The sequence below is a fragment of the Apus apus genome, chromosome 3, assembly GCF_020740795.1.
Source record: "Apus apus isolate bApuApu2 chromosome 3, bApuApu2.pri.cur, whole genome shotgun sequence".
In the NCBI taxonomy this organism is placed as follows: Eukaryota; Metazoa; Chordata; class Aves; order Apodiformes; family Apodidae; genus Apus; species Apus apus.
The window spans coordinates 76,426,328-76,714,685 of NC_067284.1; the positions used below are offsets into that span (position 1 = coordinate 76,426,328).

General features: G+C 46.4%; 1 protein-coding gene and 1 long non-coding RNA gene across 2 annotated transcripts; one reads left to right on the forward strand and one right to left on the reverse strand.

Moving 5' to 3' along the window:
* Positions 1–7,254: 7,254 nt before the first annotated feature.
* Positions 7,255–14,415, reverse strand: LOC127383059 (uncharacterized). The gene is made up of 2 exons (XR_007889104.1): positions 13,835–14,415; positions 7,255–9,547 (listed from the first exon to the last, which is right to left on the reverse strand). It is a non-coding gene; the product is annotated as an uncharacterized LOC127383059 (long non-coding RNA).
* Positions 14,416–82,018: 67,603 nt separating this feature from the next.
* Positions 82,019–229,887, forward strand: MDGA1 (MAM domain containing glycosylphosphatidylinositol anchor 1). Its single transcript, XM_051616226.1, has 17 exons — positions 82,019–82,609; positions 128,977–129,116; positions 131,900–132,074; positions 136,746–136,942; positions 139,759–139,891; positions 145,165–145,434; positions 145,799–146,128; positions 149,216–149,509; positions 173,279–173,548; positions 176,858–177,009; positions 196,486–196,663; positions 197,729–197,752; positions 206,615–206,767; positions 207,962–208,096; positions 226,758–226,888; positions 227,852–227,960; positions 229,292–229,887. Exons 1-17 carry the CDS (start codon positions 82,483–82,485, stop codon positions 229,381–229,383), a joined length of 2,910 nt encoding a protein of 969 aa, XP_051472186.1. The 5' UTR covers positions 82,019–82,482; the 3' UTR covers positions 229,384–229,887.
* Positions 229,888–288,358: the final 58,471 nt, after the last annotated feature.

Below are 288,358 nucleotides of genomic sequence, written 5' to 3' on the forward strand. Positions count from 1 at the left end.
CTTAGCTTGGGGCTTTCCCCATCCCTCCCCCTTCACCCCAGTGCTGTTTGGCTTTCTTTGCTCCAGGTAGAGGCCATCCTAGGCACATACTGAATCCTTGTAGGGAAAGGAGCATGGAGAGAAGATGGAGGGAAGTGATGTGCCAGAGTGGTGGAAAGATGCCAGCTCGTTTGCAGAGTGGCAGCACAAAGAGGAGGTATGTGTTGCCTGTTGAGGCTTCCCCTGTGCAGAGATGCCTTGTTGTTCTTTATCTCACTCATGTTACTTAACAGCAGGGCTGGTTTGTACAAACCCAGATTAGAGCAGATAAAACAACAAAGCACTGAATTATTCAGAGGAGGAGGGAGGAAGTGACGGGTTACTGGAAAAAGCTATGGCCTCCAACAGAGCTGCCTGTCCCTTGGGTTTTGTATCTCAATTTACTTGCTCTGCTTAAGCCGGTTTTCTGGTTGTGGAATAATTAAGACGATGATTTATTTTATTTACAAAGGGGGCCCTTTCATAGCAGCTGCAGAAAATGGGAGTTTTTACTTCTTTTTAGGACCTTGCAAGATCTGCTGGTCCACCCTTCTACCCCATCAGGATTAGTTAGAGCCAGGGTCTCTCCACAGACTCATAGCCACACCAGACTCTCCAGGCAAGGTGAGCTGTGCCAACATGTTCTTCTGATGTTTCTCCTTCTGAGGCTTGTGGCTATTTTCCCTTTTTCAAAGCCTCCTTAAATTTTCTTCTGTTGGACCGCCCAGCCTTCCCAAATCCTGTTTTGGGAGTTGCTCTAGTTCAGGGAAAACACTTGCTGCTCACACCTTGTTTTAGCTGGGTTGGAGTCTACTTATTCAGTGCATCTCAGAATTGGGTTTGGCAGGGCAGCACGAAAGATGGGGGGGTTGGACACCACCTGCCCAAGAAGGGAGCCTTGCAGCTCTTCTTTTACATCTTTACTAGTGCTTTGGAAGGAGAGGCCACAATGCAGAATAGACTGGGGGTTTCTCCTCTTTGCTTTGCTGCACTTTGCTTCCTTCCCAGTCAGTGTGGGATAATTATTGCTGTGGTGCTGAACTCTGCAATAGATAATTACCAGCACTTCTGCGTTCTCTGAGGGCTGCTGCTCTATCAGTCTTCCCAAAGAGTAAAAGCAACTTCTTCCATATCCAACATTAGTTAGGCAACACGGTGATTGTAGGTGTCCTGATGTCCTAGAGAAGCCTTTCCTGTTCCTAGGATTGGGAGCATAATCTACAAGCCCTGTATGGCCAGGGTAGCTTGGATTGCACAGATTACTTTTACTACATACCCACCTCAGGAGGAACAGAAATCCAGAAACTTGCTGGCAGGGTGTAATTGCATCATAAGCTTCCTTTGCTCACAAAGCTGACTTAAGAAATTCCTGCACTCATACCCCATTTTGCAGCCCCCTCACTTGTTCTGATCCCGCTGATTGCAGAGCAGTGCTGCGCGCTGGTAAGAAGGTCGAGGTTAGCTTCTCCAGCCCTCTCCTGGAAGGATTACTGCTAACCTGTCTCTTTTTATTTGTCGCTGAACACACCATATTGTGCAACTACCCCTTCAAAGCCAAGGGTGTGGATTCTGCTCCTTTTTAGATGAAAGAGTGTTCAGTGCTTTGATGCTTCTTCAGATACTAAATGCTGGGCTGGCACTACGTTTCAGAAATGCTGTACCAGGGGCAGAAAGGGAGGATCTTGGTTGCCCACCCCTCAGCTGAGCTTTCCCCTGCTTGTGCACGAAGCGCAGCACCTATCTCAGGTTATGACCTTATTTGATCTCCCCAGCTGCAGAATGGCTGACCTAACAGAGGCCTGATCAAGAAACCTGCCCATGGAAATTTGAGGCTTTTTTGGCAAGCAACCATAGTGCTCATGCAACTTAGGAGGTACTCTTAAGGGGCGTGGTTAAACATTACCTGAGTCCATTGCTTTTGGACTCTCAATGTTTCCTTTAAGCGGAAGGATCAGTCCCACCTCCCTGTCCTGCAGTGCTGTCTTACACCACTGTGACTGTTTTCCTCCAGAAGCTGCCCTCCTCTTTCCAGCATATCAACTGATTCCTGTGCCCAGGTTTGCTTAAGTCCCTTCAGGATTGGAGACAGTTACAATGTCTGGAACTCTTGTTAACTACAGAGGCAGCGACCAGTAAAGCCTGATATTCCTCACACTCCCTCCAGTTCAAAGTTTGCTGTATGGCCTCCAAACTCCTGTGCAAGGAAACTGTGCTCTCAGCACCATCATCCATCTCCTCTTTGACACTGGAAGTCAGGCCAGAGCTTAATGGGTTGAAACACAACTCCTGTTCTCCAGCATCAGCCCTGCAGGGCCTGTTAGAGCCCTCAATCCACACATTGGAAAAGAATTGGCTTTCACTGCTTTTTTTCTTCCTCATCAGACACAAATTAATGACCTTCAAGCAGAGCAGTGATATTGCCTTGAGCACTCTGCTCAGCTGAACCGCTTTGCTCTCAGGTGCAGTGCTCATCGGACACAAACATTTTCAAGGTTCCTAGGGAATATCATGTTTGCCAAGACCTGGGCTCTGAGCTCTCCCTCTGCACCCTGTCTGAATTACCTCATTGATTAATACTACAACTTGCAGTCCTCTTGCCCCTTGCAAATAGAAGCTTGAGCCCCCACCATTTAAGAGGGGTGTGGGATATGTGAAAAGCTGAAATGTCAGCACATCATAGTGGCCATTAATCATAAACCTACTTTAAAAAAAAATAAGAAAAAGGAAAAAAAAAAAAAGGAATGATCAGAAGTATCGAGGACCTAATTTAATTGAGGCAAATACATGTGTGGCTAATGCTTTTTAACTTTACCAACGTCTCAATTAGACAGGGTTGGAATTCTCTTTGTTTCTGCTTTTGAAAAGTCTAAAACTCCACAGGTTTGATCAATGGCAAGGGAGAGAGAGGAAATGAGCAGGAGACGAAAGTGCAGAGTTTCCCTAGAAGCTGTCATGGTAATTTATGGCCCTGTCTGATAAAACTTTTAACTAGTCAAATACAAGCTAGGTAATAGTGAAAGCAGAGCAAGCCTTGGAGGAGCAATCCCAACCTCAGAAGTCTTCTGGGGAGCACAACCTGGCTTGAGCAGCTCCTTGCCTGGGAACTCAGGGAGACTCACTCTTGACTCCTGCTCATCCCTTGGTTTGCTGTGGACAGGTCTTGCCCTGGAAGAGCCAAGTGTTGTAATTTTTTTTTGTCTGCTTCAGCTGACAACGGCAATCTCTCTGCTCAGGATGTGTTGGCCAAGGTGGCTGTAGGGCAATGTGACCAGTCTCAGCAAGAGGAAGTTATAGGAGGAAGAGAAGCATATGGCATCACTCAAGGTTCTGCCTCTGGCCTGTCTAACAAAGTAAGCAGCAGCAATCTGCGTCAGTACCTTGGTAGGAGAAACTCAGTTGCTGTGGGAAATGGAAGTGGTATTTTGGCGTGTCTGTGTCTGCAGACAACAGCCACTCCCTGCCCTTTGAATCCATGCTCAACAAAAGAGTCTGGAAGACCTGGAGGAACTGTACAGCTAGTGATGTCTTTAATCCCTGACAAATGCCACAGTTTATCTCCCTAGAACAAAGGGTACCGGTGTCTTGGACCAATTCTAACCCTCTCACTTAATCTAGGTTTTATCACATTTTCTGGTTGGAAAATACACAATGCTCAACTAGCCTCTGTACTGTGACCTCTCTGTCTGAAGAAAAATGTGTGATGGTAAGGAGCAATGGATGTTTGCAGAATGCGAAGACCATCAGTTGGACACCAGAAAGCTGTTTCCTGTAGGGGAATCCTGACACCAATGGTCTATTTGTTTTAGAACAGAAATCCATCAGAGGACAGAGTTTGTGGTGTCTCCTGGTCTGTTACCCACACCATTGACATTCACATGGTCCTGTCTTTCACCCCACATGCTGTGTCACCCAGTGACAGTAACTCTGTGGTGAGAGGACATTGGCCAGTGTGTTTGCACTTTGCACATCTCTTTAATGCACTAAAAACATCAGACAAAGCCTCCTTTTTGGCTGGTGGCTGCCTCCTACAAACTTCAAGTCCTTTCACCCTGTTGGGCTGGGAAACTTCCTTCTTCATTCATTCCTCTTTCCCAGAAACCCAACATTCCAGAAACCTGACATCTCAGAAACCCTTACCTGACTTTTTCCACAATGCTCTAAGAGAAAGGCAATTAGGTGAAAGCTATTTCTCCTTTGCTCACCTACTGATTTTCCCAGCAGTTTCAGAGTCCCACAGGGAATTGCAGGGTCATGAGGTACCACAATCAGCAAATACACCAGGGACAGAGAGGTTGGCCCTCCTCCGGTCCTCAAAGCAGATCTTGGGCGGCCCTGGGAAATGCCAGCATTCAGACGCTGGCCTGGTGCAGGTCCCAGGATTTCACTCAGTGCAATTTCTTCAAGCCAGAAAGTTTCTCTGGAGTTTAGTGTGGGTCCAAGGGATGAGGCGCCTGTGATCAGTGAGAGGAAAGGCTGAATAGACACCCTGAAAGAAAAAAAAATTATATTTTTGTGGAGGCTAGCAGTTGTTAGGGAAACCTGTTGCTGAGCAGGTGCTGTTCTCTGACTCTAGACAGCTGTGCCACCTCCTCTTCCTCCTCCAAGCTCAGGAATCGCAACTATGACTTTGCACCCATAGATGTAGCAGAGGAGTTCAGAGGGGTCCACTGCCCGTGGCTGTAGCTACCTCCATGTAAGCTGAGTATACCCCACAACTACGGTCATCTTCCCAGTTTTAACACGGGTCTGATCAGCCTTGCTGCCTGCAGTGTTTGTCAGGAGTTAAAAAAGTAAAACTATTCCATTGCTCACAGTCTTGTTCATCTTCCAGCAGGTTCTCTTTTCAGTTGGAAAAAACCTGACCTCTCTGCCCAAATTAGCCAACATTTGAGCCAACATTTGATCCAGCGCAGCTAATATATAAATCCTAGCATAACCAGTGGCTATAGATGGGTGAACCAAGAAATTGCTTGACATTTTGCTTACACTGCCTATGAAACTGGTTATCTTGTACAAGAAGGATAACCCTAAATTATCAGTAATCCGCTGGATCTCAGCGGTACTTAAAACAAATTTGAAAAGATCTGACAAAATACAGGGATATCCATGTATTTATTCGTTTAGATTTATATACACATATATATGGTGTCACTGAAGGTACTACCTGCATGTTGCCTATTTCTTTCACAAGCCCAGACTCACGTTAATTCACCCACGTGACTTCTTTGAGCATTCACATCCCTGAGAGCCATTCACAGCCACAAGCTGGTAGAGGGTTATTTCTTAAGTGTACCTGTCAAGATCACATTTCCCTCCCTACCCTCCTAATTCCCTCCCTCGCTGACCATGGGATTTCTCCTTCTCTCCCCCTTCACAGGTACCTTACTCAAAAACTTGGGAGGGGCCAGCACTCTTCTGTGCTGTAGAGGAACATTTTGGACCTATTCTCACTTACACCACAACAGATTTTACAGCACTTTGGCAGTGGAAAGAAACCATGAGATGAATATAGATCACTCCAATTTAAAGCTCCTTTATATTATATAAGGGAACCCCATGAAAATGGAAATCGCGTCCCCTATTTTTAAAGCCTGTCAGCAGGTATCTATAAAACTAGGAATGATACTTTTATTGCTTGGGCAATGGGAAATTACGTCCTTCCCTGGAGGAGGTAACACTGCATTTCTCTTAGTTCTGCCGTGGTCCAGGAAAGGAGCAAAGTGCCTCACAAGAGACCTCTGAGGGCAACTCTAGATGGTATCTACCTGTCAGAGGACAGGGTCTGTGGGTAAGGAGGATGTGACTGGACTTTGTCACCTGGGAAAGGCAGATGCAGTAGACATGGTTTGTACCCAATGTCTTCCAGCAATTTCACATGCGCAAAGAAGGGCCAGGCCAGGGGAAGAGGTGATTCACTGCTACAACTCTTCACATCGTGGCTTTTCTGATCGCCCCCATCCTCACTTCCCATCCCTGCTGACTGCTGTGCAGTGTGCGGTGCCGGCTACACAGAAGTGAAGCATCTCCACTGAGCATCCCCCTCCCCGGCAGCAATCCCCAGGGACTGGCGTGCTGATGCTCTGCAGTGTGGTGGCAGTGGGCTGTGGAGGACAGTCCCCTTCCACTTTGCCTTGCTGTCCTCCTCATCTTAAACAGTGTCACGGTTTGGGCCTATCCTGGCAACGAAGAGCCAGCCACGTGGCAGCTCACTCACCCCCCTCCTCACACACACACACTGGGGGGAGGACAAAGACCAACTAGAACCTCATGGGTGGAGACAAGGACAAGGAAGGTTCACTTATCATTTATGGTCACAGGCAAAACAGACTCAACTTGGGGAAAAATAATAATTTAATTTCACACCAATCAAGCACACACAGGACACAGACAACACACAGAGCAGTCCTTGCGTGTTACCCCACCCCTTCCTTCTTCCCGGGCCCAAATCACTTTGTTCCCAGTTTCTCTCCCTCCTTCCCCCAGTGGCACAGGGGGACAGGGGATGGGGTTTAGAGTAAGTTCACAGCCTGGTGGTTCCTGCCACTCCTTCCTCCTCAGGGAGAAGGATTCCTTACAGTCTCCCATTTCCCCGCGGGGTCCCTCCTATGGGAGAGAGTCCTCCACCAACCCCTCCTCCTTGAGTACTTCCCACAGGTGCAGTACCTCAGGAGCAAGCTGCTCCAGCGCGGGCTGCCCACAGAGTCACGGGCTGCTTCGGGAACAGTCACCTCCCCTCCACAGCTGCAGATCCAATTCCACGGACTGCAGGGGACCGTCGCTACTGGCGCCTTCAGGGAATGCTCCACCGTGCTCTGCCACGAGAGCAGGGGGACAGCCCTGCCATCCTGCCAGAGGCTGCAGGGGAACTTCTGCTCAGACATCGCCTTCCTCGGGATCTTCGCTCCGACATTGCTCTGATCGTATCCTCTCCAGCTCAGCTCTTTCTGCCTTGCTCTCCCTCTCTCAGGTCTTGCATCAGTTCTTTCATATGTTAATCACAGAGGCGCATCTCTTGTCTCTCTAATGGCCCGGCTTTGGCCATCTGAGCCATTCAATGACTTTGCTCTGTCTTCGACTTAAAAGGAAGGAAAACAGTGAGCTTCCTGGTACAGCCAGCCAGTGAAACTCCTCCAGCATCCAGAAAGGTGGTGAAACAAAGCAAACGGCTGGTAATGTGGTACAAGATCAACTACGTGGCAATGCTATTGTTAAAAATTACTCGTTAAATTGACTGAGTAATATTCAGGGTTTTATTGATTCATAGCAAGTAGAAAGCGAGCAAAAGCAGCGCTGGGTGACAGGGGAGTCTGCGCTCCACCACTGCCACACGCTTAAGACAAATCACTAGTCTTTTATACTCTTCTTCTTCCGTATTCTTGCACTTCTGCTTTCCTTTAGTGTTGTACTCTGCATTTTCTTCCTCCTGGTAATCCCATATATGGTATGGTTTATATATAACATTTTGCTTAATACATACTTATTGGCGGCAAAGCATACATTGTGCAACGCTTATAACAGTTTGCTTAGTATATATTTAACAGCGGCAAAGCATACATTGTGCAAAGCTTGACAGTTTCGCATGGGTGTTTCTCTGTTAGTACTTCCCTTTTTCTAACCACAGTATAGGTTGCTTACAAAACTTTTAGTTTATTGATAGTTTAATACACATTATCTGTTTCTAACAATTCCCCCCTTTTTCTTTTTATCCTATGTTATTAAACTATCTCGTCTGCTTCTACAAATCTTTCACAAGCTTCACATCTCCTATCACATCCACAAGGTTGTTTACAATTACATTCGAGATATACATCTTTATAAGTACCACAGGTACAATATGCTTCTGGTACTTTTTGTGGCACTTGTTGATATTCAGTTCTAGAAGTCAAAATCATTAATTTCGTAATATCAAATCTTTCTTTTACAAATTGTAACACATATTTTATAATACATGGTCCAAATATTAATCCTAATAAAACTAGTATCAATGGTCCAGCCAGAGCAGACAAAAGAGTAGTTAGCCATGGTTTTGCACTAAACCAATTTTCATACCATGTTGTACCGGTCTCTAGATCTTTTTTACGTTGGTCTAGTCTTTTTCGAAGTTCTGCCATTGAATCTTGGACTACTCCAGTATAATCTATGAATGTGCAACATTCTTCTTGGAGGGCTACACACAATCCTCCTTCCTTGAGGAATAACAGATCTAAACCTCTTCTATTTTGTAAGGCCACTTCAGAAAGAGACTTGACCGAGGTTGACAATTGATTAATTGATTGTTCTATTCTAATTAGATCTTCATTTACTGCTATTTGTAATGCCTGCATTTGTTCACTCTTAATAATTGAGGCTATACCCGTTCCAGCTCCCACACCTCCTGCAATTAGCAAAGTAGCTAAGGAAATTGCAGTAATTGGCTCTCTTTTTTTTTGTCTACTGAGGCCTTTCTCAAAATGATGCATAACATCTTCCATTGAATGGTACATTAAACGTGGAATGATTATTACCTGAACACAAAATTGAGATACATTAACACGTTGTCACCCCAATATCTGAGCACACCCATTTTGCTCCTGTAGCCGGTATTGCCCACTTGTAGGTTTCTGTAAAGTCATTCCCTGGGTGTCCTGCTTGTCCTCACTCCAAGGACATTCTGAGGGATTGGTTCCGTTTGACCATTTAATTTTATCTGATTGTCCTACTGCTTCATAGTAAGGTGGTCTAACATTAAAACATAACCAGCATTCTTTAGTTAAATTTGGCTTGGTGTTGTTCAATGCTAAATAAGACGCTTGCATTATTTCCCACAAGGGGTCTTGAAAGTTTTTATATGGCGTTATCGCTATTTCTGACCTATTTTGTGGATCAGTGTGGTTTCTTAATTCCATAATGGTTGATGAGGGTTTCCATGTACACTGTTAAAGTATAACGTCAATATGGCTAGGGTAAGTCCAAAAGAGCGGAGGCCTGGCCAATTATTTGCTACATTACCACTCCTTTCGGGGCGCTTGGTGTGATCCCATCTTAAATTCTGTTCTCCACATTTTTGTACTCCTCTGTCTCGCCCGTCGACTCGGTTGCTTCGAGCCACGGGGATTATCATCTTCTCGACAGCAGGTGTATTCTTCAGGAGAATATTCGGGGATCGTACCATTCCCTTCAAAAATATCACAAAAGAAGTGGATACTTTTCCTTTTAAAAATGGCCATAAATCCCCACTACTTTTGACACCCTTTCTATAAACATATATGATTGGTTCTTATACATGGAAACAAATTCCTCTTCCACATTTAACAATTTTCCACAAATAATATACAATTAACGATATCACTAATGCTATTATGATTCCTAAAATACACTATACATAAAAAGGTAAGTTCTCAAACCAAGTCCAAATCATTCGGAGCTTATCGCTTTAGTATCAGTTTGGTTTCTCCTGGAGGGCTGATGACCTTCCACTGAGGTGTGGACACAGGTCCTTTTATTCGGCTTGCATGAGTCCAACCACGCTCCATTGTTCTTACAGCAGTTTCTGTGGTAAGCAAAACAAGAAAAGGTCCTTCCCATTTAGGTTTCAAAGTCTCTTCTTTCCATACCCGGATTAGGATCCAATCCCCAGGTTTTATATTATGTATTTTCAAGTCCAATGGAGGTCTTTGTACTATCAACCCTCTCTTCCATAATTCTTCCCTATGTTTTGACAATTGTGAAATATATACTTCTAAGGTTTGGTCTTGTACCAAAACATTTTCTTGTGGTTTTTCAATATTATAGGGCATACCATATACCATTTCATACGCAGAAATTCCCAAATCAGATCTAGGTCTAGTTCTCAAAATTAATAATGCCATAGGTAAGCATCTTAACCAAGATAATTTCGTTTCAATCATCAATTTGGTTAACACTGTTTTAATTTCCCCATTCAGTCTCTCGACTCTCCCTGAGCTCTGTGGATGCCATGGCGTATGGTAGTCCCATCTTATTCCTAAACATTCCGATAATTTTTTTATAATTTTTAAGGTAAAATGTGGCCCGCGATCGGAGTCTATAACTTCAATCACACCATATCGAGGTATTATGTGTTCGAGCAGCACTTTTGTTACCTGGTTGGCAGTAGCTCTTCCCGTGGGAAAGGCCTCTACATAATGAGTTAAATGATCTACTATTACCAAAAGATATCTGTACCTCCCTACCTTGGGAAGTTCAGTAAAGTCAATTTGTATGTTTGAAAAAGGCCTGATTGCTGGGGGTCGCCCTCCCAGTTGTCTTTGCCTACTTCTGTTTCGATTTACTTTTTGACACGTTTCACAAGCTTGTGTTATTGTCTTTGCCACGTTGTATACCCCAATGCAAGAGTATAATTGTTTGAAATGATCAACTAAAGCTTGAGTTCCCCAATGAGTTTTTTGATGTATTTTTATCATTATTTTTCTGGCCATTCCTTGGGGTAAAACTTCTCTGCCATCAGGTAACACTTGTTTCCTATTCTGTTCTTTGGTTCCCATAAGACACAATTTCTCTTTTTCCTTTTTACTAAAGCTAAAGTTTTTTTCATTTAAAGCGTCTGGGGTCTCTTTTACCATTAAAAGGGTGGTAGAATTACCAGCAACTCTTCTGGCTTCTTCATTAGCTACATTATTTCCTCTGATTCTGTAGTTCGTGCCTCTTTGATCTTTAACATGAACTACTGCTATTTCAAGTGGACCTCGTAAAGACTTCAAAACTCTTCTTACAAGTTCTTCATGAACTAAACCTTTTCCTTGTGAATTTATAAAACCTCGTTCTTCCCAAATTTTTCCAAATGTATGTACTATCCCATATGCATATTTTGAATCGGTGTATATTGTGCCTATTTTTCCTTTTAATAACTCTAAAGCTCTCCAAAGAGCATATAACTCACATGCCTGGGCTGACCAGCTAGCATTTAAAGGTCCTGAATTCATAACTTTGAATTCTCCATTTTCCAATTTAACAATAGCATACCCAGAAAGCCGTTTCCCTTCTACTATTCTAGATGACCCATCTACAAACAAGATATCCCCTTTTTCCAATTCTTCTTCTTCTAAATCGGGCCTTATTTTACTTTGGCATTCTATTGTTTGTAAGCAATCATGTAGTGTTTCCATGTTATTCTCTCCCTGATATAAAAATTCAGCCGGGTTAGTTGCCCCTACAGTCCTAAGTAACAATTTAGGCGATTCAATTAAAATTCCCTCATATTTTAATAATCGACTATCTGTAAGCCATTTTTCTGCCTTTTGCTGCAATACCCCTCTAATATTATGAGGTGCATATAAAACTATTTCCCCATGGAAAGTGATGCGGTTTGCTTCTTCCAATAATGATGCTGCTGCTACAATAATTTGTATGCATGTTGGCCATCCTCTGCTTACAGGGTCTAATAATTTCGATAAATATGCCACTGGCTTCCTTTTCCCTGCCCATTCCTGGGTCAAAACTCCAAAGGCTGTTCCTCCGTCCGTATTTACAAATAATTGAAAAGGTCTTTTCACATCTGGTAAACTAAGGACTGGTGCTTGACTCAAATCCTTCTTTAAATTCTCAAAGTTCTTTCTATCCTGTAAAGTCCATTTCGGCACATTGTTTTTGGTTAATTGTTCATATAAAAATTTTACTTTTGCACTATAATTCTCTATCCATTGCCTGCAATAGCCAAACAAACCTAAAACCTGCCTTATTTGTCTTTTACTTCTAGGCATTGTCAATTCCAATATTCCTTTAATTCGCTCTGGGTCTATTATTTTTTGTCCTTTAATTAAATAATGGCCTAAATATTTAACTCTTCCTTCTACAAATTGAAGTTTTTCTTCTGACACTCGTAACCCTTTTAATGCTAAAAAGTTAAGCAATTTTATGCTTTCTTCTCTAACTTTTTCCTCTTCACTTTAATCTCTAATTGTAATTCTACTATCAGATCCTGTCCAAGTAAATTAAAATCTGCTTCGGGAACCAACAAGAGTTCACCCACTCCAAATTTGTTTTCTGATTCAAATACTACATCTTTAATTTTATTTACCTTAAAAGGTTCTCCTTTTGCTCCAATAACTTGAACTTTTTCATCAGAAAGTTTGCATCCTTCCGGTAGGTTCCTAATTGTTGATCGTTCTGCCCCTGTGTCTACTAAAAAGGTGAACTCTTGTCTTAGGGGACCTATCTTTAATTTTATCAAGGGCTCTTGGTGACTCCGATCCCCTATAATATAGAGCCCCTGACTATCCTATTCTGCCTTTATCAGTTCCTCATCTCAAATTCGCTCTCGGCAGTTCCTCTTAATATGTCCCTTCTTGCCACAGTAAAAACAACTTCCCTGTTCTTTTCGTTCTACATTCTCTGGCCGCCCTTTTTTATCCCTTAATCCCCCTGGACGTCCTCTCCTATCTTCTCTAACTGCCACAACCATCATCTTTACCTGCCGTTTAGTACTCTCTTCCTCTCTCCTTACATATACTTTCTGAGCTTCTCTCAACAGCTCATCCAAACCTCTATCCTGCCAATCTTCCAATTTTTCAAGCTTTTTTTTTTTTCTAATATCCTCCCAAGATTTAGCCACAAAATGAGTTTTTAATACAGCCTGTCCCAAAGGGCTGTGTGGGTCTGCTCCAGAATACAGCTGCAGAGCTTTCCTCAACCTTTCTAACCATTCGGTGGGACTTTCATCTTTTTTCTGTCTTTCGTTAAAGGCTTTGCTAATGTTCTGTTCACGGGGTACTGCTTCCCGAATGCCTTGGATGACTATAGTTCTTAAATCCCCCATATGGACTCTGTGTTCCGGATTTTGATTGTCCTAATTTGGGTTCTGGAGAGGCCATTTGATGTCGGCTTGTGGCCCTTGGGCATGTCGGGCATCCCATAGTCTCATTCCTGCCCGTCTAATCATGTCTCTTTCTTCAGCGGTAAACAGCTGACTTAATATAGAGCTCATCTCTGTCCATGTATATAAGCTGGGTCCCAAAAACTGATCTAACCTTTCGGCTACACCCAATGGGTCATCTAATAAATTCCCCATTTCAGTCCTCTTAAATTCCCTTAAATCTCCCAAATTTAGGGGAACAGATACATATCCTATTCCAGGTTGGGGTCCTCCCATAGGAACCTCCCTTAGGGGATACACTTGAGCCTGATCTCTTTGACTCCTGGTTTTCCTCCTAGCTGGAGGGGTTATATGATCTGCAATATTAGGCGCATCTGGCACTACTGGAGGTGGTGGTGGTACTGGTGCCGGTGCCGGAGGAACATATGGGGGTAGATTTAATAAAAGTTCCTCCTCTTTTTCTTCTCTCTCCTTCTTTTCTTTTAAAGAAAATAAGAAGGTCTGAGGCTTTTCTACCCAAATTGCTGCATATGCACTCTCCTCTGGATTAAATGGATTCTTACCATTCACCCAGGAATTCAATTGTTGTTTTACCCAATTTTCATCCGACCCATAAACAGGCCAGGTAACTCCTTTCTTTATTTTCTTCCCTCCCCATTTCTTAGTACAATATTCTATCATCTTTTCTTTAGTTTTCCCTGCTGTTCCAGGAAAATACCTCCAATTATCTAACATGAATGAAAGAGGGGTATCCTTGGGGACCTTCCCCATGGGGTTCAAAAGCTTGCTTCCTTCTGCCCCCATCTTCTGGAATATCGTCACACACACTCACTCTCGCTCCCCTCGTTCCTAGCCCAGTCCCTCGCGGGAGTTGGGAAACGTAGTACTAAAGGGTCCACACTCACTTGGTTCAGTATGTCGAACCTCTCAGTCGTTATATTCCAGGAATCCCGACCCCGCCCGAACGGAACACCTTTTTATACTTACGCAATCCTGCGTCTTCGTCCGGACTTTAGTGCACCAAAGATTAAGGGATCGTTTCCGGTCTCAATTGCTCGCTTTCTAGAATTTAGGTTCGTCGAAGTGGGCGAAAGTGGTCCACTGACCCCGGGGGCCGAGAAACACTCGGGGCGCCTCCCCAGGGGATGGTAGAGCACTAATTTCCCATCCGAGTCACGGCACCAATTTGTTAAAAATTACTCGTTAAATTGACTGAGTAATATTCAGGGTTTTATTGATTCATAGCAAGTAGAAAGCGAGCAAAAGCAGCGCTGGGTGACAGGGGAGTCTGCGCTCCACCACTGCCACACGCTTAAGACAAATCACTAGTCTTTTATACTCTTCTTCTTCCGTATTCTTGCACTTCTGCTTTCCTTTAGTGTTGTACTCTGCATTTTCTTCCTCCTGGTAATCCCATATATGGTATGGTTTATATATAACATTTTGCTTAATACATACTTATTGGCGGCAAAGCATACATTGTGCAACGCTTATAACAGTTTGCTTAGTATATATTTAACAGCGGCAAAGCATACATTGTGCAAAGCTTGACAGTTTCGCATGGGTGTTTCTCTGTTAGTATTTCCCTTTTTCTAACCACAGTATAGGTTGCTTACAAAACTTTTAGTTTATTGATAGTTTAATACACATTATCTGTTTCTAACAGCTATGATATCGCTGTTTAGTTTGCTTTTACATGCAATACTATACTGAGCCCTGGAGACCTGTTCAGAGAAAGTATAGAAGTGAAACGAACTGGTAACCAGACAGAAAAAGCTTGGAAAAGGGGCGGAAAATACTGGATATCTTTATCAAACAGAAGAGGGAAATAGTAAGGGACATGACAGACAAGAGTATAACAATAGGTGCACTAGAGAAGGCATACTGGATGCTCCTAATTACTTTATTTCATGGAGGTGAGTCATTAAATTGAAAAATTGCACATAAAAACCTTGGAAATTGTTTTTGTGTGATACATAGTTCCAGGTTTGTGGAACTCCTTGCTGTTGGAAATTAATGTGTCCAAAAAACAGAATGGAGCCAAAATAAAGCATTAGACATGAACACAGATAATGGAATACCCTTAACTTCATTAGATGGACAATAAATCCCCATGTTTCATTGCAGAGGCCAGTTTCTATGAGATGAGTGGCAGAGAAAGTTTCATCAAAGTACGCATGCTTTTATAAATTTATGTTGCAGAGGTGTTTTTATTGTGTCCTCTGGAAGTCTCTTACTAGTAAAGATGTGACCATAGCACCAGTTCAAGGTCCTGCTCATGTTTCAAGTCAGAGGCCCAAGTGTGACAGTCTCCAGAGCCCGCTGGTTAAGCCCATGCAGTCCATTTGCCCCATGGTGACACTTAAGGAGAATGGTTGCTTTTTCTTCCTCTCTCTCCCCCTCTGGATTTTCTCCTCCCTTGATAAACAGGAGACTCTGCACACACCAGCTGTGTCTCCCTTGTCATGATGATGAATAGCTATAGGAGCAATCCCTTTGGCAACTCCAAGCTCATCCCTCTACCATTAACAAGGTAGTTATGCATCACCTAGGACATGACTGGTGGGCAGAGCAAAGCAGGATTTGGCCTGGGTAATGTAACATTTATGCCACAGGCTTGTGCAGCCCCCATGGGGACTACTGTAGGGGAGCATGGTGCCCTTTCTGTTATGCTGAGGCTGTCAAGAATCCACTCAAGCGATGTAGTCAAGTTTATTGGAAAATCAGTGGAGGAAATCAGCTCATGGGTCGTCTTTAGAGGCAGATGAGCTTCATTCCCCTTCTCCCTCTTCCACTGTTGGAAATGGAAACTGGCAGCAGTGGTGGCTGGGGAAAAGGTCCATTTCCCAGTTCTGCTGGTGACTTGCAAGCAAGCCTGTCCTCATGTCCTCCCCTTGGGCTCCTTGTCTGTGGAGCAGAGATATTTACTCACTGTAGAGCACAGTTGCCCTAGCAAAAAAAGCTGTCAAGCCACAGTGCTCATGCCTCCAATTCTGGGTGAGCAGGCAGGTGGCAGCTGGCCAGCAAACTTGCAGAGACTATTTGAAGTGGCCCAGGCCAGTAACCTGACTGGCTGCAGGCTGAAATCCTCACAGCTCTCTGCTGGAGATGAGAGGAGCTCCACTGCTATAAAAGCCAGCACCAATGTTTAGCACAGTGTCTCCAAAACCTCCAGGACTTTTTCTGGGAATAGCTGCAGGGGCAGACCTGCCAGGTGCCCTGAAAAGCCATGGAGGGTGCAGCAGCTTGTGCTGGGGTCCACATCCATGGCTGGGGTCCAACATCCCAGCCCTGAGCCGGGGAGGGATGTCTCTGGCCAAAGGCAAAGGCCACAGCACTCCCCTCCTCCTGCATAAGCATAGCATTGCTGCTTGGACCAAGTCACTCCTGGTGTCCCCCTCAGCACCAAGGGGGCAAGTGGGGCTACCGGGGGGCTCACCTCATCCCAGGGGCCAAGGCGAGTAGCAAGTGGGCACATAGTGCACCGTGCCTGGCCTGACCAGGGTTATTACAGAGTGGTGGGTGGTTATTATTCCATCACCTGCATGGCTCCAGCTTGTTGGCTCATTAGGAGGTAGATATATTAGTAACTGTCAAACAATTGGAGAGATAACTTGTTGGGTGAATGGATGAAAACACATTAACTCCCACAAAAGGGGGAGAGGTGGTGATTAGCTGGTGAGATGACAATATGAAATGTCAGAGGCACAGACAGTAAGCACAACTGTTCATTATTATATTAGCAGCTTTAATTTTCTGCCTTTAAACACCAGTTTCCTGTCAGATCAATTAGATTGTGTGTGTGTGTTTAATTTAGATCAATATACTGCTGCGTCTGGAGTTTTTCTCACACATCCTCTGTGAGGCAAGAAGCAGACCAGCCAGCAGGAGCATCTTTTCTTACTATCCTTGAGGTGAAAGGCAGTTTGTGAAGAGGGTATTTAGGTGATGCATGTCCTCAAGTTAGGTGAGCATAACCTGCAGTGATTTGTGAAATTCCCACAGAGTGGCATGGGGAAGAGGTGAAAGCACAGGAAGGTCTTGAAGAGGAAGCCAGAATAAACAGCATATTGCAATATTTTTGTGATTTATCTTAGAGACTGCAGAAAATAAGGGGAGAGGGGGAGGGAGACAAAGTCTCATGCCAGGAGTGCCTGAAGGCCTCATTCTGATCACGGTGGCAACATGCTGAGCCTGAAGTTAATACTGCACTGATGCCAATAAAAGTGACATCAGGATTTGGGCTGGATGCTCAGTGCCAGAGAACAGGAAATCCAGGAATGGGATTCCCTGGTTTCCCCTGCACAAGCAAGTAACAGCACATTGACCTAATAGGCAAGAGGAAGGGAAACTCAAGAGAGTATGGGGTTTCCAGCACTGATTTCAACCAGGATTTGCCCAGTGTCAGTGGACTTTGACCTTGCCTGGTGTCAAGTGCCTGCATCTCTCTCATATTCATCCTTCTTGCTCTGCAGACGAAAGGGTGCCCTTTCTGCTTACTGGGGCAGGATGATACACAGATTTCATGGCTTGTGAACCATGTTGAGTGCTCATGATAGGGCAACACTAAAACAGAGACTCCTGAGCATCTTTCCCCTCTTTCAGCTTTGGCCAAACATTTCTGTACCTACTAGCTCGGTACATTACTTAGGGTATTTTTCTCCTGCTGAAGTCAATGGGCTAATACAGAGTGACTCAAGCAGCTCTATTTTTGGTAGCTAGTCAAGTTCTTTTGCTTTATTGCCCTTTATAGCTGTGATCTCAGAAAGACCTCCCTTCATCCTGCTGATACTTCTGGATCATCAGGTTTCCTCTGTAAGCTCAAGTATTTTACATTGGCTTCTCTTTCCCTTTGGTCCCAGCCCCTGGAAGCTCTGCTGCTCCATCATCATCTCCTATGCATGTCCTATGCATCTCTCTGTTGTGGGGTGTATCCAGCCTCGAAGCCCTCAATTTCTGACCCAGTCTGCTGTCCTCACCTTGGAGAGAGGGGTGAAACTCTGATGAGGGGCTCCTTTCCCCTCCATCCTGACCCCATCAGAAGAGACTTCCAGGCATAAGAGGAGATGGTGTCCTGCCAGCCATAAATCTCCAAGAAGTTCAATGTGAGAATAACTGAACAAGGGATCCCAGGCCAGTGGAGGTGGAAGAGGGTGACTCACGAACCTTGCCAGGAAACATGAGCAACACTGCTGCAGCACCACTCCTGGCACATAAAAATTACCAAGGGAGTGTCAGAAAGTCTTTGCCTGCCATGGAGGTGTACAGAAATGGCAGTTCTGGGGCTGACACTTGCCCAGCAACTCCAGGAAAATGTGGCAAGGAGCTGTCATGTTAGATTAAACAAATGGTTCGTCTAGCTCAGAGCTAGACTCCCTGGCAGTGGTCAGCAGCACAAAATCAGCCTGCAGAAATGGCCAAAACAAATGCCTGGGCCAGGATGCAGGGCCAGGCAGAGATCTGATTTTCAGTTTCTGAATATTTGGTTGATAAACTGATGTCATATATCATCGAAAAAGCTCTTCTTTGTCACATCTCAAGGACCTACCACTCCTCCTCCTCCTCCATTACCCTGAGAAATCAGGAATTACCAGGAAATAGCAGCACCTGAAGGCTGCATCAGAAGGAGGAGCCAAGTGGCTGACAGGACTCTGCCCAGGGAGTGACGTTCGGTGCCAGCTTTTTGGGATCTCAGTCATGGTGGAGCTGACTTTCCTTAGTATCCAGTGGAGGGAAATCTAGGTGCAGAGTTTAATCTCCTATCTCTTCTTCCTATAACACACATAGTCATAGTTAGAAAATCTCCCCAGATATCTAGGCATCCCTCCTGCCCTGCCTTGAATCTCTGGCTGGATAGTAATTCCTACAGTGAACTCATCTCCACATTTCTTTAATGGTGGTCTCCTCCCTTCCCTTTCAGAGTTAACAAAGTACCTGAGCCTTCACCTGCATTAACTTCCCATCCGGAGCATAACCCTTTCCATTTTCCAGGCTGGAGCATAAACATTACGAATGAAATCTCCAATGGGTAAAGAATGAACAATCACTTTCTTAATTTTTTTTTAAAGGCACTTCAGGGCTTTTATCAGCAAAGCATCGTGTCCATTAAGAAACAAATTAAGTCATTCTGCAGGCAAGCTAAGTGCTGTTCCCGTGCCAGAATTAATACTGCCTCTCTCCACTGGGGATGTTTAAAGGTCCCTCCCCCATACCCTGGGATGACAGCTACTTTTAGTTCGTAGAGGGAGGATTAATCAGTGGAGCTCCTTTGCAGACCTCCTGAAATAGAAATCACAAATCAGGGAGACTAGGAAGAAGCCTGGGAAGTGACAAATGTGAAAAGATGTTGCACTTTGTTTGGCGTCTGTGCAGGGAAGATGACTGCGGTGACATCAGGTGGTCACCTGATGCAGGGTGCAGGTAGTTCCTTCGGAAGAAGACCTAGAGTTTGGGGCAGGAAGGGTGGAGGGACAGGTGTGAGCTTCAGCGCCAAAACAATGAATCATGAAACTTGATAGGGCTGTGTGTAGGAGGAGACAGAGGCAATAGTTGAAACCACCACATTGTTCTCTGCTATCAGGAGTGGAGGTCCTAGGGCTGGTGTGAGACCAGAAGCTGTAACTTCCACTTTTGGGGTTTCCATGACATGATACCCCACAAACGTTTCTAGATTTCTTTTCCTCACACCCAGAGAAGCTGATTCTCAGTCTGTCCCAGTGAACATAAGACCAGAGTGTAAGATGGTCTGTCTTGTTAGTATAACCTGCCTACACTCGGAATCATTTAACTTTATCAGAATGTTTTTGATATTTCATCCCCAGTCCATCCCCTAGAGATGTTGCAGCTGTCCAGATGTAATACAGGTGTGCAGAGAAGGAAGAATTAATGCAGTTAATTTTCATGTAAGCAGTACCATTACAAGTCCCTTTATACCAGTTAAAAGTGTGATTGTGGAGGAGGAGGGAATACTACTTTAATTACATTGGCTTTGAAGCTAATATAGTTAAATCAGTATGAAAAATTATGCGCAGCCTATCCCTGAGGGTCTAAATTGAAACAATTCTTATTGAAGAAAAAGTCTGATAGAGAAGACCATTGACAAAATGGTGTAAGAAAACCAGGAAACTTATCCCAGTTCCCACTCAGCACATTTTGCCCAGCTAAAGCTGTTGTATGTGGCTATGCTATGGGGCTGAACATCTCCAATAATTTGGCTGAAGGAAAGACAGCTTTACAGAGTCTATTTGGAATTTTATTTTGGTTCTCCTGAGGTATTACTTAAAGTAGGATGAGGTTATAGCCTGACCCCTAAACAAAGAGGTGCATCACCACTTTACAGATGCTTGAGGTTGCTAATTCGGACCCTTGACACTGTCAAGAATGTCAAACAATCACTGCTCCATCAGACCTTTGGAGGAGTTTGCATTAGCTGTTTGGTTTACCCACAAACTTACAAACTTCTCTAAGAAAATCAGACCCAAAAACTACCCCAAAAGGATTCTTAATCCTTGTTTTTTTTCAATGCAAAGTATAAAAAAATTGCTGAGAATTGCCCTCAGTGTCTAACGGTCTCAGCTGCTAATATCACTAGATGCATTAATTTAAGCACCTTGTCTGGAGCAAAAACTTGTATTTGAAACACCTTCCTTCCCACAGGGATGGTTTATGCACAAAACCTAAACATGCCCAGGCATGTGTCACTGGCCAGGCACAATTTCACCCTAGGTTTAAGTGTGGGAGTCCCTAGTCAAGGGACTGAACATAATCTGATGTGCTCTGCCAGCTCCTTCCAGCCAGCCAGACCAGCATGGAAGGCTGCAGCAGTTCCTGCCACCTCCCCTTCCCTGTAAGTAGCCTGGAGTCTAGCTAGCAAAATCTTCAGTTGTGCATGGGGGAAGATGGCCTCTTTTTCCTCCCCTGTACCTCAACTATTTACAGCATTATTTTATTTACATGGTTTCTCTTTTAAGCAGCTGAGTGCACACTGAGGCTGGTATCTTCTGCATATAGCTCCAGGGAGACCTGTGTGTTCCATGCCTCAGAGATACCTTGCTTTTGATCACTTTTTCCGTGCTGTGAGGGATGCTCTTATGCCAGACGAGCTTCAGAAAATGCTTCCTCAGTCTCCCAGGCAGTCAAATATGAAGACAAGAGAGGAGGGCTTTCTTTCCAGCCTGCATGTGATGATATTAATCAGGGGGCTGCTCCCCTGCTGCCAGGGCCACATGACCCTCGTCTTACACTTCCTTTCAATGTTAGACAGCTGTCATACAACTCAACCCCCAAATATCCATCTTCCTTCAGAAGTGTCATTCTTGAAACAGCCTGTCATGCTGCCTTGGGCACTAGGGAAAATGACCCCACATCACAAGTCAGACACCAAACTGAACCACCCCAGCAAGCCAGCGACAGCATTTGACCTTTGAAGATTTACTGCCTTCCTGTTTTGCAGCTGGGAACTGGGAGAAAGAGGTGAGAATGGAGGGGTTGGGGGGTGCCGAGGGGTGGCATTAGAGTTCAGCTCAGCTGGCCACTCTATGCAGCTGCTTTTATTTAGGAGCCCTGAAGTACAGTTTTCACTCCATCCTGCCCTCACTGGTGGGGGAACATCTGCCTGCTTTAGTAAATAGCTGAAGGAACAGTAAATATTTATTTTTTTCTGCTGCCTGAGAATAGGAAAAGATCTTGATTTGATGTTCACTTCTTGAAAGAATGCTGTTGGGAGAGGAGCCTTACCAGAAGTCAAACATGGGGGAATCTGAGTTTAAACATCTGGTTGTACATACAGGAGTAAAGACTGGTCACTTACATGGCAAGGAAATGAGTTAGAGGAGAGAAAGGAGGTGAATGAGGTCTCACAGCATGCCATACAGTTAATGATCATGAAAGATAGATCACCAAGATCCTAACAATCTCCACTTGAGCATCATAGGACAAATCTGTGTACAAAAAAGGAAATGACTCTGCAGAGAGGAGAAAGCAGCACCTCTGAAACGCACAGTTGCATTCTAGAGTGTGGGCAGTGTGAGTCTCTGGCTGGCACAGCCTGGAAACCAGTAGCCATAGAGCATGTTGCTATCATACTGCAGAGAGACCAAGCTGAGGATTGTCCAGCTCTTTCCAGGGCACCCTCCAAACTTTATCACAGAACTACAGCTTTTAAACCAGCTTGTTCATTTTGAATATTGCATTGCAGGTGAGGTGTTGGAAACACTTCCCATTTCTGGCTCTGCTTCCTGATGAGTTTATGTCACCTCCTCTTTCTCCTCCACTCTGCCCTACATACCCCTTTGTAGTGCTGTGGGGAGCTGCTGTGGGTGGAGAGCTTTTGAAAGGTCTTGGGTGTTGCAATTCCCACCTACCAGAGAAGAGAGGAAAAGCCCAACAGAGAAAATTTCTGAGGCCAAGGAAAACAGCATCTACTTGTTGCCTCCCCACACTCAGCAGTGATGCGTTCCTGGGTGCATGAGGCATCTTTATTACCCACTGTCTAGGACAATCTAGGACATCTGTTTGTGCCACAGCAAAAACTCAGGTCAGGCCCAAGAGCATGGGAGCTGTGATCTATGGGTGCATGCCAGGCTCTTGGGATTAGAGGTGTCCTTGGCAACTTGAAGAGAGTTCAAAAAAGGAGGCACATAAGACACTAAAGCAGCCACTCTGCAGAGCAACTGGCTTCAGTGTGGCTGCCCCTGCAGGGAGTTTAAGGAGTGCCCTACCCAAATGTGCCAGGCCACAGGACCCAGACTGGCCCGACCCTCGATTCGAGTGGACTGGTGGTAATAAAAAGACTATTTTAATGTTTATAATGCTATAAATAGAAATGTTGTTATGCATTTTAAAAATGTGGTGGAAGTTTTACAATGTTTCAAGCAAAGATTCCAGAAAAAGACCCCTGTTGGTAGCAGTGCTGACCATCCCAGTCCAGAGTGAGTGCAGCATGTGCTGTGTTTGACAGCTTCCTGGGAGGGAAGGCTGTGCATCGTAAGTAATATCAGTTATTTTTAAGGGAGTATATGTTTGAAAACCAGCTGTATTTTGAACTAAAGTTGGAAAGATGCAATACAGCAGCTGCAGGATTCTGAAAACAGTGTAGGCAAATGTAGCTTTAAATTAGGTTCATAGCCTTAAGTTCTGACCTGCTGGTGGTGGTGGCCCCATTGGAGGTTTGAGTAGCCTGGGCACCCAGATCAGCCCTCACAGTCTTACACAGCCTTGGCTAAATAAAAGAACCTCACTGGCTCATTTTGCTGCTGTACTGCATGTTCCCATTTCAAGACCACTGATGTCTATGTTAAATAATATGATACCTTGGTACTAAACCTTATCGTATCTCACTAATGGTGTTGTACTCTAGTGAAAATTGGCCATTTATTCCTCTTCATTTTCTTTTGCTTTCTAGCCTCGCTCTAGTTTATGACGTTGCTTTGCCTCTGGCTACTTATTTTATGCAATTCTGTCTTAAAGACTTTGTCAAAGGTTCTGTGGGAATTTAACAGCCTGTAGCCACCGATTTGCCAGTGCCTTTTTATCCAGAGAGGTCCAATAGACCAATGAAACATGATTTTCTATGTGAAAATTTGCTTGTTAGACCTTAATGTATCTCAATCAGTGGTGCTGTAATTATATTTTACATTTTCACTACAAATTTTGTTTATCAGAGTAAGATGTATTGATTTGTATTTCCTGGGATGAGTAACCTAGTCTTTCTGAAAATACTGGACATCATATTTGCTATCTTGCAACTGTCTAACTAATTTTACTGAGAGATTATGTATTTTCCATAAAAATATCTTAGTTGCCTTCAGAATTTTTTATCCGGGGCCAGATTGGTGATTTACAACTCTTTAATGTAATTCATTTATTCTAGCATATTCTCTTTTGACATGTCAGCTCCTGACAGTGTCTCATCTTTATGTGCAGGTTGTTAGCCTCACGTATAATTCAAATTGTCCAACATTTCCCATCATAAGATCTTACTTTTACTTATATAAGACCTTTTTTGGACAGAGATTTTTTTATGCTCACTCAGTCTTCCTTTTGGAGGTACATGTATTTGTAACTGTGTCATCCAAAATGATGTAGCAGTTTTCAAAAATGAAGCCAGAAAAAAGAAGATGCCCTTTTCCATATTAAAAAAGAAAGGTGACCTTTTTCTTTAAGTGGTCCATATCTTGCATGCTGTGGAAACAGGACTTGAAATTGAGCACTTGGGTAGTCTCTGAGCTGGGAAAGCATCATGGGTCCCTTCATGAGCCTTCCCCACATCTGGGCTCCAAACTGCAAGTTTGCACATGCCTCCTGAAAATGACTTGGACTGTAGAAGCAATGTTCCCCCAAGAGTCCATCTGTCCTGGGCACGTTTGATATCCCAGGCTATGCAGAATTTGCTGCACAAAGGCTGTAGCCCTGCAGAACCAGCTTTCAGCTTTCAGAGAATGCTCGAGGAGCAGATTTGCACAGGAGCCTGGTGAGAGCAAGAAAGAGGGAAACTGGGCTGGATCTGGAGAAGGGTGAAAGACTGAGACACGTGATGAGCAAAGAAAATGGTCTGGGTGAGGGAAGAAGGAACAGGGAGTCAGGCTGGGACTGGGATTGTGGAGAGGGAGACTCTCTAGGAGATGGTGTGATCTCCCCCTCCTGGCCACCAGTGTGGCATTCATCTTGCATGGTTTCATAAGCTCTATTCCTGTTTACAGTCGCTGGCACTCATGGAACAATTCACCTGACCTATATTACGTGTCTGCTCAGGATGAATCACACCCCAGGACTGCTGTGTTTCCTCTGCCTTGACTACCAAAGGCTCATCAGATTATTAGCTCAGATGGACACCTCTGCGTTTGATCAGACGGGGCCCAGGCTCACAGCCTGCAGGGGGTATGTCAGCTGCCAAATCCCCTGAGTGTTTTAGGCCTTCAGAGGCTGATGAGAACTGGGGATCTGCCTGTATAGCAGAGTCCTGGCTCCAGACTGGCACGCAAACCCTTTGCAGGGCATCTCTCCATGTCACACTCCAACACTGCAGCCACTGGATGCACTGCTAACTCCTTGGTCCTTCTGTCTATCTCTTCCCCTAGGGCTGACCGGAGCTGGAGGGGTGAGGGTCTTGTGGAAGGCCAGTCCCCAGTGGCTGAGGGTGGGTGGCTGCGGAGATAGTGGTGGGACCTTGCAGGGACACCAGCTAGCCTTGGATATGGGTCAAGGAGGATGCTGTGGAGCTGAGACTAGTAGGACAAGGTATCTTGGAGACACTGATGGAACGGGGCAGCAAGACTTGCTTTTGAGTCCAAGGATCTAACATGGGACACCTGCAAGGGCTGGGAGCATGGCTGGGAGCACAAGGCCCAAGGAAAAGGTGAGTGGTACAGGAATTGAGGAACTCGACCATGCAGGCAGCGGAGCAAACACCAAGGAGAAAGGAGATACTGGGATGATGTTTATTCAGTTAATGCTGCCCATCTTGTGCAGCGACTCAAAAAGGGCCCTGCAGGGAAAACACTGTGTAGGCGTGTAGTTAACACGTAAGGGAGCAAACTAATGGTTGCCTGAAAAGTCCTGCTTTTTCCTGATTTTTCATTGCTTGACTTTGTACTGTCAATGACAGGGAAGTGCTTGAAAGACTCCAGAGCAGAGCCACAAAGATGATTAAGGGAGTGGATCATCTCCCTTATGAGGAAAGGCTGAGGGAGCTGGGTCTCTTTAGTTTGGAGAAGGGGAGACTGAGGGGTGACCTCGTCAATGTTTACAAATACGTAAAGGGTGAGTGTCAAGAAGATGGAGTTAAGCTTTTTTTCAGTGATGACCAGTGATAGGACAAGGAGTAATGGATGCAAATTGGAGCATAGGAGGTTTAAGAGGAATATCAGAAAATTTTTTTTTACTGTGAGAGTGACAGAGCACTGGGACAGGCTGCCCAGAGAGGTTGTGGAGTCTCCTTCACTGGAGACATTCAAAACCCGCCTGTACACGTTCCTGTGTGATGTTCTCTAGGTGACCCTGCTCTGGCAGGGGGGTTGGACTGGATGATCTTTCAAGGTCCCTTCCAACCCTTAGGATTCTATGATTCTATGATTCTATGATTTTAATGTTTTCTTATGTGTCAAATGTACACACTCTGCTATAATTCTTCTGCAATGAATTATGTGCATCCTCTTTTTCACCCTGTTGTGTCTCACAATATTTCTGTGTTTAATTCCTGGCCTAAAAAGAAACATATCCCTCCAGCCCTTCGCTGTTGTCCTACCAGCATGTATGAGCTTGACAGAAAATCCAAACCTCTGACCTTCCAGCAGGAACATTGCACACTGAATTGCATGGACACTTGATGCCTTATCCTGGATGGAAATGCTCACGTGTTTTACAGAGCACACACTAGAGCAATAAAACACAAGCAAGGAAATCAAAGGCATATTTCTGCTCTGTTTTTGTATTACCAGTTGTGTTAAATGCAGTGCACTTAAAATGCCTCTAGAATACATCAGAGTGCTTTTGATGGTAAATTTAAATGCCAAACTATTGCCTGCCTCTCTGGGACCCCTTCTCATCTTTGCATATATATACTCGTTGTCTCACTTCACCACTAACAGGAGAAGGGCAGAATGAGCTGCCAGCCTAGTGAGAACAAATCCCGAGGAGTTTGGAGCCATTCTTTGTTTGTTCAGTATCACCCAGGAGACGAGACTCTCACCTATGCAAGAACATCACCAGGTTAACACAGAAGGACCAAGACTGACCTACTGTTTTCTTCTTTTGGCAGACCTCTCTGAATTGCACAGAGCAGAAGTCTGGCTTTGTCTGGTGATCTGAGAACTAGCTGTCCTGCTACCAAGCAAGGCTGGCCAGAAATAGAGATGAGACAGTCAATACCTGCTCTTCCCTTCATGCACGCAGGAAGCCTGTGATGAATGTTTTAGATTCATATAGCTATGGCCCAGGGGCCACCACTCTAAGTGGAGCGCCAAGGTTGGGTCTTAACCCTCAGCACAGCTTTTGCTGAAAATAAACCTGCCCAAAAAATACCACAGACCAGTAAAAATATTACACAGCAATTAATTTTAAAAAATCCCATGTAAGAAACCTTCTTAAGCCCCCTTGAGGGGCTTGCAACACAAATCTTACTCTGTTAGTGCACAAAATTCAGAGAATAAACCTGACTAGTAACTGAAGTGAAATCCAGGTGTCTGTTTTCATTGTTCATCAGTGAGAAATGCCAAGGAACAAGCAAACAGCAGAAAGTGAAAAGCATATTGGATTCTGAAAAGCCTTGCAAGGATAAGTCTTTGAGGTATCCCTTATAAATCAGAGTATGCAATATTTAGCATGCCAGCATCCATTCATGTTAATTAGACAAAAGTCCTTTGCCATCAGCTGTGTGAATAACTGAAAATCATAACAAATGAACGAGTGGTACCCACAGTGTCACATGAGAAAAATGCAGATATGGATGTGATGGGACTGGTAGGATTTTCACCTTCACAGATGATAAAGATGACACTTGCATGCACCAGATAGTGGATAGCAAAGAATGTGTTTCTTACCTTCACAGCCTTCTTGAGAGACTCAGAGATCAACATCTCCTGCTTAAACAATCTTGCAAGCTGTGCTGGGCACTTTTAGTTTGTGCTACATATAATTAGCAGGTGCATTAGGAATTGCAAATAAAAGCTTTTCTACCTGGTGTAAAACAGAACTGTGAGCAGAGAGGGTCTGTTGGCAGTAATGCAGAGAGGCTAGCATAATTCGATGCCTCTCTAGGCACCAGAGAGAGCTGAGCTGTGGCAGGGCTGGATGTCAGGTATTCAGCATGGTGACTTTGCCAGGCTGTCTGGAGACCTGAAGTGGCAGGCTGGCTCTACCATGAGAGAATGGCGTGTTACATGAAGGTCATGTAACCTAAGGATCTTCAGGAGCAATTCTGTTATAGCTAGAGATGAGGAAGAGAATAAAATTTAAATAAGGTAATGTCTTCTTGCAGTAAACAGCATTTTAATCATCACAGAAATGAGGTGGACAAAAGGCCTGGATAGCCCAAGGAAATGGTCTGAACTGAGTCAAGCTCAGCAGTGATTAAAAGCTGCTACCACTTCATGGCAGTTCAGGGGATATTTCTGATGGACCAATAGATCTCAGACCACAGGCATCAATATCTTTGTAGCACCACCTAATTGGCTCCCATGTTGGCAGTCTCAGCAGTGATACCATGGTTTAAAGGTGTTGGGGGGAGCAAATCCACTTTTTTGGGTGGGAACAATCTGCCAAGTGACAGCACAGAGGATGGAGGTGTAGGCAAGTCTGTTTGGCCAGTGGCTTTATTTTTCTTGCTCTAAGGAAAAATAAAAGTTCCCAGCAATTCCAACCATCAGCCCAGCCCTGCTCAGAGTGCTGAGGTCTTTCCAATAAAGAAAGCCAACAGCAAGGCAACAATTTGTAGCCCTGCTCCTCTAATTGCAAGTCTTTTCCCCAGCCACATTAATTTCCTGGGAAACTGAAGAGTTTAGTCAGCATTAAATCTGGGAGCGTTGCCTTCCATTGGGGCTCTCTGTTATGCAGCAGACAGGCTTACATTTTTGCTGTGACAAATATTTTATTGACATTGATGCAATATATACATTGCAAAAAGAGCATTCAGGATAAAGTATTTCTCTATTTCAGTGAGGAGACATGTTTGCTATACAGATGGCTGAAGTAAATCTGGCCTCACAATTAAAATCTGTTTAGAGTTTGTAGCAAAGTGACTGATGGATGAGGCTCAGTGTTCCATCAATCCCCCCTCCCCTTGCCTCTCTGTAGAACAACATTGATGGCAGGTCATAAATAGGCATTTGTAAGAAGTGCAGGAACCCTTTAAGTATCATTTTATAGCTAGTATATATATTCCATGTGGCTGGCAAAATGCAAAATACTTGGGGTCTTTAAGTAGCAAGGGCAATAGATCGTGGGTGGCAAGCAATACCTTTCTATTTGTACCGAGGATGCGGTGTCATATAAGAATGGAGATATTGTTAATATTCTGGTAAATCCCTTATTTGCTGCACATACAACATTGAGACCTCTTCCTAAAGAGAGTGAGGCACTAAAGAGGGTTTCCTCGTCACATTCCTGGCTGGTTAATTACAATCCCCCTCTTTAAATCTTCCTAACGCTTCAGATTAGTGCAGGGTTTCACTCTGCTTTTTGCCCTGTGCTCTTGCATAATTTTAGTGGACACCACTACACAGCCACTTTGTTCTCCACATGAAGGGAGACAGTATCAAGGCTGGGGGGAAATTACATTTCATAAAGACAGGCAGGCTCTACCAATTATGAATTATTTCAGTGGTGCTTACCACTGTGCTGGAAGGGGCCCATTGGTCATCAAATAATGTTAAAACTAGAAGTAGAATAGAAATGTAAAATATTAAGGTAAAAGCACTACAGTAGCAGTAGCCACATGCCATGGGCAAGGAGGGCTGGCAGAGGCATGGAGCAGAATCCTGATCCAGTCCCATATGTCACCAAGTAGAGGGGCATCCTGAACATCCCTGAGCAGGGAGAGATGGCCTGGGCACTTCCCTTGCTGTAGCAGGACTGTTGTGTCCCACAGGATCCCCTCTAATTTAGCCTGTCCATAAGAGCAATCTTAGCCAAGAAGATGCCTTTACAGTACCTCTAGTGTAGCCAGAGGTGGGTGGTAGCAGTGAGTGTGTCTCCCTTGGTGGGACATGAGCCCAGCTCCTGAGCTGTGTATCTTCTGCCCTGCTGTACCATGGAGAGTCTCCTCAGCTACCAGAGCCTGCACAGAGGAGGTCAAGCTCTGAGGAAACCTCTAATTTCAGGGCTCCCTGTGTAGAGGCAATGCTCACATTGCTAAGACATGTCCCTGCTCTCACCCAAGATGTAAAGCCAAGATTCAAATTCCTTGTGATTGGAACCTGAATCACAAGACAAAGAACTAAGAAGGAAGAGAACATATTGGACCAGAGGTACCAGAAACTTCTGTTGCCTCCTACCAGCATGGTTCAGGAAGGAGATCTACAAAAGGAGGTTGTGGTTCAGATCCCATGGCTTTAGTGAGGCAGTGATACCCTGTTGAACACTAACTCCCAGGTGCTTCCACATGGAAGTGTATGGGTTCAGCTCACAAGCCCAGTGCTTCCAGGTATGCTGTCCCTAGACTTGGCCCTAAAGCCAAGTGTGACCTCTACAGCTTCCCCATAAGGTAACCACTGTGGTATCTGAGGTAAGAGGAAACTTCAGGCAAGTTCTGCATCTTATCCTTTCAGTGGTTTCTGGCTTGAAGATTTCCACTCTTTTAAAGATTAGTAGTTAGTCCAAATGCTTGTAGTTAAGAGGCAGAGATTACTGAAAAGTAGTGTAAATTACAAAGAGGAGAAGTCCTTTTCCCACTCTGGAGTCCTGCCATTTATTAATTTTCTGTAACAGTGAGTAATACTTTCTTAGAGGGACAAATAGCAGCTCTCCTCCCTGACCTGTTATGACCTGACAACAGCAGCCAAGCTTAGCTGAGAAATAAACAAGGAATTATTTATTTGTTTTTGGCTCAATTAATTCCTGACTTGGAACTCATCAGGCTATGTTCACATGTGCACTGTGGTAAAATGGTGCCAGGCTGAGCCATGCCTGGCAGTGCCTTACGCCTGAGAATTAAGAGGGAACCATTATATTTGGAAATAGATAGAATCCCATTATGGCACTGGAAAATACTTTTCTCTCTTGACAGGATACAGTAGCCTCCAACAGCCAAAAGCCCAGGAAACCTGATGCCAGGAAAACCCATCTGCTTTCCTAGGATGCCAATCGAAGACATAATCGTAGCTGGTGTTAAAAAACATATCTGCAGAAAAACATGGAAACCAAATTTTAGGCCCTGACACAATGCTAGCAAAGCTCAATGTCTCAGGAGCACCCTGGAATCTGTCTTCAACAAATGCATCTCTTGAGGTATTAATATACCAGGTATTTTTTTTTTTTTAAAAAAAAGGATCACTCTTTCTGTTGTTAGATAAACAATTCAAACACATCCATGGCTGAACATCTTACATGTTTAGATACAGAGAAGGCTGTAAAGATGACACAGACACACATGTATATGTCTGCTGGCAAATACATGTCTTGCTCAGAGAAGAATGGGGAGCAGAGGGCTCCAGTGATGAGTTTCAGTCACTTGTACCAAGCATTGGCATTTACTGCTATTACTTGATGTGAGAATGAAAATTAGCAACTTGCTGTGTTGGTTTTTCATCCTATGAGAGGCGGTTACATTCTAATAATAGGAAGAAGTAAGAAAAAAGAGGCAGGTCATGAAAGGACCAAGTACACAAAAGGACTTGTGTAAGGCTGCACTCAGCACTAGTGAGGCTGCACTTTGGATATTGTGTTCAGTTTTGGGCCCCTCACTACACGAAGAACCTTGAGGTGCTGGAGCATGTCCAAAGAAGGAAAACAAAGCTAGTGAGGAGTCTAGAGCACAAGCCTTATGAGGAGTAGCTGAGAAACTGGGGGTGTTTAGCCTGGAGAAAAGGAGACTGAGGGGAGACCTTATGTCTGTCTACAACTGCCTGAAAGGAGGTTTATAGCGAGGTGAGCAGGAGTTTCTTCTCCCAAGTGAGAAGCAATAGGACAAGTGGAAACAGCCTCAAGATGCACTAGGGGAGGGTTAGATTGGCTATTAGGAAAAATGTCTTCACTGGAAGGGTTCTCAGGCACTGGAACAGGCTGCCCAGGGAAGTAGCCAAGTCACCATCCCTGAAGGTATTTAGAAGATGTGTAGACGTGGTGCTTAGGGACATGGTTTAGTGGTGGCCTTGGCAGTTCTAGGCTAATTAATGTACTTGATCTTAAAGGTCTTTTCCAACCAAAACAATTCTATAAGGCCAGATCGAGAGGTCATCCCATCAAAAGCTCACGTTTGGGATATTGTGTGTTCATCTACTGCTTTGGTTAACAGACAGAAATTGGTTATAATGTTGCTCCAAAACTACAGAGTGAAGGAAAGGCTATGGGACTCTGACCTGTGGGCTCCCACCTATTGTAGAGAGCTGAAGTAATGGGACCTGGTAGTCAAATGGTCTCAAACACAACAAGAGGCTTTGAAAGTCCCCTGTAACACACAAACACCCTACGCAGGCACTTAGGTTCAACCTTCGTAAAAAACACATTAACAACGCTGGCAACTGTATGGATAAACTTTCTCACTGAGGGAGACAAAGCAGCTTTAGTAACAGTGGGAAATTTGGGCCAAAAAGGCCTTGGGCTGTGTTTGACGTCAGGTACGTTGGTTCATTTTTTTCAGTTGATTGAAGTTAAGGGACTGGAGAGAAGCTGACAATGGCATGTTGTTGCTGCTGCTGTTCATTTCAGGCTATTAACATGAACAGAAACAGCCATTCTCTGCTGATGCCACAAGATTTTCAGCCACCTGTAACATTTAAGCCCTTCTTGGTCCACTATGAAGAACAGCTCAGGGCAAACAGGTAGGGGAACAAGTCCTTTGGCTCCTCTTTGCTGCTACGAGAAGATGATGAGGCTTGGAAGGAGGGATTGCAGATGCTCTTCTCTCCTGTAATGCTTCACTTCAATGAATGCAGTGGGGCAGAAATCCAACTGAAAATCCCTGTTACAACCATAGTTGCTAGAAAAAAGGTGATCTTGCCAACTTGCCAATGCTCAAGAGCCAAAGCTCCAAAGGAGGAAGTACTCTTTATTCCATCTTCTTAGGTAGAGGAAGAAGTTACTCTGACTATTTCCATTTGTTTGGATTCCCTACCCATAGGGAAAGTGTGACAGGGCAATAAAACACCATAACCTTGAATTTTAGATTTGTAAGATTCAAAATAATTTATTTTTAATTGGAGAAAACATTCATGTATGGGGGCAACAGCTAATTAGCTGCCCACTCACCGTGTCTCCCTGGATGCAGATAAAAGGACATAACTGCTTCTAACTTGGAGTATTTTGTGTTTACTCATGTCCTGATGCTCACCTGGGAGTACCAAACACTTGATTTAATTTCCCTTGGTCCTTGCTTTAATTTCTCTTGGTCCTTGCTTTGCTAAGCATTTTTAGCTTTCTTCCTTTTTGCTGCAGAAGATGTAAATCAAGGAATTCAGAGAGCCAGCATAGACTGAAAGCTTAAGACTTGACAGCTGCCACAGAAGACTTTGGGGTGAAAGATGATGGTCAGGGTATTACACATGCCCCAGGTAAATCCTTCCTGTAGGGATGTTAATTGAGGTGAATAATTTGCTGGATTAAGAGAGTGAAGGCAGGTGATTCTGTGGGGATTAGAAGAAGATCTGCAAAGGAATACCTGAGCTGATATGAGTGGAATTTGGTAGATTGGTGTCCAGAAGCTGTTCCCTATAGGACATCTTCATCGGTGAGAGAGAAAGGAATTTGATGGGTTGGCTCTGTCATCAGGGATCCTGGGAAATTGGGGACTTAACTCTTTGCTGGCACTAGTATCCTGGATTTTCCTCAAATAATGCATGTGCTCTTCCTCTGAGTAAGCTTTCTGTCCTTGCACAGCTAATGCCAAGGGCCAACACATTCAGCTTTATGTTCACCAGAACTGCAGTGAAAACTGGCTTCTTTTGGAGGCGCAGATTCACCACCAGCAGGAGGAGGAAGGCCTGGTGCCAGGCAAGTGCTGGCCGACAGCAAAGACTCCCTCCTCTTAGAGAATGGTCCCAGAAGGCATGACATGAGGAGGTTTTGTCTGGCCTCCAGGGCTGAAATTCTGGCTGGAGAATATCAACACTTGATATTTCAGATGGTCAGAAAACATTATTGAAAATGTAGGAAATCTTGCTTTTTGTTACCGTGCTGTTTTCAGTAATGACTGTGCAGTAGTCCTGGACAGAGACATATGGTTTACAGTAGAATATCCATCTCCGTAGATTTCTTTTCCATGGTTATTTATAATATTTGTCCTTCTCTAGCAGCACAACTATCAGTTATACACAATGTAAAGGAGGAAGTAATAAAGCTCCAAGTGCTGTGCTCTTGTTTTGCCAGCATCAAGGACTGCTAATGGGACCATCTGGCTCCAGGGCCCTGCTTATTGCAGCGGACACAAAGGGACACCTCAAGGTGAAGGGTAAAATCCCTTCACCCTTCAAAAAAATAATGGACACCTGTGAAACAGCAGGCCCAAGGCAGGATGATGGCATTTTTTGCCCCAAGAACTCCTGGCTCACCCATGTGGAATTACAGAAGATGTTACAGATCTGTTTTTCCCTTCTGCCCCTCAAAGATTTCATCACAGCATCTCTTAGGGTTGAAATCAACCACCTTGCTGATAGTTTATCATTAAGAGACTGCACATTGCCCTTAAAAATCCTGAGGCAAGTTATCACAAAATCAGCCAGTTTTTCCATGTTCTACTACTCACTGAGTGGTTCTTCCATCCCACTTGTTAAAAGGCAACACAGCCCTTCTGCTTCTCCTCTAACAGTGCCCAATTCTTGCTTCATCGAGGAACTCTCTTCCACTCTCCCCACAGTGGGCTGGTCAGCAGACAATCTTCACCACTCTCCAGCCCTGGCTCCATGGCTCATCAAGGTTAAAGGCAAACATCACTGCTGTGCTCATAACTCTCCATTTTTTCCAGGAAATTAACAGCATTTCTGGGAACCGCCTTTTTATGGGGGAAGATAAAGGAAGAATGATAGAAGAAGCATCTCAGCCTCTATGTGACAGAGAAAGGCTAGCAGTATTTCTGCCTCTGCTGTGACATCTTTCAGGGCTAGACACCAGAGATGATGAAAACAAATAAGTTTTATTCCTTGTTTTAGCTTGTCATTTATTATTTCACTTTTTCTTTTTTTTTTTTTCAGGTTTCTTGAGAAACCAGCCATAGATATGCCATGATTCTGGTGACCTCCTTATTTTAGTGCCATCACCATCTGTTGTTCTTATAGTTCTTCTTCTGCTGTTCTTTTTTATGTGCCCATACCCAGCCCTTTCCATTTATCCTCCTCTCAGACCAGTCCTACTGCTCCTGTCACAGTTCTCTACGCTGCAACCACTACATATTTGTCCCTTCAAGTCCACCAGCTGCCTCTCCTGTTATTCATGTTCTGGGGCAATCTCAGTCAAGTGGTACAGCACCTTCTTCTACTCCAGTCTGTGACTTCTAGGCTTTCCTGCAGACAGATCCCTCCTAATGACTGTCACATTTATCTGCCGTCCATCCCTGAATCTTTCCAAAGCAGTGACTGCCATCATGATGGTATTCTGGTGTCCATTAGCAGTGGTCAGGACGAGACCTGGCTCTAGCCAGGATCCATATAGCAGAGGTGAAAGGCACTAACCTCTCCTGGCCACGTGCTGGCTCTCATTTCAGGCTTGGTTAGAGTTGCTGCTCCATCACTGGGTGGACATTCAGATTGCTTCCTGGAGAGAAAAAGCCAACAGGCTTTCCCAGCTGCAATCTGTTGTTTATTTGGAAGGACAGAAAGAACCAATAAACTTACTGTATGAGAACAGCCAAAAACCCAAACTACTATACAGCCTGCTTGAATTTAAAATTCTGGGTGGTTAAACTCTACTTTGGGAGAAACACTGGGGAACAAGATGAAAAAAAACAACAAACTACTGCAAGGAATGCAGAAGACTACAGGAGACATGTAGGTAACGGGGAAAAAAATCCAATCTGGGAAGAAAGGAGAGAGTACACAGCCTCTTTGGTTCTGAAGATACTTCTGATGATAAGGTTTGCTTTTGTTGTGCATGTAAGGTTACTTCCCAGCATTCAGTTTTGTCCATTGGTGTTCCTCTGTGGAACATCAGTTGCAAGACCAAGGTGAATATTTGAGCATAGTCCTTGTTTTGATAACATAGGCATAAGAGGTGGAGTATGTCCACCAACTCTGGGAGAATAGCTCTTACTTTACATCCATATAAGTAAAAGCAAAATCTTGCAGCTGGATACTTCGAGTAACAAACAGTTCCAGATTAAACTGTAAGTCAGATGCTAAGCAGGAAGCAGGTGTGACATACATCTGAGCAGTGGCAGGCAGCCAGTCGTAAGGAGGGAGGGCTTATCTGCCAAAGAAACTAAGAGCCCAAGGGAACAGAGAAGACCAGAGTCCATATTAGAGAGCTAAGAGATTTCTGAGAACAGGGATAGGCTGGGGTAAGCCCCAAGACAGAATCTGAGGAAGAGGAGGAAGAGAAAAAAGTCCACTCAGGAAATCTAGGTGAGAAAATAGTGAGAGACACTTGAGGCTAGAAAATAGTAATTTATGTCATTCTATTTACCCCAATCCACACCTCCCAAATGTATTGGAAAGCACCTTGTTGTGACATCTTTCTTGCAGTATCACAAGAATGTTCTTGCTCTTTGACACTCCAGATTGAGCTGAGTCCTACCCAGGTCTAGATTTACAGCAAGCTGAAGGACATTCAGCTGATAGAGTCTGATGTCGCTTGAGGTGGAGATAAGGAAGGGAGTCATTCACCACTGTACCTATTGCCTGGCAATGGAGGAGTGAGAATTCTTGAAGGCTTGGCTGTGCCCTTTTTTGTGTGTAGATAAAACCTTGTTAGACAGCACTGGTGGGAGGAAACCACTCTTGACCAGAAAAGGGCTTTCCGTTAGGGTCGTAACATGTGGTGTTTGTTAGCTGGGATTTCTGTTTTCATTTGCCTGAAAATCTCCTTTCCTCCACGCAATGCTGTTATGGGAGGAAGTTGTTTTGTCATTTAAAAGAAGGAAACAGATGGAATATGTGGCAGTGTTAAAAAGCTTGTTGCCACGGTAACTGAGTGGGATATATTTTTTAATTATTATTTTAAATTCTTCATTGTCTTCATTAAAGGTAAAAATGATAGCTGAGAATAAACAAAGTGATGCCCTGTGGTGCAAATCAGTTCCTCGGTAAATACAATTAAAGGAGTGTTCTGCATTGCAAATGCTGACACAGTCACCAGAAAGGTGGAAGACCTGCAGGTTATCTGAGGATGATGCATTATGCATGCTGGCAAGTTAGGGACATGGCAGGGTCATGTGGTACCTCTGCCCTATAACTTCTGCTGGGTGGGTTTGGAGGAGTCTGCTGGAAGAAGACTTCTTGCAACCTGCTTGCATCAGGGAATTGTCCAATCAGCCTTCAGGGTCAGAAGGGAATCCTCCCAAACATTCATCATACAGAGCATTGGCTAAGCAAGGAGGTGCAATAGCTGTTTGCTCTTTGGGATGGAGGATGTGAGCTGATGGAGGATTGTGAACTGATTGCCTGAGGAATTATGCCTATGTAAATGATAAGTGAATGTCTTCTACACAATATGTCTAGCCCTCAAGATACCTAACAAACCTCACTAACTTGCTACATGTCATGCATACTGGTATTACTCTGCCCAGCACCAAAATTCACTTAGCCCTGCTGTGAGCTCTAGCAGTCACTTTTCAGTTCACAGAATATGAAGAGGAGAAGTACTCTTGACCATCTGAAACTATAGGATAAATCCAGGGCAGACTGTAACTCTGGGCTTAGAATTTTGCTCAGGCATAGAAGTAACAAGAACACTGACACTAAACAGACTCAACTGCGGTTTTTATGGGTCATATCATGCTAAAGAAAATATCTCAAGCTGCTTTGACCTTACTTGTTGACTTAGCCAGAGTTAGGCAGATGTGGTTAGGCATTGACAGATTAAAGAGGTAGTTACAAGGTGAAAGTGCTTAGAGGGCTGAGTGAATAACAGGCCATCTTTGGAAGGAAATGTTTTTTCTCTTGATGAGCCCAAGGTCAGTGAAGAGAATGTCAGAACACAGCTCTAATTTGATCGAGAGATTACGTTTTGTGATAAGACGTTCATACACAGCAAAATCCCTGTTATTATTTCTTCTGATTGTGGTTGTTATTGCTGATGGAACAGATTAAAAATACATCAAAGTTGGGGGAGATTCTCTCTTGGGACGAGAATGGGTAGAGGTCCTCCAGCCTTCCTGCCTCTGCCCTTAGCCCCAGTCCTTTCCCAGACTTTTTGTATGCCCAGGCATCCAAGTGTGAGGGAGAGACAGCTCAGACATGGGATCCAGGGCATAGACAGCTGCTCCCTCTTCCCTCAGACAGCTGAACATGGTCTAAATTTAGCATTGCTTCAGCTGCCTGCATTTCCAGTGAAGTCTGTGTCTGTAGGGGCTGTGGAGTTACCACCAGCAGGGACAGGACAGCAGCCCTGGCTCTCCTCAGTCGGGGAGCCCTGGGTTTGCCAAACAGCTTTAGGCACAAATTCCCTTAGTTAAATGAATGGACCAGGGATTCCATGTCTTGGTGTCTTCCCACTGGGAGGAGAGCAAGTAAACATTAGTAAATGATCATCATTTCCCCTCTGCAAATATCTATACATTGGCAGGACCAGGTGAATTATTAAGGTAGAAAAAGTCTTTGGAAGATGAGAGCTATTTCTGAAATCATATAAGCAAGAATGAATCTCACCGTTTTTACGGGCTTTACTAGTAAGCAGCCTGGCTCTTCCAAGTCCAGAAACACGACAGAGTTGTCCAAGGGTCCTCTCCAGTCTGTGTCCTATTTATTCACCCCTATAGGTGCCCATTGCATGCTAAGCAGCCAGAAGGCAGCTCTAAGCAGCTCTCTTTTCTCCAGAGACAGAAATGAGAAGGTATCTGCCTGCTTGGCTTCTAATGACTACAAATGCACCGGCCAGCCAGACCATATCACTCTGGGAGTCTTCCTGATGCAAGGGAAATAGTATTATCCATTTTGATAGCTATTCACATGTCATTTAATCCTGACTGTTTTAGTAGGTCTAAGTATAGTATTAAGCATAAGAGAAAGTAGGAAATATTATACAATAATCATTAGAGACAGAATATGATAGGAGTATAGGTAGTAGTTTCACACATATGGGTACCCATTACCAAGACAGTTTTTGTCAGCTCAGCATTAGGTAGGCTAAGTGGAAGTTAAATGTCCAGGAAATATTGGATCTGTGAGACAAATGAATTGAGGGTTTCCACTGGCAAAAGGTCAGAAGAAACAGCCTCATTGGCCAAGAAGCCAGTAGATATAATTTTTTACTTAAGTTATAACATAACTGTGGACATAGGTTAGATAAAGATGAGATGGTCTGATAGTAACTGTATTGCATTGTTTCTGATTTACTTGTGGTATCTTATTGTAAGATTGCTAAATGTGTTTCTTTGTACATTTTACAGGAAATCCTAGTGTCATAGAGGAGATTCCTTCAAACTTTTCCTGCTAATGTCTGTGGGGTCACACAGTGAAAGCTAGGTCCACCTCTTCCAAATGATGTAGTGACATTCCTCACACAAAAATCTACTGCTTCTCTATTTTCACTTAATCTAAAAATCTCTTTGATTTCCACCCAATACATATCAGGAGGGGATTCAACTTGTATCTGTGAAAGGAAGCTTGGGTATGTCTCTATTTTATATTACCCAGCTCATCCTTGTGGTGAAAGCCTCAGTTATAGAGAGGGAGTTTTCTTCACTGGCTGTACACAGCTCTTCTTGTAGTAAAAATGGCAATGGGTCATGATCTGTTTACCTAGCAACTGATAGACAGACACAGCAAGGATTACTAGTCTCCCATGGCTGTTGTTGATAGCTTACAGTGGCTGGTAAAAACCAATAGCGTTCTGTCAAATAAACAGAATTGTGCACTGGGAAAATACCCTCTGTCCTCTTGATCTGGGTTTTGTGTCCTGATGATCAAGTCACAGCTGATGATGAGCTCCATCACACAACTACTGATGTGCCTGTTGCAGATGTTATCATTTCTGCAAGGTGGCCCAGGTGGAGCTGTCAGGAAATGGTATCCCATCCTTCCAGCATTTTCAGGATTTCAGAAACATGCCAGCTTCACAGTGGAAGAAAACAAAAAACTTTCAGTCCTTAATGTTTGGGTTTTTTTAGTGAGAGAAGATAGACTGGGAGCAGAACCTCACAATAGCTCAAGTTCAGGAGACCAGAGCGCTGATCAGGACTGAGTAAAGGGCCTAGGTTTCCAAACCCAATTGGAGAGGCCATGGTTTTGAAAGCTGGGCCCTGCCCATTGAGCACTGCCTCTTGTTGAGCATTTTGAGCATTGCATGCATTCACTTGTACTGTCTCTCCCATCTTTTTCTTAGACATCCCACCCAGGAGCCAAAAAGACCATTCCTGAGACTTAGAGTTTCAGCTTTTCAGAATCAATATTTTGTTGCAGAAAATGTTTGTTGTTGAAAAATTTCCACCTAAGCATGTTTATAGCAACCCCCAGTGAGTGCTATTCATCCCTCCAACAACAAAAGGCTGACTCTGAACTTCAACACTGCTTTAGGGATTGGACTTACTCCTGCAGGGAGGAGGCAATCACGTCCTTTTCTTTCTATGAAGTTAGTTTTAATATTTTTCTTGTGCATATATATATAAAGAAACGTGCATTATATAAAAAAATATTATTCATATAAATTACATATATGATATCTGCATTTACTCTCTCTGTAAACACACAGAGTCTGCACTAAGCTTACCCTTCCCTGAGATCAGCATGTGGTCCCCCCGCTTCAGCATTCCCTTGGACCAATGAAAAAAGCTCTAGGGACAGAGATAGATTAATCCTTTTATGAATGTTTTCCTGGTCCTCATTTCCAGGAGGCCCATCCTGTGCCTCCATCTGCCCTGTGAACTTGAAATTTTCCATGTGGACTCATTCCCTAGGTTGTTCCAGCATGGTACACAGGGAAGTGCAAAGAGCTGGGAGAAGGGAATGCATTTTTTATCTCTTTTTCCCTGACCCACTTCAATGAAAGAACAATTTTCAGAGGGTGGAGCATCTGACCTGTCTAATTTTATCTGTAAGGATGCAGATCTATCTTCTCAAAGCTGTTTTCAAAGTGACTCTGATAACAGGACTGCCTACAGATAGGGCTGCAATGATTATTCAAAGCATTAATCAGGGAAAAATTATGCCAGTTTCTGATTAACTAATTACTGCAATCAAATATTCACTCCTCTCTGGAACAAGGGGCATGGCACTGGGAAAAGGCGATGACAACGACAACAAAAACCCTCAAAACAAAAAACAGTTGCTTTAATCTTTTGTTAGCTGGGGTAGGAGTTCCAGCTGCAGGAGACTGAAGGGGCTGAGGGAGGGCAGAGGGCCCCAGCTGGGGCCCCTCTTTTTCTGTTTTCACTCCAGTACATCTTTGCTTGCTCTGGCTTGCCATTTAGTGAAACACCAGGAAGGAACAGCCAGCACTTCATTAAGGGAGAAGCGTTTGAAAGTGACCCCTGATAATGGCAGAGAATTAGAGATTCAGTAACACCGCTCAGCTCCCTGCTTCTGCCCTCTGAACATTGCAATGGAGAGCTGCATCCCTGCGGCAGTGGGGGGAAATGCTGCACTTGCAGAAAGGAAACTTTCCAGGGAAATTCCTCCATCCAGATCCCCCACTGTTCCTGGCAGAGGGTAATGCAGAGTCAAGCAGGAATATAGGAAGAAGAACAACTGGAGCTTTAGCGTCACACTCGGAGGGTATCGCATGTACCCCAGCACGGTTCAGAGGAGGTTTGAAATGTATAGATGGAGGCAATATGTAAAAGAGGGGCAGGGGGACAGAACAACAGCAATCTGCATTATTCAGTCTGAAGGCAAATCTTGACTGGGTTGACAAATCTATCTGGCTGTGGAATAGTGTCTCAAGGAAAGGGGCAGAAGGTCCTTTGAGGTTTTCCTGAAGCACATGGTCTCAATTTATTTGCACCACGTGCTCAGTAAGGTTGATATGTTTCAGGACCAGGTGACCTGCTTCTTCTTCAGAAGTGAAACACGAATCAGTCCTTCAGCAATAGCACTTTCTATTAAACAGAAGTTAATATTGAAATATTTTGTCTGGTCAAAAGTTTTCATAACTGGCTGAATACAAGCCCAACTGCTGCTCTGCAGCCAGTGTATATATTCCATATACATCACTGCAATGGTTTTCAACCTGAACTCTGCAAATTCCAGGGGGTCCACAGACTGCTCCTACAGGACTTGCAGGTGATAAAGACACTTCAATGTGGTCAGTTGTCTTACATACATCCTATAGGAAATAAATAACACTTCAGCTGGAGCTTTTTTCAGGAACTCATGAACTGAAAAAACTGCATCATTCATTTGTGTGGTGATTTCAGCTCACCAGATCTTCAAGGCTTTTTTCTAATTGTAGATGTTAGACATCTTGACTGGAGACATTAGAGGGGTCAGAAAGGGTTTTCCAATGAAAAGAAATGTCATCTGAGAATCAGGTTTGTTTTCTTTGGTAACTACATTGTCATTGGTTTTCAGTATTATGTCTCCGACAGTGCCAACACAGCCCTGGAAAGGTAACCTGAAGCTCCATCTACCCACGCTTCATCTCCACACTGCATTTGCACAAGTTCCAGTGGTGGTGGAGACATTCCCACATCTGCTGCTTCAGGCACCATTTGGAGACTCAGTTGTATGAACTTCTATCACTGGCAATGAATTGCACAAAGTGGAGTTGCCCAGATGCCAATGACAGTAGAACATGGTTTGCAAAACTTTGTTATGGGTCTTATTGTGCAAACAAGGGAAAAGAAAAATCTGAACTTGGCAGTGAGGCACTAGAACAAGAAGCTGAAATACAAACCAGCTGCAAAGTCAGTATGAGATTTGTAGGCATTTTGCACTGCAGCAAATGACAACCCACGAGTGGTCAGTGCATGTTAGTCCAGGAAGATACAGCAAAATCTCACAGTTGGACAACACACTTTGGAGATTTTTTTGTTTTATTTGCCATTAGTGGTGATGTAGGGGGTCTTGACATTCTCTTAGGACCTATTTGAAATTTAGAATGGTTTAAGATTGTCTGTTAACCAGGAGTTTGAAAAAAGAAAAAGAAAAAAGAAATAGTAAACCCTTGGATGTTAATTGCTCTTTATTCAAAATGTAATAACTACAGAGCCTGAAATTCATACTAGATTCAGAAATGAGGTCATGCTTCGTAGTAATTGCTGTTTCATACTGTTAGTTCCTTAATGCTTTTTATTTTAAAAATCATCAAGAATTCCTTTTTAGTGCCACTGATACCCACTCAGCCACCTACTCACGTCCCACATGCACACACACAAAATTTGCCCTTAAATGTTACTGAACATTTAAAATCTCTTCCCTCTTGGCAATTTTAATACATTAATTATTTCAAATGCTCTCTCTCTCTCTTTTTTTTTTTTAATTATAAAAAGGAATTTTGCATGACACTCACCAGTAAACTTCCTCTTTTCTGACATGTATGCAATCATACCACAGAACTACAGAAGACCCATCCAGCATGTGGACTTCTCAGGGGCAAATTTGCAAAGCTGAGCTGACCATCAAAATGAGGGAAGTGATTATTCCCCTCTATTTGGCACTCATGAGGACATATCTGTTGCACAGAGTCCAGTCTGGGATTTCTCAGTAAAGGAATGAACTTGGCAAACTAGAGGGAGTCCAGTGCAGGGCCAACAAGATGGTTGGGAGCTGCAGCACGTGGTGAAGAGAGAGAGACTGAGGGAACTTGATATGTTTAGTCTTCTAGAGGGAAGGAAAAGGGGAGATGTAATACCTGTTTTCTACTGACTAAAAAGGTTGATAATGAAGATGTTCTTGCCAGAGGTGAAAAGGCATGAGGCAATCATCACGAGTTGCAGCATGTTAAATTTCAGATGGAAATACGGAAGGAATTTTCCACCATGAGTGTGGGTCATGAGAGAGGCGCCCAGAGAGGTTGTTGGATCTCCATCCTTTAAGATGTTAAAAACTCAGCTGCATAAGGCCTTGAGTAACCCAGCTCAACTTTGAAGTTAGTCATCCTATGAGCAGGATTTGAAAGATCACTTCAAAACTGGGTTATTCAGCAATTCTTTATTTTGCCCCTTTCTCCTCCCAGAGTTGCCACTACACAGTGTTGTACTCACAATCACATGGAATCTGCTGAGGGATAATGCTGTTCTGATGCGCCAGCCTGTCCTTTTCTTGGGATGCACAAAATGAAACTGAGTTGTGGAAAAGCATCTTAAGACCACTTTACAAAGCTGGTGTTTTCTCCACACATGCATTTGATTTTGCACAAAATTGCAAAGGGTTATATAATCCAGAGAACTTGTGAAGGGAATATGGTAGAAAGCTCCTTTGTCCAAGCCTCTGGAAGATAACATCATCCCCAATAAGCATTTCAGGTCTCAAATTGAGATTTTATCTGGATCCATCCTTTGCCATTGGGACTTCTTTTTGCTCAAATATACTCACATAGTCTCAGATACAGGGATGCAGCCTGTTGGTAACAGTTCTCTCCTCTTCCTCCAGTTACTTGGAGTTAACCCTAGGCTACAAAGAAGAAAACTAGACAAAGCTTGCACTTAGAGAGGGAAGAGGGCTGTAGACACCCTGCAGGTGGCCCATTACCTACTATATATCTAAGTCTGCTTTGGTTCACAGATATTACCTGCCTGGCATGAGCATGGCTGGTTAATTTTGGCTTATAATTACAACTGATAATCAAATAAAGGGAAAAAGGTTTAAAAACCAGAATGCTTAAATCTTCCCCTTTCTCCACACACACATGCACACAAAAATCCCACCTGCATGTATCCCAGGCACCGAGTCCTGCATCCTCCAACATGCACACACAGCCTCTCTGCCTGTCCTCTCTCTCTCTCCAGCCAGTCCAACTCACCAGCAATCTCTGTCCCTCCCCATTCTCCTCAATGCCCCTTTGACCCAGCCTGGTCATCCATATTCATCATACTGGGACTGGTCTGTGCTGGGAATCCCTGAGTGGAGCCTGGAACCTGAAAGTGCCTGGGAAGAGGAGGGCAGAGAAATTGTCTGGGGGATGTAGAGTTTTTGCAAGAGAGCTATGGTCAGTGCACCCTCTTTCCACTTGAAGACTACTTTCTTCTGCCCCTTACGGTATTTACTGAGACCCAAGACAGGGACATGGACTGTGATGCAAAAAGTGTGAATTTGTTTTATTTAATTTTAAACAGAGTATTGCTGCATTACAAATCCATAATCTCTGCATGATCATTTCTGTAGAGTCAAGTGGAGTCAGAATAGGAACTGTAGTCTTAGCTACTGCTTAAGCAGAATATATCCTTCCAACAGGGCTCCATGGGGTTACAGATACAGCTGCCCACTGAAAAGACTCCCCTTGTGGCTCAGGTGTAGCTGCACACTTGCCATCCCACTGAGAGAAGAGGGAGGATCTTTGCCTGTCAGAGCCACATTTTGCATCTGCCCTTTATGCAATGCTCCCTTCTGAAAGACACTGTAGGAACCTTGGGGATTATTAGAGAGGATGAAGCTGCATGACCGAGTATTAAATATTTATTCCCTTGTATTCTTCATTTGGATTATTTGAAAATCCTTTCCTTAATTGTCTTGTTCTCCTCCCAAAGTAGGGCTGTGCTGCAGGCTGCAGCTCCCACTCCTCATTGTTATTCTCCCTTATCTCTCCTGTAGAGCAAGGTCCTGGTCAGGACTGGGGCAGATTGCACAGGGGACACTGTAGAGACAAATGAGAAGACACAGTCTTTTTGCTGCTGCAAATTCACAGACTATAAAAACAAACAGATGGAGCACGGCAAAAGGGGTCACAATGTACAATCAAAGTGATCAGGGCTGTTGCTGGCAGCCACAGGGGCAGCATAATTATAGGCTCTTTTTACTGTTGTTTTGTGTTTGTTTTTGTTGTTTTTTTTTCCCTAAAGATACATTTCACTTGACCACCATTTGGAGAGTTTGCCTGTTCGTTCTGTTGCTGAGAGATGGAGAAAGATATGCAGGGGTACTTGGAGGGACAACAGTGGGGAGAGGAGGTGGCAGGAGGAGGGAGCAATGGTCAGAATCGGGTAACCAACCAGCCTAATCAGAGCCAAGAGGGAGAAATAAGACTGTTCGAACTGCTGAGATGAGTAAGGAAGCCATGGGGGTGGTGTTGCTGGCCTCACAAAAGGCTGAGGAAGGCTGCAAGGGTCGGTCGCTCTCTTTCCAGTGGATTGCAAGGTCCTGGAGTCTCCATTTGGGAGTTCAAAGCACATGGTTCTCTTGGCAAAAAGTGAGCTCCAATGGGCAAGCTTTCTATAGGGCAACTACCTGCATATGCCTTCCTCCTTGACTCCTCATGCAAGACTACTGTGCATGGTGAGGGCAAACCCTAAGATCATCATCTTGGGCTGCTTTCAACTACCTTTGCATTTGCAGGAGCATCAGGGTGATCCTGTGTGTGGGGCCAGCTTGACCAGAAGGGAGCATGTAAACTGAGTGCTGGAGGAATAAACTGGAGATTAACTTGTGTGAAAGTGAATTGCCTGAAGGGAGAAGATGAAAGAACATGGGTACATATCACAGCAATGTAAATGGGAAGACCATGCTCCCTCACCCCAGCTGGGAAAGGCTGGTAAGGGCCTCTGGCAGAGAAAATGGAGTGGCCAGTGAGTGAGGAGTGTGGAAAGGCAAAGGCTTACTGTGGAAATAAAGAGGAAAATGACAGAGGAAAATAAAGCCCTAGAGAGGGATGAAACAAGTTATTTAACTAATCAGCTTGTCCAGCTGAGTGGGAGGAGATTAATCCGGCTACAACAGAGTGAAAAGACTAAACACATGGGGCAGGGCAGGCCTAGCTGGAGAAATACCATCTAGTCCCACTCTGGGAGTGGAGTCAGTGGGGAAAGCAGGGCTGGGGCGGAGCTGTGGATGGCTCAAAGGTCCAGAAGCTGAATGTCTTCCCCTGCACTGAGGAACATGTGCCTGCACAGTCCCTTTGTGCTTGCACAGTCCCTACCCAGCTTGCTTGAGACCCAGGCAGAGCAGATCTTTCCTTCACAGCTGGGAGAGGGGTCTCTTGTAGTTAGCTGAATTTGCCCAAGGTACCTGAGCAGGGCAGCTAGCAGTGATCTTGACTTTCCATAGTACCTGGATGTAGTTCCAAGGGGGGTGCTTGCACTCTAGGCTGTCTCCCTACCTGCTCCTGCAGTTGTGACATGAGCTCAGGTAGCTCCAGAGGGTCTCAATTTGGGGTGGATGCTTGTGTCAAGTTGCATTTCTGCCCCTAGGACATGTAACCAGGCGGACTGGGGAAAGGAGAAGGTTACAGTAGTTCTCAGTGGGTTTAATAAATAATGTTCTCAAAAACTGTAATGGGTTTGGTTCGGTTATTATCTTTCACAGAGTTCTCCTTCAGCTGTCCAGAGTGCCTTTAAGACAAGTTCCATTCCCCCACCCAGTGATGATACCACTTCAGATAGACTGGGCCACACAGGGAATTGGCTACTTCTGCCAGCAGGGTGAAAACCACTGGTGAGGGCATGGGAAGGAGCAATCTCCCTAGCCAGAAAGGAAAGTGAAAGGATGCTGGCTTCAGAGGGCCAGTTGTCAAAGAAGAAATGTGACAGTCAGTCAGTCAACTGTTTCTCTTGCTTTACAAAACTAGAAGGGAAAAAAGCCTCCAGCAGAAATCAGGGCAGAAATGATAATAATTTTGTTGTGTTGTGTATTTTTTTTTTTTTAAACTTATTATGAGCTGTGCTAAGAAGGCAAAATTTAGAAGCCTGGCTTAGGATATGGGACTACATCCAGTCCCCTAATTATAGCTAATGTTGAAGGGTAAGATGCAGGAGACAATTACTTGTAGTACAAGAATTTTTTTGCATTTGCTGCCCAAGATGTGTCTGGGAATGAGAAGGCCAAATTCTGCTTTCACCCACCCTGGAATACATCCACCAGTCCCCAGCAAGACTACCTCCCATCTGTACCAGCACAACTATGAGCAGAAGTAGCCCTCTGGTACATGGTGTTATGGCTAGAATGTGGTGGGCAGCATGATGCAGTGATGAAGAGGAAGTGTGGTCTGCAGCAGCTTGAAGCAAAGTGCCAGACCTTAGTACCCAAAGGCTGCACCAACCTGGGTGTACAGGGGACAGGGCCCTGTGAGTGACTTTTATCACACAAGTCACTCACCAATGGATAATGCACAATTTTCTAATAATGGAGCCAGCAGCTGTGCACTAGAAATGTTTTCGAGCACAATGGCATGCTTCTGTAGTTGCAGCCCAGGAGGCATGAAGCAGTGAATTAAGATGAGAGCCTCAGCAAGAAATTCTTGCTCTGGTAGGCAGGCTGTAAGAGAGACAGCTCCTCTTCTGTTATTACTGCTTCTGTGGAAGGTTATCAGACCTTGTCCATCCTGTTGTCCTGCCAGAGGGGATGGATACCTGACTGCTGAGGTGCTCTCCATACACAGCTGGCACAGGTCTCACGGATTAGTTTCTCATCTCCAGCCCATCCCTGGCACTGTGCATGTGAGGGATCTGGGGAGTAAAATGAGGAATCACTGTACTTTCACCATCCTCTGTAGGGGAATAATCACCCAAGGGCTACCTAAGCTTGCCATTTGGTGATCCCCAAGATTACTCTTCCCCAGAATCCCAACCAGTGAAAAAAACTGATCAGAGAATTACTTTGTTTCAGCCACTTCCTTCACTAAGTGGTCAGAGCACATCTGCAAATCTGTGTCAATGCATTATCTATCCTTGCTCCAAAAATTATGCAGATACATAAGCAATGTCATCCTTTCCTTACAAAGGGAAAAAAAAAGGGCACAGACTGATTTTGCCTGATGTCAGTCAGTAAGTTGGTGACAGGGCTAGGAAACAAATTTTGTAGTCTGAATACCACTTCACCATCCTCATGACATGGTTTTTGCACTTTAATTAGAGGTGGCAGACAATGGGTGAGATGAAAAAACGCCACAGGGATTTAAAAGAAAAAGGTCCCTGTCTTTTTTTTCGGTCTTCAAGATTTTTGTGACAATGAGGAACAATACTAAGGCAAAAATGCCTGGATGGCACCAGCAGGGCTGTGCAGCAGGATTTTGGTCAGCTTCGTAGGGATGAAGCTCTGCACTTTTGGTTGAAAGTCCAGTTACTTTTATATAAAAAGTTCCAGACAGAGCTTGGGCAAACCTGTAACCCTGTAATGAGATATTGCCATTGGTAGGAACATGTCACAGGCTTTGTACTGAGTCTGTGATACCTTGGGGCTGAGCTCTGAGTTTTTCTTGACCTGCCTGCAGATTTCTTTTACTTGGTTTAGCTGTAACCACAGCTTTCCTAACTGACCATATAGCTATGGCCCATTTGTTTTGCTTTTATCTATCTTTCCATGGTATAAATGTATTTCTGACTCTAATGTCATGACATAGCACAGAGAAATGTATGTTTGGTTTGACAACAGGCCTTGTCAAGTGGTGGCACAGGATGCAGTTTAGAAGAGTACAGGTATGGGATGGCAAGAGATGGGGCACAGGCTGGCACTGGAAGCCACATGGTTCTAAACAGCTCAGCAACAGCCAGTGAAATAAATGCAGCTGGACAAATGTCCTGGAGCTGGACAAAGCCAGTTATTCTGGGTAACAAAGAGAAGAAGGAAGAAATGTCTAGCTTGTGTAAAATGCTGCTTATATAATAAATTTGGATGTAATGTGGATTTGCAAACCAATGAAGAAAGAACAAGGTGTAAAGCCACACATACAAAAAAGACCCAAACAGGACCCTAGAGTGAGGAAGAAGAAACCCTCAACATCAACATAATAGTCTTCCCAGTGAAGGACTGCAGATGCCAATGATGCACCATGACACCCCCCATTTCCTTCCATCAGAGAGAAACCACCACCACCAAGACACAGAAAAGCAGTGGAAGGGTGAGCCTAACTAAGAAGTTTCATATGCATTATTACTTTTATTGAGGATTTTTTTTTTTTTCTGTTTTTCTGTTACAGTCAAATCTGGAGTATTATTCTTAGATGACACTGTTAAGATTTTGATTATACTAACAACAAATTCTTGGCTTTATATACATATACATATATATATATATATGCGTGTTTCCACTGTGCCCATAAACAAGAACTTGGATATAATATTTTATTTCAACTTCCTGCAGATGGAAGATTATTCTGGAATTTAAATGTAGTCCTTTTGCTACAGACTAACTTATGCAGTCAGCCCACAGGAAAATCCAAAGAAATGTTACATCACTAAAAGAAGAAAACTGGAAACTGTAAAGGATTTAAAAGGTAAACTTTAACTATTCAACTGTTCTTTCTGGGTTTTTTTATGAAGAGAATTAATAGAAAGACTATTTCAGAAAGTGACCCCTGCACTTTCTCTGAAAAGACATGGTTGTATCTAGGTGAACAGGAGTAAAAATCATCTGCATAAGAGCTTAAATGGAATAGTCCTCAGCCCCATGCAAATTGAAACATATGTCATTTAGCCGAGATAAATTCCCTAATACTCCTTAGTTATTTTGACACTTAAATCCTCTATCACATGCTTCTGAGAGTCCTTCCGTCTGGTGCTGGGAGGAGTCCAAGTACATTTGAACAAGATGTGCCAGGCTCTGCAGTGGGTTTCCAGGATAGGAGTGACCTAGAAAGAATTTGCCCTATTGCACCTCAATGAGTGAACAAGGGGATGGTTTTGAACAAAGGGGGCATAACTATGAACACATCCAGCCACCAGTGGTTCACTTAAGATTGCTCTTCCAGATTACCTCAGGAGCAGAAAATCCTTACTGCCTTATAGGAAGCTACTCCATAGCCAGCCCTAACATCTCTCATTGCAAATCTGTGGGGTTTGTGAAGTCCGGTGGGATTGCAGCACCATGTAAGAAGGCTGCAGCAAAGGCAGTGACTTGGAGCTGGTGCATTTTTTCCCTCCAAACACCCTCTCTCCTCCTTGAGCTGGCTGCTGAGGAGATGAGAGATTGGCAGGGTCACTAGAGCTGTTTGCCATCCATCCTCTACTCCAGTCCTCTTTGCTCTTTCCCTGGTACTGCGAGTGCTGTTGGGATGCCTCACAGGGTGGGCTGCAGCACTGCCCCTGTCTGAGCAAGGGCCTGTGGGTCACTGTGCGTGCTGGGTGCTTGCTCTGCTGCTCCCTGCTCCCTCCGAAAAGCGGTGAGCCAGATGGCTGAGCCTCTCCCGCCTCGTGTGCAGCCACCGGAGCATTTGAACCATGCACCCTGTCGCTGTAGCTGCGTGTGGAAGCAGGGGAAATTCAGGAAACATAAGGTGTAATCTTATCAGAGAGGCTCCTTCAGATAGCGTTTGAAACATGCCACATTTTTGCACAGCATGCGCACGCACGTGCTACGCCGTATGCATTAACCATGAAGTGGGGAGCAGAGGGATCCCAGTTGCTACTAAATCTCAGCTGGAAAGCTGTTCTAGCTCGTCCTTTCAAAGTGTGTAATGGAAAGCTGTGGTGCCCAGTGCCCAGTGCCCAGCACAGCCAGGAAGCAGTCAAGAGAGGCAAGCTCTGCCCTTGGCCCTGCTGTTGACTTGCTGAGTGACTTTGAAAATACCCTGTCAAGAGCATTTGTTAATCATTTGGCTGCTTCATCTTTTTGGGGCTGGCTATGTGGGACCCCGAACCTTGCTGGGTGTCCTTCCTTTGGCACTGGACAGCCTTTGCAGCAGAACTTTTTTTAAAAACAGCCTTTCTCCTTCTGCCACAACACACCACTTGTCACCCAACATGAGAGGGAGCACTCCGTGCCTTTCTGGCAGCCCAAGTGTGTGTGCACATGTGCCTGGCAAGTGCTGTTAGGCAATAGCTTACACTTGTCAAAAAAGAAGTCATGTGCTATGTCACAAAGGTCTCCTTAAATCTCTAGGTAAATAAAGACTCTAATATCTGTTATCTGACTTCACAGCCTTTCAGTTTCATTAAGTTAATAGCCTCCATCAAGGGGCCAGCCCGGATGCTTGCAGTTGATTTAAAACCTGTGAATTCATCAATCTTAAATTGCACTTCAAGCAAAGTCAGTGTACCACACTCTGGGGACTCATGGAAACCCTAATGCTCAGTGCAGGACTTTGCTGCCAGCGCAACAAGAATCAGATAACCAAGGTCCTTTGTGCAATCCTTATCTGGGTTTATTTAGCTGAGAACTCCCCTTCCTGTGATGGTGGCCCATGTTTCCCTGATCCATGGTGGGATGATTTGTCTTTGCAAGCAATATGCTGAGCAGACAGTCATGAGAAAGCTGTTTTTGCAGACAGCTACTCAGGGATTCATGAGCAGAGGTGGATAGGTCTGGAAGATGGGAAGCTAAGCCTTTTCTGTGTTAACTTCTTAGTTTAGGCTTGTCCACATTAGCTTCCATTCTTGCAAAGACAATGCTAACTTCTCTTCTGTCACCACATAAATAAGGCAAAGGTATCTTACTATTCCCTAGAGGCTTCTGAGAAATGGTTCTTCTGCAGATAGTGCAGCTCTTTGTCATGGGATTTCTATGGAGATGCAATTGCTGGGAGCAGAGACAAGGGCCAACCAGGATCCTGGAGAAACCTTGAAAATAATATTATTCCTAATACTGCTAGGTATACCAACAATACAATAGGGCCAGCAGGTGAGGCCTCAGCCAGCTTGTGGTGACCCAAGTTTGTTCTGCCAGTCAGGGCAGTGCGTAAAGAATTGGCAATATGAGTCTCTTTCTTAGCACATAGGGAGGACTGTTAGAAGAGAAGGTAAGCTTATGTATGGATATACAGGGACAAACAACATTTAGTTCATACGTTTATTTATTTCAGTCCAAATCAAGAGGTTATGCTTCTGCTGACAAATTCTGTCCAAACTTGATTGAGACAGAACATTTTTCACCCTTTTTCTTCTGCAAGTGCATGAGTCCTTCTGACTAACTGGATCATTGAGACCTAGAGAGAGATCATTGCAACCTAGCAAAGGTCTATCCTGTTGATTCTGAGACATTTTAGTACTCATATATGAAGCTCATACTGCCATTATCAATACCAGGGGTATAAAAGTAATCATCCAGATCTTTTCACATTTTGTAGAAGTTCTCCACCTTCAGTCTAGACTCACTGCATGGATTTAGAGGTGCAGTCTGGGTTTCTGTGTGCAATGAAGAAACAGTCAACTGAAGACAGAGCAGAAATGTGCCTGTAAATTAACTCTGGAGTAACTTCAGTCTTGTGTCTCTTGGGCTGTTGGTATTGCACCTTTCAACAGGAATAAAGAAACTGAAATTAGATCAGAAGAGAAGAGTGAGAGAAGGGCAGGGAAGGAGAGAAAGGCAGCCAACTCCACATCTAGGCACATGCAAAGATCCTTATGTGAGCTCCAAACAGTTCCTGAAAGTGTTCAAACAGAGAAAGAAGGAAGAGTGTTACATGCCTGTGTTTTTATCACAGCTCTTTCTAACTTGTAGTTTGTAATGTTGTTTTATTTTTTATTCTTGGATGCTTTTCCTCCTTGCCGAGTCCTTGCTGCTGCTTGCATCTCATACATAGCAAGGTCCTCATCACATCAAGAATTCATAATCATCCCAAAATATTCAATAGGAATATAAAATATTTACATGTGAAAGTCTGTCAGGCAGAATGAATCATTTGTGTTACTCTGTTGGAAATAGTTCACTTAGAGAGGGCATGAATTGTGCCAGGGCACAAGATTGTGTGATTCTGGATGAGTGCTGTGGATGTGGTGTGGACGAGGCCCTGGGGTGGTCCTTGTAGCTTCTGCCTTTGGCTGCTCTGTGGTGCGTCAGGGTGGCTGGGAGCCAGGCACTTCTCTTCCAGGATGGAGCATGTTCCAGGTGTCTTTGCAGAGCCAGCCAGCCCTTGTTCTGCTGAGTGCAAAGTAACAGTATCAGACAGAAGGAGGCCAGGTGGCCAGGTTTGGTCCAGACATCTGACACAACCGGTACATACATCTCAGATTTTCACCTTATTTTAACTGCCTTGCTGATTCTTTTTCAGCAGAGGTGCACCTCCACTGTCTTCTGTTTCTTTGCTGAGTCTGACCCATGCATGTACCTTTCTCCTGCACAGTGAAATCCCCACAGAGGCTGTCTGCAGTCTCAGACTCCTTTCTAAGCTCTGCTCATGCTCTGACTTTCTTGAACCAGCCCTTCTTCTGTACAGGCTCCTCCAGACTGTCAGTTGCCTCCTGTTGTAGTCACCCTCTTTTTCAATAGGTGCAGCTGGGTGCTGCACAGTTGCCATGGTGTGATCTGGGAGGAACAAAATGACTTTGGCAAGTGACCCGAGGGCTTGTCCCCACGGTGCAGTGCACTGCTGTGCTGGAGTGCTGAGAAAGCCCAACAGCAGGGAGCTGGGTGGAAACATTAGCTTGGGTCATGGAAGTGGCATAGCAGTGCCAGCCGACTGCTCACAGCAGGACCAACTCCCTGGAGCCAGCACCATGCAGTGTAGCTCCTGTGCCTTTGAAACCACAGATAAGGCATGACATGCAAGCCTGAAAATTTCTGTATGAGCTGCACTGCACGATGGACAAAGGCTCTCTAGTGTAAGTGAGAGCAGGAGATGTCCCGTGTTTTTGAGCACACGTCCTAGGATCCCTCCAATCATGGCAATGAATAAGTGAATTGTAATTCCCCTACTGACTACACCCGGTTAGGGTTTGACACCAGCCAGCTACGGTCTGTTAGTAAAACCAGTGTCTAGAATTAAATGGCAGGACCCCAAATGCCAATTGAAGTGGTCCATGTCTGGGACAGTAGTCTTGGCCATTTTATATACTGATATAATGCTCCTTTGAAGCTCAGGGGTTTCAGAGGCCAGGTCTGTTCTAGTACTAGTAGCAGGAGGGGATTTTGATAAGAAAGGGTTTCTGGTAATTGCTGCTGGCTGTTGGGATGATTTGTAAATACAAGATTTCAGAATGGAGATAAAATGCATCTCTCTAAAGTGGTCATCCCTAGTGTAGTTTCTGCTCCCATTCATGTACTAAATAGCAACAGCTGTCATAGCTCTTCTCAGGAGGCTAAGCAGGCTCCAGTTTTCATCTGTTTATTTGGCTTTGACACAAGGGAAAGACCTATTCTGGAAAAAATACCATCATGTTATAATACTGAGGCAATAAATCCAGCAGTCTGGCAATATGCAAGAGGAGAAGTGGCTGAGAGAAGACTGAAATGGCCAGAAATCTCTGCAACCCAGGGAATGATTAGGACTTTGTGTTCCTTGGATGAACTCTTTGAGTCCAGGGCTCCGCTGGTCTTACTGTACTGGTATGGGACCACCACCCTGTTATGCAAAGATTCACTGGTAGTTGAGTTTTACTGAACCAGTCCCCAAGGGTGGTGTAAGGGATTGGGCTAGAAAGTAGAGAGGAATTCAAGACTCATTTCACCCACCAGGAGATTGGATGAGTTACTTAATCCCTCTATGCCTCAGTTCTCATTCTTTAAGCTAAGGCAACATTGCCATGAAGAGTTCCCAGGATGCTCTGCTGGTAAAAGTGTGGTGGTCATCTGAACAGTACCAGCAGTGTATTAGCACCGGGACCTAATGCTTTGTTTGATGCAAAGTCTCCCTTCAGGAGGCATTTACAAGGAAAAATACTGGCACACAGGAATTGCTACCCAACATTATTTAAATATTTTCCTTGCAGATTCCAGACTCGTTTGTTGCCCTTTCTCTGATGAGCTCTGGGAGCCTGGAAGATATACATGCATAACTTCACACGCAGAGAGTTTATTTTTCTATAATGTCAGTATGGAAGAGACTGTGAAGATCAGAGCTCTGCAGAAATGAAAGACATAGGGATTTGTATTTAAGAGCAGGGAGAGAACGGGAAAAGGGGGGAGAGGGAAAGCTGGGGAGAGGGGCGACTCACTCAATAATGTATTATAGAGAACAATCCTGTGTTGACAGAGGGATGAACTAGGTGACCTAATAAAAACTGTTGTTACAGATTTTTTCACTTCTGTCACATAACAGAGGACTTCATTCTCCAGAGCTATCAATCCAACACCTTTCACTTGCAGAAGTATTCACTCAAAAATAATCTTGGTGAAAGGAGAGAACTTCAGTTAACTGCTTGCCTGGGGCAGATAGAATCCAGCCAGGAGGCTTGTTTGGCAAGTAATTATAAATGCACTTTTGCTTCCCAGGTGCAAGAAGCACAGCTTAAGCTTTTGTTCATTAACATCATTAAATTTTCCATTTCAGCTGTCTCTCTGACATTGACAGTGCTTGCAAAATTGTGACCAGATCAAGTAAAAATTGGCAGTGAGCCTGACATGGGGCACCATTAGTTCAATTACTTAAAAGAGCCAAAAAAAACACTGATAGAAATGTTTAACGATTCAGCGGTACCACCATGCATTTTAGATGATGGTAAGGGTGGCCTTAAGGATAGAAATAAATAGCAGAGAGGAAGGTTCAAGAACATGGGAAATCCCATGTCTGATCTGGCCAATTATCCATTTGTTTGGTATTTTGTCTTTGATACTGGTGCGTCCCAGCAGCTACAAAGGAAGGCTCACAGGATCTCACACTGGATACTTTAGGATAACCATTGCTTAGGGAAATATCTCCCCTAGCACCCTCATTAGTGGCTGGCTTACATGATATAATGTGAAGCTTTTATATTCATAATTTGTATCTTAACTTCTATTGTACATCTGCAAAATTCCAATATCCACAGTATCTCCTTCTTATTTGAATCCTTCCACACTCAGCACCTCAGAGATATCTTGCAGCAGAGATTTCCACAGGTGAATAAGGATGTCTGACGAAAAGTATTCAGTTTGATGGAATACTTGCCCTGCCACTCAGTATCAAAGACAAGGTAAATAGGAACATTGAATTTGCTTTTCTACATAATTTATTCCAACTATTTTGAATGCCTATTTTATTAATATGATTTCTAAAATAAATACACCTGCCATTTAGTTGGCTTCCTACATGGAAGTCATGCTATGACTTGAAACAATTGCATTGACTATTTCTGTATCCCTTTGATTTCTGCTGTAATTTTCTCTGAATACAGAACTGAACACAATGTTCTGGACATAATGCACTTACCTACTCATCTCACACTGGTTTTAGTAAGAAACTCCATCATATTCCATATGTGTGCCTCAGCAAATGGAGAGCACTGTTTGACGACAGAGGAGCACAGGGTTACAAGGATGTAGATTGCAGCCTAGGACATACAATCTTTCTCATTTTGAACCTGGGGACACATTGATACTTCAAGCACATCCTTCCAAGGCGCTTTTAGAAACCTTACACAGTTCCATGGTTGATTCCTCACATCTTTCTCTGGATTTGACAAAGGTTAGTCCCTAAAGGTATTTTCCAACCAAAACCATTCCATTATTTGCAAATATTGCCACTTTACCAACTATTTGGCTTTACCACATTGTCCATTAATCTACAAACTAACACAGATCTCTCTAGAACCTAGATGCATGCTGCTACTAATATTTTGCCATGTTGGAAATAGCAAACTTGATGCTAAATTACCTATTTATGTTTTCAGACACTTAGCCAGCTTGTCCACTTGCTGCAGCATGATGTTCCCATTAACAGAGAACCTGATTGCCTATCTTCTTGTTTGGGTCCTGTTGAGAACGTTTTGACAATCCAAAGACAATTTTCGTTGGTCCCGTATTTGCTGACATGCTCAAAAAGTGCTAGCAGATTGAAGTGGTTTTGCAACTGCTCTTCCAGAGTCCCTGTTATATCTGCAACTTTCAGATATTTGGTCATTCCTGTCTTGTTTCCAGAGCACTGGGAACCAACCCTCCCTTTCCCAGCTTTCCACTTATTTCAGGTGCTGCAACATTGGCCGCCCCCTGATTCTCCTTGCAGCTGGTATCAGGCAGGCCGTGTGCTTTCTGCAGCAACTTCACAACTTCATTCTTAAATTCATTCAGACCATCAGATATACTGTGCAACCTCTGTCAAATTGCTTAACTACTCTGTGTTGCTCTTTTCCCTCCTCCCCTTCGAATAATAAGGTAAGAGTAGTTATCTCTCTCACAGTGGGTTGGAGAAACTTAATTCATTCGGTTTTGAGTCCTTCAGAAGGAAGTTACTACAGAAGTGAGAAGTACTGTTATTCAAGGAGTTAAGCAGTGTTCCTAAATGTATGTATATATACTTTTGAAAATTTCAGTCCACCTTTAAAAATATGGCTGAATGCTTCTGTGATCAGCCCTGTTTCTAACGTATTCACCTGATACTACACATAGGAAAGAATTGCCTCTGTTTGGATGGATGATCCAGATTAATTGTTTTATCCTGTCTTTCCCCTGCAAACATCCCTTACATATTAATATGTAATAACGAAAGGATTGTGATACCAGGCCAACTGCAACACCTGGTTTCAATTTTTTTTAATCTAATTTTCCCCCCCTTTTTTTTTATAATTCTATTTTAAATGCCTTTCCTTTCCTCTTTTATTCTTTTCTTCTTTCTGATTTGGTTTCCTCCTAAAATTTCCAATTAAGCCAAAACTAGGACATAATTTTTGCCTTTGCTTGTGCCTACATTGTCACAGTAGCATCCATGACAATGTCCCAGCTCAGGGAACAGGACTTGTCCTGCAACTGCACACACTGGTTCTTGAAAATTACTCTAGACCCAACCAGCCTCTCTCACTCAGCATCTTTTCCTCATATTTTCCTTCTGTTCCTCTGCTGCTATCTGCAAATTCCAGTAATCCCTCCTTAGTATTTACACTTTACCTAACAGCTACCTCTTCACCTCAGAAGTAGTTTCTTTTCTGTTGTCATCTCTACCTCTCTGATAATTTCTGTGGCAACTTTTTTCTGAGACACCTTCTTGCTATGTGGTGGAGATACTGATGACCATCACGTCAGATCCCTGAAAACAACTTGCTCATTAACCAGATGAATGGCCCTGTTGCTATTCTCTGAGCCTCAGACAGATGCCAGTCAGGATAGATAATTTTCCATCCATCTGCACACATCCCTGGGACTTCTTTCATGAGCCATTTCTCCACTGGTGGCTCTTAAAACTGGAAAATTATGGGCTTGTTTGTCCTGAAGTCCACCCACTCTGTCTGGGTTCTCCCACCAGCACAACACCTGGCTATCAGTGCAATTTAAATATGTTTTAAAGTGTTTAGTAAACTGTATTAATAGTGCTTCATGATATAGCATTGCCCAAGAGCAGACTGGATTTTAAGAAGCTTGTTCCACCTTCAGTGCTTACCCTGGCCCTTGCTTCGCAAGAGCTCAATGAGTTCACCTTCCTTCAGCTTCCCAGCCCATGTGTTATTTCATATTGCTTCCTTTTGCTTGAGAGGGGTTGATATATCCTTTACAGTTCTTACATCAAGAGCTTATTGATGTCCTCAGATGCTCTGGGTAGGCAGGCTGGGAACATGGCTGGAGGGAGACCCTCTGCTCCTGGGGTGCCTCTGACACACACTCTCCTGCTCACGCCCAGCAAAGCCACGCGATCCTCAGGGACTGCACAGCATTAGCTCAGCAGTTGCCTTTTATAGCTTTTCGTGGTAACTCACTTACTGATGTCATCACCCAGGCTCCCTGAAAAGATGTTTTCTGATCTTGCAAGAGGGATAGATGGGAGCAGGAAAAGCCAGGTGTCTGCAGCACAAAGAGGCAATTTGTAAATGGTGGGTATTTTGTCTGTTTACTTGAAAGCACAAAAATTGTCACTTCTGTGAGTAATTTATTGCTAATTATGAGCTTACAGTCTGCAGATAGAAAAATCAGAGCCAATGTGCATTTTCAGAGGAAAAGGACAATTACTACAAGTGCTATATAATTATGCACTTAGCTAGGACTTGCTCTGGAGCCTTTCTAGAACATTGCTTTTCAACTTAAGCAAGTTTACCTACAATTGCATTAGTGCGTCCATGGGAAGAGAAGTTAGCATATGCCAGGGAGAGCAAAAAACCAGAAGACCAACAGCAGAAAGAACAGGAAGATAAAACCCAAGGTGCTAAACAGTAAAAGTTTCCTTCTCAAAACTCAAAGGAGCTGTAACTCTTGGCTGAGTCTGTGCAGCACTCACTCATCACTGCTGTACATCCTGCAACCCTTTCATCTTTTGCTATTCCTGCCCTCAGCTCCTCTAGCCCATGCCATAGCCCGTTTCTTCCCATCCCAACTACACAAATGCACTCTGTTAAACTCAGACCAACATGCCATAACCAGCAGTGCATCACAAACAATGGAATGGAAAACCACATTTTCATTCCTGACTTAATGCAGTGTTGGACTGGGGTCACCAGAGCTGCCAGGCCAGCGTACTAAGTTCTTGCACTGTACAATTGTGCACGCAACAGCTGCAAACTGGGCTTTTCTAATGCAATAGACTACAGCCTCATTTTGTCTCTCCTTTTTGAGAAAATGAAAAGCCCAAATATTTCAGTGTATTAAATCACACGGTTACTGAGTTAATAGTTTAAGGGCAAAGCAATGGGAGCCAGAGAGGTAAGAGATGTTGTCAGTTGAGATTTGAAATGGGATAAAGAGTCAGTGAAGCAGGGAACTGCAGGAAGGAAAATGTTAAATACTTAATTGAATTTGCATAAGTGATTCCTTAATGATAAACTAGGGATAGGTGAGGCAGAGAAATTAGAAATGGAAAAGACTTATTAGGTCATCTAGCTCATAAAACAGTTCAGATAAAATAACAGTCTCTCCTGCTCACCCATACCCCCTCTCTCATTCATTTTTGCTCCTTCTGTCTTTTGCATACACATATAAGCTCCCTTGATTTCACTTGCATCTCAAACCTACAGCAAATATTTTCAGAAGTTTTTATTATTTCTAATTTTTCTTTGAATGAAGAGAATACGATGCAGAATTAATTTGCACCCTTGGAGACCAATGTTCTTTGCTTGTTCCTGCTACAGACAGAGAAGAGGCAACGTGTATTTGCGTTTCGTTTGCTCTCTGTCCCTTTTGCTGCAAAATAGTCTTCTCTAGATCTGGAGCAGAGACTGAACTGAGCCCTGAGGCTGCCTGCTGAGATCCCTGGCTTGGCAGGGACCTCTGTGTCAAGCAGGGCTTCTGTTTTCACTACGCAGACATTTATCTACCTGGAAATGGGCAGGTACCCCAGACAAAAACCATTAGGCACAAGCCTCTAAGAGCCATAAAATTATCCAGATTAAGGCTTCCTGCTGAGTCAGTCACAGGGGATGGTTTCTGGGTGCCAGAGCTCTGCTGTTACATAGGGATCAGCATCTCAAGACCCATGCTGAACTCTCTCCAGTAGCTCCAGCCACTCAGAAATCTGCTTAACTTGTGCAGCTGGTTAAATCTGGGAGCCTACGGGAAGGGCTGTGCCACTTCTCCTGGGTGTCTTTCATGAGCTAGAGTGTTTCTGGGAGGCTCTGGGGCTGTGGAGAAGGGGACATATATTTGGGAACTTAGCAGTATCTACAGGGATTTTTTTTTTATATTTTTTTTTTCCCATGACAATAGTCAGCCTCTGGATAAAGCATAATCTGTCAGGTTTCATTGCAGAAATATGAATGACTTAGGCAGTTCTTCTCCTTCCCACTCATCAGAATGGTAGTTTGGATCAATGCCAGCTTCACTAGGGATAAACTAATACAATAAAATAATTTTTCATTAATACAGTCTGAAATTTTTTATGAACCTGCTTCATTCACATTTGCTCTGGTTTTGCCCCCTACTGTGTACCCATGCAGGATGAGTGCAGTGAGCTGGCAGGTCTAGCTGGGGAAGCAATTACTGCTGGAGAATGAGGAGATGTTAAATTTAGATTGGTAGCAAAAGTACATGAGGAGTCAGTCTGAGATCAGAGACCCACCAGGAGATGACCTCCCCATCCAAACCTGTTTCCATTTTGTGAAGTGACTCCTTGCAAGAAATTGGCCACTCAGGGGAAACCACAGACCAGATTTATTCCAGTAACTTCAAACTATAAGTGCACTTGCGAAAAGAACGATCTGCCCATTAATGGTCTGAGAGAAAGGACAAATTAATCAAATGAATGACTGAATATGAATTATTCCCCCAGTCCTTCACATCTCCAATTGCAGTACAACTCCTTTCTCACCCAACCTCCTCATCAAATCTTCTTCTCTTTAAAGAGCTGTTGTATTATTTGCCTAAATTATTCACGTGCTGAAATAAGCGCATTGGTTATGGAGTTGTCTCGTCTCCCTTTCCTTCTGCTGAAAATATTATTTAACTTAAAGGTGGCAGTTATATAATTTAATTCTTGCCTTCCATTATTAATGAATTTTAACATGAAATATGGAGGCATTTTCCCTATTCTGCCTTATGGAGGATTGGCCATAATTATGTCAGAATAAATTTTTTTCTCCTTTTTTTTAAGAAGTATTTATTAGAAACTGTCCTCTGTGATGCTGACTGAGGAAGTTTAAATGGAAGAGTAATTTCTGCCTCCTTATTTTTAGCCTTCTTGTAGGCCATTTTCAAAAATGGACTTTTCCAGTGCCTTACAGGCTATTGGCTTGAGTCCTATGGTGCTATCTCAGGTGATGGATCTCTGCCCCTGCAAGCAATTCTGATAAAATCAACTGATACAATAGTGAAAGTGAATTTAGTTTGACCCTTTCCCAAGTTTTCTTGTGAATTTTCTGACTTGGGAGATGGCTATAGTTCTTGTTTTACATTTCTGGAAATGGAGGGTAGGGAAAAGCGATTCACAAAGCGATTACTGGTGAAAACACCTGGAGTTTTTCATTACCAGCAGCCCCCTTTCTCATGAAACCACACTCCTTTTCACAGCTGCCAGCTCTCCCTACAGCTGGAGCTGTGCCCACTTGCTGTCCCTTCCACCCTGAGTAGATCCTGATTGCCAGGAGCCCCCGAGTCTTCACTGTCTCTTCTCCTGCTTTCTGGTGTGATTATTCTCACTCGTGTTTGCACACACAGATGGAGCTCAATGGATCCCTAATAGCATCCTTTACTTAATTAACATGCAATTAGCTTAATGAATATATTAACCTCATTAGGTAGTTAGTCATCTTTATCTGTTGTGGGTAAGTCTAGTGCCCAGCTCTGGCCTGTTATAAAGACAAGCCAAATTATGTTCAAGGGGCCTGTTGATATGGTTCTTCCTCCCTCCCTTTATTTGTCGTGTCTATGATTGAAGGGCTGGGGTTTATGGAGGCAGAACATGTTTTTTTTCATCTTCTACTGAAGAAACAAGAGATTTCCTTAGAGATGAAACAAAGGCAGCAAGTGGTGATATTCATTCCTCTCACTTGGTCAGTATGAACCCTGTTGCTCTATTTATGGGATAGGCTTTCAACAAAATCTTGACAGTAACATCTCCTAGCTGCGGGTCTTTCCTATTTTCAGCCTGCTATAAGGTGTCCTGGTGTGGTACACCCTTCATAGTGTGCCAGTGCCCTTCTCTATCACGTTCTTCACATTCAGGGTTTTTACTTCAGCAGAAGACGTATCTATGTCTTGAAGGCATGGGACAGTTTTCCCACAAGCCACTGATGAGCATGTGAAAAACCCTCCTGAGGAAATTGTCTGAGGCTTGCAAGCAAACTGCAGTCCTTCAGGCCTGGATGATGGAAGAGGTGGACTCCTGCCCAGGAGTACTGTAGCAATAGGAGAGTAGGGAAGGGTATCTGCTTTCCCTCAAGTGGTCTTGTTGTCAGATTTCACCCTCTTCAGCCAAGCAGATATCTTAGGAAAGCATGACATAGGCCTATCTTGATGTGAAGTTCCTGTTGTTTCCTTTTCCAGGCAATTAGTTTGTAAATGCAGGTAAGGGTGGGGGGGAAGAAAGTATGGGTGGGAGAAGAAATCTTGCTTGAGTCAAGAATGTACTCTTGAGCTGACTGCAAAGTAATATGAAATAGACACTCATTCAGTCTTACTAGATGGGCTGAGTGGTGGCCTGATAGATCACATCTTGTTTCTCTAATTGGGAAATGGGTGTGAGGGAAGATCTTGCTCCCACCATCATATGGGAAGAAATGAAACTGTGTTGACTTGTTCATTGCTGGCATCTCAGCAGCCTAGTCATTGACCCTTCCTTCTTGTTATAACCTGAGGAAGGCAGTCATGCTTCCTACTCCATGCCTGCTGAAGCAGCCATTCAGTATCAACAGGAATCTACACAGGAAGACAGGAATGGACTTCAAAGATCTTAACAAAAAGAAAATCTCTCTGATAAAATGCTATTGGAAAGTTAGGAAAGCAGTGAGCACTATTTCCTTCAGGCAATGTTTTTTATTGTTTTGAGTCAGCAAGGTTAACCAGAGAAATAGAGCAGAAAGTTGAGATTATTGGGAATGGCTAGAGTTGGGTTTTCAAAGCCTTCCCCATACTTCAGAGGAAAACAACAAATTTTATTTACACCATGCATGCTCCTACCTTCTTAACCCAGAGCTGGCTGTGCAGAGAAGGAGAGAAGTGAAATATTAGGGGACTGTTAGCAAAGAACTAGTGCAGAAATAATGAGGGATGTCTTAATTAAAGGAAAAGTATGCCCCTGCCTCCACAAAGCCAAGGGTCCTAGCCAGCAGGGCTGCCATGTGTCCTTCTTGAGGTAGCATTTTTCTGATCTAGTCCAACCCCCTGCCAGGCCAGGCCCGGAGCTCTGTCAGCTGTTTCCAGCTCTGATTTAGGATGTCATGTTCAAATTCTGTCGAGGTATCACCCAGTTCCTGTCCTTACAGAGGAGGAGCTGTGTTCAGTGAGGTAATAAGCTGAGAAGATTTGTGGGTGTGCATATTGCAGCAGGGTCAGCCCATACAATCCATGTAAAGAGCACTAAGTCTGCATTATTTGTCTTAATCAGCACTCTTACAGAAGCAGCTGTTACTGGGGCTGAATACTTTATCAGTGGGACGAACACAGCTAGACCAGATAACCATCCCAAAGCCAAATGGACAGACTCGTATCGCATCCAACTGGACAGACAGTGCTGTGAGTGCTGAAGGCTAAGGATCAGGATTAGCATTCATTTGTCCTCATCTGGCTTAACTGAAGCAGCCTTGTATTGCAGGGTAGGTTGGTATTTCTGTTCCCATCTTATCCTGTAGCTACTGTGAATAGGTCTCTGTCCTTCCCCAGCACTAGGGAGGGCCCTGTGCCCCCACTCAAGACCAAAAAAAAAAAAAAAGTATCTTTCCACAGGCAGAGAAAGCAACAGATAAGATCCAGGTTTGCAGGATTAAAAGACCATGATCTCCTGGGGTGTATTAGAAAGGGTGTGGTTAGTAGGTCAAGAGAGGTTCTCCTCCCCCTCTATTCTGCATTGGTGAGGCCACATCTGGAATATTGTGTCCAGTTCTGGGCCCCTCAGTTCAAGAAGGACAGGGAAGTGCTTGAAAGAGTCCAGCGCAGAGCCACAAGGATGATTAAGGGAGTGGAACATCTCCCTTATGAGGAAAGGCTGAGGGAGCTGGGTCTCTTTAGTTTGGAGAAAAGGAGACTGAGGGGGGACCTCATCAATGTTTACAAATACATAAAGGGTGAGTGTCAAGACGATGGAGTTAAGCTTTTTTCGGTGATGACCAGTGATAGGACAAGGAGTAATGGATACAAGTTGGAGCATAGGAGGTTTAAGATGAATATCAGGAAAATTTTTTTTACTGTAAGAGTGACAGAGCACTGGAACAGGCTGCCCAGAGAGGTTGTGGAATCTCCTTCGCTGGAGACATTCAAAACCCGCCTGGACGCCTTCCTGTGTGATGTACTCTAGGTGACCCTGCTCTGGCAGGGGGGTTGGACTAGATGATCTTTCGAGGTCCCTTCCAACCCCTATGATTCTATGATTCTATGATTCTATGATTCATGTTGTCACTGGTTTCTACAGAGGGCTTCCCAAAAAGTTTCTAGTGATGTGGTGTAACTGAGCCAAATTGTCATCCGGGGTAAACTGAAGTAAAACCATTGACTCCAGTGGACTTGAGCTGCTTTAACCCCAGGCAAATCTTTTTACCTCATGACATAAGGTGAGACACTCTACTACAGTCAGGAAGAGGACTCAGCAAGTTGCTGCTGCTGGAGGAAGGGCTATACCCAGCCAGCAGTATTTGTGCATAGGCCAGAGAGAGCAAAAGCCTCCTCTCCTCTAGGTCAAGAGGGTACAGGCTTTCATTTTGGATGTGAGATCCCACCATGTAAACTTTCTCATGATCCCTCTGTGTAGCCTCAGAGCTAGGTAGGTACTGGAAACTTTTTTGTGTGTGTAGCACAAATGTGAATCCAATGCAACAGACTAGTTGTTCCTTTATAAAAGGATTTTATAAAGTAGAACTCTGTAGAAAGTTCACAGAGATTCCACATTCTCAGCCCTGCTCTGTATCAGCTGGCAGGCTCAGAAGAGGCCAAAGGCTGGCATCCTTGCTGTTGTCCCTGGATTGAACAGTGATAGAGCACCGGGTCTTTTCTAGTTGTCTACAATAATGGTAGAGCCTTGTGAGGGAAGCCATTCTTCTCCTACCCCCTCATCAAAGAGATGACTTTATTCACCAAGGCTGTCAATCCAACACCTTTCAGCAGCAGGAATTCTGTTTAGAATAAAACAATAGACCAGAAGTTGATAATCAGATGCAAATTATGTACCAGTATGTAGAACACAAAGATAAGATTTGCATAAAATGTTTGTGTGACAGCAGCTAAGTATCCCTAAATTTTTCCCAGAAGGTATGAAAGCACAGAGAGCAATAATTCCTCACCCAGCTGATCTCCTCTCGTCTATCACAGCCTTCAGCCTGCAGTCTTGTATTTGAGGGCAGAACAGTTCACCAGAGAGGTGCCCCTTCTCCTCCCATGTGCCAGGGAAAGCAGCCTGCCGCCAGGAGCTCAGGCTTGGTAGCAGAGACAGTACTGTTTGTTTCTTTCCTCTGGAATTTCTTTTCCAGGAGGGGAAGCAATTAGCTAAGAAGATGAAATGGATTTGCTACTGCTCTTCCATATTATCAGAGCTTGTTCAACAGCTGCTCTCTGTGGAACTTAAAATAGTATTTTGAGGATAGGAAACTGCTCACCAGCTTCAAACCATCAGCTAGGCAAGTGCTGTGTAGAAATAGCAAATCAGGGTGCCATTGCTGGTGCAGTTTCTCTTTTGCAAGCAGCCAGCAGTTTATTGTGTGGTGGGATACACTGAATGTGTGTTTCAGACAGTCTCCAGTCCAAAATGTTGTCCTTCTGCTTCCACTCTCTGTTGGTGCTGGGGCCAGTTTTGGTCAGAGGCTGAGAAGTCCTGCAGAGTCAGTGGTAATTATTCACCAGTGCTAAGAGGTCGTGCAGGGTGGAAGGTTTGAATCTAGAGGTTTAACTGGGTTTGCCAAACCCTGAAGTTTTGCAACATGGCTGCTGCACATCCTTGGGTTAGCAAGTGGAGACTGCAGGTCTCCTAAGGAGTGCAAGCAAGGTGGCTTCAATGTGAGTGTCCTCAATGGCTGCTTCTTCTTGGCTTGGCATTAGCTCAGGACTTCTAGTACAACACTTGGAGGATGCTAATGGCACCCTTGCTTAGACACTGTAGGGATCCCTCCTGCATTATTTCCATCCAGCCATGCTGTGCTCATCAGGTGGCAGCTCAGACACCTGGGAAGACACAAAGAGAGGAAAAGGTGCTCATATGATGTAGGGACTATGAGAGGGGCTATGAGACTCATTTCAAACCCCGAAGCAGTGTGACACAAATGTAAAGTAAAAACTGGGGTTCTCCAGAGATGCTTGTACAACACACATGAGTCTGACTCATCTCTGGCTGCCCAGAGGCCCTTCTGTCAGATGGAAAGAACTGAGCTGTGGCAGTTGCAGCAGTGGCTGCAACAGCAGCAGTGCCCTGTTCTCATAATTCACTGCCATCTGCTTCTCCCAGCCAGAATCTGTAGCTATTTTTCCCCACCCCAGCTGGTTAAAAACATGACCTGTTTTTTGTCTTCAATGCAGTATTTAATTTCCAATAGTTCTGGACCTATCTTGGCTGCTATTCACCAAGAGAATTGCAGAGTAGAATCATGGAACCATGGAATGTGTTTAAGATTATCAGGTTCAACCATTAACACAGCTAAGTCCACAGCTAAACATGTCCCTAAGCACCACATCTACACATCTTTGAAACTCCTCTAGGGATGGTGACCTGAGCACTTTCCTGGGCAGCTTGTTCAGCCCTTCTGGTGAAGACATTTTTCCTCCCTTCAACCTTCGTTTCTCCCTGCTAAACAACCCCAGTTCCCTCAGCTGCTCTTTGTAAGACTTGTGCTCTAGACCTTTCAACAGCTTTGTTCCCCTTCTTTGGACACACTTCAGCACCTCAGTGTCCTTCTTTTAGTGGGAGGCCCACAGCTGAACACAGTACTCAATGTGCAGCCTCACCAGCACCAAGTACAGGGGTATGATCACTTCTGCAGTCCTTCTGGCCACACTATTCCTGATACAAACCAGGATGTTGTTGGCCTTCTTGGCCACCTGGGCACTGCTGCCTCATATTCTGCCAGCTTGCAACCAGCACCTCCAGGTCCTTTTCTGCCAGGCAACTTTCCAGCCACTCTTCCCAAGCCTGTAGCATTGCATGAGGTTGTTGCGACACAAGTGCAGGACCCAGCCCTTGGCCTTGTTCAACTTCATGCAGTTGGTCTTGGTCCATCGATCCAGCCTGTCCAGGTCCCTCTGCAGAACCATCCTATCTTCAGGCAGATTAACACTCCTGTCCCACTTGGTGTCACCTGAGAGCTTACTGACAGTGCACTCAATCCCCTCATCCAGGTCATTGATGAAGATATTAAAGAGAACTGGCCCCAGCACTGAGCCCTGGGGAACACCACCCATGACTGGCTGCCAACTGGATTTAACTCCATTCACCACAACTCTGTGGGCTCACCTGTCCAGATGGGTTTTTTTACCCAGCAAAGAGTACACCCATCCAATCCATAAGCAGCCTGCTTCTCCATGATAATGCCGTGGGAAACCGTTAAAGGCTTTACTAAAGTCTGCTTAGACCATATCCACAGCCTTTCCCTCATCCACCAAGAGGGTCACCTTGTCACAGAAGGAAATTCGCTTCATCAAGCAAGACCAGCCTTTCATGAACATATGCTGACTGGGCCTGATCACCTGGTTGTCCTGTACATGCCGTGATAGCACTCAAAATTATCTGTTCCATAACCTTTCCCAGCACCAAGGTCAGACTGACAGACCTGTAGTTCCCTGGATCCTCCTTCTGGCCCTTCTTGTAGGTGGGCATCACATTTGCTAAACTCCAGTCTACTGGGGCCTCCCAGTTAACCAGGACTGCCGGTAAATGATGGTTAGTGGGAGTAGTCCTACTTTCTCCAACTCCAGCTCCATGTATTAGCTATTTTCTTCTAACAGTCATAAATATGTATGGATGTGCCCTCTCTCTCCCTCCTCCCTCTCTACATCTCTGTATCTCTCTCCCCCTCAGTGGATGTGTGTATATATGGGAACCAGGGAAAGAAACAAAAAAGCTGATGCTTGGAACAGGTTAATTTGCATTACACTGCTGACAGACTTTCTTGAAGAAGGCTAGATACTGGGAATTCAGCATTTCTCCTTTATCAGTGATTGATTGTCTCTGTGTCTTCTGCATTTTGAGTCAGTCTTGGGAAGTCCAAAAAGTCACAAAAATGCTCCTCTAACATGAAGTCAAGCCTAGGAAAACTTACTGCTTCTTTCCTCATCTTCATAAATGCACCTTTTTGTGCTGGCTACTTTATTTAAGACACACAAGGATTGTGGCCTTTTTCATCTAAAAGCAATTGATGAAGTACTTTGAAAGAGGTAAATGCAATGTTTGCTCAGGCTGGACAGAAGAACACAGACTAAATCTTGCACTCATGTACCCAGAACTAAAAAACTCCCACCAACTTCTACTGTCTTCCAACAGCTCTGCTGACAATATTTTTGTGTTCTTTCTGCCTTGCAAAATATTTTTAGATCAATATTAACCTCTGTGCTTATGTGGGTGGATGCATATGTGTGTGTATATTATTACCCTTAGTATTAACAACTGCAAAATGTACCTGCTCGATTCACTTTGTAAACAGCAGAAGCTATTGAACACCAAAGAGCTCTGTGCTGAACACAGGACAGGCTGTGTACCCACAAGGAATGAGGAATTCCAGCTAGGAGGAATGTGTAATCTTGCATTCACGTCATTGTTTTTAAAGTGTAAAAATAAGGTTATGATCTATTTTTCTTTTAAAGGCCCATTACAGTTCCTCTGCAATTTTGTCTTGTGAAATGTGTTTGGCTTGGAAAAGACCAGGCTAATTCTGAAAGCAAGGGAGAACATTTGTGAAACATCTGAAGGAGAGCTTATCAAACTATATTGGAGCAATAGTTTATTAAATATTTAACCTCTCTGACATTTGCCTTTTTGTTTACTGTTTGTACACATCTCTCTAGCTCACAAATATACTGTTTATTTTCCTTTTTCCATATCATTAATTCTGGCTGGAGGCTCCAGAAACAGCTGTACTTGAAGAAACTAGATTACATTGAGAGAAATTATTAATGATTTTGTTGATGCTCTTTACCTTTCTTATTGATTTCACTGGAAATCACCAGCTTGATTGTGTTCCCATGGAGCTCAAATGGGGAGGGGGCATATGTGTGAAAGCCACGATCCTCTGAAGTTTAGTTCTGTGAGCTAAGAGCACAAGAGAAGTCCTCCTTCTTGGGGTGAGTAAGCCACCCCTGCTCCCAGCACCCCTATTTCCAGCCTTGCACAGTGAGATCTCATCATGTATACTGGCTACAGTTTATAGAGCAGAAGAATTTGTTCTGTACAAGATAACCCAATTATCTGCATCCTTTCATTTAAGTAGAAGACAACATTTGCAGCTGTAAGATAATGATTCCAGGCTCAGCTTTGCAGATACAAATTTCTCTGTCATGTTACAGACAGGGCTGGTTTCGGGCACAGGCAAAGCTGCCAGCTGCCAAAGGTGGGAGCTTGCCAGGGGCAACCAGCAGCCCAGTTTGCCAAGGCTAGAGGAGATGAGGATGGCTGTAGCTGCAGCAGGCACAAGCAGACTGTCCAGCCTTTCTCTCCAAGCTGTGCAGTATCAAGGGGATAGAAATGGAGAAACATGTCCCAGGAGGGATGCACTCTGCTGCTGCCACACAGCTGAATTTTGACTGTCCAAGGGTGAAGAGAAAATCCCTGGGCTGCAAAATTAATTTTCCCTACCCTGCTGATAAGCCTTGAGCCAGCTCTGATTACAGAAGTATCTTCACCTCTTTCTATTTTGACTACAAAGAGGGGCTTTTTGAAAGGTTGATTTTGATCCCTGTTAAGAACAAAATAAAGAAGGAGAAAGAAAATAAAATTCCTCCTACTTCAAGATTTTAGATTTAAGTCTCACTGAAAATACAATATTTTCTAGTAGTGTTAAATTACTTGAGGAAGAATATTTGGAATGTAAAATCATGTACATTACCTCCATTTCAGTACGTTTGCATCACCTGCTGCTTCCTTTGTGACCCTCTCTGAGTCCAATACAAACACATTGTCCTGCAAAGTCTTAAATAAAGGTAAGGTAGACACTGCTCCTGCATGAGACAATTTACTAAATCAAGGGTGATAAATGCAGAACTGCTGTGTGAAAATGAATTGTGATTCTCCACCAAGACAAACAAAGGAAAAAAAAAAAAAAAAAAGTGCTAATATGAGAAATCTCTACTGGTAATTTTTTGATCAGCCAATGCTCATCTCTCCTCCCACCTCATCCTTTCTCTGCCCCCTCTCCCATTTCTGTCCTCATCCTTTCTCTGCCCAGCCCCATTAATTCCTCAGTGAGTCTTGTCCTGTCTTCCCACAGCTGCTCCCTCTCTCCTTGATCCTTTTAGTCCCCCCAGTCCTTCCTGAAGCTGAGTAGAAAGGTAGCTCCTGTGTTCCTCAATCCTGATGCCAGAGACCAGGAAAAATCAGAGGGGGAAAACCAGAGGTATTTATTCCTCAGTGCCAATGTCACATACCATTAAACCTTCCAGCAAGTCAGATATTGTGGTTTACCTGCATATCTTAGGGCTACTGAACAGCTGTAAATCTGATCCCAAATACATACTGTTCTTTCAGAATACCAGTTTGTGCATCTTGATGGAATATGGCACTCCTCTGTATGAAATACAAATGAATGGTTTATTATTGGCTTCTCAGAAATCAGGTCTGGGTGTTGTTCCTCACAATGTGGTCTGATTAGAGAAGGAGGTCAGACCAGCAGTATTTCCTTCTGTCTCCATAATCTAGGAATTATTTGGTCCACATAAAAATTACACTATGTCCCACTATTTTTCCTGCTTGACTTTGCTTGTATGGAAGTCTGCTGCTGTTACTCAAAACCCTAATCTGGTTTTCCTGGGGAAGTTTGAATGCAGGGGTTGGTTTGGCAAGGAGAATTGCTTCAACCTTCACTGAGCACAGCCACCTGGGAGGCTGCATGGAGAAACTTCTTTGACAACCCATGGGATGAGTATGCAATGCTCAAGACCCAAGGGAATGTGCGGGAAAATACTGTAGAGTCTAGTGAGCACCTAGTGGGAGACTGCAACAGAGGGAGGTGGCTGAATCCCTGGAAGTGTTTCAAAGATGTATAGATGTGGTGTTGAGGGACCTGTTTCAGCACCTGAATTGGTAGAGTTCAGTTAATGGTTGGACTCAATGATCTTAAAGGTCCTTTATAACCAAAAAGATTTTATGATTCTATGATTCTGTGACTATTCAAGCTTTTAAAAAGAGCAGCCTATACAATAGGTAAACTAACCCCTCTATTGATTCCAGCAGCCCTGTATTTGTCTGTACTTCAGGTTGATATTTCATATTATACTCCTTCCCTTCCCCTTCCTCCCCCATGAGATACTGAGCAATGGTGTGTGGTAGAGCTGATTGCTCCCAACATCTTCATGGCTCAGTGTGAGGTCACCGGTCAAGCACATTTGCCCAGCATGTCACTCTGGAAGTAATAATAGCCACAGCCATCAGAGTCCCTGGCTCTAGCACCAGGCTAGTATGATTAGCTCTTTTTCTCTTTCTTCTGAGGACTAGATGTAACTGAGAAATCAATCAAATTTCAACCTTAGCCAGCCTATAAAGGATGGAGGACGTGAAGGTTCCCTGCAGATGGTATGATCTGTCATTTCTTCGCTGGTCTGAAAGACAGGGAGAGAAGAAATGTCTTTGCTCCACATTCCCACTAACTTTCTTGGCATGATGAGCTAGCCAGCTAATAAGCAAGTAATTATACATTGGAATACACAGTTCAGTGGCAATGCTGTCTGCCTGCAGCCGTGCTGAGAAACGAGGGAAGAAAGTACTCTGTTCCAGCTCTGCTCATGTCTCTGCCTCGCTGCCTGAATTTGGGTGAGTGACACCTTGATGTTGTGTTTCTTCTCTCCCCTCCTCACCTCACACAGGGGAGTGGTCCCAGATACTCACTTTTAATCAGGAGTGCAATTGACTGAGACAGCTATGCCAGCAAAGCCCATCTGTGTGAGTGTGGATTCATTTGTTGCTTTGCTTGGGAGCAGTGGGCAGATGGGTGATGCTGGCAAGGAACACCTCTGCTAGGTAAGCCATGTCTCTCCACCAGCAAGAGAATCATAGTATCATAGAGTGTTTTTTGTTGGAAGGCACCCTTAAAAGTCACCTAATCCAACGTCCCCTTGCAGTGAGCTGGGACATCTCCAATTAGATCAGGTTGCTCAGAACCCCATCCAGCCTAACCTTGTATGTTTCCAGGGATGGGACTTCTACCACTTCTCTGGGTAGCCTGTTCCAGTGTTTCACCACTCTAATTGTAAAAAATTTCTTCCTTTTATCTAGTTGAAATCTACCCTGCTTTAGCTTAAAACCATTACCCCTTGTCCTAACAGGCCCTATTAAAAAGTCTGTCCCCATCTTTGTTATAAGCTGCTTTTAAATATTGAAAGGTTGCAATGAGATGTTCCTGGAGCTTTGGAGTGGCACAACACCCACACACTTGTATTGTATCCTGAGATAGCCCCAGCTTTTCTAAAATTATTAGAGTAGCTTAAATGAAAAACAAGCTGCTAAACATGGTTGGTGCTTCTATAATTTTCTCTCAATAGGATTTTTCTATTAATTTCTTGTATGCACCATCTCATGTTACTTGGTTTTACAGTAATGGCCCTTCTAACTCTGGTTTGCCAGAGAATTGTGTTATAAATAGCCACAGTAAATTGAAACAGCCTTTTACCACAGTTTTTTCTAAAATGTATCAAGTTACAGAGGAAAGACAAGGATGTCACTGTGCCTTAAGGATTTAAGTATATTTAAGAATAGAGGCAACATGGGATTGTGGTTCAGACCCAGCCCGAAGACAAGGAGAGAGCAGCAAACCCCGCGGGGGGAAGTTGTTATGTTTTAAGGGATCCTTTCAGCAGGCACAGTTTGAAGCACTTTCTCTTCTTTGCACATTTATTTTGCAAATTCTGGATTTGTGCAAAGAGTTGTTTGAGATATTTTGAATTGAACAGGTACTTTTTTAAAAATGTAGCCGTAGTGTGTCACTAAATAAGGGTATGTGTGTTTCTGCATACAGGTTCACACAAAGACAAAAATCACTGGATTGTTGAGTCAAGAGTGCTCCAGCAGTGGTCAACAGCACCTTAAAATAAAGAGGCAACAGTAACTGCAAGGCTACCTCACAGATTATACATAGCATCCAACAAAGACACTACTTCTGCGCAAGTTAACTGTAGAGGCTTCATTCTTAAACTCACTTAGAGGAGCTGAGCTTTATGGGCTAGTTTTACATCATGGGCTAAATTTGGGTGATGAGGAGACAGTGGCTTTTGCACAAAATCAGAGGAGGCAACTCCTCATTTATTTTGCATTCCACATTTCTCTTGACACTTGGACTTAAGGTGTCCAAGTTTCCTTAGTCATTCAGGGTCAAAACACTGAGATGAAATAGCATATACGCAAGTGGTATCTGTGCAGAGATTGCTGGGAAATGTAACTGAGAGCTGAGAGACCCAGACTGCTCACTTACGAGCTCAGAGAGTCCTCCCTCATGGAGGGATACTTGCAGCACGCAATCCCTTCAGCCCTGACCAGCTTACAGATCTAAAGCAGGGAAGTTCAGTGGCACTGAGACATGTGTTGCCTGGTGAGGCAACTCCCTGCCTTCTCTCCTTAAGCCTGGAAACCCTTTGATATATTCACCTGCCACCCTGGGCTCTAGGTACAAACAGAGCAAGGCATGACAGTGCAATAGGCCATAAAATTATTTTTAATTAAAGCCTGAATGTCCACATCCAGCCCCAAGTACCTCTGGAGGAGACAGGGGTACTGGAGCCACTACTTTTCCAACAAGAGCTCTCACTCCAAGATTTCCAAAACCCAGGGAGAAGCTGTGCTTATTTATCATACTCCTGGAAGGAATCTGGGTAGAGGGAAGATGGGTCAGGCCAGAGAGTGGATTTGTGGTAGTGTAAGGAATGGAAATAGAGAATAGTTGGAGAGCTGCCAGAAGGAGAACAGGAGGAGCCTCCACTGGGAACTGGGCTGACTCCAAGCCAAAGCAGGCAGCAGTGCCCAGGTGAGCTGTAGACTGCATGCCCATTCTCCTGGGCAGAACAAAGGCCATACCAGTAAAGATCTGACTGCCTGAGCTGTTTGGATGGAGGCAGTGCACATAAGCTCCTGACAGCTTTGGATTTCAATTTTTTTTCATTGTCATGTTACAGTGAGAGGCTGGTGCAGAGCTGCACTGCTGATGAACAATGTATGGTTCCCCAGGAAGGAGTGGCGCTGCTTCAGGCATTGAATTGCATCGCTCTTTTCTGCAGCCTGCCTGACACACTGTTCAATCTTTCTGTAACCATCTCTCCCAGTTCTTGTGGTCTGGGATCAGCAACGAAGGGAGATTCTGGCAGGAAAAAAAAAAAAAAAAAGTTTTCTCTGCAGCTTCCTTTTTACATCCATAAGACAGATGCTCATCTTCCTGAAGTGAGGATGCCTCTGTGTGGGGACAAACAGGGACTGAGGAATTTCTTGTGTGTAATTTTAAGTCAATATATTGGTAACCGATGAGCTTCCCAAAAACAAGTGTGGCCACTGAGGAACTGAAGTGAGGAGGTACCAGCTGGAGTGTTTTCTCATCAACAAGAGGTCTTGGGGCATGTGAGCCCACAGCCTTACCTGAGTGCTCCCACAAAGGTGACTCTGCAGGATGGCTTCCTCCTCACGTCTGGCTATGGGACACATCATGTGCTGCCTGTTGCCAAAGGCTGTCTCCACCAAGGCCTAAATATCAAGGTCCCACCTGAGAGTTGTCCTGTGTAGATTTTACTTTGATTCATGTCAATCAATCATGCCCATGCTGCAAGTTATGTTTAGAACCTCTCAAGAGAAATTCAAATAGCACAGTCTCCTGGGAGTGTTGATAATTGGTTAAAACACAACCCTCTGGCTGAAGACATCTGCTCCTTTACCCTCCCCAGCACCACTATCCCCACTGCAGAGCACAGATCAAGCATTTCAGATCATCTGTCTGGCACTGACAAAATCTGCAATTGATGCACCCTTTGCTGACAGTGGCAGAGAGCATGAACAGGGGAGAATCGTGCCCAAACCTTTTGTATCTGCTCTGTGTGTAAAAGCACCCCTCTCCAGTGCACTCTGGGAGACATATGCTAGAAGAGGGGGGCTGAGGGGGTGCTTTGACCAGCATCAGCTTGACAGTTTTTCAGCTCACTTTTGACACATGAAAGAGTATTTGGGAAAGAAGAAGAAAGCATGAATGCAGGAGGAAAAGGAGGTAGAAATGAAAAAAGATCAAAGAAAGGGTGAACAAGGAAAAAGATGCTCCCATGATGCTGAGACACTTGTCTGTGCCCTTATACCTGCCACAATCTGTCCTAAAGCACAAGAGCAAAAAACCAGCAGGATGTCTGGTAAGGTAGATACATAGGCTAGGAAGCATACAGATTGGTAGGAAATGTTGAGTTAAAAGCCTGTGGGTTTAGGGCACAAGAAGTGAGATGGCTGTGTGTGGGGGGGGTGAGGCCACTTGAGCTGAGGAAAGAAGACTGGCCACACATTGAGATCACAGGGGCAAGGGATTGTGATGGCTTTCATATAAGCCTCAACCAGGAAACAGAATTTTGTCAAAGTATAATTGGGCAAAGACAGGAATAGCAAAATCCAATACAATAGCAACCAGCTGCCAGAAATCCCAGCAAGGCCTTGGGACTGGCTGTGTTAGGGAAGTGAAGGGAAGAGAGGTGGTAAAGCTCAGGCAGGATGAATGCCTTGGGTGAGAGATAAAGATGTATTCCCTCTTCATCACTCCTTTCAGCACCGAACACTCTCTGTGATGAGGAGGGCTAATCAAAAAAGCAGAGAATACACAAGAGGCTCAGAGGTACTACTAGTGCTGTAAAATGCATCTGGGAAGAAAGGGAGCACAGAATAGGTGTATTCCCCAGAGAGGAGATGAGGGGAACTGAGGACAGCAAAACAGAGCCTTTGGGATTTATACCCCTATCATGGCAGCTTCATATTGGAAGCAGGAGATACCCAAGAGGATCTGAGGCAGAAGCAGCACCAACCTAGCATTAAGGATGGTGGGAAGCACTGCTGTGAGCTAGAGGGATATTTTTTCCCAAAGAGATGCTGATTCCAAAACTTCAGAATGACAAACCAGCATTTTAAATTTTTATTTTTTATATTTTTTTCTGCAAAGACCAATTATACAAAAACACACACTGGACAGTTTGACTTCATCCTGTCATTACAGCTTAGCCCATGCTTTCCTACCTTCCAGTAGTTTGTGCTTTGCAAAGTATTTGGTGCTGTTGCCCCTTGCTTGTTTACAGCAGTCCAACAGGGCTCCTTCTCCCCACATGCTGGTTTCCCCCTGCCTTTCCCAGTCCCCCTCTTTAGCTCTCTTGCTGCACTATCTTACTGCCTGGGTTGGGGTTGAACCATTGCCCCTGTGCTGTGTTCTGGCAGAGCCTGCCCCAGCTCAGCCTGGCACAGCAGCATCCCAGGAGCTACCCTGTGTGCTCTGCTCCTCGATGCAGGTCTGTGCTGCAGTTAGAATTCCCTTGTTTTCCCACCTCCCTGCTAACATCCCTGCTGCAGTGCTACAGAGTCCTCTGGCTTTCCTCTTCTCATCTCTCACCTCTCCTGCAGCATTTGGAGTCACTCTGGCTTTGCCCATTGCCCTGTTGTGTTTCTTTTCCCTGCTTTGTATTTCTACTCCCTTTTAGTAAGCCATAGCAAGGGGAAACACTGCAGGAAAGCTTCCAGCTGCACTGTACTTCCATACAGTAGCGTAGGTATGGAGAGGAAGTGACCAAACTTCAGATATTCTTGGATGTGGTGCTGAGAATAAAATGAGCAGGAAAGAGGTGACAGAAATGTCAGGCCACAAGCTTAAGAGCTCACTTGAGCCTACAGATAGCTGCATCATCCCAGGAAATAAATAAATGACAGACTGCACCAGAGTATAGCATGAAAACATCGAGACAAAAGAAAATTAATGTTCTTGCAACTGGACCTTGGCCTCACACAGTTCTTCAGTCATCTCTTGCCTGGTGATACTGTGCTATATTTGATTTGCTCACTTTGAACACAAACATCTGTTCCAGACACTGCCTACCTCTTAACCTAGCTGTGAAATATAGGTGACGTAGTATGTATAAATATTTCAGAGATAGGACTCGTTTGACAAGTGGGGTCTTGAGAAGGGCCCTGAGACACTGTCTCCCAGATGGAAAGATGGGACAAATACCTTCTGCAGAAACAGCCTGGGGGGAAGACAGGCATTCCTCATCTTTGCTTTTTGACAAGTAGAATCACTACAGGGTATGGTTTTCTTATGACAAGTAGGTTGCCTAGCAAGTGTGCATGGGAGTGCTGGGTTGCTGTTGCCCATCAGAAACACCATAGTTACCAATGCTATGATTTATTAGGCCTCAACCAATAATTAATAATTAGCTTATTTAGCAAATGCAGTTATATACTTGAGACTTGGCAGTATTTTTTTCCCCTCAGAATATCCATGGACAGATGACAGCTCTTTCTAATTATTTATTATCCAATTATTTTTCCCTTCAATTCAAGGGACTGCTCATAAACAGTCTCACTTCATGGTTTTTTACTGTTCCCTACTTTTGGCACAAATACTTTTATTTGTTAAGAGAAAGCTGGGTTATTTCACATACTTTAGCAATTTACTTTGAAATTCTTTTTTCATAAACATTTGTGTCAGTGAAACATGAGGACGTGCATTGAATGTTAATGTAAAAAAGAGGGTGAAGCACATATTTTTGGGATTTATATTTTTTTAGACTCACTATCCAGATATGTAACTCATACTCATTCAAACTCTAAGGCACTATTCCATAATCTAATGAGAATTCCAAAAAAGAAAGATCATGGAAAGGCTACAAAATGCCCCATAAATATCATTATTTCAAAATTATGAGAAGAAAAAGCAAGACTCATGTCTCTGTGTTTTTTAATCACTGCAAAGTTTCCTGGATCTGCAAACATGTCTTCATCTTGTTTCCTTGTGTTGCTTTCAACCTGATTCAAGCAGACACAGACAATTTTACTTGGTGTCATCATCTCCAGCTCCTGCTTCTCCTCATGCTCTGGCAAAAGGGTTGCTCTGCTTGTCCTCCTAGTGCTGGCTGCCTCCTTCTACCTATATGTCCTTTATTAATGTTGCCACCACCCACTGCAGGAAGGATTACATCTTTCTTAGGTAAGGGTTTACTGGATGAAAAAAACCCACTTGCTCACATCAGGTGCTTTCTTAAGTGCCCCACTCCATGGAGTCATCTTTGGAAAGGACACCTCAGAGTGTGAAGCCCACAGTTTATTGGCAAATGTTCACTTAGCTGGGCTATAGGAAAAAAAATAATTAAAAAATAATTAAAAAGAAGGGGGGAAAAAAGAAAATAAAATAAAGGGAAAAAAAAAAGAATAAGAAAAAGAGGGGGGAAAAGCCCTAAACGAATCAAAGCAGTTTTATTCTGGCAACATCCCTACAGTGAGGGAATAGGGTCCAGCGGGAAACCCACCTGCTTTGCCTCCTGGAGGCAGAGATGCTGGTCTCTGGGGTGAGGCTGCCCTGTCCCTACCGCCGCTCTCCACCTGGTGCTGGCGACTGCTTTTCTCTCCCGCTGAGCACCATTTACAGCGGGAATAAGCGCTTACTAATTAGCAGCTATATCTATTAATTGCTCGTTTGTTAGAGCATAACTGAGCAGACAGCCGCTCCCTGACCATTTTTTTTTTCTTTTTTTTTCTTTAATTACATTTTTATCCAGGGAGTGACTTGTTCACACGGTGACTCAGTGCCTGCTGGGGTACGGCTTCCCTTACGCTCTCCGTTCGGGTACAGCACCTCTGCCTCTCTCGCTACCGTGGCGAGTGGACACTGATGCGGAGCGGCGGGGCAGGGCCGGGAGCACGGCGGGGCAGAGGAGCACCGGAGCGGCGTGAAGCCGCCAAGCCCACCCGTGGCGGAGGCATTCAGGGATCGGCCCTTGCGAAGAGGCGGAGGGGACCCGGTGTCACTGAGGGACAAGGGGTATCACCCCGTCCCCGGGACCCTCGACGGTGCCAGCACAACCCCGAAGGGGAGTTTCCACGGCGCTAGCTCCAGTTTTCCTTCTGGGCTCATTGCTGTGGCCCCGGGCCAGGGACGGGTGGGCTCGCCAGCTCCGGAGCCGGCTCTACGCTCGCCCGAAGCAGCGTTTTACGCCCGTAGCAAAGCAGATGGATATAGGGTGGCAAAGCAGGGCTCCTCACGGGCGCGCCCAGGGCGCCGGTGGTGATGCCCGGGGCGGTCGCACAGCATCTCCCTCCTTCTGACAGAAGGTCTCGCCCCGGGCCCTGCACAGGGGGAAACGCACGGATCCCCCGCTCTGGGTGTCACGTACGAGTACCAGCACAGCCCGGGGCCGGCAGTCCCACGGGTACCGCCGACTCCCGCCGCCGGGCACCGGGCTGGAGGCTCGCACAGCATCCCCGCCTCACCGGGCCCCCCCAGCTCCTCCACTCCAGAGCAGTATGCAGAAGGCAGCCCCGCCAGCCTGCAACCTACCCGGGGGGTGGCCAAAAAACTTTGCTGACACCAGCAAAGGAGATTCCCCCCATCGGCAACCTGCGCTGCGCCCTCCCCCGGCTCGCTGCCCATGCAAGCCAGGATGCACCCCCAGCTCCCTCCTGCCCTTTTCGCATCTCAGGTCCCACCCGGGAGAAGCCGACCTGGCCGCCCGCGTCCTGAGGGATGGAGGGACCCCGGGCTGACGGTTGATCTCTCCGCCCGAAGCAAGTCCCTTTATCTCCCTAGCCCTGCAGTGTTGTCTCTAATTGGGCCGGGGCGGGGGAAGGCTCGCAGAACTGGGCAGGAGGGAGGGCTCTTCTCAGCACGGCCGCTTTAACTGGCTCTTTTTTTTTTTTTTTTTTTTTTTTTTTTAACCGAAGGGGAATGAAATGGTGGAGTAGGGAAAAACCTGGAAAGCCAAAGGGGAAGAAAATACAGCGCGCCCGGCGGAGCTGGGAGGCAGGGAGGGGTGAGGAAGCCCCGGGGCAGCCAGGGCGGTGGGTCGCCGTGTCGTGCCCCCTGGCACCCCGTTGGGGGTGGGCGGAGAGGAGCGTCTCCGGACCGGGTAGGGAGCGGCGACACTCCCGGCAACTTCTGCAGATTTTGGCGCTTCAGGAAAAAAAAAAAGAAAAAAAAGAAAAAAAAGAAAAAAAAGCGGTGGGGCAGGGACCTGCCAAGCGTTTTCCAGCCGGCGTCTGGCAGGAGTAACCCAACTTTGTCCAGCTTCTTGTCGGTTCCCTTCTAGCCGCAGCCCCATTAGGTCCCACCAGGAACTCCGGCACCCCTCGAGGGAGAGCGAGACGGACCTCTCTGCAGCTGCAAATCACCTGCGAGGCGGGCGGAGCAGGCAAGCAGCGGAGGCGAAGCACCCGCCCGAGCCTGGCACACATCATCAGGCAAAGTTTTGAAGGGAGAAGGACCTGGCAGGCTGGGGAGGAGGTGAGAAGAGCCGACTGAGCTGCAGGTGGAGCGAGGGTGCGTGGTCTGTCTGCTCCTCGTTTGCTTCTCCCTTCAGGCTGGCTGGGGCGATGCAGTGCAGCTGGGGAAGCTCGTGGGAGCCGCTTTAAAAAAAAATAAATTAAAAAAAATAAAAATCCTTCCTGGATTTGATGAATTACAACAATCCCCTCCCCAGAAGATCTGGAAAAGAGGAGAGAAATCACCTATCCCTCCCTCTGCCTTTCAGCAGCTGGCTCCTACCCCCTCTCGCTTCCAGCCTCCCCCCACCCCCCTTTTCTCCACCTCCTTCTCCTTCCCCTGTTCGCTCCTGGGGCTGCGGCCAGAGCGTCGTCGGGAGGAGGGAGGGCGAAGACTCTCCCAAGTTGGCCCCAGTTGGCAGCACTTCGGGCAGCGCGGGACTTCGGGTAGCGCTCGGCAGCTCCCGCTGAACAAAGAAACCCCCTTTTCCGCAGCGGCCGGGGGGGCATCCCTGCGCCGTGTCCCCGGACTTTTCCCCGTACCTCGAGTGCGGTCGAGGCTGCCCGTTTTCCTGGACATCCCTGACCGACCTGGCGAGGGAGAAGCGGGCAGTGGCGCTCTGCTTTTCTGCCCTCCCTACCTCCTTCCCGAGCTCTTGTCATCCTTCTCCTCTCCCTTTTCTTTTTTTTTCTTTTTTTTTTCTTTCCTTTTTTAATTTTTCCCCCAGGCGGCCCCGGGTGGGGTCCCTTCCTCCAGCCGAGGGGCGCATGGGGCGGTGTTTCGGGAGGCTTTCGCCTGCTCCTCGCTCCCCTGCCGGATGCTGCCTGGGCTGTTTTGGCTGCTTTTCTTCGCCGGCGATGAAGGCTCTGCCTTGAAGATGGAGATGATCTGTTTTTTATTCCTGTCTCTGTTGCCGATGTACAGCAGAGGACAAGGGGTTTACGGTAAGAGATGTTGCCGCGGTCGTTGTTTGGGAAGGGCGGGGGGGGGGGGGGGGGAACGAGGGCGCAGACGGCGACGATGGGATCAAAGTTAAAGAGCACCTGCAGGAGAAAGTAAATGATGCTGTCGAAGCTCGTCGCAGCCTGAGCGGGGAGATTTATGCAGCGATGGGGCTTCTAGCGCCTGTAGCTACTTCATAATTCCTCGCCGTAAGCCCCGGCGGCCTCCGGTTTACGAGTCCGCCGAGATGGCAGGCGGGGAGCGCTGGCAAAGCTGCCGCCGGGCTGCCCGCGCCTGGAGCCGGGAGGAGCGAGAGCAGCCGCGGGGAGCGACCCGGGGCCACGGCCCTGCCTGCCCGCTCTGCCGCCCGCCTCCCGCGGGGCTGCCGCGCTGGCATCGGCCTGCGGAACGCGGCGGGAGCCGCTCCGAGTTGCAGTTTCTTTGGAGTAGGGGGAAGACGGAGGGTCCCCGCCCCGCGCTGCCCTGAGGGTTTCCTCGCAGGAGCGAGCGGCCGCCGCCGCTTCGCCCAGGGTCTCCCTTGCTGCTGGGGGTAGCCCACAACCCGCGGGGCGGTGCTGCCCGGTTCGGCGGGGCCGGCACCCCTCCCTGCCCCCGCTTCCCTTGCGCGACCCACGGGGAGAACCGGCCGGGCTCCCTACCCGCCGCGGGAGGCGGGGGGGCGGCGAGGGAGGTGAAGGTGCTTTTGCATCCTATTGAAGTTTGCTGCCGATTTTCTGCTCGAGATCGTGGGGTTGGTGGGTCTGTGACAGATTTTTTCTCTCTCTTCCCCCCCCCCCATTATTATTATTATTATTACTGAGCCTACTTCCCCTCCTTTTTGCTGGCAGGGTGGCCCCCTGAGAGGTCTGGCTCTCTCAGCCCCTCAGTTTCCGAGGGCAGGGATCAGAGGCTGGGGCTGGCATCCTGAGCCCCTTCCCAATACAAGCCGTGGGTTCAGAGAACAGCCAGGATTTACTTTAGCCAGCCGTACAGCCCCCCTTTCCCTCTCCCAGCCTTCTCTTAATTCTTGCTTTACAAGATCTGCATTTCCAGTACACTGGGAAATAAATAAATAAAAGCAGCCCACAAGACTTGCCTCTCATAACAAGCCGGCTTTATCTTGGCTTACAACTCAGTTGTGCGTTGCTGTAAAGTCTTTCTGGAAGGCATGCCTCTGCCTCCAACAAGCCAAGGTCTCTGAGCTCTGAAGACAGACCCCAGTGAGAATCAAGCCCCCCCGCGTTCCTCCTTATTTTAATAGCACGCAGCCAGTCTCTTGTGTGAGCTCTGGCAAAGATCAGTTCAGTCTCTCTGACTATGGGTAAGTCTTTGTAGGTCACTTTTTAATGATGTATTTCTTTAACAGAAACAATTCCTCCTTTCTCTTTAAGGGCTGGGATGTTAGTTTGAGTTTGAGTCCATTTTGTAAAATAAGCATTTTAAACAGTGTTTAGCTGCTTCTGTTTTTTCTTTCCTCCTCCAGTATGTGTTTTTTCCCAGTCTGCATGTTTAGAGGAAAATTGTAGTACCTTCCAAAGGCTGCAAAGATGAGGAGTAGAATGAGTTTGTGGTACAGAAACCTGGTCAGGGCAGGCTGTTTAATCCTTTAAAACAGGTAACCTGCTTCTAGCTGAACTTTTATTGTTTTGGTTTAGTGTGTTTGCTGCTGAGTAGCTGTAGAATGGCCTGTCTGCTTAGAAGGGCACAAGGGACAGAGCTTAAAACCAGTTTTGCTTAACTGTGCTTTAGAAGGTTGCTTGTTGTATTTTCTCATACACTTCAGTGAACTTGCATTTGATAGAGTTGCTGCTAAATTAGTTCTTCAGAATAACTTACTGATGTTTTTGTCTTTTTTTTGTCTCAGAGATTGGAGAAGCTGTGTACAAAAGAAAGCACAAATACAGGCATGCACTAAGATGAAGGCATCCTTTTAAGCCCAAATGGTATACTACTTCTATCTGTTCTTACTTAACTGCACAAAGGGGAAATCCAGTCTCTTCCCTCCTCTCAACACATAGTTTGAAGAGGTAGAGGAGGGAAGACTATCAGGAGCCTTAATACACAGCTGTGTCAGTGTAGCCCAGAGCAGTGTCTCACGGAATCAGCACACTGGAAACTTCTACAGTGACTAATAATTTTCATAGTCTCCCCCAACCCTGCCTTCAGCCCACTCCCCTGCACTGATTTCATGCCTTCTGCAGCCAGCACTGTTTGTTTCAATGTGAAATTGCTGTTATTGATGGCTCAAGCAGGGCCAATATACAGTTATATTTGCAAGGATAAATAAAGCAGGATTAGGAACTAGTCCTACTGTGCCCCGCTACTTTGTTTGTCCTAAACGTTAGTCTTTCACCACAGCTTTAAGCTGTATTTGAGTGTTCTGTGTTGTGAATGTTGGTCTCATGTGGTACTTAAGGCAGAAATTATGGGAACTCAAGTATCATGTTTCAGATCTGTTTTTCTGCTTTTGAATATTTATTTATGGTGATGGAGATGGGGGGAGGCATCTATATGGGTCTATAAATATATTTTACTTTAGTAAATCTGCTGAGATTAAATCAGATTAAATGAGATAAAGTATCCATGTGATGTACCCTTTAAATAATACAGCCACAAGGATGCACACAAAAGACCTCTGTCTAGGAAAGCAGAGTTGTTGGAGAGGTTTATTGAGATGAATGGTATAAATAAAATGTGTGTAAGGGGGTTTCTGGGAAGGGAGCATTTGCAATGGAGGTGCAGTTTTATTTGGGAGTCAAGGTGCTTTTAGCCTGCTACCTGAAGAGGCTTGTTATATAAATTGGCATTTCTTGTAATATCTGAAGTGTGTCTGAAACCCTCTTCTCATTAGCTGATCCCATCCTTTCAGCTGTGTTTGTTGCAGAGAGACAAGGCTGGGCTGATACGGAAGGCAGTTCAGCAGTGCCAAGAGCCAACTTTTATTAGCCCTCTGTGGTATCCTATTTCCCAAACTGCATGTGCTGTTCTATCCTGGTGCGCTAATGCTGCTGATCAAGATGAGGAGCAAGCTGTAATAAATCTCTAGGAAGTGTCAGAATTTATGCAGAGGGAGGGAAGAGGTAAGGAGAAAGGGGGCTTGCTCTTCCAGGCTTGGAGTTATCAACACTTAAAGGCTATAAATTAGACTGAAAGTGGAGGAGTATGCCTTTTGCTTCCTAGTCAGCCTTGCAGACTTCAGGACTTGTGTAGCGTGCAAAGAGCTGCTGCTCTGCTTACTCTGTGTGCAACTTAACATATCTGGGTTGTCTTGCAACTAGCACAGTCCAGTTGACCAGCAGCAATCATTCAGGCTGAATGAAAGAGTGAAATGTTTTGTCCCCTCATAATCCACCTGCAGAAAAGGCATTTCAGGAAAGGTCATCACAGTGTGTGATGAGGGGCTACAGCAGGGTGATGGAAAGGGAATGAAAGCAGGGAAAGCTGCCTGGCACTGTGATCAGAGGGACTGGATGGGCTGCATTACTTAAGGCGCTTGAAACTGGTAGGGGTGAAGCACTTCCAATATGGTGTACTCCTGTCTTGGCCTCTGAGGTGGAGAATAAATGACCCAGTAAAGCTCTGTTCTTTAAAGAGACACCATCACACTGAATCACCTGTGAGATGCCACTCCAGGCAGCCAAAAAATCTAGTGGAAGGATGCTTTCCTGCATCTTCAACGGAGCAGTGTCACAGTAAAACATATCTTGGGTTTAGGCCGTAAACATCTGCACTTTCTCATTTCACATACACATGACATGATTTGTTTCCAGCTCTTTTTACCTGTAAAGTAAAGCCTTCTTTCCTGGAGTTTTCCAAGCAGCATTGGCTGAGTAGGATGTCTCACACCCTCCTGCAACCCATGTGTCTCTTGCTGCTAGTGCCTGGGGGCACAGATGCACTCTAATGTTGACCTTGAGCTCAGTGAGCTGGATCAGTCCCTCTCCCTTGCTCCTGCTTTATAGCATGTTTGCCAGCAGGAACAGAAGTCCAGACACAGAGCTCTTTAGCTTTCTTGCTGTTAGCTCAGAGCACCCTGGGCCCACAGAAATGGGTGAGCAGATGGCTGGTTAAGGTAGTAGTGGAACTGGCTCCTGTGAGCCACTGCTTGGATGATTCTGTTTTGAAAATGCCATGTATGAGCACAGTGGTCCTTCCAACTATATGTATTTTTATATATGTGTGTGTATATACACACAGACATACATTGTCCTCAGCCACTTCTTGTTGTCCAGCCCTTAAACCTACAGTGGCTTTGGCTGTAGCCTTTTGGTTACAGGAATGAGTTTTGTAACTGGAGGGCTAAAGAAATAAGTCTCACTGAAGGTCTACGCTTTGCACAGCTCTTTAGCAGCTCTTTAAGGTCAAAGCATTAAATCTGTCCAGCCCTGTGCTTCAGCATGTCTTGCTGTTTGTTCTTCAACTGTAGAGTGTCAGATTCACCCTCCTGTGACATCAGAGCCTCTGTTTTTAGGTCAGGTCAGTAGCTTCACAGACCAGATAAGCTCCCAATTGGCTTTAATATGCAGTACTAGAAAACTGACATTATCCTCTTGACAGGTTGTTTGCAACTTGCTGGTAGAAGTCAAAATATTTCACTATAGGTGTCATCAGAAACCACCATCCTATGCTAATTTTTGTGGGAACATGAAGACAGATGTTGAATAATTTGACATGAGCAGCATAGCTTTTAAAATTATCACTGTGTCAGGTTTGCACTAGATTTTTTCGAAATATGTATTTCAGATTAGTTTAAGAGATACAGCAAGTGGCTCCCAATAAGTGGAAGATGCAGCAGAAGGTGGCCTTGGAGGTTCAGTAGTCAAGACAGCAATTCAGTAGTGGCAGTAAAGGATGTTGTGCTGCTAAGGCTGCTGTTCTTAAGTAACAAGACAAAGTGACTTCCATGCTGATAACTCAGCCAGAAGCCCTACTGTTTTGCCCATGTTTTGACTGGAGTTACTGCTATTCTGCTTGCTTGAATAGTGCAGTTTCAGGCTTCCAGTCCCTCTCTCCACACATATGCTCTCTTGGTTCATTAAGCATAGTCTATGCCTAAGAGTCTTGCCTTTTCGGCTCTGGCTTGAGACCAGGAGGGCAGAGTTGGGGGAAAATTGCATTCCAACCAATGCCAATGTGCTGGTGAAAGCAATAGAGAGAGGTGCATTTCTACTAGTGAAAGATTGCTTGGGGTAGAGGGTTTCTTGCTCTGTGGAAATGTCCTGAACCCTGCCTGCAAAAGATTTCTTTAGTCAGCATAAGGTAAGTCCACAGTCAGCTGGTTTGTCTGTGTTGCCCTGGAGGGACAGTTCCCTGGTGACGTTCTCATCAGGGTGTAGCTGAGATGTGGGTATCCTTTGTGCAGAGGGGTTATGGTGTTTGTGTCCTCGGAGGAGGCTAAATTTTGCTGTGGGGGAGATGAGTCTTCCAGACACAAGACAGTGGAAAATGTTGGTTTGTTCTCAGACATGCTGCAGATACTTGCATCTGCTAATACAATGTTTGTTTCTTTATGCTATAGGTGATAGCCCAGGCCTTATGTAGACTGAAACTATTAAGAAAACTTTGAGACAATTTCTGCTCTTGAGCAGTCAAGGTGAACACATCAAGTGCCTGTGTCGCAGCCACCTTTTGCCAGTCATCATCTGCTGGTGTTTCACAGGTTTAAATTCAGAAGGGGAAGATGTGCCAGTGTCCCCCAGGCTTGTGGAGGGAGGGGGAGGGATATGGCACTGTCACTGCACCACAGAATGCAGATCTGGCAGCGGCTCCAGGATCCACCACAATGTGATGTGCTGCAAAGAGGTGGGAGAGGAGTGTGTTTCATGTCTCTGTGCCCATGTTGAACTGGTGAGATCTCTACTCTGTTAAGATCCAAAGTACTTGCCTTGAAAAGAAAAAAGCTTTCATCTGTCCTTTATTTGGGAGAAGGGGTTGAAGGAGCATCAGAGGATTGGTTTTTACAGCTAGGCATTGCATAGTGCTTAAAAGAATAAATTAAATATGTGATAACTCTGGGAACTGACAAAAGTGCTGCACTAGAGCTAGGAAAGAGCTTGAGAGGTGGAGCCGGGAAAGGGAGATCCCGGGCATCAACTGATCTTGGCTCGACAAAAGTCAGAGAACAGCTGTTACCAGCAGGTTAGCTGGGACAGGACTTGTTGAGAGGCAGAGAGGTTCCATGCCCGGTGCCAGGTGTTTCTTGGAACGAAGGCTTCAACTCCCCCGCTCGCTTTCCTGCCTTCTGCCCAGGTGCAGCGCAGCGGCTGCCGGCGACTCCTGCTTTCCCTCCCGCTCAAGGGAGAGGGGAACGAAGCTGCCCCGCTTTCCCCCTCCTGCCTGCGGGCTGCTCTCCAGCTGCGGCTGGCGAGCACATCTGGGCGGCGGGGCCGCGCCGCTCCGCCGCTGCCCGGCAGAGGGAGGTGCCCGCCGGGGGGTGCAGCCCTTCCCGCGGGGAGGGTGGGGATCCCGGGACGTGCTGAGGGCAGACCCTCTGCAGACCGAAGCGCGGGGTTGGGAGCGCCCGTGTGGCGGGGAGCAGGGCGGCTGCCGTGTTCTGCTGCGGACCGGGTGGGCGCTGTCCCCGGGCAGCGGGGCCGACTGGCCTGGGCGCGGGGGCAGCTCCTCCGCTCCCTTGCCGCCTTGGTGGAGCTGGGGAAAACCTCGCCTGTCCATCTTCCCGGCCTGCTCCGGAGGGCCGGGGCGAAGCCGGAGTTGGCGGGAGCGAGCTGCTGCTTTCAGGGTTTTTTTTGTTGTTGCTGGCTGCTTCTGTGCCGCTTTGCATCTCTCTCTCTGTTGTTTTGTTGGGTTTTTTTAGGATCTGAAGCTCTGTCACGTCGTACCCAAGCATTTCGTGATGCTGTTTTTCCCCCATCCCTCCTTTGTTATACTCCTGGGTGGTGGGAAAGTGCTGTTCTTTCCTTCTAGGAACATCTTGTTGTCTGCTTATCATAAAAGATCATACAATAAAGTGAGCAAAGACAGGATTGAGTTAGCTTTTTAACCATAATCTCAGTCTTTTTTTTTATTCATATATCTGTGTGGTTGTGTTTTGGAGTGGTTTTTATTGTTGTTATTTCAGTGGCTTTTTGGTTGTTGCTTTTTTTGTTGTGGTTTTTTTGTGTGTTTGTGTTTGTTTAGACTGGGGAGAAAATAAGGTAGAGTTGAAGGAAACTGAAGAGATATGAGGGATGGGGGACCCTCATGCATTGTCTTGCTCTTGAAGTAGGGGAAAATAAGACAGCAAGGTGTTGACTGGCTATTTGGGCCTCTGCTGTGTTCAGGTGAGGGCACTAGTGCGGTGATATATCTCATTGGCTTCATGAGGCAGCAGATCTGAGAGTGTGACAGCAGAGGAATTTTATGTTGATGCCTTGGTTCATGGGAAAACATGACTTAGTGGCCCTGGCTTAGTGCAACATTGCCTTCAGAGCTTTGTGACTGCCTACAGGGAGCTCTTTGCAGCAGTGCATTTGCCATGCTGTGTCCCAGGTCAGCTTCTCACTACTAATACCTTAAGTTTTAATGCCCAGATGCTTTTGTCCATGACTGGTGAAAGATGATACCTGAAGTTAACGAAGTAACTAGAGAGAGAGACAACTGAACATAAAGAATTTCTTTAAATGTCCTACTTGTTCTTCTACTAGGCTGTGGCCCTCCAGGGAAAGGGTGCAGCAAGGTGGTGAGCAAGGATCTCAAGCAGCTTTTATCAATCTCCCTTGTGTTCCTGTTGCTCCTTTCACTCATGCTCCAGATCACTTGTGAACGTGATTGTTGGCTGCTATCCCTTTGCTTTAGCTTTCATAAGGGAGATACCCCTGATGTAACTAAAAATCCATCTGGCTGTGATGTGCTGGCTTGTGGTTTCTCTCCACTGTGAGCTGTGGTGGAGGACAAATGGCATGCAGATACTTTTGCTGGGTTCATGTAAATGGAAATGATGGCAGGGTGAGGATAGCAATTGACAAAGGTGCAGTAAGAACAGCAGTTTCTGAAGAAAAATTAGCAAATGTCACCTAAAGAAGAACTGAGACAACATTGAATGCTAAAGTCAAGCTGTGAGAAAGGCTTTAGGATGTCTGCGGGTGGACATTTAATACAAGAGGAGCTGCTTGCTGTTGCTGCTCCTGTTTCAGAAGGAAATGGTCCTTCACTAATTGGCATAAATTGTTTTATGATAAATGTGGATGGGAATCTTGTGCACCTCTTGTGTGCCTTTGTGATGAAATAAAAAGGAAAAACAAAGATGTGATTGAGACAGATGTTTGAGAAATGTGGCAAAATGGCTTTTGCTTACAAATGCCGTTTCACCTTCTGGTGCTTGTTCCGTGCCTTGCATGGTGGAAAAGGCATTTGAGAATCAGAGTGAAGAATGACTGTGTTTCCTAAGTATAACACATGGATTATTCTGACTGAGAGCATCCCTTGAAATAGCGGAACTGTGAGAAACTGAGGCTCATAAAAGTGCCCTGAGCAGCAAGAGCCAGCTCTGGAGGTGGGAGGCTGAATTGCCCTGACAGTCCAGTGAATCCAGCTGGGCTGTTAAGAAAACTTAACTAGTCTGGGGCTTTTCTACTGCAGTTGTCAGATTGTGAAAATCCATCTCAGAGTGCACAAGTAAGGTTTCTTATAGATTTATGGGTTTCCCATCACTGAAATATCTACAAACTTCCACCTTTACAGTGCCTCTGTTGCCTACTGTTACTCCACTCTGCATGTGGGGAAATGAGATGGAGATTAAGTGATTTGCCAGTGGCAGAATAGAGAATCGAATATCAGCAAAGTTTTAACCATCCTTTTCTCCCTGGTAAAGTGCAGCTGGTATTAAGTGCAATCCCTGTGGCTGACAGATCCAAGGTAAATACATCCTCAATAAGAAGGAATAAGCCATTGAAAACAGGCTCTGATCCCGTTATCTCGGAAGCAACCTTTTTTCAACAAGAAAACAAAATGATGTTTGTCTTTTGCTACTGATTTAGCTCATCTTTGTCAACTGGTTATGTGTTATTTTAGGACACTTTTTAGAGGTCTTCCAGAAGCTGAGCATTACTGTACAACACTGGGAGAGAAAGTGAAATCTTGCAGTCATGGCTACATGCATGGCTTTTCTGTGTGAATCTGCAAGTGGCTTAAAAAATTGCTCTGAGGAAAGTGCAGGACCAGATTAGTTCTGGAATCTGTTGACTCATTATGCAACAGTTTAAATTATTTTGCACTTGATCAAAGCATTTTTTACTATGGAAAGCTGTTGTCATGAGTGGAGGAGATTAAGTGACTGTTTCTGGTGCCTCAGGGAAGGACAAAAAGTCCAAGTTTGCCATGAAGGAGCAGAGATTTGGGGGGGGGGGGGGGGGGAAGCAGGGGACCATATCATTGGTACATAATGAGCGACAGTGTCTAGAACAGAGCAGAAGTTATGATAACGAGGGTGGAGCTATGGCTTTAAAATAAGGCAGAGCACAACTTTTGAAGAAGAAAAGGGAAGTCTGAACATTCCAACAAGTTTTGTTATTTTTAAGTATGTGCTAAGCTGTATTCCTATTTTTCTTACAAGTATGAAGACAGGAAGAAGAAATCTCTGCTGTTTGTTTCTCAAATGCTAATGAAGGCTGAAAAGAATTAACGTTAGTGATTTTCGTTTGGTTTTTGGGGGTGGGTGGTTGTTTTTTTGGTTTGGGGTTTTTTTGAAAGAGATTTTTCTTGTATAGTTAGAGCAGTTAAAATTCACAAGTATGTGTTTGAGAAGGGGATTACTCGATCAGCCATCAAATAATTGCTGAATAAGAAGACCCTTATCTAATCCCTGGATATGTGGGCATAGAAATGAGCAGTAGTGTTAGCTGCAGGTTGGGAAGATCCCTGTTTTAAGGTAGTGAAAGGTGGTGCCTTGCTATTCCCTGTACCTGTACAAATGAGGAATACTTGGAAACCGGATAAGACTATAGGAGCTTTCCAATGCTATGAGACAGCGGGATTAGTGGAATGTTTTTGTACACACATTGTCTTAAGGTGCATGTACACTATGCCTACACAAAAGTAGGACTAACTTCTGAGTGCACTCTTGAGCTAGATTTAAATTACCTGTTTTGGTGACTGATCACAGAGCAGCCATAACAGCATGGAGCTCAGCCTGGCCTGTTCCCCAGCCATGTGTGCAACGTCCTGAGTGGGCTTTGCCGTGTGTGCTGAGCCCCCTGCACCTGAGCTCACCTTGGCAGCAAAATCATGAGCTTGGCTCCCTGAGAAATAAGTTGTGGAGGACCTACACCAGGTTCATGCTTGCTTTTCAGTTGCAGAGAAAATGGATATACTCAACTCCTGGCTGTTCAACTGGGTAGTGATCCTATAAATCCAAGTAGCTGGCTTTATTGTGGGATGCAGTTGGAGGCTTGAGGGCTGTAGTGACTTGGCTCCCACAATCCACTAACTGCTAACTCTAGCAAGAGAAATGCTAGGGTGGTTCTTGCTCCATGGTATCTTTCAGGCTGTATGGGAATGCAAGCTGGCTAGATGCAGTTCATTGTTGTGAAAGAGAGCTTCTAGACAACAGGTCTAGAATTAATCTTTAATTTTGAATTTTGAAAAGCTATTCCTGAATAACTCCTTGTGTAGAAAAACCCTGTATTTAACTGTGATTAACTTTCTAAATTGTTTTTCAAAATGGGATAGTCAAGCTCCTGAACTGTGTAGCTGCATCTGAAGATGTTACCCATAGAAACTAAGCTCCAGCTTTGGTTAAAGTAGCACAATAATAGTTTGTTTTCTGGCTAGTCAAATGATAAGCAGCTCAGGACTTTCATCCTATTCCAGCAGAAAAATGCAATTGACAGTAGAGAATGACTGTTTACTATGATGTGCCTGATTAATACCATAAATCTTTCATGTTGGGATGTTGGGTGAAATGCATGAATATCACCACAACAAATTGAAAGGAGCAGTTTGTTACATATTCCTGGTTGGTAATCAGGCTTGAGACTCTTGTAAAAGGAGAAATGTGCTTAAGTGAATGGTAGTTGTCGAAACCAGAAACCACTCTGTTGTGTTCTAAGCCTTGGCAAAGACGCCATGCTGATTTTTGCAGATCACAATGAGCATATGTACCTACTTGTGGCTGATGCTTATTCCAAGTGGCCAGCAGTGAGTGTGTGTGCCATTTGACAAACAGTTCTGCTTCTCAGATTGTTATGGAGGCATTTCAAAGTATGTTTGCAGCATATGGCTTGCTTAAGGAGATTGGTTTAGATTAGATAAGAGACATTCGGTAAAATTCAGTGGATCAGCTGCTTATCACATAGCTTCAGAAGGGTCAGCAGGGTGTTTTGTACAGACACTTAAAAGAGCAATAAAGAAAAATGAGGAGCAAACCCTCCATCACAGCATTGCAAACTTTCTTTCCTTGCGTAGGTTGGCATGCTGGAAAGCTCCAGCAGAGCTAATTCTTAATAAACAGCTTTTAATTTAAGAATCGCATTAGATTGTCTTGAAGCAAGTCTAGAGGAAGTAGTAAGTGAGGAAGCTGGGGGAAGGAAACCACCGTATGAGCTTTTTGCTAGTTAGGCCTAAATAAAAGCTTCGCAGAAGGAGGAAGCAGGGGAAGGTGCTAAAAAGTACTAGGATCTGTGCTATGCTTGTGAGATAGGGAAACGAGAAAGAAATGTGTCTAGCTATTGCTAGATGGAAAAAAAAAAAAAAGAGAGAAAATAAATGGATGCTGTTGATGTTGTGTAAATTCTAGGACTGAGAATATTTCTATTTTTCACTGGCCTCATGATAATACCCATGACATTGTTGCTGTTGAAAATGAGGGATTGAAGGAACAAATGCAAGCTGCCGTCCCTGCCAGGAGGAAACCTAGCCTGAACAGGATCCCGTGTCTCCTAGAGGGCCAGACCTGTAATTCCAGGGTTACATAAAAGGGGGCAAATTTTAGCACCTCCATTGCAAGAAACAGGAGGATTTAATATACTTTTGCATATATACACAGCTCACAGTTGTGGGTACATCGAGGCTGGAGCCCAAACCCCAGGGTGATGTAGGTTGGTGACAGCTTGTAATTAAGTGGCTCATTCAGTGAGCTACCTCTTCTGATTTTTTCCTGTATTTTATTTTTTCCTTTTTGTCATATCCAATCAAAGCAAAGTTTTCTAGGCGTATTTGGCTGATTGAATTTTTGTTGATAGAAGGTTTTATTTCTTGCATGTGCTTTGTCACACCTGCTCACTTTGCTGCCATGACTTTTTACTCATTAGCATCTGTGGAGGTATGGGCGAGCAACCCCTGTGCCCGTGATCCAGCAGCAAAAGCTGGTGGCCAGACTCTGACTCCAGCCTGTGCTACTGTTTGGCTGGCAGGAATGGTTTTGTTTCTTCAGGTCCTCTGTGAAAACAGAAGTTAGAAGCAGGGTGGGGGAAATCTTAGAGGATTTGCTTTCCTGGCTACAGTTCTTGGCACTGCTGTGCTACTCGTATAGATAGCATTTTAATTCTAAGGCAAGGGGGAGTTAAATCCAGATGAGCTGTTGTTCTGGTGAAAATGTTGGCCTGACATGCTGTGTGTAATGGCTTGGATCCTGTCTCCATCAGTCTTCCTTTATGACTTTTTTTAAAGACTTCAGTGTAAGCCAAGTACATTTGGTTTGTGTTGGTTTTTTTTGGGTTTTTTTTGGTTTTTTTTTAAAGCCTTAAAACAAATCACTAAAAAAAGACAGGTCTGTTAGTTTATTCTGGCCTCCTGCTTGTGTGAGTGAAAGATGGTGCCATTTTTCTGCCTTAGACAGATGTTTTGAAGAGTAAGCTGGTGATTTTAGGGAGGTGTTTCCATCTGGATGTGAAGGGAGGGCACAGGCAAACTCCTTTTTTTATTTTGTGTGGAGCCCTGTCTTGGTAGTTTACAGGTTTTCATGAACATGTGTTTGTTTCCACCCCCATCACCATTACATTTTGACTTGAGACATTTTTAGTTTTGTGGCAGTTTCCCACGTGGGTGCGTTGGTGAGCACCTTTTCATTGAGGGCTGGTTGCTGTGGTCACTGAGGTGCTGCCACTCTCAGGCAGCCCCTGAGCTGCCTTTGGTGAGCTGCTGTTTGAGAATTCAACAACAGATCTGTCATCAAAGTGCAGAAATTCCTTAAGTGTGAACCTTCTTCATGAAGCAATAGTGTACTTGCTTTTTACAACCAGAGGGCAGTGCCCTGGGACTTGGTTTAGCTAGGTAATATGCTGCTGGAGAGGCCAAGCTCTGTAGTTGGGGTTTTTTGGATCTAACCTCCAAGATGGTGGTTTCTGTTGGGAGATTTCTCATTTTTCTGGGCTTGAAAATTGTCTCAGTGCTTTGGTTTCAACCCCAACTAGGCTGGAGGACTTGGATTATGCTTGTGATTATTCCAGAATGGGGTAATTCTTACTGAACAAGAGCTCAAGTCTCAGTGAGTTGTGCTACTGCTTTTGTTGGTCAGTCTGAAATATTGGGAAAAGCAATTTTCCTTCCCCAGAAGTTTTTTGTTTTTTTTTTCTGGTATGTGGTGTTATTGGAGTATCCTTTCCTAGAGATTGCAAGCCTGTCACTCTCATGACTTACTATCTTGAAGTGAATTAGAGGTAGCTGGCAAGAGTTGTTTATTTTGGATTTTATTTTTTTCCCCATCCGTTGGTTTCTTGCAGGATTGTTATGTTAGGATAAGAGGAACTTTTCATTTTTGCATTCATTAATTCATCAATTGCATTACATTGCTTGAAATCTTTTCTCCTTGCTTTTGTCACCTACATTTATTCCCTAACTTTTCTGGTGACCTCGAAAAGGACAGCTGGAAGGAAGGGACAGAAATAGAGCTAGTGTTCAGGATCTCATTCAGCTCTGGAGATAAGGGTCTGATAGTGGGGAGTCTTTGTTCCATTGTCCCCACTGTCTTCTCCCTCTTCCTTCTCCTTTCCCCTGGTTCCTGGTATTTCACCTTCGGAATCCTTGCTGAATTCACTTTGCTTAAAATAATATTTGTTTGAACAATAAAAGCTGTATTAAAGGGATACATTATCACTTATTTTAAATACACATTTTGGCTCTGCAAGAGAGAGCTTTGCAAATAAAGTCTTAACTATATGCTTTTGCACATAAAATGAGTATGCAAACAAAATCCTGCAAGAGGTCTGCAACTGAAGAAAGCCCTTTTCCCCTGCTTCCCTGCATGTTAATATCCAAATACAACAGAAATTCCTACCACTGAAGCAGCAGCAAGAGAAAACCAAGTGGCATTGAAATGTCGCCAGTGATACCTTTATTCTGAGTTACAGCTCTGAAGGCAAACAGCAGCTGGAAGCTTGGTTTGATCTTTTTGTATGAATAAGATTAAGTAGCAGGTGTGGTGCTGGTGAGGGGTATTTTCCTGCCCCTCTTCCACAAAGCTTTTGAAAGCTTCTGGAGAAGTACGGCCTATCTTCAGCGCTTGCTGCAAGAAAGGTGACTGGAGACCTCAGTGCAGCCGAGTGCTTTACCTCAGTCCCTCTTCCTTACTGGGATATCAGTCTGCCTCATGGTGTTGGGTTGACCATCTATGCTTGTAACTGGTCTCAATTTGGGAGAGTTGATATTTGCAACTTGACTCTCCTGATTTTAATCTGAATGGTTGACTTTTACAGACTGGTGGCCCATGACAGCTGAGTGAGGGGACAGGAGCTGCCCTTGCAACCAAGGGACATTCCCTCAGTAGCACCTTGCATGACAGCTCTGTCTGTCTCCATCTTCTGGGTTTATGGCTACTTTGTGGTGGCTTACATACTCCAGCGCTGCTTCTCTGTGGGGGAGGTATAAGGGTCTGAGCAGTGCTGTTGGTACTCATCCTGCCTCTGCTGCTTTGGTCTTTATTTTCTGACTACCTTGGATGCTGCAGAAGCTGTGTGGGTGCATACAGGCCTCCAAAGTTGCTGTGAATCTAGCTCTTTCTGTCAAATGTAGTCAGTTTGTAATTGTTACTCTCAGAGTAATACCTTAGGAGGAACCATTCACATTGTCCTGCTGACCAGAGCAGATGGATTTTTCTGCTGTGTTCATGTCTCTTCTTTCCTTCCTGATAGTATTTTTGTAATTGTTCATACACATTTGACATTAAATGTATCATCTCACTGTGGTGAGAACCTAGCCTGGTGATCATCAGGGAGCTGGGAGTTTGGGTTCTGGGGCAGCTCCTAGGTCTATTTGGGACTTTGTGTGAGACCAGATGTGAACTGAAACAGGGCTGCAGTCTTCCAGAGCTGCTTCTGTAGCCACACTAACAATCTTTGCTCTTGCATTTACTCTGCTGGTGTCAACTGTCATCACTTCTTCCATTTTAGAGCAAGAGTGACAGAGCAAACTTATTTTCAGCTGTTTGTTTGGTTTTGTTTCCATTTTCCTGTTGTGTAGCTTTTCTGATTCCCAGTCCTCCTTCCCTCTGCTTTCCTTCTTAGAGACATCTTGCTAGCCTCACCCTCTTCTTTGGCCAACCAAGTGTGTGGATTTACACAAATAAGTTCAGTCCATTATATTCCTAACACAGGCATTATTGCTGTCTTTGCCTTTATTTTTTTTATTTGTTGGGAAAATACATTCCCAGGTTACTTGTCCATCTTGTCACCCTCCAGGAGGAAGTGAAGGCTCCAGGTCTATTAGTGCTTGAGTGTTTCTGGAGTTTTTGTGTCTCCTTGAGCGTGGCCTTTCCTGGTGAGGGAGCTGGTTGGGCCAGGCTACTTGTCAGCCCTCTGCTGACACTGAAAAGAAGCCAAACCTCAACTCCTCCATGTTCCAGGACAGAACAACCTCCAGACCCTAAACTTCCCAGGGTGGAGAGAGAGGAAGCTGTTTTCTTGTGATACTCTTGTGCTCCTACTGTGCATTGCTGCCGGGTCAGTGTTTTGTTGTTTCTCAAGTAACTCATGAGTAATAGATGTAAAACTGCAGTACGTCGGGACCATCTGGGGATGGTTAGGTTGAATCGAGAGAAGTGCTGTCCTTTTTGCTGAAGAATTGCATGAAGTCCTCATCTACTTAAATGTAGGGTGACCTTTCTTTCTTTCTTTCCAGTCCCTCAGGAGTGTGACTCCTCCGCTTTTGTAGCTGATCTATGAATCCTTTCTACTAGTTGGTTGCACTTCCTAAGGAGCACATGTGCCCATGGATGGCAGCAGTGAGGTGTCTTAGGTGAGCAGTGTGGCTGTAGGCACTACAGCTAAGGTATCATTTATCCATTTTGGGAAAACTGCTTGTGTTCTATCTGCTAATCCCCTAGATTCCCCTGGAATCCCTGCCTGAGGAAAGCTGTGACATTTTGCATTGTTTTGGGAGCTCTGTGGCCACCTTTCCAGAAGCTCTTTCTGGGTTTTATGGTCCTTAAGGGGGAAAACCAGTACAGTAACTTTGTAATAGTGAAAATCAACACTGTATACAAAGGGGAGATGGAAATTCATGCTTTTTTTAAAAGGAAAACTGAAACCCTACAGTTCTGTTTCCTTGTGACTGAGCTTGCATCTAATTTGTGGCATCTTTCCATTCCTCTTACCTTTTTCTGGAAGACAGCAAGGCCCAGAGATTTAAACCGCAGTAGTTTTAATTGAGGATTCAGTCTGTATCTCAGTGGGAGGACTGACAGAAATTCCTACTGCCTGGACTGAGGTCCAACAAACAAACCAAAACAAAAGACCAGAGGAAGTAAAAGGAAAATACATTATTCCTAATTCTAATGTCCATGACAGTCCTCTTTGGTGGTTTTGGTATTTTACCTAACTTCTACATCTCCAAGTTGAAATCTGCTAGTTTAAATTTATGTGTGTATATTTTTAGGGTAGTATGGCCTCTCTTTCCCACTGGAGGGAGCAGGGGCACAGATCAAACCCTCTCATCTAGGTGGTACCAATCTAACCCGTTCTTGTTTATTTCATGGAATAATTCTAGTTGGAAGGGACCTCTGGAAGTCACCTGGTCCAGTCCCCTGCTCAAAGCAGGGCTACTTTGACGTTAGAGCCAACTTTGAAGTTCAGGCAGGATGTTAAGGACCTCATCCAATTGGATATAGATTCCTTCCAGCCCCCAACATTCTACAATTCTGTAATCCTATGGAGGGTCCACAAGCTCCTTGGGCCCTTCTACTGGTGTTTGACCACCTTCATGGTGAAACCAGTTTTGTCTTTATGGCCAATGGAAACTTCCTGTGTTGCATCTGGTGGCTTTTGCCCCTCTTTCTTTTACCATGCACCTCTGGGAAGAGTCTGACTCTGTGTCCATCTTCCCATCCCCATCTCAATTAGGTAATAGCAACAAGATATCCCTTGTCTTCTTTTAAGGCTTGGGAAAAAAAACAAGCAAACAAAACCAACCAGCAAATAAAGAAACCCACCCAAACTTTTCTCACCTTTTCTTTATACACCATATGCTCCACCTGCCTGACTGGACTTATCCAGTATGTAGGTGTTGCTTTCTGAAGGAAACATCTTTCCTGGTTTCTTCCCATGAGGTGCTCCTTACTACATGATGTTTATGGAAAAGATTTCCTTATGGTCTATCCTGCTCTTTAAAGTTCTCTGATTAATACTAGTGTAATTAGCACACTTCCGGGTTCAAGTTGGTGGAAAAGGGTAATAAACCCACTGACTACATACCATGGGGAGAAAAATCTGTGTGTGTGTGTGCATATACATTATATATATACTTATTGCACAAATGCTTCTTGCAGGATCTCTCTGGAGATTTCTAGTCAGTTTCTTGATTTGAAAGCAGGGAGTGTCGAGCAAATGCCCTGCACTGTGCACCATGTCAAAAGAAGAGGGCTGTGTCTCTGGTGTGTAGTGGTAAATGAAGGGGTAGGAAGAAAGATGTGCAGTTTCTCAGGGAAGCTTTGTAAAGGGATTGTCTCAGCCTGTTTAGTTCGAAGCCACTTGTGGTGTGCTAATGTGACAGGGGGACCTCATCTCACGTTGAATGCGCTGGGGTTTTTTTACACTTTGAGTTCTCCATAGGTGCCTGGTTGGTGGCTTTGCTTCACAGCGTGATGTGCTAGAACAGGAAGCTGAAGATTGAGTCTTGCTTTTTCTCTTCATTTGACACAGTTGTAGGTGGCATGGAGAGTGGGATGCTGGGGTAGGAAGTAGAAATAATGTTTTACTCCCACTGAATTTTATCTGGGCAACTTTCCATATCTGAACCGTTGGTATGGTAGCTTTTAAAAATGTTTTTCTTTTTCGTTGTTGTTGGGTTTTTTTGGTTTTGGTGGTTAGGTTTTTTTTTTTTTTCTGTCTCTCCCCCTCTTGTTAGGGCCATTTCCAGGTTAAAATAAAATAGGCTCTAAACTAGCAAGAAGGGAGTGTGAAGTCGGGAAGGTCCGTGTATTCAGTTGCCAGAAACATAGCACTGCATCCCTGTGAAAGGCATCAGCTTTACTTGTTCCCTTGCTGGTGAAGCCTTTCAAAGAACAGAGATGACTTCTAGTCTGTCTTGCCCTCTGTGCATCTGAAATCTAGGCCAGCTGTAGTTACACATCTCCATTGCTCCCAGTATTGAGTGAAAGAACTAAGCTACACTTTTTATTATTAGGTTTTTTTTTTTTAATTCTCAGTGTTGAAACCTCGCTGCTGACCTCTTGGGTTTTCTGAGAGGGAATGTGTAGCCAGTCCCCACTCCTGCTTTGCAGATTTCTTGCATTGTTTGCATATGGCTTTTTTTGAGGGGGAGTCTCTGTGAAAATCTCTTTGTTGCTCCTGAACCGTCTCCTCTGAGGGAGTGGCAGTGCTGCAGTTTCACTAGGGAAACATTAATGCATGTAAACATTTTTCAACAAGCATTACATATTCCTGCACGTACTTTATTATATTCCCACAAATCTGACTAGATTTGATAGATAGGTAACCAGGGAGCAAGGATGGGGGAAGCGTGCTAGAGAAACAAGGAGGGAAAAGGGAGTGAAATAAACACAAACTCGCTGTAATTCAAAACAAGGCAAAATCAGATTGTGTTCCTTGGCTAATTTTCTTATTCAGGTATTGATCCAATGGCTGCTCCAGAGTCTATTAGCAGTCAGCCAGTGAAAATATTTCCTATTGGGGGCTCTGACCTGAGACAGGGGTGAATCTATAGCAATTTGTTCAAACAGAGGAAAGCTTTTTCCTCTGATTTGTATTCCAATTTGCACAGAATTCAGAGGCGGGGGGGGGGCATAATGGGGGTTTGCAGGGTGGTGCTTCTCAAGTGGGAATCAAGCTTGAGCCAGGTAACTGGCTGAAAAAAACAACAACCTGATTGAACTCTGAGCACCCTCCATCTGTCTCTCTGGGTTCTCTGGGCATTTGCCTGACAAAGGAAGGGTGGCAGCCCTTTGCATCCCCTTGGCGGGAAGGTGGCACAACCCTGCCGTGAGAAAGCTGCCCTCCCTGCAGCCTTTTAAAGAGATGGGGAGAGAGGCCCAAGGTGGTCTCTGCCTCCACCTTCCCTCCATGCACTGCTGGTACTGGCTGAGGAGCAGGTTTCCTTAGAGGATGGCTGAATGGCTCTCTCAGCTAGTGGGCTTCAGCCTGGTCCAGCTGGGCTCACAACTGGTTTGACCCCAATTGATTTTGCAGGAGAGAGGTTGTGTGGGTGCTGCATCTCTAAGAGCCCACTACAGGAGTTGCTGGATGCTGATGGTTTCTTGGGGTCTGCCAGAAGTTGCCTGATAACAACAAGCTTCAGGCCCCAGCTTCCACCCAAAGCTGTGCTGAGGGTGCCATAAGGACATGAAGCTTCTAGTCTTCCCAGTTGTCTCCCTGCTGCATTATTGCCTCAGAAGTGATCCAGATAAGGAAACAGTCTCAGCATTTCTTAAATCCAGTTCCCGCAGCTATGAACAGCTGTCAAAAATGCCAATAATAGTGAAAAACCTAACAACATTAACAAGGCTCCTAGTTTCCAGTGTCTTGTTGGGTTGCCATCCTGCCTAGTGCCACCTGCCTACCACCGGTCCCTGTGCTGGACTTGAGACCTCTGGGTTTCAGGTTTAGCACTCCATCTTGGTAACAAGGCAGTTGTAAATTCATGGTTGGAGAGAGGGGGAGGTGATTTGAAAGCCCTTGTTTATGCCTAGGAGTGTGCACTCTGCCTCTGAGAGGGCCAGAAAAGTCGGTGTTGTCTTGAAATACATCACCCTGAAATATGTAGACATCCTCTCCAGTTCTTAAACTACAGCTGAACAAGCTGATCCTTAACTTTACATTGGGATTCCATGTTAACTAGTGACACCACACTGCCAGTTTTCCATTACTTGCCCAAATATGGGAGCCTAAGTTAGAAAAATCCTTTTTGTAAAGTGGGGAAGCGAGAAGAACCTTTCTTTGTGTAAAAGCAAAGAATTCAGGGAAGTAATAGGATGGATTTATTCTCCTTATGCTGTTTTTAGTTTTTAAAATTGGCTGGAGTTGTCCTCAGCTTTGTCATGCTTACTTTAATTTAGTGACGGTCACAGAAGTACTTGGAGGGGGAGACAGAAAGGCAGAAATGAAGTTATTTAAATCTGTGCTGTTCTTAAAACACAAGTTTAGTTTTTACTTAGCCATAACTTTCAGGGAACTAGCCCAGGTCCCAGGGAGAGCAGTAACTCCTGGCTTTGAGAAAGAGTGGGAAAGTTTATGAGCTTTCTAAAGCTGTCGAGCTGGGGCCCCTGCAGTCGATGGCATGAGGGGAGTTCTATGGGGATGGTCACAGCAGAGTTTTGTAATGCTTAGGGGAGTATTTAACAGTAGCAGGGCTGTGGAATGTACTGTTGCTGCTTTTATAGTCAGCAGAGGGCTTGTTAGGGTGCTGGAGGGGGAGGGCCTGTGAAGGGCTGAAAAGGGTGCTGGCTGCTGTAGGAAGGCTGCCAGCCACGTTCCCGAGGGATGGAGAACCCTGTTATTCCATGTAGCATGGCTTTATGGACAACAGGCAGCACAAGTGCTGTGCCAGCCTTCCTGAGCAAAACGGGCTAGAGAGGGACAATTAAAATCCAAGGTTCCATTTCCTTGACATGCACCAGTGATTGGCTCCCATCAGGTGCAGGATTTTAAGCCTTTCATGCCAGCTGATTGGTCCAATCCCTGCCCTAAGCATGACCAGTTCCCAGAGTTCTAGCAAAAAGTAGAATGACTCATGAGTTGTTAAGCTGCAGGTCCTTGGCATTGCTTTGGACGTGTTGCCCTTTTGTTCTACTGCCTCCTGGGCTGTGGTACAGGCTGAACTGTTTCCTGTTGTCTTTTACATGTTGCCTCTCCTCTGCAGTGCTGGTTCCTGCAACAAAGAAAGCAAGCTGCACTTTGCTGCTATGCCCAGGAGATAAATCTAAGCTGATACCGTGTTTTGTGCTTGCTCCCATGGAGGATGCTCTTGTACCAAGCAGCAGCCTGGCAAGAGGAGATTTCTTGGGTAGGACCACACAGATAGGTTGTTGGGGGCTGCTTTGCCGTGGTTGTAAGGAGAAAATACTGAGCCACCCTCCCCTGCTGAGGGAAGGTGGGATAGGGAGGGATGCATAGTACTCACAAGTTATCACAAGGATGAAGGCAAGGTGTTTCTTCTGATTAACATTTAAAGTTTTGTAGCATATATTGTGCAGCATGGCTTGGAAATGGCTACAGGGAATGTATATAAGGTATCTATAGAAACCTAGTGTGTTCCTTCGATGCACAGCAGAGTGCGTGACCGGTCCCCAGAAGAACAGCTTCTTGGTGTTCCTGGAGTCGTGCAAGATGGAATAATAATGCTTCTTCTAGAAAGCATATCAGGCTCTGTCTGGTTCAGGACTACAGAAATCACCACATGCTTCCCTTCACCATCTCTGTAGATGTGTATTCTTGTGTTCTTTTTAATGTCTTGTACAGCATATTTTATTTTAGGAGGTAACACCACTGGCAGGGTGAGTTCCCCTGAAATGCTAGAAGCAGCTTTCCTTGAAGGTTACACTCACATCTGTCTATTTACTTTCTTGCCTGCCCACACTGCTGGGCCTTGGTGTGACTCAGGGAGGACACTGCTCCACTCAGTCTCTTCCAACCCTGACTCTTATGCTGCACAAGCCGATGTGCATGGGTGAGCTCAAGGGGCTGCATCTCCTCCCCATCTAGGGCTGATGTCACAACACTAGGGAGATCAGTTCCCTCCACTGACCCTGGCAGCTCTCCCTGGCTGTGAGCAGCAGTTTACATTTTGGTCCTCAGACCACAGATGTAGTGGTAAATTGGAGCCAGTGCAGGGATGATCTGGATTGTGGTTATCTGTGCAGCAGACTGTGGTTGAAACGCTGGCTTCCCACAAGCTAGGAAAAGACAGTGATGGGAACTCCCCATTTCTCTCCCTGTGAGTTATGGGCAATTTGTGTGAAGAACAGAGAGGTGAAGGGGAGCCGATTTGCCAGGCAGTTGTACTCTAGTGCAGCGGATTCAGAACCGTCTCACTGGCCCCTGTGCTTTGCAGGGAGCTGAAGCTTTCAGGATCCCAGCTTGGGTGCTTTCTGCTTCCTCACCAGCCATGTAACTGCGGAAGTGGCATCATTTAATTATCAAAGAGGTTGGGGGTGGAGGGAAGAAAGAGTTTGAGAAATGCAATGCAAGGAAAACAAAGAGAATTCTCATGCTACAAGATGAAACTTGCTCCTTATACCACATCCAATGCTGTCTTGGATACAGAGCACAGAACTGCGTTTTAACTGCTCTTTGGTCTTTGAACAAAATACCATCCCCCAAGTGAGCAGAGCCTTGCTTTTCCCTAGGCAGGTCTGATGCTGCTCCCTGATGGTTTTTTTTTTTTTTTTTTTCTGAGGGTAACCTTAATTCTCTCCAAACAATTGGAGCATGTTATTTTTTTTCCCCTACTCTTTTCCAAAACAAACCACCTCCTTTTCCTGCATCATTTTGGCTTGGCAGTGAGCAGCAGCAGTAGGCAGGAAGGTGCTGGAGGAAGTAAAGCAGCATGTGAGTCTCCAGCCAGATGAACTTGGAGTTTCTGCTTGTCTTTGTCCTCTGGAATAGCTACTTACAGACCTGGCTGGTTCCTGTGGCCTCCTGAAGCAAGTTCTTTCCAGAGCACTCCCATACCCATGAGAGTGCTAACAGCCTAGGATGAAGATGCTTCTGGGCTGAAAGTTCTCACTGCTTCCCACCTTCCTGAGCCTCTGTCACCCCAGCTACCCCTTGTAGCTACTGAAGAGCTGCCTTTCCTGGGTCTCTAGCTCATGTCTTTTATGTCTGCCCAGCAGCACTATTGCCTCTGGTGCGTATGCAAGGTGCACTGAGCCCTCTGTTGTCAGCTGTTGGCTTTGTTGTTTATTTTTTTATTTACCTCTCTTCGTGAAGTAGAGCTGGGAGCATCCTATGCAGTGCTGTGGGGCAAGAGCACAGGATAGAACAGAAAATCCCTGGTTTGGGAACAGATGGGAGCATCTTCCAGTGCTTTGGTGGCATCAATGGGTGGTGAATGGTGAAATGCTGTCTTGCTCACCGTGCTGGTGTGAATATCCAGCATTCCACTAGTCTTTCAGCTTATCTGGTTACCTAGAGGTACTAAAAAAAACCCCAAACCAATAAAAAATCCCACCACAAAACCCCCAGAACAAAACCCCCAGAAACAAACACAAAACCACCATGAGTTTGTTTTGTTCTGGGTTCCTCTATTTTTATTTTTTAGTCACTGCAGAAGGATTTTAATGTCTGATATGAGATAATATTTAACGTTTTTCCTTCTCCTGCCCTACTCTAGTGGTATCTGGTACTGCAACACACCATTAAACTGCTGCTGAGCTCTGCCCCCATGTGGGTGTGTTTCTGTGGCAAGCAGACTGATTTGGGCGAAACAGACCATGAAACAGCCTACATGAGTTTTTGTTTTACGAGGAAGGAGGGAGCATGAAAAGGGAGTAGCAATAAATGCTAATGTGTAAGGATCATCCTCTGCTTTGAGAAATCTGGCTGAAGTGATGGCTTAGAGTCTGTTGCAGGTTGTGCGTTTAGTAGCCCGAAACCTGTTGTTGAAGATGTTATGTGGGAGACCTTGTGCGTTCCCTGTTGGAGGATCTGGCCTAATGTAATGTGGATTATTGGGATGAGGGGAGGGCAGAGCTGACATTTGCTGTGGGGCATGGCCTCCCCAGCTGGTTTTCATGGCTGGGGTGTCCACATGTCTAGCTGAGGGGGTTTACTCTGCTGCAGCAGCAGCAGAGTCCTGCATCTCCAGGTGTCTCCTCTTGTGGTGTCCTTCCTCCCTACACCTGGATATTTCAGACAGTGTAAAACTACAGCCCTTCCTGGCAGGCAGCACAGTCTGCAGAGCAGAGCTCCAGGAGGCTGAGGGGCTCCATGTGTTGGGGCAATTTGGAAGTGAAAGACTGCAGCTGAGTAGGCAATTGGCAAGGGTGTGCTTGCAGTCTCCTGTGGGGGACAAGGTGTTTGCACTGTGCACATCTTGGAGGCATGCTGATGTCACTCCAGAAGTACTGGCTTCTGCCTCAAGGCACTGCTTTACAGCATAAATGCTACTACTGCCAAGGAGGTGACTAGCAGATGCTATTTTAATAAACACTAAGATGGCTTTCTGTCTCCATCTCCTACTGCCTGCTCATTGCTTCTCTCCATTGTGTTATTCCTCAGGGGCTGTATCTCTCTAGCAGTGAATTGTGTTGCTGGTGAGAGGAGTAAAACCCTCCATCTCTTAGCACCTCTTTCTAGGCTCTCAGGGTGTTACGTGGCACAGGCTGTTGCAGTGAGCGGTTACCATAGGGTGGGGATGCACCAGAAAGCCCGTGCTAAAGTGTGCTGGAAACCATACAGAAAACAGGCCCTGAGGGCCACAGTGTTTTCAGCACTGTGATTCATTCTGTGGGAGGCTGGCAGACATCTGACTGGGCTGTTGGACTGGAAATGGGAAGGGTGAGCACCAGAGAGGCTTTTTCCCATCGTACATTGCTGAAGACTGTTTCAGCTATGGGAGGAAATGAGTGCAGTGAGTTCCTGGACTGAACTGCTGACTCCTGAGCACCCCAGATACAATCCTTAATCTCTCTGCACCTGGTTCCCTTACCTGTGCAGCTGCAGACCAGCCTGCAGGGAAGGCATTAGTATCTGTCCCTTTGCAAGTGGGAGGCATGCAGAAAGCTGGGAAGAACAGTGAACTAAATTACTTCGGTCGAAACACTTGCCCTCAACAGAGGAGAGGTGATGTGTCTGTGCCCTTCTTCCACCTCCCTTTCTGTATGGTGCAGGTTTCTGCAGGGTGCCACAGCACTGCTTTCTGCTGTCTGTCTTTGGAGAGATGAGGGGCAGCCCATCAGCAGGACCTGCTCCCTGGAAGCTGCCTGTGCTCCCTGTCCTAGTGGGCCACCATCACTATGGCCAAAGGCCAACAAAATGGTGCAGTTTGTGGCCACCGTGACTGGTAAGCAATGTGATTTCTGAGCTGCAAAAACAATGCATCACCCAGGTCTGCAGGGATCCACTGATATTGAGTCACTGTTAATGGAGAAGTGATGCCAGACTGAATGCATTAATGCTCACTTGAGTGTTCCCAAAGGAGGGAGAAACTGTGTCCTGCAAGGGTAACAGGGATTGCATGCCAAAATCTTGATTGAATGCTCTTAATTAATCTTTAGGTCTCTGGGGCAGATTTTAGGTCTGGAACAGGCATTGCTGGGGGATGGCACTGCAAGGTGAGCCCTGCAAAGCTCCCAGCCCATTGTTCAGCATGGCTCCAGTTTCTCCTCCCAGCTGCTGTGGGGGGGAAGATGGTGCCTCACCTGCTCTTCCAGCATAGTCTTCCTGTGCCACAGAAAACATGAAATGTTTTGAGAGAAAAGATGTAGACCCTTGTTCTTATGCTTCAGGTTTTTGTCCTGTCTTCTCCACCACATTCCCCTGGCTGCCAGGTTCTTACTGGCTCTGGCAGTAGCCTCCTGCCCTTTACTTGTGCTCAGAAGATCTGTGAGGAGAGCACAGAGGGAAGCAAAGCTGAGGAGACTTAGATCAAGGTGCCAAGACCCACTAGCAAAATATATATCTGAGACCTTTGTTGCTCCTGTCAGGCACTTCACAGTCCTCAACATGACACCGACAAAGTTGCAAAGCAGCATCTTGGCAGGTGACAGCTGCTCCTGGTGTCTTTCTCCCCCCTTCTGTCTGGTTAAGGAACCTCCTTAAACACACCTTTGCATTTGCCCTGTGCAAGCAAAGTCAAGACTTACAGAGTAAAGTCAAACAGCTTGATCTTAAGCTAAAGGCTCAACTCTTAGATGCAAATTGTAGCTCATTGTACACGTCATCCCCTTTGCATTTTGCCTGGGAGCAGTGGAATAGTGAGAAAAATATCCCTTAGGTAGCAATTCTCATGACATTAATGCCTAGCCTGGCTGGCAATGTCCTGATCTGCAGTGTTTCTGGCCCAAGGTAATTTAGCAGAAGCCTGTGATTGCATCAAGCTCCAGCCACTGCTGAGCTTTGCTCAGTGAGGTAGTGTTTGTGGAATCTCAAAGACTTCATTATCTCAGGGTTTGCTGGATTTTTATCTAAAGTTATGTAGGCTGGAAATCTTGCAGGGCAGACACCTGAGATCACAAAATCAATTCTGCCGTCTATTAAATAGGTGTAATTCCCATCGACTGCAGTGAAAGTTACAATTTTGCAGCGGAAGGTGGAATTGGATCCATATGTATTAGAGACAGAAAACCCATCATTGGCTTCCTCTGGACCTTTTTTCAAGGTCAGTGCAAGACACTTAACAAGTGTTTGTGACCTGCATTTCAGTCAGTCTACAGTGGACTGGAGATGCTCTGTGTGTTCCACCACCCTGCTTTACATTTAAGAACTGAAGTGTGACAGAGGGTGGAGAGCAAAGCTACTGCTGATGGTTTCCTTATTTTTATTTTTTTTTTTTGGTACATTATTTTTAAGTGTTTTAGCCTGTGACATTTCTCTTTCTGTGAAGACCTGAGTTTTCTGTAAAGGCTGCCTGTCTAAGCTCTCAGAGTTAGGGCTGGTGATGACTGCCATGGGCAAATCTCCTCCTCAGGGGAACAGAAGTGGACTTTGCTTTCGAGGATCTTCTATGCACTCCAGTCTGTTTTTACCATATTTACAATGAGAACAGTCAAGGCTCAGACCTTGTCAGAGCTGAGTTTTCCCCTCTGTTTCCAGGTAGGCTGAACAGAAGGGCACCAGCCTTTTCTTTACTTGTTTGCAGGTTTTGCAAGGTTGGAGGTAGAAAAGGACCAGTCTGGCATTGCTGGAAGCATTTTACAAGTGATGTTTACCTATCACCTGTCCCACATACGGACTTGATGTGAGCTGCAGGCGGCTATGTGGTCTTTCAGACCTGAGTGAGAGTCTGGCTGTCCTTTGCAACAGACCAGATTTGGTATGGCTGCTTCTCGCAGCTTGTAACATACCAGGGAAGCTTCAAAGTAACAGCATGCCAGAGCTAATGAGATTGAAGGCTTTACAGCCTTGATATAACGCGTGCCTCTCTAGTCTCTTCTCACTGTGACACCGAGTCTAAGAGCAGTACCAACATATGCTTGCGAGATGCAGACTTTGACCAAGCCCTTTGCCACCAAGATCTTCTGCTGAGGCAGAAGCCCTGGTCAGTGTTGCTGTCCTGCTACATGGACCTAGAGCTGAGAGTTGACAGCTGGCCATGGAAAACCTGCCGTTCTTCCATGGGTGCTTTGTGGAAAGTCCTCAGACTACAGATATAGGATGTTCTGAAAAGTAGTTGGCTGCAGTTGGTTGTTAGTCTGTACTTAATTTATTGAAGTTCTGCTGGGGGATTTAAAAAATTGTGACGTTCAGGGGCTGAAAATCTGCATGTTCTCAAACTTAAGGTCACCTGAGTGGTGTGAAACATGGTCTCTCTAGCACGGTGCTGTAATGTAATTGATGGCTATGTTGGTGTAAATCCAGTGCCTCTTTCTTTGCCTCAAAGCTGCTACTTAAAGAGCAACATTAGCGTGAATGAGATCAAATGCATACCTGTTCCACTCTGGAAAGGAATGGAAAACTAAGTTGCTGATTGTTTGTGGTCATTAAAGATGAGAATCGCTTTTTTTTCCCCATGAGTTCTGGCCATATTCCAACTTAGGTAATTATATTCTGCTTCCCTAATTCCCTCTGAAGCTTCAAATCAGTTTAGATTGCTTTTCCCTTTCTAGCCTGAGCAATTAGATAATGTTCCTGAGCCTTGTTAACCAGATATGTTCCACCTCAGAGGAGGCTGTGTTTTATTGCTCATAGAAGCAGCCCCCTTCCCCCACCTGTGTGCTTGAAAAGTCTTTTTGATATGACAAGTGAGAGCAAAATGTAAGATAAAGTCAGTTCTTGCAGCTGTGGTGTCTGTCATTACCACTGTGCTAAGGGCAAGCTGCAGAAGGTGCTGAGTTGACTTGCCCTGCAGCGTGTGCCAGCTGCCCTGGGTGGTTTTGAAGGGGATAACAGACTCTGCAGCTGTGCAGATGGGAAAGGGATGTTGCTGGTGTTTCGATGGTGGAAATGGCACTTGGAGTAACTGGCTGCAGGAGAGACAAGAGAGAAAGGCTGCGTCAAAGGGGAGTGCAGTGGGCATGATATGGGGAATGATGAACTGCAGTATGGGGAGGGGGAGGTGTTTGAAGCAATTCTTCCTAATGGCTCCACACTGCATATATGCATCCAATTTTCCATGTTGCACTTCCTAGCAGAGCAGCTGGTGATGCTAATCCTTTGCCCTTATTGGTCATGTATAGTAAGGATTAGCAAAGCATTCTCCAATGAAGCATACCCTCTCCAACTCCTCTCCTGTAAAACTGAAGATGGTGAAGGGAACTTTTGGCTTGATCCTTAGCACTGGGCAAAGAGAGGAGAAGGGGTGTTACACTGCTGCATAGTGCCACACATTTTGTATTCTTTCTGAGTCTCAAGTGAGTAAGTGTAGAGGGGAAGTGGTTTCTCAGTGCTTAAAAGTGAGTTTCGAGTGGAGCCTCTTGTGTTTGTTTAGATTCTCATGCTGCCACCCCATCCTTGAGTGGGTATTGTCTTTCTTGTGGTGGTGTAGTCTGCTTCTTCCCATCATTACGTGGAGCCCTGTAAAGAGAATGTGTCTTCCTTGCTTCCTTGGTGGTGTATCAGGCCCACCAAGATTTTTGATAATTACACCTACTACTGTAATACCTGATGTGAGCTCAGATCCCTCTGCTGTGTGCCTTCAAGTGGTAAACAAAAAGATGACAAGCCTGCCACAAGACAGGTGCTTTGGGTGCTCTTTTTCCACCCTGACTGAAACACTGTGGGAACAACTTGAGTTGAATGCCAGAACGAGTTCCTTGATGCAAACATGAAAGCAGCCATGGAGATGCTTCTCCAGGGACATTTTAAAGCTTGATCAGACTCATCACTGTGGAACAGGCTGTAGGGAAAGCTTGTATGTGACCTAGCAAGTACCATGGGACTCTTCTGTCTGTAGTATGTGTTGTTCCTTGATTTTTTTCTGTAGCTCCTCTGAGTTTTGCTGTTGGTCCACTTGCCTGTGGAGAGTGTTGGCATATTTGTATGCATGTATGCAGGGAAAAAACAGCATCACTTTTATAATTTTGATGTTAACCAAAGAGAATTGGCACCAGAAGAAACCACGTGGCCCAAAGCAGTAAAAAAGAGTTAAGCTTAATTAACAGTTGCACAAAAAAACCTGTGCGGCTTGGACATCCTGTTGGTTTTGGAGTCTGCCAGGGAGCTGGTGTTGCAACCTGTGTGTGTAAAGGCAGCCTAGCCCTTGCCTCTACCTCCTCATGCGGGGGCACGTGTGGTGGCAACTCAGTCCCATGAAGCACCTGGAGGGCTGTTTTGTTTAATGCCTGTATGGAGGTGTTGGGAGGGGGTACTCTGTCTCCATCTGCTATTCTGGGAATACAGCTGGTACTCCAAATAGCTAAAGCAGTTGCCAGAAATTTTCCTTCTCTAGTGATAATTGTTCTCCAAGAAGCTCTCTAAAGGCTTCTCCATTGTTGTTGCACATCGAAGTGGCTGCACTGCAAAACACTTCAACAACTACATTTCTTGTAGTGAAGGAATATAAAGCTGTTGATGTGTATTTCTACAGAGCCCCTGAGCTAGTGGCTCTCAAGGAGCAGGACTAGTAGCTGGTGGTGCTCTGGGGGACTGGAATGCTGCACAGCCAAAGAAGTGTTATTTTTCTACTCCTCCAGGCTACCAAGTGGAGACTGGGGACTTGGGGTGTATGGGGGCCCTGTAGAGTGGGGTTTCATCTTTTTTTTTTTTTCTGCCTTCTGGGTGCTTATGGGGTTCCTGAGCATGGGGTACCTGCACTTGTTTGTTCTCTGCCCATTGAGTTCCCCAGGCAGCAAGTGCTGTGTGAAGGGTTGCGGGGTCAGAGCCGTGCTGCTTCAGCTGTGTTTGTTATTTCTGACTGCAGTCTGAGTCTCTTAGGTTTGCTCAAGAGTTATGGTTACCCAAAATTGGCTTTAGGTTTAATGTGTGATTATCACCAGGAGCAAGAAAATGTTTGGCTCTGTCTTGGAGACTGATGGTGTTTGGCTTAATTAATGGAGAGCAGTCTGTCCCTGTATGCATCCAGCCCTGCCTCCTCATCCTGCCTATCAGTATCAGCTTAGGTTTGTTTTTAATTATTTTTTATTAAGTGTTGCGCGGAACAGTAAAACCCACATCAGATTATTGAGGATATTAATTCTTTGCACTTCTCTAGCACATGTCATCCAATGACAGACGTTTGTTTTACAAACATTAATTATGAAGCTTCATAACCCCCCCTGTGAGGAAGGCAGTAACCACAATAATACTTAGCATTTATGTGGTGTTTTGCATCTTCAAGAAGTTGTTTAAACAATAAGCTTCAGCGTACCCTGCTTGACACGGTAGTGCAATTATTCAAATGACACACAAGGAGACAAAGATACCCCAAGGGGAGAACGTGCTTGCCCAAGGTCGCACATCGAGTCAATTACTGACTAGTGTTCCTTGAAGATTATTCTTAGTTTCTGGGTTTCTCTCCCACTGTCTTCCTTGGTTTCGTAGTTGAGCAGTGATGTATGAGAGCAGGAGAGGGTGAAGGCCATGAGCTGAAAACTGTTAGGTCCATGTAAATGAGCAGAAACACAGGATGCCCCAGCTCCTGGTTGGAGTAGTTGGTAGTTGGGCTGAAAAACTTTGAGGTTAACAGGGTTCTGAAGAGCCATTTGCTCTTAGTGCTCAGTGGTAGCTGGTGGTTTGGAACATTGCTGCTGCTGCAAGTTAAATACTCTGGTGTTTAATGAGTAGCTCCCTAGCTGCTTCTGTTGGCTCCCCACCCCCTTCCTTGGCAGGCAGCAATAGGTAAAGCCCATGGCTAATAAATCGTTGTTTCCCCTGACTGTTTTAGGGCATGATCAAACAAGGAGAGAGATTTGAAGATGTGGTGACTGTAATATGTGACATTTTTGGGTGTCCTGCAGTAAACGTGCTTGTCCTGTGGAAGGAGGAGCAGCCCTTTTGAGCTCATTGCTGGAGCAGGGAATGACTTCTTTTTTCCCCAGCCAATTTCGTAAGCTTGTCCAGGCCAACTGGTGTTTCTACAGATGAAGATTAGCAGAAGTGATTTGCAAGACTCAAATGGTTCTTGGTTGTTTCTCCAGTGTAATTTATAACAGAAACAATCCTTTGTCACATTGGGCTTCGAAGTGCCCCGAGTCAGACGTGTTGTGCATCTTAGTGAATCAAACTGGTGGTGCTTCATTAACTGGTGAGGTGTTTTGTGGGACAAACACTGGGAAGTTGTTCACAGTCCTTGTCAGTCATCAGTCTAGTGGGCTATTGGGGAGCTACACTCCTTTGGGGTATAACCAGATCTGGAGTCTTTGTGCAAAACTGGAGCAGGCTGAAACTGGGTACAAAGGCAGCTTCTAGAAGGTAAAGCAATTCCTTACCTGACGGGCAGCACAAATAACTTGCTCATCTAGGGCACAGCAGTTCAGGTTTGCACACTATGGAGGTTCAAGTAAGTGCATGTTTTCAGACACTGTGCGTCTTCCCCTCTTCAAACACTTTTTTCTTTTTAATGGGAAGTCCACTGTCTAGTTGTGCGTTAATTTGTGAGGGTGTTCTGCAGCAGGCTGGCTTGGTGGAGAACTTAAAGAAAGGAGGCTGGTTTGAGAGTTTGCCCTCTGTGGGAGTTTGCTTTCCTCCTGGCCTCTTCAGAAACCAAGGGACTGTTTTCTTCTCCATGGGATGAGCTGTTCTGTGTCATTCCACCAACAGCTGATGGCCCAGGAGTGTTTTAAATAAAATTTCCTAGTAATATCAAAAGAACATAAGATGAAGCTGAGAAGAACTGGTTTTAAAATACGCTGAGGTCTTAGCCTGCCCTTGCCCTTGCCTAAGTAGGCCAAAGCCTTTTCTCTTGCCGAAGAGTGTTTGAGAACAAAAGTCTTTAAAGAGCTTTCCTCTTCAGACACACTTTGGCTTTGAGGCTGATGCCTGTCAGTATTTCAGTCTCTCACAGCTTTATTTCTTTAGTGTCAAAGATCATCTTGCTTCCTCTGCAAGGCTGTCAGCTAGACCCTGGCTGCTTTGATATGGCTGTGTTAGTCCCTAAATCCCCTGTTGAACAAGCTGCTCAGCAATGTTTGCACAAATGCATGTTCTCGGGTAGAGAATTAATCTCTGTCCCTACCCCCTGTGCAGTCAGCCAACTGAGAAATTATTTTAAACACTGTCTCATGTGCATTAGCACTTCCCCAATTTCCCCTGCAAATCTCTGGTGTTTCACATGATCTTTTCACTCTGCACAGATGCAGGTTAGTAAATTCATAACCTTGCTTTGTGGAACTTTTGCTCCCAAGTTCATTGCTGTCAGTCTCTCACTAGGGAATAGTCAAGCCAGCATTAGCCTGCCTTTCTTGCTTCTCCTTGCCTCTATTTCATTTGTAATCAGTCAGGGTTTTTTTTGTGTTTTTTTTTTTGTTTTTGTTTTTTTTTTCAAAACTGTCTATTAGTTCATTTTTTTTTTTTCCCTCCTTTATTTTTTTCCTTCCCCCAAACACATTATTGTTTGAGCTACTGCAACTGTTTATCAGAATGAGCTCCATCAACATAGCCAGAATGAGAGCAGCTCTGGCATTGCTATGTCTTGCAGGGGCTGGGGGATGCTCCTGAGACCAGCAGTAGGCACTTGTGGTTGAATGGTGGCCCCAAAGCCCATGCCATCCACAGGAGCAGCCTTGCAGTACTCTGTGAGTTAATCACACACACATCTTGAGAGTGGCCGTGTCTCACTGAGAATAGCTGCAGGTGGAAGGGAGACTACAGAGGACCAAAACTGGTGTCTCAGTGTTGAAGACGCTGTAAATAGGCTTTTGTTTTATTGCATATGAAAATTCCTGGAGATGCCATTTTTCCACTGTGCATTTACTCCCTCATCATCTAAGTCTCCTGAGCAACAATAAGCAGAATATTGGGCTGAGGAGTACTTGTCCAGGAGAGGCAGTGTGGCCAGATGTGCTGCCCAGCTGGAGAGGAGTAGGTGGATAATCCATTAAAAGGAAGCAATGCAAACTGTTTGTTATGGTGTCAAGAATATTTCTCTGCGTGAGCTGCATGTGGCAACAGAAAATGCTCCCTGTATGCAGAGTCTTACAGAGGCAAGGAGGGTTTCCCTGTGTTTTGTCAGTGCAACTGGCATGGGGCGTCCTGAGTCTAAGAAGGTTTTGAAAGACTCTCCTTTAGCATTTATGTGCAAGGGGAGATAAAGTAGCAGTTCCTGCATCCAAATTTCCCCGTGCTAAAGATAACTCATAAGAGTATAATGGGCTAACTCTGGTATGTCCACCACTGCCCTCTCCTGTGTGCCTGGGGGATGCTGGCTGTGAACAAGGCTGCATTGCATGCTGCTCTGGCTTCTGGGCAGAAGAATGGGTGCTCTGCCCTCTCCCACAGTCCTGAAGTCCTCGGGTGCCATGGCAGGTGGGGCCACCCTTTGCCATGATGCCCTCCCTGGCAGGTTCAGAGCAGCAACTTCAGTCTTTTGTGGAAATGCAACTAGCTGCTCTGCTGCTAAGGATGAACCCCACTTGGCATGTAAACTGGGAATCTGATCTCTTTGTCATGTGTGAAAAATGCAGCTTACCCTCTCCTGATTTACTGTACTTAGTCCTCACTGGAAGAATGAATTTGCAGAGCATTTGCAAGTCAATCTATTAATTAGTTTGAATTTAGATTAATGTTTTTAAAGTGTCCTCAATAAGGAATTTAGAGTTTGTCAGTCTCTTTCTTAATCTGGAATTAACTTAATAATGCAGGAGCACAGGGTCTTCAAACACGGCATGTAATTTAAATTCATTGGAATCTTATGTCTAGGCTAAATTTGAAGAAAATAGGTTGTAATTAGGCTCAGTTATTAACAATTACTATATCTAATTATTGTGACTACATAGTTCTGCTCTGGGTCAGGCGGGAGATCATTACCCCAACTCAAACTGATCCAGGACTTAAAATGAGAGCTAATTAAGAGAGGAGGTATGCACAGTAAAAACAGCCTAAATAATACCAATCTTTGCAGCTGTGATGCCATACACCAGCAACGTTATGACTAAGATATATTACTGCCATTGGCTCCAGCTGAGATGAGTTTGACATTTAAAGATAAAGTGTATTTTCGCTCTCATTCTCAACCCTTGGCATAATGAACAGAAGAGAAATAAAGATGTGTTCTCTTACCTTGCTACATCTGGGAACTTTTTCTCCTGTATAATCTTAAATTAATTTCCTGGCTTAGTTATTCTTGACCCAGGGAATAATTGGAAGGTTTCTGTGCTGTTTGCAACTCTTCAATTACCTGTGTGTACTTCTTACTATTAGCTCTGTTTTCACCTGGTTGCAGGTCTTGAGATGATATATCAGAAAGCTCCTGTATCTGCACTGTGTTATGTGGCGCGCTGGCCACCAGCGGCAGCATTTCTTATGGGGAAGGGTTTTTCTTCTACCCTCTCCCCCTCTTTCCCCTCCCCTCTCTCTTTATTAGGACAAGAGCAGAAGGGAGAGAAAACAAAGAGCTGACAGAGATGAATATGCTCTATGAATCAAAGCCTGTGGAAACGCTTCTGTGGGTTACTTACTTAATGAGAGTGGGAGACTTGTACAAAATTTCCTGTGAACTGCATTTTCCCATCCCTAAAAAAATGCCAGAGAGCTTGGACAAGAGCATTTTAAATGGCATCTGTCTGGCATTCCTTTGTTGCCAATTTTGCTACAGCTAATTAAAAGAGAAAAGCCTTTTAATATTTAAGCACCATTAACTTGGCTGAATTATTAAATGTCAATTTGCATTATGTGCATAAGAGGATCAATAAACAAAGAGAATAAAACAGTGGAGGCGGCTGGGGTTAGAGAGATGTCAGCTCCTCTTATCGGAACCAGAGGGAATTGCTCAGTTGTCTGCCAGGTTGTGGTTATTAATTATTGGTACTTGAGAGGGAAAGAACTGGAGGCTTTCTAGGACTCTGCACACCAAAGGCACTGCAGGGATGTAAAGGTTGCTGTCAAGATAAAACATGACTTGGCTTGCTTTCCAGGGGTGTCACACAGACCCTGTTTCCTCAGCTTTGCTGACAATTTGCTGGCATTTCCTTTGGGTGCTCCCTCTCTCTTCCTTGGGGTTGGAGTTGAGCTGTCTTGTTTTTTCCTCTCTAGGTTGTTCTGCTTGCTGGCGGTAATTGGCAGGCTCGAATTCCTTGTGCTGGAGAAAAGGGATATGGGAGAAAATCCAGAGGAAAACATATTTTCTTGAGCAAACCCTTCTGTGTTGCACAAGAAGTTTTCTTCCACCACTCCCTGTGAATGTGAATTCTTCGTGATGTAGTAGGCAGCTTTGGAGGCTGAAGGTGGGCCTTTGCTTTGTAAGGGGCTAGACTGGAATTAGGTACCAATTGATTCCTGGCTGTGCTTCAGGCTCCCACCCGATTACAGACAAGCCATTTCATTTTATTTCTTTATCTTCCCCAGCTGGCAGTGTGCAATAGCAGCATCTCCTGGGGGTTAAAAGCATCAGTGTTTTGTGAGGGCCTGTATGGGAACCCATTTGAGCACAAAGGCATCTTTCCACTAAAGAACTTTGCTGTCAGCAGCACCCCTGTCTCTAATCCTGCTCTCTCCAGGAGCAGATAAGCATTTAGCAGATGGGTGCCAAGGTCTGTTGTCCCCTGGGTCCTTGGTGTCTCTGCCAGGGGTTGCCAGTGAGTGGTTGTGCTGGCGTTTGTGCCATGGCTGAGAGCTGGTCTTGTGCAGCCACTGTGCTTTCACCCTTGAGAGGTGACTTTGCTGCAGTGGACCTGGGGTTCCTGTGAGATGGGTAGAGCTTCAGAGAGAAACAAGTTCCTACTGTCCAGCACTTTTCGGTAGAAAAATTGCATTTTAGATGCTTGAATAAAGGGTAGCATTTGTATTTCCAGCTCTTTCTAGCTATGGTGAGAACAAAACAAGCTTTCAGTGAAATTTTATTTCAGCCTTTCTTGTGCCTTTTACCACCCTCTGGCTGCTGCAGTGATCTCTCCCCCACCCCATCCCTACTCTGTTTCACAATTGAAATAGCCTTTCACTTTCAGTGGAGGCTGGGTATAGCAGTAGGTAAACATGGCCATTTGTTGAATCTTTCCTCTCCTGCGTGGAGGGAATGTTTGCACTGCCATGACTGTGTGATTACCCTCACATCCCCAGCTCCTTCCAAGCTGGCTAGATGGGGCCCGGGAAGCAGCGGAGCTCTGACAGGTGAGAATTTCAGTACCGGAGTGTTTAGCCAGCTTCTCAGAGGGGCTTTGTGGTCTGCTCTGAGCCCTGTGTCTCTGCGGAAGCTTGTCTGACAATGATGGAGCTGCTTCAGTCATGCTGACAGGAAGGTCTGCAGGAGAGCTGGGCCACCAGCTAGTCAAAGCCCCAAGTGCCTTGCTTTGCTAACCCCATGGCCAAGCACCCACCCTCAGGGGTTGCCAGCCCTGGACATTCAACCTCCCCTCTGACTTTCCACATGAGAGAAGTCATCTCCTCCAACAGGTCTTCTCTGCCAATCCTTCTGCTCACTAGCCCCCAGTTTTCACCTTGGCATTGAAGAATTTGGGCCTCAGGGTTTTGAAAAGCATTTTGAAAAACATCAGCTGGAGCTGTATGGAAATACTCATATTCTTTCTTACCCAACTTGTGTTAGCATACTCTGCATGCTGGTTTGTTTTTGTTATTTTTCTTTGTTGTTTCTAGTGCACTTGGAGCTTTAATCTGTCTCTTCCTGTGTTTCCAGGGATAGGTGTTAGCACATACATGTCTTTGGAGTCCTCACCAGCAAAGTCTGGAGCATTTCTCATCTGTCCCACCAGCTAGGGAACTGAGTTTGAAACAACTCCCTCTGCCTTTCCTTATTTTTCTGATTCAGGAGCCACAGCTGTTGCCTGATGGGTTTTTTTTCCTCTTTTGATATTAAAATAAACCTGTGAAACCTGCACCTTTGCTGCTAATATAGTCAACAGATGATTAGCAAATTGACATTTTTTCTCCCTTTTGAAGTGATACAGTATCTATGTTGTTCTCACCTTTCATCTCCTATGTTAAATGGCCCAGCAATGAAACAGCAACTGAGTTTCAAAGTACTCTGGTTTATAGATTGGTGCGCAAAGACCGCTTTTGTTTTGGAGTCACTTGTGTACCAAAGTGGCTACAAAAGTATAAAAGGGGAAAGGAATGGAACAAGCAGCACAAATGGTGACTCTGGGAATGCGTTGTTCTTGAATTCAGGGGAAATAGGAGAGAGGTAAAGCCCTTGGAGCCACTTGAGCAAAGCCCATTTGCTTGCAGAGGCTGTTAGCAGCAGATCCTGGGGACACTGCCTGTTGGGCATTGCTACCTGTGCTGACAAGCTGCAGCATGCCTGTGAAAGGCACTTTTCCCGACTGCCTGGGGATGTGCAGCTTCAGTGGCTCCTGTGTGCTGCAGTGGAGGAGCAAGAAGGAAGAGCAGAAGGTGCATGAGAACAGCTGACTTACATCTCTGTCTGGGCCAGGGTTGGCTCTCTTGTGAACTAGCTGCTTGGAGGCTGCTGGTGTTGGGCATGCTGGAAATTGAGACCACAAGGACTTACAAAGCCCAGAGGGTCAGCAGATTTTATGGATCCCTGTAACTATTCATTCTTCTTCAAAGGTTGGTGGGTGCATGGAACAGCTGGAGATTGACCTGGGGGGACTTGAGACCTGGAGGGAGTTTCCATAGGGAAGCAAGGGATCAAACCCTCTAAGGAGTCTGATCTTGGCCTGTCCTCTGGGAACTGTTCCTGCAGCACAGGGGCAGGATAAGTCAGTGTCTGTGCTGTCCAAGTCCGGTTGAGTTCCTCTCTTTGCAGCCCTCTTTTCTCTGACTGAATCATTTCATTATCAGGTATTTTACCAGCTGACAAGTCAGTCTGTCAGTGGTCTTACAGAGTGGAGGATGCCTGATTTCTTCCCCAAGGTGCTTGCCTAATTTCTTTGTTTTTTTCCCTAAAATGCTTAGGAATTTTAGGTAGTAACCAGGCAAGAAATAGTTTTTTTTATGGGCAGTGCTTTGAGCACTTAGCTTGGCAGGATCACCTTGCCGACGTGTGGCTCAGTGGGTTTAGATTTAGAGATACAGCTCAGGCTCTGAATCTGGCACAGTGGGAGGTGGGTTGGGAAAGATTATAAAGTCTCTTTTATGACTGTTACAAGACAGACATACTTTTTTCATTTCCTAACCAAAGTTGGAAGCTTCCAGGACAGTACTGATGAGGTGCAGGCCCTGACTGCCACCACATCTGAAGCCCTTAGAGGTCTGAAGACAACCTGCTTCGTCTTGCTGGCACCAAGTCATCTATACAAATTCCACTCAGGCACGAGTTGGGCAGTAACGCAGAGCTCATGCCACCATAATGTTGTGTGTACAACATCTGTCACTTCATTCCTGTCAAACAAAGCCGCCAATTGATTTTGCTCTGCTGCATGATACTCTGCAGTTAGGTGGACCTATCTAAGAAAATTTTGGGAACACAGGGAAACTAGTGAGCTGCTGCAGGCAGTAGAGTTGGGTATTGGTGGGGTCAGCGATGATCTGGTGACTCTGATACTGTAGTAAAGCACATAGTTTATATTTAAATTGAATGAAGGTCTTAGGAGCAGATGATGCTAGTCATTGCTGGGTGTACCTGTTATTCATGGTGTCTCACAAGCATTTGTTCCGGGCATTTTTCATAAAGAAACAAAATTACAGAGATGCTTCAAGGAAGTGACATTGATTAAGCAAAAAGTTATTTTAAAACTGTGCAAATCATCTGGCTGAGCTTTGCAGAAGGGAACTCTCTATCTGGAGATGCAATCAGCCAGAGAGGTAAAGACATAGTCTTGGTCTCTTCCAAGTAAAAAAAAATAATCTTAAAATAGCATGAGATTCTTTTTAGCCAAGTTTCATGCTCTGTGATTACTTTCCACAACTCTGTCATTTCTCTGTGCACTTCACATTGAAAATTATTTTCTTCTCTTCTTGCTCAAGAGTGATATGGAGTGTTGTGTAGGGTTAGACATGGTTCCTTTGCACATCTCAGAAGTGGTTGTTTCTTTTGTGGGTGGATTGATGTTTGCATTTTAATCATGATCAGGTTACAAATACCAAAGGAGTAAGAGACATCTTGCTGCTGAAATATGGCATATCCCCTGCTGGAAATTTAGGCCAGGAGTACAGTAAGCAGAATTTTTTTTTTTTAATTTTTTTTTTTACTGTATGTGATTTAAGCTGCAGTGAGAACACTGATACATGGGAGCAAAGAAGCCTCAATGGAGATCTGTCTTGCTTGGGGTTGTAACCCTTAGAGCCAGCTTGCTAAGTGAGCTTCCTGGTGGCTTTAGCTTTAGGACAGCCTTGTGGCAGTGCAGAGCTGCCCAGGCAACACATTGCAAGAGTCAACAGGAGGAGCTTGGGCAAGAGAGAAGTATGAGGAGTGGGAGAAGACCTGGGACTCTGGATGTGCTTTGCTTCTCAGCTATCCTTGGGAGCTTCTACGTGGCCTCCCTCTCTGCTATGGAACTAGCCTGGCCTTGTGTCAAAAGTTTGAGGCTGGTGAGGCTAAGCTGTAACAGGCAGCTTCAGTTCCCTGCAGGGCCTGTGCTCCCTCTGCCGTTGTGCTGGGCAAAGAGGCTGAAAGGGACGAAGATGTGGATGAGGACACACCAAGCCAGGGAATGTGTTCAGAAAGCAGCACTGGGTGGGCTGCACAGAGACATCCAGTGCCTGGACTCGATTACAGCTGCCCACTGCCATCTCCTCTCCCTCTGCTGTTGTGCTGGTCTTAACTGCTGGTGGATATGAGCAGTCTTTCTGCAGCCATTAATACACTATTGATCTGCAGCCCTGCTGACAGTGTTAATGGACACTGATTGTGTATTATTATTTCCATAATTGTCCTCAAGCTGGAGTGAATTTTCCTTTTCAAATGGCCCATCGATATCATGCCTAGCATTGTGGGCTGGAGCTGGCCTGGTTAATTTGTTTTGTTGAAAGTTTCAGCAAAGCCTGTGGTCTTCATCCACAGTGGAGCAATCAGTGAGACCAGCCAAGGAGGGATGGAGCACACAACAAGGCAGCTGCCATCCCCTCTCAGAGCAGGCATGAGCAAGGTGTTTTATTTGACCCTTCCCAATCCTACTAGACCCTTCTCGCTCCTGCTGAGTGTCACTAGGATGTCTCTTCCCTTGTGTCTTGGCTTCTTTTTGTGCTCTACTAAGGGGACATGACCCCTGCCTTAAGGGTCTTTGTGTTTGTATGTCCCTCCTCTTCAAGCAGAGATGTGCATTGCATGAAGAGAACGGATAAAATGCTAACTAAAGTAGTGACTTCAAGGCCTGAGATGCTCCCTGGGATCTTTGCCTTGCAGGATCTGTAATTAATGTTGCTGCAGGGCAATTCCACCCATGGAAGAGAAGTCAGCTGCTGAGAGTGGCTGTTCAGCAAGAAATGCTACATGTGGATCTCTCATTAAATGCTTATTCAACCCCATATGCTCCATAAACACTGTATATTTTTCCTCTTTCTGGGAACTTCCTTCAGGATATACCCCTTACATGCCACTTCCTCTAGACAGGAAGGTTGAGGAAAGAAGGCAGACAGGTTCTTGAGAGGTTTAAACAGCAAATTATCAGACTATGCCGTGCTCCCATGTAACTGAATAATGTGAGCCCAGAGACCCTGTGAACAGGGATGGGGAAGGACCTTGGCTTTGTTGCCTAGCTTCTGTACAGAAGAGGCTGAATTATAATTACACCAGCTGTATAGAAGGGCATCACTTGCCTTGCAAAGCAGAATGGTAGATTAAGCCTGAGGAAGAGTGTTAGGGTTGGTCTCTTCTCCCAGGTGACACATGATAGAACAAGAAGGAAACGGCCTCAAGTTATGCCATGGGACATTCAGACTGGATATTAGGAAATATTTCTTTACTGAAAAGGTTGTCAGACACTGGAACAGGCTGTCCATGGAAGTGTTTGAGTCACCATCCCTGGAGGTATTTAAAAGACGCATGTGGTGCTCATGGACATGGTTTAGTGGTGGGCTTGGCAGTGCAAGGTTAATAGTTGGACTTAAAGGTCTTTTCCAACCAAAACGATTCTAAGAGGGAAAAGGTCCAGGTGCGGTTTCCCTCTCTCCCCACCCTGCAGGAGGGTGGTAGCAGAGGTGGGTGGATTCAGTGGATGCAGGTGCTGGATGAGCAGCTGCAGAGGTGCATCTTCTGTATCCTTGAGACTGTTTGCAGAACATGTGCAGGTGGCAAAGGTGGCGGTGGAGCAGAGTCAGGCACTGAAGGCTGGTGTTAGCTTGCTGATGAGGCAGCAGCGAAGTGCAGCTGGTGCTGTGCTGCAGAGGCAGTGAGTGGCCTGCCCTTCCAGTGCCTGCCTGTGACCAAGGCAGTCTCAATGCAGCATCTTCCCTTGTCACCCTCCCTGTGAAGGAGTTCTCCTCATTGCCATTGTAGTGATGGGATCTCAGGCTCAAAAAGATGAGTGGCTGGACCTGCAAACAAAACACAGATTACTCAGTCCTCTTCAAAAGACCATTTATCTCTCCTTTTCTACATTTTAATGATATTAGCAACCTCTAAGCACCAAGAGTCTCATAAACTTTCCAGATTATGGTAATAATAACATTGTACAGTGCACTGCTCTGGGAATAAAGTTATTTTATCCACTCCAATTTCCTTTTGTTTTAATGTGTAAATATATCAAGTGACAGCGTAGTAGGAAATCTCAGTGCAGAGGCCAAATGCGTTGCAAGCAAGTCCTTTCCAAGGAAGGGCCTAATTCTGCGGGTTCATAGCCTGAATTTTTGCTTTGTAAAGAGTCTGGCACTCAGCATTTGGCAGGTCCAGTTTCTGTGGAGGACTCTGTGTTGGGAGCCTTCCCTTAGCTGATCTCTTACCTGGAAGTAGAATGGGATTGATGCTGCATCTGTCCCTTAAAATGTTGGGGAGAAAAGAGCAGGAAACCACCTGTCCTCTCTATCCCCAGAGAGGTCATCAGAGGTTTTCCTTGATCCTCTGTTTTGGGATTTGCCAACCTGAGGAGAAAGATTCAGCTCCAGCAGGATTTAGGGCAGGCTGTATTTATGCAAGGCTCATGCTTTGTGGAGCACTGCTGAGAACAGCTGAGATTACTGCTTCATCTCCAGCACCTGGCCTCATGCTCTGGCCTTTATTTTTCCTTCTAAGGGCCTTCTGTGAAGCCGTTTACTCTGACAGACATGGTCCTGCTGTCCTGTTGTGCTGGCAATGCACAAACTGTGTCTGCATGCTGAAATCCTCCAGGAGACCTGGGGTGGTGTCAAACAATAATGTGTTCTTTCTGTTCAAGCACGTTAAAAGTGCAATTAATCGTCACAATCTCTCTGCTCATCTGTAACGCGGCATGAGGTGACTTTCCCAGCCTTTGTGTGCTGTGACAGACTGAGCTTGGATCCGAGACCGTCCCATCATCTTGTGATCGAATGCAATCCTGTAAGAGCTGGTTTGATTTGTTGCTTGGCCCCCACCACTTCCCTGAAGTCAAGTTGTAATCCCAGGCAGGGTTTCTCAGGCTCCTGTGCCATCTACTGCTTTTTTCTCCAAGACAATCCTAGACTTTCTGAGCTCCCTTTAGAGAGATCTGGGTGCATATGGGTTTTAAGACATGGAAAAAAAATGGTGGTGGTTCTGTTGGAAACCTGGTGCTGTGGTTGCAAATAGGGATGATAAAGTTTAAATAGTGGGGATTCACTTAAAGGAATGTCCCTTTCCAATATATTTAGCTGGAAGGTACAAGTGATGGTGATGCCAATTAAAACATCTATGAGGAAAGCTGGACATTCACATCCTTGCTCAGAAGTGTCAGTACAGCTCAGTGAACCCAGGGAGATTTTGGGAGGAGGACAGAATCCTGACACAAGGCTTGTCCCTAGGGTGGTCTTTTTGCTGTAGACTACTGCCATGTAATTATTTGTAGCGCCAAATATGAATTAGTTTAAATAATATTTCTATTAAAACTCAGAGACACACCAGCAAATGACCACAAGGTATTTTGGCACCAGAATAGTTGGAAAAAAACTTGCAATCCTGTACCACTGTACCTAATGATTTTGCTGTGGGAATTTCCCATCGGGGGGAGAGGGCATAGGAAAGGGTTACAGAAGACAGGTGAAATTATGGAAGTGGGATGACTGAAGAGGAAAGAGTGTAAGTTGAAAGACTTACATTATATGTACCATGTGAGTTTCAGCAGAGAAACTTGAGGAGACACAAAACTGGGAGCTAGAGCTGCAGATTCTGATTCTTCATGGAGTGGCTGGAAATTACTTTTTGCAGCGAGGTCATGTTTGCAAAGGGAGAATAGAGCCACCAACTGGCAGATGCAGCCCAGAGACCATTAAGAAAGGTTGCAAGAGCTCTGCTGCTGCGGGGTGTCAGGACCCCACTGAAATGTAGGCAGCACAGGTCTGGGATGGGGAGGAATATGGTGCAGGATGGGAAGGGACAAGGTCTCCCTTTTAATTGTAGAGCAGGGATTTTTCAGCAGTGCAGGTGGGGTTGAAGGTGTGATGGCAGGTCTGCAGAGGACTGATCCAAGGGCTGAAAACAGCACAAGAGACTGTCATTTGGATTAGGGTGTGTTGGAAAATGTTATATAGGCTTCTGAATTACTCCTCTACCACACCTTCTTGGTGTCTTGTCTTTAAAAGTCACTATTTTACTTAATGTATGTAGGTATCTGTATGCATATCCATACATGTACATGTATACAAACATGCAAATGTCTGTAAGCACATACAGGTTTCCAGCTTTCTCCTGAGTTCCACAGGACTCTTTTGCCATCCAGGCAGGGGAAGGCCACTCATCTGCTCTGTTTGATCACTGAAGCTTTGGCTGTTGGTTTCAGCATTCTGTAATGCTCAAGTGGTGGAAGGCACATTCCTGGTAGCCCTGCAAAAGGGGAAGACAGGAGAGGCTGAGGGATTTGTCCATGTTTGTACCATCATATTATTAAAATATGCATGTCCCTTCAGTTAGTCAATAGTCTGGACAGTATTAGTGATTTCATCAAAGTGCCACCATGCTGGAAAGGCAGAAGAGATGCAAAAAGAGGGAGTAGCTTGCTGCATGTGCAGTGTTGGTGCCTGGTTGCTGGGTGGCTGTGGCAGGCTGTAGAGCCCCAGCAGCAGTAGCAGCTTGCGACCCGCTAGCCCTGTGTCCGCTTCCGTGTCACTGCTGCTTGGTCAGTGCATTGTGGTGACATCAGTTTGTCCAGGCTGACCTCAAAGGCAGATCTCTACTGCCTGAGCCCAGCCTGCCCTAGGTCTGTACTGCTGGTGGATTAAGCCAGCATAAATCGGAGCACTTTCCTTGCCCTGGTGTTGTTTGGGTTTAGAGTGTTTTGGTCATGCTAAAACAAACAAAAAAGTAGTAGCCTTTGAAGCTTAAATAACCTTGAAGAAAAAGTGGGTGCTTAGTTTAACAGGTTATGCAAAATCTGTGCTTGTTCAGAAGGCTTGCTAAGGCTGGTTGCTTTAAACCTTTTGATCATCTCCTCAGCGGTTTGTTCATTTGCATTGTATTTCATGACTGTATTTCATGGGATCTAGAGCCATGACTCCAGAGTCACCTGGAAGTGTTGTAGCAAGAGAGGGAAGGATCCCGGGGGGAGTCTTGCTGAGGCACCAATTCTTAGACACATTTGTGGGTTTCTCGGTTCCTTGAAGTGTGACTGGAGTTTTCCCCTCGAACAAACACAGGTGTCCCGTTGGACTGCCCAGTCACCTTCAGTACATCTCAGCTGCTTCAGTGATCACACAAATGCTTCTGGAGTAAGGAGCAGAGGGCTGTTTGCACAGGAGTCTAGAACTAAGGCTTTTTTCTTCATAAAATCCTGTTCTCCCAGAGCTTGTCTCTTCCTGCTGCTGGTCAGGGCTACAGTGGGACATAGCTCCTGTTTTGTGGCATGAAGTTTTTAAACTTTGTTCTGGGAAGTTGCTTTCCACATATTTTTCCACTGCTCTGGTCTTCAGTGGAAGTTTTTTTCCCTGGCTGGACTGACAGTAACTAGTCTCCACTTGGAGCCCAAGCTGGAGAGATCCATGGAGATTATCACAGAATCACAAAATCTTAGGGGTTGGAAGGGACCTCAAAAGACCATCTAGTCCAGCCTGAGCAGGATCACCTGGAGTACATCACACAGGAACTTATCTGGGCAGGTTTTGAATGTCTCCAGCGAAGGAGACATTATGGGTCCCCTGATGCCACAGTGGCTGTTCCCTCTGGCTCAGTGCTGAGATAGGTTGCTGTGTAATTTGGGAAAGACTTGTTTTTCCTGCAGTGTGTGCTATGCCTGTTCTCTACAGAGTTTCAAGACCCCTTCCGGCTCTGTTAGGTAGTTATCCCAGCCCCCTGCAAGGTAAATCATAGCAATCAGCCCTGGTTTTGACAAGCATAGAGCAATTGTGGTTTGACCAGGTCCCTGCTTTAACTGCTTGCACATACTTTTCTCTGGGAGATATGAGGGCAGTGAATTTCTGGTCCTCTCAGCCCATGCAAGATGGTCCTCCCAAATAAAGCTCTATATTCTGCTTTTCAGTGCCTAGAGCTGCTCATCCCAACAGGACCAAAGACTTTAAAATAGTAGTTAATACCAGCCACCCAGGAGGTGGGGAGAATTGCTCAGTTTTACATCTCCTAAGGCCTTTGTATCTTGTACCCAGCACTGCCTAGCTCTTCTCCTCTGTGGCTGAAGAGGCGGTTCTTCTACCCTGCCATGGGAGCAGCTGCCCTGGGCAGTGGGCATAAGAGGCTGGGCTGCTGCTTCTTTCTTTCTTTACCTCTTTTTTCCTCTCCACAGCTCCTGCTCAGGCTCAAATCATCCATGCTGGGCAGGCATGTGTTGTGAAGGAAGACAACATCAGTGAACGTGTTTACACAATTCGGGAGGGGGACACGTTGGTCCTCCAGTGTCTGGTCACAGGACACCCCCGGCCACAGGTAAGCTTTTGGTCTTGCCTGTCACCCATGCTCCCCATAGCACTTCTTTGCAGTCTCCACGTAGGAGACAACTGTGGGCAATGGGGTGGCCAGCTTTCTCCTTCATGTTCGAGTTAGGTAGGGATGCCCCACAGCACAAGCTTGTTGAGCTATGAAGCATCTAGCTTTGCTTTAATGGAAAAAAGTTTACAGAGCTTTGCTGGAGCCTACATAGACCTTCTAGGGGTCTTCAATATGTGAATTTCCCCAAAAACACTGAAAGCCCAAACTAAATCCATACAGCAAGCACCCTCAAATCTTGAACCCTCTTACTCCAAAGCAGGAGCAGCCTGGATGGGCCAGAGAAGGCTTTCCGCATGTGCCGGCCATAGGAATTGGTCCTTTGTGGTACACCAGTCTCTCAGCTTTTCTGGATGTACAGACAAGGGCAATCTGCTTGGGGGAGTTTGGGAAGCTGTTTGTAGTGCATTTCACTGAGCTCCATGCAGAGCCCACTGGCTTTTGCTTTACAGCCAGCAACCAGAGGCAGGTTCAGACTTGCAGCACTGGATAGATCCAAGCTGTGGTCAAAGTCACAGATCAGCTGAGAGGTATGGAGCAGACCTTGCCTAACTGCTACAGTCCTTCCCTAGAGGATTGCATAGCTTCAGGACCCATGCAGCCACCTCCCCACCCTTCAGATACCGAAGCAGGCTTGTTCGGTGTTAGTGTAGATGTGTCAATAGAGATACTGGGCCAGAGCATGGGTCCACATGGACAGAGCAAGGTAGGAGTGGCAGCTGGTACATGTTACAGGGCTGCATGTGCCAGAACACGCTCAAGGGAGCCAAGTTTGATATGTGTTGCCTTGGCCCCCTTCCTCAATCCTGCTGAAGATACTTGTGCTCAGAAGCTGTACATCTGCAGTACAACAATCAGCACCTCTGTGAACTTACTTGTGAGGAGATACTTTGCTTAGAAGTGGTGACAAAGGAGAAGGAGAGAGACTCAGCCAGCAGGTTTGGTAGGGTTTATCCATCCAAGTATATCCTGGAAACAATAAAAAGGAAGTTACCCAAGCCAGGCCAGCAAAACAACCACCCTAGGCTAGTGACAGTGATGGGCAGATGATAACTGTGTATGTCAGAAAGAAGATGGTAGGGCTGCTGTGCCTTGTTGAGTGTATGGGAAGGTGCTGGCAGGTTGTGGGCATCTGAGCCTAAGTAGCCAGAGAGATTGCTGGAGCAGAGCCTGGTGCAGACAGCACGCTACTGGGCAACTTTGTGGCTTGTCATTGCCCAGACATGGGTGAGGGACACCAGAGCAGGGAACCAGGCATGACCAAGGAGGCTGGAAACCACACACATAAAATATGGCATGTGTCTTATCTCTGCCTTCCCTCCCTTGTGGATAGATTTCTTCCCTGGCTAAGCTTTTATCCTAACCTTTGTTTAATCTTTTCTTTCCCTTCTATAAGCCAGTCATTAAAGCATGAAAATGTGGTCAAAACACTTAAATGAGATTGGAATTGGAAAGATTAAAAGCTGGCTGAAGTGTCCTTGCAAAATGGAGATGTTGAGAGTCTTGGGGCCCTCAGACAATTTCATAATAAGCCTACAAAGGCTAAATAAATCCATGGTCATTAGCTCAAAAAATCTGCTCAGCCTAGTGGTGTGGGAGTGGGATGTAGAAACCCCTGCTCTTCCCAGCACATCAGCATCAATCAGGTTATGGCAGTGAGTTTAGTCTAGGGGAGGAGTAAAAGTATCTGGTCCAGCTTATCTGTGGCCGGTGTTGAGTGAAAGTCTGTCTTCTTTCTGCTGGCTGATCTTGCTGGGTCTCAGTCCTAGAGTCTAGGTGGGCACCAGTGTGGAAGACCAGCAGTCACCAACCTGTAGAAGGGAGGTTGCAGATACAGAAAACCAATGGGGTGAGAAAAGCTGTCTCTTTCATTTTCTGTGCTGCAAAAAACAAAGAGGAAGTGTGTAATGCCACTGCTAGGGCTGTACCTAATTCTAGACATAAGAATAACCGTTTAGGCTTTAGGAGAGCTGTCTTCTTGCCACCACTCACTGTGAAATACCATACCTCTTTGTTACCCTTGCAAGCCAGGAACATAAGACATGTGACATAAGGACAAAAAATGCAAGATAGTTTGAAATCTGAAGGTTTTTTTTTTTCTTTTTCTTTTCTATATCTTTAAAATCAAAGTAAAACCTTGTGTACTGCGAAAGGAATACTTATAACACATACAGGGTTTCCCTGTGGGAAAGGGGCAGGAGCCAGACAGCAACTGCATTTTCTCATTCTTACTTGGAAAAGCAAACAACAGAAATAACCCTGCTGTCCAGAGAAAAATTGCAGTGTTGACTGCAATAAAAGCTCTGTAGCTGTGAGCTGGTGTCTGCTGTAGCTCCATGGCCTACCAGCCACATGGGGTCCCAAGACTTAATGCTGAAAACCCTGTGCTGTGCAGACAGTGGTATAAAACTAACCAAGTTCCTGGGTTTACAGGACAAGAGCAGGAGTGATAAATATGCAGTGTGTGTCTGGGTGAACCAAGGGATTATCCTGGATGCTCAGATGTGGGGATTGGTAATGGATGGTAATCAGCAGCTGGTCTACTTACACATACTGACAGTAGCAATTGAACTTTGGTAAGGCTGTAGTGGTACTGTAGGGCCCATTTTTGAGAATTGCTAGGGAAGAGGGGAAAGAGAAGCAAAGGGAGGAGTGCTCCTGTCGCCTGGGATCTCTAGTCTGTGTCACTGATTGCTTGCATTGCTCTCGTTCTTCTCGTGCAGGTGAGATGGACCAAAACAGCCGGCAGCGCGTCGGACAAATTCCAAGAGACGTCAGTGATTAACGAGACCCTTCGGATTGAGAAGATCCAAAGGCTGCAGGGGGGCCGCTATTACTGTAAAGCAGAAAATGGGGTTGGGGTCCCTGCCATCAAGTCCATTCGAGTAGATGTGCAGTGTAAGTCGTTTAGCGGCAGCCCAGACCTTCCCACAGTTCTACTGCACATCTCTGCCTCGCTGTGGGGCCAGCAGGGAGCTGCGTTGCCCTAGGACCACTCACACCCCATTCAGGAGCACAGGGACTGGCATGGTGTCCCCAGGGCCCATTTCTCCTAAGAGATTAGATCAATCCATGAAAAAGATTGCTCTGCCTGTCCGTGTGAGTCATTCTTATCTAGGTGCTGTCATGTCTGTCACTGCCAGGGGTCCCTGGGGCTTGTCTGGGATGTGGCATTGCAGCTGGCTTCTGCTTTCTTTGTATTCATTTTGAAGCTGGCAATGCTTGAAGCAAACCAATGTTCACTGAAGTTGGTAGTGCCTCAGATGCTTGGGACATTTCTGAAACCAGTGCCCTGCTCCCAGCATTGCTGCCTCTGCAGCATGGTGGAAACAGAGCAAAAGGCTCTGGGTTGCCCCTCAGCAGGCTGAGTTGTGAAAGGGTGAAGACAAGTGAAGCTGTGAAGACCCCTCAGTTTCAGCAGTGACTCAGTGTTTCTCTGGCTGGTTGCAATGCCCATCCTTCTTGTGTCCTGGAGATGCTGTTAGTGGTTCTCCACCGAGGCTGCCAAGTTCTGAAGGTTTCTCAAGCTGGCTTAATGTTGTTTGTTCTTGAACTGCTGGGAACAAAAGGGCAGGAAATGAAACTTATGCAATAACTGCTATAGGGAGGAAAGAAAGATTTAAAGTCTAGGAGAGTTTGAGGAGATTTGCTGCTTTGGAGAAGACTAGCATTCTTCTTGTTGTCCTTGACCCTCCAGTCCTCCAGTTTCCTCCAGCCCAAGTGACACCAAATCCATCTTGCCATGCCAAGATGTAAAGTATAAAATCCTCCTTGAAGCCCACAGTCCTCCTTCTGTGCTGAGGTGCACTGTGGTTATCTGTCAGTGGAGCAACCTCCAGGCTTTGTAACCCTCATACCTGCCTGGAGTCTGGCCATAACTTTGCTGACAGCAACTGCTGCCTGAGAGCTGTCTGCTCATAGTCCTTCTGTGCAGCTCTGTGATGAGAAATACTGTGTTCTGGCAATCTGCTGCATTCACTGTATGTGTTGTAACCCTCACAAAGTATACCATGGACATGAGAAAGCCTTTGGTAGACTCATGATCTGCAGTTGTATTATATGGCTTGGAGCAGCTGCTGTCTCAATCCTTCCTTACCCTACCTTGTAGTGGGAGTAGTGTGGTGTGACCACCATGCTGCTGGCTAGGAGTATAGATAGCTTCATCAGCACCTAATTTGGAGAGGATGAGAATTTCTTCATGGGCATTGTGTAGCTTTGGAGGAGTCCTGACATCCACCTAGATCTGCTTGGCTTCTCTGCCAGTTTCCTCTCCTGCATGTGATGGATGAATATAGAAGCATAGAGTCATCCTGGTTGGAAGGGACCTTGAAGATCATCAAGTCCAACCATAACCTAAGTCCCCCTACCATAACCTGATTTATCCATTTCAGTGCATAAATCAAGTCACTAAGCACTATATATATATTTCTTTTAAACACTTCCAGGGATGGTGACTCCACCTCCCTGGGCAGCCTGTTCCACTGTCCAACCACTCTTTTCGTAAAGAAATTCTTTCTAATATCCAGCCTAAACCTCCCCTGGTGCAGCTTCAGGCCATTTCCTCTCATCCTGTCATTATTCACTTGAGAGAAGAATATGATAGCTCTCCATTGCAAAAGGGGCTTGCTTTTCTTAAGCCTCAGCATGACACATTTCCAGGACTTGTGTCTCTAGGAACAGGACTGTGGCATGAATCTTTTTATGCACTGAAGGCGTTCCCTCTACTTCTGGGGTGCAGACTGGAGCTAGAGTGATGTAGTGTCCTGTGGTCCTGCTGCATGAAGCAGCTCTGACCTGTAGAACTGTGGGGCTGATGGGGTGGCCAAGGGCTTTCTCATACTAACATCTACTCTGCAGATGGACTTGGTAATGCACCTCACTTGGTTTTTGGGGAGGAAGGTCTATTTTCTGCTAGTATTTGCAGTAGCTACAAGGAAACACATAGGAAAAGCCACAGTTTTTGTTGAATGCTGTCCCAGGCAACCTTCAGCTGAATGCACCAGACTTTGAAAACAAACCCCTTCTTTCCCCATACCCCAATTTGCAGTTGAAGGTAAGTAATCACCCTCATGTGAACCATGATGTCCCTGACAGCTAGTGCTACTCCTCACTCATACTTTAAGACAGCAAGGTTGGGAGGATAGCACCACTACTGCCAAGAGGATATTAAATTGGAAACACTAACCTGTGTAGCAAGTTACTCCTTTGCCCCAAGTGGGCATCAAGAGGGGCTTTAAGGTATTGGTTAGATACAGGCAGACAGGGAGCTGCTGGTTGGAGTGTTTCCATGTGGGAGAAAGGGAAAGTAAAGAAAAAAGAGGGAGTGGATGCTTGCAAGCTTATATTGTGCATGAAACATCCCATGTGATCATCTCTGTGAGCAGCCTTGGGCCAAATTTATCATTTGTGCAGCTCACTGGCATCAGTGGTGTTACTTATACATCAAGGACATATATATCCTCGTAGGTCTTATTTTAGCTTTTCTCAGGAGAGCTAGACTTAGAGCTTGCTGCTACAAAAGGAGGCTGAAAGATTTGAGGGAGGAAAGGTTTAGCAACTGAAAGGAAGATGTTGTTTTCTGTGAAGGGAGTAGCTGGGAGCCAGGAGACCTGAATGGTATCCTCTTTGATCAATAAGGGAAGTGTTTTGCCACACGTCCTACTGAGAAATGAAGGCTCAAAAGGATGATAGCTACAGAGTTACTCATGTAAAGTATGGAAAAAAAAATATTAAAAAATGGAATGTTAAGGATAAAGAAGGAGGAAAGAGGAGAGGTTGTGTCTGAGGTCCTGGTCCAAAAGAATTTAGTGTAAAGTTCAGTCATCCTATAGCTATATGGAGACAGCACTGTGTGGTGAGGAACATTTTGTTTCTCCAGCTCTGTATGTTCTTCTTCAGCCTTCTCTTTTTTTAAATTTTAATTTATTTGTGTGTGTGTGCACCTTGTCATTGTTCTGCTAAAGGCTGTACTTATATTTCTGAGCTATGGTGTGGTCACACCAACAAATCTCAGTTCCCATTACAATTGCTGTCTACCAGGCATACAGCTCATTAAAATATGCAAATCCACAAGTTGACACTTGTGATTCAGCAGAGAACATGCGTTATTTGGATGACACGTTAGCAGAAACTCATCCCTGCTTCCCCCTTCCTTTCTGGGAGTCAGATTTTCAAACTTACAAATCTCTAAAATAAAATATTGTGAAAATTAGGTGGCAGAGAGCAGGATGTTGATGAACATGTTTCCTCTTCCTCTCTGCTAGCATATGCAGAAGACAGTGGTGGCAGCATCAGGCGATACTGAGTGTGTGTGCATCTCAGTTTCCTCTCAGTTGAAGATGAGGTTCTAAGGCTCTTGAAAGTGTAGAATTACTTCAGATGAGCTCAGCAGATGCCTTATAAGACATGCTTAAGGGCACAGCAACAGATACCAGTTTTAGGGGACCACTTAGTTCCATCTTGTCAAATGGGATCTTTATATTTAATCCCAACCAGTCTCAAAGTGGTCCTGGGAGGAGAAAGATCCACCCCCTCTGAGGTTTGCCCTGTGCTGCCTTGATATTCAAACACTGATGTCTGGTGTGAAAGCCCAAGGGAAAGATCTCTTTTTAGCAGGAGGGCAGCCCCTGGGGAGCAAAGTGCTCTGGGTGCTTGGAGAAAGTGCTTCCTGCAGGGCTATTGCTTGTGTCCTTGCAAGTGAAGTGACTGATAACCATGGATCAAATTGTGACGGCCCCATGTCTGGTGCAGATATGGGGAGGGAATTGGAAGGAGTGTTTTCTGCAAAGGGAGAAAACAGAAAAGACACTGATCAATTTAGGGGGTGGGTGGTAGAGATGCAGATAAAAGAAGTTACTGAAGAAGGAGTCAGTATAGACCTTTACAAGAAGAAAATACAGAGAATTTTTTAATAGGAAGACGGGGAGTTGTACATACTTTTCACAGTGTTTTGCATCTTGTGTTCCTGTGGCACCTCACAAGACTTGCTCCTGTCAAGAAGATGATTCTCCATCTCAGCTCCTTCATCTTGTTTTGACTTTTTTCTCTCATCACTTGTCTCAAATGTTTGTGATGTCTTTTGTGTTGGACATCTCACAGCTGTGAGCTTAGCCCCATGATTTCAGGAGGGATTTGGAAAGTGGGAAAAACAGAAATTATGATGAAGCAGAGTTTTCTGGGATCCTTCTGACCTCTCACCAAAGTAGAGAGCAGTGATTTAGTGTATGGAGTGACATTTGGGAAACTGAGGCAGTCCACTGGTCTGAGAAGCATGTGTCAGGCAGTTTGCTCAAGGGCTCCATGGGATCTGCAAAGCAGAGGGTGCTTTCTATTCTCTGAAGGTTGTGTGGTGAAAGGGAGCATTTTGGCTTCTCCTGTCTGTTTCTCTTTAGATATTGTTTGTGTTGCCTGCCCTCAAAGTCAGCTCTTAATTCAGCAGTTGCCATCAGCCCAATGTGTGGGAGCTTCCCCTCTCCTGTACGGTGCCTGGAGCATCATCTGCTCCGCAGGCTGTACGTGCAGACCAACCTTCACTAACAGTTGCTGCGGCCCTCCTCGCCTTCCTTACAGATCTAGATGAACCTGTTCTCACCGTTCACCAGACCATCAGCGATGTACGTGGCAGCTTCTACCAGGAGAAGACTGTCTTCCTCCGCTGCACTGTCAACTCCAACCCACCAGCTCGCTTCATCTGGAAACGGGGAGCTGAGACACTTTCCCACAGTCAGGACAATGGCGTGGACATATATGAACCCCTCTACACACAGGTGAAAAAAACCAAGCCTCAGCCAGCTGCTGTTGAGCATCTTGTTGATGCAGGGCACTCTGTACCCGGTGGCATGTCTTTCCTTTTGTGGATTACAATGTTGGGGAGAGGGTGGTGGCCACTGCAAGGAGCACTGTCTCCAGAAGGGCTGATAGAGCCTACTTTTGTGTGCAGGTTCCCAGGGTACAGGAGGAGCAGAGCAGCAGGAGGGAGTGTGACAGCCTAGAAGTCCCTTCCCCTTTTTGGCACTGTCCCTGAGAGCAGGTCACAGCTCCCTTAATGACATTACATGGCTTTTGGATGGTGGAGACTAAAATCCAAGCAAACAGTTCCTTGATTTGGTCTCCTCTATCTCCCATTACGATTATTTTTTTTCCTTAATTGAGTGCCCAAGCTCCATAAATCAGGGGAATCACTTCCTTTTTGGCAGTGTGAGTGAATGTCTGGAATTGCTGTGGGGTCCATGAGGCTAATGATAAAGAGCTCTTCCTAATGGCCGTAAGTAACAGAGGCAGCCCAGCTGCCTGGGCTCCCTCTGCCTGTCATTCTGTGAAAGGGTATCCACATGCTTTTGGCTTTTCCTGCATGTGTATGCTGGACTTGCCCCTCTGAAGGCCACTTTTTTCACAGTAATTAGCCAACTGACACAGTGGGAGATGGAGGAGAATTTTTCGTTTGCCAAGGCACTCTGGGCATGTTATCCTAAGCTGAGCTCCAGCTCTCAGTGTCCTTCAGATGCTAACCAGCCCAAGCGCTTCCAGCAAGGCCATCTGTGAGCATGAGGCGGTGATGAGTGGGAAGGGAAGTGTTCCCCAGGGCACCCGTTTCATCCCACGCACCTCCTCACGCTCCCAAAACTGGGCTCTGAGCGCGTTCTGGCCTTGTTTGGTTTCTAAGTGAGGCTCCAGGCAACCTTTCAGTTAATGTAGTTGTGTTCATATTTTATTGAAACACGCCATCTCTGTAGGTCATGGAAATGGGCACCCAAATGGAAACATGCAGGGGGATGTGGGGAGAGAATAGCTGCAGGTTAGTGGCAGACTTGCAGAAACACTGTAGGTCATTGCTGCTGTTTGGCCCAGAAGAGGACTTTGTCTAGTCCAGTGCTATGTGACTTCCAACCAGGACACCCCTGGCCTTAGAGGAAGCCACCATGGGCTCTTCAAGCTTTCACTAATCTCAGTGTAATTAGCAGGAGACATTGCTTAATGAGAGGATGTCTTAGGACTTGAGGTATTTTTTTCAGCTAAATAAGGCATCTGGTAGAAATTCATGTTGTTGCAGCATTAATGTGTAAGGGACCCAGCATTCTGCAACTCCTCTCAGGCAGCATTCCCACCATGGGAGGTCATTCCCAGCTCTGAGAGAGGGTGTTAGGACTGCAGTGCTCACACAGGCATGTCCTTATGGTCCTTTCCTTAGCATCAGCATAAACCTCTGAGTTCAGGTTGGTAAGAGTTGGAGTGAACAGAAAACATACCTCTGCAGCGCTGTTGGGAGGGGAAAATCTTGCTGGAGCTCAGATGCACCATGTTTAACAAAGCACCCTTCCCAGGGTTTTGCAGTATTGCCTTAGAGATGAACTGGTATCAGTGTCAGGTTTGGGTAGGCTTTTACATGAAAAAGGAGGTGAAGACTTTACTGTTTAAGCGTTTAAAAACTTATTTACACTTAAGGTTTATACACATTTACCCAGCATTTACTAATCAATAAACAGGACTGTAAGTACATAGTTCACATGCATGTTGTAAATGCCATCATTTGTGTGGCATAGCAACGAATCTCAGGGGACAGGACTTTCACAGGATTATTGGTCTCCTAGGTATTTATCTTTCTAATTTACTCAGTTCAGATCCTTATTCCCTGCATATTAGCATGCCTGAGCTCATTGTCCAGTCCCTTGAGGGTTGTTCTACAGAGAATCTATTTGAGCTGACACCTTCTCACACTTGCAGGCAATTATAGAATGGTTTGTCCAAAGGAGATTTAGACAAACACAAGGAAAACAACAACAACAAGCTGTCATGGGAAGAAATATGAGTTTCAGGGTGTGCAAACCACAAAATGCCTCTCAGAGCTTTCGGTGTTCCATAAACCAAAATCTACAGGAGGCATCTAGTGTTAATTTAGTAACTTGATTCTGTTTCTGTAACATGCCAGTAACTGCTGGCTTGTAAGGGAGTTGTTTGTTTGTTGCTATAGTATGAGGAAAGGCTATCAAAATCTATGCAGCCACTCAGGATATACACAAGCATAAATGAGATTAGAATCTGGAGACGAGATCAGAAAGTTTTTGGGAGGTCTTTGAATTATGCTTTTCCCCCCATATTGCAAATTTTTACAGCATACCTGTTGAACTTGGCATATTTAGGCCAGGATTAATGCTGGAATTTGTTCTGATTTACTTTTAGTTTGCAATGTTGAGACACCAGTGACAATCCTTGGGTTCCTACTGACATCTCGGTGTGAAATCTCAGGGTCTATTCTGGGAGGTTTAAGGCTTTTCAAGTCCCTCAATATGAATCTTAAAGTGGTTGTTGAGAAATTATGCCTAGACCTGTTTGGCAGTGATTTCAGGTTAAATGTCAGTTGGTTACTGGGTGTTTGGAGAAATCTTGGAGGCAGAGTTACCACTGCAAACATTTTGTGTCTCCTTTTTATATAGCTAAGGGCGCTAGGAGTCTTCACAAGTCCCTAAGTTTTTGATAGGAGCTGCTGGTAATCTGCAGAATTTGTGCCAAGTTATGGACTTACAATGATATGCTGTGCTTTGTACACCTGTGTCATCTTTTCTCCCCTTTTTTTCCCAACTCCCAGGGTGAAACCAAAGTCCTGAAGCTGAAAAACCTGCGTCCCCAGGACTACGCCAGCTACACATGCCAGGTGTCCGTCCGCAATGTCTGCAGCATCCCTGACAAATCCATCACCTTCCAGCTCACAAACACCACAGGTAGGAGGGGGATGCAAAGGGGTCCCCGCAGCCCTCCAGCCCCTCACCTGCTCAACAGGCATCACCTCTCCAAGAGGGTAACATAGCACCCTGTCCAGGGCCTGCAGCACCTCTCATTCACGTACCTGGCTGCTGGGATTACAAGTCCTCCATGCAGAAGTTTTGAGGCCAGAGATGCTTCATTTCTTGTAGCTCTGTGTATAGCCAGTGCCTTGGCCAGGCCTGCTGTGAGATCATTAAAACAAACTACGTGTAGGTGTTGAGGCACTATACCATTTTTAATCCAGACACTATTTTATTTATTTATAATTCTAAGTGACTTTAAAAATAGATTTGATACGGTCTAGAGGGGGGTAGATGCTGCAGGAGTTCTTACAAATGATTCATTCATGTGTGACTCTGGCCTGGTTTACCAGGCTACTCTCTCAGCACCTCCCAGCTACCAGGTTCTGCTGGTGCCAATGTTTGTAGAAAGCAAATGTCTCTGGTGCCTTCCCTACAGATAAATTTTACACTGATATCCACACTGGCAGTGCATGAGTGTGCCTCCAGTTGCAAACAGAATCAGTCTGGTGCATCTTGCTTGACCTGCCGTAACTGACTGATAACTGAGTGTCATGTACCAAATACTTGCAAAGACCTGATTGCAGCCTGTCCATTAAAAAAACCCAAACAAACAAACAGACAAAAAAACCCAACAAAACCACAACAACAAAAAAAACCCCCACCTAAACCACACCCACCAAAAAAACACACCTGCAAAGCCCCCACATGTGTTGAATAGTTTCAAATAGCATGTAAATGTCAGGAACTTGCTTCCAGCCCTGGGGTATTCCATGATCAGAAATAAAGTTGTTGTAGTTGTTTGAATTATTCACCTCTCTAATGTAACACAAAGCAGTCTGCGTCCCCTGTGTCATCTTTGTGCAGTGGAAACAGAACTCTTTTGATGTTGCCAACTGTTGATGATGCATTGTTTATACTGCATAAATTATGTTTATTGACTTGACTTGAGCCCAAAGTGCAAAGCAAGATTTGCACCATTTTATGTAGAGGAAAAATAGTGAGCTTAAGAAAGGGAACTATAGCTAATGTCAGAAAAATGTGTAGTTAGATCACTGAGCATGTCTCGGCAACTCGCACTACTGCCAGTTGATCTCGAGATGAGGCTGTAGCCAATGCTGGAATATTCCCTTTAAAAATTTAGCTTGCGCTCATGATGAAGAAAGGAATTTCACACAGCTCTTCTTCCCTGTTGTGTCTTTACCTTTGAAGAGTTAGAAAATCAAATTTCTCTTCATGTCCACTCCCCACTGCCAGCCCAAGCACAGGGAAACTGCCCTTCATTTCAGTCTGGCCTCTTTTGTGAGTTAACTGGAAAAAATGTATTTTCAGGTTGTAGCTGTATCAGAAGCCAGTGATATGGCTGAATTTACATCATCTTTTTAGGAACTTACCTCAGCTCTGAACCTGGTCCACATAGCACATACATATGGCTGTTTTTTGTTGTGTTGTGTTTTGTTTTGGGTTTGTTATTGTTGGGTTTTTTTTAGCTGTAGATGCTTATTTAGAAATAGTTTACAGTGGAGCCTGACACCACAAGCTCAAAGGGAAAATGTGTTCCTAGCAAATTGTATCAAAAGCTGGAGGTGAAAATGAAGCTGGAATTGCACTGTGAGCAGGGTTTGTGTTAAATAATATTTCATGTTAAATATACCCATGTTATCTGGCTTACTTGCCCTGTAGGTAGCATAGTGTCTAGATGAGAAAATATTTAAAGAAAAATCTTTAATTCTTTCCTCTTTTGCATAGGTCTTTTCTTTCCCTCTTGCACTCCTACTTCAGCAACCTCTGTAGCCTTGGCTGTGCCCAGAATCCTGAGCAGCTTTGCTCAGGATGTCTTCACCTTTGCAACAGAGGAGGGCCCAAAGAGCACTGAAGTGCATGGAAATCAATTGCTTAAATATTTATAGACCCAACTGATACAGAGTTTGAGGGGAATTGCTGGGTCAGGTCCATGTCAAGCCAAGGGGATCTTCTCTTCCCAGTTCACTTGTTCCTCAGCTGGTTCATTTTGGTGCCTCTGGCAATGACCTTTGGGCACGTCTTAGTCTCCAGAAAGGAGATGAGCTTCTGCCTAGCTCTGCGTCAGCAGCTTGGCCCTTGCAGCAGGGGATGGGATCTCAGTCCTTAGCCTTAATGGGAAAGTTTACCCCGCCCCTCCTCTGTCCTGCTGCTGTTGTGTGGCTCTAGAGCAGCAGGTGGGACCCGCAGAGCCACAGGACCAGCTCAGCACTAGGCTGTTGGCCCCTACTCCAGCAGGGTCAGGCTAATGTTTTCCCCTTCCTCGATTTCTGCAAAATTAAGCAGCCCAGCTGGTTAATTCTCCTGCAGTTTTACTGCAGCAAATTGGACTTCAAAGGGAATTGAAAGTGACTCTTTGTTTTTAATGGTCCCCTTGCTGCTCGACAGACTCCGCCAGCAGGTTTTCTGAGCCAAGAACAAAAGGAATTGCCACAGGTTACAAATAAATGAGATTCATCTCCTGCATAACAATGTCTGCAGATTGTTAACCTCTGTCTGCTGACAGGAGTGGGAGTGGGAGCCTGCATGGGCTGCCACAGCCAGGGCTCCATTTTGGGGCATGTCGTGGGAGGTTGCTGCCTGGAGCCTTGTGCATGGCAGCTTTGCAGTGTCCCTGCTTCCCTCCTGCATGCACAGACAGCCTGCATGCTTGCACCAGCATATCACTTTCTTTTCCATGTTACCTTGCCCAGAACTGGGCAAAATGAGCGTTGATCAGATATGTGCCCATCAAACACCACAGGAGCCCTAAACCTCAACCAGAGCCTGCAGGACCTCTGGTTTGTGCTCCCCAACTCTGACATAGGCTGGTCTTAGCCTTCCTCTGGCTTTGATGGAGATGCATGGAGATTTCCAAGCAAGATGCTGCATCTCTCAGTGTGTCTCATGTCTGTGCCCTGTGAGCCTGAGGCCAGTTCAGTGCCAGAGGGCAGAAACAGAGATTTGGTGTCAGCTACACTTGGCTGATAGCTGTTAGTGACAGGAATGTGTCCTGCCCAACTGCAGTGACTTGAGCTGTTGCTTTCCAGGGCTTCACAGCATCTCATGAAACCACTTGGAGAAGACATACAAATCCTTCCTTTGCCAATCAGTGTGCAGCAACCCTTGCACATCATTTCCAACACTCCAGCAAAGACCCGCTGTCAAAGGCTCCAAGTGCAGGCTGTGCTCTTCTGAAATTCAAGGACTCCAACCACTGACCTCAAAAAGGCCAGTGCAGGTGGCAGTGGAGCCACCATCTTGCTTAGGCACAGCTGGGCATCTCTGGCACAAATAGCATGTGACATGGCTGGGGAGAGGACAATTGATTCAGTGCACCAAAGCAATATCCTAGCATGGCAGTAGTTGTGCTACTAAATGATAGCGCTGGTGCTGAGGCGAGAGCAGCCCTCCTCGCCTTGTTTGTATGGGCTGTAATTCAGAGATCCAACACAAATCCAGCACAGCTCATTAAGGCAGGGTCCAGGGAGAGAAGAGGCAGAAATAATGATGCTGTTAAATCAGGCTTCATGAATATGGAACAATGTCTTATTTTGCATTATTGTGACTCTTACTTAAAACATACTCCCTGCCTTTGTGCTGGGGACTGTTACTTTCTCAGTTCTGTCTGGATGGAGCCAGTGATGGTGCTGACTAGGCCTTTAAAAGGCTTTTCATGGGATGAAACAGAGAATACAAAGGAAAGGTTTTTGGATCAGTTTCTGGAGGGGGATATGGTGAGAAAGAAAATAAATAAAAACCAGGTACTAGGGTATTCAAAGTAGAGGTTGCCTAGACATTTTTAATCAGTCTCAGCTGTTCAGTTGTGCATGAAAGACAATCCCTGTGACCTGGTCTATAGCTCCCAGGTCTATGTAAGAGTGTATTTGACACCTGTGAAGGTGAAGGAGGTTAAAAGCAGGGGCAGAGCTAGTGTTCATGGTCTACTCTGATGCAGACAGGTCCTGGTCCACTGTGTCAGGCTGTGAACTTCAGAGGCCAGCTGCCTGGCAAAGGATTTGTCTCTCAAAGGTGTCTAGTTGGGTGTGAGAGATGGAGATGTATATCATGGAATAACTGAGGTCCTTTCTCAATAGTAGACTTTCCCCAAAATTCCTTCTTGATATGGCAGCTCTATATGGGAGTAGTGGTTTAATCCCAACTGTCCATGAAAACAAACAGCTGTTAGGTTCAAGCAGGCTTCTCTGAGCCTGTCCTTTCTCCTTCACCTCTCCATCAGGATGAAGCTGTCATGGTCAGGCAGCAGGAGCAGGCTGTGACTGGGCACAAACCTCGTGCTCTTCCTGACCTTCCCTTGGGATTGTGAGAACCGTCCAGCAAACATTGACATGCCAGTGAGCTTCCCAATGTGCTTTGAAGTGGATCCTGAGATACCAGGCTCAGTCCATGGCTGTGACTTCCTGTGCCTTGTATTAATAAACCCCTTGTTGTCCTGCCTTCTTTTTTTTTTTTTTTTTTTCCTTTCTCAGGGCTCAGTGCATTGTGCTGTTCCTGCCCAAGGCATAAGCAGACTTATGGTGATTCATGCAGCAAGGGAGATATGGGTGCTCTACAGCTGAACTTTTTCTCCAGTGCTGCTTCTGCAGGAGAGTTAAATACAAGGAGAACAGAAGGCACTTTGGTGTCTGCAGGGGAGTGGGCTGTATGCAATGTGGGAAAGTAATGCAGAACCATAGTGACTTTCCATTGCCCTTCTGCCTTGCTGCAGTTTTTTGTATTAGGAGTCAAGAAGCCTCTAGTCTTTGGTTTTCACTGCCAAGTTTGATCTGGTGGCTGCTGCTACCTGTACAAAGGGTATTCATAGGGCTTTTTTCCCTGACCTGAGTGCCAAGCCCTGGAAAAGCTTCACTGAACACTGCTAAAATATCACACCTATCTTGTGTCCCAATCCCAAGCACTAGTGGTGGAGTGTTTCAGGTATGACCTCTGTTTTGGGGCAGCTTGAGGTCCTGCCTGCGATGTTTCCTAACTATAACATGACAGAGTGCTCTAACTCAGACATAGTTATGTTACAAAATCATGCGTTAGATTCACAGATGCCTTGTCTTTGTAATGAATTCATGGATCCCTCCAGCTCTCCCAGCTCAAACCAACCATCTTCAAGAACAAGCTTAGAAAGGAACAAGCTGTTCATGTGCACTTATAGGAGTCTTTTTCAAGCTCAGAGGTGTGTCTTTGTACTCTTCCAGCCCCACCTGCTCTGAAGCTGTCTGTCAATGAGACGCTGGTGGTCAACCCTGGTGACAACATCACTATGCAGTGCTCTCTGACAGGTGGTGACCCACTGCCAGACTTGGTCTGGTCTCACTCTCCTGGCTTGATGCCTCCCAATAGCCTTGTGCAAGGAGGCAACCTCACCATCTGGAGGATCCGTGTGGAGGACTCTGGCTATTATAATTGCACAGCCATCAACAATGTGGGGAACCCAGCAAAGAAGACAGTGAACTTGCTGGTGCGGTGTAAGTTGCTCTTTTTCTCATCCTGTGGGTTTTCAGGGTGGAGGGGCTAGATTGGCATTTCTCCTGGCTGTTCTTGTACAGCTGAGGGTGAGTGTGATGTTTAGTAGCAATTAGTGTTCTGGAGAAGTGCCTGTGCAAGGATCTCTGCTCTTAGACCAACAACTGTGCTAGCCTCATCCTGGCCTGTAGCATTATTCTGGACTGGAGATTAATTGCCCTGGGGGTATTTTGTGGAACCATAACTGGGGGAAATCTTTAGACAGGTTTTGCATGGAGGTGTTGCCTTCCTGAGGAGCAAAGAGTAGTTGTCTTGTCCCATGCAAGACACTGTCCCTAACTGATTTTGCACTTGTGTTCATCTCAGCCATGAAGAATGCCACGTTCCAAATCACCCCTGATGTGATCAAAGAGAGCGAGACCATCCAGTTAGGGCAGGACTTGAAGCTCTCATGCCATGTAGATGCCGTCCCCCAGGAGAAGGTTGTCTATTACTGGTACAAGAATGGGAAACCAGCCAAGTTCTCAGACCGGTTGCTCATCACCCGGAATGACCCTGAGTTCCCACCTGTGACCTGCAGCTTGGAGATTATTGACCTGAGATTCAGTGACTACGGCACCTACCTGTGCGTGGCTACCTTCCAGGGAGCACCCATTCCTGACCTCAGTGTGGAGGTGAACATCTCCTCAGAGACAGGTGAGCCTCTCTGTGGCAACAGACAACCTCAGAAGAGTGGTTGGCATCACTCATTTCCCCCCAGCTCTCTCCCCCAGCCCCGGCCTCTGGTTTTTTGAAGGACCTCGTATGAGTGTCTTGAATCCCAGTGGGGAGAAGTCTCACACTGTCAGGTAAGCCTCTGCCCGAGACTGGAAACAGGTGATAGTTATAGCTCCTCTGCCAGATGTGTTACACACCAAGCAGATCTTCCTTTATGTTTCCTCCCTGTGAAAAGTCCAAAGTGCAGTCCAGTCAAAGCTACAGAGACAGGTTTAGAGCGTGGTTCTTCAAAGAAGCCTCCAAATTGTGAAGGAAGAAAGAGGGCATGGTATTTCACCAAATTTCAAACATCCCTTTGCTTATCAGGCAGTAAAAGAGAGAGAAAGCCATTCTTTCCTCTCTTTGGTATTGCTTATGAGGAATGTCCCCTTCTTCAGAGCTGTGCCCAAGAGATTGGTATCATCCTTCCTAGCAAATTCTGTGAAGAGCTTTAATGTTTATCGGATTGCCCAAGACACATTGCAATTACACTCTCCGTAGGAGTTCAAGTGTTATAAATGCCTCCCCCCTTGAAAAGCAGAGTCAGAGCTTCATGCCATGGCTTGGTGAGGACAGGACTAATCCATAATTGTGTTTGTCAGTCACCTTGGGGACTGAAATACCAAGTCTTAGGGCTGCCTTTTTCGTTTCTGTGGAAATCATGAATCCAGCACTGCTCTCCATTACATCCGTATAATCTTCCTTCATTTCCAGCACCTTGAGGGTCCAGCACAAAGCTGCACTGGGCTAGTAATCTGGTGAGGACTCCTAAGGGGAGCCACCTGCCCACAGATTGTGTTGTGATCCTTCATGGAAAGTTTATTTCAATCCCTGGTTGTGCTGGATCCATTGTACAGGCTGGTCCCAGGCTTGATTTTGAATGTTGCTCACTTCAGCCTCCCAGCAGAAGGTGCTGTGACAGATTAGTATATTTGGGAAGCTCCTGTCTCCCAGCAAAAATGCTGGTGCCAACCTGTTCCAAACAGAATTGCACTCTGCTCATTAGCAGCCTGGAGATTGAGCCCAGACTGTGGCATGGACCCACTAAACACAAAGGGTTGTGCTTCCCCTCTGCGGGCAGCCCTGGAAGGTAGAGCCCTCCTGGTGCCAGCAGACACCAACAGTGTTGTACCAGCAGGGAACCCCCAATCCTGGTGCAAAGCTGTCTCTCCCGACCTAGTGTGGGTGCTGCTGCTGCCAGAAGCAATCTCTTTTGCCAAAATCACTAGATGGCAGAGTGCAGTTTTGTTTCAGACTGCAAGGGTAGGAGGCAGCAAAGGGCTGGGAGACCCTGGATGATCCAACCAAAAGGCTGGGCAGTGTCTTTTGGTGCCGGTCTTGGTCCAAGCAGCAGCCAGTCACCGCTGCCAGAGCAGTCCTCCATGCAGCAGCCAAGATGCCCAGCTTCAGCATCCTTACGGACAGCAACCAGCCACCTCCCAGATGTGGTTCCCACATAAAAACCCACCTGGTTTTCCCCAGAGCGCAGGATCAGAGCAGGTGGCAGTGGTGGCTCCATGATTCCCCGCTGAGCAAACCCACCACCGTTACTGCCTCCACTGAGTTGCTCTGAGGAGATACTTTTTTTTTTTTTTTTTTTTTTAATTAAAGCTAAGTCTTCAAATGTAATTTATAGCTTTTCCCCATGGAGAAAATTGCCTCTCGCCGGGTGAGCAGCTGCTGGCACTGTTGGGCACTGAGAGCGCTGTCATCCCTTCGTGCTGTGCGGGACAGGGTGTGATGAGATTCCTCAGCCCACAGGAGACCTGCAAATTGAAAATGTGGCCTCCCTGTTGCATAGGGAGGTCACTGCAGTGGGAGATTGGGCTGGAGACATCCTAAATTTGTTCATAAAGCAGCTGTGGGCTGTAACGTGTGCAATTACTGTAGCACACTCTCCTTTGCTGGAGTTGAATCAAGCTAATACTGGTCAGACTGGGTTGTTACAGCCTCTGTAGTTCTAAACTTTGATTTAAATGGAAACGAAGCATGTGGCCCTTGCAGTTATGGAAGTGTCAATCCAAGTGTCACTGCTATCAGCAGGAAGGGCTGAAAAAGGAGCTTTCAAAAAATGATTGTGGCCATATTTACCTCAGTTGAACTGTTAACTCTGAAGCCTCATACAAATAAAATGTCAATATCACATGGGTTTTAGCACAAACATCCTCTTCCTGGGTTCTTGGTGTTGGGGAACAACAAACCTCTTCCCACCGACACCTCTGCACCCTTTAGCCACTGGGTTTCTTTTGAGCTTTGTTTATCAGCCAAGTTTTGTTTGTCAGTTGATAGCTGGGTATTTCTTGAGTATTACTGTGCCACCAGCTCTAGCCCCAGCTCAGCAGCAGTTCTGCTGCGTGAGCTTTTCCCAGCCTGGAATGGGTGCCAGAAGTGATCCCTGCTGGGACCCATCTCTCACTCAAGTGAGCCAGAGATAACTAGTGTTCTGTGAATCTCAAACTAAGCAAAGACAGTTAATAGAGCTGGCTCATTTCTGTGATTTAGGATCAAACAGTGATCCTGGACATCTGATAAGGCTGAGGGTACTATCTACAAGCACTGACTCCATAAGTCTTGCTTTTGGTCTCACCTGGATGAGAGTACTAGATACATTGGTAGATAGGACTTTTATTTCTTGGCCAAAAGATTTCAGTGCCATTTGAGAAATTCACTGACCAGAAATTGAGAAATGGGTCCTTTTGCCTTTGGTTCCTCGGTGCTAGCGCTGCTGCAAGAGAGAATTTTGCAACCAGGGGGATCGGAGCTGGGGGAATGTCCCAGTACAGTTGGTGTTTGCCATTGGTATTAGGATACATTGTTGGAGAAGCTTGGTTCTTCCTTGGTCCTGCTTCTCCAGACCCTGTAGGATGACTTACATGAGCAGCGTGTTCTTATAGGGGCTGCAGTGTGTCAAGTGGAAACCTTTGCAGTTTAGGGCTGTTGATATGACTCAAGCACCAGCATCTCAAGAACATTCATTGCTCGCTGGAAACTTGATATAAAATTACTCCTTTCTTGTCTCTCTTTTAGTGCCACCAACCATCAGTGTCCCTAAGGGTCAGTCCACCATCACCGTCCGGGAGGGCTCCAGGGCTGAGCTTCAGTGCGAGGTTCGAGGGAAGCCCAAGCCACCCATCATCTGGTCCCGGGTAGATAAGGAAGCCCCCATGCCTTCAGGGACAATGACAGTGGAGACATACGATGGGAAGCTGCGCCTGGAGAGTGTGAGCCGAGAAATGAGCGGGACCTACAAGTGTCAGACAGCCAGGTACAATGGATTTAACATCAGACCCCGGGAAGCCCTGGTGCAGCTCAACGTGCAGTGTGAGTATAACCATAGAGAACTGGAGTGCCTGTCTGAACCCCTGTGTCCACAAAAGCCTGTGGGCTAAGCAGGCTTGACACACTCAGTGCTGCTACCAAGCAGAGTTGAACTTTCTAACTGGGCTGAAGAGATAATCTCTTTTGTCTGGGGACCTTTGTACAGTTTGCATTTAATTGGCTTGGCTACACGAGGCTAAGGGCAGGATATCATATGGCCAGCATGTTGCAAGTGGGAGGGAGAGGTGGTGTGTGTGTCTGTGCACAATGTTTTCCATTTCCCTGCCAGTGGATGAGCCCAAAACAGCAGCTTTACTGGGTGTATGTTTGCATGTGTAACACATGTGTAAAATATGTAACTGCGTAATGTAATGTACCTGCAGGGGACATTAGTAAAATTGTAAGATCAAGCACTCAAAAGGTAGCAAATGAATGTTAATTATGCCATTTCCACCCCGTGACCCTTTCTTCAACTTTGTTACCTCAGTTGTAGTTTCTCTGCGTGCCTGCAGTGCTATGCAGACCCTAATACGGACTGCAGAATCCCAGGTGTTTTTCATGAAGAAAACTGGTTCTTAGCATGTGGTGTCCTGAGTGGGTTTCAGTGATGGATGGTGTTCCCATCTCAACTTCAAGGTGGTGTCTGTGCACAAAGCTGAATGGGATGCTGCTGGTGTCTACGTTGGGTGACTGTCTCTATCCTTTTCCTGCAGAGGTTTCTCCCTGTAGAGGAGTGAGTTGACCATGCTGTTGAGGTGTGTTTTGACAAGTGGGGGTCTGTGTTCTGTCCTTCAAGACTTTGAATCACACAGGAGAAAGGCAGCTGGGTAAAATGTCTTGGTCTGGAAGGAGCTGTGATTGTAGGAGTAGCCCTCCCTGCAGACCTTGTCCCCTCAGGTGGGGGTGAATGCCAAACTCCAGCAGAGTCCTCTGAGCAGCACAGGTCTGGCAGGTGTGGGATGTGTAGGAAGGTGGTTAATTTGCACCCAGCCCCACTGCCTCTGAGCCGTGACTGACAAGCCTACATGCACAGCACAGCAGTGCTCATTAGACACACTGCCACACTCCTCTCAGGCTCACTTCCCAGGAAGAGCAGAAGGGAGGCTGGAGCGGATAACCTGTCTGAAGCCAATCAGACACACTGCGGACAGATGTGAGCTGTTGGGACCGCGGCAGTAACAGAGGGGTGCCAAATCCTGCAGATGCTTTGAGTATTCAAAGACCCACTTTTAAAATTATTTCTGTCCAGACATTTCTGTTATTTCCATTCAGGAACATGGCAGGAGCTGTATTACAGGATGCGGACAGTAAAATGTGTGCAGATTTCCATGCAGGTAAATATGTCTGGAGAAGCTTTCCTTAAGCAGGTTGGAAATGTGTGTCTTGGTTTAAGCTGTTTTGGAAGACAGATTGAGTCAGACATATGGAGCACAGCAGGGACTCTCGGGTCACCCCATGAACTGATGGGAGATGCAACAAAATCTCACACTTGAGTAAAGAAACTATCAGATCTGCTGCTGTCCCCAGCCTGGTGTTGGTCTTTGAAAGCAGTGAGGTCCTCATGGCCCCTCATTGCCACTGCAGACCGGAGCAGCAGTGTCAAGCCTGGAATGAAATCAAACTTACTGGGTGGTCTGGAGGGAAATCACATCTTTGAATCTTAGCCTGGAGGGGGAGGACATGACTCCCCACACAAGAAAGATGGTAGGTAGAAACCAGAAGCTTTTCTGGGGCAGAGCCCTTCATGCTACACCCATAAAGGCAAAGATGTGATGATGTTCTGCATAAAAAACAACTCAACATGCTCTTCCTATAGCTCTTTCCAAGGGCAAGCAGTGCTTTATTGTCATCTTGCCCAAGTGATGGTGAGTACTGGTGGCATGGTCCATGCAGCAGCACACCTAAATAGCTCTCTTCCCTTCCACATCAGTTCTGTATACTCTTAATTGAAGCTGGGTGTGTAGCTGAGTGTTTGTTGAACTGAGCTGCTGCCTCCTGCCTGGAAGCTGTGGAAGGAACTTGCAGTGGCACTGCCTGTTCTGGGCCTGAGCAGGCAGCTTGGGTTTTGGGGATGTCAATTTGCACCTTCCATCAGCATGAAAAACAAACTGTGAATCAAGAAAGTAAGACAAGAATTGCCCTCATCGCATTTATAGGCTCCTCTCTTTTCCCTTGTGCAAAAAAATCGAACAACCCAGCAAACAACACAGTCCCTGTTTATCCCCCCCCTCCAAGTTCACACAGCTGGAAGGAGGTGGGTGCCACCGTGAGGGCTGCTATGGTTGATAGAAACACTGTGCTCCAGCGTGGGTGGCTTATTAGCCTGGTGGCTTGCTCTGGAATTCTCATCTTGTCAGAAATGGGGATTGTGTGGCTCCTGCAGCCTCTGTGATGAGCGCTCCCCTCTCCTCCTGAGCCTGCACATCCCACTGGAGAGCTGCATAGTTGGGTGTGAATCCACACTGGCATGTGCGTGTGTGTGTGTGTGTTTGTGTAGGCCTGCCTGTTTGTGTGTCAGTGTGAGCTCCTTTTGAACCAGCTCCCTTGAAGGAAGAATGAATTCTGGGTGATAACGTGGTGGCTTCTCTGGTTTGCTCCAAAGCTAAAGTTGCGAAATCAATGCAGCAGATCTGATTAGATGTCAGAACCTGTTTCTGTGTTTCTCTTTTATTTTCTTTTTCTCCTTTCACCCTTATGCATATAGTGCTGTGTTGTAACAAAATAGCCCAGAAATAGGCTTTGTCAACTGCTGTGCAGTAGTGGAATCAGAATAACAAGACAAAAAGAACAAATCAGTGGTTGTTTAAAACAAAACAAAAGTTTGGGCTTTTTATTATATTTTGTATTTTGCAAGCAGAAAAAGTTGCTGTCCTTTTATCGTATGAGCTGTAATTGTCTTTCACCAGCTCTCTGGCAGGCTGGATGGTCCGTTCCCTGGACTTTTTGGGCTGAACTGTAGAGCTTTGGAAGATTAATAAGTTCATGAAAGATCTTGCAGACTTATAGCTCAGTGGTTAGGATGAACAAATGTTGTATACTGGTTAGACTGAGAGATTTGGCTTGCCAGAACTCCTGGGATTCTGGCTAACACTTTGAGTGACAATTTCTTGTCAGCTTTTCCTATATCTTCAAAACAGGAATAAAGCTGACAAGGATTTGTGGGGCATAATAAACATGGCACTTTGAAATTTTGAAATAAAGCAATAACAGAAGGGCAGTGCTGTTGTTAATAATATCAATGCTATTGCTAATGCTATTGTAAAAGCTTTTTTTTCAGGACCAGGTACTTGGTCAAGAAAAACCCAGCAGAAAAAATTAATCCTGCGCAGATATGGGTTTAAAATCAGGGCTGAGTCATCATGTAAGTGAGATAGTGTAAGGCTGTAAAACACACACACTGGGCTTGAAAATGGGCAGCACTCTGGGTTTTGGAATACAAGGTGTCATTTGAGACATCGGGTATGGAAGGAAGGGAAGGATCAGTGGAAAGGATGCTACCTGGATACAAATTTAGCAAGTACATAATAACAAATTGGAAAAAAAAATGTATTAGCCACATGTCCTAAAAGCCTGGTCAAAACAACATTTCCATGAATTACAAAGTAGTGACTCTAAACTCTGGCTGTTGCTAGAACTGGCCTTTGAGATTACTGTCTTACCTGGTGAATGTTACATTTGTTCTGTTAGAACCTAATGTAACAGTGTGGTGTAAATTGCAGCTCTAGTACATTATCCTGTTGAATGATACTGTGTCAGTTCTGATGCTTTGTTAGCCCAGAAGAGCATGTCATAAACTACTGGACAGTGCCTAAGTGTCTAAAGTCCAAGTCAACTCTGTCTGCTTCATCACACCTGATCCTTGATACATCTACTCCAGTGTTTTCCCACAGACAGGTTTTTCCTCCCTCACAGCACTCACTGTGTGCTGTCTGAAGCCCTTGCTCAGTCACCTGAATGGGTTCTCCCTCTTTGGGTAGCAGACCACCCCTATCTCCTCTATTGACACACGTTGATTCGTTCACCAAATTCTGATACTTAGATAAGCAGATTTTTGCTGGTGCCATTTTTGTCTTTGGTAGAATTCTTGATGTCTCTAAGTGCCCAGAGAAATAAGGGCAGAAGGAAGAGGAGATACTGACAGGATTCACTTTGTTTTGGATGGTCAAGTCTCATTTTTTGTTTTTGTGTTACACAGCATGTGACATCGTGGCAGGAGGAAAGACTGGGAAAGGATTTAACCTGAGTTGTCTCTTTCCTTTGGAATAACACAGCCTGCAAATTTGGCCCCTTCTGGATCCAAAATAATAGTCCACAATCATATGGGATTGATCTCCATAGAAGAGAAGGCTCCAGGGAAACCTTATAGCAGCCTTCCAGTACCCAAAGGGGCCTACAGGAAAGCTAGGGAGGTGCTTTTTACAAGGCCATGTAGTGATAGGACAAGGGGGAATGGCTTTAAACTGGAACAGGGGAGATTTAGATTAGACATTAGGAAGGAATCTTTAGTGTGAGGGTGGTGAGTCACTGGAACAGCTTGTCCAGGGAGGTTGTGGATACCTCCTTCCTGGAAGCATTCAAGGCCAGGTTGGATGGGACTTTGAGCAACCTGGTCTAGTGGGAGAGATCCCTGTCCATGGCAGAGGAGTTGGAATTAGATGATCTTTAAGGTCCCTTCCAACCCAAACCTTTCTATGATTCTTCGATCTCCAAAGGATTAGACATAATATCTTTAGAAGGGGTTTTGTCACTTTAAGCAACAGGTGGATTATTCTGGTTTATGCTCCAAGCATAGTGATTATTAGGTGTAATCAGGAAAGAAGACTGTCCTTCTCTTTTGGAGGGCTAGTTATTATAATTAAAGGAACAGGAGACATTGCATAGTCCTAGGCATAGATATTACCACAGGGGCAGTGACCAGGAGGTCTGGCTCTGCCCTGACCTGGAATACGTCCAGAATGCATCCTGCAGTGGCATCTGTTGCCCCTGTCACTTAAACTAATGTTCAAGTGGGCACAAGTATGTTTTCCTATTCGAGCTCACATGCTGGCAAATGTTATCCCTGGACACACGCTGTTGACTCATTTCTCCTTAAAATCCTGCTGAACCCATTGGCAGTGCTGTACATCAGGCAGGCAATAGTCAGCACCGATTTCCCCTGTTATCTTTGTAGCAAACAGAAGAGCAGGGAGGAAAGGAGGCGGTGATACTGTAAATAAGTGAGAAACATTGCTGGATCCGTGCAACTGGAAATGCATTAAGTTGTTTCGATCCACTGTTGCAGCCATTGCTCAATGTCAGTGCTCTTTGCTGGTGCTCTGCCCCCTCTGAAATGTAAGCTTGGATATTAAATGCTCCACTAAAAGCACTCTTGAGAGATACTCCTAGCATGGAGATGTTTCTTCAGGGTGGCTAGGACCAGGCTTTTGGCTCCTGAAAGTTCCTTGCAGCTCTCCATGCCTGTGTGAAGGGAGTCCAAGAGAAATGAGACTGACTGTGGCCAGAGCTGACCCATAGCTGTGACTGAGCTGACTTATCTGTCTTGCTGCTTGGCCGTATGAGCTGGAGTATAGAGCCATCTGCTAAGAATTTTAGACTTGGCTGGTTTCATTTCCAAGTATTTGTTAATAGTGACTGGAGGTTTTTTTGTTTTCATCAGTGAAGTCTATCCTGGCACCTTCCTCCAAGCTGAGGAGTGCAGTTCAGGAGCTAACTTGGGGGCAGAATGTGATTATCTTTTTTTCTACCCTGGCAGTGTCTGGGTCTTTCTTGCTTCAGTATCGCTGTTCTACATCATGTAGGTCTTGCTCCTAAAGAGAGGGAAACCCCAGGCTTTCATACCAAGCTGAGCTCTGCAATTTAAAACCATTAGAGGCTTAAGAGTGAACTGGTGTTTTGGGGAAGGTGTGTCAGTATTCCAAGCCATGCAAAAACTGTGCCTTCTGCAAGTTCAGTATTTACAAACCTGGAGACTTTCATTAGCAAAAAGAAGAAAACCATTTCTAGTCACGGGCATGACCTCGAACCACCAGCATGAATAAAGTCTGACCCAATCTCTGGTCCCACTTTGGTGGAAATCCTCCCTGTTTATCCCCTAATTTGTTGTACAAAGGTTTATGACTAAGCTGAAAGTATACATGTTACTTCGTGTTTCTGTTAATACACAGAATCCCCCCTATTTCCCCCCGTAAAGAGCGAAAGAGTTTCGTTCCTGATTGTCAACACACTCTCGGCTAGAAGTGTTGTGGTTGGGATTAAGTTGCTTAGAGCTTGTGTTTGTGTGCGTAGCCCTGTCCTTGGCAATACAGAGTTAAGATTGCACACTCTGCTTCCCAGTGCCCAGGCTGCTAACAACTAATTAGAGTTGTCAGTCTAAGGGCAGGCTGAGAGAGGAATCCCTTTTACTCCATCATGGATGTAAACCCAAATGGCCACGGTTCAGAGCACAGTAACAACTACAGAGGCTTAGCTGGCTTCAGATTTGTTTTAGCAATTACCATCTATTGGTCCTGGGGCCTGGCAGACAGAGGCTGTGACAGCACTTAAGCAGTTTCAGATTTGGTGGTAACAAATGTAGCTGAAAAGAGGATGGCTTCTGTTTGTCTCAGACTTGTTGGCCCTACCCTCCTGCTAGCCTCATGGCACTGAGGGGCTAAAGCTGCCTTCTTTGTGACCACCTTTATGTTTGTGGAGCAAAGCCCCTGGACTCCCAGTGCTGCTTTTTTGTAGTGTTTGGTGTCATGCAGTGTTGGAAGAAAATGTCTTTCACCAGGTAAAGCAGTCCTGTGAATTTTGGCTGGCCTGAATTTTTCCCCTCAGTGTGTAGCAATTAGGACTTGCTTTGCAGGCCACTTGCTCTGCAGGACTCTTGCTCTGCATGCTGCCTTGTGGGAAAGGTTTCCATGTGCTGCCCCACACCAAGATTTTCCTGGGAAGTCTCACTTGTGACCTGAGAGCTTTTCCGATTTACCTCTTTGATTGAAATTGGTCTGACAGGGCATGTGTGCATGCTGTGGTGGCCAGGATATCTAGGAGTCTTGTAAAGCAAAAGGCCCAGATAGCAGGGAGAATCCACTGGAGCAGTGGAGGCGGGAGAACAGATTTTGCAAAGCTGTTCGGTTTGTGGCACCATGCGCCAGATGCAACGTACTGGAAGGTCTCCTCACTGTGCCTTGGGTAAATTACTGTGAAAGAAGAGAGGATGATACCCAGATACAGGAAAGTGGGAGCCTTCCTTAAAGAGGGGACCAAGGTCTGCTACATGTGGTTGCAGCCTGCTTGCACTGCCATTCAGCCTTTGTGCAGCTCATTGCTCATCTCTAAAAAACTCTGTGGTTGTAATGATAGGCTGGATAAAACCTTGTGTGAGAGCTCCTTGCCTAGAGAGATACATTTGTTCAGAAGAGAACTGGTTTAAATCAGCCAATCCATTTCTCAGATATTGTTGGGAGAAACAAATACATTTTCCATAAGCTGCCATTATCCTGGTTTTTGGCCACACTCTCCAGGAAGAGCAAATTAATTTCATCAAGAGGGACATCCAAGCTACACATTTTTATCAGGAGAGACAAGCTGTATAGGCACAGTGGGTGGCAGGCATTGTTGGTCATCTCTCTCTGGACAATTGCTCACCTACTGTGGTCCTCTCAAGGTTGAACACTGTTCTAATTCAGACACTCTTGTTCAGCTTTTGCTGCCATGGTAGCTATTTTCCCTGTAGAACTTACCTATACAGCAACTTGTTGTGATAAAAAGCAGCTCCAGAATCCTCTCAAATGCTTTGTGCTGGGCATCCTGCAAGGCTGTTCATGTGCTGTACTGTGAGCTCTAGGATAACACCTGGAGTCAGGAGACATGGGGCAAGGGGGGCGGTAGATGAAGTGAGCTAGAAAACTGCTTCCAGATCTTGTATTTTAAGGCTAGGGTCACAGAACAGGAAAGGAGGGGATGCCCTGTCCCTATCCAATTCTAGCTCTTGGTGACCAGGAAATTAGCATGTTGATTGTCCAACTGTGGGGAGAGAGGCACCATGGACCAGGTCTCACGGGGGGGGGGAACCAGGAAGTCACCAAGCAGGCAAAAAAATTAATTAATTTTCTTGTTATAACTCTCAGCTTCTGCACAAGAACCTGAGGCAGAGAAGTGAAAACAGTTGTCCACACCTGCAGGGAAACATAAGAACATCAGACCTGACACAGGACCTGTGCCAGGGGAGCAGAGACTCTTTTCTCCCAGCATCTTTCCCAGAGACAGAGCTGTGTGATGTCATGCCATTGTGCCTGTAGCTTCGCTTCTCTCCCAGGATTTTTGGGCCATAAACTATGTCAAGCAGTGCCTATGAAGGTGCAGGAGCTGGCTCCCCTGCTATTCCTCACCTACTCCCTGCACCCTGGCACTAGAGCAGAGCTATTTCCTCCAGCCCCCCTGGAAGACTATGGCAGGCAATGCCACTTTTGAGGAGGGGGCTTATGCAAGGAAGACCCTGAGTCACGCCTGATATGAACAGAAGCCCTAGCAAGAAACTGAGCATCCACTAGGAAACTGAAAACTGTTCCCTGTTGTTTCTGAAGTTTAAGCACAGAGCTCACGGTGCTGAGGTGCCCTTGGCAATGGGGCCAACGTCACAGAGATGCTGGCTCCAGGTGCTGGGCATGGTGGCATCGTGGGGAGGTGGGGAGGCAGAATCTGGGACTAGACCTCCCTAGAAGACCCCCCTAGGGAGTGCTCCTCTGCAGGATGAAGATGTGCACCCGTGATCAGCTTGCATTCTGGTTCAGTTGCAGTTACTCTGGATAGAATTAGGTATCTTCTTTCCCACAGGTGGGTGTTCGTCTCTTCTCCCAAGTATCAAGCAATAGGACAGGAGAGTTAGATTGAATATTAGGGACAATTTCTTCCCTGAAGGGGTTGTCAGGCCTAGGAACAGGCTTCCCAGGGAAGTGGTGGAGTCACCATCCCTGCAGGAATTTAAAAACCATGTAGAGGTGGTGCTGAGGGATATGGTTTAGTGGTGGACTTGTCAGCACTGGTTGGACTTGATGATCTTAGAGGTCTTTTCCAACCCAGACGACTCTGTGACCATTACGTTTACTCCTATAGGGAAACTGATCGAGTATTAATCAAGTTCCAGAGGTGCACAGGCTTATCTACAACCCCACAGCTCTTCCTGCTGCCAGTTCTGTGCTGGGATGGTCTACTGAGAGGTTGAGGGTTCAGTTTTTAGGAAGCTTTGAAGCTTTCAGTGGGGAAACAGCTGTTCAGTTACTAGTTTGTGCTTTTCCACTTGTACCAGTCTCTGAGAAAGAAACTGTCTTGTCTTTGAAGCTAGGAAAGTGTTTATTCAACGACCAGGTATCACATCTCCAACATGCACCCCCCTCACCCTGTTTCATTTCATTTTATTCCTGATTTCTATTCCTCTTTGCCTCTCTATTGCAAACACAAATAAGCATGTGTGTGCACACGTTCCTACCTTATCTCAGCTTTTGCTTCTGATTCAAATTTAATTGGCCTCCAGGACTTGAGATAAAACAGTCAGTTTTCTTTTACGAACCCAGTGATGAACCTGCAAAACCCTCATTGTTCTCAGGAATTAACAGCCGTGCTTAGATTTCCTAGTTGTATACAGACCTGCTGCATTTTGTATGACTTTGGAGAGCTTGTTTCTGGGGCCGTGTGTGATCGCAGGAAACCATGGAAATTTTTCATTACTGTTGATTGGGAGGAAGCTGACTTCTGAGGCTGCATGCTTGTTTGCCAAGCTGCAAGGGGATGAATGGGATGTAGAATAGACTGAAAATGACTCAGTTTCTGTAGGGAAGAAGTGTCTGGGAGAAACTCCTGCTACCTAACGCAAGAATGGCAACTGAAAGCCAATTCTGTTGACCCTTTGTAGGCTCTTGATCTGTTGTGACCTTCTCTTATGTCTGATGAAATAAGGGCTGTAAATCTCACCTGTTGCAAATACACTGCAACTCTGAGCCCAGTTCTGCCAAGCATTTGATGGGAGGAATCAGCTGGAGTGCCAAAACTAACAGGGCTTCCCAACAGTGGCTGTGATTGAGGTCAGGAGAACAAATAAATAACAGTGGCATTTGCATTGAACAGGGATTTTCCTTATCAAGTGCTGATTGCAAAGAGATATTTTACTGTCCTAATCATAAGCTAGAATGCAGTAGCTAATAACAACTTAATGCAATATAGATGGGCTTAATAGTGCTGGGCCTGCTGGGATTTTCTGAGCAGTTCATAGCTTATGCATAATACAAACCCTTTAGCCAACATCTTGCTGTAAGATGGGGAACTGGGGCTTGAGGGAAAGGGAGCAGGCCTCCATCTGAAGTGGTTTGCTGAAAAGAGCATAATGGGTCTAAAGGATTAAGAAGATGGTGGCAGTTGGCTGTGTTGGAGGAAGACCGAGCAACACTCAAAATGGGATTTTGTGGTTTGGGGATTTTTCTCTTCCCCTTGGGCTGCTTGTAATGACACCTTGCAGAAGTCCAAGTTATGCATTGAAATTGTCAAGTTTTCATTCTGATTAGCTTTCTAGGAACCAACTCACATGAATAAATGAAAATATGCAGATGAAACTACCTACAGGTTTAAAAAGAGGAGGAAGGACAGTTGGGTTTTGTGGTGTTTTGTTATTGTTTGGGTTTTTTTAAGCCACTTGAAGAAGCTTATGTTCTCCAACCTGCCTACCCAAAATGCTGTGACTCCAGCTTCCTGATCATGATGAGAAAGCAAAAAGCTCCTTGAATATCTTAATAATTTTGTGCTATTTGTCTAGACAGGAGAGTTAGTTATATGTCAAGCATAGTCTCTCTCACTAATGGAGCTGAGGAACAAGGTGAGTTTACCTTTGTGAATCTAAACTTGGATTATTTGTACATTTTCAGTGCAGCATCTACTCACAGACTGAAGTGACGGTCAATCCAGTGTGTGCCTCAGTAAGTTGTTCCAGCATTTTTTACTCTCATGGTTCAGCTGTCATGACTTAATCTAAGCCTGTTTCCATCTACAAGCTCTGTTTATTCCTTTGTCTTCTTACATAAAGAGCTATTTGTTATCAGCAGTCTCTTCCTTGTGTAGTCTCAGACACCAGAACAAGTTATCTCGTAGCCTTTTTTCAGTATGCAATCCAGAAAGAGTCCCTTTGGCCATTCAACATAAGGCATGTGTTTGCACCCCTTAATTCATTTTTATAGCCCTCTTCTCAGTTTTTTTCAACCTCATTCTGGCAGCGTCATCACCTGTATTAAACAGATTTTCAAAAACGATCTCACCAGTGCAGATGCAGGAGTGACGCCCATCTCACAATACATTGAGTAAGCTTTCGCTTAGTCATCCAAAGATTTGGACATCTTTGGACTGCAGAGTTAAGCTGAAAACTGATGTTCACTAGGTTACATCGACTCAGCCTCCCCTTGGAGCAGGAGGAGTCTCTTTCCTAACAAGAGTGATGCATTATTTCCTCAACAGTTTTTTTCCAGACCCTTATGTTATCCAAGATAAATTGAATGCAGTTACCATAAGCTGATTCCATCAAGCAAGCCAAGCTGTCCTGTGTGAGGTACCTTTCTAGTATGTAATTTACTGCTGCATATTTTGTGTCCTCTACAGACGCTGGTATCTGATCCTGATGTAGGCACTCAAGGGTGGTGATTGTTAGTTATTACATATTAAAGTGCTGCCCTTGTGTGGGAAGGAAGGGAGCAAAGCACAAGCCACATCCCAGACCTGCCAAAGTCTGTGTCTAGTGCTGCAAGTGGATGTAAGGTCATTCACACACCAGGGGTGGTTACGTGTGCTGTTCGCTGCACAGGCTGAACAAGAGACTTCATAATTTATGTGCCTTACCTATGCCAACCTGCTGGCTGCATCTTTGACCTTGATGAAGATGTGAAATAGCATCAATTTTAAGAGGTTTGTATGGGATCTCACTGGAGATGTCTTCCTAGAGAAGGTCTTCCATCTCACTAGAGAGATCTCAGTGGTGTGTGCATCGTTTAAAATTTCTTTTTGAACTCTTTCAGTTAATGTGTTTTTAATCTACTTAATGTGGGCTGCATTTGAGAAGTATTACATTTTCAATTAGTCTGTCATGTGGAAGCAAGCCAGGATCTTTCCAATGCCTGAGGAGATTATAACAAGACAGTTACTTTTCTTGTTGCTTTCTCAAAACTACCCCATTTGTCTGCCAAGGACCCATAAAACTATATTAATCATATTTAATTTTATAACTTGTAAAGTTTCATCCCGCATTGACCTTCCACGAATTTCTTTCTGGAATCACTGAGGTATAAAAAGGCATTCTGCTGTTTGTTCTGAGGACTCCTCTGCTTGCATTGACCCAATCAGCTCATGTTTGTACTCCCATAGGCAATGCATGCACAGAGGGTACAGAATAATTTTCTCTCCTCTGGTGTTTGCAGGATACTATCACAAACTTCCCTTCAAAGGCCTGTCTCAATGAAGTTCTCTTCCATCTTTTCCTACTTTCTGTGGTATTTGTAAGGTTTTTATGACCTGTTACTCGTCTGTTATTCTGCCATTTTTGCACTGATGAATTCAGATCATGGTAGACAGATCCAGATAGAGTCTTACAAGCAGGAGGACATGAGAAGCCTGTCTTCCCATCATCTCTGGCTTTTACAGCAGATTTACCCAGAGATGTTCCCAGATTTAAATCCACACCGTTTCTTTCCGGAGCCATACACAGAATTATACCCTCTCTCTGCCCACCACAGTGGGATGGCTCAGCAAACATTGCTGAAACTTGTTTAAAATGTCCTGTTCACCTGGGGTATCTCATTCTCTGAGGTGTTATTACCTATTGTGGAGAGGCTGGAAGGAGCAGGATACCACATGACAGCATGTGCTGCTGCAGTGCCTCAGGCTGGTAATTGCTGATGGACTGACTCAGGCCAGGATCCACTTAGATTGTGATGCAATGGGTGAGAACAAGGAAGGTAAGGACCTTACTTTTTGTGTCCCATGTGAACAATGGAAACTTAATGGAACAAGCTTCAGGCATTAATCTATTCGACCAAAATTGAGGCATCAGGAGAAGGAACTGGAGTGTGTACTTCCCACTTGTGCTGTATATTGCCTTTGCTGCAGCCTAATTTCTTCTCAGTCAACATGAAAAAGTGTCTCTGTGAGATAGGCACGTGCCCACATTACAGGGATGCTGCTCCTCCAAATGGTTCCTGTAGTGCTGGCTCAGTTTGAAGTCAGCCACAGAAGGAGCCTGGAAAATCAAATGTCAGAGCAGATTTATCCAGTGAGTAACTGTTAATAAATTTCCTTCCTCTGGTCCAAGTCCAGAGGAGATGGGACAGAGCTGATAGCCAGATGGGGAGGTCGAGGGAGCAGGCTGCCATCCTTGAATGATTACCAGCCCTGTCATTGGCCTTCTTCCTCTGCCCTCTGCTGCAGAGGAGACCCTAAAGTCCCAGAGAGTGATTTCTGGGAGTCCACAACACCTGCAGCTGTCAGAAGTGACACTGCTCTCCCTAATGTGGGGAGAGATGAGAACTACTGGGCTGTGTCTGCCTCAGCACGAGTGCTGCTGCTTCTCTGGAAACATGGTGGCAATGTCAAGAGAAGACGTGAGGTTTCCAGTGGGGAGTGACTCCTCCATAACTCGAGTCCATGCCCTTCTCTGATATGAGTGGTGTCATCCAGGCCTGAAGAAACAGAACTTGTCAAATTCTGTGCTGTCTCCAGAGGTGGTTAGCAGTTTTGGGAATAAGGTCTAGGGAGATCATCCTCTGCAACCAGCAATCCACTGAAGACACGTTAATGAACAGCTATGACAGTTACTGATAAGACAGATAAAGCATTTTTTCATATTTAATTAACAGAGGAGGAGTTGGACATAGGTGCTTATGAAACTCACACATTTTTAAACGCGGGCAGGTGATGGTGTGAATGATGGAGGGGGAAGACAGGACTTTCAGATGGCAGAGATGGTGGCTATTTGGCAGCTGGCTTTTTGGAGCCGGTCACTATTCTGAAAGACCTCAGCCATTTCATCTGATGGACTGTCTGAATCTATCCTCATTTTTCCATCCTTCACCCATGATTGATTTGATTTACCTTGATTCATCTGAAGATGATGATGACAATGATGAAGAGGTAGCCATCCGGAGAGTGACAGCAAAAATGCTTACAGTAAAAAATGTTCTTGCCTCTCTTTTCTTTATGCTATATATACTGATCCTGTGTTTTCAAATTGCATGCGTTTCCTGATTTCCTGTATGCACCACCCCTCTTGTTTCATTAATTCTCATAGGAAAAATTGCTTGGAAATCTGTTGACCTCAGCTGCTTCATCTATGAGACTGAACGTTTGCCATAAATCTTTTAGTTTGAGCATTCTTTTATCCTCTTTCTGAATGGCTACATTTTCATTGTCATCATCTTCCTCAGATGAATCAAGATCAATCAAGGGTGAAGGATGGAAAAATGGGGTAATGATGACAGGTAGCGGAGCAGGATATTAAACAATTGGCAGCAGAACTCAGAGGCAGCAGATAGAGAAGTGATGGGGAACTGGGTGTTTCTCTATGCTAAATTCTTCCTCCTTAGTCCAAATTCCCTACGAGGCCTGAAGGAGAGGCTGAGGAAAAGCCTGGTTTGTATGGAGAAGCTTGTCTTCTTTCCACTCAGTTGATAGGTACAGAACCACTGCATTAACACTTCCTGGTCTAGCTTTTCTCCATTTGTCCTTTTTGCTTACTTGTACAGACAAAACACTAAAATTAAACATTAAGGAGTGCTGGCTAATATTTGATAATCTTAATTACCTTGGCTGGTCCTCCTTCCCCTACCAGCCTCTTTCTGGCTTGGATCTCTCCCCTCTCCTGCTCTAATCCCACCACCCCATCATTAAACCAGGCCTGATTTTTAATCAACACTTCTGCTTTTGGCTGTGCTGCTTCTTGCTTCACCTGGCTCTTTGGAAAGCAGTTGTGGACGGATCATGTAGTGCTCCAAATTTAGCTTTCAAACTGAAAACAGGTGAGGCAATGCTGTAGCCCAGCTGTGACCAGAAAGATCTGACCACCTGTGGCCCTGACAATCATTGCATTTCAAAAGCAGGGACTCTTCTCCATTTTGAAAGGATTGCAGTTCTCAGAGGCACTTTCTCCTTCAGCCTCCCTGCTCTTAACTTTCTATTCTTTTATTAAAAAGATATAAACATATGGAGGCTATTGAATTGCTCAGGCAGGTGGTGATGGAATAGGGACCTGTTGCTATTGGATTGCTGCTTGGAGTCAGCAGTCACTTCTGCCTGGTAGCTCCTCTGGTGGTGGTTCCTTCATAGGAGATCAGGGGAAATTCAGTCAGTTCCTTTTAGGTGGCAGGTGCATGTTCTGGACATGAGCCCTAGCAGTGCACCTAATTGGATGCTGTCTGGAGTCCAGAGATTTATCGCTGTGTTTGCTATGGGGCACGTGCAGCCTGGTGTCTCTTTTCCTTCCCAGGGTAGCTCTGTTGTCGGATGCAGCACTTTGAACACAAGAGGTGTCTCCTGCCCAAGAGCAGGATGTGCTGCCCAAGTTTCAGATGCATGTTATGACTCACCTTGCTGATGAACTCAATAAACAAGGCACTGAGAGTTCATGGAGAGGTTCCTAGAGAGGGGTGACACTGGCTACTTCTGTGCAGGTGTCACACAAGCATTTACTTTGGTCTGCACTCATCCCACCTAGCAGAGATGTTAGGGCTGGGATCACCTTAGGTTCCCTGTGCAGGAAGGTAATGTCAGCTATGGATTCCTACCATTTGAATCATCTTCTGGAGATGTCCTTCTCACTCAGTGGCTTTGAAGGGAGATCTTTTTCCTGACTTACCTCAGTGAAGAGTCTGACGTTAAATGGGATAAATTTGGGCTTTACAGTCCTGTTCCAGCTAGCTTCAGGTTTGCTGTCAAACCTGGGGGGGTGATCAGTCCTTTCTTAGTTCTTCCAAATCCTTCTCAGGGATGTGGAGGGCCTGTTCTAGGACAATGAACATCACAGATTGGCTCTTTGCCCTCTATTTTCCCGTCTTTTCACCGTGGATGGAAGCACAGGGAATGCATTCTGCTTGCGATGGGCCAATCAGCTCTGTTTCTGCTCACAAGGCTGCAAATTGTACCTGTTGGTCTCTGCCCTATTATAGGCCCCTGTGCCCTGCTTGTCTCTGCCAGGCATGTGAGGAGAGTCAGACCTGTAATTTCAGGTTTGTCTTTTATTTTCTCCTTTGCCAAAGTTTTTGTATGTGATTTCTCTGGCATTTAAAACTCTAGGGCAGTGTTCCTGCCCAGCAAAAATAAAATCTCAATAGGAACTAAAGCTGTGCTTCTTCCACCTGAAGAGGAGAGTAAGGGGAGAATGGCAAATTGTAAAGATGTATATACATACACACACGCACGTAAAATGTCAACATGATCTTGTCAAGGACTTTGGTAGAGAAGAGGACTAAGAATTCTCTCCTGGTATTTGTTGAGGTTGGAGTCTAACAGAGTTGATAACTAGGACGTAAGAACACCTGTGGGTAGGACTTGCAGTAGGCTTTAACTGCAGCAAGGAATTGAGTTTTCTGGTAAGAAAAACAAATTATAAACTCTTCTTTCTTATTTTGAAGTAAGAAGAAATATGTGGATTCTCAGATTTGGAAGAATAATCTCATTTGGTTCTTTTTTATGGGTTGATTTTTTTTTTTCCTTTCCTTATTTTGCACTGGCAATGAGTTGCTTTATTCCCAGAACTACCCAGCTGAGTGGCTCACCTATGAATTATTGAGTATTAAGATAACTGGTTCTCTGCCAAAAGTTAATGCATACAGGATGCTTTGGGGAAAGAGTATCATTGGCTGACTGCTAGCAAATGTTTGAATCTGAACTATTTATGTGCTACTGGGAGCAGCATGTCACTACCAGCCCAATTTGTTAAACAGAAGCATGTCATAACAGATGCATGGCTATGAGCTGACATCTTGTTACCTTCTAGAGGCAGCACCTGAGCAGAGTGTTGGTGGTCTGACAACGCTACACATGGGAGGGCTCCCCTCTTGTGGGTATGTGGGTGGGCTGGAGAATCCCAGATCCACCCTAGCTGTTACCCTGCTTCACCACACTGTAACTAGAAAAACTGGCTGTGAGTTAAGGACAATATTTTGATGTTATTCTGTGGCCAAAAAAAAATAATAATCTAGATTTGGGTTGTGCTACTGGTCTGGCAGTAATTGAAGGTATTAGTTGTGAGATGCCTGCTCGCTCACCCTTTTTTTCTCTTGTGCATAACTTTGCTGTAATTGGGTCGTATGTGGATGGGGAAGGATTATCAGCATGCGTCTCACGTACAAATGTGTGTGTATCTTCTGTACAGACACCAACTTTTCCCACTTACCTTTTTCAATTAGGGAAGCGTACTGTTTTGAAACCAGGCGCTTGAAGGTAAGTGAGGCATGGGAATGAGGTGGCTTTATGCTGCAGGAGAATATGTGTCTTTGTAGTGTCTTGTTAGCATGGATTATTTGGGCAGTGAGTCGGAGTGGAGTTCCAGCATGTCTGGGATAGATCTTTTTTGAGGAGGCATATCTGTGAGGCATAAGGTCTGGGAACTCCCACCCAGGATGGACTTTCTTCAAAGCACTCTGTCAAGTGAGCTAGGGGTCTCATGTATTAATCAGCACAGCTCGTCATGCAGAAGAGGAAATTGTGGTAAACCCATCTTTATTAAAACAAGATGAAGACTGGTTGAGCTAATTGGCTTGGAAAGTTCAGAGAAGAGGAAAGCAGAAAAGCTGGTAGTGAACGCGTTTCATTTGCCCTTCTTTGAAAAGCAGTCAACTAGCACAGAATTAAGCCTTCTTTGTTCTGAGCCCTGTTTCTCTGGTCCCTGCACCCACTTGTCTAACCAAAAAGGTACTCAGACAAATTTGTTTTGTTTGAAATAAGAATACTTGCAACTGGCTTTCAAGCACCCTGAAAAAATAATAAGTTTTGTCTCTTTATATATGGGGAGACTGAAGTGCAAAGGCAAAAGGCATAGGAGATGAAAGATTCTGACTTTTAGCTGAAATAAGTTGAGCAAACCTTCTTCCATCTCCTCTCTCCTAACTACTCAATTATGTCACCTCTCAGAAACAAGCAGATGAGATGGGGATTGTAAATATTAGGTGGATATTTGTCTCTGTGTGGAAAAAGTGCTGGTGCCTAATGTGCATTCTTGGCGTAGTGGGTGCTGTCGCATGGAACAGAATTGCTGAGCTGTTATTTCCCAGCCTTGTGACAATAAAAGAGCTTCCTACTTGCTCGGGTAGTGAGCCTTGGTCTCTCTTGGAGCTGATACCGTGGAGTTTTCTACCTGCTGTGAGAGCAGGGGTGCAGTATCTTGGATATCTGTGGCATTTTTATTACCCTGGATTACAGAATCAGGGGCTGGATAAGGAAGACACCTTTTGCTGGGATCACTTTGCTTGTCTAGAGGAGATTAGGAAAACTGCATCCAGTATGACAGCAGAAGGGTACCTTTCAGAATTTAAATGAATGCTGGACGGGATGGTCTCATAAGGCCCTAATGGCCGCCTGTGCTGATTTGCTTTCCAGAGAGAGAAATTGCTGCCTGGACAGCCACTCTGGATAACAAAATGCAGCTAATAATTGTAACTAACAGTGAAGTGCAGTCTTTCATACCAGGATATCTGTGTATTCTTTGCAATGTTAATCCAGCAAATTGAGTGATCAGTTAGCTCTCACATGTGGGATAAGGTGAAGACTACAAGCAGGACAAGAATACTATACCACTGGCACTGTGATTGCAAGGCTAAGCTAGGAGGGAGTCCTTCAACACAGTGGGATGAGAGCTGCTGAAAGTAAAGCTGCTTTCTAATCTAGCAAGGCTTGCTATTTTCATCACTTGTGTTACATGTTGCACTCCCTAGACTCAAATAAAAATGTAAATGATGACTGACTCTGGAGGGCAGAAGAGAGGTTTTTTTTTCGCAAGGGAGGAAGCCTGGGCTAAGGACTGAAACATGGGTCAGGATACAGAAGTCCTGTACCACTTCTGTCTGATGCTGCCCTTTTGTGTGACATCAGGCAGGCCATCTTTCTGCTTGTGCCTCTATTCTTCTGCCCAGACGCTGCTGCGCTGTGGTGCTCTTTGCAGCAGGGGAAGTGTTGTGGGAAGTAAATCGCTGTAGAAAAATAAGAGTAGTGGTACACTGCAGGCACCTGGACACCTACAGAGGTGGCTGCTGTCAGCTGCTGGTTAGGATGGCTACAGGGGTTTTCTGCCTGTGGGTCAGAAAACAGGTTATGAGTGAGCACCTCAGCTGTGACAGATCTTTCAGATCAAGTCAGTATTTGGGAATTGGCCAGGATATGCCATTCACAGTCCTTACACTACAATGGGAAAGAAGAATATACGTGTGTCTTGCATAGTACTGTTGTACTGGGCTGTCTAGGATTTTCGACCTACTTGATTCTTGCCTGAGCTCTTAATCCAAGCTCTGTTCTCTCAGTGTTTCCTTGTTCTACAGATGCTGGTTTGTGTTTAAGCTTGTCACTGTTTTCTGTGCATCAGTCCACTCCAGTATGAACCATTCTCTGCCTTTCATCCATATCAGACTGAGAAGCCTGATGACAACATCCTCAGCATTTAAAGTTAATAAAAATTTTTTTTTGCCTTTCTTTTTTTTTTCTTTTTCCCCCCTGCATTTATCCACAAGTGAAAAATTTTCTGTAGTGCATCACTGCTGTCCTGGGATGCTCTGATTTCATTGTTGGTGAAAGAAGCATCTCTGCCTTCTGGAGGCGTCTGAATTTGATAGGAACCTGCAGCAATCAGAAAACATTTCAGGGATCACTGAGGGTCCTTCCTTGAGCTGTGCCCAAGCAGGACAACACAGTAACAGTGCAAGGAGATTGTGGTGTCTCCTGCAAACACTTCAGTTCGTGTAAGGAAGAACACTCCTCCCTTCCTCAAGGCTAAAATAAAAACAAACTTAACAAATACTTATGGACTTGACCACAGCTCAACAGCCAGTACACTTCTCATTCATTTAGCAGGACAAGCATTTCAGTCTTGGTTATTTCCAGTGAAACCGAGAAAACAGAGGTTACTGGGGCCCAAAGCAACACCCTTTAACACTTCATACTTCTCTGTTGTGTTTCCCTCCCTCTTGCCCTTTATCATCATGAATGCTGTGCTGGCTTAGCAACCCGTCAGTGTAGAGCGTCTGCTCTGACTCACAGCAGGAGAGCTGCCTACAGCCCTGCTTTGCTTTAGGGTGCCTGGCACGCTGGAGTAGGCTGCCTGTGTTTGGCTGATTTGATTTGCTCCTAACAAGCAGGCGAGTGATTATGTTTTCTCCTGTTGCACAATAATTCTGCTGTGAAGGCAGGCTGCCCTGCCTTGTGTTTCTCAGCAGCTGCATCTTAAGAAGGTTGCTGGAGGAGCCTTGCTTCTTCAGCATTGCCTACAACAGTAATGTGCTGCCCTCTTCACCCCTTTTGTCACTGCTCCTGCCAGCTAGCTCTTCAAGAATTGAGCTGTGTGCCGAGAGAAAACAGTAATCGTCTGGATTTGTTTTCTGTGTTTCTTACCAGGGAATCCTGAAGCCCTGTATATGCAGAAAGGCATTTTACCTCCCTGTTGAAGTGTGGCATCCTGCTGCCTGCAGGCTGCTGCTTAACAGAGCACTTCAGCTGCATGCACTGGAGTTAATGGGAGACATGGAAAGGCATTTGAGAAGCCTCTGGACAAGTACCGTCCTTTGGATCTAGGTTAAAAACTGAGGCTGATACCCAAGATCCCCGAAGAGCACCATGGCAGCTTAGTGAGCCAGAATAGGCAGATACTGCTGTACCAAGCCCAACAGCTCCCATACAGCCAGCAGGGATGTTGCTTCCCTGGGGTATTAGAGCCTATCATTTTCTGCAGCTCCCTAAAGGTGTCTGCACAGGAGTAACGTTGGAGGTCACTGCTCCGAGACAGTCGCCATCTCCAGTGTACCAAGGCTGTTCAGCTTCTAGTTCTGAGGAGGAGGACCGCTGGCTCATTTAAAAGTGCTTTATTCTGCATTTAAGCCAGGAATGAGAAAAGTCTGTGTTGTTATCTGCTAGGATTTGCAGTATGAATCCCTGCCTTGGTGGTGGTCTCCCTTTTGTATATAACTGTATAACCTACTTGAGCAAGTGTGGGCTCCCCGGTAGGCGTTGGAGGCCAGAGCTGATGTCTGGCTCTGTAATTGCTGTTGACCTTTCCTTGCTTTCATATCGACTGGCCTTCAGTACAGCTGCCCCTTGCTGTAGTACTCCATGCATCCTTTGCAGTGTTGGGATGACCTACTTCAGTGCTCTCTCTGGAAAAACCAGGAGCTCCAGGACTATCTGCAGAGTTAATGTCCATTGGGTGTTTCCTAGTGCCAGAGAAAGGAGGAGAAAATGGAATACATTTTTGCTTTCTAAGCACTTTCAGACATTCCCTTTACAAGGTGGTAACTTAGGCCCAGAGCCTGTCCTGGGACAAATAAAGTAAATCCCATTTCCCAGCTGAATAAGATTATATATTGTCTGCATCCTTGGCTGCCCTGCTGTTGCAGTTACCTAAGGAAGCATCTGGGTTGTCCCAGCCCTGCTCCTCTGTGACCTTTTATGAGACTCAGATGCTTCCTCAGTAAGGGCCAGGAGGGTACTTTTCTTGCAGTGTGTGTCCTTGCAGGAGGCACTTTGTCCAATTTCTGACCTTATCTCTTCCTCTGTCCCAGCTCTGTATACAGGTGCTGCTCGGTGCAGTGAAGGAAGCTGCTCTCCCACCTTTCTTCCCCCTCCTCATGAGATAGATTGCTTTGAGTAGACATGGAGCTGCTGTGCCACTTTTTCTTAAGTCTTCCTTTCTCTTTTCCCTTTTTCTATTTTTTTTTTTTTCCCTTACATCATCAGCTGGCCTTGGTTATAATGTGAGACCCCACCAACTTCAATTAAGGAGGCAGATGTGACCCAAGAAATGGGATAGCAGCTAGGGATGGAGATGATACATTCATGGCACTAGGTCTAATCAAACAACTTCTCACATTATTCTCACCATGAGGTGGGAGACGTGTGAGCTGAAGGCAAGTCAGTGCTTGGAGCACCCGCAGAGACACATTGCTAGCAAAGCCATCTGTAATGAGCTGACCATGCCACTCAGCACGGCAACGTGAGCTCAGTCAAGAGCTGCATTTAATCCACTTCAGTGCAGCAAAGGCCCCAGAAGCTAAGAGCTGAGAAGGGGTACCTACAAAACAATCAGCCACTGTCAAAGAAGGGGCTGCCAGGTGGAGGGATGCTTGTACACTGTACCCACAGATGCGTCTGTATCCCTCAGAGAGGGGACACTGCATGCAGACCTGTGGGGTGGTACACACACTGCCTTTATCTGTGGTGAAGATGGAGGTATTGCTAGTGTTACAGAACTGTAGGTGCATCTTGCTGGCATCAGGCTGTGGGAGGGGAGAGAGAGGCTGGTGTGCTGGAGCCCTCCAGGCGTGCCGAGTTCAGGGCAGCAGGGATGCTGTTTGACCTGTGGTTCCTGGTAGAGCTGTGTCTGTGGCACTGCAGATGCTGTGTGCTGCAGGTATTTAGGCCTGACTGTGCTTAGCAGCTCTATGAACCTTTGGAGGAGGCAGGTGCATTGTAGATCTCTGGGACATAGAAGTTGCCTGTGGAAGAGCAAGTACCTTGAACCTGGAGAAGGTAAATTGTGATTGTGCTGGAGCTGCTATAAATCTGTTCTCCCTCTTCTACACTCAGGCTAACAGCTGTTTTGTGTTAAAAAGCCTCTCATTTTAGTGGGAGAGCTTCTGGTTATTCCCATGCTGTAATGTTTTAATTAAGAATTTGTTGCAAGTCAAACATGTCTATTAGATGGCTGTGGAGATTGAAGTCCCCTGCCATTGCATTAAATAAGAGGTAGTTCAAGCAATACCAGTCCAGACTTTCTCCTTGCTCTGCCTCAGCCATACCCAAATTGTGAGCTTCCTGTAAATTATTACAAGTGCTAACAAACAAAGACTTAGTAGCCTCCCTTTGCTAAGGAAGGCCACCATTCTCACACTAGTGGAAGAGAAGCTGACGTGAAAAGATGTGACTCACCTCCCAGTGTCAGGGAATTGTTTCCAGAGATAAAAAAATAGCACCCAGAGTCCATGTGAGCAGTTCCTCATGTTTTGTATTGATATGTTTGGGAGAGGCCCTCTAGCATCCCCTCAGGTTTGTCATCTGTGGGGAGAGCCAGTGCGTATCCCTCCATCTGAACATGGTGTCCCTGGTAACCCTGTGAGACGCTGACCAAAAGAACATGAATGTAACTGCTTGGGAGCACACCTGCCTGTCCAGGGCGTGCGGTTTATGCTGCGTATGAGGACTGTGGTTATTCTGATTAGGATCTGAGGATTGAAGCCAAGCTGCGGTGCTCAGCTGCTGGAGTTGCATTTCTCACATGAAAGAGCAGGGCTTGGCAGTTCTTCCAAGCAGTGTCTCACTGTGGGATGTGTACTTGCTAAAGGCCACCCTGCCTAACAAACGGGTGGAAGGTGGCCCCAACCCAGTCAGAAGGGAATGTCAGATGACTGTTGCTGGTTTTGTTTTGAAGAAGCCCGTTTCCTGCTAGAAAATAAGTATCCTCTTGGATATCATAAGTGCCTGTCTCCTCAGAGGCACCACTGGGGTGACCATGCTGAGCGAGACAGCAATTCCCTGATGGTGTCCCTGTCTCTTGCTCTGTTTGATCTCCAGTCCCCCCTGTGGTGGAGCCAGCCTTCCAGGACATTCGGCAGGGCCTGGGGCGCAGCGTGGCCCTGCGCTGCACCATGCTGAAGGGCAGCCCCATGAAGGTGGCCACCTCCGTCTGGCGCTTCAACGGGACCCTCCTGGCGCAGCCCCTGGCAGAGCAGCAGGACTACTCGGAGCTGAAGGTGGACAGTGTGAGCCGGGAGACCAGCGGCAGCTATGAGTGCAGCATTTCCAACGACGTGGGGGTCTCCACCTGCCTCTTCCAGGTATCTGGTAAGTCACAGAGTACACATCGGAGAGAGCTGTTGGATGGAGTCGTGGAGGTAGGAAGCTTGCTCCCAGTAAACTGGGGCCAGTACAAGCAACCTCACCTGCCTCCTTTGTGCATTGTGCTGTGTTCAAAAGGGGTGATTTTTCCATAAGCCAACAGGGAGTACATTTTTGCAGCGTTTGACTGCTTGCCTGAAAGATACAAGACTTAAACTCTAGGCTGCTGTCAGTTTTCAAGCTTGGACTACCTGTATCATAGACAAGTATTTGACCAAGCAAAAGGTTCTACATCTCAGCGGCCTCCAAAACCTTCTGATTTCCTCTTTAAAACCAAACAACCAAACAAAAATTGTATTACATATTCCTTTGCCCTCCCTATGTCCCATGGCTGTCTTTGTGTCGTGATGCCTGCTAGGACAAACATAAGCTGGGAATGGATACTAGTACTCAGTGAATTTGCTGTTTACAGTTTTCTGTGAATCCAGCAGGCACTGTAATAGGATTCCTTTCCAGCACTAGCAGCTGCAAAAAGGGATGGCAGAGTTATAGCATCTAAAGCCACACATCTGACCTCGCCTCTCCAGCTGATCATTAAATCTGCTTTTCCCATGACCCCAGAATTGACTTGGGCACCAGTTTCTAGACAAACGTTCCTGTGAAGTTGCCTTAATAAGCAGTAAATTCAGCCAAAATACTGGGTTTTCAGTCAAGGGCCAATTTGTAATTCTTTACAAGTGAGTGCTGAACAAATGAGAATAAATAACATCCAGAGAGGCCTGATTTCAAAGCAGATTTTTCTCAGGGATTGGAACAGCTCAGGTATGCTGTAACTCTGAGGTGCTCTCAGAAATGGGGAAGCCCAAACCACTCCTACTTTTTGGGCCCCTTTTCAGGACCTTGCTCTCACCGCTTGAAATCTGGAATTTATCTGGCAGTGGATTTTGCTCGAGAGCTTTGGCCCTCTCTACCCTTTCTTCATATCCTTGCAACTGTCAAATCAGTAATTAAATGTTTGAAAACCATATCCCACTATGAGTCACCACAGCAAATTTTGTCCTTAGCAAGCTTGGGAATCCTCCCAGGATCTGAATTTCTTGCAGGAATTAGTAACAAATACATATTGGCACCTAAGGTGCCATGCTGTGCCCCACAAGATAAAATCCCCTCAGCAGAAAGCAATGTTCATCCCTACAGAGCACTCATTTCTTAGATAAATGCAACATTTATTTTCCTGCATCCCTTCTCTGTTTCCAAGGCACTGATATCTGAAGGTGGCTTTTCAGCTCCAGACATCTCTGTCTGTGTTCTGGGCAGTTACAAATCAATTAGACCTTCTGAGCCTGCAGTGAAACCTAAAGAATAATCTGGTGGCTAGACTGCTGTGCTTGGGATCAGGACTGCTGGAGTTTCAATTCCCATCTGCCACAACCCTCCTGAGTAAGCAGGGTGAATGGCATCATCTCTTTTTGTTTCTGTTTCTCCTCTGTGAAAGAAGGACCATAAACCTTCCTATCTGACAGGGAGGCAGTGACTCATTTGTGACTGAGGGGTGTTCAGATGTCCAGGAAACAGAGTACCTAAACCCACCTGGGATGGCATTAGTTTCTTCTGCAGATGGGAGATTAGCTTTCTGAGGTGTTTTGGAAGGACAGCAAGACATTCAACCCACTCCTCTTGAGCAAGTTATCAGATCAGCCCATAATGGTCACCACCTGCTCTCCTATAAGCACAGGAAAGCCCTGAAAGAAGGAGTGAATAATGACCTTCAGCTCTTCCCATCAGCTGTAAACAAAAGGCAGAACTTTCCAGCAATGGTCAAAGTTTCCAGAAAGGAAGTTAAGGAAGTATCTTGATGTATGCTGCATCTCCATTAGAAGGTGGGGTTTTTTTAACTTCCATTTCCATCTTCAAGTCAATTAATAAGGAATTAACGTCATGCAAGATGATGATTATCATCAGTTCTGATTTCTTTTTTTTTCAGAGTCCATTATGAAGCTTGACTTCCACAGTCAATACAAGTTGAATAAGCAGCAGTTAGTCTCTGAGGTGGTTCTGAACTTCTTGCTTGTTCAAAAATTCAAGTCAATAAAAATAATAAGAAAAAAAGAACTTGGAAATAAACATCAATATTATCCATCTGAGTTCATAAAAATTAAACATTGAATCCTTTCAAGCCTGATTATAACCACCCAGAATGTCATGACCTGTGATTCAAGTGGAAAGGTGCAGCAGACTGCATGGGGAGATGGTGTTTATATCTGTTCTGCTCTCCAGCATCCCTTGTTGCCCAGGTTTGTTTCTGGTCTATGGAGGTCCAGACTGGACCTGAACCCAGAAATAAGAGTTTGGATTCAGACCCAGTTTCTGCCTGTCCCAGGGCAGGACCTGCCAAAAAATTGAAGTGCATAGGATGAAATTGAGGTAATTTCAATCCAGTTGTGGGTAAGACCTCAAGCTGCTTTTGGATCCTAGGCATTAGTCCACTGACCACTGGGCTGCATGTCAGCAGCCTTTGAATTCTGTTTTTTAGTGGTTCAGGACAGCAGTGGCTGGGGAAATCATGGGAAATAACTTCTTCTCTGAACCCTCCAGTTTCTCTCTGGTCCATCATTTTTCCTGTGTTTCCCTTTCTCCTGCTGCTGTCTGTTTTTTAAGGGGACACCTGGTTTTAGAAAAGACATCTCCACCCCTACAAAAACTCCTGCTGTTTTTACCCAGGCTGAGGTCAGCATCCCTTTTGCTGCTGAATTGACTGTCATGTTATAAAAAGGCTGGAGCACTGTGTTGCCAAGGCAGGGGAGATGCAGAAGGAGCAAGGTCTCTTTTTTAATGCTATGGTGCCTGTGTGATAAATAACACTTCTCCTATGACCTACTGGCCAAATGATCTTTCCTCAGGGTTTGTTAGCAGGAGACTCTGTAAAGCAGCAGATGAAACAGGAGAAATGCCAGTTTAAAGCTGTTACTTCAATCTAAACTACAAAGCAAGAAGGAAAAGATTAGAGCTGGTTGCAGCTGGAGAACTGAAGTTGTTCCTACTGTCTCTGGTCATGCCCCTCTGGTTTTGCAGGGCTGCTAACCCTCCCAGTAGTTTAGCCTGTGAAAACAGTAGTGATTCACAGAAAATGATGGCATGTCAGTGCAACACCAGCTACAACAGTAGAAGTGTCCATCATGTTAAAGGCAAGTGGATGAGCTGGGTGAGTGGAGCTGTTCTGCTCTCACCACATCTCTAATTTATATTCCCCCTGATGTCCCTTCTTACTTTCCTCCCTCTTCTCTTTTTTTTTTTTTTTTTCCCCCCTCCCTCCAGCAAAAGCTTACAGCCCAGAGTTTTACTACGACACTCCCAACCCCACCTTGAGCCAGAGGCAATCCAAGAATTACTCTTACATCTTGCAGTGGACACAGAAGGAGCCCGATGCTGTGGATCCCATCCTCAAGTACCGCCTGGAAGTCCGTCAGGTAAGATGTGCTCTTCTGGAGCCTTCACGCATGCCCTTGGGAGGAAGCCCTCTCAGGAAGTACTTACATTGATGTCTCCTTGCTGATTAAGAGCTGAAGGTGATGAAATTGCCAGACCCTGATGGTCTTTTACCTTTCCCACTGAATGGAAGAGATAGGCCCAGTGCACAGCTCAGCATTCATTTTTGAATCTGGTGTTGGGTACAACTGATGGCTTTCCAAGCCCTGCTGCCTGCCATCAGACTGTTCCTGCTCAGTGTTTTGAATGGGGTTTTAATGTGAACAAAACCCCACAGTCATTAGTAGGTATTGTAGATTTTATAGGCCAAAGACTGAAGTGAGTGGAATTCCACCTTCCTCACTCATATGAAATAAAAGGAATAAGCTGAAGAGCCCTCCAGGCAGGAACTGCAGGAAAAAGTCATCGGCTGTTCTGGAGGGGCTTTCATACTGTCACAATAATGAAGCTATTTGGGCTATAGAAACTCGGCAGGGGAAGAGAAGTGGGTTTCAAGGTTTCTGAGTCTGAAGAGAAATCACACCAGAGCTTGTAGGGGGGGCAGAAGTGGAGGAAATCTGAAGAGCTCAGTAATTGGAGAAGGTTATGGAAAAGAGTCTGATGTTTTTTAAGAGCACATTTACTTAGCAGGATTACCAGATACTTTTATCCACAATCAGCAAAGTGCCTGTATTCAACATTTTTTAAAAATGTGGACACTTAAAATTGGTGGTTCTTGGTATTCAGCAGTAGCTTGGAAGCAAACACATTTTGCAAGGAAAAGTTTGTTTACTGTAGGTAGAAAGCAAAATTATTAAAAAGATCCAAGTGTCTTTTTCCTCTGTCTCTGCACAGTAGGCTCCAGTTTTATGTCTCCGTTTGATTCTGAGCTCTCTGGGGTGGGACAGCATTTGTTTGTTACTCAAACCATACAGAGCACATTGTCAGTGCTTAATAATAATACAGGACACAAGGGAGCTCTAAAAATGAAGGCAGTTTGTCATTGTTCCCCTTCACTCTTAGCCGAGTTTCACTATTATCAGCACTGCAACTCAGTGAACTAATTTGTGATTTTTATACTTCTCCTGTGATGCTGAGGTTTTTTTCCTGTTGCACAGTGCTTAAAAGTAATCTTGGATCTGTTTCTCTTTGAGGTCCTACTGAAAGGGATCAAGAAAAAGGAAAATCACGTTTCTGCTTTCACTTATGTCATGAAGGAAGCTGAGTGCTTGTGCAAATTTTACCCATCCTGGTTTTGTTCATACTAATGGGTTACTGCTGTTAATGTTTCTTTTTGGGCATCACTTCATAGTTGTGACTATTTAGTGGTGTCTTTTAGAGGAGCGTTGTACTGTAGCCCTGCTGTAGCCCATTCTCATCTACAGGCAGTGTCTTAGAAATGACTATGAGAGCCATTGTGGTGGCCTGGGAGGGCACAGAGAGGAGGAAACAGAGTTTTGTTCCTGTCACCGTTTGACTCAGATTCGACAACAATGCTCTCGATCCCTCCCCCTCCCACCCAGGTAGGGAAGGAGAGAGAGAAAAAGAGAGAGACTTGGCTGGACTGAAAACTAAACTACACAGCTTTAATTAAACACTAATGATACAAGAAAATATATACAATTATATACAAATACGTTCAGATATGTGCAAGACCCTCTCGCCTCCCCCCACCCCCAGCAACTCCCGCAGCACTCCCGTCAGCTGGAACAGTCCCAAAAAATCCTGGAGCTGTTGGAGAAAGCAGAGAGTGGTGAGGGTCAGGAGAGCTCGAGCCTGGGGGTTGATGGTGATGGATGGACGGAGTCCTCCCTGGACACCGGCCATGGATGGGGGAGATGGGAAGAAGAAGCAGGAAGGAAGTTGTCTTCTGTGATCTCTGACCTTACTCTGAGCTTACATAGATATATGGAATGGAATATCTCTGGCCAGTTTTGCTGTCTGTCTAACTCAGCCTCCTACAGGGGGGTCATAGATCTCCCCGTAGTGTCTGAGCTGGCAAAGATGTGACCTTGAAGACCCAGCAGTTACAAAAACATTCCTTTCTTATCAGTCTTAGTTGGAACACACTAGTGCTAGTTCAAAGAAAGCTTAGTGAAGGAAAAAAAAAAAATCAGTAAAAGGAAAATCAGCTTCATCCTGGCTCAAACCAGGACAGTTCCCACTTCTGTCACATGCAAGCAGGAAACTCTCTAGAAAAGGCTTTCATGGTGTTGCCTCCTCCTGGGCCTCCTCTGACAAAGACACTTGCATTTCATGGTGGGGGCTCTGCCTCTGTGTGCCATACTGAGGTCTCACTGAGCCCTTTTCATTTCCTTGTCCCAGAGGATCACATCCACCCTCATTTCCAACCTGCCACTTCACAGAGCTGCTTCTGTGCTCCTGTCCTGCCTTCCTGGCCTTTTCCTTGCAAAGTCTCACTTTGGCTCCAAGCAGCCTGGTGACACCTCCTGATGTCTCGGTCTTTCCCTTGCACCACTATCCTCTTCCATGTCCTGCAGGCTTTGCTGCTTTGTCACACCTTCTCCATGCTGGGGCACCTGGGCTGAGCTTTGTGTCCTGCTGTTCCATGGTTGAACAGCAGAACATGGTGACGTTACTGAATGTAACTGTGAAAAGCTCAAAAGCATAAAAGCATTGCTGACTGGAGGGCTCTTAAGGAAAGGGATTTGTCTGCCTGAATGAGGAGCTGCCTCTGCACCCTCCTCACTAGATACACTTGGCTTCCAGGCACTAGCTGTGGTGGCACAGATAGCCTCCTGGAGATGACTGAAGTCATCTCAGATAAAACAGGCCTTACATGTGGCCAGTCTTGGCTGATCTGTTGTTAGCATCAAGCTAATGGAAGTTTACCCAGCTAACCAGCTCACCTTCTCCCCCAGCTCTGGGAGCTCCCCAGCCTCAGTGGTCAGTGGCATGTGCCCTTCAGCATCTTAAGGTTGAACAGGACAGCAGCGGCATGCAGGCTCGGGGTGGTGAGGGGCTGTCTGGGAGATGTTAACTCTTGCTAAGCTAGGATCCAAAGGGTAGCCACTTGGGATGCCCATTGATTGTAAACTGCTTTGCTGGTTTTAGTTTTGCTCTCCCCAGTTTTCTTGAAGAGCTCTCGGCATATGTAACACGAAGATCCCTAAGTAGCAGGATGCTTTGCAAGACACCTGGGAACCCTTGAATGAAATGTGCTTGCTGCAGCTGCTGCAAATGGGGCTGAGGGAGAGTCGAAGTGCTGCTTATTAATTGGCCTGTGCTGTGGCTTCTCCAGCTCTTCCTGTTCAACAGCTTCTGAGGGCTGGTTGGGCATTCCTGGGGGGATTGCAAGCAGTCTGGGGGAATTTGGTTTCCTAAGTGATGCATGGGGGCTCCTAGCAAGACAGATAGGTGCATTTCCAGAGAAGCTGATTGTTTTCGATGCTGTGGAGCAGGCTGAGTGGCACTGCAGATGTACCAGTTCCAGCAGAATAAGAATTAACCTTTGATTAAACCCAAATAAACAGCCTGACAGCTTGGAGCCACTGACCCAGGGAAAGCACATACGCTAGCAGCATGGAGCAAGCTTCTTGTAAAGCCTCTGAATGTCCCAGCAAATAGGCTGTAATTTCCTAGAGTGCATTGGTCAGGTGGGCTGGGCTCTGGCTTTGTGCTGAGTGGCAATTCAGAGGGGAAAAATATCCCCACTGAGGAGCTGCAGAGGCCTCACAGGCATCTGATGGCTTGGGAAGTTTTTCCTTTCTTCCTCCAAGGCAGCTGATCCAAATGCCAAGCACTTTACTTCACCAGTTAACTTAATGGGTTCATAGCTTTGCGTGGTTTGGTTGTGAGCAGATGCCATGAGGCTTTTGGGGTATTTGTTTGGTCAGCTTTTTTTTCCCTTGTATTCCTATAGCATGGAAGGGCGCTGAGGCATTGCACTCCAACATGAAAATGTTTTTCATTGCCTGGGGATTCGAAGCAGCATCCCCAAACTAGATCTTTGCTTAAAAAATAAAAAGCCTTTTAAGTTGCTTGTTTCTCTCTGTGTATTTTATCCCCTCCCAGAGCTCTGTTCTAACATTAAAGAGAAATGAAAAGCCATCTAATATTGCAAGCAGGTTGCATCCTGGAGGAAAGAACTGAGCTGGGCTGGTGGTTATGGTTACAGGGGATAGTGAGAGAATTACTGTGCACTTAATGAGCTGGAACCCATCTGTGACCTGAGGCTGCAGGAGAAAGAGGAAGGAGAAGGTATTGGTGCAGTAGGGAAGTTTAATCTTCATTGTGCCCCTCAAGGAAACCTGAGGCTGTTGTCTCCTATGTGCCTTCTAATATGCAAGCTTGGGCCAGAACAGGGCCAGCTTAATGCATTCCTGCCTCTCTCCCCTTTTTGGAGCAGGGTCAGCTCTACCTGCCAGACAGTCCCCTGTAATTTGCACCAGGCCAAGCCCCAGACCCATTTGCTAAATTAGCTCACTGGATTGTCACTTCAGATTAATTCCTGTCAGGGAGACTGCCTTTAATGAGACTGGCCCTGTGCAATGCCTGAATAATTGTATGGTCTCTCTTTGTTTGTACTTTCATCCCCTCCATGTTGGATAAACATCCCCTGCTGTCTACAAAACTCATCTGGGCTCCAGAGCCGGCTGCCACTTGCCTCATCAGCCAGCCAGAGCAGCATTAATGAGAGCTGCTGCGGTGGGGGGCCGGGTTCACCGTGTGGGGAGGTGACAAATAACAGAGCTGTTTGGACAGACATAGGACAGGGGCGTTAGCAAGAATTTAATGATTGTGATTAGAGTAGAAGGTTAACTCTTCTGATGGCCATCGGGACGCAGCAGGAAAAGGTTTATGCTGAGGCCCACGGGCTGTGGATCTGCATCGCTTCCTTTCTGCCTCTCAGTTGTTCTTTTGCTCTCCTCTGAGCCTGCTTCGGCAGTGTCTGTCATCTGCTGTCTGGGGCTTCCCTTCTGCATGGAGCCAGACACCCCTCCAAGGGTGCACAGACCCAGGTCTCATTCGCTCCCTTCACGCCAAGCGGGTGATATAACTCAGAAGGGAGGATGAGCAAACAGGACACCAGCCCATAGTTTTTTACATAAATGTTTAGTTGAGAACACTGTTAACTCGCAGTGTTAACTTGCACTGTGCTCCCCCTCTTCATGCAACACTGCGGCTTGATGAATCCATGTGCATGGCCCTTGGCCCATGAAGAACCCAGCCTAGTGAAATTAAGATACATCTTCCAATGCTTGTAAGCAACCCTGTGATAAAATAAGCAGCTAGTTTGGGCAGCCAGGGTCAAACAAACTTCCAGAGCAAGTTAATCCACCCAGCCCTGCACTCATCAGAAGTGAGAACATCCATGCCAAAAGCTTGTTTCCTCCCATCTTCAGCAGAAGCCAGTGCCTGGAAAAGAGGATAAGAGGGACAAATACAGTTTTGCTTTCTCTGCCTCTACGTATTGTAAGCCCACTTGTTTGTTGAACCCCAGGTTAGGAAAGGCTATGAACACAGAAGGACAGTGTACCTGAGCAGGTCATGGTGTTCTTGAGTAGGTGGTGCCCCTTGCAGCAGCCCAGCTCTGTGTTGTGGGAGGTGAAAGAAATCCCTTTCCTTCCAGAGAAGCAACTGTGTCTTCAGGCAAATGTTCTTGAGAACTTGAGCAGCCAATGCCTCAGGGAGTAGCCTGGGGAGTGCACAGCAGGGGTAGAGGGATCCTGAGGGCTAGGAAGGAAGGCAGCTCTGTGCAAGGCAGATGGGGCTGACTGAACTTGTTTTACAATCCAAGGGGCTAACGTTTTGCTGGCTGTGGGGGTTTGCATGCTGCCTGTGCAGCACTGCCATTACCAAGGTAACCACCTCAGCAGGGCTGCCAGCAGGCCTGGGCATATAGCCCTCATCCCATGGCTCAATGGTGCACCATGCCCCAGTGGCCCCATTCTGTGCATCCCACCAGTAGTGCTGCAGTGGGGTTTCCAGCTGGGGAGATGCTACAGGAACTGAGGAGTTGATGCAATGAGGTTATAGGACAGCTTAGTGAAATGGCAGTCAGGGCTGTCCTCCTAACTCCTTTACATACTAGAAGATGAAAAGCTTAAAGCATGGAGTTGCAGCTTATAAAGTGGGGAGGGACCTGTCCTGCTCTGGATTAAATGTGACCTGTGCTGCATTGATGTGACGTTACCTGGAAAAAGGAAGAGGGCTTGTGCTGCCAAGTCCACTGAGAAATCCTCTTACTGAGAGGCTGCTTAACTGCACAGCTCAATTTTGTGCCCCAGTGCAGGGCATGGACAGGGCATGTGGAAAAGGGATGCACAAGTTCCTTTTTGTTTCCTCCTCCCTGCTAGAGCATCACAGTCCCAGGCGGCTGCATCGAGAAAGGGAGTGTGACTTTCTGCGAAGCAGCAGCTGGTGGCCCTGGCTGCATGTGAGATGCTGCACGGACCGAAACACTTGTGGGGTGTGACAAACGACACATCTCTTCACTGTTCATCATTTCACTTGTTGCAGTTTGTGCTGGTCCTGCCTCACTGGTGTTAGGGCTGGGAACTGCAGTGACTTGGCCTACCAATGTTTGCCAGGACTGAATCTCAAAGCAGACCTTCTGTTGTAGGATGGCTTATAAGTCACATTTGCTGGCAAGTGTCGTAAGTCCCATCATCTTTTCTGCCTGCCTTGGCTGCCTGTTTGATGTCTGATCACAGGCTACTGTCATACAGGACAAACGTCAAATCAACACAATTCCATCTACCTGCTGAGCCATGCACTGTAGAAGTAAAAGGTGTTTTTTCAGCTCTTTCTTCTATCTCCTCCACTGATGCTCTTTCTTAAAATTATTTTTTTTATTTCAACCCTTGTTCAGGCAGTGAGAATAGGCAGATTACATTTATGCTCTCACGTCAATTGCCTTCAGTTGTGCTAGTGGCATACATACATGATGCTGTGCGGACCTCAGCCCTGAGGGAGGTGGAAAAGGATGCAGAAAGAAGCCAGCATGTCAACAGGAGGTGTGCTTGGCAAACGGTTCAAACAGTCATCATGATGCAAAGCCAGGGAAAGCAAGGGAAGGGAGAGGTGGCACTATCGTTTCAGGGTACAAGCAGAGGAGGAGAGGGTTGGGACATGCAGTGGGATTGAGTGGCAGCCCCTTGCTGGTGGGAGGAGAACTGGCTGATCAAGAGGACAAGCTGTGCTTGAAGCTAAATGAGATTTCTCTGTGGGACCTGGGGGTAAAGCAGCAACTTTGCCACAGGCACTTGGGAGTGTGGAGAGCAGGACCCACTCCACCTCCACTGTGCTCTCTGGTGCCTGAGAATGGGACACAACATCAGTCACAGCAAATGACAGCACACTGGGTCATCTTTCTTTTCATCCCTAGCAATCTGTCCTGGGGGATGATGTGTCAATTAAACCTGCTGCTAGAACAAGGTCCTCTCTATCTGTGCTGTAAGGGAAGACTCCAGGACAGCTGGATGTTTAGAGGGGATGAGGAACAAAGAGCTTTTTCCACATTTCATGTATGTATTCTTTACTGGCTGAGTTGGCAAAAGCAGAACTTCCATGCCATGGAAAAGAAGGGAGTTTCCTCCTGGCCATTGCTCACTGCAGGCAGAGGTGTCTGTCTGGCCGTGGTTGCTATTAGTCCTGCCAGCCAGAGGATCAGAATGATTTCTACAAGGTTGACCAGAGAAACTCAAAAGAGGCTTGACCAGCACTGGTGGGTCAGGTGAGTTCAGTGGAAATGACTGGGAGACGTGGGATGAAGTTTCTCCCTTAGGTCTGCCCAACATCTTCCAGTGCCACTACTGAGACTTCCCTTTGCCCACAAGAGCTTAGCGAACAATGCCTAAATAATGAACTAGATTGACTAATTCTGTCTTTCTTTACTCAGAAGTATGAGTCACGGTTTTCCTGAGCTGGTTATCCCTCATCCACAGATTGTTTGCAATCAGCTAGATGGAAAAAGTAGGTAATATGAGTGGTGGCAGGTGAGTTATGTCTGATGATACCATTTCTCTTCTCTGATTATCCAAAGTAAGTAAAGTAACTTGCCCAAAAAGGGGTAGCTGAAGGTTTTACAAACTGGCTCACCACTCGTAAGGTGCCTTGCAGCAGAGATTTTGTCTTAACATTCACTTTTCATAAGCACTGCTCCTAATGCAATTTGAGTACTTGACTGCGCAAGAGAGAAAGCAGGGTATTATTTAGCTTTGATAGTACATGGGAATAATTACAGTTTTCCCACTCTTAGCTCTGTTTGGAATAGTTACAGTGCCTGAGATGAACAGTACAAATAATCCCTCTGGAAAAGCTCATATGATCTTAAAACACATCTGTAGCAAATTCTCATCTGTCTTTAGCTCCTAATACTGCTGTTCAGTGCTCATTCAGGGTAAGGAGAATGAGAGAGGAGAGATAATCACATTCCCCCAGCCAATGTATCAGCCTTGCAGGCTTGAGATGTTGTTTTCACACAGTTATGCTTGTGTCCAGCAGGCTATTGGCTTGTTTTACAAAGCTGAGAACAGAATGAAAAATGCTTGCCAGGTATCAAAGATAGAAGTGAGTCCTTTGTGTGCATCTCTTATCCACGTTCCTTTGGTGGCTTCAAGGGGTACATGCTTGAGGATAGGGAGGCTCTACAGAGAGACTTGGATAGATTAGATTGTTGGGCTGATGTTAATGGTCTGGGCTTCAACAAGGCCAAGTGCCGGGTCCTGCACTTGGGCCACAACAACCCCAGGCAATGCTACAGGCTTGGGGAAGAGTGGCTGGAAAGCTGCCTGGCAGAAAAGGACCTGGGGGTTCTAATTGACAAGGGGCTGAATATGAGCCAGCGTGTGCCCAGGTGGCCAAGAAAGCCAATGGCATCCTGGCTTGTATTAGAAATAGTGTGACTAGCAGAAGTAGAGAGGTGATTGTCCCCCTGTACTCAGCACTGGTGAGGCCACACCTGGAGTGTTGTGTCCAGTTTGGGGCACCTCAATTCAAGAGAGATCTCGAGGTGCTGGAGTGAGTACAGAGGAGGGCAATGAAGCTGGTAAAGGGCCTAGAGAATAAATCTTATTAAGAACACTTGAAGGAGCTGGGAATGTTTAGTTTGAGAAAGGGGAGGCTGAAGGGAGGCCTCATCAGTCTCTACAACTACCTGAAAAGTAATTGTAGAGAGGTTGGTGCTGGTCTCTTCTCACAGGTAATTAGCAACAGAACAAGAGGGAATGGCTTCAAGCTGCAACACGGGAGGTTTAGACTGGACATTAGGAAAAATTATTTCACAGAAGGAGTGGTTAGACACTGGAATAGGCTGCCCAGGGAGGTGGTGGAGTCACCATCCCTGGATATGTTTAAGGGTCATTTGGATGTGGTGTTGGTGGATATGGTTTAGGGCAGAACTTTGTAGAATAGGGATGATGGTTGAACTTAGTGATCCCAAGGGTCTTTTCAAACCTGAATGGTTCTATGATTCTCATTACTGAGTCTTTCTGAGAGTGCCCGTCAATAGTCTGTGATTCCCAGAGTCCCAGTTACTCTGCTCATCTGTTGTTTTCAGTACTCAGCCCATATTCCTCCTACTGCTTCAGAGTCTTTTCTTTGTGCACCTTCTTCCCCTTCCCTGTTTCCACTCCTGTTTTCCACCTATTAGAATAATAGAATCATAGAATGGTTTGGGTTGGAAGGGACCTTAAAGATCATGTAGATCCAATCCAATTGGTGGGGAAGCCTTCCACTAATCAGGTTGCTCAGAGCCCCATCTAACGTAGTCTCAAACACTTCCAGGCACGGGGCCTCCACAACTTCCCTGAGCAACCTGTTCCAGTGTCTCACCACCCTCACACTGAAGAATTTCCTCCTAGTACCTAAGGGCAAGGAGGGGCAAAGAAGGTCAAAGAACGGCAAGGAAGGTCTGTTTCCTTCTGTTTTGTTTTTGTTTTGGTTTTCCTGGATCTTACTTCCTAGAACATGTTGGAGATAAGAGGAGAGGCAGTGTGAAAGGGGAGGGGTTTGGGAAAGAGATGTTATCTCTCCTGTTGCTAGTGACAAACAGGCAGGAGTAGGCACTAGATAGATGTTTTTACTGTGTTTCATAAAGAAATAAGCCTTAAGCAATCATGCTGCCTGGACTGGCAGCATGGAGTAATGTGAAGGGCTTCATGGCTCTTCCTGCCTGTGCTGTGCTGCCTGCCCCTTCTTCACCAGACGTAGGACTGCAAGTGCAGTTGAGTTAGAGGTGGCCTATAGGCTCTGAAATGATTTTGTTTTGTGCATATTCATCTTGCCTGCTATCTCACCCTGTTTGGGACTCTTGAGAGTCCTACAGAAAGCTTGTTTCTGCTCCCCTAAGCAATAGCCCCTTCCTTTATTAATTGTTGTTTTTAAGGGTAAAGGTGCCCCAACAGTGGGCTCTGCCAGGGTCTGTAGAGAATCCAAGAAAAGAAGCCTAAGAGATGGCCTCTCCTGTTGGTGGAGCGTGTCTCCCTTGGTAAGTTGCAACCATATTATAGACAAAATGGCTGAGAGCTCAACCTAACTGTATCTGGGCAAACCTGTGCTATGCAGAGCCTGCTTGAATTTTCTGCTTGGAGCCAGAAGTGCTAACAGCATGCTTCATAGGCACATATGTGGACCTGGCTGCAGGCAGTCATGTCCAGTGCAAGGAAAGGGAAGACTCTGAAGGGAGACCTTACTGCCCTCTACAACTATCTGAAGGGAAGTTGCAGTTAGGAGGGCACTGGCCTCTTCTTCCAAGTGAATAATGATAGGACTAGAGGAAACGGTCTGAGATTGGTCCAGGGGAGGCTTAGACTAGATACTAGGAAGAATTTCTTTACCAAAGGAATACTTAGGCACTGGAATGGGCTGTCCAGGGGGGTGGTTGAATCACCATTCCCGGAGGTTATTAAAAAAACGTATAGATGGGGCACTTCAGGACATGCTTGAGTGGACATGATGGGTTTTTTCTGAGTTAACAGTTAGACTTGGTGATCTTAGAAGCATTTTCCAACCATGATGATTTTGTGATTCTGTGAAATGAGTGGAAGAGGAGACTGTGCTCACTGAGATTAGGGATGGGTATAAAGTTGGATCGAGTAAGGCACCAACCAGCATCAGTTTTCAGATGGGAGGCTCAAAAGAGATGGAAACCCTCTCTCTGGGCAGGACAGGACTGTGGAGCTACATGAGGGATATTGCACCATATTCAGCTTATGCCCATGCTGCAGACAGAGAGGTGATTTCAGGCTCTGCAGTGCACAATAAACTACAGATAGGATCTCGCAGCAGCAGTATAAACCTTCCAGACTGAACAGAAGGACCACACGTGCCTTCAGGATCAGACAAACTGCTGTGAGACAGCAGGAGAGAGATAACAGGCACAGGTAGACGTGCACATAACCTGTCTAGCTCTGTACCAATCACAGTGAAACCAGCATAGTCTTCTTGTACAGACTGGGGAATGCGTGGTGCACCCTCCCTTCCCACTCATCACCAGATTCAGTGATGCTACATTAGCCCTTTTCTCCTCCAGCTCCTGGGCTCCCTCTCTCAGGCCATCCAGTGCCCCAATAAGCCTGTAGCTCATGAAGCTGCCAGTCACGCTGTGCCTCAGTTAAGGCTTTTACTTGACTGTCTCCCTGACAGAGTGAAGATTAGGTCTGTTCTTCTTAGACCAGAGAACACATGCTAATAAAATACATATTGCTTTCTGATCAGCCCCTAATGAAAGACATTATTGAAGAGTACAGAACAAGCACTTACAGTAATTCATGACAGCACCAATTTGGCTTCTCTGGGAAGCTGTAAACTGCTGCTCTCGGCACCTAATGAGGATGGGCAGCTGATTGCCTGTGAGAGGAAGAAGGAGAGAGGTGGTTCCAGCTGTCCTCAGTAGCTACTGCAGGTCACAGTTGCTTCTCTCTTTGGAGCCAGGGAGGTCTCAGCCCAGAATGGGAGCCTTCTGTTAAGGACAATTGAGGAGAAAAAAGCTTCCAGGACTCCTCATTTAGACTGAATAATGGATTTGCTTTGGCTATCCATGCTCACTTAACCCTCAGAACAGAACCTCTTGTGCTTGACTGATGCACAACAAACATAGGCATGAATTTCAGTTCATGAGTATGCTTGTCTGGATAATGTCAACTTTATATTTGCAATGTGATTATTTGCTCTGGAAACCCCTAATGAGTAATGGTCATCAAGCAAGGAAAATCAAATAAATCCAAGTCTCAACTTACCCTAGCCCTTTAATTGATGCAGTTAATGCTTGACATCATTTCCATTCAAGGTAGTGATGAAGCACTAACCCAGGAAAATGTTTTAATCCAATCTGACAGGCACAGGAAGTTTGGTGAGAGATTATAGAGAAACATGACAGTGACTGTCTTCATTTTCAAACCAAATTTCTCCACTACCCAAAACTTGCCCAAATGGCTTTTCCAGGTGGTAGCTACCCTGCTGAAGGGGCAGGCATCTTCCCTATGGCTGATACCAAGCAGTCAGATCAGAATATCCCTCATTAGGATTGTGCTGTTGAAATTTTGTGCAGCAGTTTGGGAGGCAGTGGCACCTCAGTGAAGGATCAGAATATCATAAGGAAGATCTGAGAGACAGAAAAATGACTGTAATGGTTCAGATGGGGTGAAATGCAGAAGTACAAATGCAAGGTCATGCACATGGAGGATGCTATGAGAGGAATCTGCTACAGGCTGGGAGCTCGTCAGTGGGAAATAACTGAAGTGGAGGAACAATGTGGGTGAGTGAGTTGATTTCAAGGAGCTGCTGGTAAAATGCACATGTGACAAAGGGCACATATACTCCCAGGTGAAGTCCAAGGTTCTTGCAGGCAAGGTGGAGAGAAGTGCTACTGTGTCCTCTATGCAGGGCTGGGACACCCACCTCCAGCAAGTGTAATTATGCAGAAAAATAGTATAGAGTAGTTCAGGGAAAGCAGGAGTCTGCGTTACCAGGGGAGGCACAGAATGCTCAGCTTGTTTAGCCTAGCAAAGCAGAGGCTGAGGGAGGCTGTGATTGCTTCCTCTGAAAACATCAGGGGGTCAAGCAGCATGGAGGGAAAGGAGCCATTTAAACTGAAGGACATTGTTGGCATAAGATCAACTGGGTGCAAGCTGCCTGTGAAAAAAGTCAGGCTGGAAATGAGAACATTAGGGCGGTCAGGCTCTGGAACAACTGTCCAGTGGGAGGAGCAGGCCAGACAGGAATAGCTTTTAAAATGAGATGTGATACATTTGTAAAATGAATAAGCAGAGGTAGCCCTTGTGGTGACAGGGGACTGGACTGTGTCAGCCAGGAGTGCACTTCCCCTGCTGTGTACTTGCAAGTGGCTGTGACTTTTCCCTTCTGTGAACTTCTGGTGGGTAGGAGGAGGCTGCTGGTGCAGTATCCCTCTGCCGAAACACAGAGAGCAGGAATCAAATCTGTGGTGTTCACTTGCAATGTCAAAGACAAACCATCTTCCTCTGCTCTGCCCTGCGGAGCCAACGTGACATCAAGGGCCAGAATCTCAGTCCATTGCTATGTGTCAGAAAGTCCATGGGAAAAAGTGGGAGAGAAAGGTCAGATTTATGCCACATTTTTCCATCACTGTGGAAAACATTGGAGCCTAATGTTCAGGAGAGGTTCCTAAAATTCCATGTCCTTATCTCACTCCTGCCCTTGTTTCTGAGCATTTTTGTTTTGTTTTGTTTTGTTTTTCCTAAGGAATTTGCAATTATCTTATTTCTACCCATGGAACTCATCTTCTGGAGTCTCATTCTCCAACAATGGAGAATGGGTCTGGGCCTTGGATAATTTGCTCTCAATGTTTGACATGGTAAACTCTGACAAAGATAAATCCTGTCATCATCTTTTCCTTTCCTTTGTTTTTTTTTCCCTTCAAGAAGCCCATGGCATCTAAGCTCTTTGAAGTGACCTCTCTGCAAGGCATCCTGTAGCTTTGGAGGTGTAATTGGGGCAGAAATTGAGGGAAAGGCACGTCTGCTGAGGTAGCAGGGTAATTTGCATTGCAGAGCCCCATGTTAATCCCAGGAGATGGCAACCATAACTAAGCTCACCCCCTTTCAGTCCCTAGATTGGGAGTATCCTGGTATAAAATGGTATATCCTGGTATATTTATGTTCATCCTGGAGATGATATCCTTATGGGACACTGCTCTCCCTTAAGAGATGATGGTGTGACTATTTCTGGACTTTGTGAACAACAAAAGTGAGCAGCTGTGTCTTAGCTGGGTTTTGTTGGGATGAGTTCATGGCAGTGCAGCCACAGGAGAAATCTGGTCTGAGATAGTGCCAGCAGCCACCAGGGACAGAGCTATATAATGTGTCCAAGGTTGCTGGCAAACAGGCCGACTGGTTAAAATGGGAGGCTCTTTCACATTCTAAGTGAAATTGCCAGTTAGAGGAAAAGTGCCCTTCTGCTGCTGTCACCTTCCTCAGGCCCCTGGGCTGTACGAAACTGGGATGTCTGTGCCTCATGACAAGCTGGGAAGCTTGGCTGATATGATCTCTTCTCCTGGGCATGAGACGTAGATGCCTTTGCACCTACTGCTGCCAGGGTGCTAAGCTTTGAAGACCCCCTTAATAGCTGGTTGCTTGAAGAGTACAGCCCACCAGTTGCGTGGGCAGTTGAAGGTTATTTGTCCACATTATTGCCTCCTTCTTCTTTAAAACTTTTTTGAGATACCTGTGCTTCCTGCACTACCAGGCTCCCACAGCTCCTGGTCCCATGCATGTCTGCTCTCCACAGTGTTCACAGATGAGATGTCCACTCACAGATGAAAGAGGTGTAGGTGGACAAAGGCAGCATTTGTCTGTTGTGCTCCTCTGTGGAGCTGTATGGGAAGAACCTGTCGGAGGGAGGGAGTCTGCGTGTGAGGCTGCTGTGCCACCCCAGCCTACTTTTGGCTGCCATCTCTTCTCCCTTTGGAGAGGCTGATGGGGCAGGGGGGTGGAGCTGGGAGCTTTCCCGGTGCCCCACGTCTGCAGTTAACTGGCAAGGACAGAGTGGCGGTGCAGGCAGCCACTCCTGACTCCCGTTTGTGCTGCGGGAAGGAGCATCCAGGGGAATTTGAATGAGGCTGAGCAACAAGGAAGAGCAAACAAGCACGTGTGGAAAGGATTTGGAGGGGAGATACTGGAAAGCAGAGCTAGTGTTCATGCCCTGAGTGGAGAAATTGCTGGAAAAGTGGGACAAGTAAGGAGAGAGTGGCAGGAGTGAATAGCAATGCTAGGAAGCTGGATGCCCACAGAGCAGTTCCTTTGCTCCGGTCAGCTTGTTGGTGAACCTACATGATTTTAATGTACATTTTCTAGCTCATGTTTACAACAATTCCCTGGGGCTTGCTGATGAAACAGGTTGGTGGTTTTCTTTTCCTAATTCCTCCCTAAACAAGCATATAGCTGCTTAATGTGCAGCTGGCTGTGAGACCATGTGCATGGCTACACAGGTCACACCAAGGCCCAGCACAAGTGGCTATCTTGGTCTTGTGAATGTGTGGAATGGTTTATTGAGTAGGACTGCAACATTAACTATTGACAGATGTATTTATTAATATCCCTTGGCTTTATTATGCCTGTTAGCTGACATGTATCTGGCTAAAACTTCATTCAGTCTGAAAACAGCATCCTTTTTTCTTTTAATAGCTTGGATAAACAGAAAATGTAGCTGTGGTGGAGACATGCTTTTCAACCCCTCCACTTGACAGCATTACAGCTGGAGTAGGACCAGGGGCAGGGGTAGTGTGACATCCTGCTTTTCTCTCTGAGACTTTTGATGTGTGTTCCTGGACCATGAGCAAGCTTGGCTGGCCATGGTGGGGGAAACCAAGCATTTTCTGAGCATCATGAGCCAGCTCAAATGAGAAGACTGGGCATACAATGCCTACCAACAGGATGTCATGATGAGGACTGAGAAAGGACAGACCTGGTTTGCAGATCCTGGAGGTATGATGGCCAAGTACATCTGAGCATGTGCATGTGCTCTCCCTTGGTTGCCAGTAGGGACAAACAGGTTGTACTCTGCATATAACATATGTCCCACGGAGGGCTGATTTTTCCCTTTGTAAGATGCTTTTAGTGGACCTATTCTGCAAGAACATTGTTCCCTCTGCAGCCTGTGGGATATTCACAACCAGCTGGTAGAAACTGTGGGTTTGTTTAGTTTTTTTTCACTTTCCATCCCCTTCCTCTCATTATTGGAAATGAAAGAAGGTGAAGGCAGAGATAAGGCTTTGCATTGCACTGTGCTCTTGTTCTGGCCCCACTGGCAGCATCCCGAAGCTAGTGATGAATCAGCATCTCTAATAAGGTGACCAGTATTTCACTATCCTCTGTGCCTGTCTGCTTTATTAACTGTGTCGCAGCAAGATTAGCTGGACCACTGGTCAGGGTGATCAGAAGGAGGAAGGAGGCTGAGGAGGGAGATGAAGGGAAGAAGATACCAGGGCAGCATGGACAGGAGCATGCACAGAGCAGAAGAACAAGGGCAGCAGTAGGCAGTGGAAGCAGAGGATTAAAAAATGGGTTCCTGCTGGACTGATGCATACAGCTCTGCACAGACCTGCTGCTGGCAATCAGGGAGGCAAAGGATATTTAGGGAGGGGGAGGCAAAGCCAGAGCCAGACCTTGATCTTAATGTCTCTGTTTGCTGGACCTGTGCTAGTGACTGCAAGCTGGCACTGTGTCTCTGTGCACAGAGCAAGCAGCTGCCTGTACCTGTCCTTTTTTTCTCCCTTGCATTAATTTCATACCCTTTAGACTGCACTGGCAGCATACCTGGCCCTTTCTCCTGCAGCAGCCCAAGGGGAGTCTTTTGGCCCATGCTGCTTTTTACCCAGAAGAGCCAGTCTTTCCAAAGACAAACCAAGGCAATTCTGTCAGGATGTAGGGACTGCACTAAGGATGTGTGGAGGGCAGCTTTGTGAGCAGCCAGTTGCTGTGTCTGTCCGAGTTGCAGGGTAAATAGAAAGAGGACACAGGCTGAGAGAAGAGTTAGGTCCAAAATAATTGGTGGAGGGAAAAGACCCTTGCAAAACTTCTTCCCCCTGCTCCAAGAGGAGGTATGTGCCAGTCCTGGGCTGTGCCCTTCCCATTATGTAGTGATCCAGGTGTCTCCTGGGAAGCAGGAGAATTGCAACCCATGGAGGATATATGTGCCTTCAGACATTTCTGTTTCACAGACAAACCTGGGTGGCAGCCAGGTATTTATTTGGTTAAACCCATGTGTCCCTGAGGATGGATTCAAATGTGGGGGAGCTAGAGCTCTGCAGTCCAGACTGGAGGCTGATTTCTCAGTTTATCCTGGATTAGGTGATGTGGGAAAGTAAGTGATTTGACATGGCTCCCAGAGGCTTTAGATACCCAAATTCCACCTAACTCCCAGCTGAGGTGGAATTTGCACTGTCTGACTCTCACCCTCAGGCTTCTCTCTGACTCTCCATTTTGTTTCTCTTCTAAAGGTTATGTCTAGATGAGGGAAATGGCTCCTGACCTCCTCCTATTTGCTGGCTGCCTTCCCAGCACCCTGGCTTACGGCAGCTTGTGGGGAGGAGCTGCCGCCAGCCCCCCAGTCAGGATCTGCTCCCCAAAAAGCCCCATGCCAGGAGCCATCCGCCTCCAGCCTCCTGCTTCTGGCTTGTGACCCTTCCTCTCCTCCCAGATAACTGCAGGTCTGGTGCTAATGGTCCCAGGTGATGTCACTGCCACTGGGAGCCAGCTTGGCTCTTGCTTGGCAGAGTGGCAGTGCAGAGGGCTGGCAGATGGGAGGGCTGGGCGTTAGGAATGCCAGCTGGATCTGCACCCAGGCTGTGTGTGTGCAGATGGGACGTTGCTGATGCGAATGGATCCTGGCAGCATTCCGGTGCCAAGCTCATGCTTGGTTCCCAGAGTCACTGCCCTGGTCCTGCCCACCAGGACTGCTCCCAGGTGCCTCAAAGGAGGGAGGGCACCAGAGCACTTCCTATGCTTCTCACCCATGTTGCCTTGGGGAGGACGATGGTGCAGGAAGCGGTTCTTCGGCAATATGTACTCTGGTCTGTTTAAGGCAGGTACGAGTTTGTTGTTCACTGTGAGAACCACATGCAGCCATGGATTCCTGGGGGCCAGTACCTGCCCTGACATGGTACCGCGGCAGGATCTGGTCCAATCCTGCCCCTTAGCTTGTTAGCGCTGTCTAGACTTTGGGCAGACCAACTCAGGTGAGGAGACGGGTCCTGGCCATGTTGAAAGTCAACAGGGCTCTGGCACGAGAAGCTCTCCAGTGGCAGCCATTGCTTCTGAGTTTGAGCTTAGGGTCATGTATGTCAGGGCTGGAGGCAGGCAGAGGAGGGATTGCACATGCTTGTTTCTACCAAGCGCCACATCTGCACTGCACCCCTGCCCTGCCTGGCTGATGGCATTTACTCCTGCCATGCCCTCACTCCATTGTCTTGCCCCACACCCTCCACACTGAGAGGTTTTCTGTAAACCTTCCTCCTTGCATCCCCGTTCCAGTCATACTGGATCTTCAGCATTAATGACAGACACTGAGCCTGCCTATCAGGACCATTGCCTTTGCGATGAAACCTGTCAGTCCAGAGAGTATATGAAAGGCAAGGGGAAGACTAGTGTCTGGGACAGTGAGCTCTGGTCCATGGAAAGCCCTGCCAAAGGTCTTTTTACCAGGGCCAGCATCCCCAATAATGTGTCTTGCCACAAGGATCCAGGCACTGCACAGCAACAGGCAGGAAGCTGTATCTTTACAACGCAATGCTTGTTCTTTGTCCTTCCCTGCCAAGCAAGCATGACTATGGCAGGGAAGTTACACTGACCGTAATTCATCATTTTTAGCATTGATGATTTTGACAAAGATATTTTTCCCATTGTTTTCTTCAAACTTTCCTGCTACCTTAGCAGACTCAACAGTTTTCAGCTGGTATGGTTCAGCTAGCATGGTTCAGCTTCTCCCTCAGTGGGCACAAGGGAGCCCATGGATGATTCCAGAGGATGACTAACTTAAATTAGACCCCTCTCTCTGGTCTGCAGGGGCAGTAGGGGCTAGGGTTTGAGGCTGAATCCTGTGGAAGGGTGCTGAGGAGGCATGGTAGTAGATAGGTCCCAATGAAGTGCTGCAGCAGCCAGGCAGCAAATGGACACATTCTGCAGCAGGGATTGTGAACTGAAGGGTATCCTGGCAAAAGGCCATGCTGCATGTACACAGGACCTTGGTGCACTAATGGACATTGGTTCTGACACAGAGTTGTTCCAGGACCCATTCAAGCTGTGCCCCCATTCAGGAGGACATGAGGGATTTCTTTCAGGGAGAGGTCAGACTCCTGATTACTGGTCTGTACCAGGGCTGGGAATTTTCAAACAGATTCTGTGTGAAGATCTCACTGATAAACCAGGTGTACTTGTCTGTATAGATAGAGAAGGCATAGAGTGTTAGATGGTGGATAGAATCCTTCAGGTTTCCGGTTTCAGGATTTTCGTAACACTGTGGATTCTTTTCCTATGCAGCTAACTCAGAGAAACACCATCCAAACCTTCATTCCTGTGCAGAAAATGGAGAAAGGACTGTTGCTGGAGCACATCTTGCCCAACCTGAAAGTGCCTCAGAGCTATGAAGTTCGCCTGACGCCCATCACCAGCTTTGGGGCTGGGGATATGGCTGCCCGCATCATCCGGTACATGGAACGTAGGTGTCTCCTCCTTGGTCCTGGCTAGGAGAGCTGGTCCGAGCCTCAGGCCTAGAGACGTGGGCATGCATAGGCATTGTCTTCTGTGACCCTTGGCTGAATTTCTTTGCTCTGTGGAGTTTTGGTGGCTTGATGCTATCACATCGGCCGCATTTTGGCTGTTGCCATCAATGCAGAGCACTAGATAGAGTCCTCTGAGGGCCAGTCTCCACTCATCCTCCACTCAGCAGCTCTGACTTGTGCCCTCCACTCTGGGGGCAGAACCCCAAAGCCCCACTCTCCAGTCAGGTCATGCTGCAGACTCCCATGGCACAATAGTGGATTTTAGAGGACAGCCACTGGACGTTGTTTATTAGCCACATGCCTATAAAAGTAAAAGGATTTCAGGGGGCTTCAATTCTTTCCAGAGCTGAACGCACAGATCCTTTCCTAACTAGTTGCTAGTAAACCTATAGCTCTGTCCAATACCCTGAATCACAGATCATCCCATAGATACACATTGACTGTGCTTCTCTCCTCAGCATCCCAACAACTCTCAACTCTCCAGATTACCACAACCCTATGATTTCTTTACTCCCCATGGGAGTTTGGACCCTGTATTTCAGCAGGAAGTACAGATTCCCCTCCTCCTAGGTTTGTATGATTTCACACAATTATCTTGTCCCACAGAGTGACAACTGTCACTGGTGTATACCCCAGGATACCTGTTGTCTCAGATTTCCAGTGTCTTATTCTGATGTCCCACTTAGATACCCAACTTTTAGGTCCAATGGGTGCTCTAGAAAAACTGCTTGGGTTGCTGAAAGGGTTCCTCTGTGTAATCCTGGGATCACTCCTTAGATGGGGTTTCCTTAAGCTCGATTGCTGCTGGGATCAGACAGTCAGCATCTTGTTCAATCACCAAGGCAGACAGCGAGTGCTGCTGTTTCACAGGGATGCTGCAGGAAGATTGGTGCATCAGTGACCTTTCTTGATGTGTTTGTTTTATTTTCAGACTTTGATTGTGATTTGCAATTTCAGGGAGTGCTAGCTGTTCTGACATGTTTTTCTATTTCCTCTTCCAGCGATCAGCTATCCCAACCCAACAGGTAAGCAACAAGTCCTTTTTATTTATGTTTTGAATGTTATGCATGTTAACAAGTGCCACAGCAGATCAGACAAGCCAAACAGCTGGAATACGCAGCTGACTTAACTAAATCTTTTTCCCCAGTAGAGGATGAAATTGCATACGTTAATGCTTCCAGTAAGTAATATCATTTGTTGTACCTCAAGTTATTGCCAGAAGATATATGCCAGAGACATGCCTCCTCCTCACACTTGGTGTCTCCGTGACTGGATAGCCTGAGATCTGGAACCCACCCTCCCCCTAACATGAGTTATCTGCATCCAGTAAGCAGGTTATTAAATGTTCCCCCAAATATTTGTCATTAAGGAATGTATATCCCCTGTTCTCTTCAGAACAGGAAAGATACGGCTTGACATCTCTGCAAGCTGGTATGGAGCACTTTCCAGATCAGACCTGGCTCTTCTTGCCAACTCTTTGAGCAGTTCCTTTCTTTTTCTCCTTCAGTGCCACCACTCTTTGCTTGCTTATTTACCTTCTGGTCATTCCTGTCAAGATACAGGCCCATCTTTATTGAACACCCAGAGTTTCCATTGATTTTGAGAACAGAATACACAACATCTCAGAACAATGGTCTTTAAAAGAACATGATGGTACCCATCGAGCATAAAAGAGGATTTCTAGTGTGCTGTAAGTAGTGGTGGAGTGATCTCCAGGGGATGAAAAAAAAGTTCATTTGCTTCAGTTGTTGGATATAAATCCAGGCAAAGCTCTTGGGCAGAGATGGGCAGACTACTTGCTAGTGGTCCATGGGGAGTAGGTAGTTTCATGTCGTTTTCTTTCTCCCTGTTTCTAGCTGCTGAGTCAGCATTCAGTTTTTTTATCTATTACTCATTGTATGTCTAGACAAGTGCTGCTGTTGCACTGCAGGGTAGCAGTGGGAAGGAGAAACCAGGATTAGGCAACAGTAGCCATGAATCAGGATGTGGGATTATCTTGTTAAGGTAGCCACGAGGCATTCTCTCTTGTAAGTTCAGTCTGAGGATGGTTTGGTGAACCATACTCTGCCTTAGAGCAGGAGCTTCTTATAGAGTCAGGGATTTTTTGGCTCTACTTCATGATTCCCTTTGCTTTGCTTTTCCCCACCTTCTGATCCTCTTTAAGCATTCTCCATAGAGACTGGCCAGGAAACACTGAGCATATTGCCAGGGACCCACTCCAGAATGTGTCCCTTGGTACTTGCTGGAGGAGGCTAGCATCCCAACCTACAGGAGGAAGTAACAAAACCTGGCCTTCTGCTGCTTGGTTTCACATTATATAAATCACTAGCAAAGCCAGACCATCTTTGTTACTAATTGTATCAGTCCTTTTGGGTCTTTGTAAACTGAGCCTTCAGACTGCTCACCTGAGGTTGCTTTGGCAGCTTGATTGACACCAGAACAACTGCATGAAATTTGCCTGTGGTGCTGGATAATTCAGCCACTCTTGTATTTGCACACAGTAAACCCGATACTTAGAGTTTCTCCTTAACTCTCAAGTTACCCAGCCTGTGCTGGATATTGGGACCTCTGGGCCAGTCATCAGGGTCTTTCTCGTGAGTTCATGCCTTGCAACTGACTGCCTAAAGTTGCACCCAGGACACTGATTTCAGAGATGCCCCTTGCTTTCAGACCTGCTGCCAGTGAAATATGAGCCCAAAGGCTCTTAGCTCTGTCTCTGGACCACAGCTCAGTTCCCAGACTCTCATCCCAGTAACACAGAAATCCCTGATACTACCTCTTATTTTCCCACTTTCCCTGCTACCACCATCTCCAGGGAAAAGGGTTTGTAAAGGTATCCTCACGCTAGGCTGCCCAGACAAATTCTGGGAGCAAACATTGAGATCTCTCAAGTGAAAGGCAGAGATTAGATGATTAATGCCTCTGGCAACCTGATCCAAGGGCATGCACAATGGTGATTAATTTGCAAACTCTTGAGAGTTACTTAATACAATTATTTCTTCATGCATTTTCTCTTTCAGACTAATAAGATGTTAATGACATTGGGGCAGGCATGCATGTGGCATGGTTACAGAGCCAGTTACTGGGGTTATAAAGCAAAAGCAAAGTAAAAGCAGAGGAAGTGAACAAAGGACATTGAAGATTTCAAATATTTAGAGGCTAGCAGGAAGAATAACCATAAGTCTTAAAAATAATTTAATCTGGTTCTAAAAACCAGAATTTCTCTTTAAAAAGCTGTCTTAGAATTATCTTATTTCAAAGGTATTACCTTCAAGATATCTAAGAATAACTGATAAGTTTAATGTCATTACTAAATTCCAGTGCTGGGGAATCTGTTATGTCCTTCTTACCTCTCCCTTGCAATTTAATTTGGATGTAGCCTTCACTGTATAACCCAAACCCTGCAGTACTGCCTTGCAAGCTATTCCAGCTCATCAGCAGTGAACAGTTTGGTTTCCATGGTTCTAGCAGCTGTAGCCTTGCAACCTTGGTGATGAAGTCATTAAAAACATATGGGATTGCTGGTTTGTTTGTTTTGGTTATTCATTTTTCTGTTGGCCAGTGTGTCTTGCCCTTCCAGAGCAGCCAATACTACTTCTCATGTACCTGCTAGTCTGGCTGTGTGTGGTGATAAAATTTGTTGGGGTCATGGACAAGGACAGTGGGTGGTGATCAGTACCAGATGCTGATTGTTGTAGATCATGCTGGCTCATTGCTTACTGACTAGTCCTTTTGTGTCCTGTCTCTGATAACACCTCATAGTCAAGAGGAATCTGAGCTTGTTGCCCCAGTATGAACATGTGGGAATGAGATGCAAACCTGATGTTCGAAGTTGGATTCCTCAACTGTGTTCCCATTCCTCAGGAATGTGTGTAACAAAGGTGAAAAAAGGTGACTGCCACCAATTCCTTGTATCATGATGGCAGATGGGATTGTCTGGGCCATGTTATCCCTTCACCCCAGATGGAGATATTAAAGCAGATGGCAATCCAGTACGACCCAACCAGTTCTGGCATTATGGAGCTTTCTTCCATTACTGGTTATAAACGTTTTAGAAACTTACCATGGAAAAGGCTACAAAAACTGTGAGCGGGTGAATGACCTCCTACAGCAGATAGCTGAGCTGCAGAACACAGTGAGGAGGTTGTGGAGTATCAGGGAGGCAGATAATGAGCTGGATGGTGCAATCCCCCACTGTAAGATAACAGGTTCGTGACTATCTATAGAACCTGAAGGGGCACAAGTTTATGGGACCTGATGGGGTCCATCCACGGGTCCTGAGAGAGCTGGTGAATGCAGTTGCTAAGCCTCTGTCCATCATATTAGAGAGGTCTTGGTGGTCTGGTGAGGTTCCCGCTGATTGGAAAAAAAAGGTAACATAGCCCCTATTTTTAGGGGAAAAAAAAGAGGAAAAAGGAAGATCTGGGGAACTACAGGCTGGTCAGACTCATCTCTGTGCCTGGCAAGATCATGGAGCAGATCCTCCTGGAAAATCTGCTGAGTCACATGGAAAATAAGGAGGTGATTGGTGACAGCTAACGTGGCTTCACTAAGGGCAAGTCATGCCTGACCGATTTGGTGGCCTTCTATGAAAACAATACAGAGATGGTGGATAAAGGCAGAGCAACTGACATCATCTGCCTGGATTTGTGCAAGCCATTTGGCACTGTCCCACATGGCATCCTGGTCTCAAAACTGATGAGACATGGATTTGACAGATGGACCACTCAGTGGATAATTGGCTGGGTGGCCACACCCAGAGAGTTGTGGTCAATGGTTCAATGTTGAAGTGGAGGCAAGTGACAAGTGGTGTTTCTCAGGAGTCATTGAGACCAGTGCTGTTGGAGATGTTGGATGACATGGACAATGAGATTGAGCGTATCCTCAGCAAGTTTGCTGATGATACCAAGCTGTGTGAAGGAGCTGACACCCTAGAGGAAAGGGATGCCATCCAGAGGGACCCTGACAGGCTAGAGAGGTGAGCCAGTGCCAACCTCATGAAGTTCAACAAGGTCAAGTGCAAGGTCCTGCACCTGGGTCAGTGCAACCTCAGGCACAAATACAGGCTCTGCAGAGAATGGAGAAAGGACTTTGGGGTGGTAGTAGATGAGAAGCTCTACATGAACCACCAGTGTGTGCTCGCAGCCCAGAGGGCCAACAGCATTCTCATCTACTACCACCCCAAAGTCCTTTCTCCATTCTCCCCACACCTGGAGTACTGTGTACAGCTCTGGAGCCCTCATCACAGGAAAGACATGGAGCTGTTGTGGAGCATCCAGAGAAGAGCCACAAAGATGATCCAAGGGCTGGAGCACCTCTGCTATGAAGACAGGCTGAGGGAGTTTGGGCTGTTCAGCCTAGAGAAGAGAAGTCTCTGAGGAGACCTTATAGCAGCCTTCCAGTACCTGAAGGGGGTTACAGGAAAGCTGGGGAGGGACTTTTCACCAGAGTGTGTAGTGATAGGACAAGGGGTAATGTTTTTAAACTGAAAGAGGGTAGATTTACGTTAGACATCAGGAAGAAATTCTTCACCATGAGGGTAGTAAGGTGCTGGAATAAGTTGCCCAGGGAGGTTGTGGAAGCCCCCTCCCTGGAGGTGTTCAAGGCCAAGTTGGATGAGGCCTCATGCAGCCTGGTCTAGTTTGAGGTGTCCCTGCCATAAGCAGGGATCATGAGGTTGGAACCTAATGACCTTTAAGGTTCATTCTAACCTTAACCATTCTATGATCCTATGATTCTATGCTGTTTCTTAGGTCTCAATGCACTCTGAGGGCACAATACAGTTTTCATTGTCTTCATCTCCTACATGGGGAACCTTATCTCCAGAGGGAAGAAGATAGTTTGTGGATCATGCAGCAGGTTTGCAACAGACCTGAGGCTCGGGGCGTGATCCCTTTTGCTCCAAGACAGTTTCAGTCATGAGACCACAGCTAAATGACAAAGGCAATTTCATTCAAGTGTGCTCTGTCTGCTTTTCACTCACAGTCTGCAGCTAGAACCAGGTTATTTTTTGCATTCATCCAGCAGCCAGAATTTCAGGAGCAGGGATGGCTTCCCCTAAGGACTTGAAATGAAAACCTCCATTCTGTTTCTCAAGAAGGCAAAGCAACAAGAAATGCTAATAGGCACAGAAGAGGGTCTCTCCCTTGGTAATGAAGGGAGGTATCTGTAACCAGGAGCAAACATCTCTGCACTTTGAGCTGCCAGCACTGCAAAGTCTGCCAAGGAAATCTGTTTGGTGAAGACAGTGCTAACTCCAGCCTTTGAGGAACCAGCTCCCCTGCCACCTTCACCTCGCCTCTAACAATCCAGAGCACAACTTCTGTGTTCAATATTTAAATCCACTGTTTAATTTTTAAAGAGGAAGCTTCCTTTGTGCTGCAGTGCTGAGCCACTCAGATGCTGTGAGTCTGCAAAAAGGTTTGCTTCACACAGCTGAGGTCAACAGTTAGATCACTGCTGTGGCCTCTGAGACACAGCAGGTCATTTAAAGATTTTCTTTTGGGCTGGATCTGCCAGGTTTCTTCCAGTGAGCCTTGCTGATAATTATCCAGAGTGTCCCAAACCACTCCAAACATCTCTTAGTTATTCTGGGCACCTCCACTTCTAGCTCAGAGAAACATCAGAGCTTTGCCTTCCTGTGGCTTCTTTTAAACCAAAGGACCCAGAGTCAGAGCACTTGGGTTGTGTTTCCAGCTTTGGCACTGCCTGCTGTGACCTTAAACATGCCTCTCTATACTTCTATGCACCTGCTTCCCCACATGTAGTGCAGGAGATACATAGAAAGAGGCATTTTTACCTCATAGACATGTGAAAAAGCTTTATTCATTAGTTGTTGCAAAGCGTCTTGAGATCCTGAGCTAAGCAGAGGCAATGTGATGTGGTTATACACTCCTGCACAGCAAATTTGGTTCCACATAAGCCTGACCATGTTGTGGTCTCTGTGGTGCATAGGACCCTTCTCTGTTCTATGTTCCCTGCTGGAAATACTGCCTTCTGGAAGTAGCTGCATCTGAGTGAGAGGAGAGAATGGAGTCAGGGACCTGTTTTGGCTCTGAAAGAGCTCTCTTCGAGCTGTCAAGTCTTCTCTGAGCAGTCTTATCCCATGGGTGTGTGTGGCTTTTTACAAAGGAAGCGCAGTAGTCCATCTGCTGGCATGACCAGGCCTTGGTGCTAAGCTGAGAATTCTGTCCTCTGTTCTCTTGTCTTGCACAGCTCAATCTGATCTCAGTCTGAGCTTGGGTCTCTCCTTTGGTTTCTGGGCCTCATCCTTTGTGGGTTTAGTCCTTCTCACTCAGTTGCCTGGCTGGCCTGGCTGGTACAGCTTTCAGCATCTGATATTCCCTCCTAAGGGAATTTTGTGCTGGAGAAAGATGTCATCTTTCTCCTCTGAAAGTCTGTTTGCTCAACAAGGTCAGAGGTGCAAACCATTGCAAAAGGACAGTCATGGTGGATCCTGCTGTGTAGGATAATGCCATTGTAAGAGAAAACTTGTGTCTTCTAACTGCATCTGGCAACTGGTGAGCTAGAGCCATGGAAACGTTTGTCTTCTGTCCGATGGAGAGAAGCTGGGGTGCTAGACCAACCCAGCCATATCAAAAACCTTCTGGCCTCCAGCCCCTCCTCTGAGGACCAGTGATGGTCCAGTGTGTCTGATGCAGCCACAAACTCCCTCCTCTCAGCCACAGGGGCTGGGGAAGAACCCTTAAAAGCTGCTTTCTCACCATCTTCCCCCTCCATCTCCTTGTGCTGAGGACAGAAGGGCCCCTCAGCCCACACAGGTGCCCTGCTTCAGACCCCACAGGCATCTGCCTCATCATCTGCTCCCTGCTCCTCCCTTCTCCTTCAGCTCCAGCTGCCATGTGGCCTCCTCTGCTCGGCACTTCGGAGCAGTGGCTAATTTGGATTAGGATGCTAATTAGAAATGAGCAGCTTGAACTGAAAGCACTTAGCCAGGGTTAATCAGCAGTTAAGCAGCCAGCACAGCCGAGCTCCCAATGGTTTCGTTCAGCTTACAGGAGCAGCATTTCCCACTGAGCTTACAGAAGACCCAGCTGCCCTGCTCTGTGAACCCACCCTATGGCTTTGCAGCACAGTGCCCAGCCTGCAGTGGTGAAGACCTTTTTGTGTGCCTCAGCAGGAGGATGCCTTCTTTTTTCTCACGGCTTTGGTGGGATGCTAAAGAGAGACAGGAAAGAGGGGGAACAACAGCATGGAGATCCCATTTTCCTGCAGGTGTCTCACGGCTTTTGATGTCTGTTTCGATGATGGTTGTTTTCATTTCCAAATGGGAGGGCATGGGGAGGGCCTTAGCTGCAGGGTAGGAACCAGGAGGTGCAGCAGCTCAGATGCTGTTCATTTCATGGGTAGTCTCTTCTCTCTGGTACAAGATGGCAGATTTAGGTGTGCCCAGTTGATGTATGAAGCTCCTACCTTCACAATGTACCCTGTCTGGAACTTTTGGCTCTGGCATTGCAGAAAGCTTCCTTTGGCACCCAGCCCATATGTTGCTGACCCTGCCCTTCCCTAAGTGTCTTGCCAGAGTCATCCATGCTAGTACAGAGAGCCTGCTGCCCAGGTACCAGAGCAAACCACTGCTGAAGATACAGGAATGCATGAGCCCAAGTAAGCGTTTGGGCTTCTTTTTGTTTGGGCATGATAACAGGAACAGCGTGGGAAATAAAACCCAAAAACTTGAGCCTCTTGCACCAGAATGCCATGGATTAGGTTTCTAGTACATACAAAGCCCTCAGGAAGAGCCTTGTTTTCCTTTCTGTATGTCTTCCTTTGTTGGTTTAAAATAGTTTATCTTTCCATTTCACAGCACAACTCCTTGCTCTTGTATAAAGGCAAAAGTGAAGGAGATCCATGCTTACTGTGTCTGCACTGCTGCTGAGGTCTGAGATCCCACTCTCAGCCCATTCTTCAGCTTTGGTTTCTGCCCAGGGACCTTTCAGAACACAAAACAATTTCCAAATTTGGCCTTGGATCTGTTTTCTCTTTCTTTTCTGCCTTTTTCCTCCATCCCTCTCCTACTGTGTCAGCAGCTCAAAGCTGGTTCTTAGCCTTTGTTTTTGTGGCTCAGGAGCTACCTTTTTACCACAAAGGTTACTGTCCTCAGCCTGGTCAAGTTCAATTAATTCCAATCTCTGCAAGTCCATATTGGGTTATGTCTGTACAAGATTTTTCACCTGTCTTACAATATTGCTGTAGGGTGTGACTGTCCTGTGGTAGTAATAAAACCAAGCCCTATTGCACATATGGTTGATCCTACATAAAAATCTTTTACCTACACCACTTATTTTGTTAGGGGAAAGGGCATAAGCTGCAATATCAAATGGACCTTTTAGCTGGTATAAATTGGATGTACTCTAGCTAAACAACACATTTGTAGTATTGAGCTGACCTCTTCTCCACATCTGTTTTTTTTCATGTGTGTCATAGTTTACTTTAATATATATCCCAAAGTGGGGTCATCTACTGGTGCTTTTTCCTTTCTCCTGGGGAAATTATTCTACCATCAAGTTGTTCTGGTTTAAAAGCCCCTGTGGCCTGTTTACCCTCAGTGCTCTTTTTTACCCTCCTCTACATTTGTCCGCTCAGACCTCCCAGCAGAATCTTTCTTTCTTTTTAGTCCTAATAGCCTTCTTCCATTTCATCAGACCATCACATCCATCAACCCAGATTAACCCTTCCATAATCATGCTAATCACAGATATATTCTTGTCAGCCTCCTCCTGAGGTCAGGGACTGCCTGTCTGTCCTCAGCCTGATGCAGAGCCACAGGGGTGGTGCAGCAGTGCTGTGCAACTCACTGCAAGCACCCGGGCAGCCTTGGGGAGGAGATTTGAAAAGCTGCAGCTGACCAACCCCTTCCCTTCCCACAGATAACACCTGCCGCTTTGAGGACGAGAAGATCTGTGGCTTCGTGCAAGACAAGATGGACAACTTTGACTGGACTCGGCAGAACGCCCTGACCCAGAATCCCAAGCGCACCGTCAACACGGGGCCCCCCATGGACATCAGCGGTACGCCGGAGGGTAGGCACACGTCTGGGTTTCCTTTGGCTTGTCAGGAGTCCTGTGGCTCTGGGAGCTGGCGGAGCGCTGATCTGCTTTCTGCACAACACACTTCTCCTCCCCACCGAGTGCAGAGAGCAGGCAGTTAATTTGCATGTTACTGATTGGCATTAAATACACAATTAAAACGCCCACGACTTTGTTTAAGGGAATAGTGTGAGCATCAGTTCTTGGTACCAGCTAATTGCTTGCTGCATAATGCCCTTGTCCCATTTGATGCTTGTTTTGAAGTAAAAAAATGATAAACAAATAGGAGAACATCACTAACACCTAGGAATGGACTTGCTGTTTTTAGCCAGCTGTTTACTCAAAGAAGGTCTCAGGGAGGCAAACGGATCTCCTTAGTACCAAGCAGGAGCATGAGGGGAGGGAGCTGCCTGCAGGGTGGCAGCAAGTGCCTCACCTCTAGCTGGAGGAGACTGATGGTGTGTATTGCTCACATGAGCTGTGCATGGAGCATATACCCCCATTTTAGCTGGATATTACTTTCTTCTTTCTCTAATGAAGAGAGTAAATTTGTATGCAAGCACAAATCTTTGAACTCAGAAAAAAAGGGGAAGCTTCCAATGGCCAGCTAAGGAAATGGTTTTTCCCATTAGTGTTCAGTGCACCAGCCTGATTGAGCATTGAAAATGATCCCAACAAATTCAGTAGCTAATCTGTTCCTCCCTGGGTTGTTAACAACTACTTTGGTATTGTTCTCTTTAGATAACAATATTGTTTAGGCCAGATATACCAAATCCTCTCTCCCTCTGCTTGAAGCAGGGAAATTAGGCCAGAATTGTCTCTTCCTTCTCTTTCTGGTTTTCTCCTTTCACAGTACAGTCAGCTCTGGGTCTCCTGCAGAATGAAGGCTCATTTTGCACCCAGGCAGATGTAAATGTGTACATGTCCAGGGACTCAGCTGCTGCCTGCACCCACAGCAGGTCTGCTGATGCTCCTGCTCTCCCCTAAATACTGCAGAGACAGAGGAGGCACTGCAGGCATCCTGCAAGTGTCTCTAGCTGGGATCAGAGTGGGTGTAGAGCAGATGGGAAGAGCAAGGCCATGTCTCTCAGAGGAGGAGTGGTCTCCCAGCCTCTGGCATCCCACCAGCTGCTGGGAGGGAGACGCAGCCCACTCTGCCTTTCCCCACCTTTCCCTCTCGTTCTGTAGGTTATTACATGTTCATCGAGGCGTCCCGGCCCCGAGTGACAGGAGACAAGGCCCGGCTCATCAGCCCCCTCTACAACATTACTGCCAAGTATTACTGTGTCTCCTTCTACTACCACATGTATGGGAAGCACATCGGTGAGTACCATCTGGGGAAGGGTAATCCCAGCCCAGTGTGGGCTGCCAGGGAAGATCTCCAGTCTCAGTTCAACCAGCCGTGCCTGCAGCCAGCCATTCTTTAGTCCTACTTCACTGCTCAAAGCTCCAGGGTGGGCAGTTGCTTTCAGATACTTGTCCCTTACCCACACCCCAGCTGTGTCAGGGTTGTGAGGCTGCTGCAGCCCATCCTCAGAGCAGTGTTGTACAGTCAGCCATCACTCTTTCTCTTCTGTCTTGCTCCTCCTCTAGCATAAGGGTCTCTCCCACACACCCCCAAAAAGAGCACTGTACCCACGTGCACACATTTCTCTGCTCACAGCCACAGCCACATTGCTCCAGGCAGCAGGACACCAGATGAAGAGTCTGTCTGTTGGAGAGGGGATGGAGGTAGAGGGGGTTTGTGGGGCCAGAGGGCTCTTTACTGGCTGCAGTTATTTTTGGGTGGGCAGGATGCATGTTCCCTCAGCTGTGCCAAGTGCCTGTCTGCTCCCCTGACTCCCTCCTCTCTAACAATAAGCCCATGAGTGCAGCGAGTGCCCCAGAAGCGCCTGGCACACTAATGAGTTTCCATATCCAGTCAAGGAGCAATTGCTAATTTGTCACCTCTTGATTATAATTTCATTAATTTGAATAATAGATGCACTCTTCCCCACAGCACGGTGGGTTATTAATCACCTGCTGGACTGGAGCCTGACTGAAAAATCGGGGCCCAGGCAGGAATGTGTCCGCCCTTCAATAAACGAGGTTAATTAACAGCTCTCTGCCTTGGCACAGTTGATGTCACTGGGAAGAAACATGCTCCTGAGTCCAGCCATCATGTCTCTGCCCATGTGTAGCACGGCAGAAGGGTTAAGCTGCAAAATCTGGGATCTCCTTCTCTCAGTGGGGATGAGGCTGAACCCCTGACCGCATGGGTACTGGGGGGTAAGGGCTGGGCTGTGGTTGACTGAACAGGTCTCCATCTCTTTCTTTGCTCTGAAGGCTCATATTTGCTGCCTGCACTCAGAGTTTTGATAGGTCAGAAGTGCTTGCATGCACCTTCATTCCCCCTGCAGACAGGCTGCTCCGTGCTGTCTTCGTGCTGGCCGTGGCAGGTTGTTCATGCAGAGCACTGTCAGTGTTGGTTCACACCAGGTTTTCCTGGACCTGCTGGTCTTGCCCAGCTGATGTAGCACAGCTGTTAATGCTGGCTGGCAACCTCCCTCCTTCCCTGCAGTTGTCAGCCAGCCTTGCTGCCCAATTCCTGCGCGTCTTCTCCTGGAGGCTTTGAAGGGGATCTCATTCTTTGTGACTGCAATAAAGGGTGGGCCAGACAGGTGGGAGACTGACAAGGTAGAAGACGTAGAGGGAGGAGGCCTCTCTTGCTAAATTTCCTTTAGGAATACACCTATGTGTTATAGATACATGTTTATTTCATGGGGAAAGAAAAAGCCCATCAGCTTTTGCTTACTTTTGGAAGAGGACTCTGTTTTCCAGCTCTCATGTGGTGGTCTGTCTGGAAATGGGATGGACTGGACATGCCAGCGAATAAGTTCATTACAGTTTTTTGGCTTTCCACATTTTAACTCTCTATTCATTTACTCCACCCACAAATTGTCCAGAGCAGAACAGTGACTCCCAAGACCTAAAAAAGCCACTGAGTGCCACTTTCGATTCTACAGCTTCAGATGCCTTTTATATCTGTTGATTTTTCCCTTCATACTCAATGTTACTGCCCCTTGCCTGCTCCCCGTTTTCCTCTACTTGCACAAAGGGGCTGATAAATTTGTCTGGATAGACTCTAATGCCATATGATGATTTGCAGGGTGAGTGCTACTTAGCTGAGTAAATTATTTTTAAATTAGGCTGACTAGATAGAGAATGAAAAAGTAAGAAATGAAAAAAACATTCTTTTTCTCTTGGCCTGTGGCATATGTGCCTTAGTCTAGCTAACCTATAGTGTTTCTGTCTGCAAACTGAAATCCAGTACCTTGTACCCGCTCCCTACTCTGGAGTTCCTTTCAGGGCCAATCACAACATAGGTGTCCTCATCCCTGCACATGCACAAGCAAACCTGCATTTGGGACACACTCTGTCTCACCAGCCAGTCTAATGGCTTGATCTACATTTCTAATGCACGTTGGTTACTCCCTGGCTGGTTTTGCTTGTGCACAGGTTGTGAAACCCTGCCAGAAAGCTTTATCTTGTTCAGATGGTACCAGGCTCAATGCCCTTGGTGGCTGAAGTCCTCTCAGAGTCCCCTGGGGAAGTGGAAGCCTGCCTGAGGGCAAAGCAAGTTTCTTCAGCTCTTCTCCTTCAGCCCTGGGTTGGAGGAGAGTATCCCCTCTCAGATATTTGGCTCCTTGCTAGGACTTCTCCTGTCAAATGAGGAGACAGAACAATATGAAGGTAAAGATGGGGTGGCTACAACCCTGAGCCATGTCTTGCCTCCCTGATGCCTGTAGACGCTGCCAAGCCAGATGCCAGCTCTGCTGAGACAGCCATAGCACTTAGCGAGAGTGTATCAGATTGCTCCTGTTGGCAGACAGTGCCAGCAAGAGGGCATGTCCCAGCCCAAGCCTCTCCTAGCAGCTCCAGCTCCCTCGTGGAGCAAACTGAAGCTCAGTCACTATGAAAAGAAGCCGTATAAAATCCCGACATTTATTTATTTTTTTAATAACCCTTTTATTACTTTTTTTCCCCCTCTACAGAACTTGAAAGCTGGTTTGCTCTCGCAATTTGACTATAAAATATCCATAGCTATCCAGGCAAATCTTCCCTGGGAGAGTTCCCAGACACTACTCGTTTATAATAGATATGACGAAAGAGAGAAACAGAATACAAATGGAGCGTTTGTAGCCATGGTATAAAATATTCAGTGACTAGCAGAGCAGGGTGATGTTGAATATCTCTCAGCCGATGAGAGAGCAGAGTGAAGGGGAGCTCCCTGGAGGCAATTCCTGCTCTGGGGTTGTTTGGTCTTCGGTTTTCCTTCCCCTGACCCATTTTAGGGCAAGCATTTGTATTGCCCTGTGATCCTGCCAGCCCAAACACAAAAATCAGGGGGAGGGAAAGGAAAGCAACCCCATTTCCACCAGGCATTCAAGAACAAGGGTGTCTTGCTTGTGGCAGGTGGAGATACATCAAACAAGGAATTGCTTGCTTCAGGAGAGGAAGCCACCCACGGCACGCAGTGACCAGTTGCCAAGTTCAAAAAGGCTCTTTGTCAAGCTGGCTTGGTGAGTCAGCATCACACCTGGCAGCAGATCTTCAAGTGCCTGTGTCAGCCATCAGACTCCACTTTCTCCTTTCCCAGGGGCTGCCTGGGAGGGGGATGCTTTGTGGGGACAGTGTCCCCAGAGGACTGCTCTCACTGCAGTCCCCAACCACCTCTCTCTCACATCTCCCAGCGCAGCAATACCCAAGTTATGATCTTCACAACCTCCTTCCTTCCTGCTGCTTGATGCTCATGCAGATCCTGCAGCAAGAGATGCCTTCATGGTCAGGCTGCAGGACAGATGTTGTGGAGAGGGAAGAAGGAATTACAGCCCCAGTGGATTTAGCTTTTTATGTGGCCATTGTGATCCCCATGGTACACAGTGATTGTTGATGCTATAGCTCCTGATCTCATGAGCCAGTCACTGTGCTCATGGGGAAAGCATTCGGGGCAGAGTTTACTTCCTCACAGGGGTACCTACGTAAGTGCTGTTGTAGGATGTATCCAAGCAGCATTTTTGTAGCCTCCTTCTGATTTGTGAGCTCACTGGTAGACCTTTTTCAAACTATGTTTTCTTTGTTCTTAATAGCAGCAGTTACTGCATACAGGCTTATGATGAGATTTGGCCTCAGAGAGAGGACAAGGCAAAGACCTCTCTTTTTCCTGGAGTACCTCCCAAGATGGGACTGTTCAGATGCTTCCTGTAATGAAACTGGCAAGAACTGGGCTTCAGGAGCAGGGCCTGACTGAATCCGGTGTCTGAAGATCCTGCTCTTGACTTGCAGTTTTTGCACTTTGAGCCTCCTTTCTGCAACTACAGTGTCATGGTCTTACCTTGGTCAGTTCCTCTCCCAGAAATCAGAGCACAGGCTTGTTTTCTGGTATGTGTCCAGCATCTGTGAAACTCATGGAGAGATAAAGGTGCTGTTGTTCCAGTGTAATGCTGACACAGACCTTATCTGACCACCTCAGCTAAGTCTAGCTTATGTATAATCAGGATGGGAAACTTCCACTGAAATGATAAACTACTCACTGCTCTCTACACCTTCCTGAGGAGGACATAGAGGTTTTGAGTTCTTCTGTGTGGTATCCAGTGACAGGATGCTTGGGAATGGTTCAAAGCTGCATCAGGGAGGATTAAATTAGGTATTAGGAAACATTTATTTCATGAGAGGGTGATCACACAATGCAACAGGTGATCAAAGTGGTCAGGCAATTGGAATAGATTATGTTTGTAGGTCCCTTTCAAGTGAGCTTTCCCCTCTCTTTCCCCTCTCTCTCTCTCCCCTCTCTCTCTTCCCTCTCTCTTCCCTCTCTCTACCCTCTCTTTCCCCTCTCTCTTCCCTCTCCTCTCTCTCCTCTCTCTGCTCTTTCTTCTCTCTCTCAGAGCTGTCAGGTCACACAGATTAAGACAGCTGTCTCATATGACGACAGGCTGAGAGAGTTGGGTTTGTTCAGCCTGCAAGAAGAGAAGGCCCCAGGGAGACCTTATATTTGCCTTCCAGTATCTGAAGGGGCCTAAAGGAAAGCTGGAGAGGGACATTTTACAAGGGCGTGTAGCAGTAGGATGAGGATAATGGTTTCAAACTGGAAGAAGGTAGATTTAGAGAATATATTAGAAAGAAATTATTTACTGTGAGGGTAATGAGACACTGGAACAGGTTGCCTAGGGATGCTGTGGCTGCCCCATCCCTGGAAGTGTTCAAGGCCAGGTTGGATGGGGCTTGGCGCAACCTGATCTAGTGGGAGGTGTCCCTGCCTGTGGCAGGGGGGTTGGAACTAGATGATCTTTAAGGTCCCATCCAACCTACAACTTTCTATGATTCTATGATTGATAGGTATCAGCTGTGTCAACATAAAATAAATTTGAACCATGAAAATGTCCTTTTTGTAGGATTTAACATTGTGGCCCCTTGTTCCTACCCAAACCTTGTTTATGAGCGCAGCACCCTGCTACTGCACACAGTTATACAGGTGGCACTCTGGAGGTAGCTGCATTCTGTTGGATATATAATAAAGTTTGCCTCATATACAAATGCATCATTCATCCAATACATGCCATTATTTCTACTGTAGTAACTCTACACAGTAGAGATTACTTCACTGTATTGATTGAGAGAAGGCTGGTTTTCCTAATGAGTATGATTCACTTCCCTCTAGGCTCTTAAAAACAAGTTGCAGTTAGTTGAGTGAACAGTTTGTAATGAGAATATGTATTCCATTTTTTTAATACTCTTTCTTTTCCACTTACTTGGATGGGCTCTTGGCTTTATTCATCCATCCATCAGCAGATGTGTGTTTGACTAATGTTTCATGCGGACATCCAGCAGCTTCCTGTGGGCTATCGTATGGACACTTTGGATAGACTGGGGTCTCTTCTAGTAGTATCTGCTTATTCTTTGAGGAAGTTAGTCAAATACCATCAGCATGAGTAAGAATTATAAATACCTGGCAAGATAAGCACATATTTGTAAAATGTCATTCAAGCTCTGTAGGTTCAATACAATGCCTCCAAACCAGAGACCACTGAAGTCATTGTTTTTCTAAAGACTTCAGCAAACTTTGGATTAGAGCCATAGATTTAAAGATTATTAAGACCAGATGGGACCAATACATCATCTAATCTAACTTCCTGTATAATCAAGGACAGAGAACTCCCTTTAGTTACTCTTGCTGGAGCCCAATACGTGTCTACACCTTCATTGGATGTTTACTTACACAGAGTACCAACCTTGACATGGCTTGCAGATGTGGGAATGAACCATCCCTAAGACAAAGAGCTTGACATGTAAAGCTGAAGAAGACGTGGAGAGGAGGGAAAGGTATTCAGATGTAGATCTGCTGTATGTCATTTTTATTCCACAAATAACATGTCTTCATGTTGATGCAGGCATTCTGCTTAGTACCTTGAATCTGGGGGCACTGATCATCACCTTTCCTTGCCCCTCACTAAAAGTGCATCACTGAATGAAGTTCCCAATAGAGATAGCCACTGAAAATTTGCTTTCTTCAAAAGTATCTTCTTCTGTCTTACCAGTCATGATCTGACCACATTCCTGCTTCAGAATTTGTTGGAAAGGTTGTCAGGGGTACAGGTTGCTGACACCAATTCATCTGCAGATGCCCTGAATCCCCATAGGTCATGTTTGAGTCACTGTTGTTTGAGTCTGGTGGGAAGCTGCTATGATCTCCCCCTCCCTTCCTCCAGGCTCTCCGTAGAGTGTCTTTCCATACAGACTTAGCTCGCAGCAGCAGCAGCAGTCTTGTGCAAAGCTGAGTGGCTGTAAGGATGTACTGCAACCTCATTGTCTCCTCAGGCATCAGGTGTTGCATCAATTATTCAGACCCTGAAATTGCTAGATACAAAACTTAAGAGACACTTAGGAGGAAAGGGAGCTCTCAGTGTGTATCCAGCTACTTCTTTAGCACTCCCAAGTAACTCTTCTTTCCATGGGCCATTAACTAGTTTATCAGTGGCATAGCTGTACAAGTGGAGACTTGAAGTTGGTCATTCCAGGTGCACATATGGAGACCCCCCTGGGTGGTCTGAAAGAATAAAGGCTGAGGAGCCAGAGTGCATAATTATCTTGCAGTTCTTGTGCAGACTTCATAATCTGTTCTTGAACGTCAACAAGACAAGATTTTGTAACGTGTTGAAATGCTTCCCAGAAAATAAAAAAATACTCAACAAGTGTTAGTCATCACCATGACTTCCAGGAGTGACTTCCTCTTCCAAAGAGAGCTGTGCGGGGATGACAGACACCCCAGTACTTGAATTGAAGGCTTTTGCAGATCCATGTTGGGAGTCTTGCTGTCTCAACCAGTCCCCTGAAGTTTTCTGGTGAAAGTACAGCCATGCATGAGATGGGAATGGAGTCTCTTCCTATAACGCATCCTGCCTCAAAGCTAGGAACACAGCCTAACAGGCTTCTGAAGTAAACTGTTTCCCAGGCCTGAAACACTCACCTCTCACATCTCCTTGGGTCAGACAGAGGAGGAGTCCAGAGAACAAGTATTGAATAGTGTCTTCAGTTCAACAGGAAGAATTTTGGCTTTGAGCAAGGTGGTCTAGTGGAAGGTTCCCCTGACCATGCAGGGGGGTAGGAGCTAGATGATCTTTAAGGTCCCTTCCAACCCTAGCCATTCTGTGATTCTATGAAGAATGTATGATCTCAGCTGCTCATTCCTGCTGGTTTCAGCATCACACTAAAACAGCCCATCTGCTCCAAGCCCTGCAGCTGTGCAGCTGCCCTGTGCTTGGCTCCCAGGACTGAGAGACCACAGGCTGTGTGATGATGGGGTAATACGTTGTTAATAGGAATAGGGAAGAGGCAGGCAAAATCTTCCTCAGCAAAAGCACATCTGCTTCTACAAGGTTTTTGTTGGGGACCCTCCTACACACACCACTTGTATTTTGGGAGCTCTGGTAGGCTTCCTTCTCTCTGTCTTGAGTTTTTTGCAATGCCTGCCCACAGAAGGGTGGCAGGCAGATACCCTCTGTCTGGCTGTTGTGCTCTTTTAAACCTGGCAGTGTCTATGAAGCAGACTTCTGTTTCAGCTCATCCAAGAGAGCTGAGACAGTGTGTGTTCTCAGTCTGAGAGCTGAGCGCATGAATTGAGCAAAGGACCCAGCTGTCTCTGGTGGCAAAGATTAAAGGGTCCCTTATCAAAGCTGGGAGAAGAGAGAGCATTTGCCTGGAGGCATCTGGGCATGTCACAAAATAGAGGATGAACAAGGAGCAAGCAGACCTCGCAGCAACTATGGTTCACTCTGCTTCCTGAGTTTGCAAAACTGGTGGGAAAGGTTGCCTACACATGGTCTCCTTGCTACATTCCTCATACTCCCCGTTTCTTCTAGTCTGGTCTCTTCTCCCTAAGGTAGAACCCAGCTCTTCCGGGGACTACCAGGTACAGCAACAGGAAGGAAGGAGCTGTATGGCTGCCTTCAGACTGCTTGATTCCAAAAAACACTGGAAGGGAAGAAAGATGGGCTGCTGCAGCTCACTTGCCTGAGGCACAGAGCAAGATCCTGCCTGAGGACTGGCCAGCATATCTGCCTATGGAAGCTCTTCTTCACAGCTGCTTCACCAGAGTAGGTCTCAGGCCTTGGACTTGGTCTTTGTCATGTGAAATCATGGTCTGGCATCTAACCTCTGTAGGGCCATAATCCAGATGACCCATTCTGGACTCTGAGATTAATTTATATGCTTTAATCTGCACCACTCAACTTTAGGAGACTGATGAGTGATGCAGGCTTCCAGTTCAGAAGAGAGAGTTTAGTGTGTCTGACAAAGACCAACACTGGCTGTCTTCCTTCTCAGAACAAACAGGAGTCTGACCTCACCAAATGACTTTCTGGGCTTCCTTTGGAGCCCTGTCTGGACATACCAAGCTCCTGTGATTTGCTGTCAGCTGAAGCTTGGGCCAGCCCTACTTCCCCATCACATGCCCCATAAAGGCTAATTCACATGCCTTCTGTCCCCCTGTCCCATGTACCCACCAGAAGTGGTGCAGAAATAGTCACACAACTGCTCATTAAATTAAGGGTAAGATGGTGCCATGTTTGGGAGGATTAAGGCCATAATAAAAGCAGCAGGACTGGGCTGCTGTTCTGCCCACAGAAGCTGCCCACCTTGCACTGGAGGAGTCAAGGCTTTGTGGGTTGGGTTGGTGGGTTCCCACCAGCACATCCCAATCTGCTGGCCAGGAACTGCACCAGAGAAATGAAAGCAACATCCATTTGGTGCCGAGCACCCAGGTCCCCTTCAGAGTCAGTGCTGGGCTCATATGCAGCCATGGCCCTGACAAGTGACCAACTCTGAACTTACCCCTGAATCACCCTTTTCCCTTGCTCTGCTGAAATCACATTTCCTTCTTCTAACTACAGCCAGCTTTCCCTCATCTGACACTTTGTACCTTTATTACATCTTCTCTCCCATCAGAACTTCACTGATGAGGTGGTGGTGTTTTTTTCCTGTTAAACAGACAAAACCAAGGATTTGATCCAACTGTCTAATTTATCTATTCAGGCTCAGCAAGGAATGCAACTGCTGTCTGGGAATAGTCCATTTCTGCCTGCTCTGCCTTTCCATAGATTGCTTTCTAGCAGGCTTGCTTGGAGGGCTCCCAAAAGGCAAGGTCGAACTCACTAGTTCTAGTAGAAGCAGTGGCGATGGAAAGGCCCTAACTCCTTTCTTATGGCTTGGATGGACAGAAGTGGAGCAGCTCAACTGCATTTAGACCAGGATATATCTCATCCTGCTCTGTGACTTCAGGCAGGCTACGTCCTGTGTGGTTTTTTTGTATAGGGGATCCTCATTAGCCGCAGAAGGGCAAGCCTTAGATAAGGGGTGGTACAAGTTGTTCTCAGTCTCTAGAGACAGAGTTCTGCTCAAAATATCCAGAACTTCTTTCCACAACTACATCCTCTCCTTCGTAGATGGGGAAGTCTGTGCGTGCACATCCTTAGCCTTTATAAGGATCTCTGGATAAAAAACAGCTGTTGAGGCTAGTCTGGAGTATTGAACAACAGGAGACATTTCAGACAAATATATGTTTTTTCTTGTAATGCAAATTCCTCCCCTTTGTGGATGGTAGTATTTCCTGAAGAGTGAGAAATCCCATGAGAAAGAATCTCTGTGTAGAAAGGTGTATGGACAGACAGACATTGTAAATTATCACACATCCTCGATATGGAGAGAGTCATGCAAGTAGATGGAGTGTTAGCATGAATTATCATGGCACAGGGGACACAGAGTAAATGGGAGCTTCTCTGCATCCAGACAGAGCCTTCTGGCAATGTGCTACATGTACCAGCATGAAGGGGGCTGTAGCAAGGCAGGAGGAACCCCAGGGGGGGATCTCCATCTCACAATGGAGCATGACCATGCAGAAACGGGGCCTGGCAGCACATTTGGGGCTATTAGTGGGCAAAGAGACCAGCAAGGCAGCTCAAGCACCATTCCGCTCAGTAAGCAATCAGGGAACACACTCTGAGGTCCTTCCCCTCATTGACCTGGAGATTACTGGGTGCTTCCCAGTCCTGTGGGTGTAGGTCAATGACTGCCTTTCTGGGAAAGCATTCATTTCCCCTGAGCTGGGGCTGGGAAGAGCAAGCTCTAGAGAGGCTGTCTGGTCCCCATGACCTGTGTGCACACTCTCCCATCTGGGCTTGCTGAGGGAAGGGGAGGAGTGCTGGAGAGCGGGTGCTTGGAGGCTCACTTAGCTCACAGTGCTGTCTGTTTTCTGCTTTACTGGGCTGTAAACAAGCACATGTCCAGCTGAGAGAATGGTAGGTGCCATCCTGCCTGCTCACTTCCATCTGCCTACAGAGAGCAGGAGGTGTCCAGGAGCTGTGGAGAAACTGAGGACCTAGTAACTACTAGGCTGAGCGTCTGAACTGAAGGCAAGAAGGAACATGGCTCAGCAGGCAATAGGAGGAGGGGAACCTGCTCCTCACCTGATCTCATGGTCAGATCTGCTGTGAATTGTCATGATGACCCCTGTGGTGGCCGTGGGCAGGTGCCGTGCAGCACAACAGCACAATGGGCTGGCATATGGCAGCAGAGCTGCTAGCCACAGCAGCATTCAGAGGCTGTGAAAACACAGCTGGGTTTGGGGCTGAGAGTCAGACACCTCACCTGTCCTGTAGGAAAGGGTATAGTCTGTCCACGTTGTCCCCTGTAAAATGTTTAAATACAGGGAAGGGTTGTGATTAAGCAAGATGGTGTGATGAATCGGATGTGAGGTTGGCAAAAAGCCTGAGGACTCCCACTTCTTGTCTTTTAAATGCCAGATTCTGTACCCTTCCTCTGCTCTGTTCTGGCTGCATATTGGATGGGCCTTTGTTCTTCTGAGATAGCATAAATTCAATGTTATGGAGCATGAAGAATTTTTTTCTCCCTTTTTTTAATTCCTTAAACCACATCCTGTTGTCCCTGTGTTGAAAGCCTGTTAGTGGCACAAACAACCTCTAAGGGAATTTCCATGAAAAGGGGTGACAGGATTTTGTTCCATACACACAGTATCAAAGATAGAAGTCTAGTATTATTCATCTTTCTATGCCAACACTTTCTCTAATTAGACCATGGATCAAATGAGCAAAGGAGCTCAAGCATAGCTCCATTGCAAGTTTGCTCCTACCATATCACCATCTGCTGTCCATGTACACAGACAGGTGGGGATTTGCTGGAGGGAAGGAGCTGTAGCTGTAGTTTTCTTACCATCCTCCCCTCAGCACTTGCATTCCTCATCACAAGGCAGACACAAGCATACCATTACATATACCCCACTGCCTGCATGCCCCAGGTCCCCCTATTCAGCATATCTCCCCACAGGAGTCCAGCCCTATGTCCACTTTTCCTCTTTATAGGACAATGTTGTTGCTTCTCTGCTGGTCTGTTCCCTCCAGCCCAAAACTCATATGCACGCCAGACAGGTCAGATAGCAGTGGGTCATAGGTCAATCCGTGCAATTGGCTTTGCAATGTCATTAGATATTGCTTCAAGCCCACCCTCATTTGATGATGGGTTAAGAGGTCAGGGGTGGAAATGTGTTTGCTTTTTGGTATTTTAAATCCACAGTAAAATCCCAAGAAAATTCCCTGTAGCCAGATACAACTAATTTTCACAGGTTCACTATAGAGGAAACATCGCCAATCAAAACTTACCATATTGTTGCTGTTTATATCCCTAGAAAGTCCCAGCAACAGGAGGGAACTGGAAGCTTTGATTCCCCTGATCCCTTTCACTGCAGCCTCCCCATGATAATGAAGCAGAAAGAGAGGGTCCATGTCCCACAGCAATTAGTGGGCCTGTGGCACAGCAGTGAGCATGCTCAGTGCCTCTCTAGAGCCAATGGGGGTGCCTCGTGAGTAGAGGTGGGACAGTGGTGCTTTCCAAACTCTGACCAAAACTCTATTTTCTTGCTATTGTTGAGCCCTCCTGCTTTGAAGAGTGGCTGCAGGAAGGGATCTGTGCAGTGACCCTGTGACTGGACCCAGGGGACCCTCTACATTAAGCTGAGATCAATTAAAGACATGTAGAGATAAAGTTCTCTGTAAGCAGGAGTGGAAAGGAGCCAAAAGGCTTTAACTGTCTTACTCCACATATGTTAATGGATGAAGCACCATTCAAGACTGTGAAAGAGTAAACACATCCTGTCATGGCACAAAGACAACTTACGTTCCTAGAAATTATGAGTCAGTACAAGCTGATGTTATTTCTCCATCTCTATCTGTGCTATGATTCTTTTTCCACCCTCTGCTTTCTAGCGCTCAGAACAGTAACTTTCCCCCACAGCATTTGAACTGAGCACTCCAGCCTGACACTGACTGCTGTTCATTAACATCATTTAAATGAGAGAGGGAGAGAGACCTGTGCTTGTTGCGGGGATTATGAGCAGTAATAGATTCTTCCTGGGGACTGCTGTCACTCCTGGGATTTGCCTGCACTAGGTTTTGGGCTTTTAGGTTGTGGTCAGTGGGATTAACACTAAACAACACTTAAGGAAGTCCTCGGAGGCCCTGTTAGAAATGCAAGAGCTCTTTTCTCACTGGCCTGGTTTTAGCCCTCATATTTGGTCTGCAGGTGACTTTGCCAGGCTATACAAGGTCTGAGTCCTCTCCACACCATATATCCCTTTCTATCTACTGGACATCTCTTGCCACGATTCACTTTCTTCTTCTTATCTCAGTCTATCCTGTCTACAGTTGAAATGCCTTGGGAATTTCCATGGGGGCTTTCAGCACTGATTCCCAGTTGGGTGCCAAACCTAAACTGAGGCTGAAGCAAGGATTTCTTCTGTATAGTTGATCTCCTGATTTCACCCATGCTAGAGAAGGAATCCTGAAGAAGCACAGCAGGGAGTCACAGACCATGAGCCCAGCTCCTGTCTGCAGATCCCAACACTCTTCCCTACCCATCCCGGGTAGCTCTGCTGCACTCGGCACAGCACCCCATCTCTCAGCATGCAGCATTGTCCTCCTTTTGCTTCACAGAGTTGCAGAAACTGAGCTGTGCATTAGCCTTTCCCCACCCCAAAAGCCCCCATTTAACCCACCCAGCTGCCCCGTGGAGATCTCTTGAAGAAATCTCTACCGTCTCTACAGGGACTATGCCCATGGCCCTGGTCCTTGCAGACCCTGCCTCCCTCCCAGTGCTGCCTGCACCAACTGTTCTGGATCTACACTGCTATTCAATGCGACAGTAAAGTCCCAATCTCATGGATGCTGAGAGAAGACCTTTTCATGTTGTGAGAAAGTAACATTTAAAGGCATCCCTTGGGCTACTCTATCTGGCAGCCCAGCTGGTGCTTTTTTGTGTGAGTGCCACTCTTTTGAAATGCCAACTCTGGTCTTAAAGGCAGCCAACAGAAGGTATGGCTCACTCTCCCTGTAATTGATTCCTCACCACTTGTCACTGGCCTTTATTCTCCCTTTTGATTGGGAAAAAGGAATAATACAGATTACAAGACAAATGCAAAGATTGCCTTTTATAGAGAGAGGTAGCAACAGGATTTCTGGTGTCCTGGGATTTCCCTTGTGTTTGTCTGTCTCTGGTCAGCTGGAGAGATTAGCAGCAGATAGATGGGTTGTCTATGTGTCTTCCTCACCAGCAGTTGCCCTTAGGAAATGCCAGACACATCTGGGGGGGTAGATGGGAAAGGGGCAACAGGTAAGAAAAATGGCCACCTGGATTTGGGCTCTGTGCAGGAAACTAAGCATGATTGTACTTCAAAACCAGGCAAAAGGGGTGGATGCAACAGCTGTTGCTGCAGAATATTCCAGATGGGCCTTCTGCATCTTCACTGATGGAGGCATGGGTGTTACAGAGCAGGTCCCACTTTGGTTCTTCTTCAGTTTATGACCACTGGAAAGGCAGAAGAGCTCAGGCACTTCTGTTGCCTTTTGTCTTCTTGCTCAGGTCTCATAAAATGTTTGTTATGTTCTGAATTCCCCTTTAAGTGAGTGAGTGTTATTATCCTTCTTGATCCTTCTTCAACATTTTATCATGTCAGCAGGTAAAAGCAGTTTTCTAGGGATCACATGGTGAGTCAGTTCACAGCTGTTAATGGGCTCCTCATGTCCTGCAAGTGCATAGATCATGCATTGTCCACCTCCTGCAAAGCAGGATTTGGACTTATATTTTGTGCTCTAGGAGAAGCACCTTACAAGCATTGGGTAGCTGGTTTGGTCTGAACTTGACAGGGTGAAAGCTGCACAGGAAGTGAAGATAGTTAATAAGGCATGAGATAGATATCACTAGGTTGCATGGAGGTGGGTATGGGGAGATATGAACTCACCAGAGGTCAGGAACTATGGATGTCAATATCTGCGTAGCCTCCACCTTCCATTTTAGCCTGAGACTTGATCTGTGGATTTTCAAGGATTCTTTTCCAGTGAGATCCTGGAACAGCATTTGATTTTAAGGCAGTGGGCTGAACCCAAAGTTTTCCTTTGGAAAACACAAAGCCCTGCAGCACTTGATCCATCACACAGTGGCTTTTGGGGCCAGAGTGAAAAATGGTGATAAAGAAGCTCTCAGCAACTGGGAAGATGACTTGGAGCTTTCCTTATGCCAGGAACTTTCTGTAGTCCAGGACTGCAATGTTTTGTGACTCAGCCTGGAGCTCAGGTCTGAAGGTTAATTTCCAAGTACCTCCATCACAGGCTACATGCCCTTGAACTTGACTAGCAGCCTGCGGAGAGACTGACACATGGTAGAAGGGAACAAAGTAGATGACCTACACAGTCTTCAACATCTGCAACACTGTGGACCCAGTTCAGATGGGGTAGAGACTTCATACCTCTTCAGTTTGAAGTCCTAGAATCTCTGCCATGCCTCCCAGAAGCACATTTCCAGTGGCCGCATTACTGGGAAAGGGAAGTGGTGTGGTTCTTTCCCAGCCTCAGGGAGGATCTGTAACTTAGCAGGTAGGACTATGAATTCTGACTCTGCTTCACAACTCAGTTTTGTAAGATAGTCACAGGCATGCTGTTCATATGTTTTGACCTTCAGTTTTCCATGTGTAGACAGGGGTGGTGAAACACTGCAGGTTGTGGGCAGACAAGGGAGCTTCCTTTCTGATTGTAAACCATCTGAAGAATGCCTGCTTGTATTTACTATTGTTCTGTTAGACACTTTGGGTCCAAAAGGCTGAAACTTTTTTTCTGATGCTGCAAGGATATAGAGCAGTCAACCAGGATATGCTCAGGCTTGGTTTGGGTTTAGGCCAGGCATTCACAGCCAGTGCTTTGGGAGCACTAATTTGCATTTCAGATGCTTCTCTGGGTCTCCTTCTATCTTGATTTCCCTTTTTTCCTAAGGCATCAAAGTTCATTTGCTGCCTGGTTTGTCCCAGTGCTGACTGCTCAGCCAGGTTCTAGCACAGCAGATCTGAGCTGCAAGTCCCTAGATGAGGATAGAATAGACCACAGTTGTTTTTAATCCTAGCATGCTAGCAGCTTCATATTAATTCTTCATTCACTCTTAATCCCTCACCTCACCAGCTCTAGTGTCTGTATTCAGCTGTTCTGAACACACTCCTGCTGACTTTGATCTATGGGGTTCCTGTGTGGGCTATCAGTTGGGTAAGAGCCTCTGTGAGGACTAGTTATCCTTCTTAGAAGGACTTTCCCTCATAGAAGTCTCCTGAGGGCAGGAAGAAGACCAAGAAACCAGTGGCTTGAAGCTGGTTTTGCTGGAAGCACCCACAGTGACTTCCCTCATCCTTGGCACCATGTTTCCAGGAAGGAGATCCCACTCGCTTATCTCTCACTCCCCAAGGCTGTACAATGCCAACTGGTCTCAACAGAGAGAGAAACAAGTTATTTAACTCCTTATCTTGGGTTGTGATGTGCATTCCAAACTGGGTACCACCAGGGAAGGGAATTGGGTAAGCTCTCCTTGTCCCATCAGGCCTTCATCTAGTTTTCTCAGCTGGCCTTAGTGCTAATGCTTCTGCATATTTCCAGGCAATAACATGCTCCTCTTTCCTCAGTTCACTAAATTATACACATATTTCATTCTTTTAACCTTTTCTTGTAAGTCAGCCACTCCGAATCTAAACATTTCATCATCCTTATTGTGCATCTCTGAACTCCCTGTGATGTATCTCTCACTTTCTGGCAGCCAGGCGCTTGATGGGGGTACTTCCAGGTCCCCGTCCTTCACACAGTGACCCCAATGCTGATGTGCCAAGAATGAAGAATTTCAGCTGTTTGTATAGGAGGGTTGCTATATAGGAAAATCTCTTTCCCTGTCTCTTCCCATGCTCCCTCTCAGAAGAGCATGTCCAGGTGGGAATAGAGCATCCCAAACACAGACAGACTATGGACATCTAAGTAAGGGTTATTTTTGCCTCTCTTCTCTCAGGTGTAATATGCCTGTGTATGGAAACCAGAAACGATGATGAGCAACAGTCTGACTAGAGTTGTGACTGATGTTTTGTTCACCCACTGAATTGAAAGAAAAAGAGAAAAAGTGTTGCAGGTCAACCCTGAGTGTATGTTTTTAAATGTTTTCTCACTTAAACGAAACAGAGAAAAAGGTCAGCTGAGGAACTACTGAAAAGTGTCAACGTTTGACTCAGTTTGACAACAATGCTCTCAATCCCTCAATCCCCTCCCCCTCCCACCCAGGTAGGGAAGGAGAGAGAGAAAAAAAGAGAGAGAGACTTGGCTAGATTGAAAACTGAACCGTGCAACTTTATTTATAATACTAATACGTGATATAAGAGTGTATATATATATATATATATAGTGATTATACAAAGGTGTGGTAGAAGCCTCTCGCCTCCCCCCACCCCCAGCAACTCCCACAGCACTTCCCTCAGATGAGACAATTCCGAGGAATCCCGAAGCTGCTCCTGGGGAAAGGCAGAGAGTTACGAGGGTCAGGAGGGCTTGAGGTTGATGGGTCGACGATGATGGGCAGATGGTGTTTTCCCAGACGCCAGCCACGAACAAAAGAAAGAGAAAAAGAGAGAAGGAAGGCAGACAGAGAGGCGAAGCGAAGCGGCAAGAGAGTGAAGCAGGAAGGAAGGAAGTTTTCTTCTGTCATCTCCGACCTTCCCCCGAGCCTACGTAGATATATGGAATGGAATATCTCTGGCCAGTTTTGCTGTTCGTCTAACCCAGCCTCCCACGGCGGGGGGGCCACAAATCCCCCCGTAGTGTCTGAGCTGGCAGAGCAAAGGCACGACCTTGAGGGCCCAGCAATTACAAAAACATTCCAGTGTCTTATCAACCTAGCAGAACACGCAGTTGCTAGTTGAAGAAAGCTCACTGAAATGAAAAAAAGGAATCAGCAAAAGAAAAACTGGCTTCATCCTGGCTCAAACCAGGACAAAGACAATGAAGGAAGACGGTTTCTTTTGTGGGTGGAGGGTATGGGGCTGTGACACTGTTTGCAAAGTGAGAACTGAAAGTGCTTTGAGATTTGTTGGCTTTGGTTTTGGTTTAATGGCAGGTGAAACCTTTTGGGAATTGCTTTATTTGAAAGAACTTGAAGTCAGCGTTGGTTTGCAGGGTCTTTGGGTCACTCTGAAAACCTGGGGGTGGGATGATACAGGCAGTGTGGTACAGGCAACACTGTGCAGTGGTAGCAAAGAATGGCTGCTCATTCCAAGACTGCTTCCAAGGCAAATGGTGGCTGAGGACACAGGTCATTTTTCTTCAGCTGATGGCCAGGGCCAGGACAGGAAGAGGGCTCTAAGGTACCTGGCATATGTCGGGTGTTAGTGGTGAACAGGGAGAGGCAAACCCATGTCCTGGGCTCCCCAGTTCAAGTGAGATGTAGAGAAACTGATGTGGGTCCAACAGAGGGGCATCAGGATGGTCAACGGCCAGGAGCAGGAGTCCTGGGGAAGCGAGGTTGAGGGAGCTGGACTTGCTTAGTCTGCCAAAGACATGGCTGCTATCAGTCCTTGGCTCCCAGCTGTTTGAAGGGAAATGTCAAAGATAACAGAGCCAAAATCTTATCAGTAGTATCAGACAATCCAATAGGGAACAACAGCCACAACTGGTAGTGCTGGAAGTTCATATTGGACATTAGGAAAAGTTTATTTCTTCAGGAGATTTCAAGACTTTGCCAGGCAAAGCCATTTTACCCTCATGTAGAGCTGGAGACAGCTTCAAGCAGAAGGTTGGATGGGATGCCTTTGGAGGTCCCTTGCAGGTAGCATTTCTGCCATCTCCTTCTTGTGCCACATCTTCCTTGTCTGTCTTCATCTGAGTCTGTGTCCTCCCTTGGGTAGCCCAGATGAATGAAACATGGCCAGTGGTCCTTGCCTGTCAACCTAGGAGAAAGATCGGTCCCTCCAGAGGTTACTGCTGGGGCTCTGCAGGCTGTTCCTGGACTGGCTGAGGCATACTGCTGTAGCTCAAGGCTGAGCCCCAGAGCTATGTCAGAGGCCAGCCCGGAAGGAAGGGTTTCTCTCTTACAGGCTCCTTGAATCTGCTAGTTCGTGTGCGGAACAAGCGAGCCATCGATACCCAGGTCTGGTCGCTCAGTGGGAACCGGGGGAACATGTGGCAGCAAGCACACGTGCCCATCAACCCGCCTGGGCCCTTTCAGGTAAGTCAGGTCCACCGCCAAGGAGGCACCCCTCACCTGTCCTGTCCTTGTGCCGTGGGCTGTAGGAGACTTCCCAGCAGACATCTGCATCGGTAGCACAGGGGCTTGTTGGGCACAGGGAAGGCCCTGGGAGCTCTCCACCCCCAGGATCACTGGGGTAAAGCAAGAACTTGGTAGATGCACAGAAATCAAATCCACTCATCTCTGATGACATCTAATGTCATTACGTGCAAGCATCAGTTTGGCACTGTACATTTTCTGATTATTTCCTGTTCAGAAACTGCTTGTCAAAGAGCCCCTTCTGGTACCAGGTCTGTGAGATGGGTCTCTTGGTGTTGAGCAGATGAGCCTGTTGAGCTGGCCTGTTGTTTTAAAGTGACTTTGAGCACTAAAGGTTTCTTCTAGTGTGCACTGGAAGAGCCCACCCCCACCATCCCCCTGGTTTAGGACCACAGGACAGCTTGTGAATATGAGCTGGACACTCTCTATCTGCTCATCCAGTCATTTCTGTATACCCAGGAGGCAGGCTGCTTTGGTGCTGGATGGTTTATTGCTGATGTTTTTGCCCAGCGTGTTGCTTTGCTGTTGTAGGGTTGTTTGTTGTGGCACTATGGCAAAATGCCCAGCATGCTTTTGGGTACTTTAAAATAATAAATAAGAATTTAGTTACTCTTGTGAGCACTGTTCGGCGTGGGTTGGTTGGTTAGTGCAGCAGACTTAATAAAGCAGAGCTCTACATGCTCGTTTATTATTCTACAGACACTCGGCACGCAGGGCTTAGTCCCGTAACCAGTGGGAACCAGCTCTCCAGATCCAACGAGTACTGGAGAAACAGGAAGGAATCTGAGGGATCTGTTAAGATCTGGGCTATGCCCTGCTCGCCTCTGCAGAGCCCCACAGTGTGGGAAGGGTCCTTCACAACTGCAGCCTCACACTGGGCTCTGTCCCATGCTCTGCTTGCAGATCATCTTCGAAGGTGTCCGGGGCACGAGCTACGAGGGGGACATTGCCATCGATGATGTCACTCTGAAAAAGGGGGACTGTCCAAGGAAGCCGATTGGACCAAATAAGGGTGAGACCATGCGTGCCTCAGAGGAAGACAAGTTGGTGGGAGTGCATACACGAAAGCATGTGCCAGGGATGTGCAGCTGATTTCAGAGCATATTGACATGTTGGTGGAACTCAACAAAGTGGTTGACACCACCAGCAGAAGTCAGAAGACGGGCTGTCAGACTCTTGAATTTTTTTTTTATTGTCATGAGTTAGCAAGAGCTCAGAGGAGCGACCAGATCCTGTAGGGACTGTGCTGCCAGACACCAGTATGATGAAATCTGCACCAGTCTGTTGGGTTGGCAGTGTCATCCTCAAGCAGCTAAAGGCTTCTACAATATCTCATTTCCTGGAAATTCTAGATATGGGAGCTTTGGAAAGGGAAAGACCTTCTGCAGGCTCTAATGGCCTCTGCAGCATTAAGTCAGTCCTTCTCCAGGAAAAAGACTCTACCTTCTAGAGCCTGGACCCAGGGAGGGCTGCACTTCTTCCCATTGCCCTCTGAGCAGAAAGGCACAGCCAGGCAGGGTATTGCACATGCAGGATGCAATCAAGCTACCCAAGCACTGTGTCATCTCCCTCCCAGTCCTAACAGTGAGTGCTTGAGCTAAATCCTACCAGCCCCTTTCCAGTCTATCCACATCATCTTGATATCAGCATTGCAGAAATGGAGACAATCCCACTCTCTCTGAGGTGGACCATGGGCTGAAGCCAGATCAAGTTGCACAAGCAGTACACAGGCATCAGTCCTTGGGTGGGAATCACTGGTGAGCCTCATGCCTAAGTCCTGCCTGTGCCCTCAATAACATGCTTCAGGTTGGCAGAAGAACAGATGTTCAGAGTAGCAAACCAGAGGCAGACGGGCACATGTGAGCAAGGTTTGATTTTCTTATTTATTTTTGAAGGGAAAAGACCTTGCTGAGGAAGAGCTGCTTTCAGCAATTTTATTAAAACAAAGGTGAAAGGGGAAACAAAGCATCAAAAAGTCAGAACATCCTAAAATTTCAAAATGTCAGGTAGAGTTAAAGGTCTGTTTCAGCCTAAGATGGCCAAGGTGTAACCAAAGCACAAGCATAACCTTTTGACTTACTCAAGTTGAATGTTCTGTGGAAGAAAGGAGGGTTGGATTGCAAAAGTAACTAAGATTCAACCTTTTCTCCTGAGTTTGAAAATAAATTATTTGGGGAGACTTGAGAATATCCAGGGAAGGCTACAGAGATCTTCCAATAGATCTGGAAGTTGCTTGATGCTTTGGGCTGGGAGGAGAGGCTAAGACACTAATGTGCATTGTCTGGTTTGATGAGGTCTGGATCTGTCCATCACTAATTCTTTTTCTCTCTCCTTGGGTGGCAGCTGTTGCTCTTCCAGGAAGCAGTGTCCCAGCCCTGCACAGCCCTTGTCTTTCTGGCCCATTGACTTTCTTCCTTTACGTGCTGCTCAGATGATGGCAAGTGAGCGCTCCTGTCTTCGGACTGAGACATTCCTGCTCCTTCCCTACTCAGCCACCTCTGCTCCTCTTCCTCCCCTCCTCACTGGCACACCAAAGTGTCCATATGTTACCAAAGACTGACCACACAAAGGGATCTGGTTCAGAACTGGAGCACTCCTTGAGAAAGTCATAATGTCTAGAACAAAATTTTAAAATAAAGACAATTTTTTTTTTTTACAAGCACGTGTAAGAGAGAGAAAGAGAGTGAGAGAGGAAGGAAACAGAAACACACAGAAATGAAGGAATGGAAGACAAAAACATAGGAATGAAGAAATCTGAAGAGCAAATGGAGGAAAAAACCACCCCCATGTTTCATTGGGAATGTCGGACAGGGCTTCCTCAGGGAAGTGGGAACTTGTTTTAAACAAACAAAAATATATTAAAGCACAAATTTCTACCAGAACAGTTACCTTCTTTACTGCAGAGCTCACAGCCTGGTGGATGATGTACTGCAGTACTCCCCTTGTCTCCCCATGTGTTCCCTCTGGCTGGGGCTGCCCCGCTCCAGCTGCAGCTCCCTGCAGCAACGCCAGCCTCGACCATGGGGCAGCAGCCACCCGACGTGCCGGTGGCCGGAGCACCTTGCTCGCACCGTATGTGCTTCAGCATCTCCATCCATCCATCCATCCATCCATCCATCCATCCATCCATCCATCCATCCACATCTTCCAGGCTCTCATGTATTTAATTGTCCCCTGTGTTGTTTGCTTTGGCCTTCTCCCCATTGCTCTGTGCTTCTCACCCACCAGCCTGAAGAAGATGGAGCGGGAATGGACCCATCATACGGACTATGCTGAGTGGAGAAGTCCTGGCTGGATCTGGCTGCGGCGTTGGCCTCTGAGCACCTGTTTCTCTCTCTAGCAGCACTCTTGCTGGGTGGAGAAACTATAAGAACAGGTCTGAGCTGCAGACAGAAAGGTGTCTCTGTGGGGCTGAGGTGTGGGGTGGGATGGGATGGGAAAGGGGGAGCAGCTACACACTGGCTTTCCCTGGTGAATGCTGGGATGACAGTTGCCTCAGCCCTAAGCCCAGGACTGTTTGCTGCCTCTCTTCCATTACCTGCTTATTTTGGTCTTTTATTCCACTGCTTGACTTCCCCCACCTCAGGCTTTTTGGATTATGGGAAGAATCAGGTGTTTAAACCTTCTTCAGCCAGACAGCGGGTCCTGTGCCCGTGGCCCAGCCCCCGGGCCAGCGGTTCAGGCAGCTCCGATACTACCCTCTCACCTTCTGAGGCCTTTTAGCACACACAGCGTGTCCATTGCAGGGTGGGCAACGTGTGGCAACAGCATCACTGCACAGGCAGGAGGTGGCTGAGTTTTGTCGGCACTTGCAGTTTCCCAGGTACTCAGCTTCTACTGCCAAAGCAGGAACGTACCCCAGGAACAGCAGAGGCAGGCAGCTTGACCCAAAAGAGGGGCTTGTGCTGAACTGTGGCCCTGTTAACCACTGAGGAGTGGGAACAGGGATGGGGGTGATTCACCTGTTTCCTGCTGGCATCATGAAAAGGTGAAGCTGCTGTCTCTCTCTGCTGCAGGCCTCTAGCAGATCTGGGCTGACCGTCTCGAGGTGGAGGCACATGCTGTTCCAGATTAACCCCCAGCAGAAGGGTCTGCCTTGCACTGGCCAAGTGGGAGCTGTGATAGCTCTGGTGAAACTGAAGCAGCTCTGGGCGTGATTTATCTCCCTGTACAGGGCAGAGTTAGCCACATGTGACTGTGAACTGGGGTTTACTAGGCCATGTGCTGGCAGTTCAAGTAAGTGGGACTCTTTCCCCTAAGGTACACTCCGTTGGAACCTTCTATCTGGAGAACCACAGATGTACGATGAGGTCACTCTCTCATCAGACCCCCTGGTACCCGTGGCTCCTTCCCCATTTCTGATTGATGTATCAGCTTCTCTGAGACCACTGCATTTGTCTAAAATGACCTGAATGTATTAGCTGCCTCCTGCATTGCTCAGCTTCCAGCAACAGCTGGTGCCTCATTTCCACTGTTAGAGGTGGACGGCACTTATATAACTCCCAAGAGATTCAGTTTGAAGTCTCAAAACCCATTACTCTCTAGCTCCTGGAAGGGCATTCATCTGCTCTGATGCTCCCCAGCCACTATCAGACAGAGAAAGGACACGAGCTCTGAGGGACCAGGGAACCTCCTTCACAGGAAACCTCACAGGGGGATGATACGGGTCTCCCTGGCTCCTGTTGCTTTTCTCCACTTCCAAGAGTGAGAACTGTGTGTTTTCTGTCTCCACTCTTTCCTCCAGAGTTCAGACCTCAATCACACTGCATGTTAAACCAGGAGACCTATGGCTGTCCCCCAGGGCCAGGCAATGTTTTGGGATGCTGTAGGTGCCAACAGCAATTCTGCTTTTTCCTGTCTGTTGTCATTTTGTGGGCAGCCAGTGCCACCATCACCTTTTAGCTGAGTTATTTTAGTCCTATGCTCTTCCTTTCTTCCATGCTTGCTGGAGACCAGAAGTCATCACCCCATTCCTGATAAGAGTGCACTTTCACTCCTGGGAGAGAGACAGTGCTTTCCAGGGGCCCTTGGGTGCTCCATGGTGGCTCCTGACCTGTCAGGAGCAAAGCATTTGTTTTGCTGGTTCCATGGGGCTTCTGCTTTCTGGGCAGAAGGTGGAGACAGGAGCATTTCTACATTGGTAAGAGAGAACCCAGAGCAGCCATCTCACCTTCTAGGCTCTGAGGCAAAGACTCTTGTGGCCTTTCTTCTACTGACTGCTTAGCCAGGGTTGCACAAGCATGTTTTGCTGATGTTTGGTGGGCAGCAGAGGTGCTGTGGGGCTTGGGAGGTACAGCCTGAAGGTTCAGGATCATACACAAAGTGTTTTCTGTGAGACAAGTGCCAGCAAAGGGGCACCACATACTTAGAAAGAGACAGCTGCAGGGAGGGTGTCTGTGCCCTGCTGCCAGCTCCTGCAAGGAAGGATGTAGGTGCCTCACCAGGCTGACCCACAGCACAGGTGGCAAGAAGCCCATTGGTGGCAGTGGGTCCAGGGTAGAGCAAGCAGGTCATCCCAGCCAGCAGTGAAACCTTCTCCTGCTGTCAAGCATGAGCCCATCAGCTTCAGTAGAAGTCTCAGGGAGCCCCTTCCAGCTTGGACTTCTGCTTCTTTATTTGTGGCTGCGATTCAGCTGGTGGTCAGTTTGAGGGGAAGTCATTAATCCAAGTGCCTCAGCTTGTTAGAAGTACCAAGGATTAAAGGAAGGACCTAATCTCCCTGGCATATAGGCTAGGAGAGTGTAGCGGAGGAAAGAGACACTTCAGCAGCAAGGATGAGAAGCTGTGCACTGATGGGGGGTGAGGTCAGTGTCCCTCCTCTGTGAGGGCAGTGGTATGTGTGGTTTACTACCCATGCCTGGGGGACTGATTCTCTTGGTGGTGGTAATGTCTTCAAGTGAGATACAAAGCCATACTCCTTACCCCTTGCATTTAAAGATCCCCTCACAGTTTTCACAGTGCTCTGGCTAAATTACAGTCCTTAAACTTAATTACAGTCTGTCTTCTTAAATATCTGTTGCAGTCCAAACATTATGTTTCTCTTCCTGATGTTTTATGTTGCGCTGTGCCTATTGAGTAGCTGCTTTATTCCACTCGAGAAGTAGCTGCATTTCAGTGATGGTGGAGATTATTCCTGTACATAGTATGGAAGTCCCTGCAGAGGAAGAGTGCAATATAAATTTAAGAGACTGCTTTTATTTTCAAGGAGACCTCTGCTTGGTAGTTGTAGAAATATATTAGGAAGAATGCTGTGTGGGTGTTAGCCAATATGTACTCAATATCTTTTTTTTTTTCAGGGTATAAACCAGAAAATATGTGAGTGTGCAGGCTCCTGGGTGTAAGTTGTAGATATTAGAAGCAGTGAATGGTACTGTCTAGTTACAAGTGGGGCTTACAAAGAAACTTTCATTCGAAACCTCCTTTTGTAGTTGTTCATTGCATTGGGAAAAATATACTTTTTTATTATAATTTTCCACAGTTTAGTGCAAGTCCCAATAAGTGGTCATCAACAGGACTTTAATCCATGGCTTTTAACAACATCAACGTCAATTCCTACTGTGTGTTCTGAAAAGCAGCTCTTGGCTGGTAATGGTAATAGACTGTTTTTCTTCCAGTGGAAAGCGATGGAGCTAGTATGTTTCACTTGATGTGGAGTTAAATAATTTGGAATGCCTGAGCACAACTCTTCCCAGCCGCCTGGGAGTGAAAAACCGTTTCATCTATATGAAAAACTTGGTGTAGTTCACAAACTGTTGGGAAACTCCTCAAGTGAAGGGGTGTGATTAGTATGCATGCAGAGCTGCCCAGCAGAGCCACATGGAGTGCTGCCTGAAGAGCAGCTGTAACAGCAGCTCCAGATATGGAGCCCTTCTTCTGGGAAGGAGCTTATACGTTTGGGAGGAAACAGGGCAGCAATCAGGGAAAAAGTAGGGGGGTTTGGATGTTTAGACTGGTAAATTTCTTGCAGAAATAATTTATGCATTTAGGAATGAGTGTAGTAAACATGATACAAATTGTATTTTATTCCGTGTTGCTAGTCAAAGTATGGAAATTTAATTTCTTTCTCTGTGAAATCCTGTGGGTGCACTACTCCAGAATGAAATGAAAATGCTTTTTTACCAAAGTGAGAGCAGGGTCGGATTCCTTCCTCATCAGATAGTCCCTATCTCTCTGTGCCAGGAAAAGCACCCTTTGGTTTTGGGGTTGGTCCCCTGTGCTTCTCAACCTGGGAGGGACAGTCGCTGGGAGCAGCAAGCGGCGCTGGTGGTTCTGAGAGACCTCCCTCCATGCACCATTGCTGCCCTGAGCCCCAACTCCAGCATGAAGCAGCCAGTCCCTGTGAGGGGAGCACGCCCTGCCCCCCCCTAACTGTCAGGGAGGCTGAGGCAGGGAGTTCCAACTGTGGGAATAACCATGGATGCTTCATGCTGCCCTGAGGGACCCCACATGCCCCAGGCAGTGACAGACAGAGGAACCAGAGCATTTTCTCTCTTATATAGGGTAAATGGTGTTAGCTCACCCCTCTCAAAGAGACAAGCTTTTGCCTTAAAGTAGAGAGCTCAGGGAGTTGCTGCATCAGAGTGTTGCCATTTCAGTCCCCTTCGACTGCTGGAGCCATGCAAGTATCCATGATTCCCTGGAAATGCCCTCAGACAGCCTAACAGTGGGCACAGTTGGGAATGGCAATCACACACATTGTCATGAGCTCTGCACTTCAAGCTGGGTGCAGTGGGACACTGTACCACAGTGACACGCGATGCCCAGCCTTGTACCCAGGGAGCAGGACCCTGCTTTTTGGTGGGGACAAGAAGCTGCATTGTGAGTATCTCCTGTGCAAAAGAGAGGCCCCTCTCACAGCCACTGCTGGCTTTGGCAGAGACCAGTTTTGGTCCCTCTCTCTTTCTCCACAAAGCGACTCCAGGGGTCTTGTCTTTTCCAGGCTGCCCTCAAAGCAGGTGCACCCCTCTTTGCAGAGGCACCAAGCATAAAGCAGGAGAACCTTGTGCAGGCTGCAGGGGAAGTCAGGTGTTGCTGCCATTTGTAGTTGCTTTGGCCCCACTGTTAACTGCTCATCCCACACGGGAAGGCACTTAATGCAGACAAAAGGTATTTGCAGAAAAACAAGTGCTGGAGAGCTCTGGAAATTGCATTTTAACAGGACTCAATTTACACTCTATGGTAGTAACTGGCAGCTGGTAGTTTCCAGCAGAGAGCTGAACAGCCCTGGTACACTCGGCATCCCAAATAATAGCTGTGGTATATGTGTGTTTTTCAGTGCTCCCTTGGTACTAAGACACATGCCAGTTTGGCTTACAGCCTGCAACCACCTAGCCCACCACAGGGGGTATTCTGGGGTCTTCTGAGGGCTACTTCCAGCCTGGTATAGTCACATCAAAACAGGGCCAGCCACTTGTGCCCTGGAGGCCTTACACATCCCAAGTAGTACAGCAGGACTCCTTAACCCAGGGATACTTTCACCCAATCTGACTTTCCAGAGAGGAAGGAGATGCAGCTTGCAGGAAGGGCACCTTTTGCTTGTGGAAGAGCAGTGCTGTCCCACTCTGGTTTTGCTGAACGAGGTGTGTGCCTGACATCTAGACTCTGGGTTGGGCATAACGTCTGGGCTCTGTTGCTTTGTCACCAAACATCCTTCCTCAAAAGGAGCAAGAGCTTCAGGGTCCAACAGCAGGTTAGCCGCACTTTGTGCTGGCGATGGGGTGCTGGATCCCACTGATAACTGTCTGTCACTTAGATTCTGCATCATCTAGGTCTGGTCTGCCACCTCCTCCATCTTGCTCCACCCAGCCCTGGCAGAGCCTGAGAGGCTGATGGGGCTGCCTGGGTGGTGATGGTGGGGCAGGAAGACAGGACCACTTCAGGGCATGTGTTGGCTCCATCAGGGAACCACTGTGGGTCACATCCTGGCTTCCTCAGAGACAAAGAGGGGATGGGATGGAGCAAGTTTGTGTTATTCTTGAAAAGGAGAGAGGAAAATTGAGCTCCATGCTGCATTGCCTTCCATTTCACTGGTGGCAAGCAGTGGTCTGTGACCAGCAGCTGCTCAGGTGTTGGATGACAGAAACTAAAGAAAAGCCTTTAGACCAGATTACCAGCTGGACCCTTACTCATACAACGTGCATATCCAGCTCCAGATCCTCAGAACATCTGTGTGTGAAGAAGCCAAGCAACCCACTCTGCCCACACAGAGGATCTGTTGGGGAAGCTGCAAAAGGAGGTATCACTCGGGTCCCAGCACACAAGGTCTTCCTTTCATTCTTCTGCCTTTCGTGATGAGGCTTCCAGCATGGGGCAGAGAACAAGGGAAGAGGAGAGACACCATCTCTGCCGGCAGCTGTTATAAAAATCTTGCTGGGTCAATAGAGGATTTTGTGGAGGTCTGTGGTAAATCCAGGTTTTGCATGAATTTAGGATGGCCTGTAACCATTTGCTCCCATGGAAGGATGCAAAATGTTGTGCTTCCTGTAACTGTTGTCCTAAAGGGGGTTTGGCTATGAATGCTTGGCTTTTTTTGATTTTTTTACCCTCAGGGTGGCTTGAACCTAGCATAATACAGGGGCAGCTGGACAGCTCTCACACAGTGCTGGTACCTCCAGCAGTGCTGGCACATGAAACTCAGAGCACTGGATGGGGCCTGTTGTAACAGCCAGGTCCTTGTCTGAAGCACTGAGCCAAGCAGCAGGTACCTGGCGGCTCTACCACTCTGCCCATGCACATGTCCTGTCTACCAGCCAGGTCTGTGGGAAGACAAAATACCTGCTGCTGCTGCTAGCCAACCGGGAGCTGCTTTGGCTGAGGGAGCTGGGATCTGGCCCTGCCCTTTAGGCAGCAGTGCGGCTTTCAGTTGTGTAAAACCCAGCTGTTGTAACGGAGAGTTACTCCCAGGTGAACAAAACTTGCAGAACTATGCTGTGCCTCAGATCATCAGCAAAGGCAGGCTCTGGGTAGGAGCTGGAATGTGCCAGACATCAGCAGTCCTGCTCAGTCACTGTGGGTGAGCAAGGGACTCCTTTGCCCTCGGCATTACAGCTGCTCAGGGTACAGGCTGAGCCCAAACCAGGTAAGAGTGAGCGCAGCCCCACTTCCCTGCCTGCATCGCAGCCTCTGTGGGTACGCACTGGTTTTCTTCTGGTGGTTGTGATACATAATGGAACACTGAGATGAAGCTGCCTCCAGGTATTGCTTGCACTGGCTGTTTAGGTCTAGTGCTGGTGAGGTGTTTATCTTCACATCTTGTAAAGGGATCAGAGATGACAACTGGTGTGTGTGTTGCAGCTGCCAGCAATGCAGCAGAGAGGAGGCAGGAGTTGAAAGCCACTTTTGGAGGCAGCAGCATCTCTGGCCAGCTCCTACTCTTCCCTTCTTCTATTGTCCACACTCCAACTCTGAGCACCATCCAAGGTGGGGACATTTGGTGTATCTATTCCCATGGCCCTTGTTCTCAAGGACCAGCTATAGGTATTAAGAAACAGAGCAACAGCCAGGAGAGGCTGTGGCAGCATGGTCAGCTCAGACAGTGCCTGAATTGTAGTGAGAGGAGAAAATCGATTTTGTTCTGTCTCTGAAATGCCACAAGCATTGGTTGGGGTCAGTATTTTAGGTCATTTGTATAGGTGGCAGCGTGTACTGCACAGAGTCTGAGCAAGAAAGGACATGTGAGCATTGGAGGTTTCCCTGGGAAAATTCGGATGCCGGTAGGGGGAGGTGTTTACAGACTGGGAGCAAAGGAGCTTTCGTGTGCATTTATTTGGTTGTTTCCTGGAGGTCCTGGTATGTATCATCCTGGGACAAGAAGAATCTCTCAGTGATTGCTGGAGGTGACCTTTTCCTCTCATCAAACCTTGATGTTTGTCCTTCTCTGCTGCCCATCCCCAGCTTCTTGGTGCATTGATGTAACTGGTGCCATCAACATTGGGTAAAGTGGCTTAGTGTCTGTGCTTTCAAACAGGTGATCTTGGCCTGTTTTCCCACTTCTTAGGATCTTCTAGATTTAGCATCTCACCTCAGAGGGCTCCACAGCATGCCTTCATCACTTAGGACATTCCCAAAAAAACTGTGGATGCTACAAATATGTGGCACTTCTTTGTGGTTTTCTTCACAGCCCTTGCCTGACAGCAACGGGATGGAAAATTTGTTGCCAACATAGGTTTGCTTGGGTCTTTTTTCTCAGCCAGAACTATCCTGCCTGTATCACAATGCACATAGTGGAGGAGAGGGGCTGTTACCCAATATGTGACTGTGTCATGGGGGAGCAACTGTGACATCTCCTGCCTTTGGCCACTCTGTAGTTGTCCTCACCAAGTGTTTCATTTCTAGCCTAGATTCATCAGCAGCAGACTTCATTCCTGGATCCCATAGAAGGGGATCACACCAAAATTGCATCCTCCGCTTGTGGGGAGCAGGGAGAACCAGCTCAGGCCCAATGGTGAGCCACTTCAGTGGGATCCAGTGCCAGTGGAACTAGGCCACCCTCATGCTTCCAGGTCACTGAGGCCAGTAGAAAGTGTACTTTGAACAGACAGTTTAGTTTAGAAACACAGCCCACCCCTCCACCCCCCCAAAGGAGCTATATACAGACTCTATGTATTTGGGGATACTGGTCCTCTGGTATCTCGTTTCTTTTCCCATCACTATCCTGGGTGGGGACCCTGGGACAGAGCCCCTTTCTCCACCTACCTCCCTCATCACCAGCCTGTCTTTTCCCATCCCACTCCACGTCTCATAGGGTGCCATCGACTGGAGCTGGGACCCTGTTTCTGCCATAATACGTTAAAAGCACAAAACACAAAGGGACTGAACTGAACCTTTTCAATAGGATGAGATGTTTTATAAGCTTTGCCTCATCCACCCCACCCCCCAACCCTGACACACCTGCCATGTAACCTATAGACTCTCAACGTGGATTGTTTTCATTCAAATAAAGCTGCAGTACTCGAGTGGGTGAGCCTGCGTGTCCCTCTGTGCTGGGTTGGGGTGATGAGGTGCAGCCTGCAATTTGTGCTCACAGTGGCTGGGGCTGGGAGGATCTGGTATTGCTGCCTAACACTGAGGTACATGGCAGTATTTGACCCTTGGGTCTTTCCAAACCATCTGGTTAGGTCCCGGGGGAAGGCTTCTCATTTTTGCTCAAACCCCACTGTGGTGGCTGAGCACAGGACATGGCACAGGCAGGTTTGGTGCTGAGGGAGCCTTGTGAAGGGAAAGCAGGTTGGGCAGTGCCGAACCCTTCCCTGATGTGCCCTTGCCCAGCACTGCTGCTAAACCACTTTCTCAAACCTCTCTTTCCCACCCCAGGCCTGCAGCTACTGAGGCTGCTGGCTCTTGCCACCACTAAGCAGAGCTGATCCTCCTCTGTCCCTTGCAGCGTCAAAACGAGAAGGTTTTAAACAAGTTGGCAGCCATGGGATGTCACTTTGGCGCCTGGTCCCCTTGTCCCAGCAATCCCCTCCAACCCAGGGTCTTCAGCACAGATCCAGATGCTCTACAGATCTGTCAGAGAATGGGCAAAGCCAGCCATGGCCCACATGATGCCTAAGGTGTCATGAGATCTGCAGGGCTAATCAGCTAGAACCTAAGTAAAAATTGCCTCATCCCAGCACTGTGGTTAGAGAACTGGATCTGAGTGCCAAACGTAGATTTGTTTTACATGCCACAAGCTGCAGCTGTTGGCTGAAGCTCAACAGATGCTAAAACATTAAAACAGCCCCCAGATACCTGTCCTGACTGTGGGCTGGTGGGCCACAATAAATAACAGCCATGCCCTCTGCTTCTGCTGGTGTTAATGATGCTGTTAATGATCAGTGGCACCTTGGGATGCCTGAAGAAAGTTTGGGATAGAGCTCAAAGCAATGGAAAAGGATCCTCCAAGCCAGCCTGCCTCCTGTGCTTCCTTTGCAGCAAGCAGTTGTGAAATCCACTGGCAAAGAGGATGGCTGGTTCCTTCAGGGGTATGTAATCATGCCTAGTAAACACTCTCTTTCATCTGTCTCATAATGAAAAATAACTGCTCCAGATGGGAGTCTGGAGGGAGTTGGATACTGGAATTACTGTGGAGCTCCAGGTCTTAAAGATGGAAGTACTATTAAACAAATAAATATATGTATACAACATATATATACATACTCATATATATATATATGCATGGACATAGTGTTTATCTCTGTCACTCCTGCACAAGTTCAGCTCACCCTTGTCATGCATACATTGAGCCACAGAGTTCAGCTTTGCCATGACTTCTCCTCAGGGCCCCCCCTCCTTTAGCACACACATGCCAGGAGAGCTCTGAGGCTGGGCAGGGGCTGGGCAGGAAAGCAGCTGCAGTTCACAGGAAGCTGGATTGATTTCTTGCACAGGCTGGGAGGTAAATGAGGCCAGGGGGAAACACCCAGAGAAGGAACGTCTAAGGTTGTTAAATATCACCCAGAGAGCTGGAATCTGGTCCAGCCACTGATCTTTTGTCCTGTTGCTTTGAATTTTTGTCATTAATTGTTAATTTCAGCTGTTCTAGATGCGCCAACACTAGGATCTGCTTTGCAGAAGCACTCACGTTTTTCAGCATGTTGTCAGCTATAAAATGATACACGCTCTAAAAGCCTGGGCTCTGGCTGTCTCAAACAGGGTACCAGCGCTGAGGATTACCTCTGATAACTCAGATTTTACTCTTTAGTTTGTGTCTGTGCCTTACACCCCATCTGCAGTCACCCTCACAACCTACACATTAATATATGCGTTATGTTGCAATTCTTCCCCGAGGGAGAAGAGGATGTGCCGGCAGATTAGAAACCAGACTGAGGTCCAGGCTGTTCCTCCAAGGTGCTCTGTTCTTTTATTGATTGTACAGCTGCGTGCACTGCAGGACAGCAATATCACCTCCAAAGGCAGAAGCAATGCTGATTTTGTTAAAGCTTGGTCATTGGGAGTGCCCACCAAAAAGACCACGAGGGAGCGAGCCATTCTTCTCTTCGGGTCAGTGATTTGATGCTGTGCAATAAATAAAGCCAGGAGCCAGACAGTGAGTGATGAAGGTCAAAAGGAGTATTGACTGCATGCTCAAGTGAGTACGTCCCTTCACATGAAACCTGCACAAACACTACTTGTAGAGTCATGAAGAAGTGGATAATGCAGATATACAGAGATGCTTGACTGCACTTTTGGGGGCTCCAGGCTGAGCGTGAGAGCCCTGGCTTTGGACCATCATGCATGACTTGTTGGCAGGCTCCTGACCCCATGTAGGGCTGCCCTGGTACCTGGTGCTTATCAGAGGCTATTTCCTGCTGTGCTAACATTTGAATCCAACTCTCACAGTCTCTCCTCCTCCATGACAGGCAGCAGAGGAGAGGCACTGCTCCTCCCAGATGGGGACCCAGCAACAACTTAGAGGAAGGCTTGAGGAGCACAGTTGGATAAAGATGTGGCTGAGGAGGTGCTCCTGGCACTTGGAAGGGTGGAAAGTCACAGATCACTGAGCTGGGACCGGGGTGAACAGCCATGCTTGGCAAGGGGGAGGATAGGAACCACTTGTGTAGTTCCCTGCCAGGTATCTGGGGATGGATATGGGGGTCAGGGATGGAGGGAGGAGGTGCAGCTCTGATCTGTGCAAGGTTGTGCCTCAGCAAAGGCAGGTGCAGGGTGCCAGGGAGGTGCTGGGTGTGTGAAAGCAGGGAAGGCAAGACTGCATGCATGGAGGTGCACTGGGTGTATGAGTGGCAGATAATTTTAACGTGTCCTTTGGATCACTCTTTCCCCATTCCTCTCTCCCCTCAAGTTTCCAAGTAGTCCTGTCTGGCCATGAGTCTGTGGCAGTTTCCCGGAGAGGAAAAGAATACTTATTATGAGCCAAAACTGCAGAAAATGCAACAATCTGGATTTTAAACATTCTGACCCTGTTATTTTAATAAGACCAGAGGGAAAAAAATGGTGCAGACTTGAGAGGAAGATTTATGGGCTTGTATGACAAGGCCGGGATTTATAAGCGGAACAAAATGACCTAAAAAGCAGAGAAGATTTAGAGATATGGGCTGTAGCTACACACCTCCACAGTAGCATCCCATCAGCCCATGTGAGCCCCAGAGCAGAGCAGGGTTGTGAGTCTGGCTGGGAAAGCCTTGTCCATCAGCTTCATGTGCAGTGGAAGGGGAAGACACGTTGGATTAGATTATGTTTGGGTATCTGGTGATCGAGGGAGCACCTCCCTCCAGCTGTCTTGCTCCACACACACTATCAAGCTCTTCCATCATGTGGTCCCTTATACCTGCTACGCATCCTTCCCTGTGAGGGTTCTGACTGTCCTTGACTCCCTCCCCAGCCCTCTTCTATCAGCAATAGCTGATGCCAGCTACAGATCTATCTGCTCCAGGCTTTTTGCTCCCATCAGATTTCTGATCTCTAGGAAGGTTTTGCAGCAAGCCTGCGCCCTGCACCCTGCTGCTAGTACTTGAGCTGTGCCTAGAGCTTGCTATATGTCTCCAGGGCAGCTCCAGCTCTACCTGATGCTCTGAATGAGCAAAGCCAAAGCCAAGCCAGGCCAGGCAGTTGTCTTGAGCCTGACCGTGGCTCTCTCTGAGCAAAGTGTGGTCACCAGGCACACTGGCTGCACAGCTCTGGGTGACTGTTTGCCTCTCCTTGGTCCAAATATTTCAGAGAGACCTGAGCATCTAACCAGAAATGGCTGAAGGTTCATAAGGAGATGCAGGAGGCTTGGACATCTACAAGTGTGCAAGGATCTGCCTGTTGTACCCGCCGGATATTCAGGCATCACGTCTACACCATAGCACAGACATACCAGAGCTGACCACAAGCTGCAGGGTTTGGGTCCTGGGACAGACCTGACAGCAGGGAAGCCAGCAGCGCTGCGTGGTCTGTCCAAGGCAAAGGGCTGCACAGCTCACTCCCAGCTACCTCAAACAGCTCCATCTTCCCCTGCAGGCAGCCCTGCGGAGTTGCATCCCTCCCTCACCAAGAACTGCTGCCTGCTTTTGGCAGTGAAAACACTGCCGTCCTCAATCCTGGCCATTCCCTGTCCCAAACATAGACTTCTTCTGGTATTTAGTTCCTCACCTCAGCCCTGTACCCCTTACCAATGCTCTTTCAGCCCCTACTCCTCATCTCTTGCTCTTTATCAGGAACAACTTGGAATTCACGCCTAGGTCTTCAGGAAAGCAAGCACCCTGAAATCATTTGGTCTCTTCTGAGAAAACTGACAGGACTGTGATAAAAGTGAAAAATTCCTAAAATAATGCAAGGTAGAGAAGCTGCGTGCCTCCAATGCCCACTGCCTTTCCCTCCCCAGCACTCCTGCCTGCATGCACCCACTTCATCAGCCTTCCCCATGACTGTCTTCATGATTTATGGTCTTAATAACTGAGCCTGAATCCTGCTGTCCCCCCCTGGGGCTCATAATCAGCTGTCATTCAAACTTATATTGTGATATATTCTGGTGCAGTCCAGAGCATCTCTTCAGAACAACCCTGTCCTTTGCTCCTCTCCTCAGGAGGAGATGCCTTTCCTGGAGAAGAAATCTGGACAGGCCTTCCCTTTCCCTTTTCATAGGACAGCTTCTGTCACCTTTTGGTGGAAGTCACCGTCAGCCTCCTGAAGCAGCAGGGGTAAGGGGCAAGCTTCTCCATGTGGATGTACATGTTCCTTCTCTGCAGCATGTTGGCAAAACACTAACTCCCTCCCACATGCATAAATGTCTCCCCACATGTTCCCATCAGGTGGAAGATGGGAGGTAGTCCCTTACAGGTCGTTGTTGAATAAGCGTCAACCCAAGGATCTGGGCACAAAAAGGATTCAAGAGATGGGAGGCTCTGGGAGTGAACTGTGCAGGGCTAAAAGCTGGGGGTGGGAAGCAGCCATGCTGAGTACATTTGAAGGCACCACTCTGCCATGCAAGGGCTGGTTCCCAACTGCAGAGCATGTCACAGAATCATAGAATCATTTTGGTTGGAAAAGACCTTTAAGAGCATCAAGTCCAACCATTAACTTAACACTGTCAAGACCACCACTAAACCATGTCCCTACACACCACATCTACACGTCCTGTAAATACCTCCAAGAATGGTGTCACCACCACTTCCCTGGGCAGCCTGTTCCAGTGCCTGAAAACCCTTTTGGTGAAAACATTTTTTCTTAATATCCAATCTAAACTTCCCCTGGTGCAACTTGAGGCCATTTCCTTTTGTTCTATTGTTTGTTACTCGGGGAAAGAGACCAGCCCCCATCTCACCACAACCTCCTCTCAGGTAGCTGTAGAGAGAGATAGATAAGGTCTCCCCTCATCCTCCTTTTCTCCAGACTAAACGACCCCAGTTCCCTTCAGACATTTTGGATAAGAGTCGTGCTCTAGACCCTTCACCACTTCATTGCCCTTCTTCAAACATGCCCCAGCACCTCAATGTCCGTCCTGTAGTGGGAGGCCCAAACCTGAACACAGTGCTAAATGTGCAGCCTCACTAGTGCCAAGTACAGGGGGATGATCACTTCTGTAGTCCTGCTGTCCACGCTATTCCGAATACAAACCAGGATGCTGTTGGTCTTCTTGGCCACATTGGCACTGCTGGCTCATATTCAGCCAGCTCACAACCAACAGTCCAAGGTCTGTCTCTGCTGGGCTGCTTTCCAGACACTCTTCCCAAGCTTGTATTGTTGCATGGGGTTGTTGTGACCCAAGTGTAGGACCTGACACTTGGCCTTGTTGAACCTCATACAGTTGGCCACAGCCCAGCAAGTCAGCCTATCCAGGTTCCTCTGCAGAGCCTTCCTATCATCAGGCAGATCAGCACTCCCACCCAACTTGGTGTCACCTGAGAGGTTACTGACAGTGCACTCAATCCCCTCATCCAGGTCATTGATGAAGATATTCCCCCAGCACTGAGCCCTGGGGAACACCACACATGACTGGCTGCCAACTGGATTTAACTCCATTCACCACAACTCTGTGGGCTCACCTGTCCAGATGGGTTTTTTTACCCAGCAAAGAGTACACCCATCCAAGCCATAAGCAGTCATAAGCAGGAGAATGCTGTGGGAAATTGTGTTAAAGGCTTTACTAAAGTCTGCCTAGACCATATCCAGAGCCTTTCCCTCATCCAGTAGGTGGGTCCCCTTGTTATCAAAGGAGATTAGGTTAATCAAGCAGGACCTGCCTTTCATGAACCCATCCTGACTAGGATGGGCCTGAGAGCCTGGTTGTCCTGTATGTGCCATGACGGCACTCAAGATAATCTGTTCCATAACATTCCTCAGCACTGAGGTCCAACTTACAGGTCTGTATCTGCTCAGATCCCCCTCTGGACCTTCATGAAGGTGAGCATCACATTTGCTAAACTCCAGCCAACTGGGACCTCCCTGGTTAGCCTGAACTGCTGGGAAATGATGGAAAGGTGCTTGGTGACCCCAGGGCTAGGTCTTTCAGGTCTTTTTCTGTTACCCCTCAGACTACAGGTAAAGCCCTGCTGACTCCTGATCTCTGGCAAATGATGCACCTCCACTCTTGCACTCTTGCACTCCAGAGCACATCAGTCAGAATCAGCTAAAGGGAGGTGAAAGACCCCACTTAGTCACAAAAGAGTCTGCTTGTGGTTTTGAGAGCTGCTCCAAGGTCTCCTGGCTCCTCAGGGGTCAGGCTAACCTCTTGGACTAATTGACAGCAAGGGAGAGGCACAAGACAGCTCCCCATCTCTGATCCAAGCTGCACTCCTGCCTGCCCCTGAGACACCACAATTCAACCCTGCAACAGCAACTCAGCAGCTGGTGGCCCTCTGCCCTCCCTCCTGCAGATTAATGACTCTCTAATTGTTCTTTATCCAGCACTGGCAAAGCTGGGGTCCTTTCCTCATCACAGGGAAGAGACAGCAGAGGAAAGGCACAGGGGCATCCCCAGAGAAGCAGGAGCTAATGAGCCATCTAACTACAAGCATTTGCTTTGGTTGTAATACCTGGTAGTAGGTGTTGCCCTGGAGGCTGCCTCAGGAGGATGGGGCAAAGGGAGGGGTAAGGATATGATCAGAAGCTGAGGAAGCTGCGAGAGCTTCTGATTTTGAGCAAGTAACATTTTCACAAAAGCTAAGTGGCCACCCAGATGAGCATGAGTGCTTTGCTGAGCAACACTAACAAAAAAGGCTAAGTCACAGGGTGCCAGGGGGGTGATGGATCCAGCCAGGAACACACCCCTGAGGTTAGTGGTGAACACATAGCAGTCTGTGGTTCAGAGCATGGGCATCCAAGCAGGCAGGAAATGTGTTGGGGGGAGGACCACCTGTCCTCTGTGAAGAAAACAGCAGGTACCAAGGGGGAAAAAACCCAATCTCTGCCCCAGAGCTGGCCATGAAGGGTGAAATAGGAGCATTGTTCCTATAAATGGTTACTCTGTGTTCCCCAAACACTAAGACATGCTGGGGGTCTCCTGTCCTCTTTACCATCCCCCACTCAGGGGACTGGGTTCTGCCCCAGACGACCCCACACACCGCTCCCCCAGGGATGTTGCAGGTCCTGGGCTGCCCAGGGGAGTGAGCCCTGGCTGCAGTGCAGCCGGCTCGGAATGGTTAACAGCTCTCCTCAGCCACCATATCATGATGAATGAGCCCTGCCCCATGGAAATGTCACTGTCTGAACAGAGTATGAGCTCATTCCCCCTCTGTCTCTGATTTCAGCATGCAGCCAGCCAGGATGAACAGCCTCTGTCCTTCCCAAGCAGGCAGTCTGTCCTGGACTCCCAGTTTTTGATGGTGATGTCCAGGCATGAGAGGCAAAAGGAACTTGACTTTCCAGGGTGTAACCCCACTCACCCCAATGCCTGATAATCCATAAAAAAGGGGCTCTCCTCCTCTGCCAAGGAGAGGAGGAAACATAAATGGATGAGGGATGGCCTGGTCAAGCATTCAACCTTGTTATCTAATTTGAAAAATGGGCAAATGAGGTAATTATGGTGAGATATCGATTCATAGCAGCATGCTCCTTGAATGCCATAGCAATAACTCTCAGCACTGCCATGCAGCTCGCCCAGTCCCTCCTCAGCTGCAGGAGGCAAGCTCAGGCTTTTCACATTAGCCTGTATATGTCTGAGAGATGGAGCCAGCCAGTGTAGGCAGGGAGAAGGCCACCTTCTGCCCCCGGGATGGGCCTGAGACTGCTGCCCCTGACTTGAAAAACATCTTCAGGAGCTTGGCTCTGAGGGTCTATGTTTCTCATGTCTGTCTTCAGTCAGGCCCAGTAAAAGCAACAAATGGGGAAAGAGGGACTCGTGTTGGTGAAAAGGGTTAGGAGGCAAGAGAGAGACTTCACTAACATTACCAAAGGCTTCCTCAATAGCTTTGTTCAAGCTACTTAAGTGAATTCTATCAAATAGGTCCTGAGCCCTTTCCCACTGCAACAGGGGTAGTTTAAGTATTTGCTCTGCATCTGGGAACAATTATTTCCACAGCTTTTAGGAAGTTGCCTACTACATTGGTAGTGTCCAGGTAAGATAGAAGGCTTCTTAAAGATGTAAGTAGAGATGGGCTTTCCTATCAAATTTCCATTTAAATATATGTACTTTATATGTATTAAACACTATAGCATATAGTCTGCATGGTCACCCATAGCTCTGTGGATCTATGGCCTAACCATTTAATCTCTGATCTGCTAGCATAAGAGCCTACATGGACATCAGTTGGAGCCAGATGAAGGTAGCAGAACCCAAATATCCTCCACAGTCTCAGGTCAGACCAACCACCCTTTTCTAGCTCATTAATTGTACACTGCAAGTGGGTGAGAAACCAGGCTGTGTGCCTGGGAGTGAGGGGAGAGAGCTGAGCTCTACCCATGTAAGTGTGTTTCTCAAAGCGTCTGCAGCCAAGGTACTTCCAAATGGGACTGGGATCCAAGCCGGGGAAGCCAGAGCACCTGGGAACTCATCATTTGGCACAAGGCTGAGCCTGCTCAGGTCTGCCCTCAAGGTAGGGTTTCTGCCTTCCCCACACTGCTTTCACATTAGGAAGGTGTGACAGGTACCCCCTCTGCACCCCTTTCAATTCCAGAGGCTTTTCCTGGCAGCTGCTGCAGCTTTTTCCCTCCCAGCCAATGTCTTGGGAAATTGTTTCTGCCAGAGGAGAACAGTCACAGCTCTATTCACAGCTCAGCCTCTTACCCTCCATTTCAGCACATGTAAAGTGGGTGATCAGTATAATCCCCTACCTCTCTGGGGACATAAAGAGTCAATGAATAAGCCATAAAAAGGAGTGCTTTGAGATCCTTGGGTAGGAAGTATTCTAGGGCTGTTATTGTTATTGGTAATGGCACATACTTATTCCACTTATTGGCACTTCAAGCTACATTAGAGTCATTCCCTAGATGCAGGAGACTTCACACAAAATATATGACCTTCTGTTCCACAAACACAGGCACCTGCCAATTGTACTGAAGCAAATACTACAGTCTTCCTTTCTTTGGGCTCCTTCACACTGCCTTGTGTCCCCATTTTTCAGCAGCACCTTGGCTTCATCCCGCCTCTTTGAAAGTCCCTAACCCCATTTCCATGGACAAATCTGAAAGCCTTTGCCCCTTCCCTGTCCTCAAAGTTTTCTCCACTGCATCCAATCCTGCCTTACACCCTCTTCCTCCAGACAGTGGTTCCCTCAGCCTTTGCCCTGTGCATGGCTCTCCTGCCTTCTCTGCTTGCTTTCTCAATAGCTCCTTTGACATATATTCCTACATGCTGAACCTCCCACACCCCCCTTTCTTCTACTGCAGAGAATGTGGAGTTACGTTATTACTCAGTTTCCCCACTCCCTTTGTCCCATCACCCCACTGAGTATGACAAGGGAGGGATTCCTTTTCCAAGACAAGAAGTAAGTAGGTATGCCTCTCAGCACTTGTTAGCATTGGTATAAAGTTACCTTGGAGCTGTAATAGAACACTACAATCTAGACCATGATCTTCAAATAACTGCCAGAAGGAGGTGGAAGGCACAGGACATGGGAAGATAGCATGACTGGTGCCTGGAGGCAGTCCACTTGTGGAAAGTGCTGAAAGAAGATACACCATATGCTGATTATGCTTTGCCTCTCTGGCATCATGTCCCTGCCCTCCTGTCACACAGCAAACTCACTGAAAGGGCAAGTTCTGAAGGATCCATGCTGGTCTGATCCCACCGAAAGTGCCACTGTGAGAAAGCAGATGGATGCACCTCTCCACTGCCCACTCTTCTCCAACGCATTCTGTTCTGGTGATCTCATCACAGTCTTAGAGTTGTTGGAGTTGGAAGGGACCTCTAGAGATCGTCTAGTCCAACTGCCCCACTAAAGCAGGATCCCCTAGAGCATATCACACAGGACTGTGTCCAGGAGGGTTTTGAGTACCTGCAGAGAAGGGGACTACACAACCTCCCTGGACAGCCTGTTACATTGCTCTGCCACTCATATTTAAATGGAACTTGCTATGTTCCAGCCTGTGCCCGTTGCCCCTTGTCCTGTCACTGGGCACTACTGAAAAGAGTCTGGCTCCATCCTCCCTACACCCACCCTTTAGATACTTATAGGCCTTAATAAGGGCTCCCCTCAGCCTTCTCTTCTCCAGGCTAAAGAGTCCCAGCTCTCTCAGCCTTTCCTCACAAGGGAGATGCTCCAATCCCCCAATCATCTTTGTTGCCTTCTGCTGGACTCTCTCCAGTAGCTCCCTGTCTCTCTTGAACTGGGGAGCCCAGAACAGGACACAGTATTCCAGATGTGGCCTCACCAGGACAGAGTAGAGGGGGAGGATGACACCTCTTGACCTACTGGTCACACTCTTCCCTATGCAGCCCAGGATTCCACTGGCCTTCTTGGCAACAAGGGCACATTGCTGGCTCATGGATAATTTACTGTTTACCAGGACTGGCAGATCCTTCTCCTCAGAACTGCTTTCCAGCAGGTCCACCCCTAACCTATCATCTCTTCAGATGTCCTTCTTCCCAGGCTTTATTTAGTCCTGTCAACACACAAGCAGGCCTGTGCATGTTTGCTGTCCAGTTGTGCATATGTATCGCCACTGTTATGTCTTTTCCTGGTTGTCTTACTGCCAGATGACCCTCCACACAGCCTTAGGAAACTGCTTAGAATGGACTACCAGCCTTCCTACTCACAGCCTGTTGTCACCAAGAGACATGTCCATTTCCCTACTCCAAAAAGGCACATGACACATAGGTATAGTTGTGGCCCTGGCCCTCCATCCTCCTTAGCATCCAGGATCCAGCTCCCCCAGCCTTGTCCCCTCTCCTAAGGAAAGGACAACAGGGGGCCATGCTCTGACTCCTGTGCTGACTCAGATCTTCATCTTTTATTATCAGGTCTTTCTTGAGATACAGGGTAGGGAGAGATGTCTCACCTCTCTTCATTCATCTATAATTTAGACATTTAGACTCGGATGGCCACCAATTTGTTCTGCCTTGATGAAGAAAGAAGCAGGAGAGTTGGTGCCACCTCTCTTTAATGCCTATTTGAGAAGGCATAAACCCCCCTCTTTCCCCTGTGACTACAGCAGGAGTGCAACGAGCTGGTCTAGCTTCTGGATGGCTGCTGCAAGGGGGAAGGAGTCCACACTTGGCATCTGGCAGGGGTCCAAGCCCAATCCACAGCCCAGCAAACTTTGTGTAAATACAGCTGGCAAAGTAATTCCTGGCCCCCCTCCCTTCCAACCCCAGAGAATTAAACTACCAAAGAGGAAAGGCTGGGAACTGGTTCCCTCAACACATCTTTATGAGAGCGAGCACCACAGTTACCAGGTTATGCTCAAATGTCTCTTGAAGCACTTTAGGCACTGCCTGATGTCTGCTACCTGAAATTTTAAACCTCTAAACACTGATTAAACTACCTGCTGACAGAGAAAATATTTGTTAGTTTTCTCCAAGTTTATTAGATGTTAGATCTAATTAAAAGTTCCACTGTGTGGTAAATGCTTCTTTAATTACAGCAAGACAGGAACATTAGAATTGTGGGTTTGTAGAGAAAGTACATCTAATTAGTCTGGTACATTTAAGGCATTATTTCTATCTATTTGAAATACATTGCACTACATGTTGCTTATTCCACTCAGAGTTTTACAAAAATGCATTCCAATCAAAACAGCACCTTTTAAAATTTCCTCCTATTTTTTTTCTTTAACGTTTAATTTATTCCTAATGAAAGAAACTAGATCGAGAGTCCCCAGAGAATTAATTCCCTTGTTTATGCACACAACAGATAACATGCTTTACATATACATGGATCAGTACTGGCATCTTTGTTAGGAGCAATCGGGGAGCTACAAATCCATCATTCAGTCCTCCATCCCAGCTTGTGCATCACCAAGAGTGAAGGCAAGCTTTTAGGACATGGATACTTGTTCTGTGACACTGAGAGGATCTTACTCAATTTATCCAGCTGAATACATTTCTACACAGTTGTATTGCCAGAGGCACAATCCTGCCCTTCTCCCATCTCTCCCTAATGCTTTTTCTGACCTTCAGAGTATCCAAGCACAAAATCCTCAGCTGGCTCCACAAAGGTAACAGATCACTTAATCTCAGCTTTGTGAGACCTGAGTTTTGCTTCAAACTCTTTGCATAGAAACAATCTTCACTCCCCTGACACTGTGGAGTTGGCTGATGTAGTCCTTGTGCTGTGGATCCCTTTTGTGTGGACAGTGGGATTTCTCTAGCTCCAACTTGCTATTTTTGGGGGGGTTAAAATGTTGATGAAGTGGAGAACACGTTGAAGGGACAGTTCTAAGCAAGTAAGGAACACTTCATGAATTCGTGGTCTGCGTTAACTGTAGGCTTTGCTCTTGGAAGTGGAAGGTGGTGAAATCTAGTGTACTTGAATGACCTGTGTCAGATACAGCTGCCTTTGCATCATTTGCATCATTTCCCAGCCTGGTAAAAACTTACTGAGTAACTCTGAAGCCTGTTTCTTTCGGAGGAATCTCTGAAATAGCCATTGCTATCATTAAAAAAACCCAAACAAGCAAACAAATAAAACCAAAAAACCCAAAGCAACCAGCCAACAATGTTTGTTGAAGAAACAATTACACTAAATTTGGGATTAAAAAGGGTGAAAAAAACCCCCACATCTCTGTGGGCTGCCAAACTCTGTGTTGACACTCTGAAACCCTTCATTTAAAGGGAAAGAGAGTGCAAGCATTTGTGTGGTCTCTGAATAGGCTTTGCTGACTGCTCTGCATTGGGCATTGAGCCAGATCTCCAAGTACCAGAAACCACAATGCTCACACAAACCAAACCAGGGCCCAGTAGCAGCCCAAGGAGGGGTACTTCCCACTGCCCTCACCTTGCACATAGAAAAGCAGTGCCAAGCTGCCACTACCTCTAGCTGCCCAGGGAAGGGCAGCGACAAGCCAGGGAGAGATGAGGTCTCCCTGAAGCATCGCTTTGGGTGCTGCTGTATCTCGCAAGAGCACTGTTACATTTAATGGCACTGAAGAGGCTGCTGTAGCATGGGTGTCCCAGCAGCAAATAATTCTGAGCCTTTAAAAATCAGACAGCAGAAGCCTAAACCAAATCATTGCTTTCAAGTGTCCCTATTTACCTCCCCAAGAGCCAGAAGGTTCACACCAAAGGCCAGGAAAAAGAAGGGGGAAACGGCTGGTGCATGGAGAGATCATCCCTGGAGAGCCAGTGATTTAACTTCCCAAGGACTTAAACATAGCTAGAGTGGCCAGGCAAGTCTCGTGCATTAAGATTCCTACAAATGACCCGCTCTCCTCCACTGGCCTCACATGCCACATGGTGACAATGTACAGCCACTGCAGCCCAGACCCCATGATGCAGGCAGCTAAGGAGTAAAAGCCACCTCCTTGGGGGACTGCAGCAGGTCACAGTGGGCAGACAGATCTCACCACACCACATGCTCACTGCACATGTCCCAGCCTAGCCCTGTGGTCCCTCACCTCTTATGCTGTGCCACATGGGGTACAGCCCTGGCTCTGGCAGGGAGGAGATGTGAGCAGGGGCTCAGAGGGCTGGCGGCAGCCCAGCAGCCAAGAGCTCACCTCCCTGGGGCACCTGCAGTGAGTGGGCACAATCAGGCAGGCAGGCTGCAGCCACTGCCTGGGGACTGCAGTGCTGTGAACCCAAACACATTAAACAGGTCAGTGGAGCTGTGATCCACAGTCAAGGCTTCTGCAGTAGGGCTGTAAACGAACGGCAATAAACTGGTGCCGCGTGCTCACCAAAGTCAGCCCTTTGAGGGAGGGCACGTGGGGACAGGACAAAAACACTTCTGCTTGCTGGGCATGTAATCCTGCAGCTGGGGGAAATCACAGAAATGGTGCTTGGAAACCACTGGCACGGGTGAACATGAAAGGGGGCAGAGGTCCTTGAATAAAGCCTCACCCTCCTCACTATGTTCAGCAGTCTCTATCAGAGACAGGGAATTAGCCGTGAGCCAGGAGGTCCCTTGCGGTTTATGCTGCCACTTCCCACGCAGCACTCAGGAGAGGGAAGATCTTTCTCAGGGCCATCCCAAGCTCACATTTAATCAGATTCATGGAGACTTTTCCCAGAAATCCTGTCAGATCTGAGTTTCTCCACAGCTGTTTTTTGCAGGTTGCCACCTAAGCTGCTGAGAAACGTTCCTGAAGGGCAGATTGTCCAGGGATTTACATTTTAAATTACATCATCATCATTTACGGAAAAGTAAAACTTTGAAAGTTCTTTTATTCCTTTTCATTTTTCTGTTGTTGTTTGATTTCCTTGTGCTTTGAGTATGAACAGACAGTGTGGGTTTTCCATGAAGAGGTTACAGACCACCATCTTAGGGACTGACAAAGGTCTCTCAGGGTAACGCCACACTCCGGCAACTTGCTCAGCAATTGCCTGTCAATCCCAGATGCTTGTCATCTGCTCCTTGGATCCTTCCTCAAGTTTATTTTCCCTATTCAGCAGTCCTGCTACATGCAGAATTGAGGCAGCAGGATCAATGTCTAGAGCACCTGCAAATGCTGGTATAGATGCTTTAGTTGGGCAGCGTAGCATTGTTGGTCCTTCTATGACTATTTGTGGCATTGGGATGTCCATCACCTGGTTTGTTCTTCACACTCCTGTTAACCCGTCCTCTGGGAATGGTCCCTCAAAGAGGAGAAGGGCTGTGGCACACTGCTCCAGCTGCCTAGAGATACTTGAAGGGAGTGCTTCAAACTATGCATGGTTGAAGAATGGATGAGCCCACAATCCATGGCAATTCTACATAGCTAGAAAGTGTGTAGTCCAGCCCCACTTTGGGCTGTTTTTATCTGCAGGAGCACAGGGGTTAGGGACATAGGGACATAGCCAGAAGAGTTGAAAAGCCCATATTCCATGCTTAACAGAGCAAGTGGGGAGGGAAACCAGCTGGGCTAGCAGGTTACAGGACTGAAAGTCCTTCTGGCTGCAACATCAACCAGAGCAAAACTGACAAGAGTTCTCAGTCTCCTGAGTTCCATGTGCAGGCTGCTCAGCAAATCGGGTCTGGCAGGAAGAGCCCTGTGAGGATACTATCTTACCAACGCCCAGATGTGTTGTGAAGATTTTTTTTGCAGCTTTCTCTGGAGCATCTGATATCAGCCACTGTCAGGGTTGAGATAAGGGCCTAAAGGGACATTCATCTTGTCCAGTGCAGCATCTCCTGTGTTTACAATGGCTGACTTTTCTCCCTTCCCTCATGCCTTTTGTTTACTGCTTGGCTTTATGGCTCATGTGTTTTTCCAGGCAGCAAATGTCTCTTCCTGTATATCTGAGCAAGGCCGGGCACACAGTGGGCATTACTGTGGTATAAATGCCAGTCACCTGCCCTGTGCACCTCCTTCAGATGAAACCCTGCTCCCTCCCATCACTGCTCCCTGCAGATCTGTGAAAACCTTCCTACATCCCCACTGCTCACCTATCCTTACAGCTCTTTTTACCCACAACATCTTCATCCCAGAGTTAATTCCCCAACAACTCAGCTTCCTCCCAAGCCCATGCTGCCTCTCCTTGCATGCCAGGGCCTGTGGCACTGCATTTCCCACACAGCACTGTGAAAATTCTCCAATTTAGTGCAAAAATATCACTGGCTGGGAAGTTTTCTTTGTATGATGCCGGGGTCTGGAAAGATACCTAAGCTCTGTGAACTGATTTCTCATCTCTGCTGCCCTTCAGGTGAGAGTGCTCAGCCTTCTTGGTATAGTTTCTCCTCCCACATCAGACATACAACCCCCCCCTTTTTCACCTGGCAGCAGCTCATCCTCAAAGAGTTATCATTTATTTTAAAGACAAGGCTCTAAATGGGTAGTAGCCAGCTTTCATAGTGGACTCAGTACCTGAATGCACTATAAAACTTTCAGCAGACTCAATAGCTGCCTTTCTGCTCAGCTGCATCACAGCCTCAGGACCTCAGGTAGCTCCAACATGCTTTGCCTTAACCCATCTCTCCCAGGTCTCTGGAGGTCAGGATGGCTCAACAGAGAGCACGTCAACCCAGAGTTGAGATCTTCAGAGGTATGCTGGGCCTGGGATGTGCATAGTGTGACCTTCCTCATCTCCTCTGCCCACAGATCAGGGGCTGAGGAACCTCAGAAAAATCTTTTCTCCTGCTTCAGTTGCTTCTGCCTTGGAGACCACTTGGCCAATCCAATGCCTCCATCTTATGATAAAGGAGTGAAGGCGTTTTGTGCCCAGCTTCTTAGTATGATAACTCATAGGTTCCACCATCTGCACAGGCAAGATGCTCGGGTCTATGCATCTCACATTCATGGCCTCCTCTGTCCATCCTATTCCTGCTCATCTCCCCATCGATCCATCCAGTGAACTGGATGTAAGCTGCAGAAAGTAGAAAGAGGAGAGCTGATCAGGAGTGGAATCCAGCTGACAGAGAAAGCAATGGGTCCAGAAGGCAGGGAGTGGGGGAGCAGTGAGAGGACTTAGAAGCTTTCCTGGTGTTGTGCTACTTGGCTGAGCATTTGCAGGTCCTCCTCAGCCAGCCTGTAAAATGTAAAGAGGTGGAAAGCTTTCTCCTGGCTAGGGTCACAGAACAGCCAGACAGCACCCAGACATCAAAAAGAAACACAGACAAGGGAAGGAGGAAGAAAGTACATGTAATTCCCCACCTGCTCTGTTTGCAGCCACCCTCTTCTTCAAAGATGCTCCAGCTAAGGCAAACACCTGCACAGAGCCCACCAGGCTGTCTTTTTTCCAACATGGATGTGGCAGCAGCTTGCTAGCAACCTGCAAGTAGATGAACAGTGTTTGAGTCATGGCAATAACTGGGGTCTCAGCCAAGATGAGAGTGCTGGCCCATGCCATGCAAACCCACAGCAGGAATCAGCAGAGCTGCTTGCTAGAATTTTGCAAGACAGAGAAGGTGGAGGGAGGCCTGGGCAGCATCACACCAGGTGACAGTACAGTTCTTCCATCCATACAAGTGCACAAACCCATCCCTTTACAAAGCTGTTGATCCAGAACCACTCTCAGGACTTACAGTCATTTCTTCCCCACCCCTTTTTGTGGTTCAGCTGTACCCTGTTCCTGGGCTGCTGGTGAATGAGGAGAGCCATGAGACCCACTCATACAGCACGGGGAGCTGTACAGCATGAGTGTGGGGCTGTGAATAATCTACTCATGCAGATGGAAAGATAAAAAGATTAAACATATCCAGCTGTCTGGGGAGAACGGGCTTTTCCACTGACTTGGGAAAAAACTGGTCCCCCTATGCTATGAGAGTGAATAATATATAACATCTAAAATAAACCTGTCAGTTTACTGATCGTAATGGGGGGGCTAAAATTTATAATCTGCTGCATAGCATAACAGTGTCTATTACATCTGCAGACAAAGCATTTGCTGAGATTGTGGAAAATCTACAAAATCACCTATCCTGTGTCACTGGAGATGATAGAGGATTTCTGGTTTTATAAAGAGAATCTGAAAGAAAATTAACATTTCTGAAAACGTGGCTGGAATAGAGAAATGGCCAGAGCTTTGCCAAGGTGCAGGACATATAAATGATGCATGAAGGAACTGGGTACTCTGTGTTCAGGGAAATAAAATAACCCCCAAACAATAGCTATAGAATGAGACTGATTTGACCCCAAACCAGCTCAAAAACATTGGAATATCACCAGAAGCAAGTATTAAAGATGCCAGCAATTTGTGACAGCATTATATGATCTATGCAACGCATTAACCAAGAGTCTTGTAAAAAGCATAGTGTGGACAACTGTCAAAAGCCAAGTGCTTTCCTTATAAGAAATGATACTGCTATGAAAGTGTTATCAGTTCTCGTAGGAGTGGCTTGGGCCTGTGTCCAGGTGAGTACTGAAAGTATCAGGTGATAGAAGCAATTGGTTCTGATGGCAGATCACTGAGCTCCACTTTCAAGTTTCAGCCCAGGCAACTGAAGGCTTGCAATGGCAACAGCCTGACTGTAAAGAAGGGAAATATTCCTGGCTTCTTGCTGCTTTAACCCTTACCCTGAAAGTACTGTTGTGAGGGGAAAAAAAAAAAAAAAAAAGTTGCTTCTGGTGCTGGCTGCAGGCAGTAACAATTAAGTGCAATTAAGAGGAATCAGGCAGTCAAGCATCCTCTTGTATACCAATAAGGGGGTGCCAAGACAAATGCTGAGGAAGGTGGAGTGGGCACTGCTAGGATGGATGAGATAATGTCTGCACACTACTGACTGCAGTGTCTTTCTTTCTTTGAATAGAGCAGTTAAGTGTACCTCAAGGCTGCCTAATGCACTGTGCCAGAGCACATCGCTCCGTAACGTTTCAGTGCTGCCCAACTTTGGGAGCATCCCTGCCAGGAGTTTTGTGTGGCAGCCAGAGACTGACACAAGAATGGATAAAATTTCCCGTTGAAGTCTGATTACCCCTAAAGACTCCAGACAGGCTGCTCTGCACCCTGTGCATGGCACAGGTCTGTACCAGCCCATCTGGCCATCTCCAGGACAGGTGTCCTTTCTGTGGAGCTGCCTATGCTTCGGCTGGTCCAGCACAGCCCAGGCAGTGTGAGGATGAGGATCTCCAGGGAGAGGTGGCAAAGGGACAGAGCCACTCACTTAGCAGATAACTGATACTATCAAGCAGAGGACAAGTTCAGTAGTGTATTCTATAGCAGGGTCATTATGGAAAAGAAGCTCACAGCAACATCAAGGGTGTGCAAACAAGATTCATGACGTTGCTACAAATGATGGTAACAAAACAGAGTAGAAAATTGCTCCTGTAGCTATACTGTGAGGACAGCCTCTCCCACACACTGGTGCCATGTCTCTGAGATGTTATTCAGAGAGATATCAGACATTATCTCTCTAAGTGTTTTAGCCTAGTGCACACTTTCACCAGCTTGTGGCCTGTGGTGGTCTGTCTGACCACCCTCCTCTCCTCAGCCCACCATGAGGACAGTGCAGCTGTAAGCTCAGCTCAGGCTGCTAACAGTGTTGGTGATAATTGTCCCTGCTAGCAGAGGAGCTATGGGGTTCTAGGTAAGTCAGAGTCTCAACTTCTTTCTGCATGTCTTCTGCTGGTGGTTTGCTCCAGAAAGCAGCAGAAAAGCAAAGTAGTGTTACTGCACAGGCAATCACCTGCCTGCCCAGTCCAAGGCAGAACTGTTGTCTCCCTTGGGGGGCTCCATTTTAGTACCCCCAGGGCTAGCCCTGCTCTGAAGGCAGACTGTCTGATGTTATATAGGTCACAAAAGGTTTGCTGACCTGCAGTGATCTCAAAGAGAAACCAAAGAGCTGGAAGAGCCTGTACCAATCTAGCACATTACCTTCCTCAAGTCAAGCCTAGCTATGATGGTTGGGAAGGGATATGTGTAAGAAGCCACCGGGCCATAGAAAACTTGCTCTGTGTGCCTTTCTCCTGAGATGGCTGTGGGAGAAGGATCTCTCCGCAGCCAGCCTGGCCTCAGTGCTCTGGAGCAGTGACAGGGACCATTAGGAGTCCAGAAGTGCTGCACCAGGACAAGACTCCTTTTCTCCTGATCTCAGAGGCCAGGGCCTGTTCTCTGATGAGGAAAGCAAGCAGCATGGTGTGGTGGTGACACCTCTGCAGCTAAAGGCTGTTCTCTTCCTGAAGCAGGATAACCTTACCAGTGCATCCTGCTGGCAACCGTCTCCAGGCCAGGCTGTTCCTTGACCTGAGCACAGAGGGGTTTTCACCCTGTGAGCCCTGCCAACTGAAAATGCAGAAGGGATAATTTCTGAGAGATGTTTGGACTTAAGAATCTAAAAATTGAAAAAGAGAAGGTAAGCAGTGCCTGGAGCCCATGTTGCTTTGGAGCCCAACCAGCTTTGGGAGTTTCATTCAATTACAGATATTTTTATTTAATAAAATGCATTTTCACTCAGTCTGAAAACAGAAACAGACACATGGCAAAGAGGGAGAGCAGCTGGTCCCCAGCAATGGCCTCTATCATGACACTGCTACTGCACTTTCCCCCTCAAGGGACTCTCACAGATAATGAGGTCCCTTAGAGTTGCAGTGCAGCTGCCCCTGGGGTGGGCCAAGGCAGCACTTGCAGAAATTGGGTAGGGAAGCTTGGTGCACAAACTTTGTGGTATAGTCACAAGAGCACGGCTAAAAGTTCTCAAGGCATCATCTGTTCTTTGGGGTTTAGTTACAGGATTGCTCATCCTGCAGGAAAACTTCCCTTGGTGTCAGACCACACCAGTGGCACAGGAAGCCGCTGCTGTTTGCTTTAGCATTTCACGTGTGCTTTGCAAACTTCCCATGGGGACACTCACCAGGCAAGATCCTGTTTATTTTAGGAGATCTAGTGAAATCTTGACTATGGAGACACCATCTAGAGACTTCACATGGCTTAAAAGACCTAGTTAGCCCCTCAAAGATAATGAAGGGAACAGTTAGAAGTGGGTCCTACACCTATTGCATTAGTCTGAGAATGTAAACCCTGTGAACTGTTGGGAAGCCTAGCACTTGCTGAACAGCTAGGAGGTGCCTTGATGAGGTAGGACTGGCAACAGACACCCACCATCTTAAGGTTTTAAAACTTTAATGTAACATCAGAAAGAAGATTTATTTCTAATTCCCTTGTCTGCTGTGGTATTCACTCCCCATTGTTCCCTGTTGCCCTTGAAAAACTATTCACTCCCATTGTGGATGCCTAATCCCTGATCAGACTTTCTGAGTTCTCTTTCAGTGTGCCTATTTAAAACTAAAAGCAAAACAAACATACAAAAGTCCACAAAAGCTCTGTATGTACCATGCTACCTAGAAAGCAATTCAACCCATTCTATTTTCTTCAGTACTATTAATGTGCAGCATCTTAGGGGTTGTTAGTCCTAAACTAATCGGAAACAGAGGTGCTTAAATAATTCACAGGCTGCCTTTCTTCCCAAAGAACCTCAATAGACAGCCCTGTCATGCAGTGCTACCAAAAGGCAGTTCACTTCACAGAGGGTGTCAGTCAATTCAGAGACAACAGAGGCAATTTCAAAAGCCACACTCAAGGACATACCTAGCGACCCAGGGAATTCCTGCTTAGGGAAGGACATCTTTCTCCCCAGGGAGCTAAGGGAGGGCTCTGCTGTATCTCTGCTCTCCCAAGCACTTAAGTAGCTTTCTGAAATTCAAAACCAGAGCAACCAGGTCAGGATCAAGCTTAGGGCAATCCCTGAGCACAGACCCCTGTAGGGTCTGCAGGCATTCCCTACTCCATGGGAACCGGGATGAGGAAAAGCAGGTTGCTCCCAGGAGCAGCACTCGGATGGCATGATCCAAGTCTGTAAATGTATGGAGTTCCTCTGGAAGCATGGCTGTAGAGCAGTGCCAGCCAGAAAAGGGAAACCCCTCAGCTCCGACTGCAGCCATTGCTGGCCAGAGCTGCAGGCAGGTGCTCACAACACAAAGATGTGTGTGAGCTGTTCCATGCCAGCCTCGCCTGATGGTCCTGAGTCACTGCATCCCCACTGCCTAATAAAGGTTGCTTTGTTCCAAGAAGGCTGGCTTGCATGACTGCAAAATATCTGCTCGCTGCCAAGAGAATAATGTGTCTGACAGGGCAGGGACTCTTCTGGCCTTATGGGAAGAGTAGCTGTAAGAAAAAGTGATGCTAAAATTAGAGGCTAAGTCCAAAAGGAGTGGGGTTGCCTGTGACTTGAGAGGAGGGGAAGTCTAATGCTGGTGGGTTCTCCTAGGACTGGGTAAAGAGAGAGAGACCAATGCAACCTCTGGAAGTGCCATCTAATAAGGAGAGGCAAGGGAGAAGGCAAGGACTGAAGGCAGCATGGCACCAGAGAGGTGACAAGGACACAAATGATGTGCAATGGAGGGGAAGAGGAAGACTAGAGCCCAGCTCACTCCAGGGAATACTGCCTTGAATCTGGTGTTCAACCACAGTGACAGAGTTATGAGGGAGGCAGCCGAGCAGAGACCAAAGAGCATCTGTGTGTTCCAAGTTGATGGGCAGTGTCTGACAAGTGCAAAGTTTGGGATGAAGGAGCTGGGATTTAGACACAAAGGGACAAGGAGAGTCTCCCAGCAGAAAACCAGGGCATGCTCTTGACTGTCAAGTCTGAAGAAAGTCACAAATTGTCTCAAACAAAAGCCAGGCTGGTTAAGGTGCTTGAACTGTAAGACTGTGTTGGATTTTCTGACAGCTCTGGAAAAGAAAGAGAAGTGTGTAGACCCCTGTTAGCTACATTTACAGAAACCCATGTCTCTGACTGCGGGTACATCAGTCAACCAGCATCTCAGAGACAAAAAACATTTGTCACCACTTCCTTATCTCCTACTAAAAAAAAAAGGGTGCAAACAGAAACATGCCTATGGCAAAGATGTATTGTTCAGCAGGCTGAAAAAAAGCTGGGAAAGCCCCCCAGACCTAACAGTCAGAAAAGAAACTCCTGCTTATGCCATAGATTGTACTACTACACATGCTGGTTTGCCTAGCTGCATGTGTCATCAAATTTTGTTAAATTATTCAGGATAATTTCTAGTGGCAAGGAGTTCCACAGCTTAGCACGTGCTGTGTGCATCAGCACAGCTTGATTTGCAGTATTGCTTTGCCTAAAGGAACCGAACTTGTTCTTATTCACATAGTGAATTCTCCTTGCTCTCAACATGCTGAGAATAAAGGTAAGTGTGAGACATCCATTAGCCCATAAACCTTACTGGGCATCTGAGTTTAATCCCCTCCGAACTGCTTGCTTCTCAGCACTTGCAGAGCAAAGCCGGCAAGGGGTTTCTGCAGGCCTGCAGGTTCGCTTCTCCTTACCTGAGGGTGCTATGTGCAGCTAGATAAAAGCCTCCTCTCTAAATATGGCATTCCCAGATAATCATACCAGACAGCCAGTATTTCCCCTAGAAAGCAGCTTTCAGGCTGTCCACGCCGGTGGACTTCTCTATAAATATTGCTTTTTCATCAAGTACCTGAGTCATCTAGTACCCAGGGACAGGCTGAGCGCAGTTCCCAAGCTTCTTCTGCGAAGGAGCCATATTAGTATCGTTCCCAGTGCTAGCACATGGGCAGAGGGTGCCTAGAGACTAAGGGCAACCCCATCTCTACATGCTCACAGTGGGGTCTGAGGCTTTAAGGATGCCTCCTACACTGCCCAAAGTCCTCAGGAGGAGTAGGATAGGCTGGGAGGCTGGTTGTGAGCACTCAGAACTATCAGAAGCACCTGAACACAGCTTCGAATATGGCACCTGGGGACACAGCTCATCCACACTTTGCTGAGGCAAAGCAACAAACAGAGCCTGTGCTTTCTTATGACAACCTCTCAATAGTCCAGCTTCTTTGCTGCCTAATACCAAAGCCGCATTTGTACTTCAACGTCCACATGACATATAAAGGTAAAATCAATCAATATGCTTTCCCTCATTTTCCCATATCCACCTGCTTAATGGAGGAAAGAGCTGCTGCACAAGACCTTGACATTCAATGAGGACTTTTTTCCCACACACAAATGTAGCAGAGCATGAGTTTCAAAAAAGTAAAAGTAGAGCCTCACAATGACAGCCTTTTTCTTTCTGTTTTTCAAACAGAGGACAGAATTGTCTAACAGGCTGGTAGAGCATGAACAGGGAGGGATATTCACTGGGGTAAATCCAGCAAGACCACACATGGGTTTTCCCCTGTAATTCGTAAGATTTCAGGATCCTGGAAAAGTACTGGGAGCTCAGCAGAGGGGTTTCCAGTTTGCCTTATCTATTGACACCTATCTCAGAAGGGTGACTGTAGAAAGGTTCTTCCCCTTCTTTTTCTGTAGTGTGAGAGAAATGTGCTTATCAGGGATGGAGAAGAAGGTAGGTTCATAGCCCTCTCACCTTCATGTTTCTTATCCCCTGGAATGTAATTGCTAGAACCATGATAGAGATCCCTTTTGTCCTTTGTAGAGATCCAGCTTGGTGTCAAACCTCTGTCAGGAGCAAAGATACAAGAACAAACCACAGGCCATGGACATGTCATTGTACTGTGCTTTACTGGAAAAGCCTTACACTGAATGGGGGACTCTGCAGCAGGGTGTGACAGGATGGGACAGGCAAAGGGACAGGCAAGGAACAAAGCTGTCAGATTAGGTGAAGCCAAGTTCTCAAGCATTTGGAAAATTAAAAGGAAATCCATGGAGGTCAAATGCTTATCCAACTCTGGATGTCACAGGCAATACAGCAGGTAGTACAAAAACAGCAGGCTGGAATAGCAGAAGGAAAAGGCTTAAGTGGAGTTAAAACACTGGTTGATCAGTTGGGTCAAGCAGAGGAACCACACGAGGAGGTAACGTGCTCTTTCAAGGATAAGCAGATGATGGGACTGTCAGTGTGAGCTAGTCCAGTTGCCTGTTGAGGCTACGTGTACAACTACTGCAGCAGAATTGTGCAGACACTGCACATGGCAGCCAGTGGCTCCAGAGTCTTTTATTTGCTTAGGACCTGCATCTTCCATGCCTTTTCATCTCCACCCACAGGGTGACCTCTCTTACCATGCCTTTTCTAGGCCAGAAAATGCTTGCTTTATCCAGGGCCACATAAATCCAACTTGCCTTTATTCTCTTGCACTTCTCCAGATTCTCGCTAACACACGTCTGAAGCAGCACATCAACTCTTATGTCTCTTTACCAGGTTGTTTACTGCAGCATCTCCCTGAAGTCAGAGAAACTGCAGCCCTGGTGTCAAATTCCATTTTAACTACACAATCAGTTATCAGCCCATTACTGAAATAAGAAGATTAAAAGTGCTGAGAAATGCACAGTTTACTAATGGCTGGGGACTTTGTTGTTGTCATTCCAAGCCCTGCTGGTTCCACTTGCTCTGTTACTTTGCTACAGGATCCCTTGGGAGGGAGGCAGTGGGTGGTGGTGTTGGGCAACACCATGTACCAGCAGAGACTGGGGCAGGTGATTCCTCATACCCAGAGCCTCTCAGAGGAACTAAATGAGGCCAGATCACCTTCCTTGGGCCCTTGAACATATCCTCTCTTCTTTGAGGGTGCAATTTGAAACATTTATTCACTGGCAATGTTGGGTTTAGAGGCCTGGTCCCCCTGCACTCATTCTTCTGCCTGTCATTCTTCTGGGACCAGCCCTGGAATCATTTCAGCTATGCGGAGTAACCCTACCTGGATCCAACCGATTTCTGCCTCCCACCTGCAGAGGGAAGAAGATAGGGTTTCAACAGAAATTATAATTCCCATGTATTTCTATTTCAAAGAGGCTCAAGGGGTATTTCTGAAGCAACAAGTGAGCTCCAACACAACAGGGGAAAGGCAGCCAGGGACTGAGATGCTGATGGATGCCTCCTGCATGCAGTTCTCAGGAGTCTGCAAGTCAGACTTGCCTCTGGACTGCAGTAGGTGAGTGTAAGCACAGACCAGAGCATTAGTTGCAACTGTGAGTCACCTGCCACCAAAAGCAAGTGTCTCACTGAGAGGAAAGCAGTACCTATGCAGACACCAAAATTATTCCTGTGGCATTCCACTGAAATCCGAGCATTTTACAAAAGCCATTATCTAACTACCAGGTTGCTGCTATTTTATGTAAGGTCAGTAAAAGCTGGACTTACTTCCTCTCCCCAGACTCTCCACTTCTATTTTCCAATCAGCTGTTGTCTTTCATTCCCACCTCTCACACCTATCATCAATTACTTCAGCTTCTCCCTCTGGGAGGCTGCATTAGGGCAGGAGGATGAGCAGGTTTCCCTGTTTGAGCACTATTAAAGCTACTCAGCTCCCAGTCCAGGTCATTGACACAAGCAAGCCAGGTGAGCTGGGCAGCAAAGGCTTTGTGAGCCTCTGCCCCTGGGGTGCCCGAGCTTGGGAATAGATGCTGGGGGATAAGGAAGTGTTAGGAGATGGGAGGCAAGGGCATTTACCAGCCAGACATGGCCATAAGTATGGCAATGAGAACACTTTACCTTGTGTGTTGCAGTTTTGGTGACCTACAGACCCAGAATGCATTTGCTGCTACAGCATGAGAAAGGACATCTTCATCTCCAGATTCAGAACTCGAGCCAGGATGGGAAACTCAGATCAAGCTGCACAGACAAAAGGAAGCATTTTACACAGATTATTCACTCAAAGTGTTCTAACACTATTATACTGCAAAAAAGGCACATAACTCCAGCAGCAGGTGATCATTAAGTACTCCTCCCCAGTTTTAAAGTATTTCACTTCAGTTCCTGCCCTGTCCTGTCCTCCCAAACAGCTGTTGTGCTCTAAATTGGGGTCAGCTGCATTTCATGAGGCAGAACAGCAATCAGTAAACACACACAATCACCTGTGCTAACCCAGAAACTTCTAGCTCTACTTGCTAGCAGATGTTGAACCCATAAGCACTAGTCTTACAATGCATTTCTCTCACTCCCAGAGGTAACAGCAGGAGTCTCTTACATGAAGGTTAAAGGAGTGGTCCAAGAACTAGACACTAGAAAGCAAAGCTGCACTCAGCAAGGCCATTGAGATGCAAGCAGCTAGCCATATCAACCTGAACAAGGGGCTGCACCCACTGGACTACATTTTCCTTACAAATGAATGCACACATCAAGTTTTGACTGCAACATTTCCCCCAGCAATGGTTCTCTTTCACTATCAGTGTCAATGCAGAGTTTGTTCCCTAAAATGTCCTGCAATGGTTTGGGGCTTGAAGCGTGTCTGTGAGACTGCAAATACTATTCAAAGGTGATGTGATTGAGTATCACCCTAGTGAGAAGAGTCACTGTGCAAAGCAGGCTTGCAGGAACATGCACCAGGTCTGCCTGAGCTATTTTATGCCTGTGCACGTAACTGAGATGAGACAGCAACAAGTCAGAGTGAGGGGAAAAGCTTTCCAGGTCCCTGAAAAACATGGCATCTGCTGCATGTCTCCTTCCATCTGGATTAACCGCTGCCTGGCCCCGGCAAAGGCTCAAACTAGAGTAGAGTGGGGGGGAGTTTGGAGTTCCCTAGGGATGCCTTTCTCCTGCACCTCTCTAGTTAAGACATCAGAAGTGAGATTTGTCACTTAACCATCTGGAATAGGCAATCACAGGAGGCTGCTGCTCCTCAGTCTGTCACACTTTTAAACTGTGCTAATGTCATTCAGACGTTTCACAAAGCAGCCCTGACAAGCAGGCATGAAATTAAGATGTTTGTGGAGCCGGCCAAGTGGGAAATGACAACAGGGGACCAGGGAAAGGAAGGGGAGGGGGACACATTCAGAGGCAGAAAGCTGCACTGGAGACTATTTGCTCTGTCCCATGGATGTGCTACAGCTTGGACCAGCTCAGACTGGAGGGCTGATACAGCAGCATCTCCATGCCAGGGAAAGCCAGGGAGCATCTTCTGTGCTTGCCGCTTGGTGCTCTCATGTTGTCCTGCCTCAAGACTGAACGCACAATGACCTCTCATGTCCTTACTGAGCCGGGATTTATAAAAGAAGGGTTGCATTCTCAGGGAAGCACACACATTGTGGGAGACTGTACTGTACAGAAATGGGCTGAGGGAAGGTGGGTTTGCTGTGAGGCAGAGGGCACCCTTGAACCCTGCAGCCCTGTGGGGTTTCTCTGCAGGCAGAGGACCAGACATCCTGCTCTCCTTCCTTGGTCCGAGCAGTGCCTCAAGGTGCTGGGCAAGCTAGTTATCATTTCATACTGCAATGTGGTTTTATCAGCAGGGAGTTGACATGGGGCTTTAAAACACTTTCTAATTAAGGATCCAGCCTGGAGAGCAATTAGGTTTGATGCATCCCGTGTTTGAGAAGGTCTGTGTTGCAAGCTCTTGAAAACATCCTGAGCTTCAGCAATTAAATCTTCTTTTTCCCATTCCTCCCTGGCCTCCTCATTTGCAGAAGCATCCTTGGTGCACAGCTCTTACCCAGTGTGACTGCTGCCCTGAACACAAGGGTGCAGCTGGGGTGGAATGTGGCCAGGGCCAGTGAGGTGTGAATATCATGAGTGTAGCAGGGAAAAAGCAGGGAGCCATTCAGACTGGAAGGAGGTAACTGTCTGCAAGGCAACTAGCCATGGCTGCCAAGGTTAATCCAGCCCCTCTCCCATTTCCCCATCCTCAGGGAAAGCAAAATTGTGTTCCACTCTGACCGCTGGGCCTTGCGGACTGGCAGAGGAACCATCTCTGGGGACACCAGCCTGGTTTCAAACTTCACACAAAACAACACTTAGCAGCGGCAGGCAACAAGGAACGTCACAGCCCCTACTGTGGCATATCTTCTCAAAGCCCCTCCTCATTTGCAAAGCCAGCGAAATCATCACAGCCTCTCTTCCCAGCTCCCATTAGGCTGCCCTCCCGGTGTGCTGGTCATTGTACCCAAAGCGTATCACCACCAAGTGACTAATCCTGGGATCTGAGGTCTCCAGTTCCACATGGGATGGAAGGGGTGAGTAGGACTTTCTTCTGCCCTTAGAGATGTGGGGCAGTTTGCACAGGTAGGTGCTTCAAACTATCAAAACCACCAGTGTGCCAGTGGAGCTGAGGGTGCCTCGGCATCAATTCTGAATTTCCAGGAAACTCAGCCCCAGTGTGACCCTGTCAGCTGGTGCTCTCTCCAAAATCTTGACTCTTCATGCCCTCATTCCTCTTGCTAAAGCATCCCAGACAAAACCAATGTTTCTCTCATGTGCTGATGAAAAGCCTTTTTTGAGAAGCCTCTTGGGAAATGCTTCCCATTATAGTTAATTCTGTTATTCCTTAATACTAGCTGCTCCTCTCCTCTGCTTTGTCTTGGTTAGCCTCTGTTTGTGGGAAAACAAGATCTCCGAATGGCATTCATTTCACAATTGTTTTTGTTGCTTTGTTTTGTTTTTTATCTGAGCAAGTCACCTTGGGTGTCTGCTCAAAGAAGACACTCTTCCATGACATAAATTGTCTCATACTAAGGTCAATGTCTAAAGTAAGTCAGACAATTCAGGTTCTAAAAGTACCTTGTCCTCTCCCCTAGGGACAAAGTGAGCAAGGGGCTCATTCTGACAGAGGCAGTCATACTGGAGATGTCTGAGGCAGGTGATGAGTCCTCGCCAGGTCTCTTGTGGAGTCCCTGCCCCAGGGACTGTCTTCCACCCATCCTGGGAACATCTGGGAACCTTCTCATGGGAGATGGATCCATGAGGAAGGGGCCAAGGTGAAACAGGGCTGCAGCAGGGACCACAGAGGGATAATCCAAAATCTCAGGAGGGGAAAATGTCCCCAAACCTGAGGCTCACAGCAGTCAGCAGCTCCTCTCCCCAGGCTCAGTAACAGCCTGGGCAGGGCTGGCGAAGGCAGCCTTGTTTTTTGCTCTGACAGCAAGAGGAGAAAGGCTTTCACTAGGAGCCATATGGTTCTTTTTCTTTTTTTTTTTTTTCTTTTTATTTTCCTGCCACTGATGGGCCATTTGTGATGGATTTAAGACTTGTGAGCCTACTTTAAAACGGGTTTTTATCTCACATGCACCCTGATGTATGGAGGCAGCAGGCTCACTGCATGCCAGCACTCCCTGAGCAGCCCCAGGATGAGCAATTAAGCAGCCACACACCAGATCGGGATTAGCTGCTCTCCTGTTTGTCTTAAGACCTCTGTAATTGCTCCTCCTGCCTCTCCTCTCTCTCCCCTCATCCCAGCCCTCCCATCCTACTGCTTTTCTTGCCCCAGCTAAGCTCCCAGATGCCTGGACAAGGATCTGAGGAGCACAGGTGAAACCCCAGCACCTGCCTTCCAAAATCCACCCCTGCTGCCAGGCGTCACTCACAGATCCCCAGCTCAGCAAAGCGAGGGATTCCATGGCCAGCTCTGGCATTTAGGCATTCAGCTATTCACCAGGAGAAAGGTAAAGTAAAAGCAGGGAGGATGAAAACCAGTCAGCACTGGCTTTGGCTGGAGGAGGGCAGAGAGGAGGAATGAAATCCTAATTTCAGAAGCTCATTGTGGAGCAATTATCAAACAGCAACAGTAAGCTGGGATGTGTGCTAATTAGGCCACATTCTTTATGACTAGTTATTCTAAGATGTCATTTGACAGACTTGAGGGGGGGAAGGATGTGCACATAAAGTTGTTTTTAATTACATTTGGTATGCTAATTTCTGATATAAAATAAATATTTACAAGAAGCAATATTTCTTCATTTCACGCTGGCTGCACCATGGCATTTATCAAGGGTTACAAACAGGCTGCTATCACCCGGGTCTCCCTACCTGCATGTCTTCTCCTCTCTCCTCCCAAGAGGGATGGATCCAGCTGTGACTCAGGAGGGGAGAGGTATGAGGCAGGAAGCCACTGCATCTTTCCCCTTGCCTACTGGCAATGTGCTCTCTTCCTGCCAAATGGCCCTTTGGAAGGAGAGGGTCCAGGAGAAGCCCCTGGCCAGCAGCTTGGCTGCTGTTCCAGCACTGAGAGCCTGCCCTGGTGCCCTCAGAAGGAGATGGGAAATATCTTGTTCCTGCCAGACAGCTCAGCTCTTGTGTGACGAGCATGCTTCTCCAACAGCTCCAAGGCCACAGACCTTTATTTGGACAGCCTCTTCAACCTTTAGAGCTTTCAAGGCTGCTTTTTTTGGTGTTTGTTTTGTTTTAATTTCTTCTGCTACATAGGAATTAACTAACATTTCTAGAATGGAAAGCTGCAGCAATGCCAAATGTTTCATTATGTTTTTGTAAATCTGGGAACTTCTCTTCCCAAGAAATATATACTCCTGCACATAAATTGTTTTCCCATTCACTGAAATCAGCTGCTACACAGTCTGGGTTTCAATAAATAGCAGCTTTCCAGTGGAAACCCCCATCGCTGTGGCACTGTCTTGATCACTCACTCAAACTGCTCAGGTTATTGCAAGGCATACTTCTCTCCCAAGTAGGTAACTTCTGACCTGCTGCAAAGAAGTAAGCAGCTCACTGCTTGACCTGACCTATGTGATTCACCAAGAGCTAACACAGTCAAGAGACTTGCAGATCCATATCCTTATGTTTTGGGTGATAAATGATGGAAGAAGTCAGAGTCACCTGGGTTCAGACACTTGGATACCTGAAGATGTGTATTACCTCTAACCCCCAGAGGGTTATTCCCATCACTGAGATCACGTTAGTCTCTTTAATAAGTAATGGAATTCTGTGGGATAGAAGGAGCTCATATTAGCACTGTACCATACAAAGAACTATACCAGGTGCTTTGAATTGCTCAGCAGCTGGAAAACCACCCCATTATAACCAAACCACCTGTTCTTTTCTTGCATTAGTGAGCCACCTCTTGGAAAACTCCTACCCTTTTGCAGTGTCTGTATTTGAAATTAAACCCTTTGATAACTTACCATCTCAAGGCAATAAGGGAAAAGACAGAGAGTTTTGGGGGGTTGAGAGAGCTGCCTATGGAGGGATCAGAAACAGAGGGAAGGAGCCCAACTGAGGAGGAGAGCTCTGGGGATGACTTTGCCTCACGCTGTGCACACAAGTGGATCATCCACTCTGGTGATGTAAACTACCATTTGGCAGATAATCCACTGATTAGCAGTTCAGTAAGTTTTTTACACCCAAGCTGAAATTTTTCAAAAGTGCTTAATGGTCATATGTTACCTAATACTGAACACATGCTCTTCCTTCCCTCACAGGGTAGTTGCATTTGGGCTGACATCAGCACAAGCAGACTGCTCTAACACCTGGGTGTGCGGTGGACAAGGAGCAGGGGCGATGAAGGTCGGCAACATGGAGATGGGTGAGTTAGCTGACATTGTCCTGACTTGGAGCTTGGCACACAGAGCAGAGCCAGGGCTCAGCAGATTTCCTTTTTTTAAAACATCATTCCTTCCATTTGTCTCTTCCCTTCAGCCCAGTGCTCCTCTCTAGGAGGCAATTACAGGATGGAATGCTGTAATGGTGATGGCCCATTTAGCCCCATCTGGTCCACTTCTGGGTAGCAGGGCATACTCGCTCCTCAGCATCCTTCTAGTCCTACCATCAAGTACACCAAGAAAAGTACCCCTGTGCCTTCTCTCCTCAGAGGAAACAGGGAGAATGTTTCCAGACTGAGACACCACAACAACAGCAAGCCTTTTCCCTCTGCTCATGTTGAATCCCATTGCTCCAATCCCCTCAGTTTTGCATCAGCCTCTCTGGCTCCAGCTCATTCACATCTTTCAGCAGGGGACAAAGCCCTCCCTCAAAGCCTTTCCTAAGTTCTGCTCATAATACTATTTGAGTGAGTGCCACGCATATTAATGAATTATTCATCAGCACTTTCCTTGTTGAATCAAGTGGGCTTAGTATCTTCATACCTGACAAACTGAGAGACAGAAACAAAGCCAAACTCATTCAAAATTATCATTAATTTGTGATGCTAGATTTGCAAAGATCTTAATGTTTGATTTTTCAGGGTTTACATGGGATTTTATGTGTTTAAAGCATGATTCCTTCTGGTTATAATGAACAGCACAAATCAGGATCATTACTCAGAAAAGGAAGAATGAGTCGCTCCCAATGAACATCTTACCTTATGCAACCTTTCCCTGACAGCAAGGAGCTCAGTGACAGAGCAAGGAAGAAAAGCCAGTCCCTCGGGGTGGGCAGCATGAGATCATCCTTCTGCTTTTTGCATTTCCCTGATGTATTCCTCCCCCCTGCCCCATTCACCATGTGCAGCAGCCAGGGCAGCTCTCAGAAAGGGAGCTGCCTCCTGCCTTACTTCACCCACCTACACTCCCAGGGGAGACTTCTCCTGAGCACAGTGCAGTGGGGAGATATCTTTTAGTACTGTAGGATGCTTTGTGGACTGAAAATTTCACCGCAATACAACAGAGTAACAGCTGCACCAAGAAAGTCCCCCTGTAGGTACTGGAAGTGCTGTCAAACTGGCCTGCAGGAGACATGGGAAGGCAGAGCAAGCTCAGCATACACAGGCACTTCAGAGGATGGAGCAGTCTAGCTGCAACCGGTCTCTACAGAAAACAGATGGGCTGGGGAGTTTTCAAAGATGTATGGCTTTTCACTGGGGCAGCTCTAGTTAGGCTGAGTGGTATTTTATGAACATCGATTCCCATCTCCAGCATATAAGCTTGCACTTTCCAACCACCCATCTGTCAGAATTTTGTTCAGTGTGGTCAGAGCAGCAGTGTTTGTTTTTTACCTAATATTCTCCTCTGAAATGAATGGTCCACTTTAGATGAAACATTAAAATAGCCAAAGGCATATTTCCAGCTTTGAAAACCCCAGCTTGCACAGTTACCATCCAGATCAACTTTAGAGCAGGCACAGAGGAATCCAGGTTTTTAATCTAGTGGCTCTAGGAGATTAAGGATTTAAGGAAAAATGGCAGTCGGGCTAGTGGTGAAGCTATAGGATTTCTAGATCCTCATTTTGTTTTGAGTACCACAAATGTGCCATTGTGCTGCTATTCAAAAGCCCAGAGATGACACAAGACCTGTACTGCACCAGAAGGCTTTGCTGGCAGAGCATGGAGATCACCAAACACTATTTCCTTACTCCCTCCCTCTCCCAAGGCCACAGCAGGATCCAGCTCTTCTTGTGCTTTAGTTCCAGACTAATTTTTATTTCTTCCCTCTGACAAGGATTTCAACATGTAGGAGAGATCTTACTATATGGATTCCAATTCTCACCTTTATCTGCAAATTTCATCCCTTACTCCTTGTAGCAACCCTTTAATCTGGCTCAGAAAACAAGCCTTTATCAGAAAGCACTTGCTTTCTCTTTCACCAGGCTCCTCAGTAGAACCCCAAGGCAACAGAAATGCTCTAATACATCAGCCCTGGCTCTCTTAACACTTTGAGCACTGACCTACTGATTCCTGGACATCCAACCACCCTGGCTGCCAGTCAAACAAACACTTGGGACAGAAGTCCCTGTCTCATGTCTGCCAATGATATTGTCCCTTCAGCAGGTGGCTTGTCCCTCACCCCTTGCTGTCCTCACATGAGGGCAGCACAGCCCTGGGTCAGCAGCAGGAGACTGGGATGCAAGGTGGACTGCCCCATGTTCTTGGCTTGAAAGGATGAAGCATCAGCAAGCAGTACACAGGCATGGTGAGTATCAGCTCAAAAGAGTGACTGTCTTTCCTCTTGAAGTGATAGATTCCAACTCCCTGATTTTATAAATTCCTACAAAAGAGTGTGTGCTGGGAAGGGAGGTCTTTTCCGTTTTTAAACTTTTTTCTCTGTGCTGAAATCACTGGTGATGCTGGACACACACAGGAGATAAGTGGAACTGGGTAGAAAACGAGAAAAGTCAGAGACAGCCCTGGAGAGCAGAAGAAGAGATGTTATCAGGGTTGGCAGTGTTCATTTCCACCTCCCACAGGAAGCAAAGAAATACATGGGAGCCTTGCCAGTAAAGTGGGATGGAACTGAGTGGGAACCCTTTCGCTGCAAAGGTAGTGTAGGCCCTAAGGGACATTTATCTGGGATCACCCCAGAGCTAAATCATCTGGTCACCCAGAGGGTCCACACCAAACCAAGCCAGACAAATGACACGGTGCTAAACTGGCCAACTGTGTGCCAGCTTCAGGGAGGGAAATCTGAGTCTTGCTGCCTGCTTTGTGGGCTGGGAAGAAGAAAGAGATCTAATCCTGCAGACAGCTTGCTTTCTGCTCCAGGAATGACATCCCTTGGTCTAGAGTTTCTCCATCCTCGACATTCTTCTTCCACTTCAATCTCTGCCAAGTCTCACTCCATTTGAATTAATTTTAAAGGCAGTCTTTAAAGCCTTTTACAAAGGGAACACATAATGTGTTCCAACATGAGCCATTGGGAAAAAAAAAAAATCCCTTCCTTTATTATCCCAGCTGGAGAATACTCTGTTTCAGTGCTCTATAAAACGGTTGTGTATGATGCCCAAAGGGTCTTTGCTGAACATTAAAGCCTAGGGTGGGTGAAATGTCAGCTACAGTTCAGCCAAGATGGGATCCCTTAGGCTTTGAAATGCAGTGTCTGACTCCCTTAATGTCACTCTGTCCTCCTAATGGGTATAAAAAGGACACAGGGGGCACCAAATGACGAGAAATTAACATCAGATCCTGTGTTCATCGTTCCTCAGTGTGGAATGTCATTGCTTGTAAAGGATTGCACACTGGCAGACAAACCAGATACTGAGGCCAGCTCTGTTAGTAGAAGCTTGAAAGCACATGAAGGGGACATGTATCATTGCTCCACATCTGCTAGAGGCTACTTTCCTAGGAAATCTCATAGAATTTTACAGGTGGTTAAACCAAAAGGTTGATGACTGGGGTCAACCCACCTACAACTGTCCTATTCATAGACCTTAGCTACTCTTCTTGCCAAGCAGGATTGCTCCTGAAAGACCATGTAGAGAGCAGAAAGCCCACTGAAGGAAGGAAACTTATCTGAAACAGGGAAGAGGCAAGGAAGAAAAGGCAGGACTGATGAGAGCTGAGCTCCTGTCCTCAGCCCTAGCCTGTGGTCAAGTCAGAGCCCAGGAGCTAAATCCCTTGAGTCTGGCTGTGACATTGACCTGTCTGAAGCCTTGTCCAATGCATTGCCTTGGACATGTGCCTGGCTAATGGATGGGGCCCACTGTCCTCTGATGACAGGAGACAGACATGAGGAATGAACCTCACACAGCTAATCCTCTACCTTTCAAGGGAACAAAAAGCTCTGTCAACATCCCTCAAACAAAAGGAAAAAATAAAAGGATGGTTTATATTTAGCTGATGCTGTGGAACCTGCAGGCTGCATGCTAATTAGCTGGGAAAAGTAATGAGCTCAACTTGAAGCAAGGGGAAGAAGAGAGGGTCTAAAACCAAAGATTTTATTCTAACTGTTGAGACTGCAGAAAATTATTTCTGCTGGGTTGGTTGTTTGTTCCCTTGTTTTGATGGGGAAAAAATCATAAGGGACTTCAATGAATAATGACACTCTGCTACACACCCGGTCTCCAAAGAGTTGTTCCATGTAATGCTTCCTGTTCCCATTGGGCTTGCTGTTGGATACCTAGTTGTACAGAGAGCAGCAAGGCCATGAGTTGGTGCTGCTGACTGTGATCATGTGGCATAGGCACAAAGCTTCCTAAACTCTTCACTTAGATCAGGGCCATGTGTCACCTCCAGGTAGGAGGAAATCAAGGTTAGCATCTGGCATCAACCATAGCAGAAAAGTCACAGCCAGTGCTGTGATACCAGCGGGTACCACTTCCCATGTTGTTTCCAGAGATTCTTGAGGTAGTAAATAATGGGAAATGATGCCTCTCTGCTTTAATTTGGCTTTTACAGAAATAAAAGTGGTTCCCCTGGAATGCTGTGGTGCTGTGGCTCTGTGGCAAGCTCTCCAAGCAGCTATCTCATCCTAAGGAGCTCTGCACCTGAACAGAAGGCCCACTTCCCAGGGAAAGCAGAGCAAGGCTCCTCCTGGAGTCAGCAGAACCAGGAAAGAAAATGCCTTTCTATTTCCTTGCCTAAAAAAGTTTCTATCCTCCTTAACTCAAATATTAATTAAAATATTTCCGGTCTGGTCTGCTTAAGTCAAGGTAGGTCTCTGGTTTGGTCTGGCTAAGGCTGGTCTGATGGAGTCTGTTTGAATCTGTTTTGGCCTTAGCTTAGCTTTTTCTGATTTCATGGATTTTTGTTTAATTTTATTTGCTTGAGCATCCCTCAGTAACTTATGACCAAAGGTTTTTTTGCCAGGTTGGCCAATTCCTCCTCGTGAAACCACAATGAACACAAAATGAGAAACAAGCTACTTTCTGAGCAGGCTCAAAACCCCAAGAAAACAACCAAAAACCCTTAGGATAAATTCAGATCACTGCAACCAGCCAAGCTAACAAGGGGTTCAGCTTGGAAAACTCAGAGCTAATTTGTAAGGAACAACAATAAGATCAGCTGCTGCTTTAATCAACAGACTGAACACAGTAGGGGGGCTCTTCCAATTTCCTTTAAGCTGACAGCTTCCCAAGCATTTTCTCCAGGGCACAGTGAAACCTAATCCCTCAGTTGCCTGCCTGGAAGGGGAAGACAAACATCCCCTGAGGGTGCCAGATTGGGACTGTCCACAGCACAGAGGGAGAATCACCTCATCCCAAAGGCCAATGTAAGACCATGGAGGACACCACAAGGTTTTGAAAAACCCAGTCTGGTTTCACCATATACTGGACCACATCAGAGTGCAGCAAGGAAGAACCCCACCATGTATCTGCAACCCACCACACACTCAAGACTCACAACTTGCAACCACACTTAGCAGATTCCTGCCTTATCTCAGCTATCCACTGTCAAGTGCTTTCCTCTGCACCACTCTTTCACTTGCCCAGAGGCAGGAAGGAATCTCTCCTCTGGACATCACTGAGGAAATAAATGATACAATAATAATTATAATAAAATTATAATTATAATAAAAATAAACCCTTATTCCTCCTCCATTGGCCAAAAAAATGATGCAGTGTGTGGGTGCTTGAATGCACCAGCTTAAGGACTCAGCTCTAAATTTTGCAGAGCTACCTTTTACTCTGTGTGAATGTGGGCAGCCTCATATACACACAAGCTTAGGAACTCCTTGGATTGCAGTGACCTTGCTGTCTATGAGACAAGAGTCCCAGCTCAATTTGAGATGCTCTGGCACTTTGTACACCAGACCAAGGCAAAGGGAATTGCAGTCTAATGAGATGCCAGTCCCAGCTGGGATGCTGCTCAAGGAGGGAGCAGAGAAAGGAAGCTCTGACAGTTAAAGGCAGAGAAATGAACAGGAAGAGCAACAAGGCAAAGTGACAGAGACCTGTTGCCTCCCCAGATAACAAGAGGGCAAGAAATGGAAATGAGTAATGGAATGCACTGGGATAACACAATAAAGGTTAATGTAGATGTGATGCTGCCTTGAACACATAGCACAGTTACAACCAGGTGAGCAGGTGGTGTGGTCTAGAAATGTCCATGACTGCTGAAATGAGAGACAGTGTGGGGTGGGAGAGGCTGCTGGGAGCCCCAGGTCACAGGCTAGAAAACAAGAGCCCCCACAGGTGGGAAACTGCAGCCCTGTCACTGAGCACACAGTTTATCTGAGCTATACTCCTGTTGGGGCTGCTTCTTTACCCAGGAACAAAAATCTCTGATGGATGCTTAGAGGATCTCCACAGCAGACAGCAGTCAGTAAAGGGGCCGGAGGAGAGTGGCCACTAAATTCACTGTGTGAGTGCACTGAATCCAGAGGCATCCTGTGAGGCTCCTGCAGCAGAGCAGGGGCAAGGGGCAGGGGCAGTGCTCAGGAGCTGGGGCAATTGTCAGGACTGAGTGGGACTGGTGAAGAGACCACACCATCTGCAAGAAGAACAGAGATTTGAACAGAGAAATGTGGGTGAGTCAAGGGGAAAACACCACTGGGATGAGGGTTGTATTCACTGAGCACAGCATCCACTCCTAGCTTCCAGTTCTGGTTGCCACAGTCCCAAAGTCTCCTGCCCCAGGTACCCCTGGCCAGCAGCGTCCAGAGGGGCATTTTACACAGCAGACCTTGGTTGCCACAGTGGCTGACCTTGGCGAGCCACATCTGGCCCACGACTCTGCCCACAACCTTTCTCCTTCCCTCCACACCTGCCCCTCCAGTCTGCACTTGCTGCCTGGCTCCTTTCCTGCAGAAATCATTTTCTTGAGCAAACACAATTTACGGGGATGAGGAGGGGGGGCTGCGGAAGGGAAGGCTATTACTGTTCTCTCTGGGTAAAGTGGGCCTCATTACAAGCTCTCTCCATAGCTGGTCAATACTGCTTCCCTGGAGGCTGAGGAACATTTCATTATTCTTCACATTACCTTGTTCATCTCCTCCACATTTCAGGAGGTATTTATTGAGCGCTTTGCATAAACAGCTTTGGAGCAGAAGGAGCACACAGAACGCATGGACAGAAAATACTCCTGACTAACACGGAGTAAGCAAGTGGGATCTCCCAGCATAGTCCCCCCAGCCAGCAGCCACCACCTCTTTCCATGGGTAGTACCACCGTCCCTCTCCCACGTTGCTGGAGAAACCTGGTTCCTCCTTCTGATCTGCCCTGGCTTTGCATATGGAGACAGAGGAGGCAGTGAGACTGAGGGAGCAGAGCCTGTTTCTGGCTTCAGTCCCAAGCCACAGAAAAAGTCTTTTGTCTACACTATAGATAGCACACCACAAGCCCCGAGATGGGGCTGAACACAAACTCACAAAGGAAATTCTGTTCAGATTACAATAAAATGTGCTAAACTGCTGCTCACCATGATTATTTTCCAATTACGTTTCAGTTTAGCTCAATTGCTTTCCCATTGCTACTCAGTGAATCTTTTCCATTTTTCCCACTGAATGGCTGCTCAGTGTTTTCCCCCACCCTGAGGCCAGTTTTGCCATCTGACCCTTTGACAAGGAAGCAGAAACCAGGTCCTAAGCAGCCCATGAGTCTTCAGCTAGGCACTTGCTCCTGGAGGGGCTGGGGTACAGTACAGGTCACCTCTCTGGGGAAGGAGCTTCTTCTAGTCATCCTTACTTAGGCCCTGGGAGATTCCCCCTTTCCCCATTCCCAATCCCAAGTCCTTCCTTTCCCTGGCATTGGATCCAATGCCCTTGGTGCAGCACTGCCACCCATGTGGGAGGCTCTCAAGCCCAGGGGGACTCAGAGCAGCCGATCCCCTTGCAAGGCAACAGCAGAGCTCAGTGGACATTCATCCCTCTTTCCTTTTGTTTAATAGCCCTCATCCCTCTGTTCCTGCCCTTGCACAGGCCTGGGAGACACAGGGATCTTGCTTTGTTTTGGATGTATCCTTATTTAGGAGGTTAATTACAAAAACTGTAATTCTATGGCCCTCCTAATGTTAATGGAACAAAGGTTAACTGATGTGATTATGGCTCATGAGCTAAATTGCAGCCCTTAGTGGGATGGATGATTTTAGGCATATGGGCTGCGATTATTTCTCCCTCTTGGCTCATCGGGGTTTTGCTAAACCCATAGGAGGGACCTAATGATACTTAACGGCATGGAGATAAAGCGGTTAATAGTTCCATAACTCTCCAAAATTTAGTGTTCTTACAGATGAGCTGCCTGCCATAGGGTGTTTTTTCAGCAACAGACATGAAAGTGCAGTAAGAGTCATACCAGGTAAGATCAGAGACCTGACTCACTCAACAGCCCATCTCCAACCGGAAGCAGATGAGGGCAGGATAAGCACGCCGCAAGATTTCCCCAGATTACTCTCCCAGCCACCCTTGGCTTTGAGACGTCCTGGGTTACATGTAGCAACCCTATGTCTAATACTCCACAATGAGTTTTTCCTTCACAGAGCTGTCCACTCACATTTGGGATGTTACAGATGCCCCTGCCCAGGCATTTCATAGCTCAGCAATGCACTCACCACAGAGCCACCTCTTCTGATCTCTTCTGAAACTGCCATCAGTTCCTTCTGACCCTCGCAGTCCTGATGCTGGGACAAAACAATTGTTCCTTGTTCTCCTTCTCCACAGTACTCAAAATTTCATAGCTCCTCACCTCTGTCTTTTGGGCAGGACAGCCCTAGCTAGGTTAATAATTTTTAGCACTCAAGTCATTCCCCACTTTTGGTCATCCTTGTTGCTGACCTGCTCTGAGCCTTTTTTAGCTCTATTATATCAAACACATTCGAGCTGGAGAAGCCAAAGCTGTATACCCTACTCAGCACGTGGGCCATGGTATAACGATGTTCTCTGCTTTGCTTTATTTTCCTTCCTACAGCAGGGCTAGCAGGAGCTTCCTCCACCTCCAAACCATCTCGTTGAATTGCCATGCAACAGGCTCAAAAGGATCACGTCAGGTTTGCAGCAGATATGTGACCCACTCCCGTGTGAGACATGGATGAAGAGCTTCAGGAAACATAACAGACCCTCCTAGCACTCAGGATTTTCAAATCACTTAGTAATGTCCTCACAAACAGCTCATTCACTGCTGTCAGCTCTCCATAAAAGCTATAAAACAGCTTGAATTAGAGCAAAATATGCCTGACTGGTTCTGAGTTATGCTTGGATGTAATTCTTACTATGTACATAAAGCACAGCTATAGAAAAACCTATAGATTTTCCTTGGCCTTTTCTTCTTTACTTTAAAATCCTCTCTGGGCAGAGAACAAGCACAGGGACTCTGAGCCTCACAGGAATTTGTATACAAGAAGTAAGAAAACCTAAGAAACTGTACTTTCTCTCTCAGTGGGCACATTCCAGCATTACAATTGCAGTCACTGATCCTTCTGTTATAAGAACACAAGTAGTCATCCTGGATATACAACTATTGAAATTCCAGACAGTATTTCCATGGGTTGCTGGAAAGAGCATTTTCTCCAGCCATGCACTAGGATGCCTTCTCTGAATTTCAATGGTGACCATGCAGATGAACAAAATAATGCACATTTTTGATGGCACATTTGTCTGGAATTGCATTAAATTTACAAGAACAAATTAAATTAGTAGAAGCGTTCATTCCCCAGCATTTAACTTATTTACACTGAATAAACACATCAGACAAACCCCCCTCTAGAGATTATGCACAAATGCCTGGCAAGGGGAACATACTCCTTGGTGCGTGTGAGTGTGTGGAAGGAAATGAATAATTTTTTGCAAAGCAATAGCAACTTTGCATTTATAAAAAAAAAGGTTATATTCTAGGATCTCAAAGCACTTAACAGGTGAATCATAGAATGATTTGGGTTAGAAAGGACCTTAAAGACCATCTAGTTTCAACCTCCCTGCATGGGCAGGAACACCTCCCACTAGACAAGCTTGCTCAAAGCTCCATCCAACCTGGCCTTGAACACTTCCAGGGAGGGGACATCTACAACTTCTCTAGTCAACCTTCCTCCAATGTCTCACCACCCTCACAGTAAAGAATTTCTTCCTGATGTCTAACCTAAATTTCCCCTCTTCCCCTTGTCCTATCACTACATACCCTTGTAAAAAGTCCCTCCCCAGCTTTCCTGTAGGCCCCTTCATAGCAGCTTTCCCATTGGTACCATAAGGTCTTCCCGGAGCCTCCTCTTCTTCAGGCTGAACAACCCCAACTGTCTCAGCCTGTCTTCATAGGAGAGGTTCTCTAGCCCTTTGATCATCTTTGTGGCCCTCTTCTGGACTCGCTCCAACAGGTCGATTTTCTTCTTGTGTTGGGGGCTCCAGGACAAGACACAATACTCCAGGTCGGGTCTCACAAGAGCAGAGTAGAAGGAGAGAATCACCTCCCTTGACCTGCTGGCCATGCTCCTTTTGATGCAGCCCATGGTACGGTTGGCTTTCTAGGCTGAAAGCACATATTGCTGGCTCACAGAATCAAAGAATCATTCTGGTTGGAAAAGACCTTTAAGTTCATAGAGTCCAACCATAAACTAACTCTACCAACCATTAACATGACTCTACCAAGTTCAATGCCTAAACCATGTTCCTAAGCACCACATCTATACATCTCTTAAACACCTCCTGGGATGGAGATTCAGCCACCTCCCTGGACAGCCTGTTCCAGTGTTTAATTACCCTTTCAGTGTGGACGTTTTTTCTAATACCTAATCTAAACTTCCCTTGGTGCAACTTGTGTCTTTTTCCTCTTGTATCATCGCTTGTTACCTGGGAGAAGAGCCAAACCCTCACCTTGTTACAACCTGATGTGATAATGACACAGGAAGGATTTTGTCCTCCAAGGCTGCACAAAGGTCCTCATGTTGTGGTGTATGCAAGATCCACCAAATGCAGAATCAGCTTGGTCAAAGCCAACTTCTCAAGGGACACAAGAGAAAAGCTGCAAAGAACTCTGTTTTAGATTATCTATATGACTTTGGTTCACCCCCAAGTCCTTTTACTTACGACTTCTCTCAATCCATTCTCCGCCCAGCCTCTATTTGTGCTTGGGATTGTCCTGATCCAGGTGCAGGACCTCACACTTGGCCTTATTGAACTCCATGAGACTGGCATGGGCCCACCTTTCAAGCCTGTCAAGGTTCCTCTGGATGGCCTCTCTTTCCTGCAGCCTGTTGGCCCCACCACACAGCTTTGTGTTGTTAGCAAACGTGCTGAGGATACACTCAATCCCTTTGTTCATGTCATGAATAAAAATGTTGAACAGCACAGGTCCCAGTACCAACCCCTGAGGAACACCACTTGCCAGTGGTCATCAAGCCATTGACCACACTCTTCAAGTGCGACAATCTAGTCAAAACCACTGAGTGGTCCATTCTCTGAATAGTGAAGTGTGATACAGTGACACAGTAAAGAGTAATACAATGCTGGCTTTTTTTTAATCTTGGACACTTACTTATGTGGACTTAAACCTACAGAATCACAGTATTGTACCAGCTGCAGTACATGGGCCCTGAACACAGAACTCCAGCCATCCTGTGGGCACTCTCCCTTTGCTCAAAGGCCCTACGTGGCCACAGATGTCACAGAAAGAGCAAGGACACACGCTGGCTCTTTGCTAGGACTGAGCCTAGCGCAGCGAAACTGCTCAGGTGGTGCTGGGGAAGGAGTCAGGCTTCATTCATTGTTACAGGAGGAAGAGCAATTATGCCTAGAAGATCCTGCTAAACTGTCCTAACAGAAGCTGTCTCCAAATCCCGTTATCATTTTAACTGTCAAGGAGCTTTGGAACAGAGAGGCAGAGAGTCCAATCTTCTTTCCTGTTCCTGTACACAAACCTTTTTTTCTCACTGCTACCAGTGACCAGGAGCTGAGACAACTTCACACGCAGCCCCTGCTATGTCAACAGGGCAATGTGGTTTTGTTGGGACAATTCACTCATTCTCACCTATTTCCTAACAGCCTGAAAGAGCCAGGAGCTTAACAGCCTCTGCTGATACCTTTACATTTCGATTAGGTCCCTTCTCCTCATGCTCACATATTCCTCTCTCCTCACTCCCAGTGGGAGCTTCTCTCCTCCAGAGGAGCAGAAACCCCAGCAGATGCTCATGTTTCTCATCTTGGAGCTTCAGGGGGTGGGGGGTAAATGCAGCTGGGGCTCTGTGACTTGCTTTCTTCATTAGGAAATGCAAATGGGACTGCTTGAACTCGTTTCACAAATGGCTGTCACAGCATGGCTGACTGATGCATAGCGAGGGGGTCACTCGGATCTTGGCAGCAGAGGAGAGCTGCATAATACAGACCAGCTCTTCCCTCCCTACTCTCCACCACCACACCTTTTGTTTTCAGCATCACAGGCCTCTGCTTTGCTTTCAACTAATGGCTCCTTTGGCAAGTGCCTTCAATAGCTACTTGAAAGGCACAGCTCTGCCGCAGAGGCAGGGTGAGATTAAATGAGGGGAGAGACAGAAGGGAGGATGAGGAATGCAGGTGGAGATCAGAAACAAGATGGGAAGGAGAGATGGAGGGATGAGAAAGCAGGGTGCAGGAGGCAGTGATGAAGAGACATGAGGGAAGGAACAATCATGTTCAAGTTGTTAAAAGTGTGGTCCTGAGCATACCTTCCTAAACATGCCCACAGGCACCAGGGACTTTGACCATGACCAGAGAGGGAAGCAGAGATGGGGGGCAGGCAAACAAGCTGTAATCCCTGTGGCCAAAGGATGCCTTCCAAAGAGACACTGTTCTCATTCCTGCAAGCAAGTCCCTTCCCTTCTCTCCCTACCATAAAGCTGCTCCTGTTCCTGCCCTCCTAGCTAGAAGGGTGCCATGAGGACCCTGCTCTTTTGGGTGCCAGCAGCATTCGGAGGGAGGGAGGATGGCCAAGGCAGAACAAATCCCTGGTCTTTTCTGCTCTCTGTCTGCAGGTTCATTCGCTCAATCAAGTCTTGGCCATGGTTCAGCAGAGATGCCCAGGGTAACTTTATCTTGCCTGTTTGTTTGGGCAGCCAGTCAACCAGCTAGTAGCAGAAACAATGGGATTTTCTCTGTTGTGCATGCAGGCAAAATTAAATATTATTTCAAGTCGCTGCTGGACCTACACCAAATGAGCCCCCCAGGGCACGAGCTGTCAGGCAGTTGAGGAGGAGACACCCTCCCCAGCACAGTGAGAACTTTCCTGGCCACAGTGGTACAGGCAGCACAGCCAGGAGATTGCCCCCACTCCTTCAGATTGCTTGCTGTCAGAAGGCTTCCGGGTTGCCTGACACAGAAGATGCTAGTGGCCTCCATTCTGCTTCCTCCTTCCCCATAATGAGAGTAAGGGGCATGGGATGCCCACCTCTGCATGCTCAGGGATGCACCTCCAGCACACGCATTCCCATCCACTCCCCAGCCTCCCAAGGGAATTTGGGTGTCCCTCACAAAACTCCCTGGATTCAGGCCCTTCTCATGACTTCTGCTCTGGGACAGCTCCAGGATCATAAAGGTCTCCTTGGTCAGCTCCAGAAGGAACACTCAGCAGTGTCCAAACACAAGGTTCACTTTTCAAAGAGGCTGGTAGTGGCTTCTAGGAGTCTGAGGCTCCCTCCTTTTGACTGACTGCCTTGGGAAATCCAGCCCCTGCCTGTCCTAGCAGCCAGCTGATGCCTTGCTAGGCTGCGCCCTGAAGTCTGCAGCAAAGGAGAGGGACTAAATATGGATCTGCTTTGCAGACGTGACTCACACAGGGTCATCCCACTCTCTGTGTGCTCAGGACTTGCTTTTCTTAGCCCACTGTTTTCCTCTGCTGCTGACTTTCCTATCCTCCCACTCTCCTGACAGGGTTGCCTAATATGACCATGAAGATAATGAAATCTGTTCAAGCTTTAGAAGCACTACTTGTGCACAAATTCCCTGAAAGACCTCCAGCAGGTGCCACAACTCGCAGCTCCTGCCCTTTCCCAGCCAGACTTGGTCCAGCAGGCTCCTTAACCCCCTTCTGCATGCTCTGCTGGCTCCACTTGAGATGCAGAACCCCAGGACTAACATCCGCAGTGCCAGGCTCCACATGTGCAGGTAAGGAGTGAAAGCAGGACACCCCACCCCTACAATTAGGGTTAATCCCTCAATTTTGTAGCTAAAGCAGGTTGGGGTCAAGCAACAGTCCAGAGAATTTGCCTCAGTTTCTGCTGAAGGTGCCTATTCTGCAATCCCAGCCTTATGGCAGCCATGTGTCCATGAGGTTGCTCTGTGAAGCAGCTGGCTGGGAGCATCTTCCTCCAGCCTCCGGTGTTGGCAGAGAGGCCTGAGGACACCTCGGTCTCTAGGGGTGCTGACAAAAAAAAAAAAAAAAAAAAAAAAAAAAAAAAAAAAAAAAAAAACAAAAAAAAAAAACACAAACCTAACAAAGATTGACCGAGTTGTCAGGCTTGGCAGGGACAGGAATGTGCTTTGCCAGCTTCATCAGCTGGAGCAGTTCCTCCTCCCCTAGGTCCTGGAGAAGGAAGGGGTCAGTGGAGGAACTCCTAGCCAAGCCCCTCTTTGCTCACTTTCCCACCTCATAGCACACTGTCATCTTGGTCATGAGGCTAAGAAAAAAGCCTAGGGCTGTTTTCTTTGGGTTTTTGGTGTTTTTTTTAAACACATGTCACACATTTTTCCAGGGCAGGAGGGCTGCAAGCCTCTTAGGGAGGGCTTCAGAGAAGTCCTAAGGCAAAGCCCCCCAGGCCAACTTCCATGAGGGGCCCTGAGCATGGGGATTTGGGGTCTGAGAACCCTTCCCTCTTCTCTGGGACATCTATGGGACAGGTTTTGTTGGAGGGAACGGCACCTCACAGAGGGAGAAAGGCAGCGAGAGAGCTCGTTAGGGCGGAAAATCAAAGTGGTGCATATGCTACTGGCAGGATGAGGTGAGGGAAGGCGGCGTCCCAGACAGGCGGGAGGGTCTCCTTCCCCCCTCTCCCTCAGGGGTTAATTACAGGCTGGTATTTGCGAAGCGGCACAGCCATCCGATCCGGTGTCACTCCTCGCCACCCTGCATATCGACAAATCCCTTCCCACGGGAGCTCAGCTAATTTGCTTCCCGTCTATTGATCCCTGTGGCAAGTCACCGTTAGCGGCAGCTCCGCCTGCCTCCTCCTCCTCCTCGCTCTCCTCCGCGCTAGGGAGGAAGGGGAGCGGCAGGCTCATTACTGGAGAGAGGCATTTAGGAGCAACCGGAGATGAAAGCTGCCGAATTGCTCCCTGGGCCCACTCCCCATCAGAGAGACCCTTCTTATTTCTAACGCCGGCTGCATTCCCCTGATTAGCGAATGCTTCCAGGCTCCCTCTCCCCTACGCTCAGCATATTGATTAGCCTTTGTTCGCTGCTTTATGAACCCGTTTGTTAATGGGCTGGGAGCTTGTAAACGTGCATTGGATTTCCTTTTAAATCTGCCTGAACGGAGGAACCTCTGAGTGTTTACAAGGGGGAGAGTTACAGCCCTGCTGCCACCGCCAGCAAACTGCTGACAGATGGGACTGGGGTCACCCCTTCCCTGCATCACACCCCCATCCCGCTCCATCTCGGCTTCTCTTGACCAGGGCACACTCTGCTGAGGGGAAGAGGCAACAGGACAGAGGAAGTTCAGGTGGCTACTGCCTATTGAGCCTTACCCCACACCAGTGTCCCTCCCAGGCTGTGCCAGGGCTGTGGAAGGGACCATGGCACACCACAGCTTTCTTCCCAGCCATGTGTGACACATCTCTGTTTCTCCCTGGATGGTCTTGCCCTTTTAACTCTGCCCATTAGTGTCAAGTCCACGGTGGAATTTCCTCTACCCCTCATAATGGCTCAGCAGCATCCCCACTCACTGCCCCATCTCCATCACCAGGAGGAAGGAGAAGGCACCAGCCACAGGGAGATCAACAGGGAGAACTCCTGGGTGGGTTATTCATGGCAGGCAATTTTCTAAGCAGCTGAAGGAAGCAAAGCAAATACTAAACACATCTAAGGGAGGGCTCCTTCCAGTGCCTCATGCCATGCTCCTCTGGCCATGGCAGGAAAAGTTTTGCGGGTAATGCCAGAGCCTTGTGCTTACCATGACCCTTGCAGTTGATCCTTCTGCTGTCACTTACAAAAAACATGTTTATCTCCCTGCTCTGCAAGTCACTCCCATTATTTTGAATGCTAACTGGATTCAGTGAAATGGCAGATGGCTGGCATTCTCCCAGGAGGAAGAGAGGCTGAGTTGTCTGATATATATTGCACATTAAGTCCTATTTGTTCAGCTGTAGATCTGCCTATCCTGGGCTTTACTAGCCTATCCATCCTTACTATCAGACACAGCCAGGACACCATCGCTTATGCCTAAAATTTTGATAAAGCTGACTCTGAGTGTTACAGCCCGTGATGCTCCTTCCATTGGTTAAACCATCCAGTTTCAGGCTGCACAACCTCCAGTTCCTTTCCCCAATGCAGTCTGATTTATGAAGCTGTAAGTTTTCTTCTCAGTGTCACTGAAGTGGATGTTTCAGGGTCATTTTGATGGCAGATTTTCGAGTTTGGCAGTGCTGGAGTGTCTCTGACAGAGCTCACAGCAGCCTCTGGTATGAAGGAGCCTCCCCTACCCAAAGACACACCTCTGTTGGTTGAGCTAAGAGTCATTCTTTCAGCAGAAAGTCAGTAGAAAGCTATTTGAGCTGCTTGAGCTGACTATTGCAGAGAAACATTATCACTTGCACTAAGCTAATTGCTAAGCTATTGCTTTTTTGTTGCATTACTCCAATGTATTGCTTTTGCTTGCAGTTCACTGGGTCTTTCCAGGGAGCCACAAGCCTAAATTAATATTGCAGATGCATTTTCCAGGTACATGGTACTCTTGGTCACTTCCCTTATTCAAAGAGCAGGAACGTAAATGTAAAAGGCTTGATGCAGAGCAATCATAAAAACAGGACTCTCCTGACTCCATGCTTCTAGGAAAGTGGGAATATGATTTATATAATTTTAAGTGAGCAAGACTCAGGACTTTTAACACTTTGAGATATGTCTTGGGGCTCTTGTCTGTGAGATCAGAGAAGCATTTCTGGGGAGTGACAGGCATGAGAAACACCATCCTTGACAGCCAACAGAGACCCACCTCCTAATCTGGAGTCCCTCCTAGTGTGATGGGTCCCAGTTTGGCTGACTCCCGCTTGATCCAGCTATTCACTGGAGACCTTCTGCCTTCCAGGCACCAGAAACCTGCATCCTAATACATCTTCTCAAATGCTGCAGAACACAGCA

Coding starts and splice junctions, on each gene's coding strand:
- MDGA1 (XM_051616226.1), top strand. CDS start 82,483: ATGCTGCCTGGGCTGTTTTGGCTGCTTTTCTTCGCCGGCGATGAAGGC. Junction 82,610..128,976: donor CAGAGGACAAGGGGTTTACG/GTAAGAGATGTT, acceptor TCCTCTCCACAG/CTCCTGCTCAGGCTCAAATC. Junction 149,510..173,278: donor GGTGCAGCTCAACGTGCAGT/GTGAGTATAACC, acceptor TTTGATCTCCAG/TCCCCCCTGTGGTGGAGCCA.